The sequence below is a fragment of the Talpa europaea genome (genome assembly GCF_964194135.1).
Source record: "Talpa europaea genome assembly, chromosome: 15".
NCBI classification, from domain to species: Eukaryota; Metazoa; Chordata; class Mammalia; order Eulipotyphla; family Talpidae; genus Talpa; species Talpa europaea.
The window spans coordinates 39,261,330-39,549,687 of NC_140083.1; the positions used below are offsets into that span (position 1 = coordinate 39,261,330).

Below are 288,358 nucleotides of genomic sequence, written 5' to 3' on the forward strand. Positions count from 1 at the left end.
AGGTGGCAGAACAGAGAAATGCATAGGGCAGGGGCCATGGCTGAGTTCATCACTCTGAACCCACTGGAAACTTCCTAATCTTGAATCTTGATGAGCAGCAAGCTAAGCTATCCTTAGTGTTCAGCCACTGTCAGGCTTTTTTGTTACCTGCAGCCAAAAGCAGACAGAGGGAAAGAGTTTGTCCACATTGTAAGAAAAACCCAGAGGTATGAGATTATAAAGCGTGGCTTTGAATGTATCATGGTGACTGCTTAGTGCGGTTTTATTTGGGGGAATTACACTTACCGGTTTGTTGTTTTGGATTGAGCTCTTCTAGACAGCAAATTAGAACCTGTGCATCAAGTTCTGCCCATCACCTTTTATTCTGTATGGTCCACAAACTAACCGTGGTTCCTAATTTTTTAAATGGTTGGGGGAAAAAATCAAAAGAAGGCTAATCTGTGATACACACACATTATGTAAAATATACATTTTTGTGTCTACGGATAAAATGTTACGGAACCCTACCTGGTGTTGATGGCTGCTCTTGAACTCACTGCCTATCAGGCCTTGCCACAGAGACCAGAAACAGTACAAATCTGAAAGTATTTACCATCTGGTCTTTTTCCAAGGTTGGTGTAAGGTCAGGACTGGACACAGTGCAGGTTTTCTGATCCAGCAGACTGGGTAAAGGAGGAGTCAGAGTTCTTAGTGGATTTTGCAGGCTTTTATTGGGGTTCACCAGGCATATGGCAGCCTGGGGCCCGGGAGGCTGGCAGGCCTCCCAGCCCCCATCAGGTCTCTGCTCTATTTGGGCTCTCCGGCCTTCTCTCAGCTTCTGCTTCTCTTGCTTCTCTCTCAGCTTCTTTTCGGCTTCTCTTTTCTCTTCTGTTCGTTCTCGGCTTCTCCTTCGGCTTCTATTGGCGTCCCTGTGACGCTGCCCTTAAAAGCACAGTCTCAGCCCAGGTGAATCCCATCTACCTATGCCCACACCCTACTCCAGGTGCCCGCCATCAGGCATGCATTCAGGACCACAAGGATCCATCATCTATCCTGATGGCGGGAGGGCAGAAAAGCCTGACATTTTCTTTACCCTACAGTTGGTTAACACCCAGTATGGAGGAAATGGGAAACTTCCATAAAGGTTGATTTGATTTTAAAAAGAGATTAAAGTGTCATCAACAAGTGTAATTTAGGCTCTGCTATCCTAGGCCCCTGTACCTTCTACGACAATGCCAATGCAGGTGACATGTCAAGGCTATAAGGCTGTGGGGACAACTTACACCTGGGAATGCACACCTTTCTCCACTAATACAACGCGATGCTTCTCAATGCTTCCCTACAAGGTTCCCATCCATAGACATTTGCAGACCAGGTGCTCTTGTCACTAAATACAAAATAACCACATTTGAAACACCTGAAGTTTGCTGAGAAGGACACTATTATCCTGAAGTCACTGATATTTATACAATACCCCCTATGAGTTTATTTAAAATAGACACAAATAGGCATATGATAAACATTTTAATGAGAATATTGGCCATCAGAACAAAACTAAAGCAGGGTGGAAACATTTTCATGCAGACAGTTTTCGATTTGATGTCAGAAAACAGACTCCTCATTTTTGAGTCTTCAAAGTGCAAATCAAAATCGTGCATGGAATGAGCACCTTTCCACCAGATATTACGGCTACCTATACCATTGCTTGATTTTCTGTCCAAGTTGGAAGCCTTCTAGACTGATGAAAGAGGCTGCCTATTTCATAGTTGCATCCTCTGTAGCGTCATGAATAGCGGCTCCTATAAAGTAAAATACTTAAAGAAATTTACTAAAGAAAATCAAATGAAAGGAAAAATATTCATGACCATGGACAGGAATTCCTCCCAAAGGAATGAATTTTCAGTAAAAAGTGATAAATTTGGATTTTTTTTCTGCCTAAAGATTTTAATGGCCTCATTATTTATGGTAGTAAAAGCAGCAATTTCAATGTCCCATAATAGGCAAGCATTTTGTTGAATGTATGGTCTATGTATCCCATAAAAACAATGTAGTTGAAGACACTGCATCACCTTGGGGAAAAAATTCATAAAAAATGTTGAGAAAAAAGGCTTCAACATTGTATATACAGTGTGATTCAATGAAAAGGCACCAACATATTAGCCGCGGTTTTCACTGAGAGGTAAGACTGGGGGTGAGTTTTATGACCGCCCCTCTACTTTTCACATCTTCCCGATTTGCTACAATCCACAGGGGTGGCTTTATTACCAGGGAAAAGAGTTTGTCCAACGTTTATAAGGAAAACCCTTGAAACTGTGAGATTATAAAGCCTGGCTTTGTATGTATCAAAGAATCAAACATTTGGGAAATAAATGAGCCCGGCAGGCACAGACCCCTCTGTGTCCATCTGAAGTCAATCTGACTTAACTCCAGGTGAAATGAACATTTTTATCATGAGCAGAGCAGGTCCCAAGCTTCTGGGTGTGAGTGAGAGATGGGATTCGTCAGGTGGGAAATCTGGGCTATGAACAGGCTCCTGAGCTTAAAGAACTGAAACTGCCCACCGCCTGGCTGGCGTGTTCACATTTCTCTGGCCAGCTAGTGCCCTGCGTCCTTGCTGAGTCAGGGGACCTTTCGTGCAGAACACTGTCAGGTCGCACATATTTATTCCCTAGGGCATAGCCTTTTTTCCAACTGAGCTTGTTTTCCAATGTTATCAGATGTCTTCTGCACACGTTAACCACACTGGTCCTAACAATGTGACTCTGGAAGCCGTGACTTCACAGGTGTTCCAGTTTCCACCTTTGCAGGTTGGCATCATTTTAGTCCTCTGGTTTATCTTTTTTTTTTTTTAGATTTATTTTTATTTATGCATACAAGAACTGGGGTGCAGGCCAGAGATGCAGGGGTGAGAGGATTCACCAGAGACAGAATGGGGAGCAGAATGGGTGGATCCATTGAAGTACACTGCTGCGGGGAGCAGCTGGTAAGACAGGAGAGGTCTGCTGTACCCTGTGGGTTAGCTCCTTGGCCAGGGACTGAACTCAGGCTGCAGTGGCTGGCGATAGCTTGATAATGCTGAGACTTAATCCCTGCTCCACCAGGGAGGCCTCTCCTTTGGTTGATCTTGAAGGAATATTTGAGATTCCACCAATACCTGTACTGGGTGGTCACTACTAGTCACTACAAGCGCATTGACAGACTGCCGGGGCATTGCAGTATAAACTAAGCATTCTAGGTGAAAGGGCTGGTCACATGCAGGGCATCATAGAGAGGACCAGAGGACAGACAGATACCTCCGAGTCCACTCACTGAGACTCCTCCAGTTTGCAGCTCGACAGAAGGAACAGGAGTTTATTCCATTTCCCTGATCTGATCCCACTTTCCAAGTCCTAAGGAAGTGTACTGAGTAAGAAAACATCCTACACATGGAAGGAATGTGTCTTGAAAAATATATAGAACCACGTAGTGATGAACACAATATGCGCAAATATTGACTTTGAGTGTGTTTGGGGGGAGTATTTCTGAAAATCTTGCTTTCCCATCAGTCATTAGATGTGGGACTCTGTCACCATTCAGGCCAACAAAAGGCCTTTTCCCAGAGAAGGCCCACTTTTGTGAAAGCCTTTGACTGGTTTGGCATGTGTCATTAAAATCACATTACAGAATGATGCCCCAATCCCAGCCATCTTCAAAGAACTCTACACAGGAGATAATTTTATTGAGAGTAAATAGGCTTTCATCAGTTGGAGTTTGTTTTCATCATTCTTGGCTATTTATTAAGTCTGTACCCTTACCTGGTCATGGGATTTGATAAGGTCCTCTCTGTGCTGGGTAAGCACATTTAGGGCCATGCCCCTTATCTTCTAGTAAAATAACCCAGAACTAGGGTAGGCACACATCTCCGTGTCCCTGTTATTGAAATAGTCACTCTGGAAGCCCAAGACTCCAGCTGGTTTTGTTCTCTGATGCCTCTGGAGCCTCTCCATCTGACACAAAGTGGCTTTTGATGCACACTTGCTGAGTTGGTGCAGGCATCAGGCCCAGAGCATGGGAAGATTTCACCCACACAGGCCTTCTCTGATATGGGCACTGTGCTACTGTAGCTACCGAAGGCTGAACATGCTTTTAAAAGACGTTAAATTTGCAATAGACTGGCCAGGTGGGCATTTTTTAGCCTTGGTTTTAACGTGAAACACCTGGGGATGGAGGTGAAGTACCTTTGTGCCGGGAGCTCGTAAGCGCCATGAGTAAAATCTGAACAAAATCCCATGCTTTAAAAAATACTTCTGCTGATGTAGCCCACTTTCAAATAACTATTTCTCTAGAAATTATGTAAATTTTTATGTTTTCACTGAAAATTTTCAAAGTCCATTTTCTTCGTTTGGTCTTAAACAAGCGCTATTTCCATGGTTGAAATAGGAAACAAGATAAAAAGGCACTCAACTCTAGGACTGGCCCCTCTGGGGCTGCTTCCACCAGAGCCTCTACTTGTGCTGCTATAGGTCTCCCTGGTACATTCCAGAAACAAAATAAATATATTTTTATATTTATCCCTCTCACATATAGGGCACCTTACTATTTTCAAACAGTTTTTCAGTAATTTATGAGAATCTACCTTGTCGTTGACTTTCAATGAAGTAAATAATTTCCTTCCCCTTTGATTTGGAAGAAATCAATATGAATCACTTATTAATCTTGGGTTAATAGCTCTTTTAAGGGAGGCACATCTTCCTGTGACATTTGGCTGACATGAATCATTTATAACTTCAGAGGAAGCCAAATCACTTCACTATCGGTGGGGCTCTTGGGTCTGACTTTCATATACACTAATTAAAATGTCAGCAGCTGATACTTGGCAGATGTCTTTTGGCTATGTTTACTCTCTGTGCAGCCTGCCACCCAGTTCAGAGTTCAGGGGTTCTGATGCGGGCCGTGTGGCCACAGGAGGCCAGGGCTGCAAGAGTCAGCTTTGTGACTCTTTGAAGTCATACCTTTAAATGCTTTCCCCTGAATTTAGCATGCTCGCTTTTCTTCCAAGCACAGAAACTGTGAAGTCCATTCTGCTCAAACTAGCAGTTCTGAGAACTACGCCCAGCGCTCAGCTCCTGACCTTGACTTGGGCGGGTTCTGGGCCAGGATGGATGCAGGGGCTGGCAGGCCTCTCTGCTCCCATAACCCTGCCCAGAACACCCTGCTTAGCTCACAGCTGCAGTCACTGTCTGGAAGCTTCTAAACTGCTTTTGAACAGGGAGGTCCACATATTCATTTAGAGGTGGGTCTCGCAGATTATGCAGAGTTGTGACATTTTTTTACTACTTAACAAGATGTCTCCAAAGTTGTCATTTATTCACTTTTCTTTCTGGAATAATTTAAAAAATCCATTCTACCACCATCTACCAAGCCCCCTCCACCCTTACTCTAACCCCTCTGGCCACCTCAGTTCTATTTGTTTTTATATTGCTTTCCAGATTTAAATTATATTACACATGATGTTTACTTTGACATTGGCGATATTTTTTCCCAGTGAGATTTCTCTTCCATGATGTTACGTGGTAGATGGATTATCCTGAGTTTCTTCTTAACACACTTGAGTGACAGCTGATTCACAGCAGTCTAAGAAGCCGCTCCCCCCAGGTGACTTCACTGTACACACAAAACCCTCCTTCCATCAAACACAACCTTTCAGATCAGGTTTTCCAAATGAGCAACGCAGAACGACAGGGACCACCAGCTAGTTGGTACCGAGTAACAGCTGCCAGCAGAGCAGGCCGGTCAGATCCTACAAACCAATTCCTGACATGTCCTACAAAAGGTAGCTGGCAAAGTGCCAGAGATTCCGCTTACTGCTCCAGTTCAAAATGTGTTAAGTTCCTGCCATGCACATTAAAGTGTATACAATCCCAAAGCTCAGAAGATCCCTTCCACGAGTGCCTATCACTTCTGGTCTCTTCCTCACCCCCTGTGGGGTTGCAGACAACCTGCACTTTGCCCTCCCCACAGCCTCTGCCACCCAGGTCCCTGCTACACACAGGGGCTGGAGGAGCCGGGCTCAGCTTTTAAATGTAACAATCTATCAGCTTTAGTGCACAAGAGAAGACCAAGGAGACTCCTAGATCCAGCCTCAAAGAAAAAGGACAGCTTTCAGAAAAGGGAAGCTCAGGCTACTGTTCCTAGTGCTGCATTTATAGAACAGGCCGGCAGGCAGCTCCAGCCAGGCTGTGGCAGTGTTCATGCTGGGCTGGCTGGATGAGTTACAATGAATATCCCCAACAGGTTGAAGCTCACTAGAATCTCACCCGAGGCCATGTTCTGTCAGACCCTGTCTCCCCTGCCTCCTGAAATCAAATCCAGTTAAAGTCCACGACTCCCAAGCACCTAACACAGTTGAAGTAGCTGATAAATTTTGAGCCTTCCTGAAAGTTTGGGGACTCTGCTGTTTTTTCATAGGTGAGAGAACAAAGAATTGTGCCCCCTCCCAAAGCACCAAGCTTCATTCTTCATTTATTAAAATGTTTCTTTCAATGAGATGCTTCTTTCTTTTTTTTTTTAAGATCAGGCATTTTCTTCATGTTGGTACATTTCTAATCTAATTCAGCTAAGTGTCTCCTTTTGCCGAAAATACCTCTTGGGAAGAGACTATGAGTAGGAGAGACAGAAGAGCCAATATCCATTATTTAACAGGAATGTGTAGCAACAACAAAGCATCTACCTGTTGGTTCAATTAAGTGCTCCCTTGGACACATAAAGCATAGAAAAAGGCATACTTTTTTCATGTTTTATAAACCAAATCAAAATGAGATATGGAAACTTTTCTCCAAGGGATAAAAAGGTTGCAGAGATGAAATAAACAAAAAATAACCCGTTTATTTACTGGAAAGAATTATGCATGACACCAGATTCAGCTGTAACATAAACCAAGGTACAGGGGTGGATGTGGTGGCTTCCAGTTATTTTCTTAGCACTGGAGTGATTTTTGCAAACATGGAGGAATACAGGACCAGCTCACAGAAATACAAGCACATACGATAGGGACTCTCCCGGAGCAGGTCCCTTAGATTGTCTACAATAAGAAAATGTAAAAGGACAAGCAATAATACATTCAGGAATTTTTGGAAGGTAAAATAAATGCATATGTCTTTGAAAACCAGTGTCCTTTGAAATTTAGATTTTGAAAGATAGCAACAAAGATTCCTTAGGTCAGTTTTTTGGGTCATGATGTTATAGGGTATTATGATCAGGTGGAAACAGTTTACATCATTGAACCCCAAAAGGCATAATAACAAGATGACGATTCCAGGTGGGAAGAGCAAGGTCATTGCAACAATAATCAACACAGCTAGCACATGACACATGTTGATATGCAGAGAAACACAGTATCCCAATCTTGTGTGGTTCACTGTGGATGCAGAATCATGCAAATGAAAACATGGAGATTATTAAAAAAAGTCATCAGAGATTTTCAAAGAATTGTTGAATGGACTCTAACAGTCAAACCATTGCGTTAAAAATTCAGTGACAATCAAGTTAAAATAATTTATTTCCTCTAAGATTTGGTGCGCAATCCTATTTATAAACCCAAACAACAAAATGATTCATTTTGTATCTCCAAATGTCATCATTGAACATGTCAACAACACGAAGCCATGTCTCTTTTTAGAGTTCTCTGATCTCTGCTTCAAAACGACTGCTGAAAGAGGAAAACCTGGAAAGCTCCCGCTTCCTTTCGCAGTGTTTTCATTGGAGAACGGTAAGGAGCAGATTGTGAATGAAAACGGTGTTAAGATAAAAACATGTTCTCAGCCAGCATTCATCAGCGCTGCCATGGTCACAGCTCACCTGGGAGTTATAGAAAGAGCTGCTCGGGACTCACATGGTCCCAGGAGTCCACTGAATCGTTGATAAGGTAAAAGTCAATCTCTATCCCACTGGCCAGATTGTCATGCTCCAGGCCAACAGCTTTGGGATGAACTGTTTCCTCTGTTTGAAAACATATTCTTGGAAAGTTTTTTTCTGCAATCTGCTGTATAAGGATCATTTTAAATCATTCCGGTGGAGCAAACACACACAAACTGGAGGACACCTTTTAAAATCTATGATCTGTGTGCTCAGAGGGCCTCTCTCGGCCAGCCCAGCTCCCCACCGCCGCACCCCTCAGCTGTAGCACTCTAGGCTGAAGCCCCTGAGCTGTCTATAAGACAGCCCCACATGTCCCAAGAGTCAGTTACCTCTTTTGGCTGAAGGATTGTAACTATCGTATGTTAGATGTGCTGTTGTTTCCCCGGCTGAAAACAGCTTCCATTTCTTCCTTCTACACATTCTGTCATTTCCACTTGAGATCTGTCGAGGATCGTATTTAACACAGTAGCTCAAAAAATAGCCACACTCATCATTGTCACCTGCCCAACACTCCATGCTTGTTTGAAGCAGAAGGACCATCTAGTAAAGGAACAATCTCCAAAGCACAGAAAAGCAAATATTGGGTATGGAAGATCTTTTTAAGAAAAGATAAAACTTGAGAGGCATTTATTCCTCCCAGAGAAGGGATTATTGCATGTCTTCTATTTCTGGAGTATTCCTGAGGACACTGGCTTTTTAGAATCTGACAGTTGTTAAATTTCTGCATTTTGGAGAACTTTAAAGATACCGTGGAACAGAGTTGAGAAGGAGCTAATGTCAACCATCTTGTTTTATTTTGCTCTTATGAAATACTATGGAAAAACGAAGGTTGTGATCCTATTTTCAAGGGAGAAAATATTTTCTGACTAGCCAGTCTAAGTAACTTGAAATGTAAGAGAATCATATAGGATTTCTGAATCCCAGAATTAGAACACATTATCACAACATATCCTGCCACTTAATTTATTAGACAAACCAACACTTGATTAAAAATCTTCCTTTTGGTTATCAATTCTGAGCTGTAATCTCTTTTCTAGAGTTAATATAAATCCTTCATGCTGAAGCTAGTTTTTTTCCTTATTCTAGTCTTACAATAACATCTGTATCAGCTACTATAGATGGTTATTTTCTTTTCTTGAAGATCACTCACATACCTCCTCTTCCTGAGGCTAATTTATAATCTTTTTGAAATGGAGTCTCAATTATTTAATAACTGTCGCTTTTCTCAAAGTTCTCCAAATTCTGATTCTTGAATAGAAATGGGTGGGGGCTGGCAAGTTCCAAGCTTGTGGGCCGCAGGTGCCGTGCCCCCACGCCCTGGGCCAGAGGCCAAATTGCTTCTCTTGGTTTTATTTTTCAATAAGAACAGGAAGGCATTTCATATGTGGACGATTCTTATCAGTACAGCAATTGTGCTTACTTTTAAAAAAGTGACCTGGTTCCTTTGTGAAGTGCTTGTACTAGTTACTTTTTGTCTTTGTCTGCGGTCTTTGTGATAATCAGCTGCATCTTCGTGTTCCTGAAGCTGGTTTTACTTTCCAGGTCTGTTTTCGATTGGTCTTACTGAGGCTCATTCTTTTTGATCTTTGCTCATTCTTTACATTTCCTGTATCCTTTTGAATGTCCATCGTTGGACATTGCTGCTTACAGGGACTGAAGACACTGGTGCTGCACACACTTGCTCATTTGAAGTAACTAGAGTTGTGGCTCCGCTCCATCCCGTGCACACCACCAGCGTGGACTCACCAGCTCTCACTGCTCAGGGGCAGCTGCCCAACTCTGCGCTGCTAATGAGGATTTTGTGTCCAATTTCTACACCTTCTTGGCCAAGTTTTGCTCAAATGGACCTTTTGTAGAATAAACATTTCAAAAACAGTCTTTCCCCTGCCTTATTAACAGAAAGAGCTAAAATAAAACCCATTTATAATAGACAAAGATTGACTTTGCACTGTGGAGGCAAGGGTCTTGTCTGCGGGCGATGGACTTGCAGGAGGGTTTGAGTGCCCTTTGCCCAGCTGACCCCACACTGCTCCCACAGGCGAGGCACCCTAAGGTGGTGTCCGAGGTACTTTTTAGAAAGGCATCAACATCCCTCAGGTACAGTTTCACATCAGGTCAGCTGAGCATCTACCGCTCCCAAACGCCTGAGCTTGAAACAGAAATACAGGAGGAGCAGGCAGGTGGGCAGGGGTGCTTTTCCCGATGCACCCAACCCAAGCCCACTGCTCACAGACCCAGCCCACTGCTGCGGGGGTGTCTGCAACCTGGTGCCAGGGCAGGAAGGAGCAGTCTTATGAGTGAAGTTTGCTGCTGTCCTTTCTGAGCTTGCGCCCGAACCCCACTTGGTAGGGGTATGCCAGCTATGCCAGCTCACACAATGAACGACATGGCTGTAAAGAGCACTTGCCTAAGAGACTTGAAGCCGCTTGGCTGCTTTGGTCATGGCACCTGCTGCCCACCCGTGTGTGGTGGCAGAAAGCCCCGACCCTGTGCTCTGTGAACTGCCCACCGAGGTGCCCGCCACCACATCATGCAGTGAGCTAGGAGCTCCCACTGCGCCTCGGGTTGAGTCCCTGATTATTAACCACCTTTTGTGTGAATGGTGAGGACTGTTCCTGTTTGGAAGAGAAGGTACATGGAAAGGCCAGAGCGTCGTGATTTTAAATCAGTTAAGGCCACCTGACCAAACAAGGAAGCAGGATGGAGGAGCAATGTGGGCACCCTCGGGTTGGTGGGGAGTCCAGGAGGGCCAGACCTTTTGGCTTGATTCACTGTTTTCCTTGTTTGTCAGATGATGTGCAAAAGAAACGTTACTATGAAAATCCACTGCCTAAATGAAGTCATAAAAGTTACCCAGCAGGGTCTGTAAATGAAGGAGGAACATGGAGCATCTCAATAGAATAGAACGATTGTAGGCACCTGAGTGTTTGTTAAAAGTAGACAATGAGCTAAGGTTTATTATCTCTTGGTTTTGTTTTGTTTTTGTTTTTTGGCAAGGAAGATTCATTATGAAAAAAAACCTAACAACAACAAAACACATACTTTTAATCACACTTGAATGCTTTCTGAGTGAACTAACTAACCAGACTGACTGACATCTATGTAGATAGCTTCCCTTTGAACTTGAGACCTTTCAGCAAGCAAGACCCAGGGCAGGACCCAGGGCTGAAAGTGGGAGGAGTGATAAAACCCTGGGGGTGATACGAACAGTATGTCCCCTTCCCGAGCCTTCTCTCACGCCCACACACACACACACACACACACACACACAACAGCACCAGTGCGTCTGCTTGTCTGCAGTTAAAAAAAAAATGAAAGATGCCATCAGAAGTTGAATAAGTCAACGAATCATCACACAGTCCTTTCTTAGATTTACTTGATAATGTCCAGTGAAGAATTCTAGTTAAGAAAAAAACAACCCAGCAGTTAATGCGCCACTGATTAGAAAGTAAGTACATGAACAATCTCCGAGTATCAGCAAGACACAGTTACTGGAACATTCTGAAGCACCTCGCCCATCATGTTGTGCAAGAAAAAATGGCCACAATCTGGCCGATCCCAGATTTCCACCAAATGAAAACCCTCACGCCTCTAAACAAATGATGCTTATTTAAAAGAAATGAATCGAGTTCCCCTCTCCGGGGGTGACTTACAGATGTGAGTCACATGGCAAATAGAGTACAAAATAAATATCTGTGATGCCGAGTGTTGCAATCGACTTCTGTAGCCGAATTGGAAGCACGTAGAGGGATAAGTTCATGACATATGTTTTTTACATGGTCTTTGGCCTCTCCCATGCCACCCGGCCACCAGCCATTTGAGATACATTTCCTGCTCTCTTCTTTAGCTGAGGGTACTCACTTGATTGCAGAAGTCTGTCTGTGATTGAGAGAAACCACAAGGGTTGGATCACACCGAGTCTGTGCTTGGTGTCACTCTTCTCAGTTTTGGCCCGTCTTCCAAAACGATGGACATGGATCCAACCCTGCATCAAAGAACCGAGAAGGGACACCGCAGCTCCTGGGCAGTATCTTGTGGGCGCACCCGACATGGTTCCAGAGAGGTGGCACTAGGGGAGAGGCGGCTTGGAGACACAGTGGAGCGGGGCGCACGGGGAGCTGGCCTGCGGCTGCCCCTCCGGGGCCTCTGGGTCAGGACTGCAAGGGAGAAACAAGCCAGTGAGCAGCACGCACGACCAGGGCCCAACAGGGGCGGACAGACACAGCATTTGCACAGGAATTGTTTAAACACAGACAGAAAGTCGGCACAGAAAACAGTCCCGGTCGCAAGCATGCCTCGACCAGCGCGGCTCATGGCGCGACGCACGGGAAGAAGAGTGGAGGGTCTTCAGGTAGTGGCCGAGGGACTCCGCCCCCTGATGGGGGGCAGTGCTAGGGACTTCCATCTGCTTTTTAATAACCCTGCCTGCCAGGGTTAAGATTGAGGAGTTCGAAGTGCTTTTTGTTTGTTAAGTACACAATGTGGGTTCCAGGTGACCTTCTCTGAAGGCCGCGAGGAGTTGGGGACACAGTCAGGTCAACTATCTGGTTGATAAGGAAGCAAATTCACTGAGTTTCCCAAGTTAAAACTACAAAACACATTTGGGTCCAAACCTTTTAAAAATAGGACTAAAACTAAAGAAGTCACTCTTTTAAGGAAAAAGAATGACATTTTCCTAAAACTCTTCTTCCCCATCTAGTATGGCATCAGTACACAGAACTACTTTTTGCCAGGATGAATGTTCGAGAAAATGACTCAAGCTTTGTCGTTAGTATTATTTATTAAGATAAACAGCTTCTTAGAGCTGATATTATCATTGAAGTCACTAAAAGTTAGCATTAGAAAAAATAATTCTGATTTTTGGTACTGAAATTATCCTCTCACGTCTCTTGAATTTTAATACAAAATTGTGATTATGTATAATATTTATCTGCTTAAGGTTGCTCTCACTGTCCTGTTTATAAAGTTCACATTTCACTGTACAAATTGCGTTAAAAGGAGATCTGATATCCTGTACTAGTTAGGCTAAACAGGAGAACATGACTTCCTATTTTGACAACGTTGGCAGGACTTGGAGCGTGTGATTTCAACAAGAGGATCAGTTCCCTGCTGTCACGTCTCCTGCGTCCCCCAGACATTCGTAAAAGCCAGGACAGACCCTTCCCGCCCCACCTGGCAGATTCTTTCTGCTACCCGTCCAAGAACACATTTCTCTCCAGCAGACCCACCACATCAGGCAAGAGTAGCTGGGGTACAAGTAGCCTGAAGGGGTGGCCTCACCAGACCTGGGCCGCTGGACGCCCCCCATGACCTCAGATTGTCTTGGTTATTTCAGATTCCTTACCCAGAGTGCCAGAGCTGACTATTTACACTATACTGTCACGATTTCAAATTTGCCTAGAACACAATCACACTGTATAGTATGTGAAAGAGCAGCATGTTTTGGGTCTATAATGAAGAAAATATATTATCTTACTACTTCATCATTAAGAAGAAAAAAATAAGATGAAATCCTGCGATTTGTGACAACACGGATGGCGCCAGAGGGGGTGATGCTGAGTGACCGGGTCAGAAGGGGGAGACAGACACGGAGAGTCTCGCTCACTCTCGGAACACAGACACAACGCGAATGGAGTAACAAAACAAGATGGCATCTTTAGACCCCAACTACAGGTGTGGGAGGGAGTGGAAGGGAGGGGACAGGCAGGTGGGTGAGGAGGTGGTCCTGGGGGGCAGGCAGGCGTGGTGTCAGGAGGACAGGTCCACAGCGGGGCAAAGCAGGACAGTTTCTTGCATGGGAATATTTGCTAAGTTCCGAATACAGAATGAGCCCTGCTTCTGCGCTGACGGCTACGCATCTCCGGGAGTCCAGCTACTGGGCCTGGACACCGAGAGCCGGCTTTCGTGGGAGGCCCACGGAGTGACAGCAGACTGTGGAAACCATTGCTAACATGTCCAAGTCGTCTTATTTTCAGGTTTTCTTTTTCCTTTTCCAAGTCGGAACTGCGTGATCACAGAGGAGACGCGCTGGCCGCCAGCCCCTGGGGGTTCACCTGCCCCTCCCAGGCTGCTGTCCGCGGACCCGCCACACCTGGAAACCAGCCACCACACAGGACGCGCGCACCTGCGCCCCAACCGCACTCTGTAAAAGCCCAAGTGCAAAAGCCCTAAGTTTTCAAATGTAAGGAAATGCTCTTTCCCTCCAGAGGACACATCTCTGATCATTTGTGCAAACTGGAGGCGGAGCCCGCCGTTTCTCTGCCCAGCCGCAGGGAGCAGCCTCAGCACCACTCCTGTCTCCTGCAGCACCCAGTCCAGGCATGGGGTCCTGGTGGGCACCCAGTCCTTCCGACTGCTGCGGCCTTCAGCTGCTTACCCTTGCGCGTCTTTACCTTCCAGGACTGCAGGCTCCTGCCTGAAGTGTGGGTGATGGCTGCCCTGGCCCAACGCTGCCGGCCATCACTAAGGGGTCACACGCAGCACTGCAGCACAGGGGACCCGAGGCTGGCTGCTTGGTGTGTGTGTGTGTGGGGGGGGTCACTAAGTTTCTCTTGCCTGGGCAGGGGCTGGTTCTCAGTTCTCTGTGGACATGAAGGCAGTAGCTGCTCTAGACCCTGCTGCACTTAGGAGACTGGAAACAAGACATGTTCAAAGCTGATGAAACTGCTTTTCTCTAAAGCGAATTGCAGGCTGGTGTGCAGGTGTGCTGGTAGCTAGGAGGACCCCAGTTTGGGAGCCCCACACAGTGGGGAACCACCTAGCCCAACTGGTTCTCAAAACCAAGCCAGGTGAAATAAAGTCAAACTTCAGAGATGTCCCCAGATTTCTCCATTCCCTGCCCAGACAGACCAGGGAGCTCATGAGAGGGTTGCAGTCCTTGTGTGGAAGGGGTATTCCAGCCGCTGCCTCCCACCTCCAGTACCTATTCACACCCCAGTGCTCCTGGTGGAGGGAGGGTTCAGGCAGCAGGAGCAACTCCACAAGAGCACACACCTATAGTGACAGAAGTGGGGTTCAAATGCAGCCATCTGACTCCTGAGCCAGTCCCTTCACCCCAGAATCATTTGTCTAGGCTATCAGTACTACCCCTGTCCCAGGTCTAGGGGTAGGGGCTGAAGTTAAGCACCCCATTCTTGACTATTAAGTGCAGGGAGGCCCCTTGGGATGGGCTTGAACCTTTGTAATTACGGTGGCTGTACAGTGACCTGACATTGGTGTTCATTCATAAAAAAGAACTGTCCTGAAGTGCAACCCCCTTCACTGGAACTGGGTTGGGGGGCAGGGCAGGCAGAGACATGAGGGGCAGATGTGGGTCCAGGACTCAAGTGCCTCTCCCACAGATGCCACAGCGGGCAGCACCAACCTCAGGCGCAGGTGATGACTGGGGTTGCTCCTGTGGCTCCCCTGGCTCCCACTGAGGACCCCACAGACTGCCACCCTCAGGCTGGAGTGGGATGCCTAGAGCCCCATTTAGTGGACGGCTGCCCCAGCAGAGAGCACCAGGTACAAGGGGAGAAGCCCAGAGAGAGGGCAGATGAGGGGTAGGTGCTGGGGTGCAGCCTGCTTCCCAGGGCCAGCGAGTTCCACCGTGGACCCACAAAGCTCTCACGGGAGCAGGCACTGCCAGCACAGCCTCCAGGGTTCAGTGTCTGTGACGCTGCCTACACAGAGCTGCATCCATCTCACATCTGGGCCACCCTGCTGTGAATACCCTTGTGGATGCCAATCGCCAGGGTTTCTTCCACCTTTCAAGTTCAGATGTAAGGAGGGTACAGAGCAGACAGGAAAGAGAAGCATATGATGTGCAGAGTAGTCTTGAAAAACACTGCACACTGGCCTCTTCATTGGCCTGAGAGACAGATTCTAAGGAGCAGAGAGCAACTGAGGAGGATGCACAGGGGCCAGCACCCTGACCTGGCAGGTGTGCACTGTGGAAGGTGGCAGCCAGGCCCTGTGGAGCAAAGGCCCCACGGTGCCCAGGGCCAGAAGCCCGTGGGCTGGTGTCTCCACAGGTGCCTGGGGAGTCCAGGGAGCCTGGACAGGAAGTGGGCACAGTGGTAGGGAGTGAGAAGGCAGACAGGGGAGCAGGCAGGTGGGGGTGCATGCAGCCATGGGCACAGGACGGGCGAGGGTTTACCTGCCAGTTGGGCTGTCTGGCCTCCTCGCTAGTTGTGAGCACTGTGTCGGTACGGAGGCAGCAGGCTGCTGACAATCTACGAGAAACTGATAAATTAGACACGTGTACAACGAGATGACAGAGCAGCGTGTTAGTCACAGTCATGGAGGCAGCTGGGTGAGATTTAGTGAGGAATGTACCTTCACAAAGAAATGTCTAGGTTAAGCACCCCACCCCCAGGATGCCAACAAAAAAGGCAGGACTTGCCCCCTCGAATATAGTCTTAAAAAATAAGTGACACAAAGTTAGCAGTGAGCGTCCTCAAGCCCCTTAGGACGGAGAGGGCCGCCCACACCCAGTGCTGGGCTAGACCTTAAGCCATGGGGTCCATAACATAACGAGGGAGCATCAGGATCTGGAGTGGGATGTGATGCTGGCGCCTGACACTTGCTGTCCCAAATGGACTCTGTTCCCGCAACTGACATTCTCCCAAGGATAGATGGGCAGAGCGTCAGTCCCAAGGCACCGAGAAAAGCACCGGGGCCAGTGTGTCCACGGCTAACAGTACCAGAGAAGGAAATCATCTGTATAGTTGCCTGAAAATGGATTTGTCAAAAGCAAGAACTGTGAGCAGAAATCCTACATTGTTTATTACATAGTAAATTGTTAGTGACCCAGAATGATGGAGAGCGCTAGTTTAACAGCACTCTAGCTTAACCAAGTGCTGGCGGGAGGAGTCCATGGCCAGCAACTCCCACAGACCAGGTACTGCATGTTCTAAATAACCAGAGAGCAGTCTGATTTCTGGTACCAGGCTGACATACTAGGCTCATTCGAAAAAGTGCGTTAGAAAAGCCTCTATTTCTGGAAAAAAAAAAAAGTCTATGCAACAAAGTTAAAATCAGACTTCGAAATCCAACTATTCTTTGATAACCACAGCATTTCCTCTTGCTGACTGCTCCAACTTGGTGTTTGCTTAGTACACCTCTTTCCCTGGGTTATGGTTCAGCCAGAAAATCACCAAGTCTGGATTTTCAGCCTTAAATTAATGAGGCTTATTGAAATTTACACTGGGACTCTGCCCTGGGCTTCCCTTCTGAAGCATGTTCTTGAGTGCAACTGCATTGCCTGTGGACTCCAGAATTCTAGTCTTCAGGTCGGGCCCTGAAGGAGGTGGGGAGGTGCTGAGCTGTTAGGGGCTCAGGGGGAATGCAGCCAGGTAGGCGTGGCTATTGAGGGGGACGACTTGGGTGAGCTTTCTTGCAGATGAACCTATTGATCGCTGCTTATGAACAGGAGCGAGGAGGTCTGATGCTCCTGAGTAGCTGGTATTCAGGTTATGGGATTCAATAAGAGCCTCTCATGTGGCAACAAATATCTCCGTTTTCTCAGCTTTGGAGAATTTTTTTTTTCTTTGATATTCTCCCACCCCACCCCATTTTGCATCTTGATTAGCCCAATCATTTCCTTTTGTAGAAACTCAGAGTCTTGCAGGGTGAATTCCTTTGTGTTCCTTTTGTCTGTCCCCACAGCTTTCCTATCTCCAGTGATAACCCAGGGCTGCCGGGCCACTTACTCTGACAGGACCCTGTGGTTTCTGGTGAGCCAGGGGTGCTGCCCTCCTGTGGTGTATTTGGGTAAATGCAATGGACGTGAATGAACATGACACCCAGGCCAGGCAAGTGTGATGAAGCTCTTCTAAAGCCAAGCGTTGGCCCGTGAGATGCCTCTCCCTGGTGAGATGCCAGCCCTACAATCAGAGCATTTAAATAGGTCATTTTTTTCCATTTCTCGTCATATATCTTATTCCTCCAAACTGTGCTTCCAAATGAAGCAGGTGAGCAGGGGGGGACCCATTTTCCCTTAGTGGGTGGCTTACCTGCGGTAGATTTTTGGCATGTGTGCCAACTACCAGCTTTTCCTCTGTTAGAAGAAATACCACCTCTGGCTGATTGTTATTTCTTGCATTTGTCATGTGTAAGTACCTAGCTAAGTGCTATCCTTAAGGATAAAAAGCAAATGCTACAGATAAGATAGTGATAGATTAAAAAAAACAAAGTAGAAATCAGCCGCACTGCTCTGACTTGGGTGCACAGCCTCCAGCCACCCCCGCAGAGCAGCAGGGAGCAGCAGGGTCAGCGTCTGTGCTCTGTACAGGAGGGAGTCGGCGGAAGGAGGACAGCCCCAGCTCCTGGATGTGCTCGCTGCTCTGACCAGACCGCTCTGCCATTGTGGCGGGAATGAGGCTCAGCTTGTGCCTTCTGGGGCAATGAGAGGTGACGATGAGGTGACTTAGCAGAAGGGCATCAGAACTGGTCTCAACCATCCACACTCGAGCTGCTAAACTCTCGCAGGTGAGGCAGAGGGGTTGACGGGAAAACAGAGATGTCGTCCCTTGTGGATACCAAAGACAGACATATTCAAGAAAAAATGATGATGAAGTGTGGTGTTGACCATGGAAGCGATGAGGATGGTGATGATGGAGGCAATGATGATGGTGACAGTGATGACAGAGGTGACGCTCACCACGATGACATCTGGCACCCGCTCCCTGCCTCCCATGTGCCGGAGGGGGCGCATGCCTCCTTAGACCCTGCCTTGTTAATCCCAGTCAAGAGGAGGATAGGGCGGGCTTGGGTTAAGTAACTGAGAGTCGGGCTGGCTCTGTACCCATGCATGTCTGACCCGCAGGCTGATCTGAACACGAGACACACTGTGCATGCTTCCCATGTCAGGCAGGACAGGGAGCCCCTGGCAGAGGACGAACCAGATGTAAGTGGCCAGGGGGCGTTTCCTGGGCACAGGACACCAGCGACACCTGAAAAGTGGGTGAGCCAAGGAGCCTGATCTCTGTGCACAGCAATGCAATATTTTATCATAAAAAAACTCAGATCCCAAATTACTGAAGGCTAACGCTGTGCACTGTGTACAAGGTGACAGCCGTAGAAATGTCACGGCCCGCTGGAGAGACAGCAGAGCCTGTGGGCAGAGTGCCAGACGGGCGAGGAGCACAGAAAGCTCTCAGGTCTCAGCCTCACAGGGGAGCACCTCTCCAGAGGCCTCTGCCTCGCGGGAAAGGCGAGTGGAGCAAAGGGGGGCAGAAATTATTTGCCGAGTCAATGAGCTGCAATGTCTCCGGTGAATTTTATATTATTATCTGATTTAAGCCTTGACAGCAGCACCATGGAGTCACTATTCTCACTACTCCTGCTATAAGGAAAAAAAAATTTTGGCACATGGGAGTAGATCAGAAGCTTAAATATCCTGAAACTAATTTCTTAATTATTTTTCATCATCTCTGCCAGCAGAAACAAAAACCAAGCTTGGCCTCAGAGCCAGCGGTATGCAAAGTTTGGGGGCTGAACTTGACCAGGATTACCCTCTGTGGGGGCGGGGGCCTGTGCAAGTCGTGGCTGGGGGGCAGAGCGAGGGGCAGACACGGGTTTGCTGATGCTAAGCATATGGATGTCAGCTACTCTAGAAAATCCAGGGTCACAGTCAGAAAACAGAGGACTTAACCCGACTGGTTGAAGGCAACAGGTTTCCTCAAAAACACAAGGCAGGGCCAGTGGGCAGGAGCAGGGTTTCAGCATCCATAAAGAGGAGTTTGCAGGGAGAGCAAGGCTTTCCCTCAGGCTTCAACTGATTTTTAACTTTTCATTGTAATTAGAAAATTAACTCGTTTCCCAAAAGTCAAAGCCTAAGGTGGGCATTTGGCATGGAAGGTGCCATTGGTGGGGGGCCAGCGACCCTCCCAGGTGGCTCTGCCCAGGCCCACATGCAGCGGTGGGGGGGCCAGGGGCTCTGCTGGCCCCTTAGGAGCAGCTACACCCCACAGGCCCAGGTTTTCCTGACTTGAGAACTGCTAGGTCTCCTGTTTCGTGAGGCCAGATTTTCCACGCCACGGCTCCTTCCCTCAGAACCACACCCTTCCCCAGAATGCCCCTGTCCTTCGAGGAGTCTTCTAACAACCCAGAGTACCCACCTGACCCTGCCTTTCCCTCACTTGCCCCCCTGCCCTGTGACTGCACAGCTTTCTCGGGGCAGTTCCCCCAGCTTCCTTTCTTCACAGGGACCCCACCAAGACATGCTTCCTCCAGCCCCTCCGGCATGGAGGGCCAAGGCGACCCTCTGCCCACTCCTCACTTTATCTTTGAGGCCCCCTCATCTCTTCAGCCACCTCCTTGGTCCTGTGTGTCAGTGACCACATTCGCTGTCCCCCAGCAGAAAATGTGACCATGCTGACTCCGCTGCCTTCACCTCTCTAAGGAGAGCAGCTAAGAACAGGGCCAGGCTGAGCAGAGACCCCGCGTCATAAACACACAGGCCTATGAAGTCGGACCCTGGGCGCGAATCCAGACAACAGCAGCAGCGTCTGGAATTGCTCTGTTTAAAAAGAGTGTAAGCAACCTCGTGAATTGTGTCTCAGCCCAGACACGTGATCCTGCCACTCTCCCTGGTGATGTGAGGCCGGGAGTGAGGCCAGTCCCACCATGATGTGTGGCCGGCATTGGGGAGTCCTGTGATGGACGGGAGGTGGATCCCCTCATTTCCAGAAGCCCACCTGCGATGGGCCTCAAGTGAGCCGGTCTGGACTAGAGAGGGGAGCCCACACCCTCGTCCTCTCCTGTTTAAGGGGTGGCAGGCGGATGCACCAAGGGGCAGGAGAAGTGGCCACACACGAGCGAACCCTTGGTGACAGCGGCCGGTGAGCCTGGAGGTGCCCTTTCCCGGGACGTGAAAAGGGGAGAGGCACGGCTGTCATGGAGCATGCGTGAAGCATGGGAGCCAAACTCTCACGTGCAGGGAAACAGCCCCTTCTCAGTGAGGCCCTGTCTATGGGGCGATGGCACCCATTGGGGGATCAGTGGGGACAGTTGCCAAGTGGCTCCGAGGACAGTCCCAGAGGCAGCTGGCCATGCGCCCCAGGTGGAAAGCACACCCCTTTCTTCTTTCTGAAAGCCTGGGGTTTCCCCATCTATTTGCTTATGGGGACCATGGGCAAGGAGAGGGAGAGCAAGGAGCAGGAGGACAGGGACAGGGGAGGGAGAGAGCGGGAGGGGAAGGGGTGGGGGGAAGGTAGTCACATATGGGGTGTACGTGCAGACACTGCCCGCGACAGCTCAGAGAGCATGGTTTTATTTTATTCTGGCAGTGAGGCAGGCACTGAGGCCCCTTCTGCAGGGCCATTAGGGGACAAAACTTCACTGCTGCTCAGAAAACTCAGCCACGCTGGACGGGCAGAACTGAGTGTTGGGATGGGCGCCCCCGTGTGGGCAGATGAGTGTGGAGAGGGGTGGGGGGCGGGAGCCCAGTTCCAAGGGCTCACCCTGTGTCCTTTCAGGAGGAAGCCCCATGGGCCCTGCCCTGGCTGACCATCTCCTCCCCACAGTCCTCCGGGAAGCCTGGCCCTGCACCAAGGAGTAGGCTTGTCTCGGGAGGATCTTTGAAAGGAAGCTGAAAGGTTGCCTGCAGGGTGGGCCCAAGCCACGGGCCATGCCCTCATCGACAGAGGTCGGGAGAGTCAGGACCTGTGGGGAGTCAGAGGGGGCTCCCGCAGCAGAAAGGCCACAGGTGGACACAGCAAGGCCCGAGAGACCGCCGGCCCAGCTTTGCTCCCGGACGCCCGCTCCAGACTGGGAGATGAGGGTCTGTGTGGGAACCCCAGCCTGGGTCTCTGCTCCAGTGTGCAGGCGTGCAGACCCCACAGGGCCTCTGTGTCCACACAAGCCAAGACCTGCTAAGATTCTCTTAAATCCTTCCAAACTGTGGGCCACGGAGGGTCAACACAATGGGGGACGGAAAATACTGACAGCCAGAGTGCCAATCCTGGGAGGAAATCTGCAAAGGCATTTTAGGGAAACATGCAAGTGGCCAAATGAGGGGTGCTGGGAAAATCAAACTGGTGATAGAACGTGATGCTAGTCGAAGACACGCTCCAGGCATTGTGGGCCAAGGCGCAGACAGAAAAACTGTGTGACTGTGCAGACCAGGCTCCCAGATACGTGGATCCTGAATGCTGGTGCGTTCTAGGGGACAGACCTGTCTCTGCAGACACTCAGGCTGGGAGTGAGGGTTCCCACGAAGGAGTTTCTCATGGGCGGACCCCTGCTATTTGCCCATGATGCCCAGGACTCCCTAGTCACTCTTCACGCTTCTCACCAGCCTTCTGTCCAGCAGAGCTTAAGGGGTCACCAGAGAGACCTGGGGGCTGCCCCGACCCCCACCTCATAGCTGGGGCCATGAAGCAGTAGCTCAAGCTGAGACTCCATTCTACTTTTCTTCAGTGAGGCTGTTCCGTAGCCAGTCCTGCATGAGAGGACATGGGTGGGATCACATGCAGCCAGAGCCCACCGGCGACAAGGGGGATGAGGCGGGGCAGGCGGGGTGGCCGCAGGCTTCCAGCTTCCAGCAGAGCCCATGCCAGCACCTGCAGAAGTGCCGGACAGATAAGAGGAGCCGTCTCTCCAGCGGTGCACCCCGGTGTCCACTCCTCTTTTCTGGGCCTGAGTGTCACTCTCACTTCCCCAGAAGGAGGTCAGCTTCCTCCACACTTCCCCTCCCTCCCTAGCACCGGCTCCTGCTGCCTTCCGGCCTGCTTCCTCCACTGTGGCTCATCTCCTCTGCTCTGTTCATGGGGCTGAGAGCAGAGAGCACCCCACTTCTAATTCCCCAAACTCCTCCTCCCCCCAGCACAGCCTGCCTAGGGAGTTGCAAGGGGCGAAATAGCTGCTAACTCTTGACCACCAGCCCTAAGGAATCGCTGGGTGTTTCCCTATTAGCATTTGTTAACACCATTGATGGTCCTACCCTAGTCACGGGGCAGACACTGCAGTCCTGCCTACAGCCTCTTCTAACAGAAGGAGCAGGAAGAGAAGGCTCTTCGCCCTGCCCAGCAGAGGACTGTAAAGCTGAATTCATGATCTCAAGTGAGAGATGATTTCTCTTTGATATCTGTTAAGACTATCATGTAAAATCTTGAAGATATTTTTCATCATCACTGCAAGCACTCTCAGTAACACCCACACTAAATTATTCCTCACTAAATCTACAGAGTGATGGAAAGTGTGTTAGTAAATTAACAGTTAATGGGAAGAAGCATCAAAATACATTCAGATAGTAACAACAACTACTATGGTCTAGTGCACACATAAACTGAAAAGCAGACATGAAGACAGGATTGAGGAAACAGAAACATTTAAGCTAGAATCATCATATGAAGAACAAAAAGAGCATGAGGCAGACACATTCACATAAACATTAACAGTAATTAGGAAAGGTTGATATACTTTTCAAAATCTAATGATGGATTTAATGGTGCACAGACAGGAATAGAGATGGCGGCTATGAACCATGTGAGCATTTTACAATCAAACACAGACTTGGTGACCTCACCCTGTTTTCCCAAACATGTCACATGCCCTGCTAACACATGAGCTTCTAAAGAAGCACCCACAGATAAGACTGTGAGATACTTTTTGGTGACTCAGGGGTGGAACCAGCTAATTTTTGTCCCCGGACACTTGGGCCTTATCTTCCCATCAGCATGTAACACAGCAAGTTCCAATGTGTGTTCACACCCTTGACAGAAACAGCCAGCAATCACCAACATTTCAGAGAATTAAGACAGAACTGTTGAAACACAGGAAACATTTTGATAGGGACAATGCAAAAATATAACCCGTTCACAAGTCTTAAAAAAATATCAGATTCTACTTCGCATACATGACGATCAGCACTTACAGAGTTTGGGGGGCCAGCATGAGGATGCCCCTCAACCCCGCAGAGCCATACATAGGGTGGGTGGCTAAGGAGCAGAGGGGCAGTTTCAGAATTTCAGAGGCTGTAGAGCATACCAGAACTTTCTGCAGCTTTCCTGTGCTACCCTGGTGGACAGCTTATGAGCAGCTGACAAAATAAAGCAGTGTTCACAGTCTATTTTTATTTCAAACCTTGCAGAAGAGAAACAGGAACAAGCCCTGCAGACCAGTCAACCCTCGGCTTCTAAGCAACTGACCATTCAGCCAAGAGATGTCTGCAGTGGGCGGCCCGGGTGAGGGTGCCCCAAGGAGGATAGGGGTTCCATGCATGGCACCTACAGGTCAAAGTAATTTTACAGCAGATTCCCAGCAGTTAAACCCCTTCCAGAAAACAGCCTCTTGTTCAGCCTTCAAAGAACAAGGTCAGCGGGTACACAGAGCACTCAGGTGGGTGGGGCTAGTTCTCTTTAAGCCAGTAACACAGCTAAGACGAAGATGGTTCTCTCTTTGAAATAATTCCCTCATAACCGAAAAGAAACAAAAGAGAAACATGGTAAACAAGCTACAACCAAGAACAACCTAAAAAGAGCGAGGGTGAGAACAGACCTCAGACAATAAAAGTATGAGACGCCACTCAGCAAGGTGTGTTTGATTTTCTTATTCAGTATTTTTTCGTTAATTTTTTTTTCTATTTAAAAAAAATCAACATTTGATGCTATTCTGAGGGGCTTGGGGCTCCTCTTGTGTACAAGGAGGCATCTGAAAATCAGAGGCTTGGATGTTCTTGGCTTTTTTCCGTTTTGAAGTAAAGAAGAAATACAACACATAAGCCACATTTTGGGGGAAAACAACCCCAAAACTAGGCCAAGTGTTTCGAAATGCACTAAAACCTTCGCAAGCATATTAAATTGGAAATTTAGCCTGGCTAAAGGAAAAGCAGCACATTTTAAATAGGAAATAGTTTTAAAATCCAAGTTAACAGAAGGCGCTTATTCCTTTTCAAAGAAAAGAATAAGGATTTGCATGAAAAGCTTCCTAAAATAAAAGTTATGTAGTGACTCACAGAAAAGCAATAGAAACAAATCTATTCAGGAATAAATCTATTCAAGAAAATAAGGTTGAGTTACAGGTTTATAGCCAACTTACCTCTTTTTGCTTTTGCTGTCAAGTAGGGCATAAAAAGAGGAAAAAATGGAAGTTTAACTGATTCTACTGTTATCACAGATGGTTTATTCCATAAATACCTGCTTGGAGTGGACGACTAGACTCTCCTGTGCTTTGCAAAGGATGCTGGGCACAGTGGGCCAGGACGCCCAGGGCTGGAGAATGAGGCAACCTCCTCCTGGGGTGTCTGTGCTGGGACTAGAGCTCATTTACTGGAGCCAGTGGGGTCCCTTCCTGCTCCCAATTCCTGAGTAAATGAAGTTCTTTTTTTTTAGTTTTAAAAATAGTTATTTATGCATACAAGAGCTGGGGTACAGGCCAGAGGTGTGGGGGAGGGGGGAGAATTCCCCAGAGAAAGAGTGGGGAACAGAACATGCGGATTCACTGAAATCCACTGCTAAGGGGAGCAGCGGGCAAGTCAGGAGAGGTCTGCTGCACCATGTGGGCAGCTCCCTGGCCAGGGATCGAACTCAGGCCACAATGGCTGCAGATAGCTTCATAGTGCCGAGACCTAACCTCTGTGCCACCAGGGAGGCCCACGAAGTTCCTATGATCTGCACCCATCACAGAATGATTTTCTATTTTGATTAAGACAATCTGAAGCGCAGTGAAGAAGCAGAAGGTGAGGCTCAGTTTGGAGTAAAAACCAAACTAGACAAGAGCGGTCAAGCAGCAGAGATTTCCTTCATGTGCCTGCTTCAACTAAAAACATGTGACTTTATATCCACTAGGAGGAGAGTAGAAAGGACAGTCCTGCTCTACTTATCCTATAAAAAAAAAATGCACATCTGCTTGTGTAAATCTTTCAGTGCAAATACTTGAAATGACAGCAGCTGTTTCTTTAAAAGAAATCCATATTCTGAGAGTAATGATGTACCTGGTCCAGTCTTTGGAGCATGTACTGGCCAGTGCAGCCTCACGAGAGAGCAGCCCCAGAAGCTGAAGGGGACTTGCTATGTGGATGGAGCGTGCTGAGTGTTAGTAGCACCCCATACACTCCCAAAAGAAAAAGCAATGCCCAGAGCCTGTCAGGAGTACAGTGAAGCGAACCTGCCTGTCGCACGTGCACTTTGCACAAGCTGTGAGTGTGTGACGCCGAGAGTGCCGGGGAGTCTCTTTGCTGGCTGAGAGGACAGTAAGGTCAGCAAGGACAGTAAGGTCAGCAGACCCACAACATCTTTATGACTTTTTTCAGTAAACAGGAGACACATAAACTGGACTGTCTGAGTGGTGCTTTCCCTTCTCCCCTCCACTTTCAGCCATGGGTGCGTGTGGGGGTGCGGGGGGCTCCCGGGAGTCTCACCTGGTGCACTAGCTGTGCATATTTAATTTCTAGATCATGTTAAGTGGCCCCCGTGTCAGGGAGCTATGAAGCCGTGAAGTCAGTGAGAAACACAGCCCCGGGGTGTCCCACCAGCCCGCCCCCTGCCTGGTACTCAGCGGACCCAGCCCCAGGAGCCTGGAGTCCAGGCTTCCCCCGTGTTTCTCGGCACCCTGGAAAGGGCTGGTTGGCTGCCAGGTCAATGGCTCCAGAGAGGCGCTTCTGAGCATGTCGGCGCCCCCCACATCGAGGGCAGCAACACTGCCATGCTCACCGGCCCCAGGTCCCAGCAGTTTTGAGGAGGCGATCTTTGTGAGGGCTCTGCATGGGCCTGGAACATGCCTGCTGGCCTGCAATCTGCTCGGCTCTGACACAAGGCCGCTGTGAATGGGCTGCAGAGTCTGTTCTGTGCACTGAATCAGGAGTTCCCTCTTCCTGGGTAAGGACTAGACTCAACCAAGTGGAGACATTTCAATGGATTTGCCTACAAGTCTCATTAGGGAGGCAGGTGGCATGAGCTGCAGGCATGGAGGGTGGCCTCTGTTGATGGTCAGTGTCTCCTGCCTGTCCACTCTCCTGGCCAGCCAGACATCCAGGAGCCCAGCCACCGTCCAGGCCTGTAGAGCACCAAGGCCAGGCAGGCCCATTGTGACGTTTTCTTAGTATTTGTGGTAGCCAGAAACAGCCCTTTTGAAAACAACACTTGGAAGGAACATCCTCATCAAAGGGTTTTATAGTATAAGTTGTCAGGTGGTTGCAGTGAGGGCAGGACAGACAGACCAGCCAAGCAGGCTGCACTGAATGGCCTGGACAGTGCTGCTGCCCTCCCCCCTGGGCTATCTCAGGAGAGGTCATGCTCATGCTCTTGTCTGCATGTGTGTGTGTGTGTGTGTGTGATGTGTATGTGGGGGTATGTGGTGTGTACACTGTGTGGGGGGGTATGGGGTGTGTGTGTGTGGTGTATTGTGTATGGTGTGTGTGTATGTGGTGTGTGTGGTGTATTGTGTGTGTGGTGTGTGTGACGTGTACACCCTGGCAGTCGCAGGCCAGCCCAGACGAGGGCAGAAGGGTGCAGTCAGAGAGCATGGGCAGGCGCTGGAGGAAGAGCCTATCACAGTCAGGGGATGAAGGCTGTCTTTTGACTTGAGGGTGGGGAGCACACACACAGACGAGGGGCACAGTGACCATGTGGACCAGTGTGTCCTCTGGGGGCAAGGGCCAGTCCCTGCAGTGAGTCAACAGCAAGTGCTCCCCAGGCACCCAGCCAAGAGGGGCCTGCCACTTGGCGATTCTCTCTGCCTGGTAGTATTTTTCCAGGGACCCAGAAAGCATCTTAGGGTGGGTCAGGGCAGCAGGGATGACACCCTGGGAACTCAGCCACTGTTGGGGCCCCCACCTGCAGTGGCAGGTGGGCCAGTGGATACAATCACTTGACCAGAAGGCGAGTTTGGGCACTAAACTGATACATTTTCTTTCACTTAGAAAAAGACTGCACTTTTCCCTTGAGAATTTTTATAAGGAAATTTCAATTTCCATGGATTTAATAAAATTTAATAAGGATTTAAATAACTTTAAAAACTACATCATGATACTAAGAGAGTCAGCAGAGGTGGAAACCTTGACCTGATCAAGCTCCCACTCTTGAATGTGACCTCACTGATAAGCAGAAGGATGTAGGTACAGAATCCTTGCGGGAAAGGCAACTTCTGACCCACAGACATGACAATTGAGGGGTTAGAAAACAAGTAAAATTAAATGAAAATCCCAAAAGGCCTAGGGTCTCAGGGTGGAACCTTGTGCTGCGTTGGTCACCACCTGGCTTCCTGGGCCACAGCACGGTCCACTCAATATTACCTTTATATTTCCTCTCATTCTGGAAAAAACGGAAGCAGTAGAGCCCACTTTGCTGAAGTGTTCTACATTCTATGTGGTGTCACTAGGAAGGATGTGTTTTAAACCTTCTCAAGGCACTCCTTGCTTCAAATAAATAATATGGACATTTTAGAAGCTCGACTACACCAATTAAAAGTCATTCAGTTGTTCTTTATTATTTTCAGAATATTCAAGAAACAGGAGTGACATTCCTGCACTGTCCAGGAGACCTAGTAACAAGTAGGACAGATGTGTAGGGCCTAAAAACACCTGGTGTGAGCCTATGTAAAGAAGCCTTGCTACAACCAGAGACAGATGAAGCAGAGCCCATTTGGAACCAACCTCCGACCCAAAATTCCATTTAAAAAGAAAACCTAAAGATACGTTAAACCTTCTTAAACCTGCTTTTAAAAGTTCATGTTAGCTATTAAAATTTAGATTTCTGCACAGAAATTACGCCTAGTGAAAACCAGGGGTGAGTAGGATGGTCCAGCACTGTGCTGGCCAGGACAGCAGCTCCTCACCAGGCATGGGGTGGGGCCTGTGCAGGGTCTGGCTCAAACTGAGACTTGCTGTAAGTGCATAGTGCACCCCAAATTGTAAAGACAAGAAGAAGCCTGGAACACAAAACAGCTCATTAATATTGTTTCCATGGATTGCATATAGTGATGATGTATTAAGGCTTTATAGTGCTCAAGGTAAACTATATTGTTAAAATTAAACGCCCCTGTTTCTTTTTACTGGTTCTTCTGTGGCTACCAGGTTATTTAAGATGACATCTGTCATGTTGTTTCTACCAGGTAGCTTTGGTCTAGAGGGTGAGGCATCCTGCAGCTTGTTTGGCAAGAAATATTTCTAGTACTTATATGGGGACATTTCAAGCTTTCTTAACGGGTTCAAGCTTATGTTCCATTTGCTCCATTACTTCTGGTTAAAAATGAACAAAAAGATGAATAGTGATATGAAAAAATAAACACAATTAAGTAGGAAAAAAAACAGCCTGGTTGTGCCCATGTTATTGTTAATATACATATAAGACATTAGTGATTATACCGTACGTATTTATGTCCACTTGCTTTTATGTGCACAGGGTGTTTCTGGCAGGGCCCGCTTTCTATTTGAATAATGTTTTATACTTTTTTGAATTTTGACACACCATTATCTGTTAAAAAATATACTTAAAATTAGAAAGGAATAAGAGAAAGTTAAAAAGAAGGACAGTCTATCTCTCATGCAAACTTTTCCTCTGTTCTACAGGGGTTCATTAACCGTCCCTTCAAAAACGCATGTTTTCTTGTAACTGCCTTGATTTGGGGTTGGTGTATATTAAATCCACCACCACCAGCACCACCAAAAAAAAAAAAAAAGCTTCAAGATGACATATACCCTGCCTGGGATAAATAAGAAAAGAAGTGGATGAGTGACTTGAAAAAACCCCAAAGGCAACTGCCATGAGGACGTCACCCATCACCAACTTTAAGCCAAACCTGAAACACGCCCTTGATGATCCCCCACACCAGGAGCCTATGTGAGTAAGTCATGCCGCCCCCACATGTCCACTTGGTTTAAGATGCTGTGACTGGCACCAATTACGCAGCAAGTTGGGCCACTGCAGACAGGTTCAGGGCAGGTTCCTGGGGACGGAAAGACCAAGGAAGGAGGGCTCCTATCCCAGAGGAACAGCTGGACTCACAGAGGAATGCAAATGAGGCCAAACTGAGAGCTGTGTGCAGGGAAGAGGCTGCTTTGTCCTGCCTGGGAGACATGGGACAGGAAACCTCATGATGCCATGCATTTCTGTGCACGAGCTCAAGGCATGCACACCTGACACTGAGCCCCTTGGCAAGAGGCAAAAGACCCTAAAACCCCAAGGTATTTGTGTATGAAATACGATATCTGGATGCAAATCAAAACTGTCCACTAAATGGGAGGATGTTGGTATTTATCTAAACAAAGCAAATATACGGCTATCGGGGCAATCGATCAATTCTTGTGCTTTTCAGTTTTCAGTCAGGTGTCTGTCCTTACAGGGGTGGGTGGACAGGATCCCATGCCACTCCTGGCAGCACTGTTATCTCGACACTTTCCAACTCAAGATCATCCTACACTCAGAGCTCCAGCCAAAATGAATTGCTACTTGGGGACATCCTGAAAGAAATGGAAAGAAACTTGCGGGTATTATATATTTTCATGTAAAATGCATCCGGACTAATAGAAAAAGAAAAAGACTGGCCACATACGCAAGGTGTGCGATCAGGAAATGGGACAGTCCACAGCTGACAAGGCATCTGGTGGGAGATGACATGCCCCGGGTTAACAGGTTTCTGTGGGCGGCTCTATAAATGAGTAAAATCTAAACTGTCACAGAAAATGTCCCGATGTCATGACAAGTAAGGGCGGCAGTGAAAGGAAAGGGGGGCCAGGAAAGGTGATTAGGGAGGGTGGGAGGCACCCACAGAGGGGAGGCCAGCTCAGTGCGGCCAGCAAAGGGTTCGGACCATTACTTCCAGAAGAGCGCGCCAACTGGCTCTTGCCAATTCGAAATTTTCTCATTTGTCTCATACAAAAAACCCAGGCAGGTCTTCGTGTAGAAATAATATTTCATACTATGAATTGCATATGCCTCTTACATATTCTGGTAGGTCGATTTTAATTACTGGTCATAATGGTCATGTTTTATTATTGTTATATAGGTCAGTGCAGTTAAGGTTTCCAGATAAAGTATCACCGCTGTGACAAGACCCTTGAAGATGCACAACCCCGTCCCTGGTCAACGCAGCGGGGGCAGCTGCAGTGGGAGCTGGGACAGGATGCAAGAGGTCTTGATTAGAAACTGGACCTTCAGGGCCTGGGGGGCAGGGAATGAGCTAAAGTCCAAGGGCATGTGCCAGAATTTTCCTCCACAAGGTGGGTCTAGCCTTAAGTCCATCAGTACAGTGATGGTTGGTTCTGCAGAAATGGAAAAGTTGTGCCTTGAAGAAGATGGGGTTTTCTTGACTGTCTTATAAAAATGAAATGTATTTGAAAATACCTCTTACATACAGTAAAAGATAGTTTCTGTTCTATGTTTCAAAATTTTTAACGAGATTTATTTTTCTCTCAACTCCTGAACCAAAGGATCCAAACTCAATGAAAGAAACCTCATTTTTAGTGATTTAATCACTACAGTGATTATCAGAAAAACAATCAAAACCTATGTTGCCTTGGAGGTGGGTGGGGTGTGGTGACACCCCCAGAGAAAGACCCCCTGTACTTCTACACAAACAAGGATGTGAACCAATGTTTCCTTATTTTAAAAAATTACCTAAATCACCTAAAAATATATATTAAAAATGTTTATCATAAAACATGGAAAAATTAACAATGAATTAATTACCTTTTTAAACTGATGAAACAATATTATCAGTCAGTAAACATTAAATTAATCAATAACTTGTACAAAACTCATGGATTAAAAAAATGCTCATAAAATCTACTTCCTGTGGGTTTAAGGTATTTTTTGCATCAAACCTGGGACAGGATATATATGGCAGTTTAAATAAAACCATCACAGGTAACATTTAATATAACGTATCCAATTTAGTTCAGCCCTACAAAAAATGATCTATAGTCAGTGGTACAAGCATTTCTACAAGCCACAGTCTGTCTGACAGGGGTGGGTAGTGGCTTCTATAGTACCTCATTTAACCAGAACATTCTAGAAAATGTTGTCAGATGGACTGAAGAATTTATGAAGGGCTAATCTAGGCAATTCCATGACATAAAATTGAAAATCCCTCAGGCTGCAATGACAGTTTTGCTTACCCTCCTCTTATTATTTTAACCTCAAATGGTTAAAAAATATAACCATTTTTTAATGATGAAGCCATCAATATAATAAGTCATCATTAAAGTGAACCTCTAGCCTAGTGGTGAATCTAGGTTCACTGTTTACATCTGTAATCTTGAGTACAGTGACCATTTCTAAGGCCAATGGCACTTCCATTATTTAAAGTGGAAGAATTGAAAAGAACATAATACTACTAGCCTCAGAGTTGCAAGACACAGTGAGTACAAAGCTGTAGAAAGATCCTTAGCGTGTGAAAATGGGGCTCTTGTACACTGACACACCCTTTTAGACAGCAACATCAAAAGGGATCAAAAGCCATAAAGATGTTCGTTCACACTTTTAACCCAGGAATCTCACTCCTGGGAAGGAGGTGACTACATGAGATGCTGACGGCGCAAGGGTGTCCTGGTAGCATCCTAGAACATTGCAAACGATGGAAATCGGTGTCAGCAGTTGGGAAGCCGAGCTTGGTGCGAGGACAACACCTGAAACAAAACTTAGGCTGCAGCCACCTTTAACAATGAAAATGACAACAGGGGTGACATGGGAAGGTCTGTGAAGCAATGCGAATGGTTTCCACAATGTGATGACGGTGTATCCATGGAAATAAGGAGCCACGGTGACAGCCAACATGAAGACAGTGGTGGTTTCTGTTTATTATTGACTTCCAATCACAGTGATATGTCACCTTATTAAATAGTTGGGTTTTTTTATTCATTACACCATTTCTGTTCTAGATGCTGTAAATCCGGTTGGCATAAAGGGTTTGTATGCTTAAGGGCATTATCCTCTGGGGACTCAAAGATCCTTTGGGGCAGCTTTAAAAGAGTCCAAACAAGAGCAACTGAGTGACGAGAGTAGAAACATCTAGCAGAGGTGTTGGCTTTTTTTATGTACAATTTGGCTATTTTTTAAAAAGATTTCATTTATATTTGCACTGAAGAACTGGGGTGAAGGCCAGAGGAGCAGATGTGAGAGGATTCACAAGAGACAGAGTAGGGCGCAGAACAGGTGGATTTACTGAAATCTACTGCTGCGGGGAGCACTGGGTAACACAGGAGAGGTCTGCTGTGTCCTAGATGGGTCAGCTCCCTGACTGGGGATTGAACTCGGGCTGTTGTGGTGATAGCGCTGAGACTGAACCCCTAGGCCACCAAGGAGGCCCCATTTTGGCTATTATGCTCCTCCAACTCCTTATTGCTACCTATTTCCCCAAACATTTGTAGGGTGTTGAATATGCACATAAATTTCCATATCACATCTTTTGATCCCAATCAGTAGGCTGATCCACTAATCGGATAAGGAAAGTATTAGAGAGCCAAAGGCTGAGGTTTCCAAAAAGGAATTAAGGTAAAATTGAAGGAAAGTAGGTAGAAGATAAATTGAAGTGAATTAAAAAAACAAAATTTTTGGCCAAGGTGGCAAATTCAAATGCTGCAGCAGAGGCCAGAGGCTGGGAGAAATGAGCACAACTCTCACTAGGGAGTGAGGGGGACTGTGGCAAACTCAAAGCTCACCCCAATTAACAGCAACATCTATTCCCACAGCTCCAGCAGCTGCTGACAGGTGTGAACACAGCTCCCTAGGGCTGCCAGATACTCTAAGCCACTCCAGGGAGGCCAGAAATCTCAATGTTCATGTGAAATATCTGAACTTCTAGCAGTCAACAACTAATTTTTAATTAATCTTAATTTTTTTTTTGCTCCTTGTGGTAGCCAAATAATAGCTTCCCTTGGGCTGAGCTGTTTCATGGGCTTCCCGTGTGCCACCTCTGATTGCTACTTAGCATGCAGGGATTTGTCAGAAAGGATGCCCCTTATTTGCCCAAGTTACATTTCCAATGGAGGCCTCTTCACAAGCAAAATTGGAAAAGAGAAGAAAAAGAAGAAAGAAGAGCAGGGAAGCTGGACTCAATGGTGCGCACATGGGTCAGCAGCGGCCAGCGGGGTGTGCACGCCATGAGCACGATGGACTCGGACCCGAGTGCTCCTGGGGAGGATCTGAGAGGACATTACTGCCACTTCCTGTGTGATGACTGAGGGGATGTTCTGAGTCGCTACAAAAGGAAATCAGCCCAAGAGGCTTTTTATGAAGATGGCTCTCTTTACAGAAATTACATTACACGTGATCAGAACAGAATGATGAGCTTTGACCAGGATAAGCTGCTGTGAGCTGCCAAGCTGCAAACAGGCCCCTGGAGAGTGTCCTGATCGCACCTGTGTCTGGCTTCCCTTCATCTGCCCGTTCCCACCAGCTCCCCCTCCATCCTGGCTGCTTGAGGGATGCCCCCTGGCTGAGAACAGGGAGGTAGGAAGTGGAGGGGGGAGTCCTCTGTGCTTCATGAGGGGATTGTGGAAGTTTGCGGGGGAGGTGTAGGGGTGAGAGGAGGGGGAGCTGTCTACTTAACTTATCATTTGCATCACATGCACCCAAGGAAAAAATGTTTACCTGGTGGAGCCACGGTTAACCTTTTTTCCTTGCTGAGCCGGTGCCCCTGGATGAATTCACTCATGGAAGGGGGGCCCTTCAGAAGAAATGACTCTGTGGAGGTGGGACCAGGGGCAACGCTTAATAAATTCTGTAGGTAGGAAGCCCCTGGCGTCCTGGGACGGCTCTGATCACAAAGGGAAGGTGAAAATTGTCTTGCAGGAGATCCAAGAAAATACATATAGGAAACAAAAAAGTTTTACTTTAATTACCTTTCAAAGCCTCACCAGTGACAACATTATTTATACTGGCATTGCATTTTTTTTAACATGTCAATCAAGCTTTTGGCAGTTTCGTTTCCACACTAGGACACAGCCCTACTTGGGGACTCTATCCTCCACCAGAAGAAAGAATGGCAAATGTAAAATATTTATATTACTTGGTTCTTTACTGAGGGCTCCTAAGAATAAAAATGCTACCATTAACCGAAAATACAAGCAAATAATGCTACACCCAGGACTCGGGAAACAGACTACAAACCAAGTTATTAAAAAACTCAGAGGTGGTGTCTTTGAGCAGTAGCCACATACCAACTGAAAAGGCACAAACCCTGTTTCTGAGAAAAAAAGACGACATTGGCTCCACCCCACGTGACCGAAGGCTACAGAAGCCGTTGTTTTGGTAACAGGGATGACAGTTCCCCTAAGAGAACGTGTAGTATCCTGCCCCATATTGGGAAGGTGTGGAGCAGCACCATTAGCAGAGCTACAAGGGCTTTTAAAAAGCTCCCCCCATAAAACAGATTCATTCTTAGGATCTGTCTTGCAGGCTGGCGGTGGTGACAGGCATGTTATATTACACACATGAGGAGCAGCCGAGACGCTGACCAACACTTGAAAATGGCATTGTGATGGGGCAGAGTTGGCGTGCAGGGGACAGAAAGGAACTGATAAGCGCAGGGATCAGAAGGTAAAACCATCCCCGTCACAGCCCTGCGCCCACCCGCTCCCGCTTTCTCCCCCATCCTCCACGAGAACACATTCATCTTTGCAGGACGCGGCCAGCCGGCCCCTGCCCCGGCCGCGGAGATCACTGCGGGCGTACCTTTTCCTCTGAGCGCCACTGCCGACCCGCATGCTGGGTGTCTGTGGGCCCTGGCTATGCAGGAGGCACGCGGCTACGGTAGGCACGGTGATGGACGCCTCCCCACTTACTTTAGGGCTGCCGATCTTGCTCTTTCCCAGTTTGCCTTTGGTGCGCCGGGACTGCTCGTGGTCAAACTCTAAGTCCTCCAGCCGCTGGGTCAGGGCGAGCTTTTGCTGGATCGCCATGCGCAACAAAGAGTTTAGAGTCTTCTTCTCATCCTCTGCCGCAGCTAACTGTCTCTGCATCTCATCCAGCTGTGTGACATACTCGTCGCATCTGGAACCATAACGGAAAGGTGGTCATGAGCAGACGCTGGTGAAGCGGAAAATGGAGCTGGAGCTGACCAGTGACTAGTGAGTGGGGATTTAGGTGTTCAGAACCCTGTCTTCCTGGAGCGGAATGGCGGTCACTGGGGACACTCTTAGTAAGTGACATTAAACACCTGGGATGGAGTGAGGGGGGCAGGGTAGGGGAAGCTGCTCCATTATTTTGGGGGAACAGCAGAATGTCCCCAGTAAGGTTCATGGCTGTCATGTTACCATAGCTTTTTCTACTGTGTAACAGTGTATTCTTGTATACAAAGTAAGACTGACATCCCTTCCAGTCTGCCTGGAGGGGGCAAAACAATAACAATCTTTATAAAGAAAACAGCCCCTTCTTTATATTTATGGGTTTCATTTCAGTTGGGTCACAGCTGCCACTGCCTCCCCTGAGGTGGGTTTGCCTGGAGGAGGAAGCTGAGCATGGTCAATGGTGTCGCCAGCAGACAAGAAAGCAGTAGGGAGTTGGGGCAAAGCAAGACCCCAGGGGTTGCTACAGAAAGGAGGCTGCAGGAAGCCCTGCTTGGGCTGCAGCAGCTGCAGGAGGCCGAGCTCAGGCATCTGCTTTCCCAGCAACAGCCTGACCTGAGCACATTCATATTTGGAAGGAATAATCACTCACTCACACGATTACTCAGAGTACTTAGCGACTACGATAATAATGCCAAATACACTTCACACACCAGCTGACAATTACTGACTTTATAGCCTCATTGCAGATGGACTGTAGGAGCTGAAATGAGCACAAATCTTGCAGGAATGTAAAGGAAGACCATAGATGGTAAGGAAGCCTAGATCCAGAAGCACCCCTGTTTTCTATAACCTTGAAGGTCAAGAAACCCAGGAGGATGTCAAGAGAAAACAGAAAATTCAGGGCTTACTAAAATGCAATATGGATTTCAGGACCTGGATTTCTTTCAACTGGTCAGATAACAATATCTTTTAAAACAATCTATGGAGGGCCTCCTCGGTGGTGCAGTGAGTTGAGCGCAGCGCTGAGAAGCTGTCCACAGCCTCTGCAGCACCTGTTCGATTCTGATTCTACATGACGTCCCGTGATGGACTTCGGAGCCAACCCCCCACAGGACGCTGCCGCTCTTATATTGACTTATAATACCATATGTGATCTATCTGTTCAGATTCGTGTCCTCATATCACACCCACAATGAAGACCCCCAAATTACTCCACCACAGTCCCTTGGGGCCTCTCCCCTTCCCCTCTGGTAGCCTCAGTTCTGCATTAAAGTTACTTTGACCATCCTGTGTCCTTGCAAACAGGAGATGAATCACCCCCATGAAAGATACCCTGCCTGGACCAGAGGGCAGATGGAGAGACGGAACTCAGACCCCACGACTGTCTCAGAGATGAGCACCCAAGCCCAGGTATCTTGTCAGTTCCTTACCCATTTATTTCCTTGTCAAAAAGGTATTAACATGTACACATTGGTCATTCTGTTGGTTGATCTATTTCTAGGACCCCGGTATGAATGAAATTAAAATCTCCTCTCTTGTTAATCTGTCTTTTATCAATGTAACTATTAGACCAGCCAAAGAACCCAGAAGGGGAGTAAGGGAAGTTTTTCTCCCCTACACCTGACTGCTTTCCTTCCTCAAAGAAGGGGGAAGGTGCCATTCCCCTCTCACCTGGCCCCCTAGCCAGGCTGAGGTATGCAAATTCTACTCCCCAAGCTCTCTGCACCCCAGGGTGTCTCATCCCCATGTCCAGGGGCTCAGCCACTTAGCATGAACTTGCGCTTTTTCTCTTCTGACACACAAAGACAGCTGGACAGATGCAGGGCTCCTCAAGCACCCAGGGCTGGTTTCCCACATTTATAGCACCAGCTCCAAGGAAATATTTACTGGATGTGCAAATAAAGCTGTAGTAACGCTTCATGAACTTTCCTTCAAGTGTGTGTCACACAAGACAGACAACTGTTCTGGGTTGGGGATGTTTTGGGCATATAATTGTGAGAATAAATCAACGGATTGCAAAACTCTATTGGAAATGTCAGGATTTGGAGACCTGGAATCAATACATTTTTAACAGCTTTAAAAACAAGATACAGCAGTGCTTCATAATGGGAGGCTATAACAACAAATTAGTTCATTAATTAGCTGGGCAATGTGAAATTTGTGAATTTGGGTGCCATGTGACTGCATTATAGAAATTACAGTTTAAGTCACAGTGCATTAAAGTCTAAGTAATTAGCTGCTACGGTGAATATTCATCTTCATTGTATAGGCACCTTTCCCCCACCAGGCAGATAACAAGCATTTTTATGCATTTTAGTCACAGAAATAAATGTCAGTGGGATTGCCCTTAGCTATGTTAGGAAGTGGGTTGTTTTTCCTTACTGCAGGCCATTTGTCTCATTCTTTCGAGCACAGAAACTCTAGAACAAAACATCTATTATGCTAACTCAGAAGGAGCTCTCTGTGGGAGAGTGTGGGCACCCAGCGTGTCCAGCAGGGGGCTCTGGAAAACCACGCAAAGGCTTCAGGCTTGTCTAGAGCATCCTGTAGTCTCTCCCACGTACTCCTGCAGGCTCAGCTAGCAAGCGCAGGTCTCAGAAGACACAGTGCGCCACAGAAGAATTGGGGTTGGGTTGGGGAAGGGGTAGGGTTGGGGAGTATGGGGGAGGGGGGAGGGGGAGGGGGAGAATGGGGAAGGGGTGGGAGACAGGGAGGGTGGGAGGGGAAGAGAGGGAGAAAGGGGTGGGGACAGGTGGGGGACAGGTAAGGGGGCAGCCTTACCTAGTTGCGAACATGGCTCTCAGGGACGAGAAGGTCGCGGCGTCTTCTTTCAAAGCCTTCAGTTCGTTCCTCAGCTTCGTCATCGTTTCTGTCACCATGGCCTTTTCATTTTCATATTTGTTCTTGAGATTTGCCAGTGCTACCTCTGCCGTCTAGGACAGAGAAACCACCGTGCTTAAATGTCATCCCGGAGACCCCACCCAAGTCCGCCTGGCTAGCTCCACCTGCACCCTCCAGCTGCACGGGCAAAGCAGAGGCTGGTCTGGCTGCAGATGGCGCACATCTGCACTCTGGGCACCGGCCGGCTCTTCTTTAGCATCTAACTGTGCTGTGAGTCTCCATCAGGGTGAAATTACCCCAGAACAGCTGAGACCCCAGTCGGGAGCAGGAGCTCAGGGAATGAGAGCAGGTCAGTGAATATTTAATGCAGGGCAGTGAGTGGGACTTTCAGATGGAAGGGAGCCAAGAGGCAGCCTGATCCAAGGAGAATGTGAGCAAGAAGTGAGCGAAGCAGCAGTTTCCACTGAAATATGATAAAGTTCAAATACCCTGTGTGCCCTGGGCTCTCTGGGCCTGCAGTGGACAGACCATTGCTCTCGTAGCAGACCCTACACCCCTGTGTCTAATGGCCAGTGAATCCACAGCCAGTCTCTGCCTGGGTCTTTGTATATGCTTCCTCAAAACAATGAATTATAGCGAAACTTAATTCTTCACCATCTAAGAAAGCAGACATGACAAACTATGAAATGAATTAAAGTATTTCTGTGACTTTGGAATGTTCACATGCCTAAGAGTTTTTGGAATGAATGGTGTTTCAAATTGAAAACTAGTCTAACACATAGTAAGATACACAGCACACATAGTAGGGAGCAAAAAAATAAAGGCAGCATCAAGGCATGAGGTCGATGTACTCTGGGGGCTGCCTGCTGGGACCATAGCTCCTGGAACGTACCTGGAAGCCAGATGGGAATGGCATTTTTGCAAACTGTCAACTGCACCTTTCAGAGCAAGTGAAAATATGTGACACTAACGAAACAGTGCATTATGGATGAAAAACAAGATTTAGTACGAGTGGGGTTTCTCGGAAGAAATATTGCTTTTTGACATTTCTTTCTGTGCCAGAAAAGGACAGCTTCAACTTTCTCACGCAAAGTGCGAGCGTCTAGAAAGATGACATCCCCTTTCCATCAGGACAATGCTGGGGTGGGGTAGGACACGTTAGTTATTTTCTTGATCCCAAAGTCCTAGTTTTGACTGAATTCAAATCCAGGTTAAAATGAAAAGCCATCCTATAAAATACTTTGATGTGTGCATGGTGCTGTGACTCAGAGGGGTCTTCAGGAAAATGAGAGATGCAAAAAATTATCCAGAATGCAGGAAGTGACCTGGAGAGGGGGGAGAAGGGATGGCAGTTGTTTGTTAAAAGTTTAGACACATATTCGTTTAGAAGAGAGAGTGAACTTCCAGTTGTGAACATGTGATGTGTTTGTTACACAGAGACGCATGCTCAGTTGTCTGAGGGGAGCAGGAGGATTGGCAAAAGACCTGGAACAGAAGCACAAGGTCATTGACTATGCATGAAAAATGTCTCTGAGGGTGCAGCTTTGTTGGCAGGTTTGTTTGTCCACACACTACACACAGCTTTTTCAGAAGTTAGTCATTCTAAGCATCTATGACCTTAGCAGGTCTTCGGGCCTCTGCCGTCCACATCCTCCACACCCCCCTAAAGCTGACTTTCCAAATACAAATATCTTTGTAGTCAGAGACCTTCACAGCCATCCCTGGAATGTATCATCCCCCTCTGTGCCCTGCTACTCACTGTTCTTTCAGGCTGGAAGGATAACGTCCTCTTCTGGAAAACAACTCTTTAAGGACTAACACATACAATTTCTTCTGTGTAGCGTCTTCTAATGTTTCTAGAAAACATTAGCCATTTGGCTGCCTTCAGTGTTCCCTAGCTTGATGACAGCATGTGTGACATGAACTGGGATCATCTGTTTCCATTCTGACACCCCCCGGCTCTGTGAGCCCTCTTCTGGAAGGCAGGGGACATGTATTACTCTTTTATGAATCTTTAGCATCTAATGAAGTTTAGTATACAGATGACACTTCATAAACACTTGCTTACTTCATCAGGAGATAACTATGCCTACAAAAGAACCTCCTAGATTATATTAAAAGATGCAGGGAGAATAGAGAATGGAGAATGTCTATTTTTAAAAAGGAAGGCTTTCCCTTTCTTCTATGCCATGGAATTTTCACCTTAGTCTTAATTAACATCCTACCATCTTTAAACATAATGAATGTCATCGGTACATACTCGAAGCTATTTAGGCACATAAGCAAGTTGCAAAGCCTGTCATCATCATTGAGATGCAAAATGAATGCAGTGCTAGAGAAATGTCAAATAAATGCAGTGCTTCGTCAAGTCACCAGGACTGTGACTAGAATATAAAGCAAACGGCACCACAACCCACTGTGACAATAAAGCAATCCAGCAAGGCTCTGCTCGGTCCTGAATTTCTCTGACATTGTTTTCGCCACTTTCAAGGGGCTGACTCATCCTGTCCTGTAAAAGTCAGAGTGAGTGGAACTCCTTCCGGAGACCAATCACTTGTCACCTCTCTTGGGGTATGAATCTATGCCTACGTCTCAACCATGTGTCTTGACACTTTCAGAGCTCCAGGAATCCAGACTGTCAGTCTTTCCGGAAGAAGTCCAAGGACTGATTTGGATGTCTTGATCAAGATTGTTCTGGACACGTGTCCTTAAGCAAGGAATGTACAGCTCATCGGCTGTGCTGAGGGTCATTTACAGACACTCTAGAGCCTGGGGTCTTCAGATTGTCCAAGTTTATGATGGTGTATGATAATGAGTGATAATTAGTTCTGGCCTCAAATTGGAGTCAGATCTCTACAAAATTTTTCATTCACCCTAGTCTTTTCTATTTCCCTGAGGTGAATGGTGCAAAATAAGGTCCCATTTTGCCTTTAGGTTTCTATCAAGCATGATTATAGCATAAATATTATCACTATCTGTGGTCCTCCAAATTATTGGGTTGTCAAAAAAGTCATGATGCATTGTTACATAGAAAACATAGAAAAAATGTGTTATGACTTTCTGGACAAACCAATAGATCAGTGGATTTATGGAAGCTGAAGATAAAGATGCTAGAAAACAACATAGTAGATGACCTTGTTATGGGGGGTTTCCCCCAGAAAAAGGTGAAAGGAGAAAGAACTCTGAGCAGAAACTGCACTCAAGCTCCTACACTGGCATTCCCAGGGAGGTATTTGGGTACTGCTCTATATCAGTAGCCTTTATTCAGCTCCCTTCTCAAATGCATCTCTCAAGGCTCACTTTCCAGAAAAACTCAAGAGAAGTTAAAATATTTCTCTGCCTCTCTTCCAGAGCACTCCCACCCAAGTAAAGCTCCAGGTGGACGATAAAATCAGGATCAAGGAGATCTAGGAGCAGGTCCATGCAGTCAGGTCCTAGTGTCCCAAATTACTCCAAAAAGACAAGCTGTGTGGTCAGGGAAGCATCTCTGCTACCTCAGCTTTGACCCAGGTGAACTAACATCCCAATGGTACCTAAATTTCAGATAGGTGGTCACTGGCAGAGCTGGTGTAGCTATTTCTCTCCCTCTCCTATCTTTTCTATATGGTTCCTCTCTGCCTGCCAGGGTGTCTTTCCTGCAACATCTCCCCGGGGTTAGCTGTCATGCCAGCCTGTTTCCATCCCTCTATCTTCTCTTTCCACATGCAACAACTGTTGGCTCCAGCAAAGTGCCTTGTTTGCACCGGCCCAGATCTCCTCCTTTATTCCTGCTCTAACTTCCTCACCTTTGCCTCCACCGAGTGGGACATAGCTACTCACTACATCATCCATTCACTTAAAACCAAAATGTCTCCATTCTTATATGGCATTGGGACATGGTCTATTCCTCCACTGACCAGCATTGTGAAGTGAACTTTTATCCTCCATGCATCTAGGAATAAACTAGTTCAGGAAGCATCAGCTAGCAGGGGTTGCTGGGGGAATGAGATCACCTGTTTGTTGGCTTTCAACACCGCCCTCAGCGTGGCTATCTGCTCCCGTTTGGTGCTCAGCAGGGACTTGAGCTTGAGGATCTCCTCCATTAAGGCTTCCTTGTCCTTGTCGATCATGGGGGCCAGTTCCCGTGCAGCTGCCCTTTGACGAGACAGTTGTAAGGATCTGTCCACAGCTTTTTGCAGATGCTTGATTTGGTCCCGAATTATGGCATTGAGATTGTAGATATTCATTGGCTCTTTGCGGATGTCACTCGTGTCCAATACTGGAGATGATGGTGGGGCAGTAATAACAGGAGAAATGGTGGGGGTCTTGGTTGGACTTGGCTCTTTGCTGGCCTCTGTGTTTTCTTTTGACACAGGTTCAGATGAGGTCCTTGTTTCTACGGGGGATGACACACCCCGTCTAGCTAACCGGGGAGACAACAGTCCCCTTGGGTCATCGGGCCCTTTCAGGCTGCCACTGCGGGTGACTCTGCTCTGCCTATAGTAGTCCAGCATGACCCTGTTGGGAGTTTCATTGTTACACAAACATACATGGTGGTAAAGCTGAGCAAGCTCCTCACTAAATGTAACCAACTCATCCTGGGCGGTGTTGAGTGTATTGTGATTTTCGTTGGCGATGTTGGCCATCTTTTGCAACTCCTTCTCCATGTGGGCCATCTTCTCACCACTCTCCTTGGTGGTCTTCTCCAGGCTTGTCACCTGCTCATCATACATCTGGATCTTACTCTCATACTTGGTCTTCTCTTCTGTGTAGTTTTCTACTGACTTATTGTATTTCTCTTTTAAGGCCTTAATCTCAGCTTTTAAGTCAATCACCTCCGTCACTGCCACCCGGTATTTGCACTCCAGGATCTCTAAGCCATTGATGTCCACCTCATAGTCGTGGGCCTCCTCCCCAGAGTCCCGGCCCTTCTCCCCATCCAGCTCTGCTTTGAGCTCCCTGCTGCTCTGCAGGCTCCTCATGGCGTTGACATGTTCCGTGAGCAGGTGCACCCGTTCATGCTGCTCTGTCAGCGCCCCCTTGGTGTGCTCCAGCTGTGTCTGCGACTCCTGGAGGTTAGCCAGGAGAATAGCCTTTTCTCGCTCTACCTGCAAAGGCCAAAGAAAGCTCTGAATGATTCCAATGCAAAGGCAGTAGTGAGTGCAACCCATTCATAGTTGGGAGCATATACATTTAAAGAAATGGCAACAGAGCCAGTGTTCCTGTTATTTTAAATTGAATTGGAGTGTTTTCTTACTTGAGCAGTTCTGGTAAGTCAATCGATCTAAAAAGTACATTATTTTAAGAGAATTAAGCTATGCATATTTACCCATCCAGATTCTCATGCATTATACACATGGGCTCATGAAACTTGAATGTTATTCAAACAATCTTACTTTTTAAAAATCAATTCACAATAAATTTATTTCACATAAAAGAAAAGGCTTGCCAATATTGAAAAATTCAGTAGAAAACAGTCTTGCTTTAACCTTGGAGCTCAAAAGTATAAGATGCTGATTAGTGAATCCTCAGGAGGAAGAATTTTGTAAGAAAATATTTTGGCCATGAAAGGTCTAACATAAAATTCTGTAATGAAATATTTACCATACAGCTTTATTGGCAGAAAGGTTGGTTTTTGATGACTGGTATTTTCTTGTCAGTCTCTTATGATATTAACAAGGAAGGCACTCAAGTTTATTTTTATCTTTTAACACCTTGTATAAAACTAGCTTATCTTAATTTCAAGATAAGCATGCTACTTAGCATTGTCTTTATTTGAGAGCCCAAAAGCCAGTGAGTCAGCTCTGCTCCTTAGTTCACACAGTTAAGGGACTGTCACAAATTACCTACAAATCATCCTTTCCTTCTCAGAAAAGTTCAACTTGAAGTCAGGTTTAAAACCTAAGACTTTAACTGCTAAATAATGCTAAGAACCTTAACCATCCCCTTAAAAGTAGCAAATATTATTAGACATGCATCCAATGTGACAGCTAGTAATACAACAGTAAGAGCATAGAGAGTTTTAGGGATAAGAGGACAATTTCAAATCACTTCAATTCCTTGAGTCCAAAACAGGAATTTTAAAAACCAGCAATACATTTGACTAACATGACAGTTTTGTTATAATATAGGTGGTAAGTATTATGTTGTACTGAAAAATATTCAGGTCTCTCATGAAAGAACTTCTCATTAAACACAGGTATATAAGAAACTGTAATCAAGAATTTAAATAACCATTTCCCCTCCTCCACATGGGTAATCATGATTATAAATGGAGAGTTTTTACATGTATGTAATGCAAACATTTTCAATAAACAATAATGTTTAAAGCATTCCAGACAAGGCAATAGGCTGTTCATGTCACTGCATATGTGTGTCTCTTTCTTCTTCTTTTTAAATAAACCATCATGAGACCTGCTTTAAAGATAAAAAAACTTATGTTGAGTATCTTTACACCTAAAGGAAGGGACCAAGTCAAACAACCAGACTTTCCTGGATTAATTAAAACACGTAAGTTACAAATGAGAAGAGGCAAGATCAAACTATTCTTGATACTCTTTTACAAAAACATAAAATTTTAACTATGTTCCTAATTTTTACATTACAGTGCAATAAGTACAGTGGAATTGCTGTTTTTCCATTTCTTAATATATTAATAACCAACAGGAAGAGGACTTTCAGTGTTCTCACAAAAAAATTGAAAGATGGCAGAACAATTGTAATTTTCTCCATTAATTGCTAAGCTTGTTTTGCATGGTTCCAGCTCACATAGCCTTTTCCTGGTCTGGCATGACCAAGCAAACCAAGGGTTCTCTGCATAATATGATCATGTATACTAGGGCTTCATGTGTACTTTTGTTATTTTAACTTATTTAGAGATCTTTAAGTTCTAGCCTTAATTTTATGACCATACTTGCCCATCTCTGAGACAAGGACACACATCACAATTTTCATAAATGGCTGCAGAGACCAAATGTACCAAAAGAATTAGTACTGTGAGTGGAAACAGACAAGCAGGCCACAGCACCAAATCTTGGCACCCACAAGTACTTGGCTTTGTGACACTGGGCAAGGCATAATAATCAACAAACGAGCAGAATGACGCCTTCTTGCCAGTTGACCATTAAGGGAAATAATGGCATCCATGCTGTTGTTAATGTCTGCTTAGCTATGCTCCAGGTCCATGACCCAAATGGTTCTACATAGCAAGTACATATCTGCACAAATTTGTATCTGTATGAACACAAGAAACTCTTTCATGGCAGTTAGGAGAAATCCAAATACAAATGCTCTTAGCTGTGTTTCATTTGGTAGAACAGAGCATATCTCCATAGCTGGAGATGAATGGACTCATCCAGAATAAAGGGAGAGCATTTAAGTGAAAAACCCAGGTAATTATGTAATATGGCATTCGATGAAAAGCCAAGTCATCTGAAATTGTGATAAAGGAGATGGAGACTTGCCTATATGCTCTCATATATTATACACAGTCTTAGTGAAAATGGATTATTTCAGGAGTTTGGGGTTGTTTTTTTTTCTACTTCCTCTTAAAAATTCAGTGAATTTGCTCTGAGTAGGCTGAACATCATTTGATTAGTATCCATAATTACAATATATAATGCTATTTCCAAAAAGTCCTATCTCCAAAAAGTCCTGTCACAGGAAAAGCTTTGGATAAATTAAAATTGAACCAGAACCAAGCTCATTTTAGAGGCAAGACTATTAGGATGAGTGAGTTTCCAACCTGCACTCAGCCAGTTGAGATATAACATAAACGTTTGCTAGGCCTAAAAGGACACATCCATGCTGCTCTTCATGATAGCGCCCCCAGAAGGCATCAAATGGAACAGTGTCCTTGTAATCATGGATACTTCAGTAAAACCCTAGTATTATATTTTCACTGTGCTACTGAGGCTTAGCATACCTTAAGCTGCATTTGTGGTTATACTATTTATGATACACTGTGCTTTGAGTTAAATACAAAGCACTCAAAGATGAAAATCACTATACATCTTAAGGTGACTATTTTAATCTCCATTTGTAAAGAATTTATCCAAGAGAGAATTGCTGAGTTAATTATTATCTTCAGCAGTGGCTAAGAATAGTTGCCTTATTTCTCATCCTACAATCTTTATCTTTCATCTAGAAATAGGATTTTATTTTTCATGACAGGGTTGGTTGGTTGAGCAGAAAACTTTCACATTTGCACAATGTGAAAGCCGCTTAGCCCAGTGCAAGCAAGTAGTCTGTCTGATCATTGCTGCTGTTATGTCCCATAGGAATTTGTTTAGATTTCACCAAATGTTTACTTTTCCAATAAACACCCTTACATGTATTGAGGATGAATTCTTTTGTGAAGAAACAAAAGATCATCAAAATTTGTACAATCACATTAGGATTTCTACAGGGAAAGAAACCAAAGCTGATTGAGAAGACACTCATTTCAACAAAGTCGATTCTGGTCTTCAACTTGACACTTGAGTGGCTGGAGTGGTCCCTGGAGCTACCGGTCAACAAGCAGAAGTGAGAATCATTATTCTTCACCACCTGGAGCGAAGCAGCTCTGGGACTGCATAGCTGTGCCTCGACCAAAGAGAACTATGGAGGACAAGCAAGAGAGTGAAGCGATACACAAGGGTAAGGGATCCAGCCCTCGAAAGAGAAGGGAGAATATTCTGAAGAATGGTTTAAAAAAAAATTCCTAATCTCTCTTTCCCTTCCCCACCACACTGCCTCTCTCTCTCTCTCTGCAGATAGGCACACACATACACACAAATGCAAAAATAGCCACACAAACACTAAAAGGGACCCTTTCCAACTCAATCTATGAGACCAGTATTCCTCTAATACCAGAACCAAAGAGCACAAGACACACGAGTTGCAAATACTGAATATCTCTTATGACTATAAACACAAAAATTCTTCACAAAATGCTAGCAAACTGAATCCAGAATACTCAAAAAAGATTAGACAGCATGGCCAAGTAGAATTTGTCCCAGCATATGAGTTGCTTTAAGATCCCAAACCCAAACAATGTAATACATTGTATTAATAGACTGCAGGACAAAAACCACCTGATCACCCCAATAGATGCAGAAAAGGCATCTGACAAAATCCAAAACCCCTTCATGAAGAAAGTAGTCAACAATCTAAAAAGAGAAGGAACTTTCTGAACCCAATGGAGCCCATCTATGAAACACCCACAGGTAACGGCTTCCTGGGGAAAGGCAGAATGGCTTCCTCTTAAGACCAAGACAAGACTAGGGTGACTGCTCCTGCCACTGTCATTCAAAGCGGCACTGGACATTCCAGCCAGACAACAAGGCTACGACCACAGTGCTGGTGGGGATGTGGAGAAATCAGAATTCTTTACACAGCTGGGGAAATGTAAAATGGTGAGGCTGCTGTGAAAAACAGCTTGGCAGTCCCTCAGAAGGGAAAGATAGTTTCCACATGATCCAGCAACTCCACTCTGAGTTACAGACCCAAGAGAATTAAAGCATGTGTGCTCACAAGTAAACATGCATGAATTTTCATGGCAGCATTCATCAAAACAGCTCAAAAGGGGAAGCAACTCAAATGTCCATCAACTGATGAATGGATAAACAAAATGTGGCATGCCTGTATACTGGAATATTAGGTAGCCATGAAAAAGAAACAAAGTCTTATGTGCTCATCGGGGATGAGCCTAGAAACAGCATGTTAAATGAAAGAAGCCAAACAAAGGCTACATATCACATGATTCCAGGGACATGACAGGTCCAGAACACGTAAATTTATCAGTTGCCTGGGGACAGTGGGCTTTGGGAGTGAATATTAATGGATGTGGGGCTTGTTTTTTGGGGAGTGAAGATGTTCTGAAATTGACAGTGTTGATATTTGCACAAGACTGTAAATATACAAAAGCCATGGATTACTCTATTTTATTTTTAAGGATTTATTTATTTATTTATTTATACAAGCACTGGGTACAGTCAGAAGTGCGGGAGGGTGAGAGAATTCACCAGAGCCAGAGCAGGGAACAGAATAGGCAGACTGACGAAATACACTGCTGAGGGGAGCAGTGGGCATGACAGGAGAGGTCTGCCGTGCCATGTAGGACCCTTGCCAGTGGCCGGGGATCAAACTGTCGCTGCAAAGGCTGTGGGCAGCTTCAGAGCCCAGCGCTCAACCACTGCGCCACCAGGGGAGGCCCTGGATTACTCTCTTTAAATGGGCGGGCTGTATGGCATATGAGTTATAGCTTCATAAAACTCTTCCAAAAAAAAAATTCATAGACCCCTTGCTGTGACTATAGATAAACTTTTTTTATGTTTACTGATATAGAACAGAAAAAGTCAGGCTTCTGAGAAGTGTAAGTACTTGCCTAGAAAGGCAGTCTTTGTGAAGTCTGTAACAGTTTAACCAATAAGGAGATGGTTTTTGCCACTTTAGGTAAAACAAACCAGGAACTGGCCGATCTTGTTTTAAATAATTTCACCCCATGGATATGCTGTGAGTTTCTGTTAAGCAGAGATAACATCTACTTTAAACAAAAGGTATACCTAGTTATGCCTCAGTTTCCCTAGCTGTATAGTGGGGGTAATATATTTTGCCTTGAACTTTTACGGGACACTGAGGAAGTTGGCAGCTTATGATAGTTACAGGGAAGCTAAATTTCCCTTTAACAGAGTAAATCAAACACGATATGAATCTTTATTCCTTCCTCATCTTTGAGGACAGAAAGCAGAACTAATGCCTCGTATTTGTAATTCCTAATGTTTCCAGGCCAGAGGTACGGGGTGTGGGGTGTGAGAGGGTTCACCAGAGACAGAGTGGGGAGCAGAACAGGAGGATCTACTGAAGTCCACTGCTGAGGGGAGCAGCGGGCAAGACAGGAGAGTCTGCTGAGCCCTATGTGGGTCAGCTCTCTGGTCCAGGATCAAACTCAGGCCATAGAGGTGATAGCACTGAGACTAACCCCCTAGGCCACCAGGAAGGTTTCAATGTTTCCATTTTATAGAAACAGTTGTGCTTTTTTATATTACATGTAAAATTCTATATCCAATGTGACATTAAAAAAGAAGTTTCCTGCTGCCCAACATGACTGTGACATGGAGTGAGACAGAGACCATTTATCAGAGGTGGAAATTTCAGCCTGGCCACAGAGAATTCTTTAAGTAACTCAGTTTTCCCAGGCAGGATCTATTCATTTTCATTCTAAGGAAACTAATTAAGGTAACTTGGCTGTCACTGGGAAATGTAATTATAATCTATTAGAAATACCTGAGTTTGAGGGCACCAAATAGTCAAAATAATTTATCTAAGACCATCTCAAAATTTTCTCTTCGTGAACAAAGAGTGACACTAATGGAGCTATTCACCCTCAAGGACTCTTATCAAGTTTATAGGAACTCTTTGATCAGTAAAATGTGTTTCCTTATATGTATTTCCATATAGCTGTATTTATTCATGTGCCTGTGTTATGTGAAAGTGAGCAAGTGTGACTGAACTTAAAACACTTCTATAATTTACTCCACACACCTGAGGGAGAAAATGAGTTCCATGACATGTTCACTTCAGTTTGCTGCAGGGCTACAAGGCCTCCCCATTTAGTTATCAGCTCCCCATCAGGGACACACCAGCTAAACTGCCATTGGATTTGTATCTGCGTTACTATTTCCTAGGAAAAAGCTATGTGGTAGCTTGTGGAAGAGACCTGTCTTTTTTCCAGTAACGACATGGCAAATTCCATCAACTAGACATGGGGCTAATTCACTGGTCCCCTAAATTATTCCCTTTATGAATGAGCCTCAAAGAAGCAAAGCCACTTACCCAACGTTCTTGAAACCTAGGCAGAAACAAAGACACATGTCCCCCCTCTTTTTTTCTGGAACCAGGTTAAGTAAACACCCCTGGATGGGGAAACACACTTCATGTACACAGGTGGAGCCTTATTAGATTAGACGTTGGCCTCCATGTCCTATGTCAAAGGCTGTCTTCACTCTGGGAGGAAAAGCTTTACAGCCCAGACTCCTGGCATCAGGCGCCCAGCCCCAGCCCTCAGCACTGACTGTCCAACTGGGCTGAGCACAGGTATTAGATCTGAACACAAAAGGCTCTGTCTCAGATGCAGAGTCTTGCACCCAAAAGAAACGCTAAGCAACAGTTAACTGAAAAAAAAAAAAAAGGTCACTCTGAAGTTCTCTGAGGTTAGAAGTGGAGGCCTCTGAAAATGGGAGCTGCCCAACAGCCCAGCCATGACTGTGCTTCCCAGGCCCAGAGTGCAAACCCTGCCAGGCAGTGGTGTTCAGTTGCCCTGAGCTCCCTGAGCAGAAGACCCTGGCTCCCGGGAGGGGAGGTGAGGGGGGGTTTGGGGGTGAGGGAGAGTGGAGGTGGGAAGGTGAGGGGGAGGGTGGGGGGGTTGGGGGGGAGCCCTCCTGGTCTCCTTCCCTTAAAGGTGAAGACTCACATGTTTCCCTGCAGAAACACCAGCACCCTCAGGTCACCCTTGGGACCATGAAGCCCCCCGGGGCTATGCCCACATGCACAAGACATGCAGCATATCCACTTCCTAAGGGCTGAATGCTGAATTTCAAAACACCCAGCCCAAGAATGGCAGTCACTTACTGCACTTTACTGCCACTAAGGTCCCAAGTCCTGTTTGCAGGAGACTTATAGTACTTTCAAGCCTCTCCAAATCAAAGCCAATTGCAGTCATTTCTAGGAAATGTCCTGTAAGGGTTTTACAATGTGCTTATTTACATAAATAAAAGCCAAAGGGAAACCTGGCTAAGGAAAAACTGAGAAATGATAAAGCAGAAACATAATGCTGTAATCTAATTAAGCAGAAATGTAATGCTGTAATCTACCATTTGAATGAAATACATTCTGAGAAAAGGTTGATAGGCTCTTTGATATCATTGTCAGAAGACAGCTACTTTGCCGAAGACAAATTTAGAGGCTGGCCACCCAGTATTCAGCCTGCTTCCCACAATGGAACCTGGCGCGAGCTCTGGGACCTGTGGCCTGGCCCCGGCCCCCACACCAACCATAGTAAGACCCAATGGAAGACAGGGAGGCGCACGGAACTCCTGCAGGCCCGGGGGTGGAGGGTGTCTTCTCTAACACATGGCTGAGTAACATCCCCTTTCCGACTTTCTTGCCCCGAGGCTTCACCCTGACCTTCCTGAATTCCCAAGCAGTGGCCCCATTTTCCTCCTGAGTTGCTGACCTAGAGCTAATCCTCCAACAGTAACTGTTAAAATGTTAACACCAGCTATGCAGAGTCCTCGTAAGGCATAGGTGCATGGAGCTGGGAGTGTCAGCACCACCAGCAAGTGCCGAGTTCTTCCTTCTGAGAACTCACCCACCTGCACTACCTGCACAGCCCCTCAGGGAACCTGTCCACATTCACCACCTGCATGGTCCACAAAATCCCGTCCACCTGCACCTTGGTCTCCCACCGAGCTGAGCCAGCTTCCTGGGCAAGCAGATCCCTGCAGAGGCCAACATATCACATGGGGAAGCCCCAGGTGGTGGGGGCCTGAGGCACCCCTTCTTGAGGCAACATTAGCAACTGGGTTAAGGGTTGGCGAAAGGCGAGACTTCAAGCTAGAAAGGCATTTGCTGATGAGCTGAGGTTCAAGGTCAGACTTTGCCCAACATCAGGTGTGAGAGAGGCATGGGGCATCCTGAGCTCGTGCAGGAGCAGGAAGCCCTGGTTTCAGGCTCGCACCTGTGCTGTGTTTTAAGTCATAGGGTGTTCTGGCTACTTTGTATACAGAAAGACTGTCATACCTTTGAAGGCTTAAAGTACTGCTGTGAAAGGAAACCTATATTCTGTAAGTTGCCTGTATGGAAGAGTTTGTTCTGTTACTGTATTTGAACAGAAAAGTGTGTGAGTTCTTTGGTCAGAGAAAGCTCGGGACACTTGTGGCCGAGTCACCCCCATCTGTGCCCGGTGCCTCAGGAGACCCCTCCGGGAGCTGGCGCTTCCATCTCTCTTCAGTGGGGTCTTTCTGAAACACTGCCCTTTCCACGAAGCTTGTGGAAGACACACTTCCAAGACAAGCTGGAACTGAACCTCCAGGGTGGGAAATCCCCTCTGGCTGCCCCATGTCCTTACCTGCATGAGCTGCTGCTTCAGCTTCTGGATTTCGGAGATGTTCAGCTCACTGAACAGGTCCGAGGCGGGGTGCAGGGCCTCGCCCCGCCGCAGCGGGGGCGCACGGAAGTCCCCGGCCAGCTTCACCAGGGGCGCGTGCAGGTGCCCGTTCATCTTGTCATCGTTGTTGGGTTCCGCGCCGTCCTCAGGGAACTTGAGCCCCTCCACTGAGAGGCCGAGGTGGTTGTCGCTGAGCGTGATGTACTGCGAGAGCTCCTTGCGCAGGCTGTTCTTCTGCTCCCGCTCGTTCTTCAGCGTCTCCAGGGCTTCCTCCAGCTGGTGCTCGGCAATCTCCTTCAGCCGCAGCGCGTCCTCCAGCTGGCTGTTGAGCAGCGCCATCTCCTCCTCGAAGCGCTTGATCTCATGCTTCAGGCCTTCGTATTCCACCTGCAACAGACAGGAGAGAGAAGACGCGAAAAACTAAAACGTGGGTCTTAGAAAACTGCCATGGGACGTTTCAGTGGTCCTAGTTGTCCAAAAAGTTAGCACATTGAGGGTCTCCCTGGTGGCCTAGGGGTTAATCTCAAGCTGGCACTGCTACAGCCTGAATTCAATCCCCAGCCAGGGAGCTGACCGCCATAAGGCGCAGGAGACCTCTCCTGTCTCACCCGCTGCTCCCCTGCAGTGGATTTCAGTCAATCCGCCTGTTCTGCTCCCCACTCTGTCTCTGGGGAATCCTCTCACATCTCCCCTCACCCCCACCCCTCAGTTCTATGCAAAAACAATCCGGGAGGGTTAATTGCAATAGTCCCAGACTTCAGCTTCCTCACTAAGTAAAAAGTGTGACTGAAAGGAAAGGGGAAAAAATAAAACATTTATCCATTATTCCAAGTATTTATTTAATGCCTTCTATGGGGCAGGCCCTATTTTGTGCTACACATGACAAAGAACATGTAGAAACTATACAGGGGCCTCCCTGGTGGTGCAAGGGGTTAAGCACTGCACTATGGAGCAATCCGAAGCCTCTGCAGCACGAGTTTGATCCCCCACCCTCCAGGGAGCAACCCACATGGCGTAGCAGACCTCTCCTGTCTTGCCCGCTGCTCCCCTCAGCAGTGTATTTCAGTCAAGTGCCTATTCTGTTCCCCACTCTGTCTCTGGTGAATCCTCTCAACCCCCATACCTCTGACCTGTAGTGCAGTTCTTGGATGCATAAATAAATAAATCTTTAAAAAAAAACTATACAGGTGGTAAGAAGTATTATTTATTATTTACACAACAATAAAAAATAATAAATGGTGAAGAGAAAAGTGGAACCTCAGAAAGACTCTTCTAATTCTCTGAGCTGAGTGTTTTGCAGGGCTGTTTAGCGAACACCAGCCCGGCTGAGGAGTGAGGACCAAACGGAGTGCGGGACAAAGCCACATTCAGCCCATCTGGGGCCTTTGTGCCAGCCCCATCACAGCTTCCAGCCAACCCATGGCATTTGTAATTGAAGCATTATCCTTCACTTCTTTAACTAGAAGAATTTGCTATAGACACTTAGTCCCATAAATGGAGGCCGACAGCAGGGAAAGGGAAAGCCAGGGTGTCCTGGACTGGGGGGACACAGGGTGCCCAAGTGTGAGGGTACAGCCAGACCGGCCTTCCTAGAAGACGGCCTCAAGCTAATTAGTCAAACACATGACTGGGTAAGCTACCTTACTGCTACCTTACTGACTTATGAATTCATAAGTCAAAGAGGTGTATATATACGTCCTCTTGTTTTTTTTTCAAGCTTCTACTAGAGCATTTGATTCCCGAGTTTTGGTGAGAGGAGCAGGCAGGGCGAGGCCCAAGACCACGGCCCCCCAGAAACCACGTCCATTCTATGACTGCACCCAGGGCTCCAGTCAGCTCTGGGGACCTCGCAGGAGAGTCAGGCCCCCACATGCGGGGTGGGACCCCAGGGCCAGCCTGGGGAGGAGGGCTGCTGCATATCTGTGCTCCAAGTCAGTTGCTTCGAGTCCGTCATGTTCTCTATAAGCAACCAGGCAGCAACCAAATTCTCTTATTTCAAGAAGTTTCGCAGCACATACCTAAGAAACTCTTCTATAGCTAATTTCCTGCACTGTGAGCCCAGTGTCCTGGCACTGCAGAAACTGCATGTCTGGCAGGTACGGAGCCAGCTCAGGAGGGGGCAGTGGAGCAGCGCGGGCAGCTGGTGGCCTTTCCTTCATGGTCTGGAACCACAGGAAGGGGCAGTGGTCAATCAAACAGCGATTTGTCAATACCTGGACTGTCTTCCCTCGTTGAAGCCTTGTGTCTAGCAAAGGGGCTGATGGTTCCGGGTACAAACTGAACTGGAGAAGGGAGTGGAAAGAGGAGACAACAGGGCTGGCCTCTCGTCCAGGGAACCCGGGGAGCCCTGAGCCTCTCCCTTCCACCTCAGGGGCCACAGGGAGCTAGTCCACTGCCCGAGAGGCTATAACGCGTCTACACCAGCATCCAGCTTGCGGATGAGGATGAACCTTGAAAATACCTCAAATACTGAGCTCACCTTGGCTGGACTACTGGACAGAATGTATTCATAAGCAAATTCTTCTAAAAGGGCAGATTCAAGAATGCTATTACGCATAACTATAACAAACCGCAGTGCAACCCAATCAGGAAAATTAAATAATTAAGCTATTGTCTAAACCCTCCCCCACCACAAAAAAAATTTTAATGTATACATGCAACCTCTTTAGGCAGGTTACAGCTGAAAAAAATCAATCGGGCATTTTCTCTGCTATAATTTTGTTCGTATTGATTTATATGTCATAATCCCTCTCCATGAATGATTTGAAAGCAATTACTAGGGGAGGAGGGAAGCGGGGAGGGAGGAGAGAGAGGATGAGAGAGAGGGAGGGGGAGGGAGGTGGGAAGAGGTCACAGAAGACCTTAATCTTGTACAAAGCAAGCTTAGGGCCCAGAGCCAGGCTAGGAGATATCCAGGTAAGTGGACGACCACACCTGGACTTCTGAAAAATGAACAGAGAGCTAAAGCATAAGCTAAAATTCTTCTCATCCCACAAAGCTCGACTGTCAATTAGACTATGCCCAGGTTTGCCTTCTGAACGTTAGCTGGGATGGGAGGGTGGGAAACTCAGCACAGGAACGCTGCTGGGAGGTGAAGGCCAGTGTCACGGTTTCCCTCTGAGAAGGAAAGAGACACTTTAAGCCTCGTGGTGGGAAGATGCGCCGCCCCCCAACCCCGCCGCGTGAGCACACCTGGTTCTGCTTTAACGTGGACACCAGCTTCTGCAACGTGATGTTCTCCTCCTCCAGTTCCGTGTAGTCCTGCAGCAGCCGGGCCTCTCGGAACTTGTACTCGCGGATTTCATCCTTCATCCGTATTCTCTGGAGCTCCCCCATCTCGTTGTTCTGAAACCAGAGAACAGACTGTCACACGCTTTCCTAGGTTCCAGGAAGGGGAGAAGAAGTCTTGGTAATTAAGAATAAGAACAGAAACACCTCCAGGAGTACAAATCAGTATCCCCCTTTCTTGATCGTCAACTTGGTGGAAGCAAATATTCAAAAGTGGGTACACATGACGTAGCAATTCTACATTTAAAAGTCATTCTCAGGTATATTTTCATGGAGGTAGATAAAAAAAGAAAAACAAATTTATGTGGCATTACACAGAAACCTGGAAACAGCCCAGATGTTTGCCCCAGGGGGGACTGATGACATAAATTATCAATTGATGATCCAACAGAGCATTATAAAATTATTAAAAACAAGGGGAAAAAGAGAGAAGGAGTTTTACACCCTAAAATGGTAAGGTGACCACAGTCTATTATGAAAAGTAAAAGGAAATGACAGGTCAGTGTGCATGCCATGCCCCCATGCCAGACTCTGGGGTCCCGCCACAGATTCGGGGTTTCCCAAGAAGTCACACGTCTGCCCTGTCCCAGAGCTCCAGCCTCCGTCACTCCCCTCCAGCTTCTCTGCCAGCTGGGATGGCCCCTTCATCTGCCTGTATCTCTTGCGCCCCCTCCAGAGCCCCCTGCTTTCAGATCAGGGTCCCTCCTCACCTATGCCTTGGCCTCTTCCACCAGGCCCTAGCCCCCCACCCCCCGCCCAGGCCGCAGCAGGACTTAACTTCCCCCAGAAAGATGCTGCACCCTCCAGCCCAGGCCTCTCTGTCCGGTCACATCCCTCCATCAGTTCTTTGTATAAAAAGGTGTAAGTTTGGGGCCTGGCTTCTCCAGGCCTTCATTTCCCTGCCAAAGATTCCCAGGTACGTGTGAGAAGATTTAAGAAACACGTGGCTTGTTCCCTGTTAATCTGTCTCATGTACCTTTGATTCCTAGGCCCAGTCACGAAACCTAAGAAGCTAGAAGGGAAATTTCTGCCCTTGCAGCAAAAAAATATAGGATTACAAAGGACACTGATTGTGTTAAAATTAAATGACAGTATTTTAGAAATCAGGGTCCAGCAGATCTTGGTGGCAATGACTCCCAGTGGGTCGCACCTCCCTGATGCCCCTTGGGTCTCCTGCCTCATCCACTTTGAACTTGCCTTTGACCAGCTCTGGGGCTCTGGACCCTGAGGACAACTAGAGAGGCACCTCGAGGGGAAAGCAAGCTGGCCAGCCTGGCCCACAGTGAGCCCCGAGCCACACGTCTGGGCCCAGGTGAGCTGCCACATGATACAGCCACCAGTGAGCCCAGGTAAGACCGAGAGACCTGCCCACCAGAGTCCAACCCCACCTTGCTGGGCCCCAGAACCTTGGGGTGCACAGGATGCTGCAGCGCAGACTGTGGGTGACACTGTGTGATGTGTGCTCCCATGGCATTACCAGTACTGGCGATGGGGCTAAGTAACACCCCCGTTTCAGGCAAAGACAGTGAAATACATGCTAGAGCCAGAGGTGAGGAGGAAACCTCGGTCACAGATGACAGGAGCTGCCAGTGCAGCTGAGGTGCACTGCCTCCACCTCCATGGAGGCTCCTTGGGTCACAGGTAGACACAGAAGCAGCCCAAATGTCCCTGCAGAGTAAGGCGGACCCAGGAAGTGGGGGTCTGTCCACACCATGAATGCAACGTTGCTCAAGAAAGGAAGCCACACAACCCTTCTAAACAAAGTGGAGGGTGCATGAGAGACTGACGTGGGCGGAGTCCATCAGAACAACAAAAACAAATACTGCCCGTTTAAAGGCAGATAATTCAGCAACAGGCAGATAATTCAGCAATGACTAGATGACATCAACAAACATCCGGAGGGCTGAGGCTGGACAGGGAGGGGAGGGACACCTGCATGTTTGTGAGTGAAAGTACTCTGCAGAAACTAGGAGAGAGGAAACAATATTTTCAAAACATTGCTTATTGCTGAAATCAGTGATGAGGGCATAGTTTGGTTTTTTGATACAACTTTTCTACTTTTGTGTCATATTCAAAATTTGTGGCAAATGTGTGGAATAAAAGCTAAATCTGAAAGCACTAGACTTGTTTCCTTCCTCTATATTGTCCAGGGGCTTAGAGGCTCCCAGAAAATCACTTACAAGAAAATTGCTTACGAGAAGAGGGAAGGACAAGAGCCCTCCCCCGGGGTGATTCTTAGGCAACTTAAAGCTCCCATATCTGGGTAGCACTAGACAGGTAAAAAGGACGCATTTTAGACACCTGTGAACCATCAGATAAATGAATCTGGGAGTGCTGGGCGGAAGGGAAGGAAGCTGCAGGGGGATGTTCTGCACAAATATATGAAAACAAATGAAAGAAAATGCAAAACTGCAGCCTGGAAATTCATGAAAATAGAGATGGAGTTATTTGTGCCATGCAAGTGTCCAGGCCCTGGAATCTACCCACAGCTGCCTACCAGGGCCCAGGTTAGCAGCTTCTCGGCTTAGACTTGTGCTGAGGTCCTGGCTCAAGTGCCCTGGGTCCCTGTCACCCCATTGGCAGGACAGGCCACACTCAGCACAGATACAGCTGCGGGCACGGGGGCCTGCAAATCAGCTGCCTGGCCGGCACTGCAAATCAGCTGCCTCTACCCCTACGATGCCCACAGGACCCCTTGCTGCTCTGCCACATGGCCCGACACCCGGCACCTGTGGGCCACGACAGCCACAGAGAGAGCAGAACAAGAGTGAAAATGGTTAGGTAAAAAAGGGGAAGAACATTATTGCAGGGTGGTGGCTTTTTGTCTTGTGTGGTTTTGGGGTGGGAGGCAAATGTGTGGAATAAAAGCTAAATCTGAAAGCACTAGACTTGTTTCTTTCCTCTATATTGTCCAGGGGCTTAGAAGCTCCCAGAAACACTAGCTCGTACCCTGCTCCTTGCATGGGTTAGGTTCACAGGCTGAACAGTAACCATAGGATGAACAGTAGAGGAGTCTGGCTACAAAGCCAAATAATAACATTTTATTAAATTACCTTATTTTGCAGAAACATGATTCTGTTACAGTCACTGTAATTACAACAGTAATATAATAATTACAGTAATTATACTGCTTTAATTATTGTATACCTAATATATTATAAAATACCATGATCACTATGATTCATAAGTACAATTATTACAATTATTACTTAGGGCCTCCCTGGTGGCGAAGCGGTTGAGCGCTGGGCTGCAAAGCTGCTCGCAGCCTATGCAGCACTGGTTCGATCCCTGGCCACTGGCGAGGGTCCCACATGGTGCACAGACCTCTCCTGCCGCGCCCACTGCTCCCCTCAGGAGTGTATTTCATCAGTCTGCCTGTTCTGTTCCCCGCTCTGGCTCTGGTGAATCTCTCACCCTCCCACGCTTCTGACTGTACCCAGTGCTTGTATAAATAAATAAATAAATCTTTAAAAAAAATTATTACTTACTATAATATTTTTCTATTTCTTGGAAGATCTACCATTAAATGAGTGAGTGAAATAAAGTTTAGTTTGTCTTTTTTATATGGATAGAGATAGAAGGATGCCTGGTAAACTGGATGCTAGTCACTCATATAAAATTACAAAAGAAAATGTGAAGAAACAAGAGGTTGTATAAATATGAATCTATACAATGTACACAATACAATGACCACAAGCCTGGCTCTCTTGCCCTGAGAATTAACCACAAAATCTTATAGTAAGACAGTGAATGCCAGCACAGACTTAAGACTAATAAATAACAAATCGCTCCCCACACAGCTTGTGAAAACTCCTTATCCTAAGGAAGGAGAAGGAAGAGCTGGACTGCGAGCCGGCAAAAGGCGACAAGTTCCTGACAGCAAAGCAGACACAAGGCACAGAGGGAGAAAACTGGTCTTATTTACTTGCTATAAATCCTGCTGTTTGAATCACCAAAGATTACATGTTAGGCACAATCCTCTTTGCTTTCATAATGAATTTAAAAGCTATTTGGTCTCTGTACCACCATCACCATCACACATTCATCTCCTGCAATTTTTCTTCTTGGGATAAGATGGAGTGAGCTCTAATAAGGCTCCATGGAGAATAGTGAGAGCAAGAAAAATAAAGATGAAAGAGGAGAAAGTGGCACAGCAGGGAGGGAAGTCTTCAGCCCTCAGAGCTGGAGCCCAGCATCTGCTCAGGGGAGAGGGATTTCCCGAGCCTTTCAGGGGGACCCTGCCCCCATTTTGTGCTGTGCCCGAGCAGAGCAGCCTTCCAGAGCTTGATTCTAATCACCACGAAATGATTTACTCATGCAGGAAAAATCAATTCCCTCTCCCTCTGCTATGGGCAGGAAGGAAGAAAACAAACGTAGGCACTAATTACCAAAAAGTAAAGTGTAAAAACCTGTAATGCCTTCAGTTACATAGTTCCAAGTCTTATAAATTAATTTTGTTGTCACATAAGACTCCCCCTTTTTAATTATGGTAAGAGACAACATCACATTTACCATCCTAACATCCTAACATGGTTCGGTGGTCATTAAATACATCATTATCTTGGGCGCCAATCACCACTATGCAGCTTTAGAACTTCTCTTCTTGTGAAAGTGAAATTCTATATCCATTACACAATAACTCCCTATCCAGCCCCCTCTTCCCTGACATCAACCACCATTCTATTTTCCGTCTCAGTGAATTTGAGTGCTCTAATACTTTGTAGATGTGGAATCAGCCAATATTTGTGTTTTTGTAGCTGGTTAATTTCACCTAGCATGATGTCCTCTAAGTTCATCCACATGGTAACAGGTGCCAGAATGTCTTTTTCACAGCTGAATAATATTCCATTGCATGTGTATATACCATATTTGGCTTACTATTCATCTTATGATGGACACAGAGTTATGTCCATGTTTTATTACCTTTTTTAATTTATTTGGAAGTTTCCTTTTCATTTATTTTATTTGTCACATGAGATCTTAATAATAGCATGGGCGAGGAAGGCAATAGGCACTCCAGTTATTCCTTTGTGAAGTGTGGATGTAATACTTAACACCATGAGCACTTAAGGATAGAATGTGGAAGGGAGGAGCAGGGAAGCCAGCCACAAAGACAACTGACTGGAACAGAGCGGGACACGCTGTCCCCGGGGTTCACACTGAGGGCTGAGTCCCAGTTCTGTTGGGGGAATCAGAGAAGCTTTATGAAGGAAGTTACAGGCGAGCAGAACCTGGAAGGACAAATAGAGTTAAGTAGCAGATAAAGAGGACAGACTTCCTAGCCAGAGGCACACCATTCAGATACGTGTTGAGGGCAGGGCATGACCAGATGCAGCATCTCCTTAGGGCACCAGCAAAGCAGGAACACTGACAGAGAGATCCAGAAGAATCAAGAAAAATCTGGAAAATTTCAGGGAAACCTAGAATACAGCTGTTTTCCACCAATGTCTAAGTTTGTTGTTATTTCATGCAGTCAAATGTTAAATTACAGTCTAGTGGTGTTAACCTAAAGGATAGGAACCAAAATGTTTTCAGCTTGGAAACTAACTTTCTCAACTAGGCTGCAGATTCGGAAATAGTGCCACTCCGTGTGCCTGGAGCAAAGTAATCAAGACTGATGTTGCGGGAACTGCGGGTGGCCATCAAAGTCTTTTCAGCAAAGCAGACCCGAGCAGACTTGTGTTTTGACAAGTGACTATGGACAGCAGGCGTCAGGCATGAAAGGGTCTCAGAGAACAAGTCAGGTGGCTGCTCTGACAGCTCCAGGTGAGGGAAGCTGAGGAGGGAGGGGGCGGGATGGGCGGGGGAATGGATCAGGAAGACCTCAGCCAGCCGAGTAGGACTCCCTCACTGATGAGTATGATAATGGTGAAAAAGAAAAGGGGGATGGAGTAACGCCAGGGTGCAGGGGAACACCTCCTGCTTCACATTCAGCTCTCCTTTCAATGGTCCCTTTCATGGTGAGCCACATCCTGATGGCAACCTTGGCCAAGGTCACTTACTCCCCTGTGGTGTCTCCCTTTCTTTCCCTAAAGCGGGGTGGGGGGGTGGGGTGGGGGTGCGGGAGTGTGACCTAAGGACTTGATGTGGATGAGGATGGTGCCTGATACAAGCGATTGATCCAAAACCCTAGAAAGTTCTGCATCTCTCCAATCCGAGCTGACCTTGTCCACTGCCTGGCGGCACTGGTGTATCCACAAGACAGGGCTTCCTGACATGCTAGTCAGTCTCTGCTTCCCTGCCTGACAATCTTGCCTTATCTCACCTGCAAGGGGAAAGAGCTTTTATTCCCATTTTCATTTCCATTAATTTCTTCCAATATGCTGCATCCTTATTTCCAAGTCGACAGTCACGACAGCCCTCTCTCCACTCACTGTCCTCTTCATCCACCCCATGGACTGTCCTGTAGCACCCAAGGACTTGTGCACTGCCCAGACTCGGGGCCACACCTGCTCCTCTGCCTCCACCACTCCCACTGCACTACCACACCCTCTTCCTTGAAACACTCCCCTGCTGGCTTCCCAGACACCCCCTCCCTGGCCTTCTGCCTTGCTCTCCTCCTCTCTGCTCAGCCTGTAAGTGCTGAGGGCTCCAGACCTGTACTGAGCCCGGTTTCTGTCTCCTCACTCCCCCAAGGCGATCCCATCAGATGTCTGGCCTTAATACGCCACCTGCACACACCTCGACTCCCTCCCAGGGCTGACGGAGCCTGAGGTGACCTGGCTTTTACTTCCCATATTCCATCTTCCTCCCGTTCAGCCCTGCTGCCCTCTCTGACTTCCTGTGGGTTCTTTAGAGTCTGCAAGTTGAGTCCTGCTTTAGGGATTTTGTATTGGTCATCTTCTCTGCTTGGCTTTTCTCCTTCTTGGTCACCTCACTCTGTCTTTTCATGGGGATCTCAACCCATCGGTCGTCTTCCCAAGAAGTTTTCCCTGACCACTGCTCTAAAGCTGGCACCTAGCAGCACTCATATTGCACTACTAGATTTGTCTGTTGGCTACTGGTTATCTTGCTCCTCTAGGTGGATAAGCCACAAGAGCTGAGACTGTCAGTCACTGCGCCCCACGGTTCCCCAGAATCCAGAGAACCCCCCCTCATGGGACCCACAGCTCAAGACTCATCATTTCCCGCTTGGCCCAGATTGGTGGCGACATGGAGAGCTGGAAAGTCTTTGGGCAGGGATGAGCCTCGTTGGACACAGTCACAAGAGCACAAGTACATTCCATGGGCCTGAGGTCACACACTGGAGAACAACGCAGATCCCGTGTAAAATTCTCTAGTGTTTAGAAGCCCTCAGTGGTGACACCCTTCCCTGTGTACTTGCCCGTGGTCCCGCCTCTGTAGAAAGTGGGCGAGGCGAGGTTGTGACGACTTATCCACTGTAGGTACATATAACCCACGGGACACTTTATGGTCTCTCTCAAAGGGTCAACTAACAGAGGACAGAGGGGCAGTGCTTTGCAATGTCAGATACTAACAAGCCAACACACACAGGTCCCACCTTCTTCCAGAATCACAACCAGGCCAAACCTCTTACCCCTTCAGACAGCAATGCGGGTTTCGCACATTTTCAAGAGAGTGGATAACTTATTACTCGGAGACAGGAGAAGATGATGGTGTCTGTGCCACTGGGCTGGGTGACTACCAAGTGCTCCTGACAGCCCACCAGATCCTGATTCAAGGTCAAAAAGGTCTTGACGGGCAATGAGGGAGAGACTAGACAAGGGTAACAAAGGGAGCCCAAGACTGCTCGTATCTGCTGGTCTTCCTCTCCGGAGAATGGAGCCACAAAGGGTTAAGTATGGGAGACTGAATTCGAGGGAGATGGCAGATCCCAGGGGAAGCCTGTGCCATTAGAGGCTGAGGAGCAGCCCATCCGACAGCCAGCTCACATTTCAATGCCTCCTTTCAAGCATCCATCACAAGCAAAACCTCGACAGCAACATCAAATCTGCCCTTTCCTTGCAAACACATGAAATAAATGACACAGATTAAATAATAGATGACTGATTCTCTTATGCCCTGATTTACCATTTTCTTCCTTCTTTTACCTGTCTAAAGGGGAATTTAAGAATGCTGATGATATTCTAATTAAAAAACAGTATAATGCACATTTACATCACATCTAAGTTGGGTGGTGCATGTATTTTATGGGACAGTTTCATGTGTGAGTGTTTTTGGTGTTAACCTGAGGGCATATAATACGTACCTGTAGTTTACTCCTTTAAAGCCTACAAGTCAATGACTTTTAATACAGTCATAGAGTGTGACCATCGCCACAAACAATTTTAAAACATTTTCACCAACTCAAAAACAAGTTTTGAAGCTTGAAGCTCTCACCCCCAGGGAGAGGGAAGTCCATCCTCTCCAGCCTAATCCATTCATCTACTTTCCACCTATCTATATGGACATTTCTGACACACGGAAGCCGGAATACAGGGCCCAAGACTGCACGTAAGATTCAGCTACTGCCAGTGGGTGTCTGTTTCTGGAGCCCCGCAGAGAAGTGGCTGCAGTGGCCACTCCAGGTCAGCAAGGTCCGGCACTGTGCCACCCCCAGCCAGCTCGAAGCAAACCTAGACCCACCATGCTGCTTTTCACACGGGTAAAGGGATCGCTTAAAGTTCACTCAATGGGCTGCCAGTTATTTCTTATCAATAAAAGTGTGCTTGTGTGACCTGAACAAGCTGACTCGTGTCGGGTTGCACTTTTACAGATGCAGTTCTGGAATCTATTAGTATTTTCTATAATCAACCCTGACATCAGGAAACCAGTATCACTTCCCAAAGTTGTGCTTTGAGAAGTTGTGCATAACCTTTTGTTTAAGTTGCTTGCTTTTTCTTTCTCGTTTTTGAATTCAATGATGCCAAACACCACAATGAATGATGGCATGATGGTTCTGGTTTCTGATATCATCTTCTCATAACTGTGACTAACAAGCTGCCCTGGTTATACAATCACTGTAATAATTCACTAAGTGAAAAAGGGAAACTTAGGTAACACATGCCCCCCACAGCCCATGCCCTCACCACACCACGACCTCGACAGGCCCCTGACAAGCCCCTGGCCATGCCCACACTGTTCATGCCTCACCCGGCCACACCCACACTGCAAGAAGCCTGCCAGGCTCCCACTGCTGAGCGCTAGAGTCTGCTGCTCTCCAACCAAGACCCGAGACAAGCCCCCTAAGAAGGCCCTTCATGGTTGCACTGGGCCAGGGACACCCTGTGTCTCTGTGAGAACCCCGGGCAACACAACTCCAAATGACTAACAGAGACATCTGCATTTGGGCTGTGAGCCCAGGCCAAGGCCACCACTTGAGACAGATGCCAGGGATATACCAGCCGGGTGGACTCAGACACAGGGGTCTAGAAGGGTGGCAGGGGGTGTGGGTGGTGTCATAGGAGTATTCCGTGGAGGGCCTCCCTGGTGGCGCAAGGGGTTAAGATGCAACCTATGAAGTTATCCACAGCCACTGCAGCATGAGTTCGATCCCCAGCCAAGGAGCTACCCACATGGTACAGCAGACCTCTCCTGACCCACCTGCTCCTCCCCTCAGCAGTGTATTTCAATTAATCTGCCTGTTCTGTTTCCCACTCTGTCTCTGGTGAATCCTCTGACACACACACACCTCTGGCCTGTACTCTAGTTCTTGTATGCATAAATAAATCTTTAAAAAAAAAAAAAAGTATTCCATGGAGTTTCCCATTTTTTTAATCTTACTATAGTTTCACCGAAGATTCCTGATAATTACCTCTTGTGTCACCTACTGAACATTTCAGTGAGTTAAACAGTCACATGTCTGTTTAAATATATCTGATCTAATCAAAATACATGCGAGCTCTTTGATTTTCTTTCATTATCTGCGGCACCTCACTATTGACTCCACCCCTATTAAGCTTTCATTCTTTTCAGTAAAGTTCACCTTCTCCAGAAACAATTAGACTGACAGGTTTTCAAAATACGAATTTTTTAGGAAGCCAGACAGCTTTTTGTAAAGAATCAGCTCTGATATATAGTATCAATTACATTCAGCTTTGGAAAATAAATTATTTTACTGTTCTTCCTATGTTACTACACTTGATCTTAGCCAAAAGGCCGAGAAGTGATGTTCTTCCTATGTTAGAATGCTTTGTTAACTTTTATTTTAATCTCTTCCATCAATGAATTCAGAATATAAATCTAAATAATGATATTTTGGATCAATCAAAATTATAAATTAACATATGCACAGGCTCCAAGAGTTGCTGGCCTAAAGTGAGTCGAATTTAGGCACACATAAAATCAAACAGCATTTTAAAAATCAACATCATTAATTTTAGCATTCAGTATAATGAGTTACTGATCAGACTGATGATGACATCAAGAAGAAAGTTCAACCCCAGATAATTTCAAATGCTATCAATAAAACTGTTAGGAATAGTAAAATAGGGCCTCCCTGGTGGCCTAGGGGTTAAGTCTCAGCGCTATCACCATGATGGCCTGAGTTCGATCTCCAGCCAGCAAGCAGACCCACATAGAGCGCAGCAGACCCCTCCTGTCTCGCTCACTGCACCCCTTAGCAGTGGATTTCGGTAGATCCGCCTGTTCTGCTCCCCACTCTGTCTCCGGTGAATCCTCTCACTTTCCCCTCCTCTCCCCCCTACACCTCTGGCCTACATCCCAGTTCTATGTAAAAATAATAAAAAAATAGTAAAACAATGCATTAACTATTAACCTCTGTGAAAATATTTTCTTATTAACCTTTTTATTTCTGGATAAAATCAGATTAGAAACCTCTAAGTATAGACGAGTATAAAAGCTGTGTTACGAATGAAGAACAGCCTGCTAACTTACTTGATATTCCCTATATAGTAGTTAGGTCTGAAGAAAAATATGCCATAAGTTATCACAGCCTAACAAAATAACTCAAAGCAAAAATACTCCCAATATCAAAGTCTGGGAGGGCAGCATTCCTCCTTTTTAAAATCCTTTTTGAAATCGCATCAACATTTAAGTCCAAAATATTACATATTTATGTGCCTATGTCCAGTATTATGTTTAAATAAATTTGCCTTTCTGATGGGACGTTTATTATTAATACATGCGGCTACTTAAATCTGATGACATTAATTTCAGAGGGAAAAGGAGATGACAGGCACATGAACCATGGAACTATAATTGAGGCACACAGGCCGCAAAGTCTGGTCCCAGAACCTGGAGCTTCTACAACACAGGAAAATCTTAAAAATACTGATTTTGAATCTTCACCCCAGACCTCTGTAATCAGAAACACCAGCAATGTCTGTGCTTTAACGACCTGGACTGAGGCATACCGAATGTTGACTACCACTGGTCCAAAGGAGAAAAACCAACTCACAGCAGCTGAGCTCATCCAGAAAACCAATGCCTCCATTCACTTGGTCTCAGTTGAGATCAACTGCCCAGCAGAAACAGACCCACACTTACATTAAACCCCAACAAACAATAAAGATGTTAACTCAGGGGTGGAGCAAAGTGATGGGCTAGTAGAATATGTAGGAGAATATATTTAGACTTTGCAGCAGAGAATTTTCCACAGAGATAAAAGAGGCTTGCCATAGAGGAAAAGATGTATACACTTAACTACATTAAAATTCAATACTTCTGTTCATCCAAATAGCATTTACAATATAGTAGGTGAGAAAACTTCTGACTAGCAATAGATATTTTCACACCTTACAACAAATACTTGTGTTTAGCATTTATTCCTTGTGCAATCATTCATTGAGTGCTTATGATGTGCCACACACTGTTGTAAGTGCCAGGGGCAGAGGGAAGGAAATTAAGTACAAGACTGGCTGGCTTTTGGGCCCCCTGGTGGCCTAGGGGTTGAGTCTCAGTGCTGTCACCACTGGGGCCACATGGCCAGCTGCTCCCCTCAGCACTGGATTTCAGTCATTCCACCTGTTTTGCTCCCCACTCTGTCTCTGGGGAATCCTCTCACCCCCTGTACCTCTGGCCTGCCCAGTTCTTCTAAGCAAAAATAAAAAAAAAAGATTGGCTGGCTTTCTTCTTTCTTGGACTTAGTTGCCTTATGACAGACCTAATCAGTGAGTAATTTATGCAATTTATTTACATAAATTAGGTTAAGGACATACACTGAGTATCTGCATTGGGACCCAGATGTGAAACAGTCTAGGTAAAACAAACTCTGAGAGTGGCCTTGCTCTCTGCCTTTTCTCTTCCTCTCTTTGCAGATTCTAACCACCACTGGCCCACATGCCTTAAATAACCTGCAGACTTCTGAAAGAGAGAGGCTGAAGTTGATGTGGAGATCGCCAAAGAACGATCACCAAGTGATCACCAAGACCACGTGGGATCAAACACCCTGTGATCACCAAGACCACGTTGGAAGATCTGGGAAAGGAAGATGAAGGAGATGATGACCCAAGTTCTGCATCACATGTTCAGGCAGCGACATTGAAGAAGGTCATTCTGTGGTATACCCACCAGGAGGATCACCCTGCTCCTCCCTAAGATGAGGAGAACAGAGAGAAGCAGCAGGTGCAATCCCTGAATAAAACTGAGCTGTGTGTTCTCTAAAGTAATGGACATGTTGGACTTTCTCTCTTTTTGTCAAGTGATGCTGCCTAGTTTATTGTCCTGGTAATTTGGCTGATCTTTCAAAAGTTGATGCTGTAAATAAAAGCAACTTGCAAAATGAAAAAAGCAGCTGCAAGCCAGTAGAATAAGAGTTGCCACAGTCCTGTCTGAATGCGGATGCAGGGGTCCCTCACAACATCCTGTTCTAACCTGACCAAAGGCTCCAGGTTAGACAACAGGCACTAGGTCCTGACTTATGATGATCTCACAGTGCCCTGGAGCTGGAGGCTGGGAGTCCCTCACCCACAGTTGGTAGAAGGCTACATCTGGAGGAGTGTGTGATCCACATGCCAGGCTGCAGGTGCCTACGTGGGCAAAATGCCATTCAAGATGCCACAGACACCAAGACTCAGGGGGGCGGGCCTCTGCCGTTGGAGCTAATGGGGAATGGAGAATTTCATGTGGGTCATTTCCTTTTCTTTTCTCCTCTGAATTGTCTTTGCAGTTCTTAGGCCACTTTTAAGTATGTTTGGTTTCTGAAAACTTTTTTTATTGTAGTAAATGTTAGAACTCTATCAATTCTGGAATGTTCTTGAATTTTTATGAAGAAGATACTGTAAGCATATAACCATTCATTCATTTCTTTTATTAGTTCAATAAATACTCAATAAATGGATAAAATATGGAAGAAAACATGTAGCTTTGGGCATTATAACAATTGCCTCTGTCTCCAAGAGTTTATTTAGTTGAGAGGTAAGCTTAAGAGGTAATAATATGTAACATTTACTGAATCCTTTTATGCAGGGTTCTACATATTTTATATGCAATATACTTCATTTAATCCTCACAACTACATTCTGAGTAGGTGTTATTACTATTTCCAAGTTTTATAGACTAATACATTGAGGCACAAAGGGCCTTGTTACTTAAGGACACATTCTGAAGGTAGCAGAGCCAGGATTTAAGTCTTGCAATCAAACTTGGAAGAACTGTTATTCAACATTACAGCATAGTGCATAAGGTGAGCAGACCCACACAGTCCACTGGGGTCCTACCATATGCATGACACTCTGCTGGGTAGTAAAATTTAAATACAGTAGGACAGTCCCTAGCTAAAGAATATATAGACTCCACATGAGGAACATCAAAATAATTATTATGGAATAATGTTGGAAAACATCCAGCTACCACCTGCAGGAAAAAAATGCATCATGAATCTCAAAACTATTTGCATAGGAATTAATTAATTTCAGGAGCCCTTTACCACCAGGTAAGAAGTGAGTCCAGAACATGTTACGAATGATTCATTAGCAAGATTTTTTTTTTAATTTACTAATCATTGAAAAATATTTTCTTTCCCAGAATATTTTTCATACTTAAAAATGTTCATCAATTGGGAAATGAATGTTCTTTGGAGCTGAATGGGTCTCCACCATCTGAGTTCCCCAGGGCTGCTGCTGTGAGTGGCCACAGGCTTGGTGCTTTCAACAAGAGAATTTATTCTCTCAGATTGAGAGCCAGAAATAGCCACCCAGTTGCTAAGTGCTGCATGTCACCCCTCTTTGGTGTCCACAGAAGGTAGACCCCTTCCTTACCTCTTCTGTTTTGGGGCCCCTGGTGATCCTGAGCTTGCAGGGCTGAGCTCTAATTCCCTGTCTTCACATCTTCTCCTTCCCTGTATTTGTCTGTCTTCTCCTTGTCTTTATAAGGTCCCCTGTGATTGGATTTAGGGCCCATTCTGATGCAGGTTGATCTCATCTCAAGAGCCTTCTTATATCAGCAAAGACCCTGATTCCAAATAAGGTGACATTCTGAGGGGATGACCTGTGTTGAGCTTCAACTCACTGATACAATGACTTACTCAGATGTCTCATCATCAACCTTATTAGTAAAGTCTCCAATGGTCCTTGTATTAATAAATATCATGCTTTAGAATAAGAGCATAGCAAATGACCAGGAGACAATATTCAAAGGTCATTTTACTGGCCATCAGGAAAAGGCTCTACGGCCCAATAGAACTAGAATGGCTAAAATGAAAAAGACAGAAAATATCAAGTATTGGTAAAGATGTGGTATCACCAATACTCACATACTGGCCAGGAACTTGGACAGCCACTTGGGAAAACTGGCAGTCTCTGCTAAAGCCAAACAGGCACAAAGCACAGAATCCCACTCCCGGGCATGTCACTACCAATAATGCACATACATGCTCCAAATCACATGAACAAGGACCTTCACAGCGACCTTTCCTGAAGAACCGAGTGGCTCAAACAATTTGAATGTCAACTGACAATAGGATGGAAAAATAAACTGAGATCTATTCATACAACAAAACATTTATCAATGAGAACAGATGAACTGTAACCACCTATATAAAGTGCACAGATTGTATGGCTATGTGATGATTTATTCACATCACTGTAAGTGGACAGTTGAGTGTCTTCAGTTTTCTCTACTACAGACTCTGTTGTACAGGCCTCCTCACTCAAAAATGCAACATTTTCTAAGGTATGGACCTAGCATTCAATGATTCAATCTTGGGGTCTATATATTCTTAGCTTTACTGTAATAGATAAGGCTTAACAGGTTTTCAAGATGTCTGTACAAAATTCCATGCCCCCTTTCAATAGCTCAGAGTTCCTACTGGCCCCCACCTTCACGAACATTTGGTATGATCATGCCTCTTTATATCCCAGCACAGTCTTTGAAGAGACTTAGGGACTCAACAAAATGCTACAGTTTGGATGATCTGAATCTACAATGACTAATACAAATAAAAAAAGTGGACTTCTTTCGTCAACTTATAGTAGTTGCAAAGTTGAAAGGCTTTTACAAAATAACACCCACCCCAATCATTATTTACCACTCATGTGTGTGTGAGCCTGAACTCTTAGTCAGCCATGGAGGGGGGTTAACTGTTGAAGTCTTTTGGAAATTTGGAAAGAAATATGAACCGTGTAAACGTACATCCTGCCTGGCATGAAAATTACTCCATGAACAACTTCCCCATGGATATAAGTGCATAAATACAAATTGCTAAGACATTCTCCAAGGTATAGTTTATAAAAATAAAATCTTGAAATAAGCCACTGTCCATCAACATGTGACATCATGTTGGTACATCTATATGGAATAACACATAGTTTTTAAAAAAGAGTGAAGTGTTCTATAAAACATACAATTCAGTGGGAAAAAATCAAGGAACACTGAACATGATAAAGCCTGAGCCTCCCTTTCACCACTGAGTTTTCAGTAAGTCTGCCATCATTGCCCTTCTCATCACTGTCTCTTAAAATGAACTCAACAATAAACAAGCATGATAAGTTGCACAATATTCTCCAGCTAGTCATCTTTTATATCACAGGGCAACAATAATGAAAGCACCGGACCCGTGCCCCTAGTGGTTTATATGTATTGCATTTTCTCCTTGTTAGCACACCATAAAATGTTCCGGAAATGAGCCCTCCCTGCTCCAGCAGACAAGACTGCAAAGCCATGTGCATAGACTTGAAGCCTGTGAAGCATCCATGCAAAGCCTTTTGATTTCCAATGCTGCACACCTGAGACTTAGAGAATGTTATAACTCCATATTATTGTGTCATGCCAATAAAAAATTTTAATTAAAAAAAATAAGGGGCCTCCCTGGTGGGCCTCCCTTAATCCCTTAAGGGATTAAGACATAGCACTATGATGTTATCTGCAGCCACTGCAGCATGAGTTTGATCCCTGGCCAGGGCGCTACCCACATGGCACAGCAGACCTCTCCTTTCTTGCCTGCTGCTCCCCTCAGTAGTGTATTTCAGTACATCTGCCTGTTCTGCTTCCCACTGTCTCTGGTGAATCCTCTCACCTCCCCCCCCATATCTCTGGCTTGCATCCCAACTCTTATATGCATAAATAAATAAATCTTTAAAAAATAATAATAAAGCGGGAAATTTTAGAAAATGCAAAAAGCAGCAGCAAACATCCTTAGGAAGTAAGACCACAGCATTAATATGATGTGGCTATTAGGACCTATTACAGGGACCCCTGTGCCAGCATAACTGAACTGTCTGTTTCAGGGAAACTTGGGCCAGGGCAGATAAGACTGTGAGCCAACAATGTAATTCCACATCCGCTTTAGGGAAATTGGTGGAGATCCTACAGGGCAGGCTGATCACCTGCGCAGAGGGCTCTGGCACGAATCAGTAACACTCCACCAGCTCTCAAGTGGTAACTTTACCCAACCTTTAAACTGAGGCTCATGTTCCCTGCAAGTAAGTGAAAAAGGAGGCCCACAGAGTCACATGGTTCTAGTTACCCAAAGAAGAAAATACTATTCAATATTCAAGAGACACACAGGTTTTGGTTGTTGCTGTCATCACCACTACACAAGTGAATACAGTGGGCTTAGATTTGAGATTCCAACAAGATTCCACTGCAGGTAAGTCCTGGCAGGGACTCAGCTACTCTCTGCTTTCCCAGCCCGAGTTTCTGACCATCACATCACCCTGCCAATGAGAGGAACAACTTTCTAACCATCCACATGAAACGAAGGCTAACCATCCAAAAATGGAGGAGCAGCAGACAGCACATCCTGGAGCTCGGCCTTGGACACCTGTCTGACAGGTGGAGAGCAACAAGGAGGCAGCTGAAGGTCACCTCTCTGACCACTGCTTCTGACGAGCCAGCTGTAGGGCCGTGAAGGGTGACAAGCTCTGGATACCACAGCCGGCAGGTGGCAGGTGGCTGGATCCACTGGACTCATTTGCATAAGGGAGCGGGCAAGAGAAGCCAAGGTCGCTGCCCTGAAAGGCTTCCTGTCAGAGTGAGCAGCACTTAGCAGAAACGCTCAGACAGAAACTTCTGCCAGTCAGCATGATTAGCTCTCTGTCCAAATGCAAAGAAAACTTAGTGTTGATGTTTGCAACATCTGTTGGCTGAACACCACTTCATTTTGCAGAATATATATGCAATGATTTTAATCCATAACAGTTTATAAAAAATGAGTCTTCTTACCTGTGGACAACTGAGCTAGTAATTTCCTAAAGCTACTTCTTAGAAAGAAGAAATACTAAAAATTAAACAGAGGAGCCTGTCTTCCAAACTCTATGGGGGGAGGGGGGGTAGGAGGGTCTTATATTCTAATACACAACGACGAGAACCAATCCTACTACAATAAAAACAAACCCAAAGCAAAGCAAATGCTCCGTCAATAAATTAATGAATGTGGCAAATATCTCACCCATTTGTGCTTTTTCTGTCCAGACTCCATGCTAGGACATGCTGACGGACAAGATGAACTCTGTCCCTATCATCAGTGGCCTTACAAATTAATACTGAGCACAGCGTTGTGAAGCTGTCTGCAGCCTCTGCAGTGCCGGTTCATTCCCCGCCATCCTCGGAGCAACCCACATGGTGCAGCAGACCTTTCCTGTCTTGCCCGCTGCTCCCCTGAGCAGTGTATTTCAATTGATCTGCCTGTTCTGTTCCCCGCTCTGTCTCTGGTGAATCCTCTCACCCTCCCGTGCATCTGGCCTGTACCCGACTCTTGTATAAATAAAAATAGATCTTTTAAAAAAAAACTAATTAAAAAAATTAATACTGAAATGCCACTAGTCACCGACCGAATAAGTCACCTAGGACAGTAATAAAGCTTAATACCTGTCAGGGCTCAGTGAAGTGGGAATTTTTTGCTATTACTCTGAAGGGAATATAAATCTTTTGGATCCTTTAGGAAAGCAATATAGCTTTGTGCATGATGTTTTTAAAAAGTCTAGTACCCTCTGACCTAATAGTTCTACCTCTGGGATACTATTTAGAAATAGACCTGAAGACATTTAAAAACAGTGCATTTATTTAAATCCATTGACTCAGTGTTACATGCCAGGGGTGCCACCTGGAAGAATTCCTTTCATCCTTACAAGAGCCCCAGGAGGCAGGATTGAGATATTTTAAGAGATAAAATATCGGTCCATAGAGGGTAAATCACTTATGTAAGGCCCCTCAGTGTATGTGCACAGAGCCATCTAAAACCCTGGCCAATGTGGGGATGAACGCAGACTGCAAAATCTACAGTTAGCTCTAACAGTGAAATACAAAGCTTGTAAAATTAGACATTGCAATGCTTTCAGTAATAAACTTGTATGGGATATTACTTAATACAATTTTTCTTTCATGCATCTGCTCTACCCAACATGAAATAATGTATTGCTAGGCTCTAATGAGATTTCCTGACAATCCAGTTTAAAAAAAAAAAAAAGATGAAGACACACAGATTCTATCTGCCTGAGAATGAGGACAAATCTGACTGTTTCAGCCTGTGATTTGGTGGAGCTTGTTAGAGAAAATCTGTCTCCAGAAAAGGGTGGAGAAGAGCACGAAGAAGCTTATAAGAGTTCCCAAAGGTCCCTGACCATTCACACAGATGAGCAGAACTCCTGGAGTGAGGGCAGAGAATTGGTCAAGTTCAAAGGTATCCAGGACACCCATCACATGAACAAAGAAGCTGGAACTACGTCTGTATAGAACAGCACAGGTGCAGCCAGGAGAGAAGTGCATCCAGAACTAATGTTATGTTCATTTTCTCCCCCACAACAGTCCAGAAAAGGCAGCCACTGCCTTCACATGCTGGGATTTCCAGCATGGGTACACAGTAGGTGCTTAATGGGACAGCCCTTTCCGAAGGAGAATTTTTGTAGCACACGAACACACAGCACAGAATGTCCATTTCTCTGCCGCAGAGCCTGCAAAACTGTGGTCCATTGCAGACACGTTGACAGCATTTGCCAACTCAGTAAAGTTTCTCTGAGTCTGAAGCGTCACGGTGGATTTGCCCATCACAGTGAGTTGGGTAAAAACTCAGGGCCCCTGGGGCTGACCAGGCAATGCAAAGGAAAAGGATGGGCGAGCATGTGACCCGCTGGCCCCAAGTTGTCCTTCCAGTCCTATTAATTCTAGACATCTCTGTGCATAAAGGATAAGTCCACCAACTAGGTTAACACAACTTACATGTAAGTTACGTATTTGTATTATCTTTTCCTCTTTCTTTCTTAGCAGTGTAGAACACGCATTTCCTTGGGGGGCAGGAATCTGTGGAAGCTGACAGGTGGCCCCAGACACCCAGGCTCTAATCCCGGAACATGCGATTGGCACATCTGTGGTAACAGGGACTCTGTAGATGAGGTGAGGTCAGCATCGCAAGGTGGGGAGACATTCCAGTATCCCCGGGTGGGCCCCAAAATCTTCCTGTAGGAGGGACACAGAGGGAGCACTGACCGGAGGGAAGGACAAAGACACAGACTATGGCTGGGGGCCGGGGAGGAGCTGCAGGCCAGTGAACGCAGGGGTAGGCTCTAGATGCAGGGCTAGGGGCGAGCTGGAAGAGGAGAGAGATGACCTCTGGGCCCCAAGAAGCCCTGTGTCCTGCGCATGCCCTTATCTCAGCCCAGTCAGGCTTTGCTTCCAGAACACAGGGCCGGGTGTTGGGGACGGAGCTGGGTGGTGGGAAGCCATCACAGGCACAGCACTTTGCTACTGCACCACGGAAAATTAACACTACCCTGGGGTGTGGAAATGGGAAAAGTGAAACACACCCAGCTATCACAATGGCTCCTGAGTCTCCTCAACTCAGCTCTGCCCTACAAATCTTATTCCTCAGTATTTAATTGTGTGGCAGTAAGGGAAAAAATGCCTTGGAAGGAGGAGTCGGTCCTGAAAACAGGGCCATCAAGCAACATTCCCGTGGCAAGCACTGCCCGAGAAAGGAAGTGAGCAGCTTTTGCTCCTCTAGGCCCAGCTTTAGTGCCCAGCTGGAGGCCAGAGGGGACCTTTATCCCTAGGGTCCTTTTGTGTTGTTCATTCTAGCAAATGAGTGGTCACCCTCCCAAAAGGCTTGTTGGCCTCTGCAGGGCCTGGGTGTCAGTCTCCACCCCGGCAGACACTCTCCTGCATGTTGTGGAAACACTGCTGAACTATCAGCAGTTTGTAGACTGTGCATGTCTACAAACAACAGCGGAGGTGTTTCCACAACAGGGCCCAAGCCCTCAGGAAGTCCACTCTGAGTCCAGACTCCTCTTGTGCTCATGACCGCTGTGGGGGAGATGCTTACTTCAGGTTCTGCTTCTTGTACGATTCTTTTGGTGAGGCCTACACACCATCAGAGAACCATTTTCTTGAATATTTTTAATATGATGGAGCTAATGGTGAGGTGTTAAATAGGTGATCATGTCTGAAAAGCTAAAGTTTGGGTCTATGAGTACACCTCATATGATTTGGTCTACGGGGTTTTGAAAACATGTCTTTGCTGACCAAGCATTAAAAAGTGTAATTCAGGAGATATCAAAATTCATCTGATCACCAAGCTCCTGCATTAATTTGCTCCTTCTGCTTTACCCAAGTATAAGTTTCCTATAACCTTCAAGAAATTAAGTTCTGAGTAGATTCAGATAGCCTTGATTGTTAGATTCAGCTATAGATTCTCTTGGGAGAGTGAAATGCCTGAACAGACTCTTAATCAGGCTAGACCTGCCAACCAGGATGTTCTCTGGAAATAGAGGTCAAAATGTGAAAAAAGGCTTAAGATGCTCAGTAAGCACCCCAAGAAACGCTGAGTGTGCAGTACCGCCACCCTCCCAGCCTGCCCGGAGCAAGCTGAGCCTGGGGAGAGAAGGTTTGAAACTGAAGCCAGCTATTTTTAGTCCAAGAATCAATGTGTATATAATGGATTATGCACAGATCTTTAGTCTTATGTTCCAAGAATATAAGATCTTGATTCTCCAGTTCCAAGAAACTGGTATTTGACACTAATCCCAAGACAGGAAGGGGGAAAGAGAGGGAAGGGAGAAGATCAAGAGGAAAGGAGGAGGTGGAGAGGGAGGATGAGACCCACAAAGACAGCTATAGTAGGCAGCATATACACGCTATAATGTGTGCACATGGAATGGAAGAATGGGAGGCAAGGAATGAAATCACACACATATAACACGTGTCATGTGTACATGTGTCATACTTAGTATGTGTTAAGCCGACACCACACCAATTCTTGGTTTTTCAAAGTAGACTGCCTTTCCTTGTTTATTATTTTTAATTGGTGAATAATAGATAAAAAATTAATCAAAAAATTAATTAATTTTAAAAATTAATGAATTCACTTTTATTTTTTTGACGCTTTAATTTTGTACAAAAATGAAAAATGGGGCCTCCCCGGTGACGCAACAGTTGAGTGCTGGGCTGCGAAGCTGCCCGCAGCCTCTGCAGCACCACTTTGATACCCGGCCACCGGCGAGGGTCCCACATGGCACGCAGACCTGTCCTGCCGCACCCACTGCTCCCCTCTGCAGTGTATTTCAGTCAATCTGTCTGTTCTGCTCCCTACTCTGGCTCTGGTGAATTCTCTCACCCTTCTGCGCTTCTGACTATACCCAGTACTTGTATAAATTAATAAATAAATCTTTAAAAAAAGAAAAATGATGTAAAATCATATAAAATAATTAAAAATAAATAAATAAATAAGCAGAAAGCTAAAAAAAAAAGTAAACAAAATAGGCAAACCTTTAGCTAGGCTCACTAAGGGAAAAAAAGGAGAAAATTCAAATAAGTACAATCATAAAACAGTATGACACTGAAGAAATTCAGAAGATAATACAAGATTACTATGAACATTTATATGCAAGTAATTTCAACAATCTAAATCAGATGGGAAGATTCTAAGAATTATACAATCATCCAAGAAATAGGCAGGAACTAGAACAGTGGAACAGGCTAGAAATAGAACACTGGAACAAACGAATTCACTTTTAAATGGAAGAAACACTGTGCTGTAAATTAGATAAGCCTCAACAATTACTTTCTTTAAAAAGTAGAGAGACTACACTATCAAAAGAGACTAGGAGTCTCCAGCAGCTCCCAGGTGGCTGTTTCTGGACTAAGATGGGAGCCTCAATCCCCCATCTGCTGTGGCCTGTCCCCCTGCATCCACATTCAGGGATCCACTTGCACTGGTGTAGTAACCAGCTACACACAGGCAGCGAAGTTGAGGTCACCTGAGGTCAGAGGGAAGCCTGTCTCGCTGTTGGATGTGGATAGAGAACTGGCATGCACAAAAATGTGCTATTTTGAGACTGCAGCCAAAAGATGTTGGCATTATGGACAGACACTTTCATTTTTTTAAGATTTCCCCTCAATGTCTCGGTTTCTGGAGATACAGTTCCTGATGATCGACCTGGAAGAACCTCCAAATGGTCTGAGATATTTCTGGGTAAAGATGAGAGCCAGCACAGTGATAACTATCATGAGCCAACTCGTGGGGAGAGACGTCTCCAGACCTTAAACAAGGGGTTCACGCACATGCACCTCACAGCTGCCGGGGCAGCCTCGGCACTCGGACCCCAGCAGCTCTGCTGACATGGAGATGTGCATCATGCCCCCTTCACCTGCTCCCATGGGGAGGTGACCCCCAGGACACCTCTCCAGTGCTGGCCTGGGGAGGGACCTCGATTTCAGAACATGCCCCTCCTCCTCCCCGGGACTCCACCGCCTTAAGTCTCAAGTCATCATGAGATTTTTTAAAGTAGTAAATGTATGTTTGAGGTGAACTTAAGCAGCAAAGACACAGCAGAGTCTCCCTGATAGCTACCCAAAAATTCTACAAGGTGATGATGCATTACAACTTTGAGTTAAGAAAACCAACTTAACAGGCACATCCACGGAAAAAAAGATGGTGGCAGCAGAGCAGACGTGGGCAGGGAGGACTGTCCACGCTGTGGTAGTGACGCCCCCCCCACATGCCCTCCTCCTCCCTCACCCGCTGACTTGCTCCTGGCTCAATGTCACTGACCCCAGGACCTCTGCCCTCAATTCCTCCCCACGATGCACACAGCTGATCCCCCCTCCCCCGCACTTCCCCCATCCCCTCCAGGACCTGCTCCTCCAGTTTCACCTGTTGGTCCAGGCTTGTGACTCTCCTCTCACTGCCTATCCCCACATGACTGACCCAACTGTTCCCTCAAATCCCCAATGCCCTGCATCTCTCCTCTCCACCGCTGGCCTGGCGTCCAGCCTCAATGAGAAGAGATGTGGCCGGAAGAGGCCTGGCAAAGGCACTTTGTGCGTGCCGACCAACAGGCCAGTGCCTGCACCCACACGCTGCTCTCCAGCTGCCAGCATGGGCGCCCTGCTCTGCCTCACTTGTTTCCAGGGCAACCCCTGGAAACGGTCACCTCTTTCAAGTACAAACCCAACAGCATTGTCCTGGGCTTGCTTTTTGGTCCTCCACAAACAAACCGACCCCTGAGAAAGCAGCCTCTCCTCTGCATCCAATTCCTTGCCTTCCTTCTCTCCCGAGCTTGCACTGATCAGCCTCGTCTGCACCCAGCCTCCACACAGCTTCTCTTGCTGAGGTGACTGATGGGCCCTGTGCTAAGCCCACCCACCACCGGGTCCTCACCACCTCTGACCTGGGGCAGCACCTACAGCGGTCACATCCTCTCTGCCACTATCTGGCCTGGTTCTTAGGGACACCCCTTATTTTCCTCCCACCTGACTATTGCTGCTGCTTCCCTCTTGGGTTCCCGTATGCCCCCAACCTCTCCGTGCCAAGGTGACAGGACTCAGCCTTCTCTTTTCCATCCACACTCTGGCCATGGTCATTACAGAAGGGCTTTGGGACCACCGACCTGATGGTAGTGCCAAAATGTGTCATTTCTACCCACAGGCCCACAGTCTAAGCCTTCCCCTCTCACTGGCCACTCAACGGGTACACGTGGCCCAACCGAAATCCCACAATGAACATGTGCGCCTAAAACCTGACTCGCTGGCATTCAAGGCAGGAGAACGCCCTGTCGGCTCCACACTCCAAATAACTCAGGATGTAGCCTCTTCCTTTTTCTTTTTGGTCTGCGGCAACACTGCATCATAACATGGTAATAGTTTAGGGTGTGCATCATTTTATTTATTTTTTTAAAAGATTTTATTTATTTATTTATACAAGCACTGGGTACAGTCAGAAGTGCGGGAGGGTGAGAGAATTCACCAGAGCCAGAGCGGAGAACAGGACAGGCAGACTGATGAAGCACACTGCTGAGGGGAGCAGCGGGCAGCAGGAGAGGTCTGCGTGCCATGCGGGACCCTCGCCCAGTGGCTGGACATCAAACTGGCGCTGCAGAGGTTGCGGGCAGCTTCGCAACCCAGAACTCAACTGCTGCGCCACCGGGGAGGCCCTGTGCATCATTTTAAAAATCGACATGTTATCTCCCGCATCAAGCTCACCACTCAAATTCCCATCTACCCTTCACCCTTCAACTTTCTCCTTCCTCTCTTCTTCAGGGTACCAGCTTGTAGAGGGCAACCTCCAGAGCACAGGCTGCCTGCCGCCTGGCTACACCTTCTCATCTGGGCAGCCACAGTGACCTCCCACCCTGACCTCGCCTCGCTGAGGTCACTTCACCCCTCAACACCTCCCAAGAGCCAGGACCTTGCAATGGGCTGCCAGGCCCGCCCTGGCTTGACTTCCTGCCACCCCAGATTTCATCATGACATGCAGTGTTGGCAAAGGGGACAAAAGAATAGAATCTAGAAACAGAGTCCCAGAGAAAATGGCCAGTGGGTATGGCAAGGGCACAAAGGCAGCTCCCTGGAGAAAGAGAGGCCTTTCCCAACCAATGGTGGTGGGACGATTGTCCTTCTGGAAGCTGAAAAACAAGCCTCAGCTGGAGGAACCTCACCACCCACACAGAATTAACACACAGTAGATCACCCGTCTGTGTTTACACCTCTGAAGCCTTTAGGTGGACGTACAGAAACACTTTGTGACATGGGGGTGACGGCCCTGGCCGGGAGACCGCAGGGTGAGCGTGTGCCCGCGTGTGGCCTGCTGCTGCGTCCTACTCCAGCTCCCACCAGCAGGAGAGCCGAGCCCTGCTTCTCACGGCCCAGCCCCCAGAGCAGCGGCCGCAGCCACATCCCTCCCTTGTTCTGTTACTGAAACGCCCCCTGGACAGATCCCCAGGAGTGGACAGGTGTCAGTCAATCTCCGTGTGGCTGGAGCAGGAATTAGAAGCTGGGCCACCTCTTCTACAGTGGACATGTCCCCAAATGCAGGGCACAGCCTGGTATGAAGTTTCCCAAAATGCTCTTAAAAGCCTCCAGTGGATGAAGCAGCTTTTGGCGTTTAGGGGTCCCAGCATCGCCTCCACCAAAGGCAGACTCAGCCAGGCTGACAGCGGCCTGGGGGCCTTGCAGACGAAAGAGGGAGCCAGGGAGGCCGGGGCCCGAAGCAGCTCCTGCCTTCATTCGGAGCCCAGAGCCTGCTGCCTTCTCCACAACAAGAACATCCCTCCCACTCCTCATTGTTAGACACCAAGGCCCTGGGTCCAACCCCCAAAGAGAGCTAAGCCAGCTCCACTGCTGGCTCCCTACACCCTTTGCCACCACTCTTTCCAATGCTGTATTAACCGGGTAAAGTGGGGGCAGAGTGCAGGGCTCACAATCCTCTTTAAACACCTGCACAGACAGCATGGACAATCCCCAGCCCCTCCATAAATAAGACTGTTAATTCTGAAAAATAAAAGAGAGAAGGTTCATCTCAGAACAAGCTGGCACTGCACCAAAAAGCAGGAGCATCGCCAGCCTCGGTATCCTGAGCTTCCTGCCGCCACCCTCCCTGGAGGGAGAGGGCCATGCCTCGTCTGCCCAAGGACGGCGTCCACCTCTGTCCCGCCACGCCCGCCCGGGGCTGCCGTCACCTCCTTCAGGTCCTGCACCACAGCTGCCAGCCGCTCGTTCTCTGCCTGCACGTTGGTGACCACGGCCCGGCTCTGCTTCAGCTCGTTCTGCATCTCCAGGATCTTGCCTAGGTAGTAGGCTTCCTTCGACGCCGACTCCTGCAGGAGCGTCTCCTCCCGCGTCTCTCCATCCTCGGCGACCTTGCGGTGAATGGAGAAGGACTGCCCAAAGGCCTGCAGAGCATTTGAAAAGAAAAAGAAGTGTGAGCCACGGGAGTCTCCCGTGCCATCCCGCAGACCTGGGGGCGCCTGGGCTGGTGTGTAAGAAAAGCTGGTCTGTGGCATCTGCAGCGGCCAGAGGGGTATACATTTTAAGAGTCCAGCCCCTCCTGTGGCTACTTGGAATCATTTGACCTCTATTAATAAGGAGAAAGGAATACCTTTTTATAAGCCTCATAAAACACCTTGCTAAAAACCAAACATAAAGCGTGAAAGGAAAGGTAGGGGGCATGACTGTTTGCTTTTGTCACCACTTAGGACAAACCCAGTTCGGGAACAGATGGTACAGAGCTACCGAGCCCATCACAGCCCACATCTCCCTTTTAATTCTAGACCAATGATACTTTTCAAGGATGAAAACGACAGTCATGTTCGCTTCCCGGCACGCCAGCAGGAAAGATGCACCGGAGAGGAGAGCAGCAGTGCCCTTAGATGGGAAAATCACCTCGCAGCCTTCAAGCTGCCCGGGCCTACCGAGGGGCAGGGCATGCAGTCGCTGGACAGGAAGGCCTCACGGGCCTCCTCATTTGTGCAAAAAGAAACACAGGTGGGTAAGCCAGAAACTGATGAAATGGGTCAGCCACAGGGGTGAGTGGAAAGGGGTGGACAGAATGGGGCTGGCAGGTAACAAGGGGGAGGGGAAACATCCGACACGGATCTGCCCAGAATCAAAGCCGGGGCTCTGGCAGCCCCACATAAACAGACATAATCAGCCTCTGTGTGTCAGGGGAATCCACACGAACAGCCACAAATGGGCCTCCCTGTGTTACAAAGGAGCCACCCAGCCTCATAGACAGGGGTGGAAGAGAAAAGAACTAACCAGAGCAGCTTTGGAATGCAGTGTAAGGTCACGGACAAAAAGTAGCACGCCCAAATCCTGCCCTCCAGTGAGGAAACCTTTTTCCACCTCACCCCATAGCATCACCACCGAGACTTCTTTACAGAGGCGCTCGGGCTGAGTAGGTAAAGAAGCCAGGCTTCCTTACGTCGCTGATGACAGAAACCAGGCTTCTGGCTATTGGAGATATGAGTCACCAGTTAGGAAGGAAGGTCTGGGGGGAAACTAGTGGAGCTGGGCTGTGGTCAGGATGAAGTTAGAGTTGTAACAGACAAATACAGGTGGGCATACAGACGGACAGATGAGTGGGATGTGGGGAGGGAAGAGCTGAGAGTTCAGAGGCAAGTGCAAACTTAGCACACACATTTTGTTTTCAAATATCAACCATCAATCAAAAGAATAAAAGGCTTTTTTTTTTGAAAAATGATCATGCTTTATATTGCACGTAAATGAAGTCATCACGTATTTGTATTTCTCCTTCTAACTTATATCACTAGCACCCGAGTTCTTCTACACATCAATCAATCAATCTTAAAAAAAAAAATAGCCAAGAACTTGGTACCTCTGTGGTTTTGAAGAGTAAAAAATTACCCAAAGGGGCCCCGATGGCCAGAGCCAGGCTAACTTAGCCATGAGCTCAACAATTGCAGTGATGAATTATAATCCATAGAGTAGAAAGAATAATCATGAGTCCACATTGATACAATAATTGAATAAATGGGAGAAGAGACAGCTCTTAGAGAATTGCAACTACTAAATATAGAAGGAATGATAGAAACAAAATGCATCAGCATCTGGAAAATGCCAAGGAACAGTAGCTGCAGGCAAGAATTAACGCAATATAAAATTAATGGCTGAAAAGTCTGTTGAGTACGCTGAGAAACAGAGTAGTCTTTTTTTTTTTAAGTCAAAAATGATCATGATACCGCAAAAGACATTATATAATGATAAAAAGGATAGGAAAATATAACAATTACAAATACATAAGCACCTAACATCAGTTACCAAATACATAAAGCAAACATTGACAAAAATCAAAGGGAAAATGGATATCAACACAATAATGGTAGCAGATGCTATAACCCACATTCACTAATGGAAAGAACAATCAGACAGAAGGTCAATCAGAAAACAAGGGATGAAACACTATATCCCATTTGAACCTCTTAGACAGATACAGAGCATTCCATACAGAAATAACAGAATTCACATTTTTTAAGCTCACATGAAACATGAAACAGAGTAATCTTAAAGCACCTCCTTCATGGTATTCACTAGCCCAACAGCAAAGTAACCCAACAGTGCAGAGACACAGGCCTTCCCTGCATGGCCACAGCTGGCACAGCCACCAGGAGATGCCCCTCCTGATGTCACACATAGGCCCCCTCTGTGCTTGCCAAAAATGTACAAGCTAACTCTTATCATAAGAAGACATCAGGCAACCCCAAACTAGGGGTCATCTCAAGACTTAAGGTCATGAAAAGAGTCCCCCAGCCTGGATGATACCAAGGAGAGAAGACAATGGAACGTGAGGGTGGGACCTCAGGCTGGACCCTGACCCTGAGGTCAAGCAGCAAAAGGGAAAACAGGCTTCAGATTGAATAATATTGATAATATTGCATCGACATCAATTTCATCATGGTGCCGTGGTTACATAAATGTCAGCATGCAGGGACGCTGCCACAAGGGCCCATGGACATCAGCGTGGGGAATTTTTGGCAACATTTTTCTAAGTCTCAAGTTATTTCAAAATAAAAAGTAAAAAAAGAATTAATAGTAATAAATGTAGTCTCTGGCCTAAAGGAGGTGCCAGATCTGGCAAATTACTGGCATGCAGAGCACACATTCTAGTGGGATATGAACAAACCAATCAAGAAGGGTGGGGCCTTGTGTCGAGAAAGGCCTAGAAGAAAAGGAATGAGAGACCAGAGCCTCTGCAGCATGTCTCTGCGTCCGCTCGCCCACCTCACTCCTTAAGGCCCCACTCACCCACTTCACCCCTGAGGCTCTGGAAGCTGCAGCCAGGGTGACCCAAACTGCATGCCATGCTGGAAGTTCTCACGGCCATGGACGGGGTGTCTACCATGGACAGCTCCAGGAGCATGGGCTGGGTTTGGCCAGGATGGCAGAGCAGGCAGGAGAAAGGAAGTCACACCCTTTCCCAGAGGAGATGCCAGGTTTGTGTCGGGAAGCCAGAGGGAGCATATGCTGTGTGTCTCTTTCAAGACTGTCAGGGGCAGTTCTTTCTTTGATTTATTTATGTTTACAATTAAGTTTATTGAGGTCACATTGGAGTAATATGCTGTACATGTTTTAGGGATATAGGCTCACACCTCTACAAATGTATGATTATCATGACACACCCACCACCAAAGCCCCAATAATCCTCCACTGCACAGTGGCCCCCTCCCCTTAGCATCCCTCTCTCCACCTCCCCCTCTGGTAGCCTCAGTTCTGCAATTTTCAAGGGTTTATTTTGGTGGTCTGTCTTTTCCCTTGCCTTGATGCTTTATATTGCACGTAAATGAAGTCATCACGTATTTGTATTTCTCCTTCTAACTTATCTCACTAGCACCCCAGTTCTTCTACACATCAATCAATCAATCTTAAAAAAAAATAGCCAAGAACTTAAAATGGCGCAAAGATAGATTCTTCAACAAATGGTGTTGGGAAAACTGGACAGCCACATGCAGAAGAATGAAACCAGACCACTCTCTCACACCTTACACAAAAATTAATTCAAAATGAGTTAAAGTCTTGGACATAAAATCTGAAACCACAAAATACATAGGAGAAAACAGGCAAACACTCCATGGCCTTGGCTTCAGGGATGTCTTTTGGGGAGTTGACTCCAGCGACAAGAGAAACCAAAGCAAAAACAAAGCAACTATCAAATTAAAAATTGCCCAGCAAAATAAACTAACATTAAAACAAAAATACCCCTTACTGAGTGGGAGGATATATTTGCATGCCATACACAGGACAAGAGGCTAATGTCAAAAATCTACAAAGAACTCACATAACTCGACAAGAAAACCAATAGCCTGATTTTAAAAAATGGGCTTCAGCTGCTCAGTGGACGGCTTAGCTACACCTGAGCGAGTTTGACCACTTTTTATTTTAAAAACATAAACAACATCTTCTAGAACGTCCGTGTGAAAGGTAAGACAGCGCCAACGTCCTCGTGGGTAAGAAACAGTATCAGCTGATAGTTTTCACTTGTGTTTCCCTGACTGCTGTTGAAGTTGAGCTTTTTTATTTTTACTGACCATGCACATTTGCCCTTCTGCATAGCTTCAGGTAAAGGCTCCCCCCTCCCTTAATTCACTGCATGCACAGCAAATGTCTGCCCTCATTGTTCACGACTTGGCTCTTCACTAGTCTCAGTGGCTCTGTGATGCGAGGTGTCTGTCGTTTCCTCAACAGCAGCGTCTCTCCCCACACTACTGCTGTGAGGACGGCAGCCCTCTGGCCCCAGTCCTCATCCTCTCCCGGCACTGTGTTTCTGGGGAGTCTTGTCCCGTGACCCGCCCCTCACTTTCTGCCAGCATGTTTTGTGTCTCACTTAAGATCCTGCCCTCCTCCAAGGTCATAAAGCTATTTCATATTTTCTTCCCCAAATTTAAGTCTCGCCTTTCACAGGCAAGTCTGCTAATCCACCTGAAATGTTTTTGTGCGTATGGAATGAAGGACAGATCTAGCTTAATTATTATTATTACGGGAATGATCAACCTCCCTGGCACCATTTAGTGGACTATCCTTCCTTCCCCATTGAGATCGAGAGCCAGGCCATCCCATGATGCTCTCCTGATGACCACAGGGCAATGAGATGTAAGGACTGGGCACCCCGAGAAAGACTGGCACCCTGCATCACATCCTGCATCACCTACACCTTAGTCTAAAATAGTCTGAAGCATCTGGAGAATGGGGGTCTTCATTTAGGAAGAATGAAGCATCCAGTTCTTTTTTGTGGAATGAGCCTTTCCTTTTCTGTGCCCTGAGCTGGAATGATTTCCCTCTAAGGGACCCTCTTCTCCAAGGGCTTGTGGGGCGGACCCTTGGCCTGAGCTGAACGGCTCACATGTTGTCCTTTAAAGGAAATGCCTTGTTTCTGTACCAGCCCTGCATGTAAACAAAACCTACAGCTCTCTCCCAACATAGGAGTGAGGCCTCAGCATTCTGTGATTTTACCACACTGTGTACAAAGGGAGCATATGCAGCCATCCCGGTTTTGAAACTCAGTGACCAAGTAAAGGGTTTTTTCCTTCATGCAGTAATATATGTAGGCAACAACAGCATGCTGAGAAAGGAAAGAGCTGGCCGCTGTACCACCTTGGCTCCCGCATTCCACAATTTAGACGAGTCCGGGGCCTCTGAGGCCTTTGACACTGGGGCCTGGGCCTCTGGCTGGGTCTGGTCTCTGGCCCTGCGGAACTTGGCTCCACCCCAAGGACTCCAGTTGCCCTGCCTGGCCCCCTAGGAACTCCCCCCATCAGCCTCCATGGCTCCTGGCTTCTCTTTCTGCTGGCAGAAATGCACGTCACGAGAAATCTCAGGATTGAAACGCTGGACAACCACCGCCTCATCGATCTCACTTCTGAGATCACAGCTCCCTCCACTGGGTTAGAAGCTGGTCTCCTATTACTACAGGCACCAAGGGACAAAATATGTGCCCTGCAAGCATTCTGTTTGGGAAGACAGCTTGCCTAGCAGTTGTCGGTCCAGAGGCAAAAACTCTATGCACACATTTTCTGAGTATTATTATCATCAGAAAGAAATTCTGTTTTTTATCAATTCTGTTTTGTGAAGACATGGGTAAAAAAGGTTTTTCTGGGTCTTGTTCAATAACCGTCTCTTATGAAAACAGAGACACCCCATCCTTCATCATTAACCTGGGTCCCCAAGTGTGAAGATAATACTTTTTTTGTTCCTTTTCCCAACTAAATATCCAACCAACTTCTGGTAAAATAAGTCCCTTTTGCTACTTTCCCTCCATTCCCGTCTTCCCTTTCATCATCTCCCCTTCTAACATGCGCTAAGACTCATGCGCTAAAACCACAGGATGCTGGGGCCTCACTCCTATGTTGGGAGAGAGCTGTAAGTTTTGTTTACTTGCAGGGCTGGTACTGAAACAAAGCGTTTCCTTTAAAGGACAACATGTGAGCCATTCAGCTCAGGCCAAGGGGCCTCCCCACAAACCCCTACAGAAGAGGGTCCCTTAGAGGGAAATCATTCCAGCTCAGGGCACAGAAAAGGAACTGGAGAATGGGGATCTTCATTCGGGAAGAAGGGTATTCACACTATTCCAGAGAAGAATAAATGCAGTGGGCTTTGGGGAAAACCCAAAGAAGAAAGCACTGAGGGAAGATTCTGAGCTGGCAATCACCAGCAGGAGGTGGCCCTGAAGTGGCCTGGATTCTGTTAAAACACAGCTGTGCTGGATGCAAGAGCCCAGCCCAAGGGCCTCTCCCTATTGACCAAGTAAGAAAAGAAGGTTTCTGCGACATGTTCCTCCTTGTTCTGCAGGTGGGTGCTCAGCATCCTCACTGGCTCTCAGCATGAGTGAACTGTGTATTTTGAGGGTGTTTTCTTGTCCCTAAGTGAGGTAACACGATCTTTCACTTGCATCTTTAAAAATCACCTCTGCCTTGAAAACACCATTTATATTAACAAGTAACATCGCTTCCCCATTCTGCACATAAGGGGCAGCGGCCTGTCAAAGCCAACAGGGGGACGTGGCCAGGCCCGGATTCAAGCCCAGGGGTCTGAACCTGAAGCGTGGAATTGTCCACAGTGGATAGCAGAACTGCTTTGAGAAACCAGAACAAGCAACCTAGTGAGAAGCACTAACTAGAGAATATAAGACTTGGGCTCTGAACTTACAGGAAACTTGAAAATACAAAGGCAGTTTAAGCCCAGTAAGATTCGAACATTTTTTTTTTTAAACTTAATTTTTTTTTTTAAAGATGTATTTATTTATTTATGCATACAAGGACTGGGGTACAGGCCAGAGGTGTGGGGGGTGAGAGGATTCACCAGAGACAGAGTGGGGAACAGAACAGGCAGATTAACTGAAATACACTGCTGAGGGGAACAGCAGGCAAGACAGGAGAGGTCTGCTCTGCCATGTGGGTCAGCTCCCTGACTGGGGAGCAACTCAGCTTGTAGCAGTGACAGCGCTGAGACTAACCCCTAGGCCACCAGGGAGGCCGAACTTTATATTCTAAACTGGAGCAAAACCACTATCGAGCTACCTCCACCCTTGTCTGTGACTGTGGGGGGACTGAGCTGCCCACAGAACATCCTCCTCCCTCTTACCTGGAAGGCTGTTGGTGTTATTGGGGTAGCAGTGTCCCCAGCTGAGAGAATAGTTCTCCTAACTCCTTGGCTTCTAAGGGAGCTCCAGGGAATATGGGCAGAGATTAAGTAGCTGGAAGCTAGGGTAATGCAGTTGAATAGGCTAGTTCTGTTGAGAGATAATGTACCTTTCCTCGGTCATTTTCTTCCAGCGTGGAGGGTGACAGGATGGCTGGAGCATGAGGTGCATCTGATGACCATGAGGAAACACGGGCCTGAGTAAAAAGCCCCTAAGGTGACTCCGTGAGTCTACGGACAAGGCATTTCCTCACAGGATTCGCAAGGAAATAAAAACTTGAAAATACTTTCATTCAAACTGAGTTCAAGGAAGAGAGAGACACATAGGTGGTGAAGGCATTTAGTGAGAAACGACAAGAAAACTAACTTCGATTTAGGTTATTTTGGAATTCAGGGTGTGGGACAAGCTGAAAAGACCTTGCAGTTGGCTCCATGAGAATGCAGTGAACAAAGCACCCCTAAGCCACAGCCAGAGACTCCCACTTACGTTTATGTTTGCACAGATCTGCTTCTTATCAGACTAATAAGGTAACTTCAATACTGTAGCAGGGAACCCCTGGGGTATGCACCTTCAAACGGCACAGACCTGTGATCTTGACTATATTTGTTACAGAAAATGGAATTTCCTGGACTGTGTATTCAAGACAAAGGCTTATTTATGTGCAGGTGTGGGCTCTGACACAGAAAGTTGCCTTTGCTCATCACCTTGTCAGACCTGAGCCATACCTATGACATTATGAACTTTGTTATATGTTGCTCTGCCGAGGTACAAGCTAGGCAGAGTCTCATGCCTGCTGGCCAGGAGCAATGTCTACACTCACAGGCTAAGATATGTTCTCCCAATGAGAGTGTGAAATGAAACGGCTTGCAGAGTGGCTTGCAAGGGTCTGTGCTCCCCCCCACTCGCAGCAAACTGCCTGCCAGGAGAATGCTGTGTTGTTTTAACAGAGCTGTTTGCCCAGAGGAGCAAGCTGTTTGTCCTGATAAATTGATTTGCAAGAATTTCCTAAAGCAAACAGTAGTTATTTATTCATTTATTGTCTAATCTTCATGGGCAAGAATGTCCTGGAGCCAAGAGTTAAGTCTTGTTGACGAGAGTGGATTTAGTTCTAATACCTCCCAACCTGTGAATAGTGAATGGTTAAGAGGAAAAAACCTGAACCATCTAGAGGAAGAGTGCACCACAGAATTTTGGAGGCTGGCGAGTAATATAAGCTCATAAATCCATGGTAGGAGGAGTTGATCCCAGAGACTTAAAGGCCCTGTGCAAGTCCACGTAATCCCTAATAGTGGGAGAGAGGATCTCATACACCAGGCCTTTTGCTCCAAATGCAATATTCTTTCCATTCCATGACTCAGTTTGCCCTGAATGTCCTTAAAACATGAGAACCAACACAATCCCTCAGAACACAGTGACGGCTCCCAGGGTCTCAAACATCTCCCCGCAGAACACAAAGCAAAGGCAAAACTACAGCTCCCGCCCGTCACACTTCACAGGAAAGAGACTGACCTGAATGTGAGTCTTGTTTGTTGTCCATCTACTTGGTGAGACTCACCCAGATTTCGGTCAGTGTGTCCACAGCACTCTATCTGGAAGCCATTTCCAGCCCCCTCACATCCACCTGAACCCCTGAGGCTCTCAGACCAGCACCTCAAGGTCACAGCAGGCTGTGAAGGACTATGTGAAGACGTGCCTCTTCTCGGCTGCTCATTCTGGTAACTCAGTCATCCACATGGCATGTTCCTGAGACAACACACTGGCTTTGTGTTTGCTGACGAGGCAGTAGACACACTTAGGACGTGTCACCTCACTGCAAGCTTCCCACAGCTGTAGTCCAAGATGGCAGCCACTGGCCACAGGGCCAGCTTAACTTAAATCAAGTGAATAAAATTAAAATTTTAAATCCATTCTTCTGTCACAAAGTTCTACAGTAGAATTCTATGTGCACTTCCAGAAATTTGCGGGTCTGCTGTATTGGGGGGGCCTGTTGTATTCATGGGCATGATGTATTTGGGCAGCCTAATATATTTGGGGGTGTGATGTGTTTGGGGGGTCTTCTTTATTTGGGGATCTGCTATATTCACGGGTGTGATGTATTCCGGGGTATGATGTATTGGGAGGTATGATGTACTTGAGGTCTGCTGTATTTAGGGTTATGGTTATTTGAGGGGTCTGCTGTATTCATGGATGTGATATATTTGGGGTCTGTTGTATTCACGAGTATGATGCATTTGGGGGGCCTGATATATTTGGAGTTATGTGCATGGGGGGGCTCTTCTGTATTTGGGAATCTGCTATATTCACAGGTATGATGTATTCTAGGGTATGAGGGAGGTATGATGTACTTGGAGGGTCCCTGTATTGGGGATATGGTGTACTTGGGGGGCCTGATATATTTGGAGTTTTTATGTGTAGGATGACTCTTCTGTATTTGGGGATCTGCTATGTTCATGAGTATGATGTATTCTGGGGTATAATGTATTGGGAGGTATGAGGTACTTGGAGGATCTGCTGTATTTGGGGGTATGGTATATATAGGGATTCTGCTGCATTCACAGGTATGATGTATTTGGGAGTCTGCTGTATTCATGGGTACGATGTATTTGGGGATATGATGTATTTGAGGGTCTGTTGTATTCATGTGCGTGATGTACTGGGGGGTGAGCTGTATTCATGGGTATGACATATTTGGGGGTATGGTGTATTTGGGGGTGTCGACTGTATTTGGCCACTTTACGTCAGTATGTACGTGGCACTAGTGAGTGCGCACCATTAAACAGACCATAAAACAAGGGTTCGAGGTCAGGATGGGGTGACCCAGAAGCAAGGAGCCACATGTCATGTCCTAACACCAGACCTGTGAGCCGAGACCTGGGGAGACAGGCTCTTCTGAATCCACCATCCAGGGTCATACCAAGGTGGAGGGAGGAGGAGAGGCTTTGCCAGATGTTCAAGAGCTTGGTCTCAAAGAGCCATGCATCCCTGCTCCCCAACATCCAATGCCCACAGAAGTCTCTGGGCTCCCAGAAATGCAAAGGGGTTGAGGAAGGCTCCCCGTGAACCTGGAAAGGAAAGGACAATGCATGGGGAGCCAAGAGCTGCCTCTGCTGCAGATGTCACCATCACCCCTCATCACAGACGGTGTGTCTACAGCACAGCTGGGACCGCTGCCGCCGGAGCTGGCACTGTCAGACCCAGTGTGCCTCGACCCTCCCCAGGAGGATCGTGGGTCCCCGCCACAGGACCATGGTCCCTACGCACAACTCCACGTGGCTTTAAACCCCTGGTCTCTCCCATTAGAGCAGCAATGCCTCCGAGGGGGCTGTTCCTTCCGCCTGAGTCTCCAAAGGCCCATGACAGGCAAGGGTCTTCATTACCTGCCGGCAGTACACAGCCCAGAAAGAGGCTGTGCTGCTGCCCCCGGGAGGGGCACCCAGCCTGGGCTGACTAACAAGGTCTAACGACCAGGGCAGGAGACCCGCCCTTCAAAGCTATACAGGCCAGGAAGGGGAGGTGCTGAATTCATGATTAGTAACAAAACATTCCTGGGAGTGACAGAGGCAAGGCCTGACCTTTGCCTTGGATTTCTTTACTTAGAAAACCACCACCTAGGGCCCTGGGCGGGCCCCACCTGTCTCCCATGGAGAGGGAGGGCAGTGGAAGGAGGGAGCCCTTGGGGTGGTCCCACCCTGCATCCTCTGAGACCACTGACCTGGTCACAGGAAAGGGCACTGTCCTGATTACTGACTTACAATTTAACTTCCAAATTCAACAACTCATATTAAAATCCACTGTGTTGTTTCTGCAGAAAGGCCGCTAAAGGGACCATTCTGACATATGCTTGTAGCTTTTCTATGACCCACAACACATTTCACTAATTGAAGCAAACCTTTGTGTGATAAACTTTGCACATAACAATGAAAATCAAGAAATCAACAGTGGAAAGTTTGCTGACATATTTCCAAAGTTTCAGGCCAAAGCAGCCAGATGGCCGGAGGAACCCTGTCATCTCTGACTGCCTCGCTGAGTGCTGAGTCCCGAGTCCCTTTGCTGTCGTCACCCAGATGAAGAACGAACTTTCATGCCACGTGCTAGGCAGCCCACTCCTGACAGCACCAGGCCACAAAGCAGCAAGAAACCAAACCAACAGGGGCCTCCCTGCTAGCCTAGGGGTACAGTCTCAGTGCTGTCACCTCTATGACCTGAGTTCGATCCCAGCCAGGAAGCTGATCCACGTGGCACAGCAGACCTCTCCTGCCTCGCCTGCTGCTGCTACCCTCAGCAGCATATTTCAGTAGATCCGCCTGTTCTGCTCCCCACTCTGTCTCTGGTGAATCCTCTCATGCCCCGCACCTCTGGCCTACACCCCAGTTCTTGTATGCATAAATAAAATTAAATTTTAAAAAAGAAAAAACCAAACCAAGAGGTGTGCTATCCCCTGCATGAGCGACTCACATGTCAGTCATCTCAAAACTAACAGTAAAATGCCCTAGGCCTGAAGAAACACAAAGAAGTAAGAAAACTAACTGATTTCCCAACACTTAGCACAAACGAAGCCCGGTGGCTGTGCTTGCCAAACTTCAAGGCACACCATCGCGACCTGTAGCGCTCCTACCTCCCCAGCTCTTCTCAAAACGACTTTCCAAATTGTTTCACGAACAGAAATACAACAAAGCTCCCCACATCGGAAAATATTTCTTATGTACAATGCCAGGCCGGGGTGGGGGTCAAAAGAACCTTTTTTTGGGAAATAAATCATCTCAGAATAGAAATTTAAATGTAAGAAAAAACTAGACACACACCCTGCCACAAAGAACGTAACCCTCTAAGCCACAGGAAATGAGCCTTTTCTCTTTACCAAAGGGTCAAAAGGAGGCACTTAGCACCCACCTCTCTGAACTTTTGTATCAATATTCTTTACATTCTCCTGTCTTTGGAATGGAGGCAATTTAGTGGGTGTGACAAGCAGACACTGGCAGTTTTTCCTTTGTAGAAGCTGGTTGATAGCAGCAGCCACCCTGGGCGTCGTAAAGAGAATGAGCCTTACAGCCACGCCAGACAATTGGCCAGACACCAGCTCTGTACTGCAGCAGGTCTGGGGGCCCTGCAGCCCCGCCATGTGCCATACAGGGACTCCCAGGTTGGCCTCCGTGGAATGAATGAACGAGGCACACATCCACATAAAGGCAGGGTGGATTACCTGAGGCTTACATGGGTCGGCTTCTCTCTGCTAGAATTATAAAAAGTCAATTCCAATTATAAATTCCAAGAAAATTAAACTACATTCCAAAAGGCAGTATGGACGAAATGATATTCTCGGATAAACCAATCGCTTCACTAAATTTGAAATTGTGCTTAAAAATAATCCTTCATAGAGCACATAAGATAACCAGCTGTCTTGTTGCATTTATATGCATAAAGTGAATCACACCTTATAGTGAATGTTAATGATTTCAAATGTTAATGAGAAAAAAATCATCTAAAAATAATCGTTTTCATTTCATACCCAGGATTACTATACACCAAGGCCTTCAGTATGACAAATTAGTGAAAAGTGGAATTTTTAATAAACACCTCCTTAATTTTATGCATCTTTCTAAATGCCAAGATATCCTCCAAATTCATTGCTGATTCCACTGTAAAAAGTAATATTCCAACTTCTGGGGAGAGACAGATTGAAAACATGAATTTTTAATCATTCCTGAAACTCTTATAAAGGCACAGTAAAATAAATCAGACACACAGACACACACATACAAGAATTAATTGGACACCAAGGAAGGAACTAACTGTTCAAGCTGGGCAACTGGTGGATGAGCGTGACCACCGCCCTTCAGTAATGACACTACAGATGGGCCCTGATTTACAATGGTTTGACTGAACAATGTTTTTATTTTTTTTACAATGTTTTTACTTTCTAATGTAGTGAAAACATCCACTTTTTAATGGCCCTCCCTGGGGTTGCTGACATGGCGAGGACATTCTCTCCTGACCCAGGCCCAGAGCTGGGGGTCTGGACACACAGCAGGGAGACCCACCTGGGCTTCCAGGACGTATCCCCCACACCAGTCACCGAAGATAAGTGCCCTGAGGATTAAGTGACATAACAGGTCTTACCAACAGTGTATCCCATCGATACTGGGTTTTATTTTATTATTTTTTTTAAGATTTATTTATTTATGCATACAAGAACTGGGGTACAGGCCAGACGTGTGAGGGGTGAGAGGATTCACCAGAGACAGAGTGGGGAGCAGAACAGGCAGATTGACCGAAGTACACTGTTGAGGGGAGCAGTGGGTGAGTCAGGAGAGTTCTGCTGTGCCATGTGGTTGCTCCCTGGCCAGCGGGGGATCGAACTTGTGCTGTAGAGGATGCAGACAGCTTCATAGGTTGCGTCTTAACCCCCTGAGCTATCAGGGAGGCCCGATGCTGGGTTTTAATATTAATAAAGGGCCTCAGGGGATGATCCTTTTGGAAGGAGACACAACGTTTTGAATTAGCAAGTCAGGACTAGGAGAGCAAAGGCAAGAAGGAAATTGTCACCTGCTGAGACCAGAGCTGTGAGCTACTAAAGGAAAAGGCCATTTCTGTACATCTTGGCTCTCCTGGGGCAGGATGGACTTCAGCAGGACCAGGGCAACAGCGCTCAGGCAATCCTTTGCAGAACATAGTGAAGACCAAGGGCTGGGAGGGTGTGGGGGTGGGCGGTTGTCTCTGGAAGTCAGGAAATGGTAAAGAACAAGCAGCATGAACACAGGGGACATGATGAGAACTCCCTGACACCTGGCAGAAAGTGGCCTAGTCAACTGCAGGGTGTCCGAGTCCCTGCTTGTTGGGAGACTAAATGCAGCTGAGACTCTTGCAGAAGACACCAGAGAGGACATCGTGTGTGAGGCCGGTGGCAAAGCAGAGCAGGAAGATACATCCTGGAGGTGTCTCTGAGGTCCAGGCGGAACCCTCAGGACCCTCTGAACAGAGCTCAGTGGCATGAGGACCCATCTGATCTCACTTGCTGCAGGCTTGTAAGCAGAGAGAAGGTCTCCGGGAGACAGTCAAGTATGGCTCAGGCTCTGGAACACAGGGTTTGTTCCTTGGCCGAGTCCAAGGGGACATCTGTACTTCTCATTCTCTTTCATCCCACTGCAAAGATCCCAGTTACTTTACCTTAACACACAATCTTTTAAGTCGGTGACACAGCTATGAAAACACCATGCTTATTTCCATAGTTTTGGTAAAATTTGCACATTTGGAGTCAAGAAAGTAGAAACCGAGATTCCTTTATTGCTCGATCAATTGGTGGGGTTCAGGACATGTTACCCCAACACACAGCACCTTGGGAGAGCGAACATTTTAAGGGTGCAGGAGTCTGAGGAATGGCAGAAGCCGAGAGGCCCCCTGACCATGTCCCCTCTCCTTCCTGCTCCCCCGAAACAGGTCCCACTGAAGGGGAGGATCAGAGAATCCTCATCTCTCTGATCCTGAGGGACACAGAAGAATCTCAAGACTGCAAGCCGGTGGGCCTCGATGAACTTGCCCCAGGCTACTTCACAAATCTTGTATTTCTCCACAAATGTCCCTCTTCAACAGATTCAGCAGAAACAGACTCATGATTCTGTTTCCATGGAAAGGCTCCCACACTACAGGAAACTTAAATACATGTATGTGCTCGCCTGTTGTTTTTATCAATTTAATTTTCAAACCCAGCCAGGGAATGTAAGAAGGTCAAGGAAAGCTTTCTCCTCACCTATCCCGCCCATCCTTTCATTACACTTTAAGCAAAGATAGGTAGAAAAACAATCTAACCACCAATGTGCTTTCTCTATTTTAAGACGGGATCGATATTTTTCTGTCAGGTTCGACTTCAGGTAATACGAATTGATAGATACACCCACAGCACAGAGTTTCTGCCTTATGATGTATACTTCATCTTGAAATCAATTTTATAATTTATTTAAAATATAAGTATCTTCTTGGAACTGTTTCTGGGGGGAGGGAATCCGGAACTGTTGTAAATGGGGTTCTCCACAGAATCGCTTCCTCGCCTGAGGTGCAGCCGCAGTTTCTACAGGAAATTCCTTTACAGGGTAAAAGGCACCACAGGGTCTCTTCACAGTATGGAGTAACCTCTCTTAAAGAAGAGACCCCTCAGCAGAAGGAGACACTTCAGAGCCAGGAAGGGTAGCCTGTGCTTCTGTTAACACTTACCTGTTCCAGAAGCTGTTTCTACCCAGGTAGTGAAGGGGGCTGTGGCTGTTTTCATTAAGGGACACCATTTTTCCTAAAATGAAGTGAAAAATCTAAGACCAAAACCTCACTCCTCTCCTCATTGCAAAAATTGTGCGACTCCCCTCCCAGATGCGGGCCTGCAGGGGGCAGCGCAGCCAGCATCAGCACAGAGAACCCCCAATGTATCAATGTGGGGGGCTGCCATGCTCACCTGCTGAGCTGGAGCCACTTCTGTAGAAGCTGGAGACCACTCAGAGCCCACCACTCTGAAGCCACCTGGCCGACTCGCCAACACCGCTAATCCTGGGGTACCAGGTAGGCACCCTGAGTGGAGGTTCCCTCAGGGAGTGAACAAAGCTAATCACAGTCCAGCCAAGTCACACCCCAAATGACGGCCTGTAAGTCCCAGGCTAACTCGCTGACCCAGATAACCGATCAGGTCCTGGGGGCCCTGGTCTTGCATCCCCTTTGCCTTTATAGAAACCTGGTGTGTCCTGGCCAGGAAGGTGGTCAGGCCTATGGTCACAACTCTCTGTGGTCCAGTGAGAACCCTGTGACCAGCATGCTTTGCTTCTCTGAGGGGAGTCCACTCCCTCAAGTGGGCTGCATGCAAATAGCGTCCTTGATATTAAGAATTGGAGTTGTTCTGAGGTTGGCATCCAGAATCCTGAGAAGTGACTTCTGGCCTAGAGCAGCCCATGCTGCTGTTGAATACATGCCGTTACAGCTGTGCCAGGGAAATTGTCATTTAGGTGACACGGTCTGTGAATGCTCTAGTAATCCATCCTGCTAGAAATCACTCTGCTTGTCTTCCCTCTAAGGTTAAAGAAATCAAACAGTGCTTCCCTGGTGGCCTAGGGGTTAAGTCTCAGTGCTATCACCCCTATGGCCTGAGTTCGATCCCAGGCCAGGGAGCTGACCCACATATGGCACAGCAGACCTCTCCTATCTCACCTGCTGCTCCCCTCAGCAGTGTATTTCAGTCAATTCACTGGCTCTGTTTCCCACTTTGTGGTAGATCGTCTCACCCCTCATACCTCTGGCCTACGCCCCAGTTCTACACACACACAAAAAAAAAATCAAACAAACACGAAACATCATCATACAATCGTATTAGCAAAAATTGACAAGGGTAGAGTATACAGACTCTCTTGTGGTCTGAATTTTCATTTGTGGACATTCTCAACTCATGTATATCACTATTTTTAATAGCTTCTTATAGTGTCATTAAGCCAATCAATGATGCTGTTTCCACATTTTTTATCATTATAAGGAGTTTTTGCATGAGCACTATTTTACATAAATATACTCTTCAAATAATTTCCTTTTCAAAAATTATTTTTTCTTTATTCTTGGTACCATTTTTTGTTTGTTTGTTTAAGCTCAACTTCTACTTTTCCTTCATGCTCCTGGCTCCTCCAGGCAGGAAATCAGGGCTAGCACACTAGTGGGTATCTTTTGAATTGCTTCCCCTGCTCTGATATCATAAATAAACATACATGTCCTCACTCGTCTTGAAAAGTTTGCAATTATGTCACTTACATTTCTCAGCAACTTGCTTATTTCACAGACACACACACTCACAAGGAATCCTCCAGATCAACAGATAAACATCTGGCTTAGTCCTCTTCTCACTGTACGGATTCCCAAGAGTGAAGGCATGGGACAGTCTCCACCCAACCTCCCCCCAACACCATCATCCCCACCCCCAATGGGGCTCAGATTTTCAAAGTCTTGCCACTAAACAAAAGAGTAAATCATTGCCACTGTGAACAATACTTGAATTCTGGAATCTTGTTTCCTGTGTCCTGTTTTCATTGTTTTGCAGTAAGATGCCAGGCATAGAACATCACTGTAAATACTCGGCTGTTCTGAAATAAGTCAGGAGGAGAAAGACAAATACCAGATGGTGTCACTTACATGTGGAATACAGAGAAAACATAGGGTCAGACAAACCAAACCAATAATAAACCCCAGGAATCTGACTCTGAATTGAGGCTGGGGGTGGGGGGAGAGTCATATGGAGGGACCTAGTAGGCACGGTGGGGCCTGGGTGGTGGGTGTGGTGGGGGGGGCACAGGCATCTGAAGAGGTGGGATCATGCCTCTGAATCACAGTGTTATAGACCAATGTCACCTCAGTAAGAAAAGAGAAAAGGAAAAACATCTGTCTGTGCATAAAGGGCAGTGCCAAAGGGTAAATAGAAAGGAGGCTCCACAGAGACCTGGGTGGTCAGGCCAGGCTCCCTCTGGTTGCAGGTGCACAGCCACCTGGCCCAGGGCCAGAGATGTGGAGCTCCCCTCCTCCACCCTCCACACATGGAGTGCTTAGACCAATGGCAGTGAACACGACAACCTATTCTAGAACCTTCTGCAGCTAACGAATGATCTGGCCAGGAGGGAGATGATGGGAATTTCATAGGTCATGGTCCATAACATGGAGGAAGCAGACATATAAATATCAACTAATAAATGTTAGCAAATAATAAATGCGACAAGTAAATAAAAGGTTGGTCAAATTAACAGGTTTTTTTTTTTCCCCTATACTACTCATAGTCTGGTATAAAGTGAGCATTGAAAAAGTCCATTCACAAAAAAACATATAAAATAGTTAGGGAAGGTCCATAAAATCCCACATGAAGAAAACTATAAAACTCATGTTTAAAAAACATAGAAGGTCTCCCTGGTGGCGCAGGCGGTTGAGCGCCGCACTGTGGAGCTGTTGCAGCCTCTGCAAGGCGGGTTCCATCCCAGCCGGCCTAAGAGAAACCCACATGGCGCGCAGACCTCTCCTGTCTCACCCGCTGCTCCCCTCAGCAGTGTATTTCGTCAGTCTGCCTGTTCTGTTCCCTGCTCAGTCTCTGATGAATCCTCTCCCGCGCATCTGGCCGTATCCTGGTTCTTGTATAAATAAACAAATCTTAAAAAAAAAAAAAAAAGTCTCCATTTATCTATTTAAAAAAATAAAAAACATACAAGATATGAATAAAATGGAGACATGTTCCAAGCTTGTGAATCAGAAAAATGAAGTTTCAGTGAGAATCCCAATGAGGTTTTGGAGATAAACTCTTCAAAATTACAAAAGCTGAGAAATAAAAATCTGGAAATAATCAAGAAAATTATGGACAAGAATAATGAGGGTGGTCTCTACTATTTGGAAGTTTCTGTTAATGACTATGCTTTTGAACACGATGTTACTGCCCTGGTTACAGGAAGACAGGGCAGTAGAGCAGACACCTGGGGGAGAAGTGAGTATAGACAAAGATGTCAATTCATTCACAGGGCAGGATGGTTTAATTCTGGTGATGAAATTAGTCATCCAACTGGGAAGTCAATAAACACAGAACAAATCCAGAGTAGGTTAAAGCTATAACTAGGAAATATAACTTTTAAATTTTAGAAGAAATTTAAGGGTGTTTATTTAACCTAGGGACCTGGTACAATTTTTTTTTTAAGACTAGGATAGAAAATAAAGAAACCAGAAAGGAGAAAAATAAATTCACTGATGACACAGATCTTTACATTTTTGTAAGGCAAAGGATACAAAAGCTCAATAGAGAAACAGTACAGAAGAAAAAAGTGATTTCCAAAACAAAGCAGCAGCATTCCTAATGGGCGACTAACGCCTACGAATTTGTGAGGGGAACAATGAAGTACCCAAAAGAAAAATGTGATGATGCCTTTATTTCTACCATCAACAAGACTAAGACATGTCCAGGCCCCACTATGTGAAAGCTGTTTTAAAACTGTGCTAAGAAGCTGACTGGAGATTGGTTTTCTGGTATAAAAATAAAATGGCGGGCCTCCCTGGTGGCACAGGGGTTAAAGACAGTGCTATCAAGCTATCCTCAGCCACTGCAGCACGATTTAGATCCCTGGCCAGCCAGGGAGCAACCCATATGGCGCAGCAGACACCTCTGTTGCCTTACCCGCTGCTCCCCTCAGCAGTGTATTTCAGTAGAGCTGCTTGTTCTGCTCCCCACTCTCTCTGGTGAATAGTCTCACCCCCACCACTCTGGTTTACACCCCTTGTATGCATAAATAAATAAATCTTAAAAAAATAAAATAAAAACAAAATTGCACCTTGAAATCTTGGTTAGAGACCATTTGTGGATAAAGAGCTCATGTTTACTTAGTCAACCAATATTTACAGAATTCCAAGTACATGCAAGTTTCTTGGGGAATTGTTTGATGAAAATCTGAGGCCTGTATGTAAATTTAAGTTGGTTTTCAGGGAAAAGTCACTTGTCAAGTGACGCAGAATATCTCAAGGGCCCGAGAGAATGGGGTTTTACCCGTGAGACAATCCAAGAGCTCCATCCACCTCCGAGCCACCACCTTCGTGAGAGATGAGGCGAAACTCCAATGAAGCTATTAAAAGCTGAGTAAGCACAACACTGCTACTCCCTCCCTCCCACTCTGCCTTTGAAGGCATGTACAGGAATGACCCCGTGAGCCAAAGTCCCCAGAGTCAGCAGAGTGAGGGGATGACCCAGCTCATGTCAGCTACAAGGCAATGAGCACCCTGATGTCGGAGGGCGAGAGCTGGCCCAGCTTTGAGGAGGCCTGGGGTAGTCAGGCGAGATGGTGGTGACGTAACCGCTGCCCAGAAGTGTAGCAGGGTCAGGACTAGTGTCGCTGGTATTAATGGGGTTGTGCTGTCACCTGGCAGGACTCTACCTGCGCGTGCTGGTGGAACAACTGAGCACTCAGTAACGGAAGAGACATGGGATGAGGACGAACTGGCCTGGGCCCAGGATGGAGTGGAGATGAGTATAATTAATGTCTAGAATGCCAGTACCTTGGGGACAAAGACCTGTCTTTGCAATGGGTCCCCAATTCTGGAACATGGCAAGCGCATGATGTGACCCCCTGACCCATCCACATCAGAATCTCCCAAGAGCAACACCCCACCCACAGACTCCCGGAGGATCAAACACTCGGGCCTCCCTATGCACTTGGACTTTCCCCCTTGGAAAGATCTGAGTTGTGGGAGGGACTGTAGTGGGTGGGAGTGAGCGACACACAATTCAACTTGGGGCGCTGACCCCGCTCCCCCATCTGCCTTCCATGTCAGGGTGCCGCCAGCAGAGACTGGGGGTAAGTTTAAGGGAAGGAAACAAAGGTATTGACTGCTCAGTCTAGCTCCCCTCAAGACTCCGGTTTGTGGGGAAGGAACCTTGTCTTTTCATTTCTGTAGCAGTTTCCTACCATAAAACCAAGCGTCGCCCCAATAGATCCCAGACTCCACGACCCACCTACCCCTCGTGTGGGCCCCTGACATTCTGACTCCCGCGTACAGGCAGGAAAGAGCCAGGAATGGGGGCAAGAGCTGCTCAGCCCTGCTGGAAACAAATAGGAAGGGGCGGAGAGAAGGGAGGGGAGCACAGATGGATGCAGCGGAGGGAGAGGGAAGGCAATTGGCCTTCACAGTCTCCGTCAGTGTACTACGATCTCCCCCCCCACGCACCTCTGGCCTACACCCCAGTATGAACACAGGCAAGCAAACCCCGTAATCTTGCTCTGCACGGGAGGCAAGGGGCACAGCCCAGGCTGACAGACCTGCCCTCAGCTGGAGCACGGTGCAAATGCTCCTGAGGTTTCCTCACATCTCATAGGCCCGGCTCGTCTGCATCCTCGGTGGACTGGGCCAGGAGGCCTGCAACTCTGGAGGCAGGTGGCCCACAGGGACACTGCTGTCCTCATCTCAGTCCCAACAGGTTAAGTCACATCACTCACTGTTTGAAGAGTAAGTGTGGGTAATGATATTTTAAATCTTACATTAGAAGGACAAGACACTTCGCCTCTCTGGGCCTCGGTGTGTCTATAAAGGCTGTTATTGGGCTCTCTCTGGGCTCCCACGTCCTCTGGTGTGGGCTGAGGTCCTGGCCTCCAGCCCTCCAGGCCAGCGGTGCTGCCGCAGTGCTGACCACTACAGGCTCCCGCAGTCTATCTGGTTGAGTATCCTTCAGGCCACTTCCGATTCTAAAATCCACAGACTAAAAATTCAAACCAGCAAGACCCCTGGCCAAGCTTTGGTCACAGAAAATATGCCCAGTCAAGAAAGTGCTAATTACAACCTGAAAGGTGACATTTTGAACAGGAGGTTGGAACCAGACCCTGGGCCCGAGGTCCTGCTATCACGCTCACCTAGACTGTGTGACCTCAAGTTGCAGAGCACCCTGGGGTGGGCAGACCACACACTCCTGTCTCAGGGGAGCCAGGCCTGTTTATGGAAGTAGTGTTTGGACTCTGTCCCAAGGATCTGTTCATAAATGGTGGGGACATGTATAAAAAGCATTTGAGGCAGCTTGCGGAGAGGCATTATAATAAAATGGAAAGAAAATAATAAAAAGAAGGGTAAAAAGGTAGAGAACAGATACTGCATCCTAAAGTTCAATATCATTCCTGTGATTGTGCCTAAGACTTAGAACTTAGAAGCTTAGAACTTCAGGGCCCCTGAGGAAAGTTGGAAAAAACGTAATTACACAATCTGCATTGTCAGTGGAGAGTGACATTCACTCTCTAGGGAAGCCAGGCTGCTTTTAGGATTAAGTTGGGGGATATATCTCATGTGGGAACATAAGTGAGGAACATGTGTTCAAAGGGCTCACATTTTGTTTCACAGGAAAAGTCAGTTATTATATGAACCTCAAGTGCAATGTGGTAAAGGTGTTTCTTTGGGACATTAAGGCCACAAGAGCAGCTTTGCAGTGTAGTGTCCAGTGACACAGGGGCCCAAGGATAAGATGTCGTTTACCTAAGGAAGTAGTTTTCTAAAGCATGATTAGCAGAGAAATCTTCACAGAGAACCTTCTAGAAACAACTAGAATAGAAACTGGATTGAGGCAAAGCTGCACCTTTTCCTCCTTTCCTTTCTCCTCCCCTCAGTCAGCCTCAAAGGCTCGCATGGCAGAGCTGAGACATCACTAATCTAGGGAATAAAACCAAGTACTCAGAAGAGTACTTCTGGTGCAACCACAAGTGCGCATTGTGCTAGTAAATATTGTTGGTGCATTATTTTTCTTACAAATACTTTCAGTGGAACTTTTTAGGAGAGAATGACAGTTCCTGATCATCCCCATCAGAGCCCGAGAGCCAGTGAAGCCTACCCAGATCTCGCATTCACTGTTGCCCAGACTGCCCGCTGCCCCATGGCCTCTCAGCCTCTCACAACAGAGGGTTTTCCTCAGAATCATCTGGACCCACTCAGGACCTGGCCTTGCCTGGCTCCCACCCAGGCTTTGGACATTGAGGAGTGTAGTTGGGGACTCATCAGTGGACACATCCTTCCAGCGAGGACACTGATGAGTGGACTCTCCTCCTTTTGTTCAGGGTGACCACGGGTCCACCCCTCCCTGGCTGTCTGGTGAGGTCTCTCCCTCTCAGTTCTTGATGTCCCTGGCTCCTAAATGCAGGAGAAATCCCTGATCTGCTCCATCATCCTTTAGAATTTACACCTGGGGCACTGCAGGTCTTAAGCAGTTAGATACCTCACTGGGGGGCCACAGTGGGGAGTGGTGGGCGGCCAGCAGCACCCCTGGCCTCTATCCACCTGCTCCCCTAATCAAGACAACCAAACATGTCTCCAGACATTTCCAGAAGGGGAAGGAGGGTGCAAAATACACCCCAACCCCAAGTTTAGTGGACCCAGTATGGTCTGAGCATCACAGGTCCTTTGCGTGGTTCCCAGAAAACACTCAGTGGAGGTATGCAGGTGCGTCCCTGTGTAAGAATGCCACCAGGGCCATGTGGCCTCCTCTGTAGCTTCCAGGGTCTTTGCCTCCTTGCATTTGGTTTGTCAGTGCATCCAAATTGTCAGGTTGAAAGTCAGCTCGAGGGCGGCTCAGGTTGTCCACCAATTACCAAATCCTCTCAACAAATGTATGTGATGGACAGCACCTCACATACACTTATGCAGACCTGAACATCCAGCCCAATGCCTCTGCAGCTTCCTCTCACCTGGTAATTCTAGTCTTCTTTCTCAGAGATTCCGCTTTATGTGCAGGGACCCAACTCCACTTACCTGCCTTTGCTCTGAGCTCTGATGTGTAATTCCAGCTCTTGAGGAATGCATGTCCACTGATAAAGAACCTGGGGTCTTTCTCCAGAGGACAGCTCCCCCTCCACCTCCACCTCACCCCCGTTCTGCCCAGCAGTATCCACTAGTGACCCCAGGACCCACAGCGCAGGTCCCCCTGCGCTGTCAGCAGGCACAGTCACTGGCGCTCATCAGAAATGACTATGATAAAGGACAGACAGACAGACAGATGATTCACTCCTGTAGCTCTGAAACCTGCTTTTCCCAGCCCACTCCATTTGTTGGGCTGTTTTCTGGAGAATTAATAGACTCGCTTCTGTCCTTAGAAGTCCTGGAAAAACAAGCTTGGTCTCTAAGTAGCCACACACTGCTGAGCAAGATTTCTGAGTCCACTCCCCTTGGGCCCAGACAACTAATCTGGGTGATTATGGAGATGGAGCTGCCTGGCTTTCTCAAATTACCTTAATTGCCTCCATAATCAACACCAGAAAGTCTCATCCCACATCTGGGACCGTGCCAGGCCCTTCCCACCCCTCCACACTGAAAAGTCTATGGTCTACACACTGCCTGGCTCCATGTCCCTAAGAGACAAAAGAGACAAAAATAGGTTAAGTGGCAGTAAATGTCCTTCTTCGTTGACTTTCAAACCATCTATTCTGACTGATCTTTGTTTACACAGTGGAAAGAAGGGGCTGCTAAGTGCACTGATGAGGACTGGTGCTTAGTGGCCTGGCCACTGAAACAGACCCCCCCAAAAGGATAGTAGTAATCAGTACCATTAATAAAGAAGGCATGGTGCACAAATTCTCTTCTTATTGTGTTAATTAATGGGTAATAAACAGAAGCCGCTACAAGAGACAATGTAAAATGTAAGGGTTGAAACCAACATGTTTATAGTCACTTGTGTAAGGTCAAAAGTAGACTGGGCAGTTGCAGGTGTGTCCACGGGGACCACACCCCATGACCATAGGAACCACACTCCACACCCAAGGGGTCCACACCCCACATCCACGGGACCAAACTGGCAGAACCACCCTGGCCTGGCAGCGATATCCCAATCACAAGCCACTGTCTGCAACTAGTCTTAAGTGCCCAACTCAACTCAAAAAGCACTGGGGGGCCATGGGGGAACAGAGAACCACGTCCAGTGGAAAGTACTGCCATACCCATGAACCACATGGCAAGTTTTATATTTCATGGGGAAAAGTGTGACCCAGCCAGTAAGCCATGCTTCTGATGCAGGCTTGCGTGAACACACAGTACACCACCTGAACAGACACTATCTTTTAAAGAAGCATCAACAGTGGGGGCAAAATGAAGCCCGAGGTGGCATTTTCTTACCAGCATTTCTCTCTTCCGTACATATGATCAGAGGTGATTCGATGTTTGTGTCTATACCCTTTCTTATTGTCAAATTCTCCACAAAAATGACGGATTGAGAATCATTACCCATATTATAAAACCAGAACACAGTAAGTCCGCAATGTCATCAACTGACTCTTGGGAACTGAGACTTGAAGCCAGATGACATGTGCCAAAAGCAAGTTCTAGAATCATTTTTTTCTCATTAAAGTTACAACTGAATGACATTATTCAAGGACCCACTGTGTGGGCGCCCCTGGGACATAACCCATTCTCAACTGCTGCCCAGATGGGGGAGAGGATGAATGAGAAAAACAGGAAAAATCAAACAAGGCGATTGTTCAGACTCTCACATGAAAATATATTATGAAGGCAATTTCCACTCTCTCTCTCTCAGTTAAAGAATCTGCAGCCCCTATTAGGAAACACTGGCTGGTCAGGTCGCTGTGCCAAGCACATCGTCATCGCCTTTATCCCTCAACTCATTTTCTAAAGTAAGTTCACACATGGAACGGGCTGCATAAGCAGGGCCCCTGGAGCCCATGCTCTGAGCCAACCCCATAGGGCAGGCAGTTGCTTCTCTGCACTGAAAAACCCTGTCCACGCTGCATTGTCAGGAAGGTAGCCACAGGAACTAGCCCTAGAGAAGAGATCCGCCAGAGCAGATGTTTCCACCCCAGCTTCTCGCTGATCAGGCCTCCTACCTGCAGAGGCTGGAATACTAAAAAGCATATCTCCTAGACGCCTTCGCTACAAGGCTTCTGGGAGAGACATAGGCTCCACCAGACACTCATGTGGCACTTGCAGGGGTGGTAGGCTAAGGTTATGGGCTCTGCCCTCAGGCCTGGGCACAGAGGTGACTCCCGGTGCATGGGGGCATCTCCCCATTCCCTGTGGGTGATTATGGAGGTCCCTGTGGGGGTGACACCTGGTCGATGTGGGGCAATCTCCTGCTCTGTGTGGTGGGAACATCTCCTCAGTCTCGGTGGGGGCATCTCCCCCATCTGTGTGGAGCACCAGAGGTGCCTGCTCCTCCCTGCACAGGTGCCCGGGCTGAAGGGGTGATGGGGCACTATTCCTGCATGTAGTGGGAGGGCGCTCAGGTTCTGGAGCAGGCACAGAAACTGCAGGGTGGTCACTGCGTCTTCCCCACAACCACTGGGGTGGGGCTCTAAAGGGGGCTTCCCAGGATCAGGAAATCGAACAAACATCTGAGCGGAGTGACAAAGTCACCCCCAAAAACCCCCATCCGGAGCCTATTTGCGGGACATTGTCCTGCAGGGAGGGCATTCACAGGGCAGCCAGGACACCGGCATTAAGAAATACTCTCATAAATCTCCAGTTACATAAATCTCCAATAAACACAATTTCCCCTAAAGGTCTGCCTGGTCACTTCCTCCTACTCCTGGCCAGTGACCACCACAAGGAATTTCTGGAATTCGTGTCAACTTACTTAGTGGTTAGTGCAGTTTATGGAGCTTAACCTTCAAATGAAGGTGAACTATGATCTGGAGTTTGGCTTGCCAATAAAGACAGATCAAAACTAATCACAACGACCATTATGCAAAATTCCAAGAAGAACTCCTGGCAAGTAGTGATAATTCAACGATTACAGTAAGCAAAGATGATTCTAAAAGACAAAGGGGAAAAGATGCGGTGATGTCAGCGCCGAAGCAAGTGACTGGCCCTGCTGACGAGGGTTAATGGAGCTGTCTCCGCTCGGGTGATATTGATCCACTGATGCTCTTCTTGTGCCCTTTTCTATGCGGCTCCCCAGCTCTTGGCGTGGAAGCATCTACTCAGCATTAAGATCAGTGATGATTTGGAATAGGGGTGCTCAGACATACACCTTCCCCACAACGGGGGCCCAGGGAGCCACGTGAAAGATGGGATTTAGGGGAGCTTGAAGATATGGCAGCAGCATTCAAGTCATTGTTCTTCCTGGATCTGCACAGATCGTTGGCATTACAGGGGGTACTATATCACGACAGCTTCCAGACAAACACACTCTGAGTCACAGAGCCAACCTACCCTGCAGAAACATAGTTCTTTTAAATAGATGACTGGATCAAGAAGATGTGGTACATATACACTATGGAATATTACTCAGCAATCAAAAAAGATAAACTCATGCAATTTGCAGCAACAAGGATGGAGCTGGAAGGGATCATGCTCAGCGAAATAAGACAGAAAGAAAAAGAAAAATACCAGATGGTCTCGCTCATAGTAGGAATTTAGAAAACCTAAATAAGGAACCAGGAAAAAAGACTAATTATAATAAAGTAAAAATCAAAATCAACAAGCAACTATAAACCAGAGACACACTATGGGGGGTTGGGGGGGGGAGAAGGGGGAGTAGGATCAAAACAAGGATGGTGGGATTTGTATGGGGACTATAACTAAGATGAAAATGCATACATTGTGCAAAAATGAAAAATGATGTAAAAAATATATAAAATTACAAAAATAAAATAAATTAAAAAAATAATGAAGGTTGCAGGCCTCCCTGCAGGTGACCTAGGGGTTAAGTCTCAGCGCTGTCAGCACTAGGGCCCAAGTTCGATCCCCAACCTGGGAGCTGACCCACATAGGGCGCAGCAGACCTCTCCTGTCTCACTCACTGCTCCCCTCAGCAGTGGATTTCAGTTGATCTGCCTATTCTGCTCCCTACTCTGTCTCTGGTAAATCCTCTCACCCCCACACCTCTGGCCTACACCCCAGTTCTTCTATGCAAAAATAAATAAATAATGAAGGTTACATTTTTATAAGACAATGTCAGCCTTATTGCAAATAAGATACATCCACATGTATCAATATTTAAGTGCAACTGAAATATGATCTTCACTTGTTTTAACTTTTAGTGACATAAAGGGAAAAAATAAAGTTTGTGTGTGTGTGTGCACACACGCACAGGACACCTGAAAGCTACACAAAAATATATTTCACCATTAACAAACAGGTGTGTCTACCTAACCCAGATTCTTGCATGAGATCAGCCCTAAACAATGGCATGAACAAATGAATAGATCTGGGACACAAAAGCATTTCACGTGGCACCTCTATATGTTAAGATGATTCAAATGCCACACTAGATGGTAAGGTTTAAGGCTAAATTCAGTTATCCAGCTCTTATTATGCAGATTTGAGAATGAACACCCCATAATTCCTGGTTTTTCTAAATATGTACTGAAGCCTAAGTCTTTTTTTTTTTTTTTAAAGGAGTCACTTCCATTTTCAAGATAAATGAATGTAACTGCTCTGCATGGTAACTTTTCATCATACTCACAGAAGGATTTCTAGATTATACAATACATTGTTAAAGATAGCTGATGCTGCCAGTAGCTTCTTCGCATTTTGTGGGCCTCCTGCAGAAGGGACAGCGAAGGCTGGCCGGGAGGGTCTGCCACTAGGGAGGCTTGTTCCAGCATGTAAGGACCCAGATGGCGATGTGGTAGCTGCACATGGCAAGTGGGAGGAGGGACACCGTGAGGCCTGTGCCACACTAAGCCCCTCCGGTGTCCTGTTTTGTAGGTGACACATCTGAGGCTCGGAGGGAACCAGCCCATCCCATAGGAGGCTGTGTCCAAGCAGGAGAGGTCCCAGGACTCCTCCTGAAGGAGAACCCCAAACCACAGGGAGAAACGAATGGCTCTTTCCTTCCCATCAAGGCACCACGCAAACAGGTGGGTTGGGCCAGAGGCCCTGTGGCTGTTGACCTAGTGTCTCTGGCCAGGGACACACATGTTCAGGGATGGCACAGCCCGCCCACCACTGGGTCTTGGTAGCAAGAGCTTTCTAGAACCATAACTGCTGGTGCTGCTGGTGAGCTGAAGCTCAGAAGCACTCCTCGCCAGGCCTGAGGGGGCATAGTGGCACTTTGGTTACTGCACCGATGTCAAAGCCACGCCCGAGCAGTGACCAGGATGCATGGCTTTGCTGAACCAGGGCTTTGCAGAACCAACACTAAATAGCCCCAGAGCACCAGGCTTCAGAGCCCCGCCCCCTGCCAGCTGCCCTGCCGGCTCAGAGGCACTTTGTCATGTGTCTGACTAGGTGCTTCTCTCCCCCGACTCCCCCCTCAGCCTCCCCCAACATTCATAACCACCCTAGCTGGTGTGCATGCTAGGAAGCTGACAGACCGCGCTGCCTGAGGGTGTACAAACTTCATGCAGGCAACCAGTTCAGTTCTTTCATTCACTCAACAAACATCTCAAGTATTTTTCATCAGGTTTTGTGTAAGGTCCTAGGGAAGGAAAGCTAAAGACCACAATCCTGCCTTTGAAGGAGGCAAGCCGGGGCGGGTGGGGGGAACAGAGGGGACAGAACGGAAGCAGGACATGGCGAGCGTCCCTGTGGCTGTGCTGGGGTCTGCGGCATGGGGGGGTACAAGGGCGGACCAGACACTCAGAGGTTGTCCTCTGGTAGGCCTCCCTACACGTGGGGCCGGGGGCCAGTCCTGCTACCCTCAGAGTGTGAAGACCATGGGGGCTGAGAGAGGCTGAGAGCTGGCTGTGTACAGGGGTTCTTTCCACATAGTACCTCAGTCATGAAAAGCTATTGTTCCATTTTCCTTTCTCATCTGGAAACTGAGGCCTAGGGTCACACAGCTAGAAAGTGGGGAGCTTCCTGGCACCCAACTCTGCCTGCCCAGCCCTCAGCTCACAGGAGGGTACCCCAGCATGAAGGTCAAGCTAAAAGGAGACTGTGGCAGTGGCTGTGTTTGGCTCCAGTCTCAATGCCTTTCAGGTTCTGAAGGAGCAGGATTGAGGAGGTCAGCCTAGTGAGCCCCAGGCACTAAGGGGTCATTGCAGGTGAGCAAGCAGAACTCCAACTTACCAGCATCTCTGTAGGCTCATCTATAGGCTGTGACCCTCAAACACTACTTGATGGGGAGGGGTGCCTGTGTGCCCACCCAAACTCAGGAAGTCACACTTTCACAACAGCAGCTGCCAAAGGAGTCCCCAAGTCTCTTTTTTATGACACCAATGTTTGTACCCCAAAAGAGTACAGTGAAGAGAAGATGAAGAGGTAGATGGACAGAAACTGAAATCCCAAGAGGGGATTCTGGCTACAGACAAAAATTCTAGGTGATGGTGACACTTATCTTACGTAACTTCCCTTGAGTACGAGTACAGCTAACATTTATTAAGCAGCTTTCACCCCTCCATATGTGATTCAATCTGGTCTCAAAACAACCCTCCAAGTGATCATCCTCCCATTTTGCAGATATGGAGACTGATGCACAGAAGTTAACTTCCCCAGGGCAGACAGACGCCAATCCCGCCCTTTGTTACCTCACTGCAGTGAAAACATGGGGAAAAGGTGAAAACTGGGTTTCCAAGGTGAAATTCACCAAATTCCGGCTAATGAAAAAAAGGAGGGGGAGCTTCTGGGGGTAAACCATCATGTGGGGGCTACAGAGCAAGGTGAGGCCCCGCATACACGTGTTCTGGAACACATGCCTCCCACTCTACATCCCCAATGGTGAGTGACACTAAGACACGGGCGTTGTGCAAACTTCGTCCAAGGCAAACCCACAGCTGGTTTGCTGCTCTTTAGAAAAGAACAGCAAGTCTCTGGAGGCCAGAGCACCAAAAATAGAGAAATTTGGGGGGAAGTAATGGGGGTTTTCAAATAACTTCCCAAAGGATGCTGTGATCGGGCAACAGTTGGGAAGGGGAGCCCAATAAGGCTGCCTCCAGGGTCCCCCGATTCTGGTGTGTGTTGGGGGGGTTGCTGGGACTGAGCCTGCTGAGGGCCCCCGGCAAGCATTCATCCCACATTCCAAGGGATGGACAGGGGTGCTCCCAGAGCATCACACCTCAGGGAAGCCAGGGTCCCCAGTTCACTCTCATGGTCTGGTCGGGCCTCTTCATGAGCATCAAGGAGGGGCAGGGGGTGCTGCTTAGACCCCAGCCCTCAGGGAAGCGCAGAAGGGCACTCTCCGTGGCACCAACAGCAGGGTCATGTAAAGCCTCACTCATTTTAAAGATGTCTTTGTCCCCACCAACATGTAAATCACCCTGGAGCATCTTTTCCAGGTATAAGCTGGCCTGAGGATTTGGACAGGACAGCCAGACAGACAGCTGAACTCAGGGGTCCTCCCAGGGGAGCAAGTAGCAGTGAGGGAGAGAAAGTATCCATAGATTTTAAGTTACTGTGCAAAACCCACTTAGTTAAGTGAGCATATCTTACTGCCTTAACAAGTGCTGCTTCCTGTGGCTAAAGGCACCGCAGCTGAAATGTTAAAATAAAGCATTTTTTTCTTTCTTAGAGGAAAGCCAAAGGTGAGCAGGCTGCTGTGGGATGTTACTGCAACGGGGCAGCCTCCTTGCTTCTATAAGGCCTTTCCTTTCTATGTAGGGCTTGAATTTTTTACAATAAATCTACATTAAAGAAGATATTTTACTTGGTTATCTCTATGGAGAGAAGCAATGAGTTCTTGAATGAGATACTAGGATAAAAAAATCAAGCTGAAAATGCTTGCAGTCTGGACAGCAGAATTTCTCCTTTTGCATATCAATTAGATTCAGTCTCATGGCTCTACCTTATGGTGCTAGTGTTCGCAGATGGCAACTCCAGGGATGGACGCGTTTCAGTAACAGTTGGCAATGCCCATGGGTAATAAGAGTGTAAATGATCGCTGTGCCTTTGAAATAAGGTGATTGGACTGCGAGTGGCTGACAGGGTGCAGCTGGGTTCGGAATCCACGTTTGCTTCTAGGGACCTGTGTGCATGATGAATTAAAGATATTTTAAAATATGCTGATTAACGGGGATGGGGGAGAGACTGGATTTTGAGAAAACCACAGCTCTTTTTTTTTAAATTGCATTTCGAGGAAGACAAGCGGCAAGGTTGGCGCCACAGATGCCCATCTTTCTGCCCGGCTGCAGGGTTGGGGTGGGTTGAGTGCTTGAATGAAAGGAAGACCTGACATGGCAGAAGTTTACCCGGACCCGGGACAACACCCACGAGGAGAGACACTGTGGCACCTTCAGCTCAGTGGCCCAGGCACATGTCATGCGGGACCATGCACAGGATACCCAGACTCCCCATTACTGAGCAACAGAAATGCCCTGAGATAGAAAGTGCAGAGCAAGCATGACAACACCGATAGGAGACAGACGTCACCCAGCATGGGTGTGAGTGGGCAGACGGTAAGGCCACAGGAGAGGGCAAGAGTTCTGTCCACTGGGGAGAAGGTGTCCTTGAGGGAAGTTAAGGAAGAATGTCACTAGTGACACCAGGAAAGAGTCAGAGTGAGCAGGAAGGACGCACTGGCTGCCCCAAGTCCACCTACGTAGATGGACAGTGAGCCCTGAGTGTCCCATAGCACTGAGCGGACCTGGCAAAGAGGAGAGCTTCTCAGGTGTGGGAAGAGCTGACTGAAGGTGGCAAGATGGAGTGGAAGGGAGAGCAGGGCAGTGGTCCTTCACCCCAGGCACACGGCAGCATCACCTAGCAGCCGTCCCAAGAAGACCTTGCCTTTATTTTTCAAGATGTTCAGACCACTCCGGAGGTTCTGACTGCAATGGAGCTCAGAAAGGATGTATTCTGAAAATATCCTCTTGGTAATTCTGCTTTGATTCTTGGCTATGAGCTTGAAAAGAATCAAAATGAAAGGAAACCTAGGAGAAAAATCCTCTTGGGATGTTCTAGGAGATATTCCAGTGGGAATCTGGTGTGTGGTCATGCCAACAGGAATGGGGATGGAGGAGTTACACCCAGGTCAACACTAGGGAAGATGCACCTGGCCATGGACTCAGTGCAGGAGCAGGTGGCCCAGACAAGCTCGTGGGCTCAGTCCAGGCAGTTGGGAGCTTTCTTGGCCCTCTCAGACCAGGAGGTATTGGCTGAGGTGGGACATGTCACTGAGCAGTGTCTACAAAGAAGTGGTTGCTCAGGGCAAGAAACAAGGAGTGGGGAGATGCTGCGAAACTCGTGCGAATGAAAGAGACCAAGGTCAAGGACTGAAGCAGCACCCCCGCCTAGAATGGGGAGATGCAAAGTGTTTGGGGAACTTCGGGGGGGAAAGAGGGACAAGGAGAACAGTCGGGAAGCCTGGAAAAGAAGGCAGTAGTTTGTTGTTGTTTTTTTTTTAAGATTTATTTATTTATACATACAAGAGTTGGGGTACAGGCCAGAGATGTGGGGTGTGAGAGGATTCACCAGTGACAGAGCGGGGAACAGAACAGGCAGACTGACTGAAATACACTGCTGAGGGGAGCAGCAGGAGAGACAGGAGAGGTCTGCTTTGCCATGTGGGTTTCTCCCTGGCCGGCTGGGGATCGAACTTGTGCTGCAGAGGCTGCGGATTGCTTCATAGTGCGGTGCTTAACCCCTTGTGCCACCAGGGAGGCCCCTAAGGCAGTAGTTTTAAAGGGTGAGGTTTCAAATATCCAGCCTTGGAAAAGGTGTCCATGACATTAAGACCAGGTCTAGGCCAAGCCACAAGTCCATCTTGGGGTCGGGTAAATTGGATCCCACATGTCTGGATTGATGAAAGGTTTTTAATTTCCTCTCGTGGACATTTAAATACACTTAATAAAGCAGTTTTACTCCTGAAGCTTCCAGAATGTAACTGAACGTTCCTCTCTCAGACCCAGGTGTCAGAGGAGGAGAAAGCTAATCTGGACTATGTTAGCACTATATTAAGCAGGTTTGATTTCTTCAGAAGAAAAAAGTAAACAAGAGGATATGATATCTGCCTACAGAAACAACTCCTTCAGTAGAACTCATCACGCCGGCCCCAGCAGCCAGGATGGGACACACAGATCTGGTTTTGCAGAAAAGCTGCAAACACCTTGCCCCAGGTGGGTCACTTCCTCCTTTCCTTGCAGATGGAGCTGGGATTTGGCGCTGCCCCCTGTCAACTGCTGAAACTGTAGTTCAGGGCCACAGGGAAGGGCAACAGGAGGTGGGGTGCCCCTGGACCCCAGAGCCAGAGCCTGGGAGGGATTCCTCCCCCCAGACTCAGCTGCTCCGAGCTCTGTGCCTCTGCCTGAATTCCTGGCACTTTCGGTCCTTCCTCCCAGTGTCTCGCACACTGGCAGAGGAGGCTCAGAGCAGCCACCACCCAAGAGGACGCAACCATGACACATAGCCATGTGGGGCTATCTGGGAGCAGGACTTTCACCTCATCGCATCTTGCAGTAAGTGTCGTGGAAGTTACTGCGCTCAGGTTGGCAGTGCACAACTCCAGGTTAATAAGAATGAACCAGGCAGTGATGTTAGCAAAGCAGTGCCACACCCCAGTGATGACACTGTAGTGATTGCTGAGCTATGTCTGCTGAGCAGACTGGCCTGCAGGGAAGGTTCCAGAACTTTCAGAAGACTGCCAGGGAAAGAGGGAGGCATGGCTTCCTCCTGCAGCCTGTGGTTGGCAGTTGCCCCTGCACAGAAGGGGCCAGGTCAGGCAAGGGGCTGGCCTGAACTCCTGTCTCAGAACATGCTTGTGCAGAAAGTTCTGGTCTCATAGTCTCAGTAGTCCTTCCATCAAGGAACACTCACCTCTTTCAGCAACTACATCTGCCACTATCTTTCCAACAATGCCACTGCCATCTGCTAGACTCCTACACAGAAGACACAGCCAGTGGGTACCTTTTATTTATTTATTTATTTTTTTGCATATTGCTGAAATACAAAGATTTACCAAAATTCTGAGAAGCAGAACACAGTTTAGGTGACAAAGAAAGGCTGGAGTGAAAATGACAGGGAAACAGTGGGCAGAATAATCAGTGAATTAGCACAACTCTCGTCTGTCTTCTTTACCTCCTTAGGTGTCCATCCCCGAGCCACAGCCTGCACGTTCTGACCTACTCTGTAAGACAGAAGGCACTTCTGCTCAACTGGGATATCAGCGCCACCCACTTGCCGCTCAAAGACCCGCCTGTGACCCCTGCATCCAGTCAGGTTGCCCAGCTGCAGACCCTTAGGAGTGACACTCTGTAAAGGGTGGTCCCAGGGAAAAGGGAGGTTCCAGAGGTGGGGTATGGAGACGGCAGCCATTAGAGAATTTCTGGTCCTTTTTAAATTCTATGTAGTTATTCAAAATAAACAAACATAAACAACTCCACAAAGGGATGAGCCCCTTCCAAAGTAAAGACTCTATCAGGGCAATCTCGCCCTGGGAGGGGCAGCAGCCTCACACCCGCCTGGGCCTATGCAGAACTTCTTGCTGCCAACCCTCTCCCTCCACAAGGCAGCGGCCACCTGGCTGCCTGTGAACTGTGATCATGCTGGGGTTTCCTCACTGACCTCCCTTTGCAAAGCAGCAGAGTCAGCTTCCTCCCAAAGGCTGCCCTCCTGTGACCATTCAGGCCTCTCTCTTACCGAACCTGTCCCTTTCAGGGGTAGCTCTCTCTGCCCACTGGTGTCTGTGCAAGCATCTTTTGCCCTTCCCTCCCTTTTATAATAGACCTGCCCTTTTGGATATAACTAATGTCTCTGTGTCATGGAGAAACTCATCTGGGAAACTCCCAGGTGCCGCTAAAAGGGGAACACTGGGGAAGCTTGTCCCAGAGTGAATCCAAGGACCCCGCTCTCCGAACCCAACATCTCCAAAACCAACTTCAATGTGACCAGACATCTCCCAGGTTATGCTAATGTTTTGCTTTAATTCTTGGTTTGCATCTTTTGAAACTTTGACACTAGGGCCTCCCTGGTGGCACAAGGGGTTGGGACACAACCTGTGAGGCTATCCGCAGCCACTGGCAGCACAAGTTCAATCCCCGGGCAGGGAGCTACCCCCATGGTGCAGCAGACCTCTCCTGATTTGCCCACTGCTCCCCTCAGCAGTGTATTTCAATTGATCTGCCTGTTCTGTTCCCCGCTCTGCCTCTGGTGAATCCTCTCACCCCACACATCTCTGGCCTGTACCCCAGTTCTTGTACACATAAATAAAATCTTAAATAAAAAAACTTAAAAAAAAAACTTTGCCACTAGCCTTGTCTTTCTTGGCTCACCAAAAAACAGCCAAAGTCCAATGTTACTGCTCTACATTTCAGATCAAGCAGACAAACTTAGCAGTATGAAGCTGCATGTGTTTCTTGATTTCAGGGGGAAAATCTTTTCTCCTACGATACATATAGAAACATATACAAGGCAGACTGACTGTGTGACTTAGGTAACTTATTGTAAAGTTCCCTGAATTGTTAGGTTATTTACAACACACAAGAATATAGAGTTCTAGCAATTATCACTCCAGGAGGCCAGCTCATCTCTCTGAGAAAATGTGTACCAATGTCCAAAGCTGATTCCAGCATTACCCAAGATCAGTAATTAATTCACGTCTGGGAGCGTGAGGGTCCCTTACTCAGAACAGGGCATCCAGGCTCTCCCCTGTCCCCGTAGCTGAAAGACGTGATACGGGAAGGCTCACGACAAACTTCCAAGTCAGATTTCACAGTTGTCTTACCAGATGATCTTTGATCATTTCTAGAAAAATAACAGTAATTTGTAAAAGCTCCCAATGGAAAGGCTCACAATATGGGGACGACTTCTGCAGCAAGCGCCCACCACCTGCCCACCACACTCCTCACCCAGAGGGGAGTTTGCCGGACGAACATGATTCAGGGCCTGAGCCACAGACCAGCAAATGTCGTCCCTTCCAGACTCAGTTCAACTCCTCCTGGCTCACAGATGCTCTTGTATGTGAATCCAACCCACAGCAGACAGATGCCCAAATCAGAACAGACACTTACTTTACAATGAAAATTATATAATGGCCAGAAGGTCAGATAAGGACATCCAGGAAAATCACATTCTCCCCTGAAGGCAAGTCCTCCAGGCGCCTGGGGAAGTAGTGGGGGGAGGATGGTGAGGATAGTGAGGAGGGAGAGGCAGGAGGGGAAGTGGGGGGTGGGGGACAAGGAATGAGAATCTAACAGAGTCAGCCCAGAGACCTGAATGTCTGTCTCCACAGCAGAGACCTGCCCAGGGCCCCAGGGAACAACCACGCTGTTATCTTTCTTAAGATAGTAGCAAACTTGCTGATGGGGCCAGGCTGCTGCTGAGATTTTCCTTCTTTACTCTGGCCTTCAGTGGCTGATTTAATTCCTCATTTCCAAGTTCATGGCAGGCACTTCTCTGTCATCCCCAGGACTCAATGACCACTAAGTCACCGTGTGCTATTCAGGTTTCCAGAAAATTAGGAAAGGCATTTGAGAAGTGATGACTATATTGATGCTAAAAAGAACAGCCTTGATGCAAGTTAAAAATAATAATAAAAGCAAAACCCAGAGAAACTGGGCGAGCGGTAGGTGTGTTAGGGGGAAATGATGTCCTGAGCTAATCCCATACAGGCTTGGAGGACCCCACCCCCACTCCAGACTAAAGCCATCAGGACATTGGAAAAGACAAATCCCATCACCACCAAGGGAGGGTGGCTGGGACCTGAGGGTGGAGTTGGGCAGCCAGGTTGGATATAAAAACCAAACACGTGGGCCTTGGGGTCGCTTGCTATCGCTCGCCTCCTGGCTTCACGGCTCCTGGCTCCCGGCCAGCTCTCAGAGTGCCGTTTTGGGATTCCAGATCAGCGGATCGGGTAGGACTCATTTAAAACTTTGTCTCCCCCTTTTCTCCCAGAGCTGTACATTTCCTCATTTCCCCTTCCCTTGTAAATAAACCTTTTATTAAGCTTTCGCGTGTGCCTGCAGTAGAGCATTGATAAGTCCTTTTAAGCGCGCGGGTGAGGACCCACAGTCAGGCACCCTGTTTTGTATCGGGGTTGCTCTACAACAGTTGGACACTGAACTTGAAAGGACGTCGCAACTCCTTCAACCCTAAGGAGCACAGAAATTCATCTTGGACGATCTTAACTGCCCAGACTGGCAGGTTTGGCTGTTTGATCACTAGTCAACTATCCAAAATGGTCTCCAAGAAAACAAAACCCACCACCCAGTGGGGTAAGAGCTTCAGGCTTCAGAATTCTCAGCTCTGTGCCCCCGTCCTGAGAACTCCGTGATGCATCCACTTCCCGGCGCTGATCTGCTGTGGCTCTCTGAGGCAGTGGTGCCTTGAGGTGGTGGGTCCTTGCCAGGTCCCCTCTGCTGCCCATGTGGGTGCCCCCCTTGGCTGGTCTCTCCTGCATTTCTCTGGCTTCCTCTTCCCACTCCTCTGCTTCCCCAGGGGCCGGCTCCCCAGCACCCCACACAGTGCCTCCACAACTCAGCAAACACACACTAACACAACTGGGGGCAAGCGCAGTCATGCCCTGGGCTCTGTCCCAGCAGGGTAGACTCACAGGACACCAGCACACAGCAGCAGGTCGATGCCACCGCAGGGAAAGTGTCCAGTGGGACAAGGATGACTTTCTCAGCACACTGCTGAGTCTGCCACCATCTGGCCAGAAATGCCTCTTCCTGGATCCAAGACCCTGGCTGTGAGGGTGACTTCCACCTCAGCAACATGAAACCAGCACTGAGGGCCACTTATTCTAAGAGCCCTGCCCAAGGATTAAACCAGTCTCAAATGTCCCTGCGGGTACATTTCCCAGGCAGGCACCCCCTGACCCCGGGGGCGGGGAGAACCTGGAACAGCACCGGCAAGCAAGACCCCCCCACCCCGATTGGAAGAAGGGAACTCAGGAAAGGGCTCTCTCCAGATCACCCCACACAAGAAGTGGGGTCCTGGTCTCGAAGACCAAAGCTGACAGCTCAGACAGGGCGCCAGGGACACTCATGAGTCATCTATGCACAAGAAGGCGTATGTGTCTATGAATGAATAGGATGATGTGTAAATATACCGAAATGGGCTGTCTGCTAGCACTTTATCCTAAGCCTTCTCCCCCAGACTCTGCACGTTTACAAAAATAACATTCACTCCAGCCTTTAAACCACCACATACCTCCAGCCCTAATCCTTCACATCTAACTGATTGTCAAACTCCGTCAGCTTGGTCCTCAGGGATGCAGCTCAAAAACTGCTTTCTCCAAGATGGCTCCTCACACTCCCAATGCAGGCTTCCTACCACCCTGTATCGTGATAATACGTGATAAGACGTTGAGTGTCTCCCTCTTCCGTCTCTCCTTCAGGCCAGGCACTACTTAGAGATTTTCAGGACCTCCTGTGCGACCACCAGGGTAACAGATTACCTGGTGATTTAATGAGGACTCAATAAATCACAGTCAAAGAAGAAATGGAACTTACAAGACAGACATCAGGTTTGGTAGCAAAGATGAACCCTTCCCCCCAGATTCCCGGCACCCCTCCGTGGCCTTTTCCACTACCAGTTGGGGTCACATCCATGATCATTAACTTGGGTCGAGAAGCCTCCCTCCTGGCTCCAGAGCTGTGCCTCTGTGGGCCCCACATGGACGTACTGAGCTTTCAGGTTCCTTTACTCCGATCTGCTCCTGCTCAGCCCCTCAGCAGCAGCAAAGACCAAACATGCCCACCACAGAGTGCTAAAGCGTGCAGAGATATCATATGCATTTTGGTGCCATGAAAACACTGACAAGAAGAACACAGCTTCCAAGAGAGCCCAGGTGTCATCTGTGTCTCTGCACAGCCATGCTTTTCGGGTAGTAGTGGGCAAGTGGACAACGTGGCCCAGCAGGCTGCCCTGGAGCACAGAGGGTAGCAGCCCGTTCAGTCTGTGTGATCATGTTGTAGAGCAACCCCGATATAAAACGGGGTGCCTGACTGTGGGTCCTCACCTGCGCGCTTAAAAGGACTTATCAATGCTCTACTGCAGGCACACGTGAAAGGTTAATAAAAGGTTTATTTACAAGGGAAGGGGAAATGAGGAAATGTACAGCTCTGGGAGAAAAGTGGGAGACAAAGTTTTAAATGAGTCCTACCCGATCCGCCGATTAGGAATCCCAAAATGGCGCTCTGAGAGCTGGCCGCCAGCCAGGAGCCGTGAAGCCAGGAGGCGAGCGATCGCGAGCCAGAGAGAGAGAGCCCAAGGCCCACGTGTTTGGTTTTTTATATCCAACCTGGCTGCCCAACTCCACCCTCAGGTCCCAGCCACCCTCCCTTGGTGGTGATGGGATTTGTCTTTCCCAGAGTCTTGATGGCTTTAGTCTGGAGTGGGGGTGGAGTCCACAAAGCCTGTATGGGATTATCTCAGGACATCATTTCCCCCTAACAATCACACGCCATGACGTCCACGCCTCGATGCATCGCCCGTCAATGTGTTTGGTGCACTTCTCACTGCCCGCCTGGGGAAGCCGTGACTCCGCATGCCTTGACCATCAGCAGCCAGTCAGCTCTTCCTGGAGAAGACAGGGGCTCCCGCCCACACCCAAGCAGAGCCCTGGTGTTCCTCCATTAAAGGACAGGGGGGCCAGTGTTTGAATGGAAGAGGGCACTGGGTTCTCAGCTGGCTGATGAGATAGCTTCCTGTCTTATCGTGAGTGGGGTGCAGCCATAGGAGAGATGATGGAAAGTGATTCCAGTCATTTGGTTTAATATCCGAATCTTAGACTATGAAGAAGACAAGAACTGAGCTTGCTATATGAAAGGTTTCAGTGAAAATATATAGAGAAACCAAACACAAGGTCAAGAAAAAGTTAAAACTAGCAGTTGACCATAGATTTGAAGCATCCAGCAAAGGAGGGAGAGGAGCCAGAACAGGGGAGGGAAGAGCCCGGGGCTATGGTGATATATGGTTCACGGGTGATACGGTGGCAGGAGAACTACGGGGACTACAATGATGTAAGAAAAAAATTAATTAAAAACAATTAACAAATTATACTTAACAAAGTTCAAACCAAAAAAAAAAAAAAACTGAACTCACTAAAAAAAAGTTTCAGTGATGATAGATCTGTGACACTGCTGTGAAAGTATGGCAATTAATCTGCCTTCATTAATGGAAGCAATTACCAAGTGGACCCTTCCACTAGGTAAAACCTCCTGGTAATTCTTTGTTTGGCCCAGAGGAAGCCAGGGACGATGGGGCAAAGTGCCACTCACACCTGAGAAGGTGCCTTTGATTGCTTTAAACCACCACCTTTGGAATTCGCACCTACTACCTATTTTTTCATTTCACCAGGGCTCCGAGAGCACGCCCCTTGCAAGAGCTGCGGCAGATGCCAGCCTGAATGAGCCGCGCAGACTCAAAGAGGGTCACGCTTATTCAGACTTGCGATGATGCAAGATTAGAGGACTGATTGGGAAAGATGAGACCTCAAGGTGGCGAAGATTTCCTTCAAGAAGACACCAAGCTTCAGGAATAACCAAGGGGAAAAAAATGGATCCACTACATTAATTATATTAAAGTTGGTGATTTTATTACAAGACAAGCCACTGGGAAAAGGCATTTCTAACACATGCAAATGATAAAGGACTAGGACCCAGAATAGTATACATAAAGAAGTCCTTTTAAAAGACAGACAAAATGGTATTTTAAATGACTAGAGGCTGAAATGGGCATTTCATAAAACAGAAAACCCAAATGTAGGGTAAGGTAAAAGGTATCAGGCTTTTCTGCCCTCCCGCCATTAGGATGGATGACGGACCCCTGCGGTCCTGAGTGCATGCCTGATGGCGGGCACCTGGAGTAGGGTGTGGGCATGCATAGGTGGGTACACCTGGGCTAAGAGACTCGTTTATAAGGGTGGTGCAGCAGAGTGCAGTGTGGTGGTAGTGCGGTGTCGAGGGTGGAAGAATGGAGTATATGGAGGAGTACAGCGACTGCAAACAACGGTGAAGAGGATGTGGCTGCTAGAACCGTTCATAAACCTGCTCGGAATGGGTTGGTTGCTTTACACCAAGAAAGAAGCAGCAGAAGCCAAGAGAGAAGCAGAGAATGCTGGAGAGCCTGGATAGAGTGAAGACTTGCTGGAGGTTGGGAGGCTGCCAGCCTCCCGGCCCCCCAGCACCACTGCCTGCCATATGCCTGGTGAACCCCAATAAAAGACCTGCAAAAGCCACTCAGGACTCTGACTCCTCCTTTACCCAGTCTGCTGGATCATAGAAAACCTGCACTGTGTCCTGTCCTGCCCTTCACACCAAATGAACAGGAAAGCTGCTCGGTCTCACTGTATCCAGGGAAATGCAAGCCAGAGCTACCAGGGGCTGCCATGATCCACCCACCAACCATCTAGATTTATGTTTGACAGCACCCAACCACAGCAGGGCGCCCTGGGCACTGCCAAGGGTGTACAGGCAGTGCGGGGGGCTGGGGAGCAGGGGCTGGATTGGGACCATCCTCTGCCCACACACCATGCTCTTAGACACCCAGGAAGCCTGTGCTGGGAAGCCATTCCAGCCAGCACTGCTCACAACAGCCTGGAGGACAAAAGCCCCCAAAACCCATAACGAAGGGAGAGGAACAGACTGAGGCCAAGTCCTCCTGCTGACCCGGACAATCTCATGAACAAATGTTAAACCAGACAAGTGAGGCACAACAGAAGATGTCCAATACACTTCTACTCAAGTAAAGCTCAAAACAGGGCAAGTGTGGGTTGTGAGCAGAGGGCAGGGGTAGCCAAAAGGCCTGTTGATGCTCATGATTCACACCTGAAATGGATTAGGTAGGCTATGATGTCTTCCAACCACAAAAACTTAAACAAAAAGGAAATAATTATGAGAAAATTACAGACTACCAGGGTGAGGGGAGTTGCAATGAAGGAAAGGCACAGAAGGGAGGTCCTGGGGTGCTGGAAATAGCCTCTTTCCCTGTCGGGGTGAAGGCTGCATGGAGGGGGCTTTGTGTTCCATGTGAGGTTCTTCTATACATGGGGTGTATTTGCGAGATGCTTTTTAAAAAAGATTATACAGGCACTTCAGACTAGATGCTCTGGAAATGCTATGGGAGGAAATAGAGGGCAAACAACAGTTACACTCAGATGACAAATCGCATGAAGAAACACAAAGCAGGGGAGGGCCTGGGCCAGGAGACAGGTATCCAGTCCAGACCAACGTTCCCAGGTACAGACGCATGCCTGCTGCAGGGAACATGGCCAAGGCAGTGAGAACACACACGAAACTCTGAAGGGGGCCACACATGAGGCTTTGGAGAGTCCATTGCATGGAAATGTTAATGGGCAGGATGAGGGACTCCCCAGAGCCTCCAAACTTGCCCACTCTAAAAAGGTTCTGCCATTTGCTGCATCAAGACAACACATACTCGGGCTTTCCTGGTGGCACAGCCATTGAGCACTGGGTTGCAAAGCTGTCCACAGCCTCTGCAATGCCAGTTCCATCCCCGGCCGCCGGGTGAGGGTCCCACATGGTACACAGACCTCTCCTGCCGCCCGCTGCTCCCCTCAGCAGTGTACCTCGTCAGTCTGCCTGCTCTGTTCCCCGCTCTGGCTCTGGTGAATTCTCTCACCCTCCCGCACTTCTGACTGTACCCAGTGCTTGTATAAATAAATAAATAAATCTTTAAAAAAAAAAGACAACACATACTCTAGTGTGTAAGACCTTTAATGGAAAGGAATTTTAACACAATTAGTGTGCAATATAGAAGGGAAAGAATACATTTTATGTATTATATGATATAGAATATAGTTTCCAAATCAGGCACCCAAAGTCACCCATCCCCTTGTGTGTAGATGCCCAGACGAACAGTGTTGGCCCAAAGCAGGACCACTGAAGCCTGAAAGACTGCCACAGTCTAAGGCCCCTCCTGGTGGGGACCCATAGGAAAGGGGTAGAAGGGGCCAGACAAGTCTGGAAGGAAAAGACCAAAACCCAAGTCAAGATAAAGGCTGCCATTGTCAGTCTCCCCACGGGTCTCTCACCCACATCTGTTTCAGCCAGTCCAGGACCAAGAGCAAGTGCAGCTTCTTCACATGTCTCTCTGTTCCACGTGTCTCCTCCAGGTCTCCTTCTGGCTCCCTATCCTGCTTCCACCCTTCCCCAGTCTCCTCTCCAGCTTCTCCTCCCCTCTGCTCAGCTCCACCTCCCTTAGGTGAGGCAGGGAACTAGAACCTCCCCTTTCCCTGGGGACCACCCTGTTACAGAAAGGTGGGAGGGTAGCAGCGTCAGACAGCTAACAGTTGAAGGAAAGAACAAAATTGTCCAGCAACAAAGCACTTTGAAAGCCTTGGAGAGCTGATGAGCCTCAGTGAGCTCTGAGCCTTCAATCTCCGGAAAGGCATCTTGCCATTGCTGGGGTGCAGTGGAAGCTGAGGGAAAACACGATGCCCCAAGTAACAGCAAACCACTCGTTTTTAATTTGAAGAGCTCATTGACTTAAACTTTCCCTGACATTTTTTCACACATTTATATATCTCAGTGAAGAATTCTAGCGACCTTTCCCCAACTGTCCACTGTGGTGCCACTCCTTCCTCGTGTGTCCAGTGTCTGACTGTCCTCAGCTGGATGAGGGCCCCCCTCCAGGCTCTGCACCTGGGCAGATCCCTGGGTGGCTACAGATGATGCAAGACCAGGGCCCTGACCTCTCCTGAGGGCCTGGGTGCTCTGGGATCTGGGCAGGAGTAGCAGGGTGGCCACAGCCCAGGCCCTTTGCCGGGCAGAGGGTGTCAGGTGCCTGCTGGCCTGCTTCCCTGTCTCTCGGATGAGGTGAGACCCTGCTCCCCAGAACTCACACCTGTGGCGCTGCCTTTCAGTGGTGGCGATAAAGGTTGGGGATGCCGTGGTGTGGGACAGATGAGGCTGGGTTATCTGAGTTGGGAGGGCCTACCCCCCAGGGAAATAATGTAAATTTCTCTACTCCCCAGCTCCCCATGATGACCACAGGAAACTCCAGGAGTTCGGGCTGCTCAGTTCCTTCTTCTCCTCAAGTTCCTGTCACCTCTCACATGCTCCTGGTTATCTTCTTTGATTGTCTTCATTTCTTTCAGGCACTGTGAATGTGTTTCTCTCAAAACAAACTGGCATCCCGTGCCCCCACCACTCCTAGCGTCCCTTTCACCCTTTCTCTGTGCCCCCCCAAGCCACAGAAGCTTCCTTTACCATTACCCAATCGTCTCCATAGCTACTTTGCTCTGTCAGCCCATGCACGGTATAAACGTCCAACACCTGTCCCTGCTCCTCCGTCCTCTGACCGCACTCCGTTCCCTCCAGCTCCTTCCCCACAGCTGTAAATGGCAGCATCTCGTCTTTCCTATGGCTGAAGGGTGTCCTGGTGCGGACAGGTCCTCCCTTCTGATCCAGGCCCCTGTCGGTGGGCACTTGGCTGGTTTCCATGTCCTGGTCCCCGTAACAGTCCATGGCTCTGGTCCACCAAAGCGGCAGCTCCATGTCATTCATCCCACCTGTGACCCATTTCCCGTCCGACAGTGGGTCCTGCCCTGCGGGACGTGGCTGTCAGGACTCATGACCGCTGCACTTACAGTTTTCCTTTTCCTCCCATTTAAAAGGAATCTTCCATCTTCCTCAGCAAAATGGAAAACAATCCTCATACCCCTTTCTAAAATCAGCTTTGAGCGATGATTGCGCGCATACTTTCAACAGCGGTTTGCTGATCCCCTGCCACATGTCAGGTGAGGTTGAGCAAGAACAAGGCAAGGAGACTGCCCCCTCGAGCTTGCAGAAAAATGAATGTCAAATACAAGGAAACCCCCTGGCACAGGATGTGCTAGTAGGCGGCACTCAGAGGTGTACAAAGGAGGGGCCTCTCAGTCGGATTTCTCAGTGAGCATCAGATCTCACAGGATACTCTGAGGAATTTCTCCTTCCTTTTAGCATGCTCATGACAACACAACCAAATGGCCCAAAACAGACGTCAAAATAAAAACATAAATCAGATATTCTTAATAAATGACAAATAGGGGCCTCCCTGGTGGCACAAGGGGTTAAGCACCGCACTATGAAGCAATCTGCAGCACGAGTTCGATCCCCAGCCGACCAGAGAGAAACCCACATGGTGAAGCAGATCTCTCCTGTCTTGCCCACTGCTCCCCTCAGCAGTGTATTTCAGTCAGTCTGCCTGTTCTACTCCCCACTGTGTCTCTGGTGAGTCCTCTCACCCCCACACCTCTGACCTGTGCCCCAGTTCTTGTATGCATAAATATATAAATCTTTTTTTTTTTTAAAGTGACAAATGAAGCAATAGCATCTCAAATGATTTCATTTACTTCATTTTGATTTGGGGTCTCGTAAGGCAGGCGGCAGGTATGTGGAAACAAAGCTGTCTGTGGGCTCTGGAAGGGGCGCCTCACATTCACAGAAGGAAAGTTAATGAGGTGTCCACTCAGCCATGGGCAAAGAAGCAGAATGGACAAGTTCTGTCCCCTCAGGAAGTAACAGAAGACTGAATTCAAGAGGGTTTTAGAGACCAGGAGGAGCACATCCCCCAAAGCGTTTTCCTTTCAGAGCAGGACGTGTGTATGTTCTGCAGAAGATTCCAGTCCCTGTGCTGAGGGCAGGTGTCCCTCTGGCCACAAGGTGCTGATGGTGCCGTTATGATGTTTTTCACCATCCTCGTTCTGCTTCCAAATATCACACCACAACGATGTGCAACAGGCTCTGGGACAGGGAAAACTGCATCGGCCCGAAGAGACAGAAACCTGCGCAGTGCCTTTATTCGCAGATATACATTCTTACAGATGTATTATCAATAAATAGTCTGCTCACAAAATGAAGGTCCTCCAAACGGCAGCCCTTCTTCCAGCAGGGATGCTGACATGCAGTTTGATGAGAATGCAAAGGACACACAAGCTTATTATTAGGTTGCTCGACCTTATTAATCATTTAAAAGGTCAAGATAGTATGGCACCCCATGTTTCACCTATCAATCAGAACTTTTGGAAAAGAAGGCAGTGGGGGGAAAGAGGGCAGTACATTTCTGCCTCCTGTGTATACAGGTCAGAAACAAAACCACAAGTAAGTTGCAGCATTTTTCATAATTTATATTTCTCATCCTATTAATACATCCGCAGAGCACTCACAGAATTCTAAAGGTCTGGCCTGGGAAGACTTCCAGCAAGAAATGAACATTCCCTGAAATGGGGCTTAGAAAAGTGAGGACTGTTTTGACTAGATTTACTAGACATTTCAAGGTGAAATTATGCATCTTACTGCTGGAATAAAGATTTTTTTTTTTTGGGGGGGGCATAGAAGTAGAGTGCAGGCCAGAGGTGCGGGGGGGTGGAGGGGTGGTGAGAGGACTCACAGGAGCCAGAGTAGGGAGCAGAACAGGCAGATTTACTGAAATCACTGCTGCGGGGAGCAGCAGGCAAGACAGGAGAGGTCTGCTGCACCATGTGGGTCAGCTCCCTGGCTGGGGATCAAACTCAGGCCGTGGTGGTGACAGCACTGAGACTTAACCCTAGGCCACCAGGGAGGCCCCTAAAGATATTTCTACCCTCAAGTGAAATATCCAGCCCATATGAATGTTTTGGCATGGTTCTGTTCTCAGGATTGAGAGCATGTGACTGCAGATTGAAGTTGTCATATGAACGTAAAACCATCACTCATAACACATGTACTGACAAATTCCCCACCAACGTGTCCCCCTGAGCCCTTCCCTGATGCTCTCCTCTCGCCGAATCAGTCAGAAGCAGAAGTGCGTGCATGGTACAGAAAAACACAGGCTCAACTTTGGGCGCCCTTCCAGAAGCCCTCCAGAAACTGGACACAACTGGACTGGTTTGTCCTTGGGACTGAGAGACCGCTTATACGCAATGACTGAACAACTCAACTTCCGAATTTCAGAACTTCTTGAGAGATTACGAAGGTGGGACTGACTGTAGGGGAGCAAAAATCTGCCACCCCAAAACACATGTTTTTGTCAAGAGGTTGATTTCAGGGTTCTGGAGGCTGGTAGAGGTTGCTTTTGATATTTATCTATGAACGTCTCCTGGAAAGGGCCTCTTCCAGGGAGACCTCAACCCCTTCTCTCTTTTCCACGGAGAGGACAGAACTTCAATCTGTACTGCTGTTTCCCCGTAAACTCCTCACTGATCTCCCCTTTGTCCTGCGACCTCCCTTGTCTTAACTAGGCCATTTAAGGAGATGTCTAAAGCCATGTGGGCATCACCAGGTGACACTGGGGTTTCTGCCATGTCTACGGGAGGCAGAAATGTATTGCTAAACTTGTATATGACACAGTCTTAAAAATAAAAGGGCACACAGTGAAAGGAGAGGTAGTGACAGAGAAGTAACAGTTTGGAGGTTGCAATAAAGAGGGAAATCTGCTATCCCTGGGTCCTCAGTGTGCTGGGCAGGGGAGAATGAGCTGTATTTTCCAAAAGGGCTGTTGGGGAAAACAAGGAAGCCACGTCCAGAAGACAGAATATACCAGGAGGAGGTTGAGAAATAGGAAACTCTGAGCCTCCCTGGTGGGCTAGAGGTTAAGGCTCAGCGCTATCACCCCTGCAGATTGAGTTCAATCCCTGGCCAGGGAGCTGACCCACATGGCACAGCAGACCTCTCCTGTCTTGCCCGCTGCTCCCCTCAGCAGTGGATTTCGGAAGATTCGCCTGTTCTGCTCCCCTCTCTGACTCTGGTGAATCCTCTCAGCCCTGCACCTCTGGCCTGCACCCTCATTCTTCTATGCAAACAATTAAAAAAGGAAAAATAAACAGGAAAGTCCGCTCACCATTGAGAAGGATACAGGACAGGTAAGGGGGGAAAGGAAGGAAAAGTGGGGGGGGAGGCTGGCTGGAGGAGGAACACTAGGCTTTGTAGAGAGAAGAAAAAGAGAAAAGATGCTCAAGTAAGCAAACCCGGTAACAATGGCCCCATCCACAGATCTGCTTTACTAGATGACAGCGAGAAGCTCATAAAGATGTGTCCTAGATCCTTTAGGCATCTTTTAAATATTAGATTTTAATAACATTTCGCTGATACAGAAAAAAAAAAATCTACCTCTGCCAGAGCAGCAAGGAATCCAGTGAGACAAGAAATCCACTGTCGTGGAATCACGCCGGGCGTTGTTCTGAACATGAGAAAAAGAAGAGCTTTTACTTAAGTTTCTCATTATCTTGAAAAAGAATTCATCCTCCACTTATTTTCAAGGAAACATGAGACTTCTTGGAAGAAGCCCAGAGGATCCTGCTGTTAAATCAAGACCCAGGCAGGAAAAGCAGCATCCGCCCCACCAGCCCCAATACCCAAAACAGAGGGGGCACCGCCCTTCAGGGCCGGGCCCCAGCACTGACCCCCACCCGCTGACTTAATCAGAAGCAGGAGGCTGGGACCGTCCTGGGCACAGGACAGATGGCTTTGCTCTTCCCACTTGATAAGGGGCAGTCTGGAAAACTCTGAAAATGGACACATGCCAACAAGTTCTCACTCCCCATCATTTTTTTTTAAACCCACCAGATGCTACTGTAAAAATAATCCTGCACTGGAGCATCAGCCATGGAGCCTGCTGAGCCCAGGTGGCGTGTTGGGGTGGGGTGGGGGCCAGGCAGAGGCTGTCCAGTTGGATGCCAGGGAAACACCTGATTTTACTGCAGGGCCTTCAGTGCACAGTAAAAAAAAAAAAAAAAAGTAGAGGGCAGCTGGTAAAACCGCCGCCTCAAAATACTCAGAAATGGTAACAGTGGGGTAAATGAATTAATCAGGTTTTTATGCCACTAGCGTCTGTGGCCATTACCTATAGCCTTGATGGTGTCATTGCAGAAGGTGCTTGGGAGCATGGGCGCGGGGCACGCGTGCCTGATTGTGGACACTTGGGGCATGGACGTGGGCATGCATGAGTGTGCACACCTGAGGACAGAGGCCAAGGATAGAAGGGCAATGTCACTCAGAGATGGAGGATGGCTAGGAGTGGACTAGTGGCTACAGGAGAGGCGAGACCAGGAGGGAATGCCGGAGAGAGCCCGGAGAAAAGAAAGCTCAAAGATTCCTGGCCCACCCCTACCTCCCTGCGGTGCCAGCCTATGGGCTTGGCTCTACAGTAACAGACACACATTTGCAGAAGCAGTGAGTCCATGGAAGAAACAAGGGCTGTGGCGACGAGCACTGATTCAGCAGATTCAGCAGCAAAGTAACTGCAGGGGGCTGAAGCAGTCACCATGGCCATCCAGGGCTGAGGCCTAAGACAGGTAAGAGGACCCCCCAGTTAAGAAGCTGCAGTGCATCCCCTAAATAACAGAACTGCAGAAATCCTATCCTGTGAAAGGCTTTACAGAAGATGGAAATGTAACTACCAGCTCACTACAGGAGGACCAGCTTATGGTCTTGTATGAAATCACCACACAACCAGCTTTTCTGCACACAGCAAACCCTAGTGATTTTAAAGCATATGAATTGATTAAAATCACAGATTTCTTCATTCTCATGTGTGAACGTGTAATAATGCCACCCAAGGAATGCAGAGCTCTCCATAATACCCACACGTGCAGAGCTGGGTAGCCATAAACACACACTTATGTTCATAGTTTACGCTTACAACATCCTATAAACTAAGTGCGCACAGTTCCAGGATACTGTGTGGACGGGTCGACGTGGATTGTGTAGCCCATGTGGGACACATGACTGTCATCCCTGCCACTGGGCTGTGTTGTGAGTGTCATGGTCACAACTAGGGTTTTGAAGCACGTGTTTCAAAGTCATGCTCTCTCACTCAAATCTTGGTCAGAGAGTGACCTGTCTGGGGCTCTATTCTCACCTGTGTCATGGCAATAACCTCAGAAGCACCTGCTCCTGGCTGGCTACTCGGGCACTGAGACAGGCACTGGGCATTCACCCAATGCCAGCCATGGCTGGCGACCAGAACGATGTAGCAGTTGTTATCATTTAAATGCCTGGCATTGGTCTCCCAGCCGGTAAATGTGGGCTGCATCCCAGGCCTTCCAACACGTTCAACACAAATGTCCCACAGCTCTGCTTTGAGGAGACACACAGAAGAGCCCCTAAGACAAGAAGCTGCAACTAAGTATCATCAGGACGTCTCTGAGCTGAGGGGAGAGTGGGCTGGGACCCCAGGAGGACACCCCCCAACTCCCCTCCCCGGCTCCTTCCTTCTTTTTCTGCTATGACTTTTTTCCATTTTTAAAAATAGAGCTTAATGTGATGGACAAATCACTGTGGTAAACATTTGAAAGTACTACTTCGGGTCACAGAAGCAAAATAGCATGTTCATCAAACCGACCTTCAAGCGCCATTTCTCTGATGAACACCCGTCCCGACACAGCAAACTGTGCTCTAGTTGGGGGATTTGCAGCCCAGCCTGGAGCCATCGGCAGCCCTGGCAACCACGCTCCTAAATGAGGAACTGGGACATGTTCAGTGAAGAAGCAGATTCTTAATTTCTGAAGAAAAAATTCGGCTTGGGCCCAAAGTGGTCCAGCATCGCACTAGAGAGGTCAGAGTTCATGGCAAGGCTGGGGGTCAGGGTGGGAGGGGTCACCCAGACCTTCCGTGTTCTCTGTTCTCACTTCCCTCACTCTCAGAATCCACTCATTCATTCATTTATTCACCAAAATGTGTAGTTCAGGGCTCGGTGACATGAAGTTGAGTAAGACACAAAGAATCTGGAAGAGTCAAAATGTAACCCCAAGATTAAAGCAATAAAAAAGGATACCCAGCTAAAAAGTAATAGTAATCTGGTAGAGAAAAACAGATGCCGAGTTCCACCACCTCAGGGACCAGGGGTGCATTGCAAGTCACCCCAGGCTTTACAGGAGACCACAGACACCCCAGCCAGCGGGCCGGGTGGGATGCTCTGAGAGAGGCAGTCCGCTGGGCGCTGCTGTGGACACCACCCACAGAAAACCCCAGGCCTGTTTTCTCTTCCTAGTTGGGGGAGGTGGGCGGAGGGGGTGGTAACAAAACGGAGGCCTTGAGCTGGAAGAGGCAGAAGTTGGAATGGAGTCAGGATGGGCTGGGCCCTTTCAGGCCAAGCCTGGGGCTCTTTGTAAGGTGCTGCCACCCTCCTCCAGCCAGTGTCAACAGGGCAGGGGTAGCAGAGGAAGTGGGGGGCTGTGGCCAGTGGTGACTGTGCCTTTTCTGGAGCAGCAAACCCTCGGCCCAGGCCTGGAAGCCACCCAGGAGGTGGCCCAGGGCTTTGTGACTCCCCCAAGCTTCAGAGAGATCTGCACTCTCGATTTTTGAAATGACTTTCTGATGTCACTGTTTCCAGCTAACAGGGCTGGATCCTGCCCATGGGAAACCAGTCAACAACCTCTGTGGAACGAGGGAACCCAGGCCTGCCAGCACTACCTCACGGCATTCGACACATCACCAGGTGGCGGGACCCCCAGCAGCCTTAGCACCAGGACCCACAGGACTGGGGTGGGCATTGTCACAGGGACGTCATTCTAATTCCAAGGAACAGAGGAGACAGGGTTCCGGGCATGGAAACTATCCCCCACCACCCCATGCCTGCCTTGCTGCCTCTCGGGGCCCACAAAGTCCTGTGTCTGCGTCAGCATCTCATTAGCCACAGGGCGTCCCCTCCAATCAGGCCTGCTGATGTCCTCTCTGCCTCAGTCTCTGCCTCAGTTTCCAAGAAGGAAGGCTCTTCACATCACACTGCTTGGTCTCCTCATGTCTGCTGCCCTCAGGGTCCTGGATCTTCAGCCTGGAGCATAGCCTCCAGGAGCCCTGGACCGAAGTCAACCAAAAACAGTGCAGACCAGACTGCATGGGCTCTCATCTGTCCCCCATCGTGTCCCTGGCCCTCGGGGACAGGAACTTGCCAGGCTGTCGACAAGGATCCAAGAGGGGAGAGAGGGCTATGATTTCTACCAGCCACGCCTGTCTGCTTTAATACCAATTTAAAGGTGCATTTATTCCCCAGTCTCTGTATTTCTGGTCCAGAAGACACACCGTATCCTCTGAATAACAGCTGTAACTCACTGGTTTAGAAAAACACTGAAGTCCATTTTACTAACCGGATGGGGCTGGCTCTGCAGACAGTTACAGGAACAGACAGGGCTAGTCTGTCTGATTGACTGGGAAGAGAAATGACTCAACGTTTTAGCCCAGGAAGAGGAATGAAGAAAGATGGCGACTCTGGACACATGTCAGGGACCAACGCCATCCCGATCCCGTAGATGACTGAGAGCATCGCAGCGGATGCTCGGCTTTCTGCCTAGTCAGGAGTCCTTTCCAAGTGCTAAGGTGCTTCTGGCAGGCACAAAGCTTTTTTTAAACAAAGCATCAAAACTGGGGTCCATAAGACTTTCCAAACTCCATCAACAGGGGATGTTCATCTCTTTAGCAGTGAGACAGTTTGCTTCCTTCATTTTCTTGTCTCCTGACCCCGTGACTTCTTTAAACTCTTCTTTGCTCCTTACAAAGACCCCAGAGCCATCCTGGTGTCTCCCTCTCTTGCTGTGGGATCCAATGCATTAGCAAGTCCTTCCACATCCTGTCTCAGGATGCCCCTCCTCCCCTGGCCTGCTGTGCCCTGTCCTGGCCACCAGCATCTAAGGCCGGAACCACCACAACAGCCTCACCTGACTCACTCTTATCCACGGCTGCCAGCAACGGCCAGCGTGTCCTTTGTAAAGCATCTGTCATCCTGCACCACACCGCGGCTGCCTGTCATACTTAAAATAAAACACAGACCTCTCGCCAGGGCTCACGGGCCTAGTGGCCAGCCTCTTGCCCATCCCCCCTCTCCCCGCAGTCCAGCCAGAGTGAGGGGACTCAGCAGCCAGGGCCAGGAAGCCATACCTCACGCCGGGAGCTTCTCCTACATGCTGCACCCCGGATGCCAGTGACACCGCTGGCACAGACACCAGCTTGTTCCTGGCTCAAAATCTTTCCTTTGCTGTGCCTTTTGAGCGAGACACTGAAATTTTCCTGGCTTCTCTTTCCACCACTTGAGATGGCATCTCCGAAAGGCCAGGCTGGCTTCACTTCTAAGATATCCCCCGTGCTGCCCACTAACCTGCCTGCCTCCCTCAGTGTTTAGCAGCCTTCCCTGTGCCAGCGAGTTACTCCCGTAACTGCTTGCCCTTCCTCTGCTTTTCTCCCCGTGGCAAGCTAACCCCCAGGGAGGAAGCTCCGTGCCCTTACATCTAACGGGCAGATGTTCCACAGTGAGATGAATAAATGTCTACAAAATGTCCCTTACTTAGGACTAGGGAGGGAAAATCACCTTGCAGGTACAGTGTGATCGAACCATCATTTCTAGTGATATTTTCCTCTATCAACTTTTCCTTTTCACAGTGAGTTCTTACTCCAATAGTTGTTTTCCCATTGCACAACTTGCATTTTCACAAAGCACAGGAAATGTGAAAGATCCCCAGGCATCCCCGTCCCCACGCAGGACGTGGAAGAGGGTTTCTGTGAGGAAAGAACCATGTGGGCATCCCGGGAAGGGCGCAGCAGAGCAGGGGGAGGAGCCAGGAGCAGCTGAACCCATCAGAACCCACCAGAACAGAGCACAAGCATCTCCACTTACCAGAAGCGCTAACATATTTCCAAGACCAAGAAGAGTTGAAAATTAACGCAACATAGATTTCTGCTTTGATCACACATTGAGTGTGAAATCGAATGTTCCAAACCTGGTCTAGGAAGTGGGCGAAGGCAGAAGTGGGGTGTGAGGAGGTGTGGGATTCCATCTAGCTTTCCCAGCGTGGTTTTATTTAAATAGAGAGGCAGCTGTGATGGTCTGGGAAGGAGAAGGAGCCAGCTCTGCCTGCTGTGAGGCCCCCAGGAGAGCCCTGTGCTCAGGCAGGTCCAGGGGATGAGCTAAATGGAAGTAGGGCTTCCTGCAGATGGCAGCATCCAGGACTGGACGCCATCCCCTGTGGTCTGTACGACCATGATGGGCCCACGCACTGTGCTTTTAGATCTCGGTGCAGAACCATCTCAAAGCTCTGTGATTCCCACTCCCAGCACATGAGAAGGCTGCCTCCGCAACACTGTGTGACCAGCGCCTAAACTCCCTGCAGGCTGAGTGGCAAATGTGAGAACTTGCTATTAATCAGCATTCATTGCCTACTACGATGCAAAATCTTTTCAGAGGTTTGTTGATCATACACAAACCCTCCTGTTTGGTCACAGTCTTTGCCCATCTTTCCGCCGTCGTCGTCTTTTCAGTCAGCTGGGAGGAGCTGTGCACTAGGGCTTAAGCGCCTTCTAAGTTACTGTTTTTTACAATTTGTTGTTCATATTTGACTTTCATTCGGGGTCTACCACACTTGTTTTTCTAAATTTCTTTTTAATTATTATCACTTTGAAGATTTATTTTATTTATTTATGCATACAAGAACTGGGGTGTAGGACAGAGATGCAGGGATGAGAGGATTCACCAGAGACAGAGTGGGGAGCAGAACAGGCGGATCCGCTGAAATCCACCGCTGAGGGAACAACGGGCAAGGCAGGAGAGGTCTGCTGCACCATATGGGTCAGCTCCCTGGCCGGGGATGGAACTCAGGTCGCAGTGACTGACGATAGCTTGATAGCGCTGAGACTTTAACCCCTGTGCCACCAGGGAGACCCCTGTTTTTCTAAATTTCTATGTAACCAAGTGAGTGTGCTAAGCCTGTCCTGTGATTCCAAGTTTCACATCCTGCTTGTGGGTCACACAGCACTGTGGGGGAGAAGGGCGGGCGGGGTGGGGTTGAGGGACAGCCTTCTCAAGCAATGGGAGTGGGAATCACTGAGCTTTGAGATGGATCTGCAGCCAGATCTAAACTTGGGATTCCAAGTTTCAAGACCCTCCACAGTGACATTTAATAAACGTTCTCCGAATTTTTCCAAAATGAGAGGTAATTGTTTAATGATCCGTTAAATCCTCGATATTCTAGAGTGAAGTTAATGGAGAGAGGGGGTAAAAGACAATGAGGAAGAGAAGCATGGGGGGCGGGGAAGGAGACTCAGAAGCCTGAGTATTTAATGTTAAAGAGAGAGTTTTACATGTGACCCTAGGGTTTTACATGCTTCCACATTGTTAATCTTACATTAGGAATCTTACATTATTACATCTTACATTATGAAGGAAAAAGACTCGAATAGCTTAACTTGAAAGTAAAATTAAGCTACAAACATACAAAAAAAATTGTTGGTTTAACACTATTGGCACACAAATAACACTATGAAAGTTTTTCCCTAATAATGTAAAACTGAATAATGTCAAGTGATTTAAAAAAACATGAATTCCTATTTACATAGGTAATACGTCCTTGAGCTTTTTCCATAGAAGTTTTAAATTTTACAAGAGTGTGATGTTAGCTAGGCCTGAATCAACCAGCTAATTGGGAATTAGTATAGAAAGGAGGAAAATAACCAAAGGAAGAAGTTTTATAGTTATAGGTAATAAAATATTTCAGATGCTGGTTTAAGTTAAAAATATGCAAACCTAATTATAATAAAGTAAAAAATCAAAATCAACAAGCAACCATAAACCGGAGACACACACGGGGGTGGGGGAGGAGGGAGTAGGATCAAAACAAGGGGGGTGGGAATTGTATGGGGACCATAACCAAGATGAAAATGCATACTTGGTCAAAAATGAAAAATGATGTAAAAAATGTATAAAAGAAAAAAAAAGAAAAAATATGCAAGTTCTTACTCAAAAGCCACAAAAGGAACATTTGGGATTAGTGCTTATATTTTTTAATACTTTATGAAAAGCCCTCAATATTTTTCTCCAAAGTGACTTTTTAAGAATCATATCACAGATCCCATTAAGGTTTCTAGTAACATCTAATTAGACAACTGAATCCCCCTGTTAGACTTGCCTACTTTGCTTATAAAAACACACATGTGGCCTCCCTGGGGGCCCAGTGGTTGAGTCTCAGTGCTGTCACTGCTACTGCTTGAGTTCAATCCCCAGCCAGGGAGCTGACCCACAGGGTGCAGCAGACTTCTCCTGTCTCACCTGCTGCTCCCCTCAGCAGTGGATTCCGGTAGATCCGTCTGTGCTGCTCCCCACTCGTCTCTAGTGAGTTCTCTCACCTCCACCCTGCACCTCTGGCCTACACCCCAGCTCTACGCAAAAAAACAAAAAAACAAAAACATGATTTATGACAAAGCGAATGGTGAAGGTTATGCTGGGGGGAGGGTTCGAGAGACCATGGCATTGAGGTGTTCTGATGTTCAATGACATGTAATGACAAGACGTGTAATCTGTGGTGCCTTCTTCTTTGTATATTTCAGACCCTTTTTTTCTTTTTTTTACTATGGGCTCATTTGCCTAAAGAATATAGTCTGTGGTGAGTCTTTTCCAGTCTTTCCTGCTGCTGTGAGAAGCTTCCCCAGCACAGGTCTGTGTTTGCTTCTGAGGGACACCCATAGGCATGCCCAAGAGGACCTCGGTGTGGGTCCAGCTGGCACTGTGAAACATCTGTGACAGCGGTGTCAACGCTGTCTAAATTACTGAAAACTATTAATAGAAGGGGGTCTTCTTGTTGTCCAGATCATCAGAAGCAGATTATTAAACCACAGTTAATTCTGAGCTACCAACACAAATTAAGAACCTGGACCAATTTTTAAAAGAATAACCCAAGAGGTCACACCTCTAAAAGTGTTTCTAATTGGTTTTCAAGTACATTATACGAGTCTTTTTTTTTTTTTGGTCCCTACTATTTGCTTTTCCTTCCTAATTATATTTTTGTGGGAATTTAAGTTTAAAAGGCTGGCGCACACACCAGCCTCGATGGTAATCAAGCCAGATTGTGATGTAAAGGGGGGAAATGGCCGTGTGTGCCAAAGATCATCTGCAAGATGACATATCTTCAAAGCCCAGCACTAGATTAAAGTCATCCTGTCCCCATCAAGTCCCCTCCCCAGGGGGGGTCAACTGCACAAAATCTCCTAAGACCATCTAAAAAATGGCCACCAGTCAAGCTTATCAGCAAGGCATATCCACGTTATAACATAAGCCTCTTTCAATTTCAAAACCTGATGGCTAAGGGCTCTTCAGCCATGGCATTTGGTTCCACATTAGTCTGCAGTTTACAGGAGAAAAACAAAGCCGGTGGTTCTGAACCTTCTATTACAGACCCACGCCAAACCTGCAACAAAACAGCCTTCAGGAAATTGCTACTGTGAGCACCGCCTTCCCATAAATGTAAACAGCTTTCTTATTATCAATTCTAAATCTAAAGATAGAAATTCAGCGGTTAAATAGTACACTGCAAAGTCCTGCAAGGAAATGTTTGAAAACAGTGAGCATGTGTGACAGAAGAACAACTGGAAATGAGCCTGATGTTAAAGATCAATCCATCCAAACAATTCTTTGTTCATGCTCTGTGTCTGTGAAGCTGGCATAAACATCTGCAAACAGAAGAAAACAACAGGGTAGACATGACAGAGACAGAAAAAGGGGTTCGCTCCACTTTTTCACTGCATAGAGATGGGTGTAGAGTGAGAGGCGCAGGGGATTTAGATGCATGCTGCCAACCACATCCACCACAAAAAAAAAACCCTTTTAAAGAAACTTTAACCCTGGAGGATAGGAATTCCAACACTGTCTAGATGAACAAACATCTCTGTTGGACACAGTCAAGTCATTGATGATGTTGGCTATTTTTTCCAAAGACTTTACAGTGTCTTCATTTCCAGAAAACAGAAAAGATAAGGGCAAAAGCCTGAAAAGTTAAAGTTCAGGCCACAGCTCCTAAGTCCCAGCTTGTCCAAGCACACACCTCTGCTCCTGTGGAGAACTTACCTCCCTGAGCTGCCAGTATCCGGAAAGGGAGGGGTCTTGGGTGCTGGAGCCCCTGATCAGCCTCCCGGACCCTGCCAGAGCTGTCCTGGTGCAGGATCCAGGTAGCAGACTGTCACCAACCACCCAGGGGACCACAGGTGTAGTCTATGCTGAAAGTCACCATCTCACCCACCTCTTCTACAATAAGACCTCATGGAAGTTTCTGGGCTCTGCTCAAACACTCCTCAATCCTCATCCAACAAATCTAAAGGCAACATACTACCTCACAGACGGTCATCTGTCCGAACTGAAGGGTTATTTGTACAGGGCCTGGTGACCCAGCATTTCCCCAACAGAGTTCTGAGATCTTTGCACTTCCCCCTTCCTAAAAATTCCTCCCCAGTGTCCACACAGTAGGTGCCTTCCCAGCAGTCAAGTCTGGGCTCAGATCCCACCTCTGAAGAGGTTCTTCTTGATGTCGCTTTCCTTCCCATCCCCATCTCCTCAGTCCCACACTTCTCCTATGTGGAGGAGGCATGTGTTTGGGGAGTATCTTCTCATCGGAAACCAACTCCACACCGGCAGCTCCGTCTCGCCTATCTTGTTAAACACAGTATCTTCAGCAAGGGACACAGGGCCAGCACAGCAGCCACTCAATGCAAATTCCTGAGTGGATAAATGAAACAAAAAGGGTTCGTGGCCATCTAAATCAAAAAGGATTTTGATCACCTAAGTAGGTGGTCAGATAATGTAAGTAATTGACAGTACAAATTACAAAATATTGGACTGAGTGCAAATAGCAAAATATATAATCATGAATGTGAGGTGTGTGTGCAAGTGTGCATGTGTGCACAGGTGTGCACAGGTATGTGCAGGTGAATGCAAGTGTGTGTGTATATGTATAAACAGATTCTGGTGGGTGGAGACTTCCCTCAGTGCAACCACAAAGCTGCAAAATCGAGTTTCACTGAAATCTCTCAAAATTTACAGATAGTTAATTTTTTACTGCATATTAGTTTTTTCCTGAAAACCAAGCAAAACATAAATCAAAGTCAAGATGAACTTTTGATACACTTTGGAAACATGCCAAACATTCAAATGTTATAAATGTTATACCATGAAATGTTCAACATTAAAAGAGAAACATTTCACCGTGTAGAAAATACTGTGATCTTATAGTGGGGTAGGAATATAATATTAATGATTAAAAAAAAAAACATATGAAATTACCTGGAACCCCTGGAGTGATCAAAATAAAAGAAAGCAGACAAGGCGGGGTCCTTGGTGATTATTCTAAAGAAACCCCTCCAGAGAGAATTCCCAGCCCAGGTGAGCTAGTCTCTAACTTTTTTGGTGATGGGGAACTATTTCCTAAAGAAGCCAGCCAGGGCCTAACTGGTGGCACAAGGGGTTGAGTACCGCACAATGAAGCAATCTGAAGCCTCTGCAGCACAAGTTTAATCCCCGGCAGGCCAGGGAGCAACCCACATGGTGCAGCAGACCTCTCCTGTCTCACCTGCTGTTCCCCTCAGCAGTGTATTTCAGTCAGTCTGCCTGTTCTGTTTCCCACTCTGTCTCTGGTGGATCCTCTCACCCATCACATCTCTGGCCTGTACCTCAGCTCTTGTATGCATAAACAAATAAATCTTTAAAAAAAAAAAAAAGCCAGCCCATCCCACTATGGGACAATTATACTTTCCGTTTTTTATTTTAACCCAACATCTAGCTCCCTGGGAGCCCATAAGCCTTGTTCCGCTTGCTGAAGCCAGGTATAAAAACACCAGTGCAAACAGACTGAATGAGCCCGTTTTGTAACAGCAAAGGCAGGGTTAGAGAAGCAAAGTGAACCCAGAAGGAAAATGAGTGCAGGTCAGGTGTTTACAGGAGAACTGTGAATTGTTTAAAAAGATGGCGGGCTGGAGCTCAGACGTTAAAGCAGCTGGTAGCTGGCTGGAGCTGAGTGGCCAGGGTGGAAGTGGATCGGAGGAAAAATACAGAAAACAACTGAAGTGCATCCCTGGAAGCTAAGCAAAAGTGCTGTGATTAAGCATGATTATTTGTGTACTGTGTAAAAGACAGAATGCATCTGAAAAGCAAAAGGCAGGTAGATAAGTAAGTAGACCACGCGACTTACAACAGCATGGCTGGAATTTAGAGCTGGTAAAAATCACAGAGATGACCTATTCCAACCCCTTAATTTTATAGACAGAGTGACTAACTCCCAAGAGGAAAGGGCATCTCTTGCCATCCATCTTAGTCCCTTCCATCATGACAAGGAACAGCTCGCCGGCTGGGTGATTTCCCACACCTGCTCTCCCACCGTCTGGGCCCCACACTGAGGCCCAGATGCTGTGTAAGATCCTAACCAGCCATCTCCAAACTCAACTATCAGGGCAGAGAAGGGATAATGGAATAAGGCCCAAGTGCCTGAATCATCTTGGTTTCTCACCAAAACCAGGCACGGAGAGGACACTTGTCCTGGGGCAGACCCTTTACCACTAACGCAACCCCCCCACCACCACCAGCCCCTGAAGCTCTCTTCCCTTGCCAGTCCAGTTCTCTTCACACTTTGAAACATCAGTGCCGTGAAGATGCAGATATTTGAAAGGACATGCCATGAGACGAAAGACAGAGCCCTAGATATGGCCTGATCCCATTTTTATAAAAACCATAGAACCACAAAAACTAACATGTGGATTCACATGTTTAAAGAGTACTTCAAACAAGCATGAGAGAGCACTCGCCAAAGTCTTAGCAACAGGGACAGGACTGTGAAAACTGGTAACTCGTGCAAGATTAGCACTAAGCTCAAGTGTCATTCTGGGCTGTCGTAGTTACACGCTGTAATTTTTTTTAAAGATTTATTTTATTTATACAAGAGCTGGGGTACAGGCCAGAGGTGCGGGAGGGTGAGAGGATTCACCAGAGACAGAGCAGGAAGCAGAACAGGCCAACTGACTGAAATACACTGCTGAGGGGAGCAGCGGGAGAGACAGGAGAGGTCTGCTGCACCATGTGAATGGCTCCCTGGCCGTCCGGGAATCAAACCCGCACTGCAGAGGCTGTGGACAGCTTCACAGTGCTGCACTCAACCCACTGCGCCACTGGGGAGGCCCCACGCTGTAATTTTTTTTTAATGTTTTATTTTATATAATTCTTACATCATTTTTCATCTTTGCACAATGTATGCATTTTCATTTTGGTTATATTCCCCATACAATTGCACTCCCCCCTTATTTTTACTCTAGTTCTTCCTCTCCCGCCCCCCTTCCCCCCCACCAGTGTGTCTCTGGTTTATAGTTGCTTGATGATTCTGGTTATTACTTTGTATTGATTAGTCTTTTTCCTGGTCTCTTATTTAGGTTTTCTAAATTCCTGCTATGAGTGAGACCATCCGGTATTTTTCTTTTTTAAAGAGCAAATCAGGGCCTCCCCGGTGGCGCAGCGGTTGAGTGCTGGGTTGCGAAGCTGCCCGCAGCCTCTGCGGCACCGGTTCGATTCCCGCCTGCTCCCTGGCCACCGGAGGAGGGTCCCACATGGCGCGCAGACCTCTCCTGCCGCCCGCTGCTCCCCTCAGCAGTGTACTTCGGTCCTTCTGCCTGCTCTGCTCCCTGCTCTGGCGAATTCTCTCACCCTCCCGCGCTTCTGACTATACCTAGTGCTTATATAAATAAATAAATAAATCTTTTTTTTAAAAAAAGAGCAAATCAAACTCCTGGTGTCCTAGCCCACCCAGGGGCAAGAGAGGTATTTCAGCTCAGGGACCTCTGGAGCCTCTTGGGGCTAGCTCGCCTCTCTGCCCCCAGAGATGACAATTAGGTGAAAATAGAGTGTTCACATAGCCCATATTCTGGAAATCAAGTTTGAGTAGCATGATAACTGGCTGCACAAATTATTGATGTTTTGTCACATGGAGAATCTGAATTTATCACGCAGCATATGCCTTTCCTCAAAGAAAACACAAATTAGAAGGTCTCCTACAACTTGGGCTTCAACTTGACCCTGTAAACTGCCCCACCCCACAGTACCTTCCTTTGTGGCCAGACCAGCCTGTCTCCATCCTGAGAACTCTGGATTCTGCTCTCCTGTCCTCCAGGCGCAATCACGCCCAGCACCCGGATCCTGCGCGCACTGCCCACTCTGGGGCTGGCTCCTCCCACTGTCCCCACCGCCCCTGCCCTGACTCGTGGCTGACACAAGTCCACATGAGAAGGAAATTTCCTCCTGAACCCTCTTAGTTTATGGTCTTGCGGAAGGAAGGCCCTTAACCTCCCAAAGACTTGGCTTCCTCTTCTGTACAATTAACCTTGTAAAAGCATCGTTGTAACTAGAAATAAGGCACCGAAGCACTAGTCCTAAATGGAGCCTTTTGTATGTTGAAAATGTTAGCACTTTTATTACTCTCGTAACTAAAAATGGGCAATAAGTCAGTTATTTGGAAGATTATTATTTGGAAGATTATTATTTGGAAGATGAGGTAAGGCATAAGGCACCAACTGCAGCCACAAAGCGTCCCAACCGTTCCTAAGACCCAGGGCCACCGTTTTCCCGACTTCACCTGCTGCCCCCAGACTTGGCTTGCCTCCATTTTAATAGCAAGACACCCCACGCCCTCCTCTCCTTTAGGGCCACATTTACAGGGGCAGTCTCGGGGCAAAAAGTCCTTTGCTGTGTCTCTCAACACCCAAGTAGTGACTGAATTACTTACATGCTGTCATGAATGACATACAAGGAATTCAATGCCACTGAATTCCAACATCCAGAGTGCACACTTAGGGGCCCTAGGGCAGAATATCTATTAGCAGGAAACTCTGAAATAGGTCCAAAGCATGGCTGCGGTCCACATTTATGCAAACCTGGCGAAGATGATGAGAGATTATGAAACCCTTGTGACTGATAACTGGACAATAGCTCTGCCTTACGTGAAATCTTGAGTCCAAACAGAAAGACGGAATAGTGTGTCCAGTGTGGTAAACTGACATCCTCTCAATAAACAGATAATAACAAAAAAAAATTAAGAAGAAATGTTGCAAGTTAGAGCAACTGAGTCAAAAGAAAGAAATGTGTCTGAAAATGACTGTAGGGGGAGGCTATAAACAGTTTCCGAAAGCATATGTGGATATAACTGATCTAATTTGGGTTTCTTAATGATTATGATAATAAATGTAAACCTTTCATCTTTAAAAAAACAATGAGAAAAAACACTAGGTTAGATGAAAAAGAAAACATTAACTTTATGCTCACTCGTGGCCTGGAAAGCTGTTTCGGGAGGGGGTCTTTCTATGACTTAGAGTTTAAGGAGAGCAAAGATGATGAGAATCTGTCCGCGCATGTGAGGAAAACAACCGGTTCTCCTTAAAGCTGAATCCAGATAATAAAAGAGGTTTTCATCAAGGCCCTAATGTGACAATCCCTAAAAGCATGTAAGTTCAATGTGTATTTCTTAGAGGGTTCAACTATGGCGCTAGGGAGGCGCGAAGAGGTTGTGGGGCGCCCACCACATATTGTCCACCCGCCATGGACATCCTCGGGGTCTCAGGCAGACCAGGAGCTGAGATGCTCAGGAAAGGGTCCCCAGTGACCTACTGCAAAGGCTTTCTAAAATGTTACCAAAAATGCTGAATCATGCCCTTCTACAGACTCTTTCTAAATAAAAATACATCTTAGATTCCTATCACTGCTTTAAGTTTAACAATTAAAATTTAAAAAAACCTTACATTTGAGGTTTTTTCAAATGTCTATATATTTTTTGATTTCAAGTTGTTTTGAGAGCCCGTCTTCAGGCAGTACTCTGGCAGGGCCTGGGTGCCAGACACAGTGTTTATTTACCCACATCCCAAATACACAATCAGGAGTGGTGTCCCTGGGGACACTTAGAAGGCAGCCTTATTCACGGATCACAGGCCCCGCCAAGGGCTGGCTTGGGCCTTGGCTTGGGCGTGTGGCTGCCCAGCAGCGAACCAACATGGTGGGATGTCAGAGGTCTCCTCTGTGGGAAGTGTTACTCCCTCTCAGGGAAGTGTTCTTGTGGGTACAGAGCACAGGGCCCTGGGGCCCAAAGCACAGCCCCAAGGACCAGCAGGCCAGGTGCAAAAGTAATCAGACCCAGGGAATATGGAACTAGAAAAAATTCATGACCTCATCATCCTGATGTCACACATCAGGCACCACCACTCACCTGCATCATCATCCCCATAGCAGAACCAGACCCAGGAATGGGGCAGCAACACAAAGGGGACAGGGGTGACCTGTAAGGACTAGGCTGTGTTGGACAGGAAATCACTCACGTCCAGCCTGGATGGAGCATTGTGTTTTCTTTGGACATTTCCAGAACTGGTCCAATTAGGCTTTTAAAATGAATTGTATTTGTTGAAAGAGCCAAGAAATAAGCTAAAGAGTTCTCTTATATTTGGCTATATAGATATAATGTAATAACATCAGTTAGATTCCTTTTGAAAAATCACAGTGCTTCAAAAACATGTCTTTCAAAAACGGCTTCTATATGATGTCATCATTGGTATATCTTAAGTTTGTACAGTGATTTTGAATTTTCATTTCAAACAGGAAATATTACTGAGACCTAATCAGCTCATTTAAATAGTGTTCCTGCCCACAGTACACATCATGTTGAAAGGATAAAGAGGATAGGTTTCACTTGTTATTGCACATGAATCATCAAATAATCAAGTATAATGATAATTTCATTACCCTAAAGTACATTTATATATGATATGTCATCGAGAACTTAAATTGAATTCTATTTATGCAAAATGCAACTCAAAATGCATATGTGGACAAGTATCCTCTGGCAAAAACAATCTTAGTAAATTTTTATGAACCTCCTGCCATGTAAAATAAAATAGGTTTCAAGGTTTTTACAGGGGAAAAAAAAATAGGTATTTCCATTGTCTTTTATAAGGAGCCACTGTTATATTCTCCTAGAAAACATTTTTTCTGATTTTCCCCCTGACTGCTGATGAAAGTAATATCGGTAGTTTTGAGGATACTGGCACCTTCCTGTGTGCCCGGCTTTCCTCAGTCTGTCTCTGACACTAACCGATAACAACCTGGTAAAGGTATATCTGCTTCCACTACAGATGCTGTGTTTCATAAATTATTTGTTGCATGCTCTTATGTGTTAGGCTTTGTGTTAAAGACTTTGGATGCAAAGTATCTTAAGAGCTCATGTTTAGCAAAAGCAAGAGACATCGCCTGGAGTTTTACCATGCAGGGTAAGCTGGATGACACAGGAAAGCCCCTGGTAGGGCTGTTAAATCAAGCAGGTCTGTCAACGGTTTGAATACTCCATTTCATGAAATGCAGGCCCCTCCACCCCTTTTATCAAGGAGGTGATGGTCAGTATGCCCACACGCACTTCCTTGTCTGGGAAAAGCAGTGTTGTTGGGGTGCAGACATCAAATCATCCTGAGAACTAGAGCCCCATCCTCCTTCCACTGCATTTAGATACAGTGGCCACAGATCTACTCCAAGCTGGAAATACCAGTGAGCTCCACTGTTGTTAAGAACAGACATGTACATGGCAAGAAACACAGGAACCAGAAACTGGCAACCTGATACACAAAAATAGATAACCCCAGAGGGGGAAATTATATATGCAAACATATGCATTTCCATTAGGCAAACATATGCTTTTCCATTTTTCCAAGTAAAAATCAGACAGAAAGTGGAATTGCTTACCATCATGTGTTAAACTAGAAGGTGAGGTGACCAGCTATGTCAGGAACCATGTTTTTTTAACTGTAACAACACAAAATAAGACACCTCCCCCCAAATAAAAGTTCCTTGAGTATGTTACGAGAAAAGCCTTTTTTATATCAGCTACCAAGTTAGAATATGCAAGATATCAAAAGGCACCTAAAAATAAAGCCCTGTCACAGGGAAAGCAGGGTGTGCGCTGCTACCCACAGTGCCTCGGGAAGCCGGGGGGAAACAGATCCAGCTCCTCCAGCCACATGCACAGTCTCCCAGGCGTCTGCCAGGAAGCAGAAGCATGTTTGCTATTTTCTTCCACTTCACTAGCGAGTCTTTCAAAGAAGCCAAATGTGAAAAGAATAAAGAGGACAGGTGCATGCATGACCCACCTGGGGTATCCTGGTCATATAAATACAGGACATTCTCATTTGCCAAGCACAGCCCCCCAGGTACCAAGTACCCCCATCCCTTCCCGGTTTGCAGGGGAGCTGGCTGGCCCTGGTCAGGGTGACCTTAGAAGCCTGGGGCACGGCAGGCCTGAGGTCAACAGCAGGATGTCCCCACTGGGCCGTTTCCTCCGCAGCAGCCCTGGACATGGAGAGCTGCAGTCAAGGAGAATGCAGGCTGCCCAGCCTTTGTCCCAGGGCTGGGGAGTGTTCCCACCAGCTGGGGGGCGACCTCAGCCAAGGCTGAGGGACCAAGAGTCCATCCCCGACACTGGGGTGCAGGTCCCAACCTGCTCCTTGCCTCTGTGTCCCATGGGGTCGTCACTGAAGCCTGGGCTGAGGCAACAGCAGTTTGGAGAAGTTTGATTTACCCATTCCCGTCCGCAGAACATCTCCCGGATGATCCGACTCAGGGTCCCCCTCCCCCACGGCCTTGCCAGCCTGGCCTCCAGAATTCCAGCCACCGCAAGCATTTCCTGGGCAATTTTCCTCTGGCAGGCTGGACAATGGGCTCCTTCAGTCCCTCTTATCTACAAGGGGCGCCCAGATGACCAGGCGCTCCACACAGCATCCTCCCCGAGGTCCAAAAAAACAGCCGGGGCGCGGGGCGCGGGGCGCAGGCGGCCGAGGGGCCACTCACCTCTTTGAGCTGCTCCAGCTCCTGCTTGAGGCTGTCGTACTCGGCCTCCAGCTCGTCATACTGCTGCTTGAGGGTCAGCTTCTCCTCCAGCACCACCAGCCCGTACTCGGCCGCCTGGATCTTCTCGTGGGTGGTCTCGGTCAGCTCCTTGGTCAGCCTCTCGATCTCCGTCTTGTACTGGTCCACACTGGACGACGCCTCCTCCGCGGCCATCGCCGCGGCGGCCGGCCGGGCGGGCGGGCGGAGGCCGGGTGCCGGGGGGCGCCCGCGGCGGGGCGGGGGCGGGAGGGCGCGCAGGAGCGGGCGCGGGCGGCGGGGAAGGGGCGGGCGAAGCCGCCCCGCGGCGCCCCGGCCGCGGCCGCTACCCGGCCCGAGCGGCCGCCGAGGAGCGCCGCATGGATGGGCGGAGGACGGGAGCCCGCGCCCCCGCCGGCCGGTGCCCGGGCGCGCAGGCCGCTCAGCGCGCGGCGCCCGCCGCCATGTCTCGGGCAGCGCCTCTGCAGTCCCCGGGCGCGGCGCCGCGCCACCTGCTCGCTCCGGCCGCGCCGCACCCCGAGTGCTGCAGTCCCGGCCCGGCGGGGGGGCGGGCGCGCGGGGAGGGCGGAGCGCACGCGACACCCGGGGCGCCTCCCGCCGGGCGCGGGGCCCGGGGCGCGGGGCGGGTGGGGGCGCGCGGGGACGCCTGCTCCCGGCGGGGAGGCGCTGACCGAGGCGGGCGCCGGCGGCGGGGTGCGCGGAGAGGCGCCTGCGCCCCGCCCCGGCTTTGCCTCAGCCCGCGTCCCTCGCGAGCCCTGCCCCCACGGCGGCTCCGGCGCCGGGGCTGCCTGGCTGTGACCTGAGCCCGCACTCAGGAAACTGCCGGAGTCGGCGATTGTCCCCCAAAGAAAAGCCCACGGTAGCCTGCACGCTCAGAGCCTCGCATCCTTCTTCCTGCCCGCCGGGCTCCCGACCCCTCCACTGGCACCCCAGCCCGGATACGCACTGTGTTGCCCAAGCTTTCAGTGACCAGCTCATCAAGGATCACTGTCTACTTAGCAAAAGACCTGTAATGCAGGCACCAGGGAGCCTCGTGGGACCATTATTCCTGCCCTCGTAGTTCTGCTGTAGGGATTCTTCAATAAAGGAAAACTGCAAGAAATCCCCTATGTGGGACCCACAATTCCACCCATCAAACATTTACAAAACAGTAAGCACCAGGAAAGCTCTGGGGACCCGGAGCCCAGCACTCTTCTGAGTGCAGTCCATGCCTTCTCGGCAGTGCTCCCAACCCTTGGAGAGGGGATCCATTATCCTCAGTTTCCAGATGGTGAAACTGAGGCAGGCAAGTTGAGCCGCCTGCCCAAAGTCCCGGGGCTGCCAGTGGCCACACTGGGTTTAGTCCTGACTCCAGGGCCAGGACCAAAGAATATGACCGCAAAGACACAAGTGGAGAAGGGATTGGAAGCTGCAGCCTTGGGAAGGAACGATTCCTGGCCCCCTGAGCCTGTGGGACCAACAGACCCCTGTCTGACCAGGCCCTGCCCTCTCTCCTTTTGGGGGACACTTACTATGAAGCTGTCGCTCTGAGGCCCAGAGTGTCCAGCCAACACCCACACACATACACACATAGGGTTTCTGGGTTAGAAAGCAGGACTCGACACTCCCGTCACTGTGTGCATGGAAGAAAAGCAGACCCTTTGGGTGGTGAGGGAGGGACAGCAGTGACTGTGCCGTTACCAAGCCCTGGCCGCCAGGCTCTCTGGATGTGATTTCCACTGCCTCAAAAAACAGACAGAAAAGGATTCCTTTCAGGAACCGACAATGACAACAAAATATTTCTGTGATTAACAGATGTGTGGATGAATGAATGAGGGAGGGAGGAGACCCTTGACACCTGCCCCCACGTGGAATTCAGCCTCCTTATCCAGCCTGATGCTAAGGACGGGGCTGAGCCTGTGCACCTAGTTCCCCACTCCCAGGAGCAGCCCCTGACATGCTGTGGAGCCTCCTGCATCACAGTCAGGGTCAGAACTCTTGCGGGAGGAAAGCAATGAGCCGCTAACTGCTGTCTTCCTAGGGAAACCAAGCAAGAGGGAGCAGAACACGGGGAGTAGCTGGCCTGTGTTTCCCTTTCTCCTGGGAGGAACGCACTTGGAGTTTGCCTTGGTCACTTTTCTTTCTCCAGTCCAGGGCGGCCCGTTCCCATGCTCTGAGGTCCTGACTCCAGGGCCCTAGACTGGAGAGCTGCATCGGCCTCATCTTCCCTCGGGACTCACATAAACCCAGCAGCTACACAGTGTGTGCTCACAAGGTGACCATTTCTTCTCTCTGTTTCCATCTTTTGTGACTTTCCTATTGAGTCTTCGTGGTTTTCCTTTTAGCTGTTTAAGGCAATGGCTCCCGAGTCTCTGCTCATCCAGGAGAGAGGAAGACAGGTCATCTGGGAGGGACTCGAGAGAAGCAGTCCTCGTGGGAGATAGGGCAGGGCTGATCAGGAACACCCATGATGTCCAGTCAGCATGTGGGTCCCGGGAAAGCCCTGCCGTCTCTCCAGCCAAGGATGGACTCGGGGGTTAGGAAGCACACAATGCAGTAAAGGAACATCTCCCTCATTGAGCCCTCTCCTCTGGTCCTTAGAAAACATGATCAAGGGCCTCCCTAGTGGCGCAGGATTTAAAGTCACCGTTATCAAGCTACTGCCAGCCACAATAGCTCGAGTTTGATCCCCAGTCAGCCAGGGAACTGACCCACATGGCACAGGAGACCCCTCCTGTCTTGCCCGTGGCTCCCCTCAGCAGTGGATTTCAGTAGATCCGCCTGTTCTGCTCCCCACTCTGTTTCTGGCACCCCTGGTTATACCCCAGATCTTGTAAGCATAAATAAATAAATTTTTTTCAAAAAGAAAACATGATCAATTCCAGAGAAAGTTAATCCAAAGTTTTGCTCTTTAAGTTCTTAAAAGATTTTTTAAGTTCCTTCAAAATTCCTTAAATCACAAAGCAATTTTAAGATCATATTCAAATACCTCCCTGTTGCAAAGACTGGGGCGGGATAATTATTTTTGTAGCCGTGGAAACACAGCTGATGCCATGGATACAGACCCAGCTCGCACAGATACATTTTAGTAAATCAAGTCAAGCAAATCCCTGTATCTCCTGAAATCACTCATCTTAGAAATGTCTTCTTGTTGCCAGCCCAGAATGTGGCATTTGACCGTTTGGCATTGTCTTCACACCCGGCTCAACTTCTTAGCTTCTTTTTCCGATGTCCTAGCTTTTTTGATCCTTTTTGAACTATGGGATAAGACCACGCCTGGAGGAGGAGATGCCCGAGAGGACCAGCCAACGACCCCCGAGACAGTAAGTATAAAGCATCCACTTAACTGTCCTCTAGTGTCTGTTCTGACTTCTCCTAAGGAAGCCCACACACAGGGCAGCCTGTGTTCATGAGGATGCTGAGAGGCCAACTGCAGGTCGGCCCAGCCAGGCCCACATGCTGGGAAGAGCTACCCAAACCCAGGGAACGTGAACATCTAGAGCCTTCCTATACCAAAGGGAAACCCAGCTCCAAGCATGTGATGTTCAAGTGGGTAAACAGATGTGAAGGTTGAGTCTGTCCTTTTCTTTGACTTCTTTTTTTTTAAGATTTATTTTTATTTATTTATGCAAACAAGAATTGGGGTGTAAGCCATAGGTGCGGGGGTGAGAGGATTCACCAGAGACAGAGTAGGGAACATAACAGGCGGATTGACTGAAATACAATGCTGAGGGAAGAAACGGGCAAGACAGGAGCGGTCTGTTGCGTCATGTAGATAGCTTCCTGACCAGGGATTGGACTTAGGCTGTGGTGGTGACAGCACCCCCAAGGCTCTTTTGAATAGACAGGACTGTGACAAGCTAAATGAGCAAGGCTGGCTATCCACATGTGACCAAGACAGGACTGATATTTTCTGATCCCTTTGCCCCATGGAAAGCAGCCTGCATTATAACATACCCCCTGCACCCTTCATGTGAGACTAGGAAGAGGCAGGGCTAGGCAGGAACAGTCAAAGCTGTGACCTTCTGTAAGACCAGGCGTGGGCTAAGTGGGACCTCTGGTGGGGGGCAAGGCAGGGGACAGAAGGACACAAGTCACCAGGTGGGTCACAGTGCTGGGCCACAACACCCCATCATTTACCCTACAGAGAAAGCTCTTAGCAATGCTTCCAAAACAGTCACAGCTTGTCACTAAGATGGCCGAGTGAGGACTCCATTGTTAATTCATCCAAGGTGTCTATACCTGTTTACTTTGTAGTATTGGGGCCACCCCATGCTTGGCTCTTCTGGATGCATACTGAAAAATTAACATGGGAAATGCAAACAATCCCTAATGGAATACTATTGAGACCAAGGAGAACTCGTTCCATTATGCCTTCATCGAGCTCAGCAGCTTGTGACATGGATTCCTGTAGATTATTCATTTTAGGGACACAAGTTATCATCCTCAAAACTCATGCAAAATGCTAGCATTTTTTGTTGAGAGGTAGGACACAGAATAATTTAGGTTCAGGGAACCCAGGTAACAATAATTATGATAATGATGATATCCATTAAGTGGATAACGATGGATATCCATTTTTGGATATCCATGGATAATGATGATATCCATTTTTAAGTGGAAAATTAAACTATGACCACTAGTTGGTCTGAAGAATTATAAAAGGTAGGAGGCAGGGAGGGGGGATTAAGAACACCCTGAATCAGTCCACTTACAACATTTAATAAGGAACAGGTACAGGTATTGAAAGGGAGGGCACAGTGGTTAATAAAACTGATGGCCAAAATGGGTGGGAAAAGTTTAATTGTCTGTAAACTGTACCCATTCTCCCAACTAGAGAGTTCAAATATGTATTGAGCTGGGAAGTTTGTTATTGTGTCTCTCCTCTATATAGGGGCAGTACAAGGATATAAACCTTCATAGGTGAAGAAAGACCTTCCTTCTACCCTTGTAGGTATGATCATTGGGGCTATGATAAGAGCAATAAAAGGCAGATTAGAAGAGAAAAGATGCACAAATGTAGTCATTTTTCATATTACATGCATACAATTTAATATTACATACATTCATCCCAAGGAAAAAAAAAACAAATGCTCAAAAATCCTGTGAGACCTGAGAGCTCTAGGGGGTCTAGTGGGGCAAGAGGGACGTAGAAGTAGCCACCTGGGAGAGAGAAAGATTTTTTGGAATGAAGAGTAGGTCTCGGAAGACTGGACAGGGACAGGGTCCTTTGAGACAGTTGGGCGGGGCGTGGGGACGGTGATGGATGCTGACGGTCAGCCTCCTTTCCTGCGAGGCCAGTCAGTCCTGCCTGGTTGAGGAGACTTGAAGGAGGGGACTGGTGACACTGAGTTCCTTTGGGAGGGTCTGCCTTTAAGGAGATAAGGAAGGTCAAAGAAAGCCTCTTCCTGTGTTTGCTGTTTTCCAAGAGCCTGCAGCTCAGAATAATCAAAACACCAAGGGACATGCATTGGGATGGTTTGTCTTGAACCCCTGTCATTTTACAGATGAGATGGCAGAGGCTGTAGCAATCACAGGTACTCATTCGGCCCTCAGGAGCCCAGCCAGCATGCTCACCAGAAGGCCCACCGATAAGTGATTTATCCTTAATAAGCTCAGAGACAGTAATTAGCATCTTCACATCGCAAAGGAGTTCTCTGGTGGTCAAACCAGAGATTCAAGATAGATGGTGGCTGGTCATGCTTGAGGAGCAGAGAGTAAAGACCTAGGCCTGCATCCCAAGGACAGTGCCCACTCTTGGCCACAAGACTCCTTGACCCCAAGTCTGGAGGGCCCCTGGGCCATCCAGTCATGGATTTGGAGAGTCCAGTTGCCTGAAGTCAGCCAAACCTGCCTTCTGTGGGCCTGATGATTCCAGGTGGCGACCACTGATGGATTCTTTGAGGGCAACATTTGAGTTCTGGACCAACTGAGAAGTAATGCCAAGGAAAGAGGAAAACGAAAACTCAAACCTCACTTCTGTTACCCACGAAGAGTAGTTTGGACATCTAAGCTGTGTGTTGTGAACAAGCTGTGAAAGGTTCTGGAAACCATCTCTCCCTGGGTGGGCAGATAGGGAGTCAAGGCCCCCGGCACAGGCCAGAAGCATCTGTGCAAACTCTGCTGCCCACAGGCAGGGCCAGTCTTTCCACCCCCAGAAGAGGAAGACAGAAGAGCCGGAAAAAGAAGATTTAACCTCTGCACCCCCACAGGGCATGCTTTAGAAAGGAAGCCATGGCCCCTGCAGGGCCTTCCTCTGCACAGACACCACCTACATGCATTATCAGAGCAGGAAGCACCTCCCCGTAATAGTCACATTTTTTACATCAGTGACATACTGTTCCCATCTGTGCAAGCTGAACTCAAAACTGTCGACAGCTTCCCAGGTTCAAGTCCTCACTTTGATGAGCCCATCAACTCTTGGTCTGACTATGACTGAGATGGCCCTTCCAGTAAAGTGAAAGAGAAAAGGAGTGTGTTTACTGCCTTGCCTCCTGTCTACACCTTGGAACAGCCACCTAGGGCAAGTTTGGGACAAGTTTGGATAGACAGACACCCCTAGAGGGCCTGCCCCAGGCTGGGCAGAGGGACAGAGAAGCGGGCCAGACCTCTGTGCCAGGGGCTCTGACATTCGACTTCACCTCGTCAAGAAATGTGGCCCAAAGTCTGTCGCTCCCTGGTCAGACCACTCACCCCACCCTCATGAGGACAGCAGGGATGAAGCCAAGGGCTTCTCCTGACACCCAGCAATACACAGCACAAAGTGTGCCAGTGAGTCCCTTCCATGGCGTCCCACCAGGAGGTGTACGTGGCCTGGAGGGAATAGCCAGCCCCAGGCTCGCCCACTTTAATGTCTCTGAAGCACACAAATGAGCTTTTCACCTGCTGGGTCTTCTGCAAGTAGTGAGACCTACATGCAGACAGAAATCTTCAACAAAATAAGCCCAAGTGAAGGGCAAAAAGTCGAATACAAACCCCTTCACAAAAAAATGGCTAAAAGCCAGTCCTGAGATTTGCCAGGGTCACCTACTAACCAGGCTCAGCAGCCCAGGGGGAGCCACGTCAGATGACACGTTAGTCCATGTGTAGGGGCAGAAAGACCACAGAGCAGGTTTTCTGATCCAGCAGACCAGGTAAAGGAGGAGTCAGAGTCCTCAGTGGTTTTTGCAGGCTTTTATTGGAGTTTACCAGGCATATGGCAGGCAGGGGTGCTGGGGGGCGGGGAGGCTGGCAGTCCTCCAGCCCTCAGCAAATCCTCATTCTATCTGGGCTCTCTCTCTGGCGTTCTCTCTGCTTCTCTTCTTCTTCTCTCAGCTTCTGTTCGTTCTTGGCTTCTGCTGGCGTCCCCGCGACACTACCCTTATAAACTCAGTCTCTCAGCCCAGGTGTACCCACTCCAGGTGCCCGCCATCAGACATGCATTCGGGACCGCAGGGTTCCCTCATCTATCCTGATGGCGGGAGGGCAGAGAAGCCTGATACTTTTTCCTTAGCCTACACCATGGCAAGCCTGGATCTTACATCTGGGCTGAAATACGCTCCAGCTGTTGCCTCCAGTGCGCCCCTTCCCTTTGATGGCTTTCTTCTTACTTGGCTGCATTCTGCCAAGTGTCCTTGCTCACATAACAAGACGAGATTTCTTTATAAGCACGCAGTCACTCTTTTGTCAGATGTCCATAAGAAAAGCCCAAATCAGTTTAAAGTCACTTCCTAGTGGACTCTAGGAAAGCGACATAACCCTGCAGAAAGACGCTGTATTTTTTCAGGATGCTCACTGATGAAATTGATGAAAACCTGATTCGACACACTGTAGCTGCCACCATGATGAATAAGCCCCCAGGAAGACAGGCAGAGGGCATGCATTTGAGTCCTGGGATGGAGGGAGGTGCCACGTCTGTGCACACTGTCATCGCTACCCTCACTGCTGACCAGCACATCAGGGACATCAATGGCTGTGTGTCCACTGATAAAAGTGGGCGCAGGGGCCTGCAGATGCATCCGGGCCGTGACGGCCTGGCTTCCCTGCCCCAGCGCCTCCACTGTCAGTTCAAGGAGGCATAGAAGACAGTTGGGAAGAACAATCACTCACGCACACATGCCCTCACCTTCCGCTCATCTGTCTGTAGGGGCAGGAACAGGACACAGTGCAGGTTTTCTAGGATCCAGCAGACCAGGTAAAGGAGGAGTCAGAGTCCTCAGTGGTTTTGCAGGCCTTTTATTGGGGTTCATCAGGCATATGGCAGGCTGGGGTGCTGGGGGCCGGGAGGCTGGCAGTCCTCCCAGCCTCCAGCAAGTCTTCACTCTATCTGGGCTCTCCGACATCCAGATTCCCATCTCCTGGGGTTTACAAACAAAACTGTTCCATCCCCAGGGTCCCAAAACATATCAACCTGCAAGGGCCTCCGCCTTCTGGCGGGATTGTCAGTCCAAGTTCATCAGTCGAAGTGTGTTGGCCTCTCCCTGCATCAGCACTGGCGAGCTCTAAATCGCGGTCCACTCCTCCCCGACGATTCTGCTGCCTCAGGGGTTGTTGGCTGGTCCTTTCAGGTGTCATTGGCTGGCTCTCTCGGGCGTCTCCTCCTCCACAGCTCCCGGACGGTGTCCACCTTCTGTGCCACCATGGCGCTTCCAGCGTTGTCACAGGCAAAGTCTGTTACTCCTTAGTCCCTCCAGGTCTTCGGAGAGCTCCAATACCCGTCTGCATGGATCATCTTGCCGACTTACGCCAATTGTAGGGGCAGGAACAGGACACAGTGCAGGTTTTCTAGGATCCAGCAGACCGGGTAAAGGAGGAGTCAGAGTCCTCAGTGGTTTTGCAGGCCTTTTATTGGGGTTCACCAGGCATATGGCAGGCAGGGGTGCTGGGGGGCCAGGAGGCTGGCAGTCCTCCCAGCCCCCAGCAGTCTTCACTCTATCTGGGCTCTCCGGCCTTCTCTGCTTCTCTCTTGGCTTCCGCTACTTCTTTCTCAGCTTCTCTTTTGGCTTCTGCTTCAGCTTCTGCTGCTGGTGGTGTCCCCGTGACGCCGCCCTTAAAAAGCACAGTCTTAGCCCAGGTGAATCCCATCTACCTAGGCCCACACCCTACTCCAGGTGCCCGCCATCAGGCATGCATTCAGGACAAGGATCCATCATCTATCCTGATGGCGGGAGGGCAGAAAAGCCAGACATTTTTCCTTACCCTACACTGTCTTAGGGACATGTGGCTCCAGGCAAGATTCAGGATGGGCAGTGGGGAAGCTGTGAGCATCACAGCAACCCAGGGGGGCCGCCACCTGACTAGCCAAAAGCAACATTGCCAGACTCAGCTCGTTTTCCATCATGATTTTGCTGGCTGCCTTGTCGACTCTGAGGAAAATACTAACAGCTGAGGAAGCACCTTAGACCACACGCTAGAACCAGCAAGGAAGAAAACAGGGATTCCGAAGCCATGATATAGTAAGTCTCTGAATTTATGTGACCTTACATGCAGTTCTGATGTAACAGATTATCCATCAAGAATTCAACACAGGGTCCTCCCTGATAGCACAAGGGGTTAAGACGCAGCACAAGTTAGATCCCCTGCCAGGGAGGCGTCTCACATGGTGCAGCAGACCTCTCCGGACTCACCAGCTGCTCCCCTCAGCAGTGTATTTCAGTACATCTGCCTGTTCTGCTCCCTACTCTGTCTCTGGTGAATCTTCTCACCCCCACATCTCTGGCCTGCACCTCAGTTCTTGTATGCATAAATAAATAGAATAAATCTTAGAAAAAATTCAACACAAAACATGGTAAATGTTAAACTGATGAAATAAAACCCATTTCCCTTTCCAAGGAGCAGCAATAGCTGGTAAAAGGCAACATTTGTAGCCTTAGCGATATTCCAACAGAGGTGATCATTGACAATTGTTGGAAAGTATATGTGGACATCACCAAGATGCCATTTCTCACCTGTTGGTTGGTGGAACTCTGGAATGTGCTGGCTGTGCCGGTGGCAAGCCTGTGGGGACCAGCCACACACACCACACAGGGCCTGCAACATCATTCAAGATTTCCAGGAGGGAGTTCTAAGAAACAAACAAAAACACAGTAAGTGGACTTTTTTTTGCCACCCTAAATCAAACAAGAAAAAAAGATACTTTTTAGGAGCCCTCCCCTGCTCATGGCATCTGCAAATGCCAACAGCACATCAGCATCACATCATAAAATGTGACTTCAGGGTCTCCCTGGTGGCCTAGGAGTTAAGTCTCATCGCTGTTACTGCTACGGCCTGAGTTCGATCCCTGGCCAGGGTGCTGACCTACATGGAGCAGCAGACCTCTCCTGTCTCTCCTGCTGCTCCCCTCAGCAGTGTGTTTCAGTAGATCTGCCTGTTCTGCTCCCTACTCTGTCTTTGGGGAATCCTCTTAACCTCCCCCCATCCCCGCACCTCTAGCCTACACCCCAGTTCTTCTACACAAAAATAAATCTTTTTTTTAAAATGATATTTTTAGATATCTTACTATTAGAAATTTGAAAATGGGGCCTCCCCGGTGGCGCAGTGGTTGAGCTCTGGGTTGTGAAGCTGCCCGCAGCCTCTGCAGCACTGGTTTGATCCCTGGCCAACGGGCGAGGGTCCCACATGGCACGCAGACCTCTCCTGCGGCCCGCTGCTCCCCTCAGCAGTGTATTTCGTCAGTCTGCCTGTTCTGTTCCCCGCTCTGTCTCTGGTGAGTTCTCTCACCCTCCCGCGCTTCTGACTGTACTCAGTGCTTGTACAAATAAATAAATAAATCTTTAAAAAAAAATTGAAAATGTCAGACGACAGTACAAGCTTATTGTTCATCTGGCGCAAGGATGCCTCAAGGGCGTGGCTGGCCATCTGCAGGTTGTTGAGTCCACTTTCAGGAAACCTCTCTCCCTTGCCTTTGCTCTGGGTCTGCCCACATCAGGCTGATTGTTCTGAGCGCACCTGGTCTTCCTCAGCGAGCTCCCTACTTTCTTTCTCCCCAGCACTCCCCTAATAGAACACCCCATGTGTGAGTCCATCTTGACACCCGCAACTTAGAAAGCCAGGCTGTGCTCACCCACTTTGTCCAGGCCCTATTGGTTCCTTTCTGCCATTGCCACATTTCCTTCCCTGTGTCTGTGACATGCTCCTCTCTTCCCTGGAAGGTATCCTGAAAGGTGCATGGTATTAAGACATGAAGCAAGAAGTAAGGTGCAGACACCTCTCTTCTCAGACCTGCATGAGATACCCCAGCACCCACAGGCTTGGTGCATTGAGGATCAATAGAAAAGACCTTGGTTGGAACAATTTTGAGTTATGGAAACTGGCACATTCAAGGACTATGCATGACAAAAGTCTTATCCCTGTTGTGCCTGGAAGATCCAGGCAGGAGGCAGCCAAGACACACACCCAACTCTGGCCCCAGACCTCCCTGTTCAGACCACCTACTTATTTGTGGTCTCCCATCCACTCCACACTAACCACATGACCCTAAAGCCAGTAGAGTGTTAATGGGAAGAAATGTCTCAGCAGTAGTTAGATGAGTTCATTAGATCTTCAAAGTGAGGGTTCGAACCCAGGAAGCCCCCGGACAGCTTTTGCTCTGCAAGAGCTGCTCTCATAATTACGATCTTGAGTTTATTTTATGTGGGCAGGAACAGTGAGTCAGTGACATAAAAAATGTGAATGTTCTCAAGTGGGGTGTTTCTAGTTCTAGGGTGTTTTGACCTGGGGACACATGGAGGACCCCTGTGCAGAGGAGAGCAATGCTGGGGCTCAGTCTTTTTTTTTCCAGAGAGTGCCCTGGGGCTGCAAATGCTGCCCAGGTTAACCCTTCCTGCTCCAGCTAATTGGTCATTAGTGGGGGACAAAACGCTGCCCTTCCCCGCAGGCAGCAGACTTTGGCACAGCTCTTTCTCTGACTTCACGTGCATGCAGATGGCCTTGCTCTTATCTGCTAGGCCAGGGAGGGGTCACTCCCCAGACACTTTACAGTGTGTTCACAGGACTACAGCATGGAATAGTTGGTTATCTCTGATCCTGTGCCCCCAAATTCCCACTGCCCCAATGCCCCAGTCAACTTTCACATACCCTCTATCTCCACACCACTGGGTAAAAACCCAAAGGCCTTTCTGTGCCGGAAATTAGACTCCGACAACACGCCGTCTGTGTGACCATCCCATACACCACCTCCAGCCTGCCTGGGTCTCACTTTCCTGGTCTGTGAAGTCTCAGTTACAAATCAGGTTCTCGCCAATCAGTGCTAATGATTGACGAGACGCCGCTGACCGCTGGCTGGCAGCTCAAAGCAGCGGAGATGCTGTAGGCTGTGTTTTCACTGGACACTGTGAACCAGGCATCTCCGCTTGCTCTTTCCTGATGACTCTAGTCTCAGGCGTTTCCCAGGAGAACAGCCACCATCAGAGAATATTAAATGGAAGCCATGGTCCCCTCTGCTGCCATCTCCTGGCGTAACTGGAGTACTACGCCTTAAGAAGGGAGAGATTGTATCTCAATGACTACTTCATGCTGGACGCTGATACTGGGGATTTCACATAAATTCTTCACTTTCTACCCCATCACCTTCCATAGTATTTTCACCCTCCTTTTGATTTTGGGAGACACTGAGTGCAGCAGACACTGTTGGTCATCTTTCCCCAAACAGACAAATCCTCCCAAGGTGGAATCTGGTGTAATAGAGGACAAGCAGGTTCTTGTCTGTCTGTCTGTCTGTCTGTCTGTCTGTCTGTCTAGATAGATAGATAGATAGATAGATAGATAGATAGATAGATAGATAGATAGATAGATAGATAGATAGATAGATAGATATAGATATACTGATATAGCTATAGAGGTAGATAAATATCTAGAGAGAATTTTTGAGCCTTTCTCTCTCTCTCTCTCTCTCTCTCTGTGTGTGTGTGTAGTGAAGATATTGTAAGATTCAAACATTTTCAAGATAAAATGTCGAAGAATATCAAAATGTAACTTTCAAAAACTTAAAATCACAGCTTGAGACCTGCATGAAGAGGGGTCGCACCAAAGGAGGATGCAGTGCAAAGGCTTACTCAGCTGCTAACAAAGGGAGCATGCGGGCTGGAAAAGCTGGCTGGGAGGAGGATTTGAGAGACTGCATGTCTGTAATCATCGGGGAAAAGAGAACGCAAGCTTTGGGTTGCTAAATTAGACACAAACCTGCGGAAATTAAATAAAAAATTTCAAGTCTTAGGGCCACCTTTTCAACTGGACAGAAACCACTTAGATCTGTGCTGAAGACCATTTGTAAAGTATCCATCTATGTAGCATTGACCTTCACAGACTCTGGGCCCTAAATGATTGTACATCCCAGGGGTTCTCTGTGTGGTTGGACATCTTTGGGGGGCGGTGCCGAAATCCTTCAAAGAGACCTGCAAGGTTAAATTACCTTTATAGTAATTCTAAGGTAATATCTGCCTTTTTGTACATGCTCTCAGGAGTATATGGTGGAGTTTTCCAGAGGCCACATGAGATAAAGCTGAATACACAACAGAGGTGTGAACCCATGTGCCTTCTATTTAGCCAGACATGGAAGAATAGGCAAAAACATCACGTCATTCCTCTCGCTAATTTTTTGAAAATGCATTTATCTTTTCAAATGAATTATTTATGATAATATATAATGAGTTTATTTTTTAATGAGCTAATAAATATTTTAAGGCTTCTGCCGTAATTTGATACATTAAATATTGATTGATACAACCCACCTAATTAGAAGCTTTTTGAGGTCCTCGATAATCTTGAGAATATATGTTAGGAGGGTTTAAGTTAGACAATCATTGCCTCAGAAAATGAGATGGTACTTAGCATTGCTTCTTTGTTATGACTTGGAAAGAATACAGGTACAGTATTGCTTTATTCTTACATTGCAGGTCATTTTAATGGAAGAAAAAGTGCTAAGTGAAACAGATGAAATGAATTGATCCAGAAATGAATTGATCTGAATCAAAATTTGGAAATCATTCACAACTGACTGCAGCCCTGACTTAGAAGTCATAACACTGCAATTCTGAGATTCCAGAACAATCACTGATCATTTTAGTTTATGTCTTTTTCATCTTATTTCTGTGCACATCAAATTTATAATTTTGTCTCATGGAGGACACTATTCACACTGGGTAGCGGTTCTCTCTCTTCACAAGTGTCGTGTGCAGTGCCAGCTGAAGGTTGTGCCACAGGCTGGCTGGCTGGTGTCAATCTACCTTTTTCCTCATGGACATTAAAGTGGACATTGCCTCCACCTCTTCTACGATGCGAACACTGTGGTGGACACAGGTGTGCACGCACACACACAGGTGGCCCTGCATTTGGTCTATCATCTTCACAGAGAGGGTTTTGACTGTGACTTTCCATGCTGGGCAACTGATGGAGGAAACAAACTGCATGAGAAGGGTGTCAAGTGTTACCTTTCCTGTTCCATTCCTTTAAAAAAAAAAGGTTTATTTATTTTAATACAAGAACTGGGGTACAGGCCAGAGGCGCGGGAGGGTGAATGGATTCACCAGAGACAGAGCGGTGAGCAGAACAGGCACATGGACGGAAATACACTGCTGAGGGGAGCAGTGGGAGAGACAGGAGAGGTCTGCTGCCCCTAGTGGGTATCTCCCTGGCCAGCCGGGAACCAAACCGGCACTGCATAGGCTGCGGACAGCTTCACAGCACTGCACTCAACCCGCTGTGCCACCAGGGAGGCCCTCCTGTTCAGTTCCTTGCACTGAAAGCCCGGGCCTTAACCTTGGGGGTCAGTGACAGGAAGAAACCCTCCTATCCCCACCAGCACACCCTCTACCCTTGGGCCCAGCCTCGGGACTGAGGTGACCACTGCCCCATCTGACAGGGCCCTGGGGCTGCAGTGATTCTCCGCAGGAGTCCACCTGCCCCCTGGAGGACAGTGTGGAGCTTTTCAAAAGTCTTCCTGATTTGGAAAACCCTATCCCTGGAGGCTGCTCTGGTGTGGGCCGTGACGGTGACTCCCCTGCCTGCGTCTCCCCATCTGACTCTCGCTCTTGTGCACAGAACCCCAGCATCTCATTGGTCACTGTGACTTCTAGGACGGTCACAGCAAACACTACATGCTAATTGTCACGAGGCAGCAAAATCCTGTCACCCCAAGTATGTTTTTCTTGGCAAAAGTCTGATTTCAGGAAAATGACAAGGCTGCATGGAAGTAGCCTCACTCTGAAGGTCTACTCCAGAAAGCCCCACTCCACTGTCTCTATTCCTTAGAGAGGGCAGAAGTGCCTTTGTTTTTGCCAGGTCAAGATGACCAAGAGGGGACTGATTTCCCCTTCCTTCCCGAATCACCCTTGTCCTAGCTAAGCTTGTTAAGATGGCTTCTAAAGCCACATGGATGAAGGACTCAGTCACACTAGGCCCCCTCCTATCTACAGGAGGTGGACATGCTGTCATTAGCTTCTCTATGGCTTTTTCTCATAACAGTCTGTCAACGGTGGGCCTCCCTGGTGTCCTAAGGTTAAGTCTCAGCGCTATCACTTACTGCGGCCTGAGTTTGATCCCCAGCCAGGTTGCTGACTCACATAGGGCGCAGCAGACCTCTCCTGTCGTGCCCCCTCCTCCCCTTAGCAGTGGATTTCAGTTGATCTGCCTGTTCTGCTCCCCACTCTGTCTCTGGGGAATCCTCTCACCCTCCCCCGCTCTCCTAGCACTTCTGGCTTGGACCTCAGTTCTTCTATGCACACATGAAAATAAATCTGTAGGGACCTCCCTGGTGGTGCAAGGGGTTAAGTGTCAAGTCTATGAAGCAATCTGCAGCCTCTGCAGCATGAGTTCGATCCCCGGCCAGGGAGGTGATCCACATGGCACAGCAGACCTCTCCTGTCTCGCCTGCTGCTCCCCTCAGCAGTGTATTTCAGTCAATCTGCCTGTTCTGTTCCCCACTCTGTCTCTGGTGAATCCTCTCACCCCCGCACCTCTGGCCTGTACCCCAGTTCTTATTTGCATAAATAAATAAATCTTTAAAATAAATAAATAAATCTTTTTTTAAAAAGCTGTCAAAACCCATTCAGGACCCCATCTGGGGTCCCTTGCCCCTCAAATTAAGCAAGTATTTCTATCATCAGCCTAAGACCCAAGGGGAATCTCCTCACCTACAATAAAGCTGCATTTCTAACTTCCCTAGGCTGACTCCCTCAAGAATTCTTCCCTATGTAGAAGAACCTCAGCCCCCCCCAGTGCTCCAGCCCTCATCAGTAAGGGGTGGCTTCCTTTTGACAGGGGCTGGGGAGGGAGGGCAGCACACCTGTACAGTAGCTTGCAGGCAGAGCAGAGCCTATGTGCAGACACTGTGTGACTGACACTGTTTTCTTTGAACTGAAACTCTTGTTTTGAACTGAGAGTCCTGCCCCAGTGACGCCAGCAGAAGGTGCCGGGCATCAAAGCTGCCGGGAAAACAGGATGTTCCTGGGTCAAGATGACCAAGGAGAGGACAGACTCTGGGGCCAAACATGACAAAGACCAGGGTGCCCGCCTGACGGGCTGTTCGCTTATGATTAATTATCTATGTTCAACTCACTAGAAAAAGGCCAGCTTGAGATGAGATGTCAGAATGGGTTTGGGGGGTGTAATACCCCCATTCTCTCAGATCCCTGGCCTCTGACAATCAAGTGCCACTCTCTACTCAGGTGTCTTCTGGAAGCAACAGGCAGCCCAACCCCCAAAACTGTGCATTACTTAATGGTGAAACTTGACTGCTGCTGTGTGGCTCAATTGGAGCTTTCTATTGACTTTTCTCTTTGTCTTTTTCAAAATGCTCTTACTGAGGTAACAATGGCTTACAACACTATACAGGTTTCATGGGTGTACCATTACTAATCGGCTTCTGCAGAGACAACATCATGTTCACCAAAACTTTAGATGTGCCAACACCATACACTGGCCCCTTTCCCCAGCTCACCCGCCCCTTCCCTTCAGGCAACTGCTTTGTTCTTATTGTCTCAGAGCTTGTTTTTGTTTGTTGTGTTTGTTCATTCCTTCTGTTTATCTTCTACATATGAGTAAAAAGATTTTTTTTTAATTTTTATTGTTTATTTTTGCATAGAAGAACTAGGGTACAGGCCAGAGGAGCAGGGGGTGACAGGATTCATCAGAGACAGAGTGGGGGGCAGAACAGGCAGATTGACTGAAACACACTGCCAAGGGGAGCAGTGGGCGAGTCAGGAGAGGTCTGCTGTGCCTTATATGGGTCAGCTCCCCGGCCCAGCATGGAACTCAGGTCTTAGGGGTAATAGCGCTGAGTAATAGTAATAGTAATGTGGGTCTGCTAAACTTAAGTGGCCTGTTCAGCTGCCATTATGGTTACCTGCAGTTCTGCATCCTATACAAGGTCAGAACTGCCCTTTAGAACCAGTCAATCAGCCATAGGAGCCAAACCTTACAAGGTGCCTTTCATATCAATCAATAGCACCCTGGGAAGCATATGCATCAAGAGGTATGACCGGGAACGCCCGGGGGGCCGAGGACTGATGTATGACAAGGGACCCCAGAAGCTGATCAGTGGAATGCCTTGTTGATAAGATTAGGACCATGGCCGGGGGGGCCTGGGGTCTGGTTTCTATTACACTTGTCGCCAAGCTGATAACATGGTCAGCAGCGTCATGTTCCCCCAAGCCCTAGATGACATTCCTTAGTTTCACCCATCCTTTTCTCCTTGTCCTCGTAACCCACGTAGCTGATGCTGTATGATTATTCTATCAATAAAAATGGCCAGGATCTTGCTCTCAAGCAGCATCCTGCATTATGTAGCCTGCTCCATGACTCCCGTTTCTTTATTAGCGTGGTGTTGCCCAACGCAACACGCTGAGACTTAACACACTGGATTAAGTCTCAGCCACCAGGGAAGGAGACCCCCAAAAGGTTTTGAGCTGTGTGTAAGTAGGTGTCTGGTAGAAAGGTGGTCACTTAGCCAGGAGAAGATGACATTCTACCACCCCAACAAAAACAGCCTACCTTCCCACTGCCTGAGACACCACAACACAAGTCTCCTGGAGTGGTTTTCCTGAAACCAAAGCACTCCCACGACAGTACAAACGCCCCTCCAGCAACCACCCGGGGCTCCCTGCGGCCTGCCTCAGTCTCGCCTGCTATAAGGGAAATGAGTTAAATCAGGCTATTCTTCGCCTTCCAAAAACAGACAGCCTGTAAACTTGAAGTTTATCTTGTCCATCTTTGGACATCCAGCAAACAACAGATGGGCCTTGCACCACAACCATGTATCAGTTGTGGGTTGTGGGCTCATAACAGTATAAAGGGGGCTAGGGCCTCAGTCGTTGTTCTGCCTTTTAGCCTTTCAGACTTTCTGTCTCTCGGTGCCTGCCTCCCTGTGTATACCTCCCATTTCAGCATTAAAGGCAAGTCAGACACATCTGAGGCTCCAAGATTCTTCTTCCATTTGCCTGAATCAACAGTGAACTTGCCTGGCCTGGGACAGCTGCCTGGCACTTGCCCAGGACACTGTCCACAAAGCCCACTTGAGTTCCTCTAACCTGTGAGGGTACAGGGCAAGGCTCAGTTCACCACAATGTCCAGCACTTCGTATGTGGTCAGTTAACACTGCCCAGATTACATCTTAGGGAATCTAAGGTCTCTCTGAGCTAGAGTAGAGAGACCTACTGAGAGAGAATGGAAACTGATGAACTGTTCCAAGGATTCCCAAGTATCTGCCTGGAAAATTCTCCAAAATTTAGAAAGAAGGCAAAAAGGGGGAGTCTCACATCTTTGCTATAACATGTGGGGGGCAGAGCCACCAGGTTTGTCTTGGGCCGGGGCCGATAGGTGCATTCACCAGGAGTGGGTGTTGGTGTCTGCACGGTGTGGGGCTGAGACATCACCACAGCCAGAAAAAGGATGGCATGGCTACAGAAGAACCAGGCTGGGTTTCCCCAGAGGTCATGGTAATAAAAGCCTGTCCCATTATTTGCTATCAGTTAAGTGACCCTGGATGAATGAATAATGAACTTGGAGATTTTATGTCCAGAGGAGATTAAACAATGTGTGTGGGTGGGATAGCTAACTCCAGGGCTCTGGGCAGCCCTGTATCCCACATGTCCTGCTCTATAAGCACCTTGATCCTCAGGTGCTCTTTGAATTAGTCACAGCATCCTCCCTGGGGCCTCATTCGTCAAAGGTAAGATCTATGCTGTGGGGTCATTTTATATTTCTGGTAGAGTCATTCAGGGTTTTACCTTTTTGAAAAATCACACTTGAGCACGACTCATCTGTGTTCAAATTGTGTCTCGAGACCCAGCCCCCCATTCTGTGAGGGGAAGGAGACTGGCCAGCGATGACACCAATTTTTTTAAACTCTTTTTAAAAATAATTTATGTGTTTATATATATTTTAGATTGTTGTTCATTTTTAAAAAATGTTTTCTTTCTTTTCTCAGGTGTAGTCCCCATAGATTTCCCACAACCAATTCACCTGTGCTCCATCCCCATAATCCCTTGTGCTCTTCCTGCCCTCATTTTGATCCCTGTCCCTCCCCTCCCCTGCAGAATGTCCCTAATTTATAGTTGTCTATTTTTGTTGTGTTGTATTGTGTTTTTTATTGTTTTTTTTCCCTTGATCTCTTGTATGGTTCCCCTATATTCCTCCTGTAAGTGAAACAATCCGATATTTTTCTTTTTCTTCTGACTTATTTCACTGAGCATAATCCCTTCTAGCTTCATCCACGTTGCTGTGAATAGCATGAGTTTATCTTTCTTGATTGCTGAATAGTATTCCATTGCGTATATATACCACATCTTCTTGATCCAGTCATCTATTTTTGGGCATTTGGGTTGATTCCAAGTCTACCTATTATAAATAGACCTGCAATAAATGAAAGGTTCGGCGCGGTAAAGAAAAGGAGAGCCAGGCTACATTTATCAAAGGGAGGGAAAGTTTATTGCGCCCCAGGCGGACCTCACAGACCCAAGGGGGGGGGGGTGTGTCAGTGGAGTCGTGCACGTTGTTAGGGGGAAGCAGGGTTTTATAGGGAAGGAGAGGTCAGGTGGGTAGTTGGGCTCATAGGGCGGGAAAAGTTTGTAGGGCAGGTAGAGGTTCTTTGTCTGAGATGAGACTCGTAGTGGGAGGGGGGAGGCTCATTGTCTGAGTCCTCCAGGCAAGTATCCACATTCCTGCCCCCCAGGTGGGCTTCCTGGTTGGCTCCTGCATTCCGGCCCCCTGCATGGACCTTTCAATAAACATAGGGGTACAGTTATTCTTTTGAATTAATGTTTTTGTGTCCTTTGGGTAGATCCCTAGGAGTAGAATTGCTGGGTCATATGGAAGCTCCATTTTTAGTAGTCTGAGGAACCTCCACACAGTTTTCCATAGTGGTTGGACCAATTTGCATTTCCACCAGCCAGTGTAAGAGAGTTCTTTTCACCACATCCTTGCCAACATTTGTTGTTGCTAGTTTTTTTAATATGTGCCATTCTCACTGGTGTAAGATGTTATCTCATTATAGTTTTAATTTGCATTTCCCTAATTATGAGGGATGTTGAACATTTTTTCATATGCCTGTTGGCCATTTGCATTTCCTCTTCAGAGAAGTGGATGATGCAATTTTGAAAAGGCTGTTTGACCCCGAGAAACAGGGATGTGCTGAACTGTTTATAAGCTCAGTGCATGTCAAGTCCTGGCAGTTGAGTGGCCAGGATAACCCAGATATCTTCAGGACACAGTGAGGGGAGAGGTGCACTTTCACAGAGATAAAACAAGCTCCCCTTTCAGACAGCACTTCTTAGGAAGGGTGCTGAGTTCTTATTCATGTCCAGAGCTTCTCCTGTAGTCAGGCCCCTGGGCAGTGAGGCCATGGCTTCCATTTGTGGGATCGTGTGTTACCTGAGTCACCTTTTTAGTCTGGCAGTTTCTCTGTAGGACTCTTTTAAAGACACATGTCCTCTGGGTGAGGACAGCTCTGCTGACGTGAGGTGACATTATCAGCCTATCACCAGGCTCTCACCGCCTGGGTTTATCTGCCATTGGGCTTCCCTAAGTACAAACTGGTGTAGTTACAGCAGCAGAATTTAAGGTCTTGCTTGCTCTTTGAATAAAAGGAAAACAAAGGGCCTCCCTGGTGGCGCAGGCGGTTGAGTGCAGCGCTGTGAAGCTGTCCGCAGCCTCTGGAGCGCGGGTTCGATCCCAGCCGGCTGGTGAGAATCCCACATGGTGCAGCAGACCTCTCCTGTCTCTCCCGCTGCTTCCCTCAGCAGTGTATTTTGTCAGTCTGCCTGTTCTGTTCCCCGCTCTGTCTCTAGTGAATCCTCTCACCCTCCAGCGCATCTAGCCTGTACCCCAGTTCTTATATAAAAAAAATAAATAAATCTTAAAAAAAAGAAAAGAAAAGAAAGCTGAAGTTCTGGCATCTTCTTCCTGCATCCCTGTGGTTCCTTCTGTGCTCACTCCAGGGCCACACACCCTGGTAGAAGGTGGGGTGCAGCAACAATGTACCTGTCTCTCTCTGCCCCATTTCCTCTCTTTATTTACCTTTAGGCTTAACTTTGTCTTCTTGCATTCCCAGGGAAAAGGGCATAGCCAGGAAGATCACATCTGAATTGCTGAGCACCAGGTGGTAGGGAAAACCTGCAGAGTGAGGATGGAAGTGCTGGCGCTTGCCCACTGCCCTTCTACCCACCAGTGATTCTGGAAAAACACCCTTGCCATCTGCCAAACAGCAGGGGTCTGACTCCTCAGACTGTGGACAAATTAAACTGCTCTCCTTCCCAAACCCTGTCTCCTTTTATCACCCAGGGAGCCAGACGACAGGCATCTGGGCAGCTCGGTGCCACCACTGGGTGGCAGCGGTGCCCCAGGCAGTAGGATCTATTTTACAGGGAGAAATCAACCACTTCTAAAAGGTAACTGAGAAAGCGTCTCCTTACAGCTTGCACTGGGAGCCTCGCAGCCCCAGTCCTGCTGGACCCACCTGTCCCAAGCACTGCAGACAGCACACAGAGGCTTTCATAGCCCCTGAAGTGGGAAGTCCAAAGCCAAGGGGCTGCCTGCTCCTTGCTGTCCTGGCTGGCCAGTACCTGCCTTCTCAAAGTGTGCGTCCTGGCACAGAGTGTCAGAGCCGGCCCCACTCCCCAGGGGCTTTCCTGGACTAGCCACCCCCAAAGGTCCCGTCCCCATGTGAATCTGGGGGCCACCAGGATTTGTCCATGAGGCTGCCCTCACTGAAAACACATAAGCACAGATGAAAGGCTGCCACTTATAGGGAGAGCGAAGGAGTGGGAAGGGATTGTTCCAGGTCAACCCCAAAGTGAAATGGGTAGTTTGTTTGACAGTGGGTCTTCACCCACGCACTCAAAAGGGACTTATAATGAGATTCAACTGCAGGGTCCACCCTGCAGGATGAGGTGAAGTAGGGTGAGTCAGACAAAGACACACACAGGGCATTTACGAAGCAGATGATACAAAGAAGTAAAATGCTAACGAAAACTAGTGGCCAGGAATAGATGAAGGAAGGGCTCTGAGGTTACAAGAGCAGGAGGGAGAAGGAAACAAGGGGGTATGAGGGATGGCGGGGAGTCTCGGAGTAGCGGGGACAGAAGAGACAGTGCAACATCCTGAGTCTCCACAGAGGACGAGTAGGGGGAGAGGGGAGAAAGGGCTCTTCCTTCTTCTGAGTCCTTCATCGAATGTCACGATTTTAGACAAGCACTGGGTACAGTCAGAAGCGCGGGAGGGTGAGAGAATCCACCAGAGCCAGAGCTGGGAGCAGAACAGGCAGAAGGACGAAACACACTGCTGAGGGGAGCAGCGGGCGGCAGGAGAGGTCTGCGCGCCATGTGGGACCCTCGTTGGTGGCCAGGGATCTAACTGGCGCTGCAGAGGCTGCGGGCAGCTTCGCTACCAAGCGCTCAACCACTGCACCACTGGGGAGGCCCTGAATTACTGATTCTTGATTTAGTTAATGCTCCATTAGTGGAAGCCTAATGCTTACTTGGCAGAGTATATATAATGAAAACTTGATTTAATTCAGCAATGTATATTTAATTCCCTAATGTATGTATTAACTCCCTAATGTATGTGCCGTTGTCCACTGTGCACAGTAACTAACACATTACAGAAAATTGAAAAGGCTTTAATGCCGCATTCCATTGTTGATAGAACAAGACATAAAGGTTCCTGGGCGTGGAAACCATACAGCAGCCCAAGGAGTTGTGGAAAATGGCGACCTCGCGGCAGCGAGAGCAGAGCACGTGAGAACAGACACATGAAAAATTAAGTCTGAAAAAGTTTGGCCCTCACAGGTGAGCAGTGAGGACAGATGCCCTCAGCCCACCTGGCCACGTGGGGCCTGACCTGACCAGGGCTGCCACAGGCAGCAGAGGAAGACAAGGAAGCCACCTCTTGTCTTCAGGCCCCACCCCCACCCCCACCCCCACCCCCACCCCCACCCCCACCCCCACTCCCACCCCCACCCCCACCCCCACCCCCACCCCCACCCCCTGGGCTGTGATAGGTAACAGCCTCTGGAAGATGCCCTCAGCATCCACCAGGGGGACCCCTGAGCAGGCTCTCAGGCCCCATATCTCCAGCCTTGGTGCTGAACACATACCCTGTCCTGGTGCCTGAACCTGCTGACAAGCCCAGGCACACCCTGTTCTTTGTTATCACCGATTAGCTTAGACTAGAACAATGCATGCCCCGAACCCAGCTCACTGCAGAGAACACCACTTCCTGTTCAACTACCCCACTGAGACTTCTGCTTTTAGATCATGCCCCCACCCCAGAGGCTTCACCCTCACCAAACCCAAGTGGGTGTCGGGGCCAACAAGGTCCTGATGAAGAACAAAAATAGAAAGACTGGAGAGGAAGCCTCACAAGACTAAAACCTGACTCACAACAAGGAGGTGGGGGTTGAGGGGAATAACATGACCATTAACCCAGCTGTAGAGGTCGTGACCCTTAGGCACCAGTGCCTTAGCACAAGGCCTGAGACCCCAGCAAGATCAGACTGCTCTAGGGAGTGGAGCACAGGCCTGAGGGTAAAGATATGGAGATTGGGCCCACCCTGGCATCTCTGGCCCCTTTCTAGTTTTGCCTGTTACCCAACATCAGCAACAAGCAGGCCACTCCACCGAGGAGTGACCCCTCCCAAAGAGAAAAGGACTAGGTCAGTGCAGTCTCTGCACAGGCTAGGGGCAGCACTCCCACTGCCCACCTGTGACTATGCAGGTGCCTCTTTTCACCAACTCTCTCCCTCTGCCGGGCAGCAGCTTCCTGCCTGCCCGTGGCCTGGGACTTCTCTTCACTGACCTCCCTCAGCGGAGGCTGCTCTCCTCAAGGCCGCCCGCCTGCAACCATGCAGGCCTCTCTTTTAGCAAACCTGTCCCTTTCCCTTTCCCTTTCCCTAATAAACCTGTTCTTTAAATATAACTAACGTCTCTGTCTCATGGAGAAACCCGCCTGGGAAACTCACCGGGCGCTGCTGAAATGGGAGCTCTGGTGAAACCTTTCCCAGAGTGAACCAAGGACCTCAGCACTCTACAAAATGACATCATTTTGGCTCCCAACATGGGGCTCTTCACGTCATCTGGTGCCAACATCATTTTGGCGCCCAACATTTGGTTTCTCATAGCATCGGTAAGATTTCTCCAGTTTTCTCTCTCTTCATGCCATCACCACCTCTTTTTCTGAGGGGAGTTGGTGTTCAGCGACTGTTTGGCTGTCCTACACGGACTGAGGGACTCAGGCCAAGGCTACTCTTTGGCGGGCCCTAAAACGTGAGGGAACGGCCTTCTAGTTGCCCTAGGCCCGACCAGGTGAACGCCTCATGCCTCTCTCCTTGCCTCACTACCTTGCTAATCAATCTCACTCAAGCCGCCATTTCCTCTCTGCCTTGGGAACAGAGCTGGCTCCTGACTTCTGTCTTCAAACCAGGTCTCGCCCTTGCCGCAAAAAAATAGTGGGCACTATTCAGCCATAAGAGGCCACTAGGGCTGGCTACCACTTTCTAGAAGACTCCCGTGAAAGGATAAGTTGGTGTGCACCCCAGGTTAGCTCTGGTCATGCCAATCACAAGACAAAGACAAAGACTTTGGTTTCTATTATTGAAGATTTTAAAAACCACTTTTAAAAGCTGGCGTGGCTGAGTTTGGGGTGCAGCAACACAGGAACTCATGATAAGCACCCACATGTCCCACCCCGCAGCTCTCCACCTCTTAGGATTGTAGAAATGAGACCTGGACCTGCTTTTTACAACCTCTCATCTACTGCTCTTCCCTAACCCCAACTGCAGCCTTTCACTGCTTCCTTTTCATCGCAATCAGCTATAAGTCAACAAACTGTAAGTAGCCAGTAACACAGCCAGACTTTTTCTTGCTCAGATAGAGCTCCCCCTCTCAGAGCTCCCCTGCTCTGACTCCTTGTCCTTCAAGTGCCTTCCTACATCACTCTAACTTAATAGTCTCCTTTCCTTGTTATGGAGACCAGATTTCCTCTCCTTTGGTTAAATTTGTTCTATCTGCCTTGACTTTAAGACTTGTGAGAGACTAAGACAACCCCAGTCAGCTCTTTTAGATCCTACAGCCTCAGAGATAGGTCTCTGGTCCTACATTGTCTCTCTGGGGGTACGCCTGTGGCTGCCCCCACTCTCTCTGTGGTTATGCCTGGGGCTGCCCCCACACTCTCTCTGGGGGTATGCCTGTGGCTGCCCCCACACTCTCTGGGGGGTACGCCTATGGCTCTTCCCACTCTTTCAGGCAATTTTGAGACTCTGGTCTTACTAACAGGCTATGTAGGATGCTTTACTGGTTGAAAGACAATATAAGAGATCTTCATCTGTTGCCTCTCATCCTTACGGTCTGTAAATAAGGTGTTCTTTTGTCTTAAGGAAACTGGTTCCCTGCCTGATTTGGGACAAAAACAGAAACTTAAAACAATCCTAGGTTTTTTCCTGCTTATCTTTAAAATTGTTGTCTCACTTCTAGGTCTGATGTAATGGTTAAAATTGGATACTTATCCTATGTAATGATTTTAACTTCTATCTCAGTGGAAACCTTGTGGCTAATCAAAACGTGTAGTGAAAGCCATTTGCAAGTTCGCAAACCTGGATCCTAATACAAGACAGGGTGAGGTGATTCTGGGGATTCATTTTATTAGGCAGTCTGCATCAGATATACGCAGAAAACTCCGAAAACTAGCCATGGGACCCCAAACTCAGCCACGCCACCTTTTAAAAGTGGTTTTTAAAATCTTCAATAATAGAAACCAAAGTAAAGGGTTAAAAAGGTAAGAAGGATGTGGTGAGTGAGTAAAGGCAGGCTCCATTAATAGGCGCCACCATTGCCAGCACCCTGCAGACCCAGGTTTCCCCAGGCTCAGATAAACCAAAGACTGACCTGCCTGGAAGAACAGAGGGGCTTCTACGGCCCCACACTACAGGTACAACAAGCCTGAGCACTGGAGCAGGAATTGCACACAACCCAAAACTCCTCCTGGGTTGTGCCCCAGGTGCAAGAAGGAAGACCACTGGAAAGGGGACTGTCCCCTTCTCTGAAGGGAGGAGGGACCAGACCCTCAGCTGCCAGCCTACATCTCCTGGATGATGAGTGATGTCTCCTGGCCAAGTGACACCTCCTGGATGACAAGTGACCGGACCTAAGGACATCAACAACTCCCCAGATGACCATCTCCAAGGCTGATGGAGGGTAACCCTAGGATAACCCTGGATGTCGCAGGTAAAAATATTAATTTTCTGATAGATAAAGTAGCCACTTACTCTGTACTCACCCAGCATTCTGGACCCACCTTCCCTTCCTCACAAAATATAATAGGAATGGCCTTAACAAAATCAAAGTTCACGAAATCTGCTTACCACCGCCCAAGAAAAAACATGTGTCTATCTTTTCAACCTACAGATAGGACTAACATTTTTGATATCTAACTGTCTTGTATAAGATTGTTCCTAACAGACAACAATTTCCCACAGACTCCCCTTTATATGACGGGTGCTCCTGAACACTTGGAAAAGTCCTCATCCTGGAGCCCGGAAAGGGTCGGACACTGTCTTTCTAATACCACTCTGCCTCAACATTGGAAGATATAAAACTATCAAGTCATCATATTCAGGTAAAATCTTAACATTTAGAAAGGTGGACTGCCGTCCTCACTCTAACTTAACTTTAAAGTTCACCCAACTCTCCTGAGATCTGACTAGCCTCGCAGTGATCATGCTCATGACACTGTCCCTAATAAAACTAAAAAAAACCAAAAAAAAAAACTAGTAGTTTTCACTGGGCTTGCTACTCTACACGCACAGCAAGCCGACCCTCCCGCTGAGTCTGGGGCTATATGCCTTACTCCAGCATTTCAGGGTTTCCCTGGTGGGTGCTGCCCCTACAAGGGACACATGGGATTTAAAACAGCTCCTCTGCTAGGAGCTAATATCCCATCGACATTATTTCTTGTCTAACAATACTCTAAAAATGGGTTGTTTCCCTGGTAAAATTTATTCCCATGTCACAACCCCAAAACTTGCTAGCTATTTTACTACTGCTCATCTTGTTAGTAAACCGAATACTCAATGGCTGGCCCCAAAGGACTGTACATGTTACCGAGGGCCCTTAGCCGCGGCTATAATTCTCACTCTCCTCTTAAAATCTTTACATACACAATGTCCTAATCAAATTTGTTTCTTCTAACCTAGAAGAAGCTCTTCAAGTTTAAACTCCTCCTCCAAGCAAAAACAGCTGACCCATACAAGAGGAACAGCCTGTCCAGATGCCCTACCCCTTGGACTCCAGAGGCCCCAACCCTTGCCTCCTTCCAGAACCAGCAACTATAGATAGCTCAGGGACTAGTGTTAGGGAGACCATATCCTAGGCCCTTGTAGGTTGGGCCAGCTCTATGTTGCACTCTAGCAGGAAGCAGCTACAGAAAATGGACCCCCTCCCTTCAACTCCCCAAAAGATTTTGGGCCAGATGTGGTTGGGGGGGAATGATGGAGGACAAGAATAGAAAAACTGGAAAGGAGGCCTCACAAGACTAAAACTTGACTCACACAAGAAGGTGGGGGTCAAGGGGAATAACATGACCATTAACCCAGCTGTAGAGGTCGTGACCCTTAGGCACCAGTGCCTTAGCACAAGGCATGAGACTCAGCAGGATCAGATGCTATAGGGAGTGGAGCACAGGCCTGAGGGTAAAGATACAGAGATTGGGCCCACCCTGGAATCTCTGGCCCCTTTCTAGTTTTCCCTGTTACCCAACATCAGCAATAAGCAGGCCACTCCACAGAGGAGTGACCCCTCCCAAAGAGAAAAGGACTAGATCAGTGCAGGCTCTGCACAGGCTGGGGGCAGCAGTTTCACGGCCCACCTGAGACTATGCAGGTGCTTCCTTCCCCAACTCTCTCCCTCTGCAGGGCAGCAGTCTCCTGCCTGCCCGTGACCTGTACCTGCCGGGGCTTCTCTTCACTGACCTCCCTCAGTGGAGGCTGCTCTCCTCAAGGCCGCCCGCCTGCAACCATCAGGCCTCTCAGCAAATCTGTTCCTTTCCCTTTCCCTAATAAACCTGTTCTTTAAATATAGCTAATGTCTCTGTCTCATGGAGAAACCCGCCTGGGAAACTCACCACGTGCTGCTGAAATGGGAGCTCTGGTGAAACTTTTCCTAGAGTGAACCCAAGGACCCCAGCACTCTACAAAACTACATCAGTCCTTGTTGTCCTGTGTGATGTCTGAGGCAGACCTTCTCCCAGAAGAGGTAAATAGCTGATCATCTTTAACCTCCATGAATCCAACATACACATCTCTCAATATAATATCCCTAGATGATGCTTATATAGAAAATTCTTCTATTTGCCCCTTAATTGGAATACCACATTTTTAACAAAATGAAATATAGGCAAAGCCTTTCATTCCAGATACTGATTTTTCTTCCGTCAGTCGTGGGTCACACGTTTTGCCCCTTCTCCCCAAAAAAGCAGATGTTGAAGTCCTGACTCCAGTACCCCTGAGAGTGGCCCAGAAATAGGGTGATTGCTCAGGCAATTAGGGTATTGGTAGAGACAAAGTTGTAGTCCAGTCACGTGGGCCTTGAAATAGGACTGGGGTCTTTTTCATTCATTTGTTTATTTTGGCTGGTGTCCTTATAAGATGAGAAGAGACAGGCAGACAGATGCCCCAGGGGAACCCAACACCCCTGATGGTGAGGGGTGAACCAGTGGGAATGTCAAGGGAAGTCACAGCCCATCTGGGTCTGCTGGTTGCTTTATGCAAAGAGGAGTGACTGTCTCCGATCTCTATGACAAGGGACAGCTTGGCACTGGGGAGCAAGGTGCATGGAGTTGGTTCCCCCTCCCCAGGACATGAGAGGGCTGTCACTGCCATGGCTGATGACACTGCACAGAAACAGCCCTGCATTCTTGAGAAAGACCTTCCTGGGCAGTAAAACCTGCAAGAGGCTTCTGGAAAGATTTATAGCTGGGGGGCAGAGGAAGAATTTATAACTTTAAGTCTTCTAAAGTAAATGTCTAAGGGAGCTTGGGGACCTCGGCCAGGAAGAGGCTGGTTGGTGTCAGTTGGGCTGAGGACATCTTGGTGTGGGGCTGGCCGCTGCTGGTCTCTGACCACATGGACCACTTGGGGATGAAGACACAGCGTTTGAAGATTAGAATTAGAGAGTGGGTTTTGAAAGCATATGTCCAGGCATATTACCAAGCTTTAATTAACAGTTTGAGAAGTTAGTTCAGGACTTGAGGTTGACAAAGGACAATTTTCCCAACTTAAAATAAAAAGAGAGCCAGGCTCCAGGTCAGCATTTTCATTTTCTTTCTTTCTTTCTTTCAAGAAATTCTTGAGCTGAGGATCCAAATTTCTTTTAAAGAATAACCTCTCTCCAAGGGTGGCTCTGTGTGGAACCCCCACATCAGAACCCTAGAACAAAGGCAGGCTTTCACCCTGCATACCCCACCTCTACTCTCAGTATCCAGGACAGCGGGGCATCAACTCAGAAACCAACAGCAGAACAATGCCCCTGGCAAATTGCCTAGAAGCTTGGAAGTGATCAACAGACATCTGTTCTAAGATCTACAACCCAGATCCAAGCACACAGCTGCTGACCATACACTCTCTAACCCAAGCCAAGAATTAAAATACAAAAATAAACCAACGAAAACACAACAGAATAGAAAATAACAGGACATGGTGTAAGGCTAAGTATTGATTTAGTCATATGTGTGTGTGTGTGTGCGCGTGCATCTGTGTGTGTAAGGATGGATGGATGAATGCATGGGTGGATGGATGTGTCTCTGTTCAAAGTATAGGATGTACTCCTTTGAGAACCATTCTAAGAAATCCCCAAAAGTTACTTGAAGGAATAAGTTAACACTACATGTTATAGATATCAACGGACCAAACTTTGAGATCTACTCTCACCCCTTCAATTTGTCAACCAGTTGATATAACTGGCAGTTCACATCACTGTCCCAAGTGATGGGCATTTGAAACCCAGAATTCGCTACATTACCAGTCTCCTCTGGTTTCACTCGCCTCCTGGCAAGTAGCCTCGTTTACTTGCTTCTGGTAGAATAAAGTGGGCAGGTCAGAATATAGAAACCACATCAATTTTGTTTGATCCATAAATAGCTATGGACAGACAAAAATGATATCAAGCTACTGTAGACATCTAAAACCAAGACCCACCATTTTTACAAAGGAGAAAAGGTTCATGCCACGGACATGAAGTGACTCACTGAGGTGGCATGGTCAGGTGACAGATGTGAAAGACTGAGAGCAAACCCTCTGTCTCAGGCTTTTCAGGCCAGGGTTCTCCCTGCTAACTCTGTGGCCCTTGATGCAGGGTGTGTGAACAGTACTTAGGTGTGGAGGGTGGAAATTTCACCCACAGGTCTGCATACTGGAAGGTCAGGGACACAGCGGGCTGTAGTAGCTGGCTTCCCTCCATTCTCCCTCAGTTGGCCTGTCCAAGCTTCCAGGGGGAAGATGCTGAGTCCAATCTGACGTTGCTGGTTGAAATCACACAGCAGTCACCACGGTGGACTGGGGGCAGCTGGCCCAGGGGAAATCTGAGCAGCGTGTCTGCAAATGTAATTTCCTACACAACTTTCTCTTGACCCAAATCAAAGCCTTTCTTGATTTCTCTTTTTCACAATGGTGTTTTGGGCGACATGATTGGACAGGGCCCAGACCCCCACACCTACGGCCGACCCAATGGAAAGGCGGCAGGTAGCCGCTGTAAAGTCCAGAAACGTAATAAAACCAGATCAAACAGCCACACTGTATTTAGTAAGAGTTTATTGTTCAGAGAAAAACAGGTTTTATAAAGGGGGAGTCTTCACACCAACAGTGGAACAAACCCCAGAGGGGGATCATAATGGGGGGCATCTGTAGCCAGGATGAGATGTTTCATCTGAATGGTGATTGGTCACAGCACCAGGGGTCCCCAAATGACAGGGAAGTGTTAAAAGTAGTCATCTTGTGACATTTTTGGAAAACAATTTGGATTTCAATTATGATTTTCAGAGGCATTTAGATGAAGCAACCCAAGCGTAGTTTTGCTCGTGCTGCAGAATCAGCTGCATTCTATTTCACGGACTTGGCAGTGCTGGTTTTGTTTGTTCAGGAAATTTTCAAGTCTGGTCTCTGTTTTGTATTTCATTTTAACATCCATCTAGAAACAGGAAAGTGAAACCCTTCTTCTTGGCTTGAGAAACGCGCAGGAGAGCGATCCCTTTCATGCTGGGTGGCTGAGGAGGGCCACAGAGCCCAGACCACCAGCAGCCAAACAGGCTTAAAACTGAAGCCTCATTTGAGCCCATGATGCTGGGTGGACTGGGTCTCGGGCAGCTCCTACAACCTCCTTGTGAGGCCGTGGACACTGTGGCCATGCCCTTGGGGTGCCAACCCAGGGCTCCTCTGAAAAGCACCAGCAATGGATTCTCTTCACTCTGCTGACAACTAAACACTGCAACTGCTGAAGGTCAGACTAAACGGGACCCACCGAAGACAAGGACTCCTTGGTGCAAAGAAGATGGTAAAGTCCAGTGGATTTGTCCAGTGATCAGATGTAGCTACTGCTTTTTGACCATTACAGTGACCAGTGACCCGTACACAGCATGAGTCATTTAGGTTAACACCCATAAAATTCACTCCAGGACACGCTCAGTATACCCTGGATTCTGCGCCTGCATTGCAAGTGCCCCCCTTCCCAGGCCAAATAAACACCTTGCCCTTTTTTTTTTTTTAATATTTATTTATTTATTTATACAAGCACTGGGTACAGTCAGAGGCACGGGAGGGTGAGAGAATTCACCAGAGCCATAGCAGAGAGTAGACCAGGCAGAGTGACAAAGTACACTGCTGAGGGAGCAGCGGGCCGCAGGAGAGGTCTGTGTACCATGTGGGACCCTCACCCAGCGGTGGGGATCAAACCGGTGCTGCAGAGGCTGCTGACAGCTTCGCAGCCCAGTGCTCAACCACTGCGCCACGGGAGAGGCCCAACACCTTACTTTTTATCTCATAGCCTCACAGCAGCTTCACTTGATGCTTTGCAGTCAGAGAAGGCATCCAAAGCAACGGCTGGTGGGATTCCAGGACCTGACGGCTTGACCAGGGGTCCCTGAGCTCTGTCTTCTGCCCGACATAGGGAACCTACCTGGTGAGTCTTCGGCGTCAGAAACTCTCGATCCTCTGGCTGAGGTTTCGGCCCTTGTTGGGCATCTGTGGTGCCATCATGTAAGGGTAACTGCCTTCTGGTTACTGCAGGGTTTTCCCTCTTCTGGTGGGGACTCCATCGGAACTTCAGCTTCTAAAAAGGCTGAATCTGGCTGGCCTCCAGCTGGGCTGCCTACAGGATTCAGTGTAGGGAAAATGCACCCTCTTCTTGTGATTTTTTTTGGATAAAAAATGGTCCAAATGACTAAAGATATTTTGACATTAAATGTCCCATTTGGAGGCTCACTCAAAATTCCTAAATGAGGATATTTATGCCTGCAAGTGGAGCAAAACTGCAAAATCCAGCAAAAGGCATGCATGGAAAACACCCGCACTGGTGTCTGGAGGCCTGTGAGTGCTCTGGCCCCAGGATGGCGTCTCCACAAGGAAGTAACAGGAAAGCTGAATCCCACCTTTCCCAGCGCATCTTGGCTCTTGAAATGTTTCATTCTGGGGGGCCTGGTGCTTCCTTGTCTGCCATTCCTGTTTCTCCTGAGTACCCAGACATGGTCTAAATTCCCTTTTGGACAAAAGTCTTGAGCTCCCTCTAGACCCACCAGCTACTCAAGCTCCTTTTAAGGAAGAGCAGGGAAGGGTGTGGGGGACCCCCTTCTACAGTCTCCACACCATGGACCGAGAACTGCGTGCTCTCTCTCAGAATTCCCAAATACCCCAGCAGGCCCTTGGGCCTGGCTGAAGAATTCTCACTAGTAATTTGAGCTGATGAGCCAGGATCTTCAGATTCCGATAAATCCTTTTTATGCTGGCATAAAAAGGGCACCCTGAGGAGAGGTGGTAAAGGCAGGTTGGCCACCCAAGGTGGTTTCTTAAAAAGAAAGGCAAGAATGGACAAATGCCTTTAAACTCACTCAAGAACTGCAAGTGGTGATTCCGGAAGTTTACCCCCAAACTATGGATTGGAGGAAAATACAACATTATTCTTAGAAACAAAAAAAACCTATTTTTTATTACTTTGGCCAGTGAGAAAAATCTTTGAAACAATGCTCTGGAATGGATAACATGAATTATGAAAACACCACCCTTGTCAACCCTCCTTGGTAGCCTTGAGGGAGAACTTAGTACTTCTGTCAAGCAAAAGCAGCTCAGAGGCGCTACCAACGTTGCCATGACGTGGTCAGTCTGGCAGAACGACTTTCTTGAGCCATACAAAAGGCAGAGGAAGAGTGCCTCAGAGCCTGGACTTCTGAGCCGTGGCAGCTCAGGTAGTGTGTCCCCAAGCCCGAGGATTTGAAACACTCCCAGGCAAGTGTCCCCAGTCCCCCCTAGATGATTCTAACAAGTGCCATAAGAAGCCTGGACCTCAGAAGAGACCCCAAAACTGAACAGGCAGAGTGTAACCCCCAAAGCCTCCTGACCTTGGATGCCACCCACCTGCCCTCCTACCAACAAACAACAGTGATGCTCTGGGGCAAAAGGGGGGATTTCCCCAATACTCTTCACAAATGTCTTAGGGGAAATGAGCACTGAAGAAGCTACGAGAACTCTCATTGGCATAGGAGCCAATTTTTCGATTCTCAACTGTGGGAACGGTCTGTACCCTGAACCCATAGTACAATCAGGGAAGCTTAAATAGAGCACAACAAAGGGCAAAAGCCCTGGTAAGAGGAAGAACTGGACGTGCTGGAAACAGCAGAAGATGTTTCACTTAGATTCACAGGAACATCAGGACCACCTCGAGCTCAGAAGATGTTGCCCTGAGATTAACAAGAACATTGAGGTAACTTAGCTTTGGCTGGCACCGGGTGGTCATACATTCCCTGCATGCTTGCTTGCTTCTTGATTTATATCTTCTACCCAATGCTAAATAAAAGCGAGACTGACCTAGAAGTAAGCTGCATCTTAGCCCTCCCTTCCAAAGGGATTCTTCCGATGTGGTTCTTCTAGGCTTCTCATCGCTCCAACACGCTTGGCCTCTGAGTAATCACTCTCATCCTGGGCCTCATGCCATAGCACAGTGATCGACTCCTCCACGTTGCCACAACCCTCCCCTGGAACACAGAAACAACCCAGTGTCTGAACTGTTAGACAACTCTTAAGCCTACAACTCACAAAATCTGACCCAACCCCTTTTTAACCAGAACCTTAGAGAGGACAACATGGATTCCTGCTTGTTCCTTTGGCTCCCAGCTATCTCGTAGGCTGTTGCAGGGGACAACACCACACTGGCAAATGGGAGTCGTGGAGCAGGCTACATAATGCAGGATGCTGCTGAAGAGCAAGATCCTGGCCCTTTTATTGACACATGTAATTGGTTGTAAGGAGATTAAAGAAAAGGGAAGGGTGTAGAAGATTAGGGATTGTGAGTCTGCCCTCCAGGCACTTCTAATCTACTTGATGACACACCCTAATCCCCAGCCATGTTTCTAATCTTATCAACAAGGCACTCTGGACATACCTTGTGATGGACATTCTGGACATACCTTGTGATGCATAACCTTCCCAGTGTGATCCAGCTTTGTGCTCTTGTTTGATTTGAAGGGCTTAAGGGTTGGGCTCCTGTTCCTAACTGGCTGGACCACTTCGACCTTGTTTAGGTGACAAAATGGCGGCTGAATAGGCTGCCTAGGAGTAGCAGACCTGTTAGGGGGAAAGGATGTCCTGAGCTAATCCCACACAGGCTTTGTGGACCCCACCCCCACTCCAGATTAAAGCCATCAGGACATTGGGAAAGACAAATCCCATCACCACCAAAGGGAGGGTGGCTGGGACCTGAGGGTGGAGTTAAGCAGCCAGGTTGGGTATAAAAATCAAACACGTGGGCCTTGGGGGGCTCGCTGTCACTCGCCTCCTGGCTACACAGCTCCTGGCTCGTGACCAGCTCTCAGAGCACCATTTTGGGATTCCTGATTGGCGGATTGGGTAGGACTCATTTAAAACTTTGTCTCCCACTTTTCTCCCTGAGCTGTACATTTCCTCATTTCCCCTTCCCTTGTAAATAAACCTTTAATTAACCTTTCACGTGTGCCTGCAGTAGAGCATTGATAAGTCCTTTTAAGCGCGCGGGTGAGGACCCACAGTCAGGCACCCCATTTTGTATCGGGGCTGCTCTACAACAGACCCACAGCAGGCCAACGCCCTCCTGAGAATTATCTGTCTTTACCCAAAAAGGAAAAGTACAGTTACATTTGTTGACCCCAAGGAAATTGATGAAGTTTCCTCAATAACTACCCAACTCCCAGGGCTTCTTCCCCTCACTCTGAGTGACATCCCAAACCCACTTCTTCAATGTATTTTAGATGGAATTTCTTCAACATCATAGTCCATCACACCTTCTGACATCAGTCACATCCTTTCAGTACCCCCTATTAAAACACATCTGGGGATCTCCCTGGTGGTGCAAGGGGTTAAGTCTCAGCACTATGAAGCTGTCCGTGGCCACTGCTGTAGGAGTTCAATCCCCGGCCAGGGAGCTAACCCACATGGCGCAGCAGACCTCTCCTGATTCACCCGCTGCTCCCCTCAGCAGTGTATTTCAGTAGATCTGCCTGTTCTGCTTCCCACTCTCTCTGGTGAATCCTCTCACATACAACCCTCCACCCACCCCGCACCTCTGGCTTACACCCCAGTTCTTGTATGCATAAATAAATAAAAATAAATCTTTAAAAAATAAAATAAAACAAAACACATTTGGACCCCACAAAGTCTAACTTCTAGTAACACCTTTTAGGCCCCAAAGCCACTGAAGGAATAAGGTCATCATGGTAATCGTTAAAGAATGTACAGCGGAGGACCTAGAAATGGCTTGCACTGGTCCACATGACATTCCCATTTTGCCTGTAGGGAAGCCTCACAGCCATGGGTAAACTCTCATCCCAAACCTTCATGCCATAAATAAGATAGTCATTTCCCCTCATCCTGTCCCAGCTGTTCTTCCAGAAAGCTGGGGTTTCCAGCTGTGGATCTGTGGCCCTCTCTCCAGCATCCCCATGGGGAAGGACAGTTAATACCTTCTTGCCCCACTTGGGAAGGGAAACAACACACTGGGGCTGTCATCCTTGGGGCCACACTGAGGGCCCCATCCATTCTCCCCAATTTCCTAAGGTGCATTTCGTGGATGTCACCTTTCCAGGCACACGTTTTTGCTGTACGTGGACCATTTACTCCCTTGTTCCAGAAAGCTGCCAAGCAAACAGCCTGCACTTACTGACTCAGCCAGCAAAGAAAGGACACAAAGAATAAAAGGATAAACTCCAGTTTGTCTCAATAAAGTACAACATCTAGGTCACATTATTAGTGGCCAGGGTCTTGTCACTCAAGTCTTCCCTAAGCCAATGGCCAAATGACACATAAGGGGATGCTGAGGTCTGGCTGGGTATGAGAGAAACTGGATCTCAGAGGTTTCCATGATGGCCCTGGCCCTTATATGCCTTTGGAAATCAACCAGACTGACTCTCCCACTTGGACACTGGAAGCTCACGAAGTTTTTAAGCAAATAAAGCAAGCTTTACTCGAGCCCCCTCCTGAGGCCACCCAAATTATCATCTCTCTGTTTCTCCCTTTGTCCATGAGAAAGAAGGACATGTTTTGGGGGGGCTGAGGTAGAGACCAGGCAACTCGTGTGATCCATGATAGCCAACTGACCTGAGAGCCCAGCATTGCCCCTGCCCCAGGGGTAGCCACTATGCTCAGCCAACTGAAAAAGAGTTAGGGAGCCCCATTAGTCATCTGTGCATTCCCCTCAGCTGAAGCTCTCTTCAGCTCCCCTGCAACAGAGCTTGTGACATTCTGCTCCAAATGCCACTGTTCCTAAAAGTCATGCTTTCAACCCTCTAACCCTTTGACCTCTCATGACTGTCTAATATGGACAGACCAATTATTAACCCCAAGGACAGATTTGAGTGAGAAGCCCTCGGTTATGCAGATGTTATCCGGTTCACGGATGGTTCATCTGGGAAAGGCCAGATGGAGGCTGTAGTGTGGGAATGCTAGCACTTCCATGAGTGCAGTGGTAGAAGCTGGTCTGACACCAGCAGTCCTTCTGCTCAACCAGCGAGGCCCAGCTCTCACCTGTGCCTGCGCTGCAGCCACCAGCAACTCTTGGAGTCCACATGTGCTTTGCAAGCAGGGGGAATTCCTAACTAGCTTCTGCTCGGCAGGAAATAAAAAGTGGAAATTAGATGGCTGTGCTTCTCAGGGCTAGAGTGCTCTCCCAGACTCTATCCAGAATAGAAACCCTGGATGCTCTAAAGGAGAAAAAGGAAGCTGGATAGAATCAGATGGCAAATGGTGGCACCACTCAAGACTACGACTGCCACCAGGTCTTCAACAAGGGTGGAATTTCCCAGACTCCCACGGGAAGCCCAACAGGATGCTACATATTCAGAAATAAAATCTGGGCAACAAGTTGGCTATAAATACAAGGCAAGCACTGATTGGGTTCAGCCAATCAGTTCTTCCTGATAATTGTCAAAGAACTGTTAACTCTGTGTGTGAAACTGACTCATTGGAACATGAGTAAAATGACAGATGGGGAACGGCGGTACTGGCCTTGGCCCAGTGGCTGCTCCCCGGCGGCAGACTCTGTCCATCTGTCTTGAGATGACTGTGATCCAGGAGATCGACCCACAGCAAGGCCTTCCTCCTCCTGACGCAGATTCCAAATTCAGCTGGGGACTTTAGCTAACTGCCACCTCCCAGAGGCTGTGGTGGTGAGGAGGGCATTATTCCCTCGGGGAGAGGCATGCCCTGGTCCTGGGCTCTAGCTGAGGCACTATTAGAAAGAAGCGTGCCTTCATGGGGAACACCTGAAGAACGGCAGTGACAGAGGAACCCGCTCGCTGGAAAACTCTCAGATTTGCAGAATACGGCCTCCCTGCCAGCACTTCCATCTCACCCATCAACCCCAATCACCACAATCGCTGACTTGCACAAACAGCATAATTCATGGCAACATTCATGGAAGAGTTTAAGCTCCCATGGCCAAGGCCTCTCCATTTCATTGAACGTTAGGGTTCTCTACCCTATAGAGGACATAAGTCATCGCCCCAGGAAATAGCACTGGGGAGACCATGTCGTTTTTGCTCTGGTAGGTGACTCGGTTTTACCTAAAGGAGGCATTCTATCCTACTACAAAATCCTTATTTCTGCCCTAAATACAAGCAGAGCACCTCTTCCAGGGCACAATTCCAGTTTAGCACACTGCTGGGAGAGAAAGGCATCCTTTTCTGTGTTTTGCAGCCTGAATACTTCATCTCCTAGGAAAGGCATCTCCACATAGACTCCTCATAAGACAGCAGGAAGGGCCTGGGCAGTGCACTGGCTGTCCTGGCACAGCTGGCTCTCAGGGTGCTGCTTCTTTTTTTTTTTTTTTTTTTTTTTAAGATTTATTTATTTATTTATACAAGCACTGTGTACAGTCAGAAGCGTGGGAGGGTGAGAGAATTCACCAGAGCAGGGAGCAGAGCAGGCAGAAAGACCGAAGTACACTGCTGAGGGGAGCAGCGGGCGGCAGGAGAGGTCTGCACGCCATGCGGGACCCTCCTCTGGTGGCCGGGGAGCAGCCTGGGATCGAACCGGCGCTGCAGAGGCTGCGGGCAGCTTCACAACCCAGCGCTCAACCGCTGCGCCACCGGGGAGGCCCGGGGTGCTGCTTCTTGATTCTTATTTCTCATCTAAAGAAAGCCCCAAATCCTGCTTGGCATGCCACTCCCAGGGGACTTAAACTGAAGACTGCTGATAAATCGGAGCAAAGCAGATGGCATCTGAGCAGACAGCATCTGAGCAGACGGCATCCCGTAGGACCTGAGCCCCTCTGTCCCTGCCTTCTTGGTGCTTGACCTCTCGCTGCAGAGAGTGTCTTGGACTTGTCAGCATCTGCTTGGGAGTCTTAATAGCAGGATCCCCATCTCCTCCCAATATCTTAGCTTTTTCCGTGCTAACAGGCAGTGACCCGACATGACTTGGGGTGTTAGGTTTATGCTTACTTCTGTCTCATCCCCACGACGAGGTACCTAGGGACAGGTGAGTCACAGAAAGCTGGGTCCACATGCCAAAGGAGGAGCCTGCAAAACCTCTGGCAGCCAGCTTCTCTCTAGGACCCCTTAGCTCCTTGCCGCCATTGTCCACACAGCCCCCGGTCCCCTGGGGCCCCCTTCAGGGCCCCTCACTTTACCAACTGAACCATCAAGTGCTTGTGAAAGAACACCTCTTACATGGACATGATCTTTCCATCTACCTTCAAAGGGACCGCCAGTTCTGCTTCTCCGTACTTACCCCGTATGCTCACACAACAGCCTCTCTGCCCACGTGCCCTCCTCCGTGGCTGTCCTTCAGCTCCCTGGTTCAGTCCCGTTCATGTAACAGCCCTGGGATCTACACCAATCCCAGAGGGATCTTTGCATTTGGTGGAAAGACCTGGGGACACACAGCCTGAGCCCCTGCCAGCTGGGGGAGAAGGTGCCGTGTGATCATTGGGTATTCCTGTTTCACTGTAGAAGCCACCTGGGACTCAATAATGGGCAGCCTCTCGGCATCTCCACTTTTGCCCAAGATGAAACCCACCAGGAGGGGTGTCTTCCCCTGAAGATCTCAGATTTCTGAGAATCCTATTCCCCTGGCGGGCACTCTGCCACTAAGGAATGAATCCACAGTCAGGAACTTATCTGAGGCTTTTTTGGTGAAACTGCTGAATCCACTCCTAAGGCCATCGCAACCCAAGAGAAATCCCTAAGCCACCAGCCCAGCAGTGTATATAACAAAATTGTTCTGGGCTGCCTGTTAGCTGAACAGGAGAGGTAATGCAATAACCAACATTTCTCGTGACACTGGGGTAAACACTGTCAGTGTTCTAGAAACTGATTAGCCTAAGATTTACAAACACACCCCAAAGTTCAGGCCTCGGGATTTGATTTATGGCTTCCAACTGGATTAGGCTCCTGGCTCAAGTCAATCCTATAAGCCAGACTCCTACACTCACTGTAATTCTCTGTAGAATTCCCTCACACGTGGCATAAAACCCACCTCTAAAGTGTTGACCCTGGCTTTGGCTCGGATTCTTTTGGGGCAGATCCCAGCTCTTGAGCACGTTGCCTCTGAGAATTCACCACCCCGACAAGGGACTGGAGGGCTCAGAAGGTGGCTGGGAAGCTCAGGCTTACAGAAACAATGGTACTGTCTCCTGGCCTTTGCTAAGACCAGTGGTGAGCACAGGGCCACACTGGTGCCCCCTGGGTCACACTGAGCTCCCCTGGGTGCTGAGCTCCCATCTTGTGGCTCCGAGTTGCTGTGACCAAGTGCTGACAACTGAAAGCTGGGACTGCCAAAGGGGAATTTCCAGTGACCTATAGCAATTTCAACTTTCAGTAATTCCTCAGGAACTATAACCAGCATTATGTCATTTATAGGCTCATGGCCTCAAAAGTTGACATAAAAGCCCAGTTAGAGGGCCTCCCTGGTGGCACAGGGATTGTCTCAGCACTTTCAAGCTATCTGCAGCCACTGTGACATGAGTTCGATCCCCAGCCAGGTTGCTGACCCACATGGCACAGTAGACCTCTCCTTTCTCACCCGCTGCTCCCCTCAGCAGTTGATTTTAGTAGATTCACCTGTTCTGTTCCCCACTCTATCTCTGAGGAATCCTCTCAACTCCTCCCCTCCCGCTCCCGCACCTCTGGCCTGTAGCCCAGTTCTTGTATGCATAAATAAATAAAATATATTTAAAAAAATAAAAAAACCGGGCCTCCCCGGTGGCGCAGCGGTTGAACGCTGGGTTGCGAAGCTGCCCGCGCCTCTTGCAGCGCTGGTTCGATCCCCGGCTGCTCCCCGGCCACTGGAGGAGGGTCCCACATGGCACACAGACCTCTCCTGCCGCCCGCTGCTCCCCTCAGCAGTGTACTTCGGTCCTTCTGCCTGCTCTGCTCCCGGCTCTGGCTCTGGTGAATTCTCTCATCCTTCCGCGCTTCTGACTGTACCCAGTGCTTGTATAAACAAACAAATAAATAAATCTTTTTAAAAATAAAAAATAAAATAAAAAAACCTAGTTAGAAATCCTGTTTCCGTGACGCTGTCTGGGGATGTCCTGAACTATGAGCCCAAGTGCAATTCCTTGATGCCAAAGAAACACTTTGCTTTTATTTCACAGCCTGGCAAGGACTCTGCTCGACAGAGAGAAACTCCTCCAGTTTAATGCAGAAGCCAGGTGAGTGCTGAAGTTGTCCCATCACACTTGAGTTATTGATTCAGTAAATATTTATTAAACAGCAAATTGGTGCTGGGCAGATACCTCCCATGGGGAAAAGGCCCACAAAAACTGAGCCAGGAAGACATGTCCAAACAGTTGCTTTAAGAGCAATAGAGAAAAAAATAATGGTACCTCCAAAAGGAGTAAGGGGCGGGGGGGGGGGGGCTGCCAAAAGAAGACAGGCTGACCGGGGAAGGGAGGGCCTTAGAAGAGGTGAGGTTTGAGAAGGTCAAAGGACACGCAGTCGGCAGTGGGTGGCCAGGGGAGAGCAACCTGAGACCCGGGAGCAGGAAACGCACTATGTCCTGAGGGCCAGGGAGCGGAGTAAGGACTGGCAGCTGCATAGCCTCTACTTGGTTCCTGAAAGGGGAGCCTGGGCCGCCACCTGATGAGGACCCAAGCCCTGAGAGCTAGGTGTCCCTGCCAGATGGGGGCAGCACAGGTGGGATGCTCAGAGCCACGCCTTCCCCAAGGTCCGGGCCCCATACATGTTGGCTGAGAACAGACAAAGGGACATTTGCAGCAGCACAGCGGGGCCTGGCAGGCATGATGCTGAGTGAAGTGAGTGAGACGGAAAAGGCAAAAGCCCTACAATTCACTCACACTGGAGAAATGAATCCAGGCACCGCTAAAGCCAACATCAAAGAGCTTTCACCCTTTCTCCACTGTGTGTTTTATGGTGGCACGTTTTATAGTCAAGTCTTTAATCCATTTTGAATTGATTTTTGTGTGTGGTGTGAAATGGCGGTCTGGTTTCATTCACTAGCACGGAGTTCTCCCATTTCACCAGGTCCGTTCATTGAAGAGACTTCCCTCTTCTTCCATTGTATGCTCTTAGTTTCTTTGTCATAAATTGCTTGTCCTTGTAAGTATGGTTTCATTTGTGGGTGCTTAATTCTATTCTATTGAGCTGTGGAATATACTGCTTTGTGGACTATAAAGATCCAAGGCAAATGAATGAACAAAACACAGATTCTAACAACGGAGGGGTGGTTCCCAGAAGAAAAGGGGGATGTGGGACTAGAGGAGGGATGGGCTACTGGTGACGATGGTGATGGCTGTGGGATCATGGATGCATTTATTTCCTTTTTTTTTCAATGAAGTATCATTGTTTCCCATCTGCGTTAAGACAGTTGACAAAACAGGATCTCTCCCCTTAGGTGTGGTCTTTGTAGCTCTCCCACGTGTTCTCAACCCTGCCTCTCTCCCTGCCTCCTCTTGAATGCCTCAGATTTATGGTCAGTTTTCAAGAGTTGGTTTTAAAGTTTGTCTTTGTTTGACCCTTTGTTTGGTTTCTCTATGTTTCGCATAATAAGTGAAATTTATCTTTCTCCTCCTGGCTTATTTCACTTAGCATCATCCCTTCCAGCTCTGTTCATATGACCGCAAATGGCAAGAATTTATCTTTTTTGAGTACACTGAGTAATTCATTGTGTATATATAGCACATCTTCTTGACCCATTCACCAATTTTGGGGCATTTAAGTTGCTTCCATATCTTAGCTATTGTAAATAGTGCTGCAATAAACATAGAAGTGCAGTTTTCCTTACGAATTAATGTTTTTGGTTCTTTGGGTAGACTCTTAGGAGTGGAATTGCTGGGTCATATGGCAGATCTGTTTTTAGTCTTTTGGGAAACCTCTACATGGCTTTTCACAGGGGCTAGACCAGTCTACATTCCCACCAACAGTGTAAGAAGGTTCCTTTTCTGGCTGTAGGATTATACATCAGTTGTTAAGATGAGAAACCATACACCTAAAACCTATATAGTTGTAAACAAGTGTTAACCTCAATCTAAAAAAATAAGAAGGTAACATTCTGCATTAATAGTGTACTCTTGGACCTCCCCTGGTGGTGCAGCGGTTGAGAGCTGGGTTGCGAGGCTGACACCAAAAAAAAAAAGTTTACTCTTGCCAAAAGAGATTATGGGGGAAATTAATATACAGCATAATCAAATAAAGGTTTGCACAATGCAGATAGATAGGTGAATGAAGGATGGATGAGTGGATGGAGGAAGGGCTGGATATGTGGATGGATGGATGGGTGGAAGGATGAATGAATGGATGAAAGAATGGGTAGATAAGTAGAAAGGTAATAAAAATATATTGACACAACATATATATAAGCTAAAGCAACAGGAAGCAAGCCTCTCTGCACACAGTGAGGCAAAACCTCTCAGCTCATTTTCTCCACTTATGTCAAGCACAATTCACCCATGATCAGGTGGCCAGAAGTTTCCAAGCAGCTCTTCATGGGCTCATGGGCCATGGCACAATGGACAGATGTACCAGATGGTGGCAACAGCTAGGCCACTCCTTTTCCCACATCGGGGGACTGACAGGGTTAACTGTCTGTAGCCATGAGCACCGGAACCCTGCCTTCAACAGCAAGCAGCCTGCTTCTACCACTGGCCTGCAAGAGGGAGGTGCTGGTCAGGTCACGGCTGGCAAGTGTTGAGAAAAGGAATGCAGACCATCTTTCCACAGGCCTGAACATGCTCCTTGGTGAGACCAGGATGGGAGCTAGAAGGGCAAAGTCAGGCCTACAAAATCCAGCTCAGTTTGTTTTAATAAATGTTCTAATAACATTTTGTGAACACTTCCAGGGGTCTGGTGATGTAAGAAATCATGAAGGAAATTCTATGTGTCAGATTCGTCAGGAATAGCCTCTTGCAGCTAGTAGAGACCTGCAGTGAACTGCTTGAGACCCTCCTCACCATTCTCAGGTGACCACACTAGTCCCCAGGGAGCTAAGATTTAGTCAGTCATCTGTGTGGATGAGTGAGTCTGGGCCCTCCAGGTAATGTGGGGCCTCTCCTCTAAACAAACGTTGAACCTGCATTAAAACATCGTGGTTTAACGGGGACTAAACAGCTGGAATGCTGGGTTTTCAGAAGACTTAGTTACCTGCCATGTCTGATAGCTTCTTCCTGTGTACCTCAGCCATGAAAAGGAAAGCAGCTGATTTTCACAAATATTCTTGTGTGTGTGTGTGTGTGTGTGTGTGTGTGTGTGTGTGTGTAGGGGCAATTTATGTTTATTCTATAAGGTTGTCCCAATAACACAAATTCCATTTTTTTTTAACCAGTAGTAGTTGCATTCATTGTAACTTAATAATTGTAACTTTTTTATTCTCTGCTCACTTCTTTTTCTAGCTTTATTGAGATATGATTGAAAAAAACGGTATATAGTTAACATGGACTAAGTGTTTTTTTGTGACGCATCTACACTGTGAAGTATGGCCACTATCATGGAAATTAACCTAACCATTCTTTCACACAGTTACCTCTTTCTTTATTTGTTGTGAAAACACCTGCAATCCACCCTCTTAGCAAATTTAAAGTGTACAAGATGTTACCATTAACTATAGTCCATGCTGGTCTCCAGAACTATTCACAGAACTGACAGCTTGCACCCCATGCAAGCCTCTCCCCTCCTCCCAACCTCATTAGCCTCTAATAACCACCATCCTACTCTGTTCCCATGAGTTCAACTTTACTTTTGGTTTAGATTCCACATGTATGAGAGCGCACGTAATGTGCGCCTCTCCAGGTTTGTTGTTTTAATTAGCATGATGTCCTCCAGTTATCACAAACGTTGGGATTTCCTTCCTTTTTCAGGCTAATGTTCCACTAAAGGTATCTGAAAGGTCGATGCAGGGGCCAGGAATGAGGAAGCCCACATAGAAAAAAACAAGATGGCCCTGACACCAGTACCACTGATACCATCAAACCGAAACTGAAGCCATAAACAGGAGAAAAACAACTCAGCTCCACAAAAAACAGCTTTGTTCCGCCTAAACCTGTTTCCCCCTCTGCCAACCCAGTTTTCCTGCCTAACCTCTCCTCACCCTATAAAAGGACATCTCCCCCCACAACAGGCGTGACTTCTCTGACCCCCTTGGGGGGTTGGCGAATCTCGCCCTGGGGCGCAATAAAGTTTCTGCCTGTTAGAAACTGGCCTGGCTCTCCTTCTCTTTACCACACCAAACCTTTCAGTATCTACAAATCCATACATCTGGTGATGGATATTTAGAATGTTTCATGTCCTTGGCTGCAGTGAACATGGGGGTACAGGTATCTCTTTGAGATGATTTCTCGTGTGGGGGTGGGGGGTTATGCTAATAGTGTGATTTCTTTCCTCAGATCACTGGAAGGAAAGGAATTACTGGATCACATGGTAGTCCTATTTTTAACTTTTTTTTTGTTTTAAGATTTATTTATGCATACAAGAACTGGGGTACAGGCCAGAGATGTGTAGGGTGAGAGGATTCACCAGAGACAGAGTGGGAAACAGAACAGGCAGACTGACTGAAATATACTGCTGAGGGGAGTAGCGGGCGCAATACGAGAGGTATGCTGCTCCATGTGGGTTGCTCCCCAGCCGGCAGGGGATCGAACTTGTGCTGCAGAGGCTGCAGATTGCTTCACAGTGTGGTGCTTAACTCCTTGCGCCACCAGGGAGGCCCTATTTTTAACATTTTTGAGGAACTTCCATTTCTGGTTTCCATGGTGTCTGTACAATTGACATTCCCACCAACAGTGGACAAGTTTCCCTTTTTTCCACATCCTTCCCAATACTGGTTATATATTATCTCTTTGTTAATCGCTACCCTAACAGGTGTGAGGTGCTAGTTCATTGTGTTTTGATCAGCATTTCCTGATGATTAGCAATTTGAGCACCTTTTAATGTACCTGTTAGCAACATGGAAATCTCCTTTGGGAAAATGTCTATTCAGGTCTTCTAGCCATTGTAAAATCAAGTTACTGGGGGTTTTGTTTTGTGCTACTGAGTTGGATGATTTACTTACATCTTTGGGGATTAGCCCCTTCTCAGATGCCCATTCTGCCCAAAGCTATCTACAGATTTAATGTAATCCCTAATAACATTTCAATGACTTCTTTCACACACACAAAAAAAAGAACCCAAATAACCAAAGCAATCTGGAGCAAGAGCAAAGCCAGAGATATGTGCTGACTTCAGACTATATTACAAAGTGATAGTAAACTTGACAGTGTGGTAATGGCATAAAAACAGACACATAGATCAGTATAGACAGCTCCAGAAATAAACCCACACACATATGGTCATCTAATTTTGGGCAAAGACGTCAAATATACATAAAGGAGAGTCTCTTCAATAAATGAAAATTGGACAGTCAAATGCAAAAGAATTTAACTAGACCCTAACCTCACACCATACATAAAAACCAACTCAAAACGGATTTAAGACTTAAACTAAGACTCAAAACTAATGAAACTCCTAGAAGAAAATGTAAGGGTAAAGCTCCTTGATATTAGTCTTAGCAATGGTTATCTTTAATTAGCTCCAGAAACACAGGCAAGAAAAGTAAAAATAAACAGGTGGGATTAGATCATACTAACAAGTTTCTGCACAGCAAAGGAAACAATCAACAGAATGAAAAGGCAGCTTAAAGAATGAGAAAATATTTGCAAGTCAAAAGTTTTGGGGTTTTTTGTTTTAATAAAACCCTTAAAAGAATAGAAGATGGGGGCCTCCCCTGGTGGCACAGTAGTTGAGCGCTGGGTTGCGAGGCTGCCAGCTACTTCTGCAGCGCCAGTTTGATCCCCGGCCACCGGTGAGGGTCCCACAAAAAAAAAAAAAAAAAAGAATGGAAGATGGCAATGGCAGATTTATTGAGCTTGAATATGCTTTCAAAGGAGATAGATCCAAAATTAAACAAAACATATATACTGATATGCAAAGTAATGTTTGGCCAGTAAAATTAACTGGACATGAAAATTCCTTTACCATTGGTTCTATAGAATATAGCAAAAATGAGGTTTGAGAGTAAGAATTGAATTTTTAATTCACTGTCATTTAATGAGATTTTACTGAAAATTTTTTCAGTGTGAAAAAATGTCTATTTGGCATAACCCTAAAGGAGTTCCTCCTTCCTCAGGAGACAGAGACACCGGCCAGAAAAATAGAGCTATAATAGGGGTTGAAGGGTTATGCTAATAGTGTGGGTGTAATAGGATCTCGGAAGGGGCTTCTATTAATTCCCTCTGGCAAGGTTAGGAAATGCTCCACAAATGAGGTGATATTTGAGCCATGCTTTGGAGTATAGTCAAATTTGTTCCATCAGTTGTAGAAGTGGGAAAAGGAACTTCTAGCTTGAGGAGACCTTCCACACCAGTAAAAGCTGCAGGCAGCAAGAGGGTAAGAGCAGGCCCTCCCTGGTGGCACAAGGGGTTAAGACGCAACCTATGATGTTATCCGCAGCCACTGCAGCACAAGTTCAATCCCCAGCCAGGGAGCAACCCATATGGTGCAGCAGAACTTTCCTAACTTGCCCACTGTTACCCTCAGCAGTGTATTTCAATACATATGCCTGTTGTGCTCCCCACTCTGTCTCTGGTGGGTTCTCTCACCCCCCACATCTCTGGCCTGCACCCCAGCTCTTGTATGCATAAATAAATAAATCTTTAAAAAAAAAAAAAAAGAGGGTTAGAGCAGAAAAAATTTGGTCTGTGGAAAGAGTCCAACCAAGTGAGAACAGGCAAAGGCTGTGCATTCCAAGCTCTGCAGCAAGGGAGTTGGCCACCATGACCATGTTTGGTGGCGGCTCAAAGGCAGGCAGAGGGGTAGAGAGCTTGTGGGGGTTATCAAAGTAGCTCACCCCGAGGTCCTCGGAGGTGTTCTCCTCTGCTCCAGTCTATGGAAAAATTGGAGCTGAGAACAAAGAAGACCCTTGAAGTGCAGGAGCAGCTCTTCCCTACCCTAACTCAACCCCAAGTAGAGGACATGGTCATGGCTTCCTTTTATGAGCAAGAAGAAGGTAGTTGGGGTTCCAGACAGGTGAAGATTTATCTGTGCACGTGTCCTCTCTACCCGTGAATCTCATCTTTACTCAGACTGAGCACGAGGTCACCCTCTTGTCATGTGAAGACCTCTCCTCTCCACACCCTGGGCCCTTACCTCACTTCTTGGTTTAGGGTTTCAACCCTATCCTCCCCGGCTGAAATAACTGGTGTAACCCCCTGTGTCTACTATATTAAGTTCATCTCTTTCCTCTCCCAAGAGAGGAAAGTGCTGTGGGGTGCTGTTGTGGTGGCTCCACCAGCTGAGAACCAGAGGCGGGGATTTCCTTTGCACACTGATACTTGACAGTAGAAACAGGGAGGGCTTTAGGTGCACCCTGAAATTTGGTCAATAATGGCCAACGTCCCTAAATTTGCCCTGACAACCAACGACGGGCCAACCAGAGAAAACTAAAAACCTCCTCTGAAGAACCATATGGGATGGTCCATTTCTATGTGGTCCACCACCAGCTTCCCCAGCCAACCACCTCCCACCAGGCACATTTGAGATCCTCGCTGCCCACTGTCAAGCTTCCTACCCCTCACCTGACCATGTCCTTGCCCAGTGCAGGTGAGGGCGACCTGCTGCCTGGCTGTAAGTAGCTCGGAATAAACAGCCTCTTGTCCTGGTTTGTGAGGGCTCCATTTCTCCCCGATCACACGTAAGCTGTCATCTGGGCCACCAACACCTCCTTCAGTTCTTTCTCTGATAACAGAAGTTAATGCCAGTGACCTAGACTTCCGAAGCAGACAAAACAATACAGTGTTCCCGACAGAAAGCTTTGCAAGGCTTCTAGCTGCCCCTGGAGAGGCCTTGGGGGGCCCATATTAGCATTGTGCCCTTGGCTGCTGTCCAGCTATCAGAGGGTTTTCTCTGGGGGCCTGAGTTAAACCACCTCCCCAAAAGATCATGAGCATCGACTGAAGGCGACTGGTGTATAAGCGCCCCGCTCCCTCAGCCCTCTGCTGGGGTGGCGGGGCGGCCTGCTGTCCACATACTGAGTCCCCCCAAGGTCACACTGCAGCTGCTCACAGTAGCTGCCCGGTAACTTGCCCTTTTCTTAACTACCTGCCCTCCATCCTTGTCTCTTTTCTCTACCCCGGACCAGTGTTCCCAGGCAAATATTACTTGCTTTCAAATCCTTTCCTCAGGGTCTGTGTCAAAGGCACTGAAGGGTCAATGAGTTACAAATCAGGCTTTTAACGCCCTCCCGCCATTAACATCGATGACCAGCACAGGTGGTCTTGCTCACACACCTGTAATTATGAACACCTGGGCCCAGAAAGCACACGTGCACATGTGTAGTGTGCATGTTGAACACTCACACCTATGCTGAGGGGTGAGGACTATAGGGCAGCATCACTCTGAGACAGAAGCGGAGCCAGCCGGAGAAATGCTGAGGAGGAAGCTGGTCTGTCCCCTGACTCAGCATTAAAGGCCTGTAAAAATCTACCGAGGGCTCCAGAATTAACTTCTGACTGTGAGATCTGGCAATGAACCTACCCGGCCTGGGGTGGTCGCAAAACATGCACCCAAGCAAATGCAGTGTTGGAAGGTCCCCAGCTGCCATTATTGGGATAAGCACCCTTGGGCCAAATGACAGGCTGTCCGGATGCGGGGTGCCTGGGCAGCAGGGTGATTGCTATGAATGAAAAGAAATTAAGAGACAGAAGATACAAAAACAATGTTGCCCCCTCCATTATCCCCCAAAAAACAAGGAATGAATCTCTTTGGTGGCCCAGTAGGTGAGAGACATGCCCAGGCAGCATTTGCAGGGCTGTTTCTAAGGTGTTCGTACATGAACCCCGAAAAATTTCCTTTTCTTTAAACCTCAGAGTTCTTTGTTCTGTTTCCCCCCTACAATTACTGCCTCCCTCCTGGAGACTAACCTCACTGGAATGAGCAGGAGAGAGATTCCATTCTTGCAAGGGCCTCCTTGCAGCTAATTCAAGTTTGTCTTTTCTCATGCTCATCTCACCCAATGTAGCTATTTTCCAGCCCTGTGGACCTAGAAGGGTAGAGAGAGATCAGCTTCCTCCCCCAAACCAACCACTGCAGAGAAAATAAGGGACCAAATTCCCCACGCCCCGTCCCCATAGATTTTTGCTGATGTCTATGTTTGGGGAAAAAAGAAAAAGAAAAATGGGGAGAAGTGAGAAATACCATTTACAGCTTATGGGATCACAGGCGTCTATAGGGTTCATTAGCAAACATTTTCTGATGATAAAATGTATCACTCGAGGCTTCAACACAAACAGAAGGAAAAGACTGCCACACAGTCAAAGACAGAATCGTAGTAAAACGACTTGATGGAAGTGCCCAGTCTCTCTTCCTGGAATGGCAGAAAACCCCAAGGCAGGGCCTCCCTGGTGGCGCAGCTGTTGGGCACTGGGTTGCGAAGCTGCCTACAGCCTCTGCAGCGCCGGTTCGATCCTGGCTGCTCCCCGGCCACCAGAGGAGGGTCCCACATGGCGCGCAGACCTCTCCTGCCACCTGCTGATCCCCTCAGCAGTGTACTTCACTCTGACTGCTCTGCTCCCCGCTCTGACTCTGGTGAATTCTCTCACCCTCCGCGCTTCTGACTGTACCCAGTGCTTGTATAAATAAATAAAAATAAATCTTTTTTTTTTTTTAAAGGGGCATTGAATCATTAAAAAAAAAAAGAAAAAACCCCAAGGCAGCCCCTATGTTAGGAGGGGCACAGAAGCTAATGTTTTTTTTTTTTCAAAGATTTATTTAATTATGCATACAAGAACTGGGGTACCAGCCAGAAGTTGGGGGGGAGGTGAGAGGATTCACCAGAGCCAGAGTGGGGAACATAATAGGAGGATTGACTGAAATACAATGCTGAGGGGAGCAGTGGGCTTGATAGCAGAGGTCTGCCGTACCAAAAACGTGTCCATGGCGCTCGCAATACAGCGGGACATTGATTATAAGTTATAAAGAAAGTTAAATGCTGCACACTTCACTCTCTTCCTTTGCTCATTCTTTAGCTTCTACTCTCCAATCTTTGACTCCTACTCACTGGTATCATCTCATTCTCTCTTTTATTGTTCTTTCCCTACTCGTCCTGTTGTTTACTCCTTCCCCTCTGTGCCCGCTCACTTCACAGGTCCATTCATCATCTTCAACGAGATATGTACACCTTCCAGCTCCCTTCTAAAATCAAAGGGGGACCTGCTGCACCTCCCCCTGCAGTGACCTTTAGGGCTAACCTTCCCTAGGTCCGGCTGGGCAACCAGCGGGCAGGGGGAGAACAGCAAAACCCTACCTGCTGCACCTCCCCCCGCAGTGATCTTTAGGAATGGCTTTCGCCACGGTCCCTAGATCCGGCTGGGCAACCAGCGTGTGGGGGGAGAACAGCCTGAAGCAGAGAAAGTTCAGCGGGAGTTCCCTGAAAAAGCAGAAGCTTATCAAACGATAATGACCACCAAGAACCACTACCAGAATGCTAAAAATCTTATCCCTCTTCCTAGAACTACAAACTTTAATCCCTTATTTGTCTTTCTAAACTTCCTTCTTTCTTCTATAATGGTCATTGCTTGTTATGTAGATCACCTCCCTGATAGTGATAGACTGAGCCAGCGAGCAAGCTAATTTCCTTGATATTCATTCCTGTGCTTTTGGAAAACATATATATACTAGTCACAAACTTAAAGAAAATTACACTCAGATTTTCACTCTTGAAGTGTGTCTGTTTGTCATTTCTTTCGCCGACTCCCTGACCACCCTGCACGCTTCTCTCAACCCTGAGGTGGCCTCATCGTCTACTGCTGTGCTGGTCTGCGGCAGGTCACCTCCCTGGCAGGGGATCGAACTCGTGCTGCAGTGTCTGAGTAGCTTCATAGTGCTGAGACTTAACCCCTTGAGCCACCAAGGAGGCTCCAGAAGTGAATATTTTAGCAGTGGTTCTCAGACGCTTGGAACTCAGGCCCGATTTATATTCTTAAAATGACTGAGAACTCCAATGACCTTTTATTAATGTAGTTTACATTTATCACATTTTTTTGTACTACAAATTAAAACTAGGAATTAAAAAATATTTATGAATCCATTTTAAAAATAGCCATAGTGGTTACAAACAACAGATTTTTATAAAAAATAATGATAATAGCCCTTCCTGAAATGGGTTTCATGGAGAACATTGTAGATAGCTGCATTATAGATAGGCATTGTAGATAGATGCAAAGCTCTGATTTTTTTTTTTAAAGATTTATTTATTTATACAAGAACCAGGGTACAGGCCAGATGCACGGGAGGGTGAGAGGATTCACCAGAGCCAGAGCGGGGAACAGAACAGGCAGACTCACGAAATACACTGCTAAGGGAAGCAGCAGGTGAAACAGGAGAGGTCTGCCACGCCATGTGGGACCCTTGCTGGCCAGCTGGGATTGAGCCAGCACTGCAGAGGCTGCGGACAGCTTCACAGCACGGCACTCAACCGCCTGCGCCACCAGGGGAGGCCCTGCAAATCTCTCTGATGCCTGACCAGCGAGAAGGCAGCTGGCTGGACTCAGTCTCCGACACCACACACCATGCAGTCTCTGGAAATCTCCATCTTACATTACCGAGAGGATGTAAAGGGAAAAAAAGGAAACAATGGCTTGTGTTATTTTGAAAATCGTTTCCACCTTATAGAGCTGATACAGGACAGCAAGGGGCACTAAACAGGCCATGGACACTGCCCAAATAGTTTACTGGTCACTGTCCCCCACAATTGCAAGACTACTCAGGCTCAGGGAACAGCAACATAGGGATTTATTTAACAAACCAGGAGAAAACAAAAAGTTACTGAGGCCATTAATGGCCTTTACCCATAGCCATGTCCAGTGTTTTCCAGCCCTGTACAAAGGCAGTTAAAATGGTGTCTTCCCACCACTGAGGACTCAGGGCTCCTCTCCCGAACAATAGGCCACATGTCCAAGATGGCGTCTTCTTGCCACTGTGGATACGTGGCAGCCAGACCATATGCCAGGTTTCAACTCACAAAAACAACAAAAGATGCAACAGGAGATGCTCTACGAGCTGCTGGGATGTCCCAGCACAGCACGAGACAAGCGACATTCAAAACAACAGCAGCCAAACCACCCAACCTGACAAGTGGTCACACTCACACATCTCAACAAGACAACTGGCTCCGGGTTGACCGCTTCTCTGCCAGGCCACAACAGCCTTCTGAAAGATAGGCGAGGTGGGGTCCAAATCCGCTAACCCCAAATGCTAAATTACAAAGATTGCCTGCCTCCACGCCCTTTTGCAGTCACTTAAATTACTTATCAGTTGCTTTACCCCACTTTTTAGCATCTTCCCTGGGGCTATCTTTTCTCACCAGGAACCCCCTCCAGGGTGCATTACCTATAACAGTATTTTGGCTTAAGCCACCAGTTACAGAACCCCTGAGAGGATTTTGGGGAGCGCCTAGGTCCCTGGATTACAAGGGGGTACACAAATCAGCCAGTCCAATGTGAACACACTGTAAGGTGTTCTGGGGAAATGGCCCACTCTGCTCTGTCAGGTGGAGAGCAGGCCAGCAGCACAGGCCAGAGCAGGACAACAGCCCTGCATGCAGGAAGCTACTACCTGGGACGAGTGGTCTCTTCCCAGATCACCGGGTGACCAGGGAGCCTTGGCAACTGCACGGGGCGCTCTCTGGAAAGGAAGAAGTGACTTCCCCACATGGCCTCCTGTGCATGGACAGCATCAACATACCTTGTAGTCAAAAAACAATGTAGAACTATAAGTCCCGCCTATCAGAAAGAATTGCATTGTCCGTGTCAGTGACTCCATCTTCCTACTTCCATAAAGGAAATTCAAGCTTGTATCTGCTGGAGCAGTTATTTGAGAAAAACCTGCCACGTGGCTTCCTGGGTTCAAATCTTCATCTGGATGGTGTAAGAAGCTCTCTGAGGGACCTCCCGGGTGGCGCAGAGGGTTGAGTGCCATGCTGTGAAGCTGCCCGCAGCCTCTGCAGCGCGGGTTCGATTCCCAGCCGACCAGCAAGATACCCACATAACGTGGCAGGACCTCTCCTGTCTCGCCCGCTGCTCCCCTCAGCAGTGTTTTTGGTCCCTCTGCCTGTTCTGTTCCCCACTCTGTCTCTGGCGAATTCTCTCACCCTCTCGCACCTCTGGCTTGTACCCCAGTTCTTGTATAAATAAATAAATCTTTAAAAAAAAAAAAAAAGAAGCTCTTTGACTCTCGGGAGGCTTCATTTCTGGTTAGTGTTTTAGTGTTACAAGGCAATACCCATGTGAAATGGGGTGGTCTGACTGTGGGTCCTCACCCCATGCTTAAAAGGTACTTATAATGAGACTGAAGTGTGGGCACACACAAAAAGGGTAAAAAAGGACTTATTTTTTTAAAAAAGGGGGGGTGGTGAAGAATAGAAGAAAAGACAGAGGATATTGGTGAATGTGTCCTACCATTTCTGCTGAGCTGGCAAAAAACCAAGGACGCCCCAGTACCACATGTCTGGTTATATACCAAGCCTGGCTGCTTAACTCCACCCTCAGTTCCCAGCATCCTCCCTTCAGTAGTGATGCTTTATGGGATTTGTAGTCCTTGGTGTCTTGGATCCCTTTGGTCTGGGGTAGGGATGGGGTCCATAAAACCTGTATTTGTGGAGTTTGTTCAGGACATCCTCTCCCCTCAGCATTAGCACACAGTGTCCCCTGAGGAGGGAAAGGCTGAGGGGCACAGTTTTTGTCATGGTCTCTGGCATCTCTCTGACCTGGGAGCCCTGCCATGGTGGCCTTGCCTTACAGGGAGGTCACACCTCCCTCCCACTGACACGCCTCCAGCACCTGTCGCTCAGGTTTACTGAGCTGCTCCCTGTGCCCAGGGAGGGATCCCGCCAGCTCCCCAGGCACAGCAGCGCGGGTAGAACCCAGACCAGGCTGGTCTGCAGAACCCGGCTGTGCTCACTGGACGTGGCCCTCACTGCTCCTGCCGGGTCCATCAACCAAGTTTCCGTGTTTGGAATCACTGAGTGAACCACCTGTCTTTCTCAGGTCAGGGCACAGCATCCAGTCACAGCATGGTCACATGGGGCCCAGGGAGAGTCCCCCTTGGCAAAGCACGTCCTCTATTGCCTTTTGAATCCAGGAAGGGTAGAAGGGAAGTCATACTGTGTGTAGTCCATGCTTTTCATTACCAAGAAAGACATTCTCTTTCATCTTTTAAACAAAAAGTGTACATCTAATCATCCACAACATGATAATTCATAGACACATATATAGAGAATGGAGCTTGTTCTCAAGCTAATAAATGTATTATCGCAGATGTCTGCCCCTATTTTGGTGATGGGAACACCTGGCATCTACTCTCAGAGCAAATGCCTCATATACAACAGTGTTTTCAACTACAGTCACCTTGCTGTGCCCTGAAGCCTAGACTCACCCATCCTATAGAAATGCAACTTCCTATTGTTTGACTACTCTCACCTCACCTCCAGCACCTCCTAACCACCCTCAAAAGCTAAAAATAGAACCACCAATTGATGAAGAAATCCATCTTCTTAGTATAGACACAAAGCAAAGAAAATGAAACCAGTGTCCCCAACAGCTCTCTGCACCCCCATGTTCTTTACAGCACTATTCATAACAACTAAGACAAATTAAGGGTCCATCAACAGATAAATAAGGAATATGTGCTACACTGAATTTATTATATAGAGTAGAATACAATGCAGCTTTAAAAAAAGAAGGAAACCCCACCATCTGCAACAACATGGGCAGACCTGGAAAACTATCTGCTGAGTGAAAGATGACAGCAATGAAGAAATCTGCATGGTCTCACTTACATGCGACATCTGAAAGAGTTGCATTGATAGAAGCAGAGGGTAGAAGACAGACGTTTTCTAATTCCAAAATTGTAAAGGTAAGTGATGTTGCTTTGGGGAGTGTTGGGTTCAGAGAGCAGGGTTCTTGGGTTCCCACTGAGAAGATTCACCACAGCTCCCCTTTCAGTGGGACATGGTGAATTTCCCCATGACACAGAGGCTTTTAGTTATATCCAAAAGGACAGATTTATTATGAAAAAGGGAGAAAGGATAAGGACACTTGCATAGTCACAGGCAGGCAGAGAGCTGCTCCTTGCCAGGGTAGAAACTGCACTGATGGAGTGTTCTTTCTGGGAGATTCATTCCTTTGTGGAATTGTTAACTGTGGTTGGATAAATTGCTTCTAGGGTATGACCAGGTTGATTTATAAGGACGGGGATGCTCTACAACAGCCTCCATCTCCACATCCCACCTCTGGTCTGCACCACCAGATCCTTCCTGCAGCCTCTGATGCTCCTATAGCAGTTGGGCCTAAGGATTTTCATTCCTAGAGCTGGTTTAACAACTGTTTTCATCATCTCTACCCCCACCTCCAGTTTCTGGTCTTGTGATGCCTCCATCCCAAATGTTCTACTCTTACCCTCCTCCATCAAAACAAAACACCCACAATTAGAAAGAAGCACATGAAATTCAGGATAGCAATGGCTCCAAAGGAGAGGTGAGTGAGACTGAGACTGGACAGGATACAAGGGTGGGTTTCATGTAAATAATTTATCTTTTATTTTAAAAAATTCCAAGAAAACAGGACAACATGTTAATACTTGCTAATTTTGGGTGGCAGGCATTCAGGTGTGTAATGGAAAATTAAAATTTATTTTGGGAAGAGACTCTCCCCTCCATTTTCTTTGAGCTTTTTCTTTAGAAAACTTGCAATTGCAAATTCTTGTATGACCTCTTAAAGAAGCACATAAATCTATTTAAAAGGTTTTACCAGTTTTACAACCCAGGAATGTCAAGGCACTGGGGCATATCTTTAAAATGTAAACATCAAAGGCATCAGCTTCCTTATGACCCAGGATTCCAGGGGAGCCTGTTTCCAGAGGATGAAGCAACCTCCACTTACACAGAAACAAGTGCCTTTTCCTGACTGTAAAGGTAGTTAATCCAGATGGTCACTCCAACCAGGTGAACCTGGGCTAGGCTGGGTGTGACAAATGGTGTTGTCAAGCACTCTGCTTAAGGACTAGCTGGGGACTAGTTGGAGACTGGTTGAGGACTAGGTAGGGACTAGTTGGGGATTAGTTGAGGACTTCCAGGGCCTGTCTGGCCACATGAAAGATATTGCCTGGGGGTCGCTATGAAGCTATTTGCAGCAAGGACCACTAAGCTGGCCAAGGACACTGCCCAAATAGTTTACCAGTCACTGCCTGAGTTCTCCACCCCAGTGCACAATTGCAAGACTATTCAGGCTCAGAGAACAACAACAAAGGGATTTATTTAACAAACCAAGAAAAAACAAAGAGTTACTGAGGCCAATAATGGCCTTTACCTCACCCAAAGCAGTGTCCAGTGTTTTTCCAGTCCTGTACAAAGGCAGTTAAAATGGTGTCTTCCTGCCATGGAGGACTTGGAGCTCCCCTCCCAAACAATAGGCCACGTGTCCAAGAGGGCAGGCCAGTTCTGACTCATAAAGACAACATGAGATGCTCCTGGAGCTGAAGGGATGCCCCAGTGCAGCACCAGACGCGACACTCAAGACAGCAGCTGCAGCGACGGAATGAACTGAAAAACGACCACACTCACGCAGCTCAGTGAGGTACCGGGCTCCAGGACTTTGCCTTCCCTGCCAGGCTGTAACCACAGCAAAACCAGGAACAGTTTCACTTGCTCAGCTACTTGCAAAGCCTCCGAACTTTTCCTCTCCAAGGTTGGCCACTGGAGGCCTCCATCTTCAGAGGCCACAACAGCCTTCTGGAAGATGGGCGCAGTGGGGGCCAGAATCCACTGACCGCAAATGCTGAAGATCCAAAAACCTTGAATCTCAAAGACTGAATGAATCTGTGCTCCCTTCTCAGTCACTTATATTACTTATCAGTACCCCCTCCCCAAAATGCGATACTTTTTAGCATTTTTCCTGGTGCTAACGATCAGCACCAGCAACCCCCTCCAGGGGCCACCACCTGTAACAGTCTTTCGGCTTCAGCCACCTGTTACACCGGAACATCCTATCCAGCTACCAAGAGAAAACTATCTGGGATGTTAAAAGGCAAAACCCATGGGCCTCCCTGGTGGTGCAGGGGTTAAAGACAGCACTATCAAGCTATCACCAGCCACTGCTGCATGAGTTCAATCACCGGCCAGGGAGCAACACACATGGCACAGCAGACCTCTCCTGTCTTGCCTGCCGCTCCCCTCAGCAGTGGATTTCAGTAGATCTGCCTGTTCTGTTCCCCACTCTCTCTCTGGGGAATCCTCTCACCCCCCTGGATATCTGACCTGGACCCCAGTTCTTGTATGCATGAATAATCTTTTTTTAAAAAAAGTTTAAAAAAAAAAAGAGGCAAAACCCACAATTTGAAGAGACAGACCAAGCTTCAGAATGAGGTATGGCAGGGACGCTGGAATCACCAGACTAGGAATTTACAACTATGACGAGTATGCCAAGGGCTCTCGTAGATAAAGCAGACAGCATGCAAACCAGATGGGCAACGGAAGCAGAAAGATGGAAATCTTGAGAAAGAACCAAAATTAAATGAGACATAAAAAACACTGCAACAGGAATTGACCAGATGGTAGCAGAGCAAAGACTTGGGTTTCCTCCTCCACACGTTCACGACAACACCCAGAGGCACAGCAACAACCGGAGGGATACAACGCAGGCAACAGTCCAGCAGAAAGGGGCAAGAAACTGCAACTGAAGTGCAAGCAGTGACACCAGTGCAGCACAACCCATGAGAGGGAGGGGTGGCAGGCACAGAAGCCCCACAGCCACTGTTGGCTCATGAGGACCATGAGGACCTGGCTGTATGCTAGACGAAGGGGTGCACAGAGCTGGCACACAAGACAGGAGGGTGCACTACTGGAGAACTAGAAGGGCAGGGAAGTATAGTGGTTATAGGCCTGAGTCAGAGGCTCCTAATCTAGAACAGTTTGAGCTCTGCCTGGAGGAGAGCCAGGTCACATCACCGGTATCTCCTACACGAGGCTGTTATTTGCACCCTGAGCCTATGATATTTCAAATACCTGCCTTACCCTCATCCGAGGCCAACACCTGGACAACTGCATTCTCTAACCAGAGCTTAAGCACCTGGGTCTTAATTACACGGTCAGGCTCCCCGTGGAAAAACAAAGAGGACTTGGGGGCTCCCTGGTAGCACAAGGGGTTAAGATGCAACCTATGAAGCTATCTGCAGTCACTGTAGCACAGGTTCGATCCCCGGCCAGGGAGCTACCCACATGGCACAGCAGATCTCTCCTGACTTGCCCGCTGCTCCCCTCAGCAGTGTATTTCAGTCAATCTACCTGTTCTGTCCCCCACTCTGCCTCTGATGAATCCTCTCACCCCCCACACCTCTGGCCTATACCCCAGTTCTTGTATGCATAAATGATTTAAAAAAAAAGAAAAGAAAAAGAGGACAGTTCCTAGCCTTATGTAATAGTAGTAACTAATGCAAAAACCTAACATTGAGCTTCATTTTGTAAGAGAAGCCCATGCAGGTCACATGTGGTAAATATATGCAGTTGGAATATAGTAACTAAGTCATAAACCAAGAAAAGGAGGGCTATCAGGCAGGCCAAGTCATGCTGACACAGGGAGCACTTCGGGTAGAAAGCACAAGCCACTAGAAGTTACAAAGCCAAATACAGGTGGAGGTTGAAGGGCAGCCTGCTGAGAATTATGTTGGGCTGGTTAGTAGACTTTTTTGGGTCACTAGGTGAGCAGCCCAAATCATAAAGAAAGGGTGAGTGTTGGTATCTGTACTGTGATGCCAATGTCCCTTGGTAAGAAATGGGTGGTAAAGGCTGATATTAGTGTTTTTCATCAAATTAGAAGTTGGGTGATTGCTTTAATTCTTAGGTGCTGCTTCATTTCCTAAAAGCTGCTTGACCGAACTTATTTCTCTGTGGCTCAGTTTTCTTATCTGTAGAACCAGGACAGTAAGACTCCCTGATCTATTGGGACTATCAATTAATCACTAATGAGAGGTAATCAGTAAAGGTTAGTTAATAACGCGTGTGTATATATCACAGTACAAAGGCTTAAGTTATCGATGCAATTTTTCTAAAGGATTCTTTGAAGCATCCAAAAGAGATGTGAGTAAATTCTCTCCATAGATAATAACACTTGATATTTTTCTCAGCCCATGCTTCCATATAATGAGGCATGCTTGTGCATCCTAAGTGTATGATTTACATTTGATATTTTGACATCTCAAAAATAGTTTGGACCCCAAGAAATTATAATACAAGGAAGGACTCTTGAACATGTAGTTCAAAGCAATCAGAGCAGGCAAATTTGTAATAGAATTTAACATCTCTAAAACCCTGCCACAATGACAGCATAGCCAGGCCCTCATCAGTCAGAACAGCCAGGAGCACTAAGCAAATTATCACCTTGGAATCATGAGAGATTAGAGACTAGAAGACAAGAAGGAAGCAACTGGAAGAACTCAGAAAAGGAACCACTAAATTTCCTTTCCTGCCCCCTTCCAGCCCTTTTCATTCAGGTCAAGAATCTAGGCTCTTGATTGTTAAAACAAACAAAACTCCATTATCTCATTAACAAAATCCATTCTAATTAGGTAAAGCAAAAGGACAGAGAAATCAGAAAGATATCAAATTAAACCTCAAACATCTATTAAAATTTATACTAAAATATCAGCTTATTCCTCTCAAGAATCTACACAGTTGAGGGTGACCTCAACTAGAGTGGGGGTTAACTTGTTCTAGACTTGCAGGCTAGACTGCAGGAAAAGAAGCCAAAAATGAAAACGGAGCAAAGGTCTATGGAAAGTGGTCACTTGCTGAAGGGAAGTGCTCTCTGGCTGGCAAGACCTGGACTCCCGAAATTACATAGGTAAGGTAGGGCTCTCCGTTCCCTCAGCAGCACAATCTAGCAACAAGATTCCTCCCTCTTTTCCCTTATCCAATCTATCATTAACTTCTATTGTCTCTTCCTCCAGAATACAGATGGAAACTGTCCACCATATTTTACACTTATCTTAATCTGGACCATGTCATGTGTCAAGCACTGGATAGCCGTGGGTGGCTAAATCGCTACCATATTGGACAGTTAAGCTCTAGCTGATTACCTTTGACCACAGTCTTTAAAGCATGTTTTGTAAGATCACAAGACTACCAAAAGCTGTCCTTGTGGTTCTGATTTCCATTTCCCTATAGGAGATGAACATGTCTTTGTATGCCTGTTGGCCATCTGCATGTCTTCTTTGGAAATGACTATTCAGGTTCTCTACCCACTTCTAAAATTTGTTGGGTTTAATAATTTCTTCATAATCCCTTAGTCTATTCTAGACTCACAAATATCACCTCCCATTATGTAGGACATATTTTCATTTTGAAGATAATTTTTTTCATTGTGCCAAAGCATCTTTGATATAGCTCCACTTGTTTACTTTTGCTTTTATTTATCTTGCCACTGGAGACAAATCCCCACGCATGTAAGGCCAATGTCAAGGAGTTTATCATTTGTTTTCTTCTATGTATCTTACAGTTTCAGGTCTTACATGTTAAGTATTTAATCCATTTTTGAACTAATCTTTCTATGTGGTGTGAGATAGTGGTCTAGTTTCATTCTTTTGCCATGTGGCCGCCCAATTTTTCCAATACCATTTATTGAAGTTTCCTTGTCCCACCACATGCTCTCTTGGTTCCTATGTCGTACATGTTAGCCATGTATGGGTTTATTTCTGGCCTCTCCATTCTGTTCCATTGATCAGTATCTCTTTCCTATTCTAATAATAGTTGTTTGGATTTCTACTGCTTTGTAGTTGGATTTGTTGGGGAGCAGATATCATACCTCCATTTCCCCCCGCCTCCCTCCCAGGATTGTTTTTGCTATTCAGGATCTTTCATAGTTCCAATTTTTTTTTTTTTGTTCTATTTCTGTAAAGAATGTCACTGGCTGGGGTGTGGGGAGGGTCCCTGGTAGCGCAAGGGGTTAAGTCTCAGCACCATGAAGCCATCAGCAGTCACTGCAGCATGAGTTCGATCCCCGGCCACATGGAGCATACCTCTCCTATCTCGCCTACTGCTCCCCTCAGCAGTGTATTTCTGCCAGTCTGCCTGTTCTGCTATCCACTGTATCCTGGTGAATCCTCTCCACACACATTCCGCCTCCCCGCCTGCCCCCGCCCCCGCCCCGCTGCCCCACCACCGCACCTCTGGCCTACACCCCAGCTCTTGTATGTATAAATAAACCTTCAAAAAAAACTTCACTGGGGTTTTGATAGGGATTGCACTGAGTCTGCATTTTACTTTATGTAATTGGGCCATTTTAACAATTCTTCCAATCCATGTAAACAGAATATTTGCTTCCTCAGCAACAATTTCTCCCCACGACTTCTTGAGTTTTCAGTTATCACCTCACACCTATGAGAATGGCTATTATAACAAGTGAATGCTGAAGAGGTTGTGGAGAAAGGGGGTACTCCTCATACACTGCTGGTGGGAATGTCAATTGGTGCAGCTATTATGGAAAACAGTATGGAGGGTCTTCAAAAATTAAAAATACAACGCCCATGATTCAGTTATTCCACTTCTTGGTATTTACCCGAAAATACCAAAAACTCTAAGTCAAATCAGATGAATGTAGAGGGTATTGTGCTTGGTTAAGTCAGATGGGGAAAGACAAACATAATATACTTTCACTCATGTGAAAGCACATAAATGAAGTAAAATAAACTGTCAGACTCTAAGACCTAATTAATGGTCATCAGAGAGTCCAAGTTTATTAGATTAAGAAGGGTCAATTTTATGAAGGATGTATTGTTTTTTAAAGATTTATTTGTGCATACAAGAGCTGGGGTACAGGCCAGAGATGCAGGGGGTGAGAGGATTCACCAAGAGTGGGGAGCAGAACAGGCAGATTGACTTAAGTACACTGCTGAGGGAAGCAGCGGGCGAGTCAGGAGGTCTGCTGCACCATGTGAGTTGCTCCCTGGCCGGCCAGGGATCGAACTCATGCTGCAGAGGCTGCAGATTGCTTCACAGTGCAGTGCTTAACCCCTAGCACCACCAGGGAAGCCCTGAAGGATGTATTTTGACATAGTGGTAAAAATAATGATGATGATGCAAATTGGAAATGTTATAAACTTACCTCAATAAAACTTTCCCTAACAGTATTAAAAACTGCTATTAGCATCTATCACTCAACCTTTTCCAGCAATGCTTTTTTAAAGATGCACTAATTCCTTTTGGACATACTGCTTCTGAAGTAAAGAACCTACCATTCAGTTCTAAGCTTCCTTAGCTGTCTTGGAGGTCTGCTGGGTCTTAGTGGTTCTTGTGCTGTTTGGATATATTATTCTTCAATTAAGAATACAGTTGAAGTGCTATCCTCTGGAGTCTAAACATAACACCAGCGAACCCTGAATAGAGCAAGATTCACTTTTACTATCTGAAGTCACCAAAAAACCAATTCTGAAGGTCTTCCTTTTGACATGTAGATTGTGGCAACAAAGTTAACAGTATCTGTGCTTCTACTGTCCGGCTCTTCAGTATCTCAAGAATTAGTAAGGTCAGTAGAATTAGTTGAACACTTCATAGAGATAGATGGAAGGCACTGACCTGGCAGCATTGAACTGGCTGTGTAAGGTAACAGGACTTTGGAAAGTCAGTAAGAAAACATTTAAAGTAATTGTTGACGATCTCTCCTTCGATCTCCTGCAGTATTTGAGTATTTGCACACTTGCTTTTTCTCATCTTTTCTAGGCTGTAGTTAAGAACTTGCTTTAATCTTCGCAGCTTCTATAATAGCACTGCGCTCTCCAAAAATCTTCAAACCGATTTAATGCTTGCAGATTTAATTTCATGAAATAAGATGTATGTAACACGCCATATATATGTAACCATACAGGTGGATCTGTTGCTGTATTTTTTCTCGGGACTTAATTTATCATTGCTTTGTCTGTAATCAATTCTTCAGAAGTCTAATTTCATCTTTGATTTTTTCACTCGTGTTGCTGTTTTCAGTGACCTTCTTCCTGGATCTTCATTGACCTTTCACTGAGGGGCTTGTCTTCATTACGTATGCATGAAGGAATTCAATTACTGCCCTAAGTCACAAACACTTTTTAGAGTCTGAAAACCTTTGTACAATTTCAATAGCCAAAAAAAAAAAAAAAATCTTGTATTTGAAGTTAATGTCACCAAATATCCACTGGTGCCTAAATGGTTCTTGTCTAACATATGTGTCACAAGCAAAGTGAAAATAGTGACTATTGGAAGTTAGACTGGGTCAATTCAATATTTACTTATATGCAATTCAAAGTGCCTTGTATGATACTCTTCAGATCATGTAAATTTTCTATGAAATGCCTTGTACAACTTATTCTTGCAGCAGTGAAGCAAGACTTAACAAATATATCTTAATTGTCCTGTTCCTACATCATCATTGTAATCCACTGAGTAATCAGGAGTGTCAGGTTGGTTTTTTTTTTAAAGATTTATTTATTTATGTATACAAGAGCTGGGGTGTAGGCCAGAGGTGCAGGGGGTGGGGGGGGTTAGAGGATTCACCAGAGACAGAATGGGAGCAGAACATATGGATTGACTGAAATTCACTGTTGAGGGAAGCAGTTGGTGAGACAGATCAGCTTCACCATGTGGATCAGCTCCCTGCCCAGGGATCAAACTCGTGCTGCAGTGGCTGCTGATAGCTTCATAGTACTGAGACTAACCCCTTGTACCATCAGGGAGGCCCCCAGTGTCAGTTTTTATTGTATGGAAATTGAAGAAAAATTCAGTTTTTTTATACAAAAATAAACCAATTTCATGGTTATATAACATCTTAGGAAAAATAATTTATCAAAACAAAAAATTGAGTCTAGCATTGTTTTGCAATTTGCATCTTTCAATGAACAGTTGAACACAATTTACTTATATATCCATCTGATGTTGAGCTCCACCATCTTGAAGTACATGAAGGAATCTGATCTTGGATAGACAGCTTTTAACATGATAAAGGAAAAATGTTTACAGTCTTTTCAGATAATTATGCATTCTTCTTTGACACTGTACAGAAAAGTTTGGTTGCAGTATGAAAGCTAAAACAAGGCACTTTTGGCTTATTCTAAACTTGGTTGATATACCTGGTGTTCTAAATAGATCTATTCAGCATGCACTGGTCATCAGAAACTACTGTTTCACTAAGTTATGCATATCTTCCAAATGCTAACACAAGCAGTACATATCTAAACTGATACTTGGAATAGTCCCATCAAATTGAATGTCCAGGTAGTAGAACAACATCAAATTCAGGATCTCGATTCAAACATTCCAAAATTCTCATTTTTTCTTGTAAAGCTGAAATATGACTGGCGGCAAATTTATTTTCCTTGAACTACCATGTAATTTGAGAATAAATGTCGACATTCTATCAAGTAATGGGACTAGTTCAGAAGTCAATTACCTTATTCCTTGACAACCATTAAAGCAACTAGGCTCTGTCTCTGCTTCAGATTCTTCTGGAATGCATGAGGCAGTTCTTCACATGTGCTTCCTATTTCATCACTTAGAAAACTTAAAAGACTGAGTCCTGAAATGATACTTAAAAAATAACTTATTCTGCTTCATCAAAAACATTCGAGTTCATGTTTAATTGTAAGAGTTTCCTGTAATGAAGACCTCCATGACTGGTGTCACGAGGACTGAGAGTCTAGACTCTGCCTAGACTACTGCTTTGGTGCTTATGACCTCACTGATCACTGAATCCTGACATGAAATCATCCCAACACTCCAGACGAGCAGAGCTACTTTTCCCACGGAAGGAGAGGCCACATTTTTTGAGAAGCCATCTTCTGAATTCTTCAGAATGCATTTTACTTGTGATGTCACAAACACAGGAGTTACCATCATACAGACTTTGACATGTACAGCTCAGTCTATGTTGATATTCACAATAGCAAAATTTAAACTACATCCATTAAACAGGCACGTAGCTCTTAAAACAAGAGGAATGACACATTTTAAGGATTATATCTTATCTTCTGTGCTTTCCTACAATTTCCTAAACCCTAGTAAGGTATTTGTTCTCCTGAATGCAACCTGAAAATGTTCACTTGTAACAGCTTAACATTTCTTCTTTGAAAAATAGCTTCCTAAATAGTGTCAGTGTTATAAGGGTAGGAAATCAAGCACAAATCACACCAGTATGATTTCATACTTTTTTGTAAAAAATAAATGTTTATTTCAAGTATGAAAAGTAATGCTTAAACATTATCCCAAAATTGTGTTCAGCATAGCAAGTATAAAACAAGACTTCTGACAAAAAGTTTACATGTACAAAATACTTAAGAATATTCTTTGACATTCACAGTGAGCATTTTGAAAAATAAGTTTTGCTGATAACTTTTAGAAATAAAAATACATTTACAGTCCCAGCTAAAATAAATGGCCTTTATCCCAAAGAGAGGCTCCCTCAGGATACAGTTAACATTTCAAAATAAGACTTAAGATAAAAAATTCCCTTTAAATGATGACAAACTGCGTCAGTCATGATGAAATTCAACACCTTACAGTGTCTCTGACAAATAGCATTCATGTCTTACATTTTCTACTCACAAATAAGGTTCTCACGACATCATAATTAAATAATTTCAATGATATACACAACCCAAGTGGTAGCCAAACTCTTTAGTGTTCCCAGGTAAGTAGTCTGAAGGGGAAAATGCCAGAAATTTTCTGGGGGCGATTCCAGAATGAGCAGATGAACTAAAAGTCTCAAAATTATTTTAAGGGACTGCTACCAAGGCTTCTGCTTCTCTTCTCCATGTACATCTTTTTGTAGGTTTGAAACATTGCTTTTGAATCCTTTACTGGATTTTGTCCTGTGTCAAAGCCATCTGCACTGAAGCTTCTTTTGGAGAGTCTTGAATTAGTCAAAATATTATTGTCTAAGGAAACAGAAATGTTATTGACTTTATTACCCTTCTGGCGAGCGACCAATACATCATCAGGCAAAATGAGGGGGACACATGCGTCCTTCTCGGGAGTAAACAGAGCAAAAGTTAACCCTAAAAACATTCTTGTCTAAGGAGACAAAAACACTGACTTCAGTGTTTGACTGAATGACCAATCAACACACAATCAACCAAAATGAGGGAACGTGCCGTGCCTTCTTCTCTGGAACAGATACCAGGTCTTGGTGCTGCCTGCCCACCACCTAGGGCTTTCCCTCTAGAACTATGCCCACACCCTTGGGATGTCCTGCTCTGGTGCCTGTTTTCTACTCTTGTCCTTGTCTTCACTGCCCAGGGCTGATCTGCTCCTCCTGCATCTACTCTCAACAAAACCTCCAACCACTGCAAACTCACCAATGTGAGTTTCGTAGTAGTTCTCTGAACCAGCAGTAGAGAGAGACAGCAGCTGCAGCATTCCAGTGAGCAGGTGGGTGCTTTTAGCATGCTGGTCGCTGGGCATGCTAAGGGGGCTTCCTTAGGCACTGGCTGTTGCAATCTCCTCACTCTCCGCCTTTGCTAGGTCCAGCTTTCTTGCGCCGGTTTCTAGATGCGCCACTACCTCAGCAATTGTTCAGAACACCCACACCCACACCTCATGCCTCCTCCAGCCACTCCCACCCAGGTGGCAGTGTGGTTTCACCATTTCCTGCCTGGGCCGCCTCAGTTCTTCTCCATCCTCAACACTGCTGACGACTGGGGTAGGGCTGTCTCTCTGCTGCTTTCCATCCTCTTCTACCTAAACCGACTGAGAACAGATTCCACAGCCTGCTTCTGTGCTCTTCTTTCCCCCACTGGGGTCTCATTGCACTCTCTGCCCTGGTTTTGTTTCTGCCGCTGCTCTGGCTACCTCTGAGCCTCTAGCTGTGAAGGGTCTTCTGAGTATGTTCAGCTCCAGACTCCAAACATATCTCAACGCCTTCACGAAGTGATCGGTCCCTCTCCTGTTGTGAGGACCAATCTCCAGGCCCATCTCACCTCTTTTTTTGCCTTCCTGTGTCAACATCAGAAGTGGTTTTTCTATCTTTAAATCTCTAACTCATTCCCCACTGATTTAGAGTGCATTTCCTCTTCCTTTCATTCAACCTAAATTTTCTCCTACCTGTACCTTCAGAGCACAAGAGTCAGCTTCTTCCCACCCGCTTATGTGCATGTCTAAAGCCCTCAACTCTTGTCACACTTCCTCTTTTAAAAATAAGCTCCTCTTCATTTCCACACCAACTGTAAACCCTCGACTTTGCAGGTTCATGCAACCAAAAGTAAGGTTAAAACTCTAGGCCTCAAAGCAAAATACATTCATTCCATGAATTAAATCAGATACTGAAAGCTCTAGATTTTCTAGTTGGACTCTCAGCCCAAATCCCACACCTACAAGAAGCAATTTACTCGAAACACCTGCCTCTCATCATCAAAATAATTCAACTTCCAGTGAACTTTGAAGAGAGGGGACTAGGTTCAAGAACCTATTCATCCTCCAGTCAAGTCACTTTTTTCAATAATCTCAATACTCACTGATAAGGTGGGAACATGCTTCTCTACTCTGTTTTGATAGTAACATGAATTAACCTACAAATCACCCAAAGTCGGGGTTGGCACCGAGTGTGGCTTGTAGGTCAAGCCTAGCCTGTAGCCAGTCTCAGCCAAGCGCCCTTAAAACACAGTCCACATTCATTCATTAGTGTGTGGCCACATCTCACCTCAATTCCAGGGCTGAGAGATTAAGAGTCCTTATCACCTGCAAAGTCTAGTGCATGCTGTCTAGACCGACAAAGAAAAGCCACTCCCTAAACTACTCCACTGTGATATTTTTTGAAAAGAAATAGACCCGTGCTTCCCCTCCACAGCGTGACTGAAGAGATGGGAAGCCCAGCACTCAGACACAAACACCAAATCATTAAAAAACATACAAGGGTTAACCTGGACTTCACCTTGGTTCAGAACAGAACAAAGCTTATGACAGAACGCCACATGAGTAAGATAAAAACTTAAATAGATGGTTTTACCTAGGTCTTCGGTGGCTTCCGGCATCCTTTTCTCCTCAGTTACACATTTTAACCAGTCTTCTTTTGTACTTTTTATTCCTGAAACTATGTAAATATTCATTTTCAGATCTCTAGATATTGCTACACATTTCTTTAGTACTATTATGAAGGAAAATCCTATCAGCCTAAGATAAACCTTAGAAAACATTAGCACTATTCACACATAACTAAAAGGGGCTGGAAAAACGCTTTGAAGCGCCTGAACAGCACACAATTTGAAAAATAAGCTATATTTAAGGATTCCCTTCACTATGCAATTTGTTGTGTTTCCCCCATTTGGGTGGAACATAATATATGGGGGTGCTAGGGGCTGAGATGGAGATGCCCCCCACTTTTATCACCTCGTTGTTACCCACACGCCTCTACACTTCAGATCAGATTTGAAGAATCCAGCTAAGGACCAGAGGAGGGCCTCCTATGTGGCGCAGCGGTTGAGCGCTGGGTTGTGAAGCCGCCCGCAGCCTCTGCAGCGCCGGCCACCGTAGGGGGTCCTGCTGGCGCACGGACCTCTCCTGCCACACTCTGCTCCCCTCAGCAGTGTACTTCAGTCCTTCTGCCTGCTCTGCTCCCCGCTCTGGCTCTGGTGAATTCTCTCACCCTCCCGTGCTTCTGACTGTACCCAGTGCTTGTATAAGTAAAATTTAAAAAAAAAAATACAAAAAAAAAAAAAAAAAGGGCCAGAAGAACTCACCAAGACTTTACAAACATTTTAATGCTGTTTATATTTGCCCATGTGGTGCTGCAGGTTCAGGTACCCCAACGGATGAAACGGAAAGCACAGGAGCGGTATTTCCCATTCAATTTCTTTAGTTTTCTGGGCTTCTTAGCATAATGGCTAATATGCAAAGCCACAATCCGTGTTTCCTTAGGGCACAGATACTTAGCTATCCATCCCCTCTCCTTCCTGCACTACACTCATTCCCTCAACTAACTGACCACCATGTTTGCCATCTGGGCTCAGGGACTCTACACTGGCCAGCTGTCCCACATCATGAGCAGACTAGGTCACCACCAGAACCTCGTGGTAACAGATTTAACAAGCCAAACCATTTCCCTAAGTATGAAAAGGTTTCACTAACCAGTTACATATCTCCTTATATTCAGACCCAAATTTCCCATATACCACGGGGCTTCGAAATTATGGGAATAGAACAGCAGGCCGTTCACATATACGTGAAACTTTCTGTAACTCAGCACCAATTCTTTCCTCCAGTGTGGGCTTCTTGGTACAATGTCACCTTAGTGTGCGAGATGCAGTCACGTGGTTCCCAGCTACCCAAATGGCTGCGGTGCCACCCAAGAGGCACCAGAGACACCATTAAAACACCCATACTGCACCTTGCAAGGGCACCTGCTCCTTCCTGGGACAAGGTTTCAGGTCTTTCTGGTCTTCTGCAGCGCTCGCATTCTTCATCATGCTGTCCGGGCACAGCTTAAACTCTAGCATGCTGCGACTATCTGAGGTCTCTTTCCCAGGCAAAAAGCTCTTAGGTTTACTTTCTGGTCTCTCTTTATCTCTCCCAAGCTTCCTGGGTGAACTGTCCAATTTTGTGAGACAGATGCTTTCCCTTTCGGTGCACTTAAAAGCGACTCTGTTCAGGTACCGCTTCCGTTGATCCTTTGCATGGGAAGACATCTGGCCTAAAGCACCTTCACTGTTCATGCAGCTGGCGCTTTTGTCTACTTTGGTTTTATCTTTCCACATTTTATCAGACGGCTTCCCACCAACTGCTCCTTTAATACTTTTTGAAATGTGTGTTTTAGATTCCTCAGAATGGTGGATTTTGAGGTTTTTGCTAAGGCTGGTGCAAACATTTGACACTTCTTTAGAGGTCTGCCCACCGCCGCTGCTGCTGTGCCTCATGCTCGACTTCCCACAGCTCCCTACTCGCAAAGCGAGCTTACTGGACCTCATGATTTGATAATCATGAGACCTACTTTTCACATACTTTTTCTTTGATACTTTCACACCCATTGCTTCTTTATGCTTTTGCCTTTGGATACATTCTGCTGTTATAAGCCTACTCATTTTAGAAGAACTCCCTGTAGAGCTTGAAGTCTTAACTTTCGAAACTGTCTTCTCTTTAACGCTGGCTCTCTCGCTGGAGATGGGCAAAGGATGACATAATTTCACCGTGCCACCTGTCACATTTTTACTCTGCTCATGTTCATATTTCTTCTTTTTTATCACTGAATCAAGTACGCTATCCTCATCTAACTTCCTTTTTTCCCGTTTTTGGCTGGAGCCACCAGCTTTCACCTTCAATGTCCTGTCCTCTGGTAACACTTGCTGTGCCAGAGAACCTGTTGTCTTCCTGTGTGGCTCTTTATTTTTATTTGTCAAACCCACCCCCTTTGCTTGTACTAGGTGTGAGTTTGGTGTCATGTGTTTCTTCTGTAGTTTCTCCTGAGAAGGTTTTGTCACTTTATTACTGGAGTGGAAGGTGATCTCATGAAACTGTAATTTTCCACTTCTTTTGTGTCTTTTTGAGGAGTCTTTTTTTCTATCACTTTTCAACTGGCCTGATAACTCTTGTTCTGTCCTTACTGAGTCATTATGCTTTGTTTTAGATTTCTGTTTAATAGTCTTGCCCTGTTCTATTTCAGACAGACTGTTTTTCCTGTCTGGAGAAGAAAGAGAAATCCTCTGATTGTTATCTGGAGGATCATTAGCTTCAACAGGGATAGCTTGATCAGAGGTTCTGTCTCCTGGTTTACCGTCCTTTGTCTCCAAAGAACACCAAGTTTTCTCTTTTTCTCTAGGTGAAGTTTCGTCCTTTATGGAATGACACTGGCATCTGGGAATTCCTTTGTAAACCCCCGAGAGCCACCCCAGTGCACAGCAGCGGACGTCATCTTTCTCAAGATCCACTATTACACAATCAGAATTGTCTCCATCCCCACTATGGGCTTGTGGGACAGTTTGGCTTCCTTTTTTGGGGACAGGCACCTCTTTTTGAGATTCTGTGACTTTTTTTGCCTCATGAGGCTGATCGTCCTGTTCAGGAAATAGTTCTCTCATTTGCTCTGAACTTAAAAGTGTAATTTGTATTTGGTCTGCTGAGTCTTTAGAGTCACAAGCAATTTTCTCACAAGCTTGATCTTTGGAGACTTCATCCTTTTTCACTTGGGGCACAGAATCCTCACATGTATTCCTAGCTTCAATACCAAAAGGAAACTCTTTTAAAAGTTCCGACAGCTGGTCATGCAGGTATGAGACAGAGGTGCTCTCATCGAGAATCCCGCTGCCCACTGGATCCTGGGCAGTGTTGTCGCAGGGCATGTCCATCTCCTGAGGGTGACCACCCTGCTGAGGAATAGCTGAGGGACACGCATGGCCACCAGTGTCCTCACTAGTGATGTGGCCTAAACTGCCTTGCTCTAGAATTCCACTGTTTGTTTCAACATGTTTTAAAGAGGATGATTCAGGAGGATGGGGTGACTTGGACTCATCTGTTATTTCATGTGAAACACCTGTGCCCTGTTCAAAATTGCCCTTTTGAAAACCAAAGTCTTTTTTCTCTATGATGTCCTCTAGTTCTTTCTGTTGTCTACCATTAACTACTTGGTGACTAGGTAGGGGTTTCTGTGGCTCAACCTTTTGCAAAGGGGGCATGCTGAATATCTTCGCAATTTGGGAATTGTAAGATATGTCGCCTTCCACAAGAGAACAGATGCTGTCTATCTGTAAGACATCCCAACCTCTTGACCCGAGGGAGGGGAGTGCACTAGTCACCTGATAGTGGCTGTCTGGTTCTGCTTTTATGTACTTCCACTGATCTGGATTAGGTATATCTTCTGAAGTAACATTTGCTGATTCTGTTTGCTTTTCGTTCTGAATCAATGGGAAAATTTTGGAGCTTGGTATAGTACTTGCTACTTGGTCATTAACGTTCAAAGTAGCAATATCATGCCTATCTTCTGCCAACTTATTTTGTAAGCTACAAACACTGCCTTCCTTAATAACAGGATACACTGCTTCAGGTAAAGCCCCAGGTGCCATTTCTTTGACAGGCAATGTTTTGACATCTGACAGAATTAAGGGTGACACTACAGCAATCTGAAGCTCTGTGCCCTTTGTCACAGTTACACTTGATGACTCATAGTTCTGTACTGCTGTCGACAATGTTGTTTCTTGCAAGCTATTCACCATCTTAGTCTCAGTATTTCCCACAACTGGCATTGGACTCTTATCACAGATTTCTACAGCCTTTGACATTCCAGTGGCTGTTCTCTGTGCCCTTGAGTCACAATGCTGTTTCTCTTCTGTGGGTTCTGAAGGCTGCTTTTTCCATAGAGAAAGACATGTTGCTAGCAATTCCATGGGACACTGACCTTCACTTTGAGAAGACATTCCGGTTGCGGAGGATTTATGCTCAAGAGAAAGGTTGTCTGAAATCTTAGCATTTACACTACAAGGACCTGGAGTTTCCATGGTTTTTAAATTCAGTTGGTTACCAATGACTTGGGTATTTGGAGTCATTTCAGTACTATGTAGGTTAGTATCCTGAAGTATTTTATCATCATCATTTACTAATTTCTGCTGAGTTGTATTATTTCCAGCTTCAAGTAAACTGAGTATTAGAGGATGTTTACTTCGATATTTTTCAACAGATTCCTCAAAGGATGGAGAAAGAGTAGAATGAGGAAGAGAAGTGGCTTCAAAATTTTTTGGTGCATTTTGCTCAGTATTGACAGAGTTTCCTGGTGAAAATTGGCTGTTGCTTGATGTTTCAGGGGTGACCGGAACAGTTGCTGTCTGTAAGGAAATCAGACCTTGCAAGTCCTGAAAGCGGCCTGGCACTAGCAATTTTTCCATACAGAGAGGATTGAGAAAAACTTGGTTAAACTTTTTACAACTGGTGTTGGAATTCAAAGTATGGTGTGCTCTATTGTTTTGTTCTGCAGATTCCATCACAGTTGGTGGCTTATCCTGTACCATCTCTGTTGTGACTTGAGTTACCTGTGGTGCAGACTGACTTTCGGCAGTTTTTTTAAGAGTTAACTCAGAACATTTAGCTGAGTCATTGTAAGGGGGCTTAGTTGTTTTAATACAACCTGCTGCCATCAGAAGGTCTTTATTAATTTTAATTTTCCTTGCAAGTTCTGAAAACTTCTTTTTTATTTCTACTAATGTTTTAATATCCCTAACTAGTTTTTCTTTTGTGGCACTTGTGTCCAGGACTTGAGTTGAAGGTAGGCTACAAGAATCCATTCTTTTCTCTTGATTGTTTTGAGTGAGACTCTGGACACCAGGCACAGAAGATCCAACGGGTTCGCCGTAAGGCTGGCTGACGTTGGCACGCACTTCCAAGTCACAAAAATTTCCAAGCGTGCTGACATTTTCACTAAAGTTTTGCCACTGCTGTTCAAAGCCCCTACCAAAGTCTTTCCTCAGTTCAGGTGAGTGTGTTTCCTGGCTCTGAGGCATGTCCATGGTAGAGTGTTTAACCACAGGCTGAGGACTTTGCAAAGGCTGTCTTGGGAAACTGCATTCGTAAGGAGGAGGGGGTCTTTTGTTAGCTTGAGTAGCTGCATATGGGTATGATGGTGCAGGTGCTATGGGCTTTGGCTCATAAGTCAGTGCAGAATTTGGAGGATGACTATTTTTAACTTGCAATGATGTCGATGACATAGAGTTTTGTTTTTGATGAGCAGGATCTTGCAAACAGCTTCGTGATGAATAAGTGTACTGCTGTGGAAGTGGCCTGTGTTCTGGGTAAGTCAATCCACTGGCTGCATGCTGCTGGGCCCAATTACCCTGGGGCAATAAAGACGGGTTAAGTCTTGGAATTCCTTGATAAGTTACAGGAACTCTTACAGAGTTAGAAGGGACCATTTGAAGTTGCACAGAATAGGTGTCAGAGGTGACGTACTGATTTGGCAGTGCATGCAAACTGGGGGTACTGGTTCCAAAGCTAGTTTGATGGGTTACAGGAGTGCCTGTGTGAGAAAGCATAGAATTCCTCGATGATGAGTTTAACCAGACATTTTGTGGAAGTCCAGGAGACATTTGGAAGTTGTGATCGAGTTGTTTGTGTCCTTTAACATTTGTATATGTTATTCTTTCTACTGAAGTTTGTGAGGTCATAACTGCCTCACTATGCATATTAGAAAGAGGCATCTGTTGAGTTTTATAATTTCTGATATTGACCTGTGGCTGTGAAACTGGATTTGAATTACTGAGAAACATACAAGCATCTTGGTTACTTCCAGGATAGTTTAAAGAACTTTGAGGTGTTGTGTTCAGTGTGGGTCTTAAAGCTTGCTCCAAAAAAGATGACGACTGTTTCTTACGATATGCGGGTCGCAAGGTGGCTTGTCCTGGTTTTATATTCCAACTCATGGTCAAGAGGAATTAGTAAGAAGTGTATTAACAGTCAGTTGTTCTGGATATCAGGAATCTGTAGGAAAGGAAGATTTTCTGTTTAAATAAAAAGCTGTTCTGTGTGGATAGAAAAGCTAAGAAAACTAGACACCAAAACTGTCTATGTCAATCGTAAATCCTGGGAACTCAGACTAGACAAAATCTCACCTTTTTTTTTTAAATAGAGGCATGTTTTATTTATTTATTTGTTTGTTTGTTTGTTTTGTTTATACAAGCACTGGGTACAGTCAGAAGCGCGGGAGGGTGAGAGAATTCACCAGAGCCAGAGCAGGGAGCAGAGCAGGCAGAAGGACCGAAGTACACTGCGTGCAGCAGGAGAGGTCTGCACACCATGTGGACCCTCCTCTGGTGGCCGGGGAGCAGCCGGGGATCGAACCGGTGCTGCAGAGGCCGTGGGCAGCTTCGCAACCCAGCGCTCAACCGCTGCGCCACCGGGGAGGCCCCAAAATCTCACCTTTAATGTGGGCAAGAGGAAAATTCAAGGAGGAAGCAACCATAAAAATGGCAAATATCAGTAAGATTTCTGGAATGTTTAAGAGGATTCATTCTACACAATTCAATTAGTATTTTATTTGTCACATTTAAGCAGCAATTATTTTCTGCTTTTGCTTATTTTAACTAGGTCTTTATTCTTCATAACTTCTGCTAATTATAAAAAACATTCAAACATAAGTGAAAAAAAGCCCTCACTGTCCAATCCCAGGGTCAAACTCCCAGAATCATTACCTTGTCTTTTGCCAAATTCCTCTACATAAGAAACCACCAACACATAAAACCTCATTTTTCAAAGCAGATGGAATCCTACAAACACACCATCCAGTCTGCCTGGTCATCACGACTTTTTCTTCCTGTACTTTTATTGCCTCATCTAGGAGATATGACCTCACTACACATACACCTACCTCGGCGTGAGCAACACATTTGACTTTATGGATTTATCACTATTTAACCAACCCAATGATTTATTAATTTAATAGATTTCACCATTTTAGTTTGTGCTCTTGCAAACTACCCTACTACTAAGCATTCCTGTATGCTTTTGCATTTGTGTAAAATGTTTCTGGAAATTCCTTGATATAAAGTCAATGTGTCAAAAGACAAAATTAATGTCATCAAGAGTGTCAAACTGCCATCCAAAAAGGCTGAAATCATTTACATTCACCAAAGGTATCCTCACACATCTAAAACTGGACAGATTCATAACCATAATAAACACAGGAGAAAGATTTTAAACAAAACCAAACCAACCTGATTTAACATATATTAACAGCACTCCCAACAACTGCAGGGTACGCTTTCTTCCCAAATATACATGGAAGCTTTACCAATACTGACCATGTGGCCAAGCCATAAGCACATTCCAAAGAGTTAAATAATTCAGATTGATTCACAGAGGAATTAATCTAGAAAGTATAGGAAAAAAGGTAACTAGACAACTGCCAAATAATGGAGCAATAAGAAGAATGCACTTTACTTTCAAGCTGAGAGAGAGACAGGAAGGACATCTCTTCCCCCACTTAAGGTTAGGGCTCTACCAGAGGTTAGGGCTGCAGCCTGTGAATTCAGGATCACCCAATGCAATCCATTACAAGTTACCAATCCCATGTTTACGTAAGACTGTGGGGTAACAGAGAGCATTAAAAAGATTTATTTAAAAAGAAGGCTCGAAAACAATCTCTGCATTCAGCACTCCAAATGAGACTAACCACTTAATATCCAAGGAAAAGAAATTCAGACAGTGAAATTAAAACACATACAAAAAGATAGACTCAACAAATTGCTTCTTCAAAAGCAATTAATAAAAATCTGCCTCTGAAATATAAATAAAAAGAAAAAGACAATATTGGAAAAAGATCCTAGACATTTAAGTGATTACTATTAGTTTTGAGTGACTTTACCCCAAATACATTTAAACTTCAAGTGAAATGGAGAAAGTCCTTTGAAAACACACCTAACATTGTAAGTCTAACATTGTAAGAACACCGAATCTCTCTAAAGAAAACACACCTACAATTAAATATTTACGTACAAAAAAACTCCATGGCCCTATACCTGGAACAAAATGGAGCAAACCCAGGAGACTGGGGTTGGCTGGGTTATGGGTCATAACCCACAAGCTTTAAGAACACAGGACATGACCCAAAAGCAGACACATGGTGAGAAATAACAATAACAGGTTTTATTCACACAGGGGAAAAGGGAGAGTTGAGAGGGAATTTACAGGCTGGCACATGGCCAGATGCTATCTACCTGCCCCAGGTGGCATCCACTGAGCAGAGACAGGTCCAAGATGAAGCTGCATGTGGCAAGATGGTGGCTTCTCCAAGGACACCCATCCTCACCTGCACCAAAGTACCATCAGTTCAACTGCCAAAGCCCCTAACAGTTCAACTGCCAAAGCCCCAGTAGTTCAACTGCCAAAGCTCCCAGCTGTTCAACTGTCAGAGCCCCAGCAGTTCAACTGTCAAAACCCTAGCTCCACCCCTACTTCCCAATGGTCCTCCAGTAAAGGTATCAGTTGGTGGAGTCTGGAATGTTCCACCTTCTAGCATCAAGTTGGCTGTAAATGCTAGCCATGAGTTTGGAAATCACACCTCTCTGTTCCTCTTACAACTGAAGTATTCTATTAATCACTTACGGAAAAAACCCACAACCAATATCAATCATCTAATACAAGCTCTTTTAAAGGACAAGAAGAGGGGATACTTCAGTTTCTTTATTGAGGACGTCATTACAAAAGCTGCAAGAAGAAAAGTTAAGAGCCCGGTCTCTCAGAAACAAGGATGCTAAAATTCTTAGCCAGTATCTAGTGTGATACCAAATAGAGTGATGTAGGAAACAGCTAACACATCACAGCAACTCTGGATTTATTTTAGGAATACAGAAAGTATCATTTAAAAGTTAAATTATGTTAATTTAAAAAAAAAATTTCGATAAATGCAAGAACTCTTGATAAAATTATTGTCTATTTATGACAAGAACATCTATACCAAGCTCAGAATAAAGAAATTTCGTTCATTTATGAAACTTTAGACACTAAGACAAAGATGCCACTATTACTCCCATCTACTCATCACTGTACTGGAAATCCTAGCAAGGTTAAGAACTGGGCAGGAAATCATAAAACTGACTATTCATATATGTTATGTAGAAAATCTAAAGTAATTTACGTATCTTTTATAGCTATTAAATTACAAATTACTTAAGACTAAGTCAATATACATGACTAGACTGGCAATTAGGAAGAAAATACCATTTCCAATATCATAGAAAATCAACTACTTAGAAACTCAAAGATATGTGAGAATACCATGTTCAAATACTTGAAAGCACTGTTAAAAGAGAGCAATTATCAGTATTAATCTATTGATTCAATGTAATCCCAGTGAAAATACCAACAGATTTATAGGCCGCAATTTACAAAGTGATTCTAAAATTTACATGGAAATGCAAAAAAGGCCAGGATAGGGCCTCCCCAGTGGTGCAGTGGTTGAACGCTGGGCTGCGAAGCTGCCTGCAGTCTCTGCAGCGCCAGTTTGATCCCCGGCCAACGGGCCCACATGCGCGCAGACCTCTCCTGCCGCCCGCTGCTCCTCTCAACGGTGTACCTCGGTCCTTCTGCCTTTCTGTTCCCTGCTTGGCTCTGGTGAATTCTCTCACCGTCCCGCACTTCTGACTGTACCCAGTGCTTGTATAAATAAATTAAAAAAAAAAAAAAGGCCAGTATAACAAAGACACAAACTCCATACATATGGAATATGTACACTCTTAATTAGGAGGTGGGAGGATAGAATGGGGAGTCATAGTAGACTCGCTCACAGAAGTACAATAAGGTCAAAGAAAGTTTGTTGGATTAAAAACAGGCCCCAAATTAAAAGCTGTGTACATTTCTCACATGGCCTCTCCCCAGAAAGTTCCTTGTAACTTTAGACTGATAAGACAAGGCTGTTCAAAGTACCTTATAACGCTCTTCCATGTGACTGATGAGGTAGAAGTCGCACACACAGTAAAAAAGCACACAGTTGAAGAGTTAGTCGTGACTAATTAAGGTTGCTAAGTGAGTTCACAGGGTCTGCTCTACACCCACAGGGCTGAGGTGCTCAGGAGAGAGACAGCGTCTGCATGAAGAATGGGCCTGTGGGGCTCAGGGAAGGGAGCTGGCTGCTACCCAAGGAGAGAGGCCCCAGGAGAAATCAACTCCTTGAACTTGGACTCTAGAACTGAGAAATCAACGTGCTGTTAAAGCCCCTGTGGTCATTTTGTCAGGGGGCACTAGCAGGGCTGAGAGAGTTCACAAGTGGGACTAAAGTGAGTAATAAGGAGTTATTTCTTTTCCTTTCTCTCCTTTACTGGCACAGAAGAAAACAAACCTAGAAAGGCATCCCTAAATGACCTAAATTAGAGGGAGGAAACACTTCTCACTTTGGTCCTGACTGTATTTTTAGACCATTTAAGAGTAGACCGTCAGATCGGTCTCTCAGTGGGGTTGAGTCTCAGTGCTATCAAGCTATCACCACTGTGGCCTGAATTCACTGCCCAGCCAGGGAACTGACCCACATGGTACAGCAGACCTCTCCTGTCTCGCCCGCTGCTCCCCATAGTAGTGGATTTCAGTCAATCCACCTGTTCTGCTCTCCACTCTGTCTCTGGTGAATCCTCTCACTCCCAGCACCTCTGGCCTACACCCCAGTTCTTGTATGCATGCATAAATAAAAATCTTTTTTTAAAAAAAGGTAAACTGTCAGAGAAAGAGAGACAAGACATGTACGCCCCATCATTTTAATTTCTCCTGCAGAAACAAACTTTTTGGCCCCCAAATCTCTAGCCCACCCCCTTGGTACCCCTCACCTGGGCACCAGTTGCACTCACCTCACAAGCCCCAACACTAGTGGCTCTTAGAATCTTCTCTGCACGTCAAGAGTTTTCTGGGGGTTAAAAAAAAATAACACGGACAGATTTTACTTCATGAACACAGACATCAGATTCCACAGTGAGTAGCAACTGTACTTCATTTGACTGGAACTTAATGTCTATTGGAAGTGACTTTACTTTCCCCTTCATAGGTCTTTTGCCTCATCTTTGGTCCCTGGTAACCTGAACTCACACACACCCCCTCCCAGCTCAGCCGTTTATCTTTCAGGAGGGGAAAAATGCCAACATCCATCATCTCATTACCAAATCTACAAAACACACATCCATGGACATGTGCTCTGCATTAGAGATAGTGGACTTGTGTTTTTTTAAAATCCTGCTCCCTTTCCCTTTGTTCCCAGTAGCAGCCTGTCCCCACCAGGTCCAGGCCAAGCACAAAGAGTTTTAAAATAATTAGTGCTTGGGCCCCCCTGGTGGTGCAGGGATTAAAGTCAGCACTATCAAGCTATCTCCAGCTAATGCAGCCTGAGTTCGATCCCCAGCCAGGGAGATGACACACTTGGCGCAGCAGACCTCTCCCATCTCACCCACTGCTCCCCTCAGCAGTGGATTTCAGTAGATCCTCCTGTTTTGCTCCCTACTCTGTCTCATAAATCCCCTCACCCCCTGCACCTCTGGCCTACACCCCAGTTCTTGTATGCATAAACAAAAATAAATCTTTTTTTAAAAATGAGTGCTTCCATGAAATAAATAAAAAATACCTAGTGAAAAAATCGAAATTAAAACATGAAGAAATTCACTTAATGCAAAAGTAAAAAAGAGAAACAAAAGAATAGAAAACAAGTAAAGAACAGCAGACATAAATGCAGTAACAATGATTTTGAATGGACAGAACAACCCACAACAGAGGATGTCAGGCTAGATTTAAATAAAAAAGCTAGTTAACTCTATGCTGTTTCTAAAAGACACACCTTAGATATAAACAGATTGAAAGAAAAAGACAAACACCTGAAAACAGATGCCACAGGCAGGACAGGTGACTATACTATTTATGGTCCAGAACAGACTAGAACAAATATATTAAAGATCAGATGAACAATTTTATATCCATGAAAGGGTCACTCCACCAAGAAGACAGAATAATGATGAAACAAGTACGCAACTAACAATTAAAATCAAGAAACAAAAATGTAAGGCAAAGACAGGCAATCTGCCAGAGTCCTAAGACTTCAATGTCTCACTTTCAATAACTGGCTGAAAACATCCGCAAGGGAACAGAAACACCAAGCATGTCATGCAGCCTATGATTCCAGTGGGGATTCAAACAGGGTGAGTGCTGGCTGCCATGCAGGTAGAGGTGCTCTCCTGTCTGTCAGTCACTGGACTGGATGGAAAGGTCGAAGCAGCCTTGTAAGGGGGGCCCAAAGGTACAGCTGCAGCCTGCATAACGGAACAGTTCCAAGCTGCAGTAGCCCAAGATTCTTATTTTTCTGTTGTGGGAAACTCTTCTAGGAATTTTCTTGCTCTGACTGGCTCTAAGAAAATTAGCAAGCCCTGACAGTGATCCCAGACACAAGCAGTTTCTGCAGCCCCAAGCTGCGGGTTGTGCTGTTGGCACAAAGGGCCAGGCTCATGTTGAGGCAGGCAAGACGTGGTGTGCCAATGGTGATAGAGTGTGAAAGCCAAGCTGGGGGATTTCAGAGCCCCCCACACCACTATTCTAAGGAGAAACTCTACTGACGTGGCCTGTGTGTCATCACAGAGTCTAAGTTTTTAATTAATAACAAAATACCTGATATCCTGTAAACAACCAAAGTCTACCTTTAGGTGAGACAATTAAGGGAGAGAAAATGGCTACAGAGGTTCTACTCCCAACATGCACGTGGATGTTCCATGTTAAATTTAATAAAGAGGGCCTCCCCGGTGGCGCAGCGGGTTGAGCACAGAGCTATGAAGCTGTTAGCAGTCTCTGTAGGGCCGGTTTGATTCCTGGCCGCCAGGGAGATTCCCACATGGAGAGGCAGACTTCTGTCGCACCAACTGCTCCCCTTAGCAGTGTACTTTGGTCCTTCTGCCTGTTCTGCTCCCTGCTCTGTTTCTGGTGAATTCGCCCACACTCCAGAGCCTCTGGCCTGTACCCCAATGCTTATATAAATATCTTTTAAAAATAAATAAATTTAATAAAGACCACCTTATGGTCAAGAAAATGTTTCTGTTAAAAACATCCTCAGGTCTCCCTGGTGGCACAGGGGTTAAGTCTCAGCATTATCAAGCTATCACCAGTCACTGCAGCATGAGTTAGAGATCTCTGGCCAGGGAGCTGACCATGGCGCAGCAGACCTCTCCTGTCTGCTGTTTCCCACAACAGTGGATTTTAGTATATCCACTTGTTCTACTCCCCACTGTCTCTGGTGAATCCTCTCACCCCACCATCCGCACCTCTGGCCTATACCCCAGTTCTCGTGTGCATAAATAATCTTTTTTTTAAAAAAATCCTATAGCCATTCAATGCAGAGAATGTGGCTTATTTGAGAAAGTGTCAACCCAGTAGTTTCTGATTTATAAGTTAGCCTTACGATGGAACATCACAAAGTAAAAACTATCCTGAAATCATTCCTGAGTAAGAAACAGAATCACCATCTATTTTCAGCACATGCACAGCACACACCTGTGGACAGAATTCTGAGCAGGGACGGCTACCCCATGGTGATCACGCCAGGGCCTCAGCAGGTCAGCCAGCACAGCAAGAACTACAAAGGTGAGCTGCAGTCTCAGTGAGGAGAGCGTTTCGGACACAGGAGTGACCACTGATTATCAAACAGGGATGCTTTCAGAGTGACTATGCTGTCCACAGCCATGATGACATGCCCGGGGAGAACATCAGGTACCCAGAGGTGTGGTCCAGAAAGGTCTAGCAGGCTCCAGCCACCATCAAAGCACAGCGGCTCAACACCTAGTCAAGTCCCCAGCTACATGTGTATATGAGAAGGTGCTCACCTCTCCTTCTCATCAACGCCAGATGTCAGCACTACATGATTTCACCTGTAGGTATGTCAGCACCTCAGAAATAAAGCACTTCTACATATGCATGTATTCAGGCATGTGTACACAGGTACACGTACACATACATATATTCATACACACACACACATACACACACACACGATAAAAAACTCTACTCAACCTAAAGAAAACCTAAGTCCATTCTGACATTTCTAACTGAACCATCACCTTATGACTTCACCTCTAATGTGTCCCACAAACCCAACTTTACTTGAAGAGAGGAACCAAAGTGGCTGAATTGAGAAAAGAATTATTTTCCTATGAAAATTTGTCAGGAAAACGGCAAACACCAACGCTGCAGTGTGAAAGATACTCTGTGGAATTAGAAAAGCAGCGTGACTCAACCCATTCTGGCGCTGGCTTCTTATGCCCTTTGCCATGAGAGAAATAATGGCAAGACCCACCAATCCCAGGATATATGCAGCTAAGTCAGCCACTCCTACTTGGAGTGCTGCCCAGAGTCCATGGAGTCCACCAGATACCCAATGCACAGGAACAGAATCTGCAACCCAAAAATGTGTCTCTTTGATAGTTGGTTATTTTAGGGGTGACTTTTCAGAATTGACAAAGAAGGGTTCTAAAAACAGAACAGGTTATCTTTTGTACTAGATCTTTACATATAAAATGAAAATCTCCATTTCCAAAGGAAACACACCCCACCTGGACAGGAGGTAACCCATTCTCACTAGCCCTAATCAAGGAGGAGGCAGCAACTAATTCATTTCACCCAGACCCCGTCTACCATGGCTGACCACCCCTTGCCCCCACACCTTTGTTTTTGAATAATCTCACAGAATTATTCAATGTTTCTGAGTTTCTCCCACATAGACAAGAGGTATATGTTATTTCATCTTTGTTTTTAGTTGTTTTTTTTTTAAGATTTATTTATGTTTAGGGCCTCCCCGGTGGCGCAGCGGTTGAGCGCTGGGTTGCGAAGCTGCCCGCGGCCTCTGCGGCTCCGGTTCGATCCCCGGCTGCTTCCCGGCCACCGGAGGAGGGTCCCACATGGCGCGCAGACCTCTCCTGCCGCCCGCTGCTCCCCTCAGCAGTGTACTTCGGTCCTTCTGCCTGCTCTGCTCCCCGCTCTGGCTTTGGTGAATTCTCTCGCCCTCCCGCGCTTCTGACTGTACCCAGTGCTTGTATAAACAAACAAACAAACAAATAAATAAATAAAACATGCCTCTATTAAAAAAAAAAAAGATTTATTTATGTTTATGCACACAAGAACTGGGATGCAGGAAGGAAGTGGGGAGGGGTGGCAGTGAGAGGATTCACCAGAGACAGAGTGGGGAGCAGAACAGGCAGATCTACTGAGATACACTGCTGAGGGGAGCAGTGGGAGGGACAGGAGAGGCCTGCTGTGCCATGTGGGTCAGCTCGCTGGCCAGAGAGCGAACTCAGGCCACAATGGCTGGGATATCTTGATAGTGCTGAGACTGATGACTCCTGTGCCACCAGGGAGGTCCCTATTTCACTTGTTTTTCCTCCTGTTTTATAAGAGATGTCACAACAGTCAATTGTTACAAGGGCATACAAGTGGCTTTTCTTCCATTATACCACCTCAAAGACACATGATGCACTCGAGGGGCGGCAGCCTCAAACACCTAGATCCAGTCTCAGTAACTGAAACAGGCTTTCTTCCAGGGCCACACCACCCCATCCAGCCAGTCCCCAGAAAGGGTAGCCTGAAGGCAATGACAGGTGCCAGGAAAGAGGTCTCTGGGAAGACTCAGTTGTCCTGTGGCTACACAAAGGCAAACTTGATTGGTAAATTTATAAACTAAGCCTCCATTTCTTGTCCAGCAGACAAGTGTGGGGGGCTTGAGTGGATCAAGGGAGTGGATGGACTGCCTTAGGAACCTGGACATAGAACTGAAGATCCTCTATGCTAATTCTGATCACCAGTGAGGACACACCCAAGACTACTCACCCTAACCCCAGATGCCTAGAGTTTAGACAGAGTCTCATTCAGGGCCAAGCACACTCTTCCTATCTTCTCTTAGTAGTACATTTCAATAAATTTGCCTTTTCTGTCCTCCACTCTATTGCTGGTGAATTCTTTCACCCCCACACCTCCCACCTACACCTGCCACTCCCCCACAACACTGAGGAGGTGAGGTCCAGACACCAAGGCAGTGGGCACTGATGGTCCCGTGTCCCCACAGCCACCCCAGAGAGCTCAGTCCCCGTGGCAGGTGGCCAGAGGCCTGCCAGAGACTCGGTGTTCCCAGGGAGCACCTCACCTCACAGGGACCCAGAAGTGTCCTGAAGCCAGAGAAGGGAAATGAGCAAGAAACAATAAAGCCCAAGAGAAAGTCACTGTCTCACCCCTCCCTGTGAAATCATGGCATAAAAGGAATAGGAAAAGGAAGCAAACAAACTTCTGGACTGATAAAAACAAAACAGAAGAACACACACAACTAGTGTTTGCCACTCAGGGACAAGGGCAGCAAACATCTTATTCTGTGGGGGCACAAGTTGTATTCCAAGTGCGAGCATAACTCACCAGAAGAGGAGCCAGTTCTGTATTTGGGAAGGTGGACAAACTCCTTGAGTGGAGGTGAGATTCTGGAGAGCCGGTTAAAAAACCTACAGGAATCTGACAGAATGGGGAAACCTGGTTAGTCTCCACCGTTACTGGATCACCTTCTCGGGTTTACCCTGTTCCCTTGAATGGGTTATGCCAAATTCAGCTAAGGCATTTTGTTGGCATGAGGCTCAGATCCAAATTTCACACGACTCAACTGAGATTCATGATATAAGACGTCAAGTATCAGGAGAGACCTAAGTACAGAATCACCTTCCTATGGTGGGGTTAGGTCTTGACAGACCCAGCCATCAGTTAAATTAAGAGTTTTAACTATAGTCTAGAAAATGAAACTCCTTAGATCAGTGGCCAGTGGTGATGCTGAGGGCCATGGGCTGATTAGAATTGGATCAATGGCTTCTGATCCATCCACCCCAACCCCTGGGGTCTGCCATGTTCCTTATTTCTGCTGGGTGGGAGATGGAAACCACCCAATTGTGAACTAATTCACCCCATGCTCTATACTCCCTCGGCCATACCACTTATTCCAGTGACACCAACATGCAGGAAGACAACATCAGAAACGTGGCTCTGAGTCCTTAAGGCAATAATGAAGTAGTGACCCACCCAAGATGAACTTGTCATTCAATAAACGCTTTCAATTGGTTCAACTAAAACATATGGCAAAAACTGAATGCACAGATGAAGACTCTTATTATTTCCCCAAGCCAGACTTTATGCATACAAGAACTGGGGTACAGGCCAGAGGTGTGGGAGGTGAGAGAATTCACCAGAGATAAGAGTGGGGAATAGAACAGGAAGACTGACCGAAATACACTGCTGAGGGGAGCAGCGGGCGAGACAGGAGGGGTCTGCTGTGCCATGTGGGCGGCTCCCTGGCTGGGGATCGAACTCGTGCTGCAGTGGCTGCAAATAGCTTCATAGGTTGCGTCTTACCCCCTTGCGCCACCAGGGAGCCCCCCCCAAGCCAGACTTTAAACAGTTATGTTAAAAAATACAACTAATGTCACTGTTTTGTTATTGTTTTCTGTTGTCTTTGGAAAACAGTTACTGAGAGTAATCAGTAGTCATGTATTGTTGCCGTTAAATACTATAAACTTTTTAAGTTTTGCCATCTAATACAGGCAAATGCTGGTATAATTTACATCAACAAGTGTTCTCCAGGGTCCTGAAGGATTTTTAATATGCCCAAACAATTCCTGAGACCATATGTCTACAGTTGCATACAGGAAGTACCCCTACTTACTTACTTACACCTACAGACCTACACACACCTGCTCTGCCAGGCATATAACCTTTAACCGCGAGAATACAACTATTAAAGAGTAAATCCACAAGTTGAGTCTTGGGGAAAAACACCAACTAAACTGCTGTATTTTTAGCTAAATTAACCTAGGAAAAAACTCAAATTATTAAATTCAGGAACAAAACAGGGACAATTACTACAATCTTACAGACAAATGTTTAAAAAAGAGGGTACTGAGCTTCCCCGGTGGCACAGCGGTTGAGCGCTGGGTTGCGAAGCCACCCAAAGCCTCTGCAGGGCCGGTTCGATCCCCGGCTGCTCCCCGGCCACCAGAGGAGGGTCTCGCATGGCACGCAGACCTCTCCTGCCACCCGCTGTACCCCTCAGCAGTATACTTCGGTCCTTCTGCCTGCTCTGCTCCCCACTCTGGCTCTGGTGAAAGAGCGCTTCTGACTGTACCCAGTGCTTGTATGTATGTATGTATGTATGTATAAATAAATAAATAAATAAATAAATAAATAGGGTACTATGAATTTATTTTCTGACATCTCTGATAACTGAGGTGGCAAGAACAAACCAAAACTGACTCAAGAAGATCTAGAAAACCTAAACAAAACTATAAAGAAATCTAAATAGACTTGAGTAAAGAAACTGAATTAATAACAGAAAGTGACCCACAAAGAAAAGGTCAGGTCAGATGACTTCTCCTGGTGAGTCATACTAAAAATGCAAATATTTAAAAATCAATTCTATGAACACTTCTAAAACATAACAGAATTTTATGCCCTCAATTCTGAGGTCATTATCACTCTAATATCAAAACCAGATGAGAAATCACAATAAAGCTATAGACCAAGCTATGGATACAGATGCAAAAACCTTCCACAAAATACATCCAAAAACAGCATCACACAAAAATTATATGCCATGGTCAAGTGGACTTTACCTCAGAAATGCACCCCAAAAGTCAGTAAGATGAATACAAACAGAACAAAAGCGATGGCATCATCTCAGTAGATGCAGAAAAAGCATCCAATATGATTAAAATTCAATAGTTTAAAACCCAACATACTTTCATGATAAAAACACTCAAAGTAGAAATGAGGAGACCACCCCCAACTTTCTAGATGCTTCCATCTTCAATGGTGGAGAATGAAGTTCTCCTTCTAAGAGGCCAGGCACAACACAGGGATGTTGCCTGCATTTGCCCCCTCTACTCAACAGGTGCTGGAGGCTCCAGACAAGGCTGGCAGACAGAAAGGCTGACCAGGCTGGGAAATGACATCAAACTACCTCTATTTGCAGATGACATCATGTAGGAAATCAAAGACCTAGACTTTGGCTTGACTGGCGTTTACACGTAACACCTGACACAAAGATTAACCTAGAAAATTAAGAAAACAATCCCACCTATAGTAGTATCAAAACAAATCAAATACTTTAGAATAAATTTAACAAAAGTGAAGCATTTATACTGAGTATTACAAAACATTATCAGAAGTAAAGATATAAATGATAAAAAAAATCCTGCATTCATGAATTAAGATTTTTTTTTTAAGATTTATTTATTTATTTTTATTTATACAAGAACTGGGTACAATCAGAAGCGTGGGAGGGTGAGAGAATTCACCAGAGCCAGAGCGGGGAGCAGAGCAGGCAGAAGGACCAAAGTACACTGCTGAGGGGAGCAGCGGGCAGCAGGAGAGGTCTGCGCGCCATGTGGGACCCTCCTCTGGTGGCCGGGGAGCAGCCGGGGATCAAACCGGTGCTGCAGAGGCTGAGGGCAGCTTCGCAACCCAGCACTCAACCGCTGTGCCACCAGGGAGGCCCGAATTTTAAGATTTAATACAGTTAAGGCGACTCTACAAAGTCAGGGCAACTCCTATCAAAATCCTAGATGGTGTTTTTTATAGAAATTGAGAACATGGCCCTAGAATTCTCACAATTCCAATTCTCAAAACTTATTGCAAAGCTATGGGAAGGCCCCTAGAACCTGGTGCTTTTTGTTACCTTCCTGTTTTTGAGTCTCCAGGCTAATAGGAAAACCACAAAACCCAGAACAGCTAATCAGCACTGAGTAACAGACTCTGCCCTGCTTCCCCACTACCCAGCCCTGGTGTACCAAGGCCATTATCAACACCATAGCCAGGCCCTCCTCCTCCCCCATATCTCTCAGCAAAGAGCATGGCCCCTTCCCTCCTGTGTACCTGTGTGATCATTGTGGTGTGATCCACAAAAATCCTTCCTTGCGGGAATCTCTGACTGGGTCTCTCTCCAAATTCCTCTCAAGCACAAGATCATGTCCTACTGACACAGGCTAGTATAAGGAAAATGAGTTGATCAGGCTATTTGTCACCTTCCAATCTAACAGCCTATAACCTTGAGACGTTTGGCTGTCCACCTTTCGGACATCCAGCAAACAACAGATGGACCTTGAATTACCAACAATACATCAGCAATGTAACTATGGGCACATAACAGTATAAAGGGGGTTAGGAGGCTCATCTGCTATCTTGCCACTGGACCTTTCAGTCTCTCAATCTCTCTGTGCCTGCCAGCCTGCCTGTATTTAGCATTCAAGATATGTCAGACACATCTAAGGCTCCAAGATTCTTCTGTTTGCCCGAATCAACAGTGAACCTGCCCGGCCAGGGTGGTTGCACAACAAATAGACATTGATGAATGGAATAAAATCCCAAAATAAACACATTTATGGTCACTATTAAGGAATTAGAATCTAGAATACATAAAGAACTCTTTCAACTCAACTATCTACAAAGACAGCTCAAACTTTTATATCAATAAAGGTTTTGAACAACTTCTTTCCCAAGGATGTAACAAACGGTCAGTAAGCACACAGAAAGAATCTCAAGGACATTCAGCCTCCCAGGAAAAAAATCAAAACCACAATAGCATTACTTCAGGAGGACTGAAACCAAGACTAGTGGTGGTAAGGCTGTGGACAAATGAACTCAGGCAAGTCTACTGAGACGTTAATGGCTCGTCTACTTTGAATAACACTGGCAATTCCTAAGAAAGAATACCCTAAAGAATACCCTAAAGTGGAGCAGATCCACCCCTAGGCATAGTGAAAGGAAAAGTGAAAATGTTACATCCAATTAAAAGCTCGCACACCAATGCTCACAAACACTGATTGTTCAGAGTAGCCAAAAAGTAAACAATCCAAATGCCTGTTCATTGATTAAGCCAAATATAGCATATCCACACAATGAAATATTTGACAATTAAAAAGGAATGAAGTACATAACTGCTTCAACCAGGCTGAACCCTAAAAGCACTTTGTTAGGTGAGAGTAACCAGGGACCAACCATTATGATTTCATCTATGTTACATGTTTAGAATATATAACTGTAGAAACAGAAACCATATTAATGTTTGCCTATGGATGGGTGGACTGGGGGCAAGTGGGGTCTAACTGCTAATGAATATGGAGAGACTTTTTGGCAACAAGAAAACGGTCTAAAATTTATGGTGGGAAAACACTTAAAACCATGAAAACTGTAAATAAATGAATTGAATTGCATTAGGATGGTATGTGAACTGTATCACTAAACACTAGTATAAAAATACAAACATAGGGCCTCCCCGGTGGCGCAAGGGGTCAAGTCTCAGCACTTCATTATGAAGCTACTGGCAGCCATTGTACCATGAGTTCAAGCACTGGGCGGCCAGGGAGCTAACCCACATGGCGCAGCAGACCTCTCCTGTCTTTCCAGCTGCTCCCCTAAGCAGTGTATGTCAGTTGATCCGCCTGTTCTGCTCCCCACTCTGTCTCCAGTGAATCCAGTCCCTCTCAGCCCCCCCCCACTTCTGGCCTACACCCCAGCTCTTGTATGCATAAATAAATCCTTAAAGACAAAAAACACACCATTTCCCCATTACTAGCAAAGGCATCAACACATTACCCAATGAGAGCCAATGAAATTTAGTACACTTTTCTGAAAGAGTCTTAGAGAATTATCTCTCAGCTGCTGGTGGCACCCAAAGCTGAGAAGGAAGTCAATGCTAAAGACAGAAGAGTTCTTTAAACTGTTCTCTCAGATTCAGATGCTGGATCTGTTAGGGGGAAAGGATGTCCTCAGCAAACTCCATACAGGCTTTGTGGAGTCCACCCCCACTCCATCAAGACACTGGGAACTACAAATCCCATGATCACCAAAGGAAGGGTTGGGAGGACCTGAGGGCAGAGTTAAGCAGCCATGTTCTCTTTTTGATATTTAACCAGCCATGCTGGGGGGTGTCACTCTCTTGGCCTAATGTCACGTGGTTTTTCATCTGTCCTGTGAATCATTGGGATTCTAGGTCAGTCAGTGAATTGCATAGGCCGCATTTACGAACTTACTCCCTCTTTCTCTCCATGAGTTATTCATTTCCCATTTCCCCTTCTCTTGTAAATCAACCTTTAATCAACCTTTTGTGTGTCTGCAGTTTAGCATTAATAAGTCCCCTTTAAGCAGTGGGTGAGGACCCACAGTCAACCAACCCATTGTTATCGGGATTGCTCTGTAACAGCTCCAACCCAACCTGAAGGTTTAGCTACGTGAACTTTTGAAACTTATTACCCAAAAAATTATCACCCAATAAACTACGGGGTCTAAAATGCAATAATATTATGATTTTTTTTTCCCTTAGGCTTAAATGGACAGCTTCTTATAATACGCTTTGCAGTTTTAACCACAAGTTACATTTTATTTACAAATGAAGCCTTGTAATTTAATACATCTCAAGAGAATGTCAGTGATTGTTATTAAATCTGAGACCTCACTTGAGACATTTACCTCAACAGGCCAGCCTCCAACTTTACCACTCTATTTACAAGCATACTTAGGGTATCAAGAATATATGCACTATAGAACTGTCTCCCAACAAGACTCACAAGATCACTTCTACCAAGCACATTTTACTTGCATTCCTATACAAAGGGTCAGTAAATTGTTCTATGGCAAATTGAAAGCTTTCCAAGTCTTTTTCACAGAGTATGCCTCCAAAAGGGTGTTAGGGATGTGTAGAAACCTAAATAATACAAATTCCTGAAATTCCCCTTGACAGATACATTTAAAGAATAAGTTAGGGCCTCCCCGGTGGCGAAGCGGTTGAGCGCTGGGTTGCGAAGCTGCCCGCGGCCTCGGCGGCGCAGGTTCGATCCCCGGCTGCTCCCCGGCCACCGGAGGAGGGTCCCACATGGCGCGCAGACCTCTCCTGCCACCCGCTGCTCCCCTCAGCAGTGTACTTCGGTCCTTCTGCCTGCTCTGCTCCCCGCTCTGGCGAATTCTCTCAACCTCCCCCGCGCTTCTGACTGTACCCAGTGCATATATAAACAAAACAAACAAACAAATAAATAAACATGCCTCTCTTAAAAAAAAAAAAGAATAAGTTAGAGCACTCCCCTAAACATTTGAGCTACTGTTGTTACCAATATTCAAAGGGAATAGAGTCCTGTAAATCACAGAATATCAGGAAAGAGTATTGGGCAGAGTTGCCCTAGCTAGAGAATTTAATGGAGGCATTCTTGGCTCTAAGTAAGTCTTTGTGTAAAAACTAACATTGGGGATGGTGCTTTCTTAAAAAAAAAACAGAACTTGGGGCCTCCCCTGTGGCACAGCGGTTGAGTGCTGGGTTGAAAGCTGCCTGCAGCCTCTGCAGTGCTGGTTCAATCCCCGGCCACCGGGTGAGGGTCCCACATGGCGCAGACCTGCCCTGCCGCCCGCTGCTCTCCTCAGCAGTGTACTTCGTCAGTCTGCCTGCTCTGCTCTCCCCTCTGGCTCTGGTGAATTCTCTCACCCTCCTGCGCTTCTGACTGTACCCAGTGCTTGTATGAATAAATAAATCTAAATTTAAAAAAAAAAAAAAAAAACAGAACCTGTACCAAACTTAGACCTCCTATGTGCGAAGTGAATTTCCTCTAACACATAGCGTTATGGGCCATAAAATATATTTTCTCTGACAACACTGTTATTTATGGCACACTTTCCATTCGCCAGGAGCTATGTAAAGTGTGTTAATATGTATGAAATTCAGGTAGCTTGTCTCAACAGTTCCAGGCAGTAGTACTACTGTTACCCCACATCACAGATGAGAAATGAGGCAGACAGGTCAAGCAATTTTCCCAAGGTTGTGAAGTATGAAGCCGTGGTGCCAAAATCTGAGCTTCAGCAATCTGACTGCAGGGACCTGGGTCTGAGTCCTTACACAAAATTGCTTGACAGTTTTATGTTTACAGGATGGAAGCACTGCAGACCACTGGTCTTTGTAAGGTGCTCTCTCTTCTTACAAGGGTTCTCCCAGGGTGGCCTCAGCCTTTCCCTCCACCCAATCCAGGGGCCAAAAATAGTAAAATAAAAACAATCAAATAAGAAACAGATCATGGAGTGGATAATGTTAAGCAGAACTGCACTGAGTAACTTGGGTCATGGTTACCTTACCATAAACAATCTCTTACCCTTACCTTGCAAAGATGAACATACAAATTCTTCCTGCTATAAACATCTTATTACTTCTCCAAACTTTTGTCATCAAATTCACTGTCCTATAGTTTAATTTTTAATCAAAGCTGACTCATGTAATTAATTTTATTTCATAAAAGATAAATCAGTATAGGCTGCTTTGAGGAGATACTTACCTTTAAATAGGATGTTATTGCTTTATTATTGTCTATGTTCCCATTTCTCTCTAAATAGGTCAACGTATTTCTTGGTTCTATAGAGTAAGAAACATTTATAATTAATAACAATTTAATGGACTTCCCTGGTGGCTCAAGGGGTTAAGTCTCAGCACTATGGCAGCCACTGCAGCAGGAGTTGGATCCCAGGCCAGGGAGCTGACCCACATGGCGCAGCAGACCTCTCCAATCTCTCCTGCTGTTCCCCTCAAGCAATGGATTCAGTCCATCCATCTGTACTGCTCCCCACTGTCTCTGCTGAACCCTTTCACCACCCCTCACCTCTGGCCTACACCCCACTTCTTGTATGCAAAAACAAAAATAAATTTAAAAATTTTAAAAATTTTACATAAAAATGTTATTTCATTTCTTATTTACATAAAATGTACATTAAAACAAGCACACGTACTGTGCAGTGTTGCATTCCCTAAGGTTGCACCAAAAGATTCTCAGGAAGTTTACTGAATTGTTACCAAGTAACAGAAAGTAGGTCCGCCCTAAAATACCATTCGCTTTTCAAGTTGGAACCCACGTGAACATCCCAGATACTCTGTAGTCCCATTAACCCGATTAGTTAAGAAACAACCCACGGGACAGAGAAATAATAAAGGCCGTAACATTCATGCACGTGTAACAAAGAACAAATTTAGCGTGCAATATCGGCACCTGATATTTAGCAGAAATATCCCCCAAACCCGCCCAATCAACAACCCCCCACCCCATCACCTGCCGGCCCCTGCATTTCCAAGGTAGGCCCTGGAGGGACCGCACAGAAGCTGCTTTCACCGAAACCATTCCTTGAAAGCTGCCGCTACTCAGGACCCCAAAGATGCAGGTTTGGGGCGTCCGCGTCCCGGGAGGGCCCTGAAGCGGGGCCTCGGCGCAGCCCACCCAGCCTGGAGGCGCAGAGCGCGCCGCGCCGCCCCGCACCGGAGTCCTCGGAGGGTCGCGCGCGGCGACGGGGAGGGCGGAGAAATAAAAGCCAGCACCGGTCCTCACCCGCCGGCGCCGGGACCCCCAGAAACATCGCTCCTCTCGGCCCCGGCCGGGCCCCGCTCCGTCCCGAGCAGGGCTCGCGGCCGCCAGGCCCCCACCACGGGCCAGGCCGGACGGCGGGCGGAGCTGCGCGGGGCCCGGGCGGGGCGCGAGGCGCGGGGCTGGGCGCCCGGGCGGGGAGCGGCCTGGACCCGTGCGCCCCGCCCGGCCCGGTCGCGGAACAAAGCGCCGGGCCGCGCGCACGCCCGCCCGCCCGCCCGGCCCCGCCCCGCACCCGGGCCCGCCCGCCCGAGGGCCCGCACCGGCCAGCAGGGGCGGCCGCCCGGCCCACACTTACCGCGGCGCGGCGCTCGGCTGGGCAGCGGGGAGGCCCGTGGGTGCCCAGCCCCGAGTTTAAGTGCGCTCGGGCCGCCCGGAGGCGGGGCGCGCAGCCGGGCGGGCGCGCGCGGTCCTAGTGCCGCTCCGCCCTGCAGGCCGCGGTCCGGAGCCAGAGGGGAGGGCGCGCCGCTCCAGCCGCCGTGGTGCCCGCGGGGCTGGCTTAAAAGGCCCGGGGGAGCCCCGCCTCCAAAACTGCCGTCCGTGGGTGGGGCTTCAAATGCCTTTCGGACCAGCTTCTGCCCCGCGCCCCAGCCTCTCCGGGCCTGGGGAGCTCGGTACCAGGGTGGGCTGGACCCGGGTGTGCAGAGCCTGGGAAAGAACAGGTACCGCGTGGGGGTGTTCCCAGCCGCTGCAGAAGAGCCCCGAGAGGACAGATCTAGGAGGAAAAACAAGGACTCTTGTCTGAGTGATGAGGATGAGAAAGGCACCGGAGGGAGGTGTTGCCACTGAGGGCCCAGGTTCTTGTCCTTGGGGTTTCAGATCTGGCTCTGCCCCCCCCACCCCCCCGCCCCGGGGACACCCCTCACCTGTCTCTGCTCAGTTTTCACATCTGTAAATTGGGAGTGTCAGGGAATTCCGACCCTCGCTGGGGGAAGGACCAAGCAGCTCTAGGAGAACAGGGAAGATGAGATTTATTATGCTAGCGGACCCAGAGGAGTAATCTCCAAGGCTCTGGGGCCCGTGTGTGGGGGAGGGTTACAAGCTTTTTAGACCTTTTACAATTTTGCATGCATGGCAATCAAAACAGTTAATGGTGGGCTTGGGACCACGGAATGAGGAAATTAAACATTGTTGCTTAAGCGCTGGTGTTTGTGGAGTTGTTTTGGGAGAGTTCCTTCCAAATGGCACAGACATTTAAATGTTTTTCAGACAGCAGCGCTTACTCAGGGGGTCGCTGGGGCAGTTATGTGAACAGAGACTGTAAAGGAACTACAGGTCCTGCAGCAGTCATTTGGGCTAGCCCAGGGCACCAAACCGGACCTGACCTAACTGCAGCTTGCCCCTCCCAGGAATGCGGTCCTAACCGGTCCTGCGCTACTGCTATGGCAGGCCCTGTGCTCGAAAGACCCCCCACCCCCACTTGCTCCAAAGGAAGGTGGCCTTGCTCAAACAGTATCAACTCCTGTCCCGCCCTCTTTGTGACTATAAATTCCTCCATTTTGCACAACCCTTAGGGGCTTGTTACATGGGTCGCTGCCAGGCTGGTGAATCGCTGAATAAAGCCAAGGAGATCTTCAAGTGAACTTGGCTGAATTTTGGTCTTTTATGAGACATAACTTAGCACAGCTCTGGAACAGGGAATACTTAGGGTAAATAATTTTCAGGCTTTTCTGCCCTCCCGCCATTAGGATTGCATGCCTGATGGCAGGCACCTGCGTTTTGTTACATTATATTCAGTTGTATTGTTTACTTCTGTGGGCCATGGCTGCAGTATTTATATTCCCCAAGAGAAAGAGAGAGAACGCCAGAGAGCCCAGCACAGAGTGAGGGTTCGCTGGGGGCTGAGAGGCCTACTGACCTCCTGCCGTCCACCCCAACTGTGCCTGCTGTGTACCTGTCGTGAGCAGGGAAGCAGACCACGTTGGTGGGCTTCCTCAGAGTAGGTGTCGCCGATAAAGCTCTGACCATAAACCATGCCTTTCAATATGCTTTATTCAAAGAACAATCGAACACCATGTCTAGCACTACCTTATTGCTAAGTCCCTCCAGCGATCGCTTACTGCAACATCGCTTTAGCCGTCGGGGAAGGGTCGACGGTGGTCCGGTGGCTGGAACTCAATCTCTTGAACTCGGAGGTTCGAGCTCGGTCTCGGCTTCGCAGGGACGGCCGCAGCCCACGAACGATTTTCAGGGTCTTCTTCGGTGGATCTCGAAGGGGTGAGCCAGCTCCGGTAACGTCATGTTTACATTCAAAATTCGATAACATGTTTACATCAAATTGCACACAAATATTTATTTCCAAAATACTTTACTACAACTTTAACTTTTCATATCACATCATTGTCTACCAGTGTCTTTGTCTGCGAAAAGCTGGTATGTGATAAGGGTGCAAGTGATCTTTACAATTTACATACTCGCTACAGTACCTAGTTGCAGCACTACTTGTGAAAACTCAATAAAAGCCTGAGAAAGCCACCGAGGGGTCCAGGACTCTCCTTTACCCATCTGCTCGCATCAGAGAAAACCGGCTCTGTGCCTTCCGGCACTACAGCTTGCCATTCAGATAAGCAGTTTTCCAGGGCCTCCACCACACAGGGGAGTCCTGCCGCCACAAGCCTGCTGCAGACTGCACTCCCACACCCCAAGGAAGGCTGAGAGCCCAGCCAGGCAGAATGCAGCTCTGTTTGGAATGAAGTTTCTCCTCTCTCTGCCCCTTATCATTTGTGCTGAGTTATCCTATATTCTTTAGATAAGTAACACTTGTTCTGATATTCCAGAAGAGTTTGGTCTTTCCACCAGTCTTATAGTGGGAGTCTAGCAGCCGTGCTATCTCACCAGCAAGGAGACTTGCAGGGCTGGGCTTTACTTACTGCTCTTAAAAGTGGATGCACCCAGTGCATCCAGCAGAGAACCTGGCTATCCAGATGGTCAGACTGGCAAAGATTTCCCCTGCGAGATGAAACTGCTCTACACTGTCTCCTATCATATATACAGAGCATCTCCTTTTGTTGCCCAACATTCAAGAGCAAAGTCTCTCTTAGATCAAATTTCTTTGACTAGAGGTGCAATCTCAGTCTTTCAAGAGCATAATACTTAGTCTTAAGGCTTATTAACTCCTAAACTTACAAAACATGTTTTTGAAAAGCCCATGACATCATTAGTGTGTCCATAGTAAGATGTATAGGTGTACAAAAGGTGCCTATTAATCATTTATGTCGTAAATGAGGTCACTGGCATCTTTGTTTTTCTTGTTTGTCTGTTATTGTTTTCCCTTCCTGCCAGTTCTAGAAGTGGATGGGAAGTCACTTAGCTGAAATCTGCATCCACTAAGCCTCTCTTGCAGCTAAGTGTTGCCACATTTCAGTTCCCAATGACCCGTAAGCTGAAATGCTATGTACAACTTGTACCTGCATGAATACACTGAAGTTCCTCATTCTTCAAGGACAGGAATGTAAAAATGTCAGGAACCCAGATTTCAAACTTACGAAGAAAGGTATTTCCTGAGGGCAGGAATTCCTTACCTTTCTTAAGCCTTAAACCAATTTAGCAGGTTGGCATAGGGAGTCACTATAGATTCTGCCTTAGAGAAATGTTTTGGTTTGGAACACAACATAAAGCACATGATCACAAAGGAAATTAATGAAGTCTAAAATGATGAAAATGTTTGGGAAAAAAATGTGTGATATTGTAGCATGTATGTTTTAAGCACAACAGTAAGATCTGGTGCTTGGTGTAATGATTTTGAAAACCATAGACATAAAGGGTATTTGGAGATGATCTTCATTAACTTGAATACCCATCAACTTTATGATGAAAATTTTACTGCTGATAGCACTATATTGCTGTGCCTTTGTTATCAATACTCATAATTGGAGGGTATGGTACATTTCAGTAAAAGGCTTATGAAAATAGACTTAATTGTTTTGCCATCCAAATTCATGATATTCTTGAATTGTATCCATGGATGTTATAAAGAAAAAGGAAGAACCAGCAGGCCTAAGAAGGAGTCACTTATACCACAATCACTCCAAGACTTAGGTATTAGTTGTACTTTCCCCTCCCAAAATGTGGAATTGCAAGCCAATCACCTTGGAGTTTCCTTATTGGCACTAGTGAGATTATTTGCATAAGCCCGCCCTATCTTCCCCTGAAGGAAGGAGGCTGAAATAATCTCTTCTGGACACACCCTCTTTCTGATCATAAAAAAACTCAACTTTCTGCAACCCCTAGCAAAGCCTTTCTGCTTGCTGGGTGGGATGCTGCCAGCTCAAGGATTGTCTACCTCTCCTGACTCGCCCGCTGCACCCCTCAGCAGTGTATTTCAGTCAGTCTGCCTGTGCTGTTCCCCGCTCTGTCTCTGGTGAATCCTCTCACCACCCTCCCCCCCAAAACCCCTGGCCTGTACCCCAGTTCTTGTATGCATAAATAAATGAATCTTTAAAAAAATTAAATTAAAAAGAATTGTCTGCTAACGTCAATTAGATCCACATTTATTTTGGGATGAATTTTGTTTTTAACATGTAGGCAGATTCTGGATGCCAGTGATCTTCACCTCTGGTGTTACTTCATGGTTACGTTACTTACATAAATGTGATGGTGCAGATCCAATTAAGATTGCTCATGAAATGACTTTAACATGGAAAATTCCCCTGTGTTTTCTGTGTGGCCCCAGAAAAATAAATGACTCTTGAAAAGCAGAAGAGGAAGGTAGCAGGAGAAGTGACAGAAGGGGAAGTCTGAGATTTGAAAGTGTGAAACCAAGACATACACCCTGCCTGCAATCTGAATGAGCTCAGAAGCCAAAACTGTGAGATAAAACTGTGGTGATTTGTTCTGTCAACAACAGAAACTTAATGAAATGGGCTCTGGGTTCTACCCTTGCCAAGGGAATGTTTACAGGACAATGGAAGGAAACTCCATTCTGAAAGGGCTATAAAAAGAGCTCTTCACCAGCCTGGATCAGCTAGACTGCCACTGAAAGAGAAGTGAATGTCTGTTTATTGAAAGTTGATAAAATCTCTGGATTCCAAAGTGTTCATTTTGTAGAGTATAGGTTGAGGAAAAAAAAAAAAAAAGATCCAGGACCACCAAGTCTTGAAAAACTTCAATGATGAAGGGCAACACAGAAGGGAAGGAGTTCACAAGTAGAAAATGGTGAGTTCCCTTCAGAATCAAGTGAGTGTAAACTGGAAATACCTTTGGGTTTGACAAGAAGAGGATAATCGGAGAGTGAGTCTGCAAATACAGAGGAACAGAATCACCAAAAAAAATCCTAAAAATGCTTGAAGGACTTGTCGCAACCTGATTTCAAGACTTACCACACAGTCAGCTGCTAAGGCCAGGCACATTTATTTGGGATCAAAGAATTATAATTTGGGGCACACAGATGAAGCTAGAAAACATAAAAATGTGTCCTGAGGAGGGACAAAGTTGGGAGCTTTGAGGGGCAAGTTGATTAGTTTTAATGAAAACGGGGCAACTTGGTGAGAGAGGGGAGGACCAGGCTAGTGGGTCCTCATCCATGTGTTGAAGAATGCAGGACATGACCCAAAAGCAGGCATAGAGAGAAATAAAAAGGGCTTAATTACACAAGGAATCAGGAAACAGAGAAAAAGAGAAAAGGAAAATTAATGGCTGGTCTTTGGCCAGATGGCATCTGTTCTACCCTTGGACATCCATCAGCTGTCTACAGAGCAGAGACCAGGATGCAAGAGGAGAGCTTCAGGACATGATGGGGCAGGGTCCCAAGCAGCATCCATTGGCTCCAAGGGTTTTCCCCCTCTGATATTAACTAGCTTAAATGATTCTTAACTGGATATAATTAGTTACTGATTCTCTACAATGGGTGAAAAGGGAACCGATTCTACCCTCCTGCTCAAAGTCTATAATCATCAGTTCTCTGGAGCCAGAAGCCCTCTCAAACTATTATTTACTTAATGATTTCTTAAAACAATGGCTTTTGTTGACCCAGTTAGCCTGGTTCAGATGAGACAGGTAATTCAATTTCTCAAATAGTTTCCCAGCGCCATTTAAAGATGGCTTCACAGGCATCAACTTTTCACAAATCAACAAAGATGGCATTGGTGGAAATGTTATAGGGCAACCCCGATATAAAATAAAACGGGTTGCCTGGCTGTGGGTCCTCACCCGCGTGCTTAAAAGGGACTTATTAATACTCCACTATAGGCACACACAAAAGGTTAATAAAAGGTTTCTTTACAAGGAAAAAGGAAATAAGGAAATGTACAACTTAGGGAGAAAACGGAAATAAAGTCTTTAATGCGTCCTACTCGATCCGACGACCTAGAAACTCAAAGGCACTCTCAGAGCTGGCTGGACAAGTTGCAAGTTGGCAGAGCGCCAAAATGGGGGATTCCCTTCAAAGCCCATGTGTTTGTCTTTATACCAAACTTGGCTGCTTAACCCCAGCCACCTTTTATTTGGTGGTGATGGGATTTGGAGTGGGGGGTGGAGTCCACAAAGCCTGTATGGAAATAGCTTTAGGACATCCTTTTCCCCCTAAATGAAAGACAATTTCCCTCAATCTGTGTGTATTTCAGCATTTTTCTCCATGCTTCTTGAACCACATATTAGCAAATGTGCATTAGAGAGAATCTAGCCATCATTTTATTTAGTGGCATATCATGTCCACTTGTCTGATTCCTGCTTTATTCCACAAGTCATAACAATCTCTGCAGGCCATGGTAGAAGCACTAAGTCACTTTTAATAATGACTTAAAATTCACCATTATCCTCTTGAAACTCATCTTGCGTTCAATTTTTCCCACTTGTGACCAAACAACCCATAAGTACTGGAAGTGTTACAGGACAGGGAGAGGGGAAGGATTTTGAAGAGGACTGCTGGGATGACTCATTTTGTAACAGGGAACCTCCCCCTTTCCTGGGGACCACCCTGTTACAATCACCCTGTTACAATTTGAATAGGACATTCCCATATCACTTCATTTGAAGCCTGTAACACTTTCCTTAACAGTCAGAAAGCTGTCCTTTTCCTCATCACTGCCAATGGGCCTTCCCTTCTCAATCTATGTAAAGTGACTTCATTGTTGTGTTTATTTGAACCAGCAAAAAGATCTAGAGAGCTGACTGGCCTACTGGAAAAAAATTCAAGGCCAATTTAAAAAACAAAGAACAAAAAATGTCTAGAGGGCCACAGGTTTCACCAATCAAAAAGGAAAATAACCCTGCAATTTAGAAGTTTAGAGCTAAACTGAATGGGGGATGCTGCAGACTAATCCATTCCGGATGGGGGGTGTTGGGGGTGGAGGGCAGATGAATTCCCCCAGGAAAGGGAGTTGGCTTTTAAAGCTGTAAAGGCCGGACTGGACTCGGTGCAGGTTTTCTGATCCCATGCAGACCGGGTAAAGGAGGAGTCAGAGTCCTCAGTAGTTTTGCAGGTTTTTTTATTTGGGGTTCACTAGGCATATGGCAGGCAGGGATGCTGGCTGGGGGGCTGGGAGGCTGGCAGGCCTCCCAGCCCCCAGCAAGTCTTCAGTCTATCTGGGCTCTCTGGCATTCTCTGCCTCTGCTACGGCTTCTACTGCTGCTACTGGTGCTGCTGCTGCTGCTACTGGTGCTGCTGGCGTCCCCCCCGTGACGCCGCCCTTAAAAGCACAGTCTTAGCTCAGCTGAATCCCATCTACCTATGCCCACACCTTATTCCAGGTGCCCGCCATCAGGCATGCATTCAGGACAAGGATCCATCATCTATCCTGATGGTGGAAGGGCAGAAAAGCCTGATATTTTCTTTACCCTACAAAAGCCTCTTGTTCAACCCTATTGTGTTAGGTCTGTCCATCCTCAGAGGTGTTCTCACAGATGGTACTAAATGTGGTGAAATACTGCAGGACTTAGTATTCCGGTGAAATACTGCTGGATTAAGGAACCCCCTCAGGCCACACAGGAACCCCATCAGGCCATTGCCTCTGTGTTTTCCTCCACATGCTTCTTACACATGACTCCAGCCTGCACCAACCATCCCCTCATTCCTCATGACCCAGAGTGGCCAGGAATAATCCTCCATCCTAAGTACCCATCTTTGGCCAATTATCCCTCAAGGTTGCTGAAAGGTCCATGCAGGGGGCCGGAATGCAGGAGCCAACCAGGAAGCCCACCTGGGGGGCAGGAATGCAGATACCTGCCTGGAGGACTCAGACAATGAGCCTCCCCCCTCCCACTACAGTCTCATCTCAGACAAAGAACCTCTACCTGCCCTACAAACTTTTCCCGCCCTAGGAGCCCAACTACCCACCTGACCTCTCCTCACCCTATAAAACCCTGCTTCCCCCTAACAACGTGCACGACTCCACTGACCCCCCCCCCCCTTGGGTCTGTGAGGTCCGCCTGGGGCGCAATAAACTTTCCCTCCCTTTGAGAAATGTAGCCTGGCTCTCCTTTTCTTTACCGCGCCGAACCTTTCAGTTGCCAAACTTCATCTGACCCTTCTTGCTAAGATGCCCTCTTTCCACGAGTTAAGCTGTTCACTTGAAACTTCTCATGCATGGCCATCTTGGTGAAGGTATATACTGTAAGGTAGAGCATAACAGCAGCCATTTTTAGAACATAGCTGACAGGTTGCAATTCCTGGAACCCAGATTCTAAGAACCGGCATCTGTAACTATCAGATTACCCTAAAGAACCCATTCTAAATGCCTATATAAACTGCTTAATTTTGAAGTTCGGGGTCCAACCCTGTCTGGGCGCAGCCACTATATCGGTTCCACTCCGGGGGTTCGGACCCTAGCTCGAGCTAGCTAATAAAGGCCGCTTTTACTTTTGCATCGAACTTGGATCTTGGTCGTTCTTGGACTTGGCACCAGTGTGCTCTAACATTACGAACTCCTGGGGACTGGAGGACTGAAGCTGTTAGCGGGCAGAATAAGGGGCACCCCAGGACCTTCAAACATGCCTGCTCTAAACAGTTTCTGCCATCTGCTACAGCAAGACTAATCATATTTTCAGTATGTAAGACTGCCAAGGGAAAAGAACTTTACTGTAGGATGAACGAGACAGCAGCCATTTTAGGGAAGACACAGCAGCTATTTTAGGGAGGACATAGCTGTGTATCATTTCTGTGCAGAAACCACAGAGGCCACAGAAAACGGGCAAAACTGACCACCGATAACAGATCAATCAATCAGAATAGACTCAGTGCTAAGAATGGAAAGTCCCACTTCCCAACAATATGGTATAAAGAAACCCTTGTGCCCTGCAAGGGGGCCCTTCTCTCAACCTGATGGGACTGTTGCATCAGTGTACCAGGCAGAGTTGGGCCCTAGCTTAAGCTAGCAATAAAGCCTTCTTGCCTTTGCAACTCTGACTTCGTGTGGTGTTTGGGAACCCCGGATGGAGTTGAGGCGCCAACTCCTAACATTACTAGAATTAAAGTGCAAGAGAGAGAAGAGAAAAAAGGTTTTCCAAATGAAGCAACCAAAGACACTTAACCCCTCATGGGTAAATGTCCAGCCAAACAGCATTGGCCAAAGAAGGGCCACTGCGGTCTAAAAGCCTGTCACAAGTCTAAGGCACCTTCTGTTGGGGACCCATAGGAAAGGGGCAGAAAGGACCAGGTAAGTCTGGAATGAAAAGACCAAAATAAAAATATAAGTCAAGATAAAGGTTGCCACTGTCAGCCTCCCGACGGGTCTCTAACAGTTATAGGGCAACCCCGATATAAAATAAAAGGGGTTGCCTGGCTGTGGGTCCTCACCCGCGCACTTAAAAGGGACTTATTAATACTCCACTACAGGCACACACAAAAGGTTAATAAAAGGTTTATTTACAAGGGAAAGGGGATTAAGGAAATGTACAACTCAGGGAGAAAACAGGAAAATAAAGTCTTTAATGCATCCAACCCGATCTGCCGACCTGGAAACCCAAAGGCACTCTCAGAGCTGGCCGAATGCTGCGAGCTGGCAGGGAGCCAAAATGGGGGAACCCCTCCAAAGCCCACGTGTCTGGCTTTATACCACACCTGGCTGCTTAAACCCACCCTCAGGTCCCAGCCACCTTCCCTTTGGTGGTGATGGGATTTGGAGTTCCCAGTGTCTTTTGGCTTTGGTCTGGAGTGGGGGGTGGAGTCTACAAAGCCTGTATGGAATTAGCTTTAGGACATCCTTTTCCCCCTAACAATTCCCCCCTTTTACTTTTGACATCCTTTTCCCCCTAACATTACCGCCGTCTCTTTTTCTTTCAAGCGTCTCCTTCCACTGCCCAAGTCCCTGGTACAAGTCTAAGTCTGAGAAGCAAGAGTGGCTTCTTCTTCACATGTCTCTCTGCTCTATATGCCTCCTCCAAGTCTTCTTCCTTCTCCTTCTCCCAGTCTTTTTCTAGCTTCTCCTTGGCAACAGCCTTCCTAAGGTGGGACAGGGAATCTGGAGCCTCCCGTTCTGTAATTCTAGCCATGTTACTGTTACAAGACCCACTCCTCAGTGCTCTGTTGTGAAGCTCTACTTCAGCCTTTAGGTGTTCATCTTATTGCTCAAGGTTAAGCCTCTTGATGTCTTTTCACCACCCATGGTGCTCACACATAGTTCATAATCCCACCAGACTTTCCTGATTGATTTAGATCTTCCTTGTTCTTATTGAATCCTAGGGCAAGTTAGGGAGAATTAGGCAGCCTCAAGGATAGTGCAGGTGGGGACCTCTGGAGAGTTAAGGAAGACTCCAGACATAAGGACAACAAGAGGAATGTAAGTAATTCCTCTGGGAATAATAAACATCCCAGGACTAAGTTCAACATTGTTACCAAACGCTGGCCTCAGTTTCCCTCAGCCAATAAAGGGAGGCGGAGTTTGGGGAAAAAGAGAAGGGTTTAATTTGTTGACAAAGTAGGAGGGCAGCAGACTCATGTCTGAAAGACCACGGTCCTGCGCTTTGACAGAGTGCAGGGATATTTATGCAAGGGGGAGATGAGAAGGGTGGGCGCCAGCCTGTTTTTCTTCAATAGCTGATGTTTGACTTTCTCTTCCTTAAAATGCAGGCAGGGATGCTCATCTGGGAGACTAGGTAATAAAGATAAATCTATCAAACAAGGGGAAGATGCAACAAATGGGGCGAGGACAATCCTGTTAGATAAGGAATGTGAAGATCCCCCACTCAGTAGCAGTGAGGCCACCTGGGAACTAACCAATCAGGAAGAGACCACTGAAATTTTAAGATAATGAGGAAAAAAAGATAGGTATTCCCTGAGACATGAATCCACTTTGGCTTCCTTGCCCCTCCCTGGCCTGGTTTCATGGCCTGAGAGTCCTACTTTATTTCTGTTCCTTTTCTCCTCAATAAACTTTTCCTTTCTCTAAACAAACCTGTCTCTTCTCACTCCCTTGCCTGAGCATCTGTGAAGTTTCTGCTGTGGCTTTGTGAGACACCAACCCACAGTGGTATAGTGGCTGGGACTCAGCCCTGCCCCTGCAGCCTGGGATCTGTTCCTGGCTGGGAGACTAGGCCTGAAAACCTACAATTCCAGTACCATTGTCATCGTAACATAGGCTCCATGTGGAGCATGAAACATCAAGTTCTAGCAGGCTCTTCCCCAGGATACCTTCCAACTTAAGTGGCCATACTGGGGAAGTTGAAATATGAATAAGTCCATTTGCTTGGTATTTTAGGTTCAGATAGTTGAAAAAATTCTGAATATTCAATGGCCAACATTTAAGAATGGGTCTTAAGAGCTCTCTAGAAGGAAAATATTAAAATTATGCCTGTAGAAAAATATAGAAAAATCAAGCCCTAAATGGCATCCTTTATGCCAGGCCCGTGTGCATTGTTCTAGTGATTTTTCCTTCTAGTCATTTGAGGTTGTGACCATTCAACCAGCCTGAGAAGACCCCAGAGAGGTGGGAGACTTCCCCCTGTACCCCAACATTATGATCTTAAGTAATTAACAGACTGGAGGACCTGCCCTTGAAAGATAGTCTCTCCCAGATATTCAGAACAGGCCTCCCCTGTCACACAGGTGTGGTGATTACTATTATCAGAGTTGGTCATAAAATACTTGAGTATGAAGGTGTGTGTTTTCCTCCAGGTTTTCGGTTGCAGATCACAGTGGGCAGGATCACAAGCAACATGAGGAGTATGAGGGTTTTGAACTATGGCAGCTTAACTCAGCTCAAACTAACTTTCCCAGAATCTCTTTCCCCACATGGTTATGAGTTAGAGCTGACCATAGAAGGATGATGAACCACCTTAGGAAGACTGCATGAGGCTGCAGTCACTGATTTCACACCAAAGTTGGTACAGGATAGAGGCATCACTGGAGTGTGTCCTCATTGGAGATCTGTTTACCTAGGGGTCAGCGTTACCGGTCTATCATCTGAAGCAAACACCATGTACCCTTCAACTCTCCTAATCCTGGGCCTGGTGCCTGATTATTTCCATGGTGAAGGGCTGGCCCCCCAACACCATGTTTGCCTTGGTGGTTTCTGATTTATCCTTCTTTTTTTTTTTTTTTTTTGCATGGAAGAACTGGGGTGCAGGCCAAAGGCAAGAGGCATGAGAGGATCCACCAGAGACAAAGTGGGGAAAGGAACAGGTAGACTACTGAAATCCACTGCTAAGGGGAGCAGCAGGCAAAACAAGAGAGGTGTGCTGCGCCTTATATAGGTCAGCTCCCTGGCTGGTATCAACTCAGGCCACAGTGGTGATATCACTGAGACTTAACCCGTAGGCCACCAAGGAGGTCCCTGATTTACCCTTATAGGTTCTAGTTCTTGTTCTTCCCGCCTTCTCACCCAGCTTCCCCTACTGGGTGACTTGAGACCTTACACAACACAGAGGCGACAGCCTTTCTCACACTTCTCAGCCAGCTGCCATAATTGCCTATGGTCTATGCCATAAATAAACTCATTACTCTATTACTCATACTGTTTTTGCTTCTCTAACCAAACTCTGTCTGATACAAGGAGTCAGTACACTGATGAAAAAAACTCCTAAGAGGAATATAAAATTCTGTGTGTAGTATTTATTGTTTGCTATATGCTAGACATTTTACTAAACCTTCCTTATCTCATTTGATCTTTACCACAACACAATTTTACAGGTAAAGAAACTGAGTTCAAAGAAAAGCATAATTTTGCTCAGGGCACACTGCTAGAATATGAGAAGGGCAATCAAGACAGTTCCTGCACATAACCAATGTCATCCTTCCTCACCAAGAACAGAAGCTCTGTATAGGGATAAATTCTCTGTACAGAAATGGCCAATTGTTACCCCCACCCCCAGGCGTATTTACTTGATTCACTTGTTTGAAAGGAATTAGAATACATCATCCCAGAATATGCCATCTTGGCATAAAGATATTTTGGGGCTGAAGGCATTAAGAATTCCCCAACTGGGCCTCCCCTGGTGGTGGCAGGCAGTTGAGCGCTACGCTGTAAAGCTGTCCGCAGCCTCTGCAGCACGGGTTCGATCCCGGCTGGCCAGTGAGAATCCCACATGGCACAGCAGACATCTTCTGTCTCGCTGCTGCTCCCCTCAGCAGTGTATTTTGTCAGTCTGCCTGTTCTGCTCCCCACTCTATCTCTGGTGAATCCTCTCAACCTCCCGTGCATCTGGCCTGTACCCTAGTTCTTGTATGCATGAATAAATAAATCTTTAAATAAAAAAAAGAGAATTCCCCCACCATGAAATGTAGGTCACGCCACATTGAGATATCATCTCACATCCAATAGAATGGTGCATATTAGAAAGATCCCCAACAACTACTGCTGGAGAGGATGGAGGGAAAGAGGAACCCTGTTACATTGTTGGTGGGAATATAAATTGGTATCATCAGTTTGGAAAGTAATCTGGATTGACTTTGAAAAATTGAAAACAGGGACCTCCTTGGTGGCACAGGGTCAAAGTCTCACTGCTATCAAGGTATCGTCGTCGTCAGACACTATGGCCTGAGTTCCATGCCTGGCCAGGAAGCTGACCCGGCTTGGTGTCTCCTTACTGCCCCCCTCAGTGGATTTCAGTAGATCTGCCTGTTCTGCAGCCCCCACTCTGTCTCTGGTGAATCCACTCACTCTACCCCGCCACCTCTGGCTTACACTCCAGTTCTTCCATGCATAAATGAATTTTTTTAAAAGATTTTTAAAAATACCTTATAAAAAATTGAAAACAGAAATACCATAAGATACTACAATCCCACTTGTAGGCATCTATCCAAAGAATATGAAACCACCTACTCAAAAACTATATGCTCTACGATGATTATAGCAGCATGATTTACAATAAGTAGATCTTGTGAACAATGTAGGTGCCCACTTAAAGAGAATTAGATCAAGAAGATGTGGTCTATCCACAGTGTGGAATAGTAGCGATAAGGATTGATGAAATGTTGCCACATATAGCAAAATAGAAGGTCAAGAGAATTATGTGTAGTAACATGTTGGCGCCTTGCCCTGTGACATCGGGACATTTCCTCCTTCCGGGATTAGCTGTGCTCCTTTCGGTCCAGTGCGCATGATGACCTCCAGCGCACCAAATAAGGTCATGTGTGTAATCATTGGCTAGGCACTGTTGGCCTGCTTCTTCCGCTTTTCCCCGGCTATAAAGCCCCGCTGAAACTGAAAATAAGAGAGACATGCTTTAGCTGAACCGAGTGTACGTGTCTCCCTCCGTGGTGTACCCCTGTTCTTTCAGGTCGCTGCTCTCCCCCCGAGAACCTCGTTGATCAGTCCGCGGGCTCGGACAGTAAAGCAAGTCAGAATGGCAAATATTCTTATATATGTGGATTTATTTCTAGACTTTCAGTTCTGTTACACTGATTGATGTGTCCATTTTTTATTCCAACACTATATTGTTTAAGTAATGTTGTTTTATTGTATATTTATTGTACACTGTGAAGTGAGATAACATGATATCTACATTTTCAAAATTGCTTTAGGTCTCCAAGGCCTTTTATAGTTCCATATAAATTTTAATATTTTTGTTCTGTTTATGTGAAGAGTATCTTTGGTATCTTAATGGGGATTGCATTAAATTTATGTATTGATTTTTGGTAGAATAATCTTTGATTCTCCTGTCCATGAGCGTGTAATGTCTTTCCATCTCTTCTTGCCTTGTTCTATATCCTTTAGTTTTTTTTAAAGATTTATTTATTTATGCACATAAGAACTGGGATACAGGCCAGAGATGTGGGGGGTTAGAGGATTCACCAGAGACAAAGGGGGGAACATAATAGGCAGATTGACTGAAATACACTGCTGAGGGGAGCAGCGAGTGAGTCAGAAGTCTGCAGTGCCATGTGGGTATCTCCCTGGCCGGGCATTGAACTCATGCTGCAGTGGCTGTGGGTAGCTTCAAAGGTTGTGTCTTAACCCCTTGCGCCACCAGGGAGGCCCTATCTTTCTTTAAAGATTTATTTATTTATGCATACAAGAACTGGGGTATAGGCCAGATGTGTGGGAGGGTGAGTGGACTCACCAGAGATAGAGCAGGGAACAAAAGAGGCAGACTGACTGAAATACACTGCTGAGGGGAGCAGCAGGCAAGACAGGAGAGGTCTGCCGAGCAATGTGGGTATCTCTGTGGCCGGCCAGGATCAAATCCGCACTGCAGAGGCTGCGAACAGCTTCACAACGCTGCACTCAACAGCCTGCGCCACCAGGGAGGCCCGACTTTTATCTTTCTTTACTTTTGTTGGTGTGATGCGTTACTTGATTGATTCATGTGTATTAATCCATCCTTGCATCTCTGAGATAATGGATGTATAAACCTTGTAATGTATTTCTTTTTTTTTTTTTTGTGGGACCCTCGCTGGCGGCCGGGGAATGAACCAGAGCTGCAGAGGCTGCGGGCAGCCTCGCAGCCCAGCGCTCAACCGCTGTGCCACCAGGGGAGGACCTATAATGTATTTCTTAATTCAATTTGCTGATATTCAGTTGAAGATTAAAGTTTTCCCATTGGTTCTGAATAGTTGATTTCTAACTATGACATTATGGTGGGAAAGAGCACTTCATCTGATTTTAATCTTCATAATTTTGCTGACAATTGACTTGTGTTCCAACATATGGTCTATTCTTCAGAATGTTCCATATGTACTTGAAAGAATGTACATACTGGGTACATTTGGGTGCATTCCACATTGGGTGGACTGTAGCCTATTGATCTAGCTCCTCATTTAAGGATATTGTGTCCTTATTTATTCTCAGTTATTGATCTAGCCATAATTGTAAGTGGAGTATTAAAATACCATTGTTATTGTGTTGTTGTCAATATCTCTCTCTATTTCTACTGATAATTACTTTATATATATATTACCTCATCCCTTGGCTCATACATATTTATGTGTTATTTCTTCTAGTTGTGTTAAGACCTTCAACGAAATATAATAACCATTTCTATCCCTTATTACTTTTTTTAATTGGAAATATGTTTTACCTGATCTAAGTATAGTTTTTCCTGACTTTTTTTGATTGCCATTTGCTTATAGGATTATCTTCCAATCTTTAATTCTGTATCTATTCTTGTCCTTATTGATATGATGAATTTTCAGTAAACAACAGAAGGCTGGATTGTGTTTTTAAACCCATTATGATACTCTAAACCTTTTAATTCAGGAATTTAAAACATTTACAGTTAAGGTAATTATTGAGACCTAAGTGCTTATTGCCAGTATGGGTTTTTTTTTTTTTTTTTCAGTTTTTTTTTTTATCTTTTTGTTATTTGACATCTTCCTTTTTTTGTTTCAGTTCCATATTCACTGTCTTATTGTTATCTTTGTTGGCTTTTGTTCGAAGGTTATACTGAAGTTAGCGTATAATGGTCTCCACTTCTGGCAATTGGATGATTCAACATCAAACTTGCTCTGAGGGACCACATTTTTTACTCTCTTCTTCCATGCTGTATACTTTAAGGGTCTGTTACCTATGTTTTTGTTGTGTTTTTAAAGATTTATTTATTTATGCATACAAGAACTGGGGTGTAAGCCAGAGGTGTGGGGAAAAGGGGTGAGAGGATTCACCAGAGACAGAGTGGGGAGCAGAACAGGCAGATAATGCTGAAATCCACTGCTGAGGGGAGCAGTGGGCAAGATAGAAGAGGTCTGCTGTGCCATGTGGGTCAGCTCCCTGGCCGGGGATCTAACTTGTGCTGCAGTGGCTGGAGGTAGCTTGATAATGCTGGTGGGTTTTTTTTGGTTTTTTTTTTGGTCTTTATTGAATACTTTTTTTTATTAATTAATTAATTAATTATACAAGCACTGGGTACAGTCAGAAGCACGGGAGGGTGAGAGAATTCACCAGAGCCAGAGTGGGGAGCAGAGCAGGCAGAAGGACCGAGGTACACTGCTGAGAGGAGCAGCGGGTGGCAGGAGAGGTCTGCGCACCATGTGGGACTCTCCTCTGGTGGCCGGGGAGCAGCTGGGGATCCAACCGGCGCTGCAAAGGCTGCGGGCAGCTTTGCAACCCAGCGCTCAAACGCTGCGCCACCGGATAGGCCCTACTGAATACTTCTTTTAATAGCAATAATAAAATGTCTTTATTTTTTATTTTATTTTATATAATTCTTACATCATTTTTCATTTTTGCACAGTGCATGCATTTTCATTTTGATTATATTCCCCATACAATTCCCACCCCCCCTTATTTTGGCGCTAATCCCTCCTCTTCTCCCCTGCCCCCCTCCCCAGTGTGTCTCTGGTTTATAGTTACTTGTTGATTTTTCATTTTTTCTTTATTAAAATTAGTCTTTTTCCTGGTCCCTTATTTAGGTTTTCTGAATTCCTGCTATGAGTGAGACCATCCAGTATTTTTCTTTTTCTTTCTGGCTTATTTCGCTGAGCATGATCCCTTCCAACTCCATCCATGTTGCTGCAAATGGCATGAGTTTATCTTTTTTGGTTGCTGAGTAATATTCCATTGTGTATATGTACCACATCTTCTTGATCCAGTCATCTATTTTGGGGCATTTGGGTTGTTTCCATAGCTTACCTATTGTAAATAGCACTGCTATAATCACAGGGGTGCAGGTGCCCTTTTGAATTAATGTTTCTTGTCCTTTGGGTAAATACCTAGGAGTGGAATTGCTGGGTCATATGGAAGCTCTATCTTTAGTAGGTCAAGAAATCTCCACACAGCTCTCCATAGTGGTTGCACCAGTTTGCACTCCCATCAGCAGTGCAGGAGAGTTCCTTTTTCTCCACATCCTCGCCAACATTTGTTGTTGCTAGTTTTTTTAATATGTGCCATTTGCGCTGGTGTAAGATGGTATCTCATTGTAGTTTTGATTTGCATTTCCCTGATTACAAGTGATGTTGAACATTTTTTCATATGCCTGTTGGCCATTTGCATTTCCTCTTTGGAGAAGTTTCTTTTTTGCTCTTCTGCCCATTTTTTGACTGGATTATTTACTTTGTTTTTGTTGAGTCTCATCTCTCTTTGCAGATTTTTGTGATCAGTCCTTTATCATTAGTGTTGTGTGCAAAAAAATAACACTATCAGAAAATTTTTCACACAACACGAATGATAGTGCTGTTTTTAACCCCTGAGCCACCAGGGGGGCCCTATAGCTTTGTTTTACTTTGGCCTTACAATAATACCTCTTTAGTACTTCTTTAAAGTTCAACTTCATGTTGATGTATTATAATTTTTGTCTTTCAGTGAAGCTCCCTCCTCCTCCTTCTGTCTTGAATGACAGTCTGGCAAGACAAGCTATTCTAGGTTACAACTCTTTCTCTTCAGTACTTTAATTCCTGCCATTTCCTTCTTGTCTGTCAGGTCCACCAAGAAGTCTATAGACAGTACAACAGATGTTTCTCTGTAAGTGACTCTTCTTTCAATGCTTTTAGTATTCTTTTCTTGTCCCTGGCTTCCAACTGTTTAATTATGTCTCTTGAAGTGTGTTGATCTGGTATTACTTTGTTTGAACTTTTTGTGTCTCTTAAATTAACATGTCTGGTTGTTTCCCAGATTGAGGTAGTTTTCAGCAATGATTTCTTTCAATAAATTTCCCATGCCTTTCTCATAATAAATTATGTTATTTTGAATTGTTTGAAGAGTGGAATTTGAAGAGTGGAATTGTGGAATCATTAGGTATGTTGAATGCTAACTGTTTTTCAAAATATTTGTACCAATTTATACTCCCGGAAGTAGGACATATAGGTTTCTGTTGTTCATTTGCACCAATATGTGGATTTATCAACCTTTCAAACTTCAGGCATTGAGTGGGTATATTAGCATAACTTATTGTGTTTAGTGATTATTAGGGTGCATCTTAACCTGTTTATTGGCATCTGGAATTCCCATTTTATGTAATACTTGTTCAGAACATTGGTATATTTGGGGATTGGACCTATCTTTGCCTTGTTTGCTTTATAGTTTCAGTTTACACGTGATCCACCTGGAATTCATTTTGGTAAGACATGTTGTAGGAATTCCTCTGTCCAGCTGGCTAACCAGTTGTCACAACTCTACATGAATGATGCATTCCAGAAAACTGATAATTGTAGAATCAATTTTTGTGTATATACCTATAATCAAATCTACCTATATATGTGTATGGGGCCTCTCTCTGAACCTGTACGTGTAGGTCTTGGAAGAAGTACTCCTGCATGACTGCCCTAAGACAATGGCCGGCATCACAAGGCAAGCCTGGGGACGCCTACGTAGCCATTAACATGGTTGTGTGGTCATGGTCTGAGGTGGCCCAGAAATAGCTCAGAGATTACATCAAGTACCTACTGCTATTTACACAGGGAGCCCTCTAAATATGTAAGGTCAACACCATGCTTCTAGTTCCTTATATGTGGTCAACATGTCCCCTCCTGTTCCCCTTAGGACCATGTTCCTTCTGCTCTTGTCCCATAATCAAGCACACTTGCTAGTTACTGGTAATAATAGCAAAAGGGCTGCTCACAGAGCAGCAGAGCCTCTCCTTGCAAACCTGCTCCATGACTCTCTCAGCATGCTCCCAAAACAACACATGTGTATGTAAATTCTGTTAAGGCTTCCTTTGAATTGCATAGGATGCACTGACAAATCAGAGGAGGATTTGATTTTTTTTCACACTGAGTCCTCCATTGTTAAAAATAATCTAACATTGAAGCACAGTCTGAAAGTGAAAATAAAGCTTTATTTGGGTCTTTGGGAGAATTGTAAACTGGGGGGCCCCCAGCTCAGGCAGACCATGAAAGTGCTCTGATGTGAGGGGATAAATACAGAACTTATGCAGAGCTCTAGGTGAGATAACAAAATTCTTTAAAGGGAGGGGGGGAAAAACATGGCAGAGGAAGAGAAGCCTGCATGTGGGTGCCAGGGTAGACAGCCCTCTGAAATTGGGCTGCAAGAGCTTCAGCTGATTCCTATGAGAAGTCAGGAGTCATTTTTCTAAATTCCCCAAATTCCAGGTGTCAGGGTCCTGGTTTAATGGGGGTGATGTATGTCATTGCTATGGGGTCAGGTATGGGACACATGCATAAGCTCCCGTGACCTAGCAGCCTTCCAAATCCACTTTGGGTGGCCCCCTTATCAAGCCTGATTCTGGGATTTCTTAGTCATCTTTACACAATCCAGAGCAGTTTGTCACTCCATGTAGCCAGGTAATCTTTAATGTTTTTATACAGTGTAGGGTAAAGAAAATGTCAGGCTTTTCTGCCCTTCCGCCATCAGGATAGATGATGGATCCTTGTCCTGAATGCATGCCTGATGGCAGGCACCTGGAATAGGGTGTGGGCATAGGTAGATGGGATTCAGCTGAGCTAAGACTGCTTTTAAGGGCGGCATCACGGGGGGACGCCAGCAGCAGCACCAGTAGCAGCAGTAAAAGCCAAAGCCGAAGCTGAAAGAAAAGCCGAGAAGCAGCAGAACCAACGCCAGAGAGCCCAGATAGAGTGAAGACTTGCTGGGGGCTGGGAGGCCTGCCAGCCTGCCAGCCCCCCAGCCAGCACCCCTGCCTGCCATATGCCTGGTGAACCCCAAATAAAAAACCTGCAAAACTACTGAGGACTCTGACTCCTCCTTTACCCGGTCTGCATGGGATCAGGAAAACCTGCCCTTGCCCATGTCCTGCCCTTACAATTGGCGTAAGTCGGCAGGATCCATGCAGACGGGTATTGGAGCCCTCCGAAGACCTGGAGGGACTAAGGAGTAAAAGACTGCCTGTGACGACGCTGGAGGCGCCATGGCGGTATAGAAGATGGATACGTCCACGAGCTACAGGATGAGACCTGGCGTGAAGGAGACGCCCGAAAGGACCAGTCAACGACACCGGAAAGGACCAGCCAACGACACCGGATAGGACCAGCCAACGACACCGGAAAGGACCAGCCAATGACCCCTGAGGCAGCAGGCCGTTGCTGAAGCAGGGAGAGGCCAATGGACTTGGACTGATAGACTGATGAACTGATGATCTTGGACTGACAATCCCGCCAAAAGGCGGAGGACCTTGGCAGGTTATGTTTTTTTTTGAGAATCTGGGGGTGGCCAGTGGGCCTTGATGGCCAAAAGCAGCCTGTGCATGCCCAGCAGCCAGGTGGAGGAGAAAAGCCAACTAAGGCAGCAAAAGCTGGTACTGATGCTAAGTTGAGAAGCCCTAAGCAGCTGTTAAGCAGCCTGGGTATGCTGAAGAACTGTGAGTCTCGTAAAATCACCTGTGGGTGATGCCCTGCTCATTCTTGAGTGAGGGTGAGGAGCTGAGGAACCTGTCCTTGGGGGACGGGTGGGGAACGTGGCTTGGGGTGGAGCCCAAGCCGAATGCAGAGTTTGGATCCCGACCCATGTGCTTGTGCAGTGGGTTGGCCTGAGTGCAGGGGTCTGTGAGTTGCATGGGTGGCCATGAAGGCCGAGTGTTGGAGCGACTGCAGACAGAAACCCTGAGGGTTGGCAATTACCCCCAACAGAATAAAATTGCCAATCCCAGAGCTAGTGCATCCTGGGGGTGGATGCTGTGTGTGCCTTGTAGCCGAGACTACAGCCAGAGAAGGCCAGGAAGCCTGACGGCTCCTGGTGTGATACAGTAGATGCCGTGAGTGATTCCCCTCCCTCGTATGAGCAGTGCCTTCGGCAGCAGATTTGGTGGCTTATCTGCTGGTACCAATAATTGTCTTTTGCGCTAGGTTGGTGCCCTGCCTGGACTTATTTGTGTTCTGTTGTATTTTGTTATATTGTATTTTGTTATATTTGATGTATTTGCTTTTGTGGGCCATGGCTACATAGTTTGTTTGCTTAGAAAATTGTATATATATATATATATATATATATATATAGACTGTATGGCAGAAAACCCTGAGGGGGTGGACTGTAGGGTAAAGAAAATGTCAGGCTTTTCTGCCCTTCCGCCATCAGGATAGATGATGGATCCTTGTCCTGAATGCATGCCTGATGGCGGGCACCTGGAATAGGGTGTGGGCATAGGTAGATGGGATTCAGCTGAGCTAAGACTGTGCTTTTAAGGGCGGCATCACGGGGGGACGCCAGCAGCAGCACCAGTAGCAGCAGTAAAAGCTAAAGCCGAAGCTGAAAGAAAAGCCGAGAAGCAGCAGAACCAACGCCAGAGAGCCCAGATAGAGTGAAGACTTGCTGGGGGCTGGGAGGCCTGCCAGCCTGCCAGCCCCCCAGCCAGCACCCCTGCCTGCCATATGCCTGGTGAACCCCAAATAAAAAACCTGCAAAATTACTGAGGACTCTGACTCCTCCTTTACCCGGTCTGCATGGGATCAGAAAACCTGCACTGTATCCAGTCCTGACCTTACAGCCCCCTTATCAAGCCTGATTCTGGGATTTCTTAGTCATCTTTACACAATCCAGAGCAGTTTGTCACTCCATGTAGCCAGGTAATCTTTAATGTTTTTATACAGTCATATAATTTTCTTCCTAGATAGCCTAGTTTCTTTTGCTGTTCTGAGAGATTGTTTTCCCCATCATGTTTTCTGATTTATTTTTCCTGTATTTTTAAAAAATTATGATAAAATATGTGTAATATAAATTTACCATTTAACTTTTCAAGTGTGCAATTTTGTGGCATTCAGTACATTCACAATGTTGCACAGCTGTTATCACTCTGGGTTATTTCTATATTTGTCTTACTCCTGTACAACTTACAAACAAGCAGTAAGTTATTTCCTGAGCAAAATGGCTATTCAGAAACAACAAGCAATTTGGAACATGTGCTTTCATTGCAAAACACACACCATGCACAGGTCCTCCATGAAGCTGCAAGAGGCTATTATAGAGGAAGTCCCTGGAGCAGACCAGAGTTGAAGTATAGTGTGTTTTTATTTGCTGGGATGTGGATTCTCTCATTGGCTGTACTGTTGCTGAGCAGGGAGGTGCCTCCATCCTCGGGGCAGCCAAGTGCATCACCTCCACTGGAAGAAGCAAGCTTTGTCTCTGTGGATAGGGTTCTGCAGTGTGAGCTGAACACACATGTGTGAAAGCTGCCTCTAGTCCACCTGACCTCATTTAAAGGAGGTTTCTGTATATTCATGTTACACTGGCTGGCTACTGAGATTGGTATATCCTGATAGCTCTTGATAGACAACCTCATTAATTACATACACCTTGATGAATGAAAGGTTGTTTTCTAAAGTTTAAAGCATTCACACAGACTGTTGTTTTCTATAAATGAATTTTGTAACAGAACTTTCCACCAAGTCTAGGGCAAGGCAATGGAAGAGCTGGTTACTCTTGACATCTGGTTTAATGAATAACAAGAGATTTAGTAATTATTGATGGGGAACCGCTGTGACAATGTAACAGGGTGGTCCCCAGGAAAGGGGGAGGTTCCAGGTTTCTTGCCCCACCCAAGGAAGGGTGGAGCTGAGCAGGGAGGAAAAGCTGCAGGGGAGACTGAGGAAGGAAGCAGCATGGGGAGCCAGAAGGAGACCTGGAGAAGGCACATGGAGCAGGAAGCCACGTGAAGAAACTGTGCTTGCCTTTTGGTCGTGGATTGGGTGACACAGATGTGGGTGAGAGACCTGTGGGGAGGTGACAATGGCAACTTTTATCTTGATTTTAATTTTGCTCTTTTCCTTCCAGACTTGTCTGGTTGTTTCTGATTCTTTTCTGTGGGTCCCCATTGAAAGGTGCTTTAGACTTGTGTCAGGGGCCTTGCTCTGGGCCAATCCTACTTGGGTGGACTTTTACCCACGAGGGGACGGGTAACTTTGGGTGCTTGATTTAGAAACTATATTCTTTGCCTTTCCTATATTGTTTACTAATTGTATTAAAGTTCCTTTTCATTAAAGTCTCATATATTTTGTGTTGATGTGGCAGATGGCAGAACCTACTTAGAGCAGGCAGTTTTGGGGACTGTGGGGAGTCCCTCTCCTGCCCTTTGCCTAGACCTGCTTTGTACCCAGTGAAGTTCCATTTTTGTCTCTGGTTTTGATTTTCAACTGAGATTAGAACTATGTGTCTCCGTCTCCCTGAAGGTGGAAAGAAAAACATTTCTGGTTCCATTAACTAAGAAATCCCCTATTGCAAAAAACCCTCAAGTGTAAATCACTCCACCCCTATCAAGTTCACATGGAGACCACCCGGCTGAGAAACTGGGATCTGAATAAAATCTGTCTCTTTCTTTGCCTCCTGCAAACCAGCATCACCTAACAGGTGGCACTGCACTGAGCCAGGGTAAAACCACCTTTTCTTTTCTTTTCTTTAATAGAGGCATGTTTTATTTATTTATTTATTTGTTCGTTTGTTTTGTTTATACATGCACTGGGTACAGTCAGAAGCGCGGGAGGGTGAGAGAATTCATCAGAGCCAGAGCGGGGAGCAGAGCAGGCAGAAAGACCGAAGTACACTGCTGAGGGGAGCAGCGGGCGGCAGGAGAGCTCTGCGCGCCATGTGGGACCCTCCTCCGGTGGCCGGGGAGCAGCCGGGAATCGAACCAGCGCTGCAGAGGCTGCGGGCAGCTTCACAACCCAGCGCTCAACCGCTGCACCACCTGGTAGGCCCAAAACCACCTTTTCTTAAAGATTGTTACATTTGTTTGCAGGGGAGACCCCCCAAAATTCAGATAGGTCTTGGTAATATATGTTAGCTTGACATAGAGAGATAAGGTTAACAGGGCCCAGTGGGCTTTAAGAGAAACAGTTACCATCATCTTAAAGAATGTAAAGAACTAGATTTGGGGACATCTCCAGAAACAATCTTTTAATCAGAGAACCCGATCTCATGGCAGGACAAACTGCCAGAACATCTGGTTTTATCATGAGTCACCCTTCCTCATCCCATGAGACACCCCACCTCTCTGTGATGCTCTGGCCCTGTCCCATTCCTCAGCTCAGCAATAAAAACGTTCAGTCTTCCTCATTTACCCCAAAATTTATACCTAAGTAGATTCTCCATGTGCGTTCAATTAATTTGTTTTTTTTTCCCCCCTACTACTTTGATATTAATTTGTTTGCTTGACCACCCAGAGAAGAACCTCAGATGGACAGGGGAGATTCTCCTTAAGCCCCTCCATTGTCATTATTTAGCAAGATGGAGGAAGCAAAGCGTGTATTTATCACTCACCCAGAAATGACTTCTTCCTAGGGCCTAGAAAACCCTGCCCATGTAAGGTGCACAAGGAATTGGTAATTTGACTTTAATAGCCCTAGGAAATATTAATGACATGCTCGGGAATCCATCTGGAGAGATCACCTTACCTGGAAGCTAAATTAAGTACCTTTGTTTAGCTGTTGGAAGGTGTCCTCCTGCCCCTCAGATGTTGAACCAGGTGGTGACAAAGCAGATGCAAAGCACGGACCATCCGTTCCTGCATCAGGAGATCTGTGTTCTAGTTTCAAATCCAGTTATAACAACTTGAGCAAATAATTTAACCTTTGGTTCTTTGATTTTTTTTTTTTTCTTTAAAAGTCAAGGAATTGGGGCCTCCCCTGGTGGCGCAGCGGTTGAGCGCTGGGCTGCGAGGATGCCCGCAGCCTCTGCAGCACCGGTTCGTTCCCTGACCGCTGGCGAGGGTCCCACCAAAAAAAAAAAAAAAAAGTCAAGGAATTGAACTGCTGTTTGCAGACGTATCTGTGTCCCCAAACTATAGCATCACACAAGGAGCGCACAGTTGGCAGAGTCCCTGCCTCAAGGACACCCAGACCCTGCGTCCCTCCTTCCTCCTGTCAGGTCATTGACTAGAACTTTGTGTGCTAGGCTACTTGGTTTTTTCTTTTTCTTTTCTTTACTCCCTCTCTCCCTCCCACACTCCCTTTCTTTCTTTCATCATCACGAGGAAATTCATCATCTCATGTAATGACAAGTCACACACATAGGCTAGCCCACCCCTTAACTTAATGTGACATGCAGAGAAATTTTGAGAATCTTATGGGGAAAGGAAAACCCCTTGTGATTTTGATCACCCCTCAGATGCTCTGGTATGCCTTGGGGGTTTGGGCCCCTTTGGGGACCACCCCAGAGTAAGCACACTAATTACGGTGACTTTGTCCCTGAAGTTTAGAAATTTAAATGAAGCTGCCTCCCGAGCCCCCAGTTTTGCCTGGTGCTCTCTAGGTATTTATTAAGTTCAGTTGTAGTTTTAGTAAGTTCACCTGTGTCGTGGGAGTTAAGGAGGGTATAAACCCTGACCTCATGGAGCTTGGGATTTTAGAGGAAGCAAGATGGAGAGACATACAGCTGCTGTGAATCAATAGCATCTATGGTTGTTTTGCTTCTGAGAGTTAATGAGCAGTGGTAAGCTCCTACCATATCCCATAAGCAGGGGCAGATTTTAAATTGAACAGAGAGCATAAAGAAGACAGGATTTGAAAAACTAGAGATTTTTACATTGGCAGAATCTTATCCACACATTGAGAGGCAAACTGAACAAAAGCTTAAACAGGACAGAAGCTTAGTGCCTCAGAGAGCTGAGTATGAAAAAGTCCTTATGCTTCTTGGAGAAAGAGTGACAGTTCTGCAACCATGGTAACAAGGTTGCAGAATTTCAATCAATTTGCTTTTGTGAAAATGCCTTTGAAAACCAACCAATCAGAGAGAGAGTCCAACGTTCTTGAAATCAGCTAGTCAGCAAGTCTTGCCAGATTACCCACTCTTATTGCTGTCATTAGCAGAAACCACATTTTTAAGGCTGATGTCAACTGTTCTTGACTATAATCAATACAACCACTGCACAAACACTACTCAAGAACTCGTGAAACCAGCTGTCTGCCTTCCTCAAGGGCCAGGCGTTTGTTGGGTGTAGTTTCCTCACTTGAGAAAGCTATAAACTGACTGGCGATCCCTCCTGTGGAAGAGCCAGATACAAATTCGCAGAGATGTCAGTAGAGAAATGTGCCAAGGGTGTGAGATAATCATTCATTAAGGAGATTTGAATGCCAAAAACAAAGAAGCAATGTTCAACCTTACAAGTCGTCACAGAAATACAGATGAAAGCATTGCAATGCCATTTTTTAAAAAAGACTGATGCTGGCCAGGGCTGAGAGAAATAAGCAATGAAAATATTGAGCCTTGAAAAGTATTTATTTTACTCTTTTTTAAAATATGTAAACCTTCCTTTCCTTCACCTGCAATAAGAGAGCGAGAGAGAGAGAAGGTTGTGGGGGAGCGGAAGGAGACAGGGAAGAAAGGAGAACAAGAGAGGAGGAGAAGTTGTGTGAACAGATATTTGCTATGAGCGTGGATGATTCAAGGCCTGTCAAGTGCTGGTGATCAATGGGCCAGGAACTACCTTGCCTTCTTCTCTTGATCATTGCATCCCAGCGACATGGGTATTTCTAGTAGTGCTTTTCTACTAAACTCTATTGTTTTCTCACTTTAGTACAATTGTGTTGGCTTTCTTTTTGTCTGCATACCTTTCCCATGGATTTCCATTCCATTCCATTTCTATTTCATTTCATTCCATTCCATTCCTTTTTACTCTCAACCTTTCTAAAGTCTTGCAGGCAGCCTATGGAATCTTTTTCTATTAACTAAGGCATGAAGTTTTCTTTAATGAAATTAGTTACATAAAAGCCTACCAACCTCATTCATGCTATATTTTACTTCTTATTCTTTTTTTGTCTTCTTTTGGATTAATTTTGCTATTTTTCCTACTAGCATTGCCAATTGGCTGGGTCCTTGTGTTCCAGCAGTGGAGGAACAACCACCGACACAGAGACTGAAGGTTAGCAAGCTCAGGTTTATTGAGAGAGAGAGAGAGAGAGAGAGAGAGAGACTCCTGACAGCAGGAGGGGGTCCAAGGGAGGAGCCCGTCACTGAGGGGGATAGGCTCCCTTTTTATAGGCACTCTTGGGGACTCTCCACTGTTCTTTTTTCTGCTTCGGGGTACTTTTCCACTGCCCTGCTTTGCCTCATCGCCCTCCTTTGTCACCCAGTGGTGTGAAGCGACAGCAAGCTGCGGTTCTTTCCCACACCTCTCTGTGGCTGCCAGCTCATGCCTGCCAGCTTCTGGCTATCAGCCTTTGCCCACTAGCTCCCCCTCCCTCACTAGCTTGGAAGTTATTCACTCTGTATGATTTGGAGATGTGGTTTTTGCTTTTTGCTTTTGGATGATGATTACCCTATAAATTCCAATGTGAATACTTATATCATAATGTCTAAAGGTAATCAATATCTTTACCTCTCTCAGAAGATGGACCTGTCATATATGTTCATGTTACTTTGAGTTATTTCCCTTTTGAATTATCATTGTTTAATAGTTGCTACTTGTTTAGATTTGTCCAAATATTTATCACATTTTTACCCCTTTTTTTCCTTCTTGTATCTAAGACCTTTCATTTGGCATTGTTCCTTCTGGCTAACCTTGTCCTATATTTAAGTTTTCCTATATATTAAGATGGCTGGCAGGAGATTCTGGGTTTTTTTTCTTTGTTTCCTCCTCCCACCCCTTTTTTGGGCGGGAGATTCTGGTTTGTTTGTTTGTTTTTTTTTTGTCTCAAGGATATTTTCATCCAGCTTAGAATTCCAGGTCGGTCCTCCCAGCACACTGAAGATAATAACATTTCTCTATCTGGCAAGGGCACTCCCTGAGCCAGACTTCACAAACTGTGCTGCAAGAGCTGACATTTCTCCCCACTGCTGTCATGGGAGAAAGTCTCTCCTTTGGTTGGGAGAGTCTCTGTATTTGCTGTCTAGAACTGTCACTCTTTTGTGCCTTGGTCTGCATTTCTTTCATATATACCTAAAATCGCAGCCTGAAAGAACATATATAAAATGAAAGACTGACAGAATCACCAGAAGAAACAGATGAAATCTCTAGTCACATCATAGGAACTGAACAGATCTCTTTAGTAATTGACAGAGAATGAGCACAAGAGGCTGGACCTATATGCTGTCCCCAATCTGACATAATGGAAACATTGCACTTTGACACATTCTCATATCTAGTACACACGATCTTTTACTAGCTGAACATGCACATGGCCATACATGGCTGTAAGGCAAATCTCAACAAAGTTCACAGGATGGAAATCATAGATCTCATCTTCTCCCATAGGTGAAGAATTCAGAAGAGACCTTACCAGCGCCGTCAGAATAGGCCTCCCCCAAGATGTGCCACTTGTGGATTATTTCAAATTAAAGTGAATCAAAGCACTAAAGGGCCTTGAGAAACTTTCGTAACTACCCAGAAAAAGAAAGATTAGGGAGTCTTACCCAGAGTTAGGGTTTTTGCCAGAAATAACTTTCTATCTGAAAAACCTATCTTATGGCAGGGAAAACATTTAATTACAGGACATCTGTTCTTCATCAAGCAAATCACCCCCTTCTCATCATGTGAGGCCCCCTCCTCTCCTGATGCCCCAGGCCCCATCCCATTCTTTAGCTCAGGATATAGACTCATTTAACCTTTCCTTCCTTGGACACCTGGTGTCTATGTGGGTTTTCCATCTGCATTAAATTAAATTAGTTTTTTTTTCCCTGCTGTTAATTTGTCTGATGTTAATTTGATGATTTGATCAGCCCAAGAAGAACACAAAGGGTGGGGGAAAATTTCTTCTCTTCCCCCACACATAATGTTAAGTTAAAAATAATAAGTTATAAATAAAAAACGAGTTATAAACTGGTAACTAGAAAGTCTTCATGTGCTAGGAATTTAAGACACAAATCAAGAATTCAGAATATAGGGAAAGAGTCAAAGGTATAAACTTTCAGTAATAAAATAACTAAGTCCTGGGGGTACATGCACAGCATGGGAGCCAGGGGTTACAGTACTGTGTTGCATGTTGGAAGGTTGCTAAGAGCAGATCTTTAAAGCTCTCTTCACAAGAGAAAAAAAAAGTCTTAACATGTGTAGTAACCGATCTTAACCTATTGTATCTCACAATACATACAGATGTTGAGTCATTCTGTTGTAAACCTGAAACTAATATGTCAATTATATCACAATAAAAAACCCTCAGACTGGAAATTATAATGTTGAGGCAAATGATCACAAAAATATTACAGATGACAAACACAGGATACAGCTAAGTAGTAGCGAGAAAAGATAAACATAAAAGCTTTTTTGTGAAAAGAAAAGGAGAGGGCCTCGCTGGTGGCACACAAGGGGTTAAGACGCACCTATGAAGCTATCCGCAGCCACTGCAGCATGAGTTTGATCCCCAGCCAAGGAGCTACCCACATAGCACAGCCTCTCCTGACTCACCCGCTGCTCCCCTCAGCAGTGTATTTCAGTCAATTTGCCTGTTCTGTTCCCTACTCTGTCTGGTGAATCCTCTCACCCCTACCCCCCCGCACCTCTGGCCTGTACCCCAGCTCTTGTATGCATAAAAATAAAATAAATCTTTAAAAAAGAAAAAGAAAAGAGAAGAAAAAAAAAGCAGAAAGATCTCTAAGTAAACATGGGCAACAAATAGGAGGGAAAAGTTTTCCTCAACTACCTCAGGGTCCCCAACTGGGTCAGAAAATTAAACTGATGAAACAAATGAATAGGAGAAAAGCAAACCAGCTTATTTACTCTAAATCTTACATGGCACAGGAGCCCACACGTGACTGCATGCTGGGTCCGCTCAAGTGTGGGCAGTGGTGAAGGACAGAGAGCGTTCAAGAATAGATGATGTAGTGACTGCAGGGAACTTAGGGAGCCTGTCTGCTAGGACTCTCCTTGGTCCTTTCGTCTTTTGTTTGTACCCCTTTCCCCTGGGTAGAGAGAAAGCACCTCTCATAGAGGGACTTTTTTGTGACCTTTGTCAGGGAAGAAGGTCAAGGTGAAGGAGGTCAGAGTGCGCTTCCTGCTTCTGCTGTTGAATCAAACTCCCTCATCTGGAAATAGTCACCATGCCCCACACGTTCTATTTTAGGGTACTTTGTCTCAAGCCCCATCATCGGAAAAACAGCAAAATAAATTCAAAGCAAAAGGCACAAGACAGTTACTTTAAAAGAATACACAAATCTAGCAAGAATGATCCAAAACAAGAGAGAAGTGTGAATGCTTTACTGAAGAGGCTAGATGAGTGACAGTTAAAAGCAGGATTAGTCACTGGCGAAACATCAAGGACCCAACAACATACCATCTCGTGCTCACCAGAGTGACTTAGATTAAAGCAACAGCGGGTGTTGGAGACAGGGGAGCATCTGGAACTTTAATGCATTGCCAATAAGAAGACAAAACGGTGGCGTAAGGGGTTAAGTCTCAGCACTATGAAGCTATTGGCTGCCACTGCAGCACGAGTTCAATCCCCGGCCAGGGAGATACCCACATGGCGCAGCAGACCTCTCCTGTCTCCTCACTGCTCAGCAGTGTATTTCAGTAGATTTTCCTGTTCTCCTCCCCACTCTGTCTCTAGTGGATCCTCTCACACTCCACACCTCTGACCTACACCCCAGCTCTTGTATGCACAAATAAATAAAATAAATCTTTAAAAAAAAAAAAAAGAAGACAAATGATACCAACACTTCAACAACGGTTGGGTCATTTCTTGCTAAGTGAAACACACGTGCACCACATGACCTGACACTTAACTCTTAGACTCTTCCTCCAAAAAAAATGAGAACAAGTTCACACGAAGAAGTGTTCACAAGTGCTCACTGCTATTCTATTCACAATATTCCCACACCAGAAACACCAGTTGATAAATGGATAAAATGAAGCACAGCACAACTTAGTAACAAAAAGGAGCCACCAACAAATGACCATATACGAGAATCTCACTCTACTGTGTGATGCCCCTTGGATAAGACTCTAGAACAGGCAAAATGCATAGCGACCCACACTTGGCACAGGCCAGAGGGTCAAAGGTTTGTGATGGGGAATGAGCCAGGTGTGGCAGAAACCCTCAAGGAGTGGGAACAAAAGGACAGAGGTTCAAAGCATTGAGGGCTTTATTTATTTATTTTTTTAGATTGATTTATTTATGTATACAAGAACTGGGGCACAGGCCAGAGGTGTGGGGGGTAAGATGATTCATCAGTGACAGAGTGGGGAACAGAACAGGCAGACTGACCGAAGTACACTGCTGAGGGGAGCAGTAGGTGAGTCAGGAGAGGTCTGCTGCACCATGTGGGTAGCTCCCTGGCCAGGGATCAAATTTGTGCTGCAGTGGCTGCGGACAGCTTCATAGGTTGCATCTTAACCCTTTGCACCACCAGGGAGGCCCAGCAGTGAGGGCTTTAAAACTGCCCTCCAAAACAACCCAAATGCCCAAAAACAGATGACTGGATCAAGAATATGTGGTCTATATGCACAGTGGAGTACTGCTCAGTCATCAAAAAAGATAAACTCATGCCATTTGCAGCAACATGGGTGGAGCAGGAAGGGATCATGCTCAGCAAAATAAGCCAGAAAGAAAAAGAAAAATGAGATGGTCTCACTCATAGCAGGAATTTAGAAAACCTAAATAAGGGACCAGGAAAAAGACTAATTATAATAAAGAAAAAATCAAAATCAACAATTAACCATAAACTGGAGACACACTAGGCGGGGAGGAGGGAGTAGGATCAAAACGAGGGGGGGTGGGAATGGTATGGGGACTATTACCAAGATGAAAATGCATACATTGTACGAAGATGAAAACTGATGTAAAAAACATAAAATTAAAAAAATAAAAAATAATAAATTCTATAAGATAAACAAGCAAACAAATAAATAAAACTGCCCTCCAAGACCATGGATAGCGAGGCATTCTGGGTGATACACAATCACTCAGTTCCATCAGGGAGTAACTCACCCAGGATTGACCTGGGAGGGTGACACAGGAATTTTCCTCTAGGTAATTTAGGGAGCGGGGAAGGCAGCCTCTTATTTCTTCCTCGTATAGGAACAAACCTGCTAGTTTGTTTCTTTTTTTATTGACCAGATCAGGGTCAACAAACTCTCTGCAGGGTCTCCCCGTGGCGCAGCAGTTGAGCACTGGGTTGCAAAGCTGCAGGCAGCCTCTGCAGAGCCAGTTTGATCCGGGCCCCACATGCTCTACAGACCTCTCCTGCTGCCTGCTGCTCCCCTCGGCAGTGTATTTCTTCAGTCTGCCAGTTCTGCTCCTCGCTTTGGCTCTGGTGAATTGTCTCACCCTCCTGTGCTTCTGACTGTACCCAGTGCTTGTATAAATAAATAAATAAATCTTTAAAAAAAAAAACTCTCTGCAGCACATTTTTGTACCACCTGGGACTAAACCCCAGTTCTTCCATGCCAAAATAAATTAAAATTAAAAAGACTTCTTTTAAAAGGTCAAAAAAAAAATCAAGAAGAATAAGACATAATGACTCATGAAAATTACATGAAACTCAAATTCTAGGTCCCATGCACGGTTCAGGGACGTCTTGTCAACAGCTGCTGTCACACTACAGTAGGGCAGCTCAACACGTGGTCCACCAAGCCCCAAATATTTACTGTTTGGCCCTTCAATAAAAAAACCTGAAAACCAGATCAATCTACGTATAGGAAAGACCTAAGTGGTAGTATTAGGGGAAAGGATGTCCTGTGCTAATTCCATACAGGCTTTGTGGACTCCACCCCCACTCCAGACCAAAGCCATCAAGACACTGGGAACTACAAATCCCATCACCACCAAAGGGAGGGTGGCTGGGACCTGAGAGTGGAATTAAGCAGCCAGGTTTGGTATAAAACCAGACACATGGGCCTTGCAGGGGTCTCTTGGCTTCATGGCTCTTGGCTCACCGCCAGCTCTCAGAGTGCCACTGGGATTCTAGGTCAGCAGAGACGGGTAGGACACATTTAAGACCTTATCTCCCTCTTTTCTCCTTGAGTTGTACATTTCCTCTTTTCCCCTTCCCTTGTAAATAAACCTTTTATTAACCTTTGTGTGTGCCTGCAGCAAAGTATTAATAAGTCCCTTTTAAGCACGTGGGTGAGGACCCACAGTCAGGCAACCCGTTTTATATCGGGGTTGCCCTGTAACAGTTGGTAGTCAGAGGAAGATTATGGAAGATAAAGTTTGCGATTTTAAGCTTGATATGTTTACTCTTTTCCATTTCATTTATTTATTTATGCTAAAATTATGTGTACTGAGGCCATGTTGAGTTACAACAGTGTGTAGGATTTAGTGTGCTGTATGTCACACATCATGCCCTCTACCAAAACCCATCGTCCCCCACCACAGGCCTGGGTCCCTTCCCCCACCTCCATTTCCTCACTCTAGGGAGGGGTGCTTCAACCCCTCCTGTCAAGTGTCCAGTTCCTGTGACAAGTCTTCTTTCACTCTGACAGCATGCAGATCAGAGCTGCTCAAGATAGGTCTAAGTAGTAAATTATTTTTTTTTAAGATTATTTTTACTTATTTATGCATATAAGAACTGGGGTATAGGCCAGAGGTCGGGGGTGTTGAGAGAATTCCCCAGAGACAGAGTAGGGAGGAACAGGCAGATCTACTGAAATCCACTGCTGAGGGGAGCAGCAGGCGAGACAGGAGAGGTCTGCTGCGCCATGTGGGTCAGCTCCCTGGCCGTCACTACTAGGAACCCCCCCCCCCCAGTATATTGATTTTTTTAAAAATTTATTCATGCATACAAGAACTGGGGTACAGGCCAGATGTGTGGGAGGGTGAGAGGCTTCACCAGAGACAGAGTGGGGAACAGAACAGGCAGGTGGACCAAAATACACTGCCAAGGGGAGCAACAGGTGAGACAGGAGAGGTCTGCCGTGCCATGTGGGTATTTCTGCGGCCGGCCTGGATCGAACTGGCACTACAGAGGCTGCAGACAGCTCCACAGCACTGCGCTCAACCACCTGTACCACCAGGGAAGCCCAATTGGTTATTTTTAATTAAAGAAGCCGTCTGTGAGTGAATGATACCCCACACTTTCCTTTCTCCTAACGCAGGAATTTTCTCTGACCCTCTTGGATCCCTGTGAAAGCAAAAACAAAATTGTAATGAAATCTCTGTGTGGCGAGATGGAGACGCCCAGCCTGGCGCTGTGTGCACAGGCTCTGCTCAGCTCCCTATGTCAGTTGTGCAACCAAAACTTACAAGAAGGTTTTTATTCTGTCTGTTCCTCACAGATTTATTGGTTATTTTTCCTAAAGGCTACATAGGCTGACTGTTTAGGTCATTCACTAGGTCCAAATCTTAGTGACCTCTGCGCACGCAAAATCAAATTCTTGCTAATCTCTCTAGTGTTAATTTATCATAGGGTCAAAGGAGCCGGATGAAATGGTGGAGATCCCTGTTCCGCCCCCAGCCCCCAAATGCCCTCGCAACTTTCCTTCACATGAAATACCTGATGGCCTGGCTCCTTGCCAGACTGAGCATGCCTGGCATGGTGGGGAAGCCAGACTGTGGGGACAGGATCCCCTCTGAGGTCTCTGAGGATGGTGTCTGCCCTGTCACCCCTTGCCAGGGAAACTGTGTGTCCACAGAGACTGCGCCTCTGATGGGGACTGGCTTCCTGTAAGTTCTAAGCCTCAACTTCCTGCCAGGAGTGAAGGTGCCAGCACTGAAAGGCAACCTCATCACCTGCTTAACATCCGGGCACTGGCTCTGGAAGAACTCAGGGCAGTGCCTTGCACACACCCGGCTCTTGCTAAGTTATGTTGATTATTACTACAGACTCTTCCTGGGGAAGTCAATGCATTGAAGGAAATTATTTTTAAATCAGTTCATTCTATTACAGGGCAGGGATAGGTTCTGCCACCTGCCGCATCAACACAAAACATATGCGACTTTAATGAAAAGGAACTTTAATACAATTAGGAAACAATACAGGAAAGACAAAGAATATAGTTTCTAAATCAAGCACCCAAAGTTACCCGTCCCCTCATGGGTAAAAGTCCATCCAAATGGGGTTGGCCCAGAGCAAGGCCCCAAAGCCTGCCACAAGTCTAAAGCACCTTCCAGTGGGGACCCACAGAAAAGGATCAGAAATAACCAGACAAGTTTGGAAGGAAAAGAGCAATATCAAAATCAAGACAAAAACCGCCATGGTCACCTCCCCACAGGTCTCTCACCCACATCTGTGTTACCCAGTCCACCACCAAAAGGCAAGTGCAGTTTCTTCATGTGTCTCTCTGCTCCATGTGCCTCCTCCAGGTCTCCTTCTGGCTCCCCATCCTGCTTCCTTTTTTCTTCCATCTCTTCTCCATCTTCTTCTCTTCTCTTTAGCTCCGCCCTCCTTTGGGTGGGGCAGGGAACCTGGAACTTACCCTTTTCCCGGGCACCACCCTGTTACAATTCAACCAGCTCATTTTAACTTCCAGGGAGAGTCGTGTGATTCAGTTCCCTGAAAAGTTGTTTGTTCCTGGATGTTCAAACAAACTTGAGGTCCTGGGCCTACAAAATAAAGGATTGGGAGCTGGAAGGAGTTCTAGGATTATTCGTTCACTCATTGTTCATTTATCCAATTCTCAGTAAACATCCACCATGTACGAATCACTGCATGAGACTCTGGGCTTCAAAGTCTAAGACCTGATCACTGTTCTCAAGGAGCTCCCAGCACTCAAAGAAAGTCCTAGATGCAAGGGCAGACAGAGGTATGGAGAGGAACTGCAGTAAGGACAACATGGAACATCCTAAACAATATTGGAGATTTGAGGAGAAACAGTTTGAAGGCTGAGCCGTAGAAAAATGGATCTTGAGGACTTCCCTGGTTGCACAGGGATGAATCTTAGTGCTATCAAGTTATCTCCAGGCACTGTAGCCTGAGTTTATCCCCAGCCAGGGAGCTGACCCATATGGTGCAGCAGACCTCTTCTGTCTCGCCCGCTGCTCCCCTCAGCTGTGGATTTTAGTAGATCTACCGGTTCTGTTCCCCGCTCTGTCCCTGATGAATCCTCTCACCCCCGTACCTCTGGCCTATACCCAGTTCTTGTATACAGAAATAAATAAAAATAAATTTAAAAAAATTAGAACTTCAAGCAGAGGAGAAAAGGGTACCCCTAGAGTTAAGGAAGAGAAGTCACAACAAAGCAGAGACCCAAGAACATCATCTGTGGGGAAAACGTTAGGGAAGCTGGGAGATGAGCCTGGCTCAGCTTAGTTTGGGCGCCATTTAACTTTACCTTTTACATTTGTTAGGATAGTGCTGGGGAGTCACTGAAACTACATTTATGGAGCTTGATTGTAAATGTTTTTTTGTTTTTCCCCCCTAATCTTCAAGTCATTTAATATTCTCACCAACGCAGTGTAAGGATGTTACAGGGCAGGGTGAGGGGCACCCGAGAACCCCCAAACCTGCCCACTCTAATAGGTTCTGCCATCCACCACATCAAGACAAAATAAACTCTAGTGTGTAAGACCTTCAATGGAAAGGAGCTTTCACACAGTTAATGTGCAACAAAGAGAAGAGAAAGACTATAGTCTCCAAATCAAGCACCCAAAGTAACCTATCCCCTGTGGGTAAATGTCCGGTCAAATAGGGTTGGTCCAAAGCAGGGGTTCTGAGGCCCAAATGCCTGTCATGGGCATGTTCTGGCAGAGACCTATAGAAAAGGGTCAAAAAACAGCCAGACAAGTCTGGAAGGAAAAGAGCAAAATCAAAATCAAGATAAAATCTGCTTTCGTGAACCTTCCCACGGGTCTCTTTCACCCATGTCTGTTTCAACCAGTCTAAGGTCAAGAAGCAAGTGCTGCTTCTTCATGTGTCTCTGCTCCACATGCCTCCTCCAGGTCTCCTTCCTGCTCCCCATCCACCTTCCTTCCTTCTTCCAGTCTCCCCTCCCTAGCTCTACCTTTCCTTGGGTAGGGCAGAGAACCTGAACCTCCCCTTTCCCTGGGGATCACCCTGTTACTGGGATACTATTATTATCCCCATTTGTCAGATGCATAAACTGAGACTCAGGATGGTCAACTAATTGCCCCAAACCAGGTCCTGCTACCTGTCACTGAAGATACCAGAGAGAAGAGAGGAACTGAATGTACAAGAAGAACTTTTATTTAGGTAGCCCATCAGCAATCTGAGAAGAGTAGGCACATCTCCCTGAAGAAACTGTCTGACACCTCATTTCTAGCTGGCTGTTTTATAGTGAACAAAAACAGTTAGTCACAAGTGAATCAATTTGTGGGAACAGCCCGTGTTAGCTGATGTTGCTGGTATTCATCACTTCTGCCTCCAGAGTTTGTTATCAGCCTCCCGGTTATTTTGACTTTGGTACATCCCAGCCTACTGGGCTTGGTTAATTTCTCATGGGGTCAAAGTCCGGCCTTCATTCAGGCATCACGGAACTGGAGTCTCAGCTCAAAGCAAGAGGCATAGTTTAAAGAAAACAGATCCTCAGTCCTATGGTGGGTACTGCAGCCTGTGCTGTGGGTGCAGATACCTATTTTGGGTGTGGTGTCCCCTTTCCTTCCCAGGCCCCCATCAGATTTGAACCCAAGTCTCTATGGCAGAGACCCAGTTTATGGAGTAGTCCAAGTCTGTAAGTGCTGAAGGAAAGTCACCCATACAACTACCATTCTTCCTGCCTTGGTTCTTGAGTTAGGCTTTGAAGACACATCCTTGGCCGCTCTCCCCTTGAAAACAGCACACAAAGCCCTTTTCCCAGGACAAGAATCTACTTAGGGAAACACATACAGGAATAACAAATGCCAAATATGGGCAGGTTATATTTTACAAAATGTGTTTCCTCCCTGCCCTGTGATTGAGAATGGCTTCCAAAATGGCACGTCCTATTTAACTCCAGCCTTTCACTTCCTGCTTCCAAAGCCCTCTCCAAAGTGCCCACTCTTGGGCCTCCCCAGTGGCGCAGCGGTTGAGCGCTTGGTTGCGAAGCTGCCCGGGGCCTCCACGGTGCCGGTTTGATCCCCGGCTACTCCCCGGCCACCGGAGGAGGGTCCCGCATGGCGCGCAGACCTCTCCTGCCGCCCGCTGCTCCCCTCAGCAGTGTACTTTGGTCCTTCTGCCTATTCTGCTCCCCGCTCTGGCCCTGGTGAATTCTCTCACCCTCCCGCGCTTCTGACTGTGCCCCAGTGCTTGTATAAATAAATAAATATTAAAAAAAAAAAAGATAATACCACAGGTACTACTATAAAGAAATATAGAAAAAAATCATGTTGGATGTTAAAAAAAAAAAAAAAAAAACACAGTGCCCACTCTTAAACAGTTAATGTTTGAAGACTTCAAAATGGAGACAAATATAGAACAATAGTGTCTGTGGCTTAAATGGATCCATTTTCACCTTAGAAGATGGGATAACCCTAATATGAGTTCATAGATTCCCTTTTTAGGATTTTTTTTGAGAGCCTATTTATTTAAAGTACAGTTGACATTTGAAATTTTGGGATTAACATCTGTAGGGGAGCAAAATTTGTCAACCCCAAATATGGCTCTTTGGCATAAGGATTATTTGCATTAGTTATTTTTAAGGGACAGCAGACTCAGGAAGTTGTATCCCTCCCTGAAAGAATTTAGAAGGAGGGCAAGAAGCAGGAAAGAAGCTATTATCAGAGTACAGAGTATGAGCCCCTTGCAATGGGGGGTGAGAAGGGGCGCTTATTAATGATACCGGAATTGTCAGGCCTAGTCTCCCAGGCAGGAACAGATTCCAGGCTGCAGGGCAGCGCTGAGCCCCGGCCACTAGACCCCCACGGGTTGGTGTCTCACGAAGCTGCAGCAGGAACTTCGCAGACGCTCAGGCAAGCAAGCGAGCAAAGGCAGGTTTGTTTAGAAGATGAAAAAGTTTATTGAGGAGAAAAAGAGCAGAAATAAAGTGGGACTCCCAGGCCAGGGAACCAGGCCTGGGAGGGGCAAGGAAGCCAAAGTGGAATTGTGTTTCAGGGAATATAGACCTTTTTTTCCCTCATTATTCTAAAACTTCACCAGTCTCTTTGTGATTGGTTAGTTCTCGGCTGTCTTACTTAATTTGCTACTGAGTGCGGGATCTTCACATTCCTTATCTAACAGCTTTTTCTTTCCCCATTTGTTGCATCTTTAAATTTATGGCCCAGTCCTCTGGATGGGCATCCCTGCATTGAAGTTAAACAGCTGCCCTTCTAATGTGACCATAAATTAAAACACTCTCCATTTCTCCAATCTCCGCCTCCCTTTACCACCTGAAGGAAACCAGGACCAGCATTAACAATGTTGTCCTTGGCATGTTTGTTTTTCCTAATGGAATGGGTTACTTTCCCTTGCTTGTCCTTATCTCTGAAGCCTCCCTAAATTTTTCAGAGGTCCCCTCCTGCGCTATCCCTAAAACTGCCTAATAACCCTAGCTTGCCCTGTCTCACTAACAAGGCCACTTCATTCAAATTCTTCTTGTGTCCCTTTTCCTTGCTAGGAAGGGCAAACATCTGTTTACCAAACATGTGCTCTTCCCTTCTTGCTGTGATTTGTCTTCCTCCCCTTTCAAACTCCAGACTCCTACCCTCTTCTCCCTCACTCAGAGGGCATAGAAACCCCAGCTGCCCAACTGTCTTTGGGTCCCATAGCCTGTCGAGATAGTCTTTGTTACAGGGGGTATCTCAGAATTCAGGGGGTCCAGGGAAAGTTAACTTTCCTCCCCCACACTTTCCTGTTTTGAAAAATATTATCAAAAATATTCTTTCAGCAATTTGTAATTTTTCTGAGTCACAAATTGGACTTTTAAGGGATCAGGCAGGTTATAAACCTCAGAGTTAGATCAAAAGCTACACTTCAAGACATTACTGATGATCTATTTCCCTATTATCAAATTATGATGAACAATGCAGGGTCTTGCATTTAACACATGCTGATAAGTACACAGAAGCCTGCTTGTCTGGGGTAGGGCCACCAAGGGTAAGACAATGAAGTCGGTTTTGGAGGTGTTGGGTTCGGAGAGTGGGGTCCTTGGGTTCACTTTGGGAAATGTTTCCCCAGACCTCCCCTTTCAGCGGTACTGGCGAGTTTCTCCAGGAAACAGAGACATTAGCTGTATCCAAAAGGGCAGGTTTACTATAAGAGTGAGGGAAGGGCAAAGGATGCTTGCAGAGACACAAGTGGGCAAGAGGGCTGACAGGTTTGCTAAGAGAGAGGCCTGTGTGGTCACAGGTGGGCAAACTTGGGAGGAAGCTCCCTCTGCTGTTTTGCAAAAGGAGGTCAGTGAAGCCTGGGCAAGGTCACAGGTCACAGGAGGGCAAGAGGCCACTGCCCTGTGGAGGGAGAGAGTTGGTGGTGATCAGTCCTGCATAGGCACAGTTAGGCAGAAGGGCAGCTGCTCCTGCTCTACAAAAGCAAAAGGTTGGCGAAGAGAAACACCTGCGTAGGCACAGGTGGGCAAGAGGCTGCTGCCCCTCGCCAGGGCAGAACTTGCACTGATAGTCTTCTCTCTGGGAGGGGTTCATCCCTTTGTGGAGCTGATAATGTTTGTTAAATGAATTATTTCTAGGGTGTGACAAGATTGATTTGTAAGGACCAGGGATCCTCCACAATGGCCTCTATCTTCATATCCCACCTTTGGTCTGCGCCTAGTGATAATCGTTACAGCATCTGATACTTGCTATAGCAGTTGGTGTTTAAGGATTGTTCATCTCTGTAGCTGGGTTACAACTGTGCTCATTCCTTCTACCCCACCTCCAGCTCCGGCCTTGTGTGAGCCAGGTTTCTGGTCTTGTGATGCCTCCTTTCCAACTTTTCTACTCTTACCCTCCATCATTCCCATCCTTGACCATATCTGTGGCCCAAAATCTTTTGGGGAGTTGAAGGGAGGAGATCCATTTTCTGCAGCTACTTCCTGATGTAGTAGGACGTAGAACTGGCCCGACTTGGTGAGTCTGGGACATGGTTTCCCTAAGGCTAGTTCCTGAGCTAACTAATGCGCACTGGTTCTGGAAGGAGATGTACACAGAATCCAAGGGGTGGGGCGTCTAGACTGACTGTTCTTCTTGTTGGGGCCAGCTGTTTCTCTTGGAGGATGAATTGGAACTTGATGGTCTCCCCCTAGATTAGAGGAAACAAATTTGACAATGAGATTGCTTATGCAAGGTTTAAAGAGGAGAGTGAGAAATGCAGCCGTGGTTAAGGACCCTCATTAACATGTACATGGGGCCTGCCATTGAATGCCAGATTTACTAACAAGATGAGCAGTAAACCAGTTAGAAAGTTTTCTAGGGTTGTGACATGGGAACAAATTTTACCAGGGAAGGGCCTCCCCGGTGGTGCAGCGGTTGAGCGCTGGGTTGCAAAGCTGCCCGCAGCCTCTGCAGTGCCAGTTCAATCCCCGGCTGCTCCCGGCCACCGGCCACCGGAGGAGGGTACCACATGGTGCGCAGAACTCTCCTGCCGCCCGCTGCTCCCCTCAGCAGTGTACTTGGGTCCTTCTGCCTGCTCTGCTCCCCGCTCTGGCTCTGGTGAATTCTCTCACCCTCCTGCATTTCTGACTGTACCCAGTGCTTGTATAAATAATAAATAAATAAATCTTTAAAAAAAAATCAAGAAAAAAAAATTTTTACCAGGGAAACAACCCATTTCTGGAGTGCTATTGAATTGAAAAGAATGTCTATGGGATATTTGCTCCCAGCAGAGGAGCTGTTTTAAATTCCATGCGTCCCTTTTGAGGGCAACACCCACCAAGGGAGCCCTGAAGTGCTAGAGTGAGTCACCCAGCCACGAACACAGTGGGAGATATGGCTTGCTGTGCATGTATAGGAGTGAGCCCAGTGAAGGACATTAATTTCCATGAGTATGATCATGTGAAGATAGTCAGGATCTCTGGTGGAAAAGTGGGTGAGTTTTAAAGTTAAGTTAGAATGAGGGACTGCAGTCTCCTCTCTTAAATGTTAAGGTTTTATCCAAGTAGGATGAATCCAAGGTTTTATTTCTTTCAATTTGGGGACAGAGTGGGTATTAAGAAGGACAGTATAGGATCCTTCTTGGGATCCAGAATGATG

At 46.8% G+C, this 288,358-nt stretch overlaps 3 protein-coding genes across 11 annotated transcripts; all 3 read right to left on the reverse strand.

Moving 5' to 3' along the window:
* Positions 1–11,944: 11,944 nt before the first annotated feature.
* On the reverse strand, positions 11,945–149,871 carry BICD1 (BICD cargo adaptor 1; the record flags this gene model as incomplete). 9 transcript variants are annotated; one of them, XM_084256265.1, is made up of 10 exons in its annotated part: positions 11,945–12,032; positions 16,013–16,088; positions 34,386–34,551; positions 35,579–35,786; positions 38,585–38,736; positions 42,637–43,731; positions 52,731–53,156; positions 55,962–56,114; positions 82,343–82,555; positions 149,659–149,871. In XM_084256265.1, the coding sequence occupies 10 exons, from the start codon at positions 149,869–149,871 to the stop codon at positions 11,945–11,947; spliced, it is 2,790 nt and encodes a 929-aa protein (XP_084112391.1). The 9 variants fall into 9 exon arrangements, with proteins under 9 accessions (XP_084112391.1, XP_084112399.1, XP_084112393.1 ...); XM_084256273.1 differs by having other exon boundaries at positions 34,386–34,579; positions 35,469–35,786; XM_084256267.1 differs by lacking the exon at positions 34,386–34,551 and having other exon boundaries at positions 16,013–16,098.
* Positions 149,872–217,123: 67,252 nt separating this feature from the next.
* Positions 217,124–221,392, reverse strand: LOC311184607 (retroelement silencing factor 1-like; the record flags this gene model as incomplete). Its single annotated transcript, XM_084254762.1, has 2 exons — positions 220,734–221,392; positions 217,124–217,290 (listed from the first exon to the last, which is right to left on the reverse strand). The coding sequence occupies exons 1-2, from the start codon at positions 221,368–221,370 to the stop codon at positions 217,124–217,126; spliced, it is 804 nt and encodes a 267-aa protein (XP_084110888.1). The 5' UTR covers positions 221,371–221,392.
* An 87-nt stretch (positions 221,393–221,479) lies between these two features.
* RESF1 (retroelement silencing factor 1) lies at positions 221,480–225,756 on the reverse strand (the record flags this gene model as incomplete). The annotated part of the gene is made up of 2 exons (XM_084255995.1): positions 222,493–225,756; positions 221,480–221,497 (listed from the first exon to the last, which is right to left on the reverse strand). The coding sequence occupies exons 1-2, from the start codon at positions 225,739–225,741 to the stop codon at positions 221,480–221,482; spliced, it is 3,267 nt and encodes a 1,088-aa protein (XP_084112121.1). The 5' UTR covers positions 225,742–225,756.
* Between the last annotated feature and the right edge of the window lie 62,602 nt (positions 225,757–288,358).